This window comes from Serinus canaria, chromosome 3 (assembly GCF_022539315.1).
Source record: "Serinus canaria isolate serCan28SL12 chromosome 3, serCan2020, whole genome shotgun sequence".
Lineage (NCBI taxonomy): Eukaryota > Metazoa > Chordata > Aves > Passeriformes > Fringillidae > Serinus > Serinus canaria.
The window spans coordinates 76957141-77205949 of record NC_066316.1 but is presented as its reverse complement, the minus strand read 5'-3'; the positions used below and the strand labels follow the sequence as shown (position 1 = coordinate 77205949).

Sequence of the window (248809 nt, the reverse complement as noted above, 5' to 3'; positions counted from 1 at the left end):
CGGGCTTTCAGCTAAAAAAAGATATATAATCACTCAAACTTCATGAGAGCTAGGCACTATTGAAAATGAGCTGAATAAACTGAAAGCAAGAGAAATACCCTGAAAGAAGGTGCACATTTTCCCCATTTAAGTAAGCTACAAAGTGGCCTGGCTGGAAGCTGGGGAAATTGCCATAAGGTATTGTGCAGAGCTAGCAGTACAAGACTGCTTTAATTTTCAGGTGTACTATTAGTTAAAAGTCAGAGCTGCAGGAGGTGAATGCTGCCAGATAAAACTGCTGATTCCTGCAAGGTAGTCAGCATACCGTTAGAGATCTGGGGATTAATTCCCAATCCCAGATCTCAGCAACTGCTTTGGGCACCTGAGGAGCTGGCACTAGAGAGCTCTTGCACAGTCAGTGTTGCCAGCCCAGAAGCAGCAGCCTCCCTCCTCTTCCTGCCTCTGGTTAAAAATACCCTTTGTATTTTTCATCTGCCTTTTGTTTAGAGTTTTGCAGGAAGGAGCCATTTTGTACTAGAACTTGTGGGGTTTTTAAACCAAACACCAAATATAGTAGCAAAATTGCAGTCAAATCCTAAATGCTGGCAGCACTTCATGTAGCTTGTGTATCCTGTCATATGATCTAACTTGGTAAAAAAATAAACATACTCAGTTGAAGCACATAGAAACTGAAAGTTTGCCTCAACACTGCTGCAACGAAGATTTTGTTATTTAATGCCACACTGAATCTGTGCTGAAAGTTTTTACTCATGTTTATGTGTACTTTTTTCTCTAGTTATCTTTGGATGAAAGCTTTAATAGATCCACCTAGCTTCAGAGCAAAGTAACATATAGGCCCTTGTGGTGCAAAAAAATATTACAAAATTAATGACAATCATAAGGTTTGATAAAATGAATTTTTTTTTTAAATTAAAGGTATTTCTACTGTGAAAGAAAGGCCAAGTCAGAGTAAACATATGGGCAGAATTCTGCTAAACACTTGCAAACTATGGATACAGGTTTCTGAGCTGATTCCTGAGGCTCACTTTATAGCTGATGGAGAGTACTGGGAGTTCCTTTTGCCTGGAATAGATGTTAGCTGTATACCCAACATATCATGCTTTAAAAGTTCCTGCATTTTTCAGTTATCTGCAAAGGGAGATTAAGCTAAGTCCTCTGTGTTCTAGACTACCCTGGTTGGGTATTTTTATATGTATGTATACATAGGTATTTTTTTATATGTATGTATGTATAGCTGCATCTGATATATATAGCTCTCTATACCTGAAATGTATCCTGCATTTCTCCTCAGTTTAGAAGAATTACAGGAATTTCAGTCAGTATAGCCTCTTATTTTTAACAGTAAGATCCTTGAAGAACTGACTTTAAAGGTCCAAGAAGGGAGCTCAGCCAGTAGGAATGGGAATCACAAAGGTCAGTATGCAGAGTTGGGGGAATGCCCACTAAGAAGCACCCAGCAGGAGCCCACAAAGACAGAGTTACTCCCAAAACCTCCTCTTTCTCTGGGAGGCAGAACACCTGTGTGACACAGGGGTTCAGTTTTTGCACAAGGGTTGGATGCATCAGTGTATGTTCTTACAAATCTCAGGGAATTGTGCTAGGTAATGTGACACTGAACTACTATTTAGTTCTCTGTGCAGGTCATATAATTGTATGAGATGAGTGTATAAATATGTGAGGTGATTATCTAAAGTCAGTTCAGAGTGGGGTTTGTATGCTTTGTAGGCTGTCTTATAAATTCAGCTACAAATTATTTATTCTAGAGAAGGTTTGAGATCACAGAAGCTTATGATAATACAGTACTTCTTGTACAGAGCAATCACACCCTGCTTTTATGAATTCACAAAATTTAGAAGGGTTTGCCTCATTTATAATGCTAGCCTTTCAATACAGACAGTTGGCTGCAGAATTAAACTCTTAATGGAATTAAGGAATCTAATATTCATATGCCTATATTGTCAGTGGGAACAGATATTACTTACTTGCATGAGAAATCATCATGGTATTCATTGTGACTAATACAGTCTCAGCTTTTAAAATCCTTTGTGAGAATTCAGACCTTGTAAATCTGGATTCAATGAGTGCATCTCCTCCTCATCAATAAAAACAAGCATGGCATTGTGTAACCATTGCCCTGTAGCAATTGCACAGATGGATGGTGCCTCTCAGGAAAGCAATTACTGTCTGTTCTTCAAGCTTAGTTCTAAGGCAACCATCTTTCAAAACAGGGGGCTTTCCAGCTGACTTTTAATTAGCATTATTTCAGAAATGAAGAAAGATATTAGGGAAAGAATTTACCAGATTGCTTTAATTGATGAAGCAAGCCAGTGCCCGATCTGGACCATTGGTGCAGAGTTAGTGTGAACTAACAAGATGTTTCACAATGTGAAGTCAAAATAAAGGTACATATGTTTCACCTTTTCTTTACTCCCTGAAGAATGAGGAGAATCATGCAAACCAGTTGACTCACAGTCTTCTGCCATCATTGCTGTAATAGTTCAGATGATTTCCTGGTTCAGAAGACATGTGCAAAGACCCAAGTCAAAGCTGAATCTGTGTCCAAGTTACAGCTGTTCATGACTCTGAACCTCCCTGATTTAGTTACTCTGTCCTTAGCAGCTACAGATAATGGTAGAAATTTTCTCTGGTGCACATTCTTCACCATGCAAATTGCAGAGCATACTAGATCGCTGGAGGCAGTTGCAAACTACCAAAATTCAAAAATATTTTGCTCCAGTGCCACTATTTCAGGAGAAAAGGCTGGGCTTAGCCTTTGACCCATGCAGCCAGTTTTTCATGATCTCTTTAGGGCTTCAGACCTCAGACTTTCTTGTCACTTTTTCCATATGTGAGTTCTTCTGCATGCCCCTTCATTTTAACTTACTCCCAAAAGATTTCTTCTGGGAAAGGAGAACCTGTCCTCACAATTACACATCAGGCAGAGGCAAAGCACTCAGGGTTATGTCTGTTGGACTGCCATCAAATAGTCCTTCCATCCCATCCATTCCAGAACTGTTACTCACCACTTTAATGTGCACTTGCATGTTCCTGCTTGCATACAGCTGCTTACATACAGCTCTGACTGACTCAGCAATAGAAATAAAGGATTGGTGAGCAGGCTTTTTATTTAAAGTTCTTCAAAAAGCATTTACCAATTGGTGTTAGCTTACTGTGTCATTAACCAAGATATATTGAGTTACCAGCTGTCTTCACTGGCCCCTTGTAGATATCTGGGACACACAGGAGTTTCTCAAATGGTTAGTGGAAATCTGGGGCTTGGTTCAGTTGCACACAGAAGCATCTGATGCTGTCTGAGGTATCCTAAGGTATGCCAGATATCCATACAGAGCAGAAAGGTATGGGATACTGTTGCCATTCTGAACAAAGCAGCAGCATGAGGCCAGGTGAAGTGCATAGAGTGCCTTCAATGACATAAGGAATCCATGTGGACACTTGGATTAAAGCCCTAATCACAACAGTTGGGAGAGCCCAGAGAGTGGCTCTGCTGACCGAATATGCCTACCCTCTGGCAAACTGCATTACTCTCTGGGCTCCAGCTGCCTGTACTGACCTGAACTCCACTGCCTGATACCAGGTCACTCTCCTCTGCATTTTCAGCTGCTTGAGCTCCACAGCCCAGCCCTGGTAGGGCTCAATCACAGAACCTTGGTTTGGCACTCTTAGAGAAAACTGCACAGCAGAGCCACATAAGGCAAGACAGACCCAAAGACGGAGGTAGGGCTATTGACATATGGTCCAGAGAAAAGGCAGCAGTGTTAAAAAGGTGTCAGATACTGGAAGGAAAAGGCAGAGAGTCAAAAGATGGCAGAGTGGTGACACTTGAGCCAGAGAATACTCATCTGTTGTCTTGCATGGGGACATGAGCATGTTAGTGCTTAGTCTAGTAGCTTGCTAGTCACAGCTACCTGTATTAACTAATAAATTATTACTTTACTTGTCTGTGTCTGCTTGCAGGCTTTTTTTTTTTTCCTTGCTGATAGGTGTCTAGCAAGGTGACTCATGAGGATACAGACTCACAGGAGATGCAGGCTGCAGAGGCTCCTGTTACTCTGAAAGAGAAATAACAAAAGCTAAAACAATTGTGCAGTCTGGTGTTGTCATAACTATTCAAATTACAGATCTATAGCTTGGATTTTTATGGGGACTATTAATGGTCGTAATGTAAAAAGGGGAGGGAAGAAGGAAAGAACTTCTTCCATGCTAAGGAACTTCTATGAAGGCATTTAGTTCATGGGAGCTGGAAGCTTTCATGGGAGAGGGTGTACTGAGTAAAGCAGAAATGCATTTATAATCTGTCAAGAGAATACTACATTTAAAGCCAGTAATCAAGTTTCTGCATTTTGGACTATTATGGACTCTATGAAGAATACAAAATTTGAATGACAACTGCTGCTTTATAGACAAAAAATGTGGAATTGAAATATGAAACTACTGAAGGAACAGAAACACTGCTGAGCAAGGGGAACAGGAATGGTGGTAGTGAATTAATTTGTATGCCTCTGCTGCAAAACTTGCATTCACCACTTAAGATATGAGACCAAGACAGCATGACGGCATACTTACAGTCCAAAGAAGTTGAATCAGCTGCAAAGAGAGTATTGAAAGAGAAGCAATTTGTGGATCAGACCATTTGGCTCACCAGAGGACAATTCAGTCATTGAAAAGGGCATTGCAGAGAAAGAGTATGGTTCCACTTCTCAGCACAGGTTTTGGAGACAGAGATGATCCCAGGACCTTTAGATCTGGCACTACTGGATTCCCAGAAGGCACATCCATTCTCTCTGCATACTACATTGCAAAAGGAGTTGAAATGGGTTACATTTCCCACAGCCCAAATGGCTCTCATTGTCAAAGTAGCACCAAACCCAGATGTGGATGTGCATAAACAAAAGGAGAATTCAATCCACAGCTGACTTAACCTCAGACCAAGTTGGAGTTGAATGATGGCCCTGGATCGTGGGGTTTTTAGAAATCCCAGAAGTGTTGCTGAAAGGTTTTATTTCTGGGGCATCGATCATTCCATCCCATTAGCAATTTTATCAGCAGCATTAAGAGGAGCTCCAGCTGCAGAAGAGAGCTTGCAGCATTAGTTGTGAAGGAGTCTGAAAGCACTACTGGCTCCCAAACTGTTGGATGATTGTTTATCTGGATAACAGAAAGCTGAGGAAGGACTAGGGCAGTATTTATCTAGGAAGCATGCGCTAGGTATGAGACTTGGGGTTTGTGAGGGAAGGAGTAAGGAGGCAGGCCAGCTTTTTGAGGACCAAGAATTTGCAGTGATGCATGGACTGAACTGGCTGAGTTCAGTCCATGCATCACCTACCTGACACAGAAACACCTAAATGCAAACAAAGGATCATCTGGGTCAGAAACTTGCAGTGCTGATGAGAAAGTGAGTTAAGACTATAGCATTCCCTGATGCTAGCACACTCAAGGAATTGACACATCATGACTTAAGCACATTTTCCCTGGAGAGGTCCCTCTTGGATGTAGTCAGGCTCTTTGCTCTCCCTGTGCTGCTCTCCTGTTTTAGAATTCTTTATGATTTCCAGCGTGAATGCATTCCTATGGTTTATACTTATATTTGTATTGACACTACACTTCAGTTTAGCACAGTTCAGAATGGCTTTTAGTTTGCACTGAATGGAGATTAAAACACAAAGGGTTAATCCTGCTATTATAGGAAAGGCAGCTTTGATACCGTCCTGTTGTTCCCTGTCAACTACTTGGACCTTTGAGGACCATGTGGTGTAACCCACCACACCACACTACCTCCCTGTGGCTGACCCTGTTGTGATAAGCCCATTATCTTTCTTTGGTCTACATTTTCATGGAACCACAGAATCAATTCAGTTGGAAAAACCTCTGGGATCATCAAGTCCAACTTGTGACTAAACACCACCAGGTCAATTAGGCCATGGCACTAAGTTCTATGTGAGTCTTTCCTTAAATACCTCCAGGGATGCCAATCCCAATGTTTAATCACTCCATTATCTCCCTGGGAAGCCAATTTCAATGTTTAATCACCCTTTTTGAGAAGAAATTCCTCCAAATATCCAACCTGAACATTTTGTATAAGGCAGCTTGAATACACTGAAATGTTCTGGCCTACATGCTGTACCTTTGGCCGCTGTACTTTTTTTCTTGCCTCTCTTGTTTGCACTCATCCATGTGTCTAATCCTAATGCTTCTTAGTTTAGGTTAGTGCATGTTAGTTGTTGGCTTGTTCTTATTTTTGGTTTGGTTCTTTTTAAAGAAAGGACATCAATGGGTTTTTTTCTCTTTTTCTTCTGCTATTCAGCAATCCTGAAATAAACAATCCCTCTTACTTGTAGCAGGTCCAGGTATTCAGGGGAATATTCAGTAGAGTATCTTCTGACTAGTCTCATGAAATTCTTTTACCTTATCAAAAATATGTTAGTTTAGTCCAAGAGACATTGTGATAAACTGCTGCACTAGGGATTTTTGTCCTGGATATATTTATATATTTTTTAAATTTTAAAATACGTTCCGGACATGATTAAGAAATGTTTAAAATCTGACTGCGAACATAAATTGTAACTTCAATATCAATATATATTTTATGGCATGCATACAAACCAGGATCACATAAATATGTTGAGTCTTTTTAGGGATGTTATAGCATATAATGGATTTTTACAATTTAGATTTTTTTGTACTCAGTATTTTTTCAATAGGTTTTAGCTCAAGACCTAGCTTGTGGCCCATAATGCCTACAAGCCAAAGGAATAGGCTGGCAGGAACCAAGGAGACTGAGTATCAGACCTGGTTACAGCAAAAAATGAAATTCAGAGACAGCAAACTGAGAAAGGTAACACAGATACCAGGGAGAAAACAAATTAAAAGCAGCAATCTGCTAGTGTCATTTTAAAATGTAGCTATTTGAAGATATGTGCATGAGCTAATATGCAAATATTAATACAGTGAGAAATCAAGTGGGATGTCAACCATATGCCACCATATAAGAGGAGCCCAAAAGAACCTCCCAATCAAGCTTATTTCTGATTTTCCACACAGCTGAAATGGGAGAATGTGATGTGTTTATCTGTAATTGAGTAAATTCACATGCAGATATTGATAAACATTTAGAATCTGAGTAAGAAATTTTGGTGTTAAGGTATCTGTCCATCTAACAGGACAAAGCTGCAGCACAAAAATCATGACATGATGACATCAGTACAAAACCAGGAAATCCTCAGTGTTCAATTTAAGAAAAAAACATTCTACAATGACTGTTGCAAATAACAGCACAAGAAATATGTCATTAAAGCAAAAATTTGCTACTGTATACAATTATGGGTTATTTTCAATTCTCCCACTTACTCTGATGATGCATATAAAGATGGAGGGAGTTCATAGGTCAACATTTCTTTTAAAAATTGCTGCAGTACTTTCAAGAATGAGCTCCCTTAGTATGAAATCATTAGGAGTGCAATTTCACATGCAAGAAACCACAGAATTTTTGTTTTAGTGGGAAAAACAACCCTGTTCTATCAAGAAACATGAGAGCTTAAATGATCCATTAGAATTATGCTTTATCAGAGTAGTTTGCTCCTGTCAATTACACTTCCATGCTAATGCACAGCATGTTGTTAATCACCAGATTTAGAAACATATTCCAGCACTGTAACATTTAACATTTTAAATAGCCATTCCAGTGCATGCTCAAAGGTACTCTTGAACTCTTCAGAGAACCCTTCACACACTCTGCTGCCTGAGCTGCCGCCTGTTGAATTACTTACAGGGATTTCCTCAATTATAACAAGTTCTTGGAACCAATATTTTGTAGTTATCTAGCTCCTGACTTTAAACTGTCTATGGGATACTAAATTGGTTTGGGTTTATTGTAAACCAGTGTTTTAAAAAGACATGGCTTGTTCATTTATGGTCCCTACCATTTCTAGTCAACTTCAATGATAAATAAGAAATGGAGACTCAATGATCAGGTACTTTAGAAATACTGGACTATTTGGAAAGTACTTCTTCCACAATTTCTAATTTTAGAAAAGATGTATCAACACTGTCTTAAGTGGCTCTTGTAGCACATGGGGTATTTAATTTCTTTAAAATAAAAACAAGAATCTCAATAAAATTTAAAATAATTTTTTAAAGAAAAAGCAAGTTTTAGAAAAAGAACCTTGCATGCCTCAGTCAGTTTTCAGTCACTTCAGCTAGAATATTAGAAAATGATTACTCAAAAGTGAAATGAGTTACCACCTAACCTGAAAATACCACAGTTAAACACTAAAACTAATGAATTTTAAACATTCTTTAAATTTTATATTTGAAGCATAAGTAACCTGATGAAAATTACATTTACTCTGATAATATCGAATTGGAAGTTTTATGCCGGCTAAAATCACCTTCACTAAATTATGCTAGATAGTCCGTTCCAAATTCTAGATGTGACTACAAGAGGCAACTAGGCAACTTCACTGTCTTAAACAAGTTGATAGTCTCTAATACAAGGGCATGCATGGCTACATAGAACTCAGGCCAAATATATGGAAGCTACATTTAGTTATGACTCATACCATAGCCATTATGATGGCATAATTTACACATAAAAACAACAACAAAAAAATCTGGCCCAGCCTGGTAGGTGTTCTTAGTCTCACATTGCCACCTATTCCTGGTGGGGCAAAGAAAGGCTAGAGATTGTGACCCAGTGGGGGAATCTCAACAAAATGAAAGATAAACACATGGCCAGAAATTATGGCAGCCCTTCAATAAAAGTCCTGTGGACGGGAAAGCTGCCAAAAGGTGTCTCTTACCCATCACTGTTTTGGTGAACTCTGAAAACAGCTTTGCATTACTTTAACTGAGGGGCTAGTCAGAAGAATTACCCTCAACTAAGATGATGGGTGGTGACAGTACCAAAAGGAATCTGAACTCTGTGTTTTTGAAACATTCTGATTTGACTACAGCTACTGTCACTGTTCTTCACACCAGCACCAGGATCAGTGATTTTCACTATTATCAGTATTTCTTACCCTCCTGAGCTCCTAGAACTGCATTACTTCTCACATAACTCTCGACAGAGCCATTGGTTCTATCTTCCTGCCTGCCCCAGAGCTATTTTGGCTAGGGGCAGATTAGCTGTGAATAAGGTACATTTCCCCTTACCCATTTTTGGTGTACAGCAAGCTGCCTCCCATTCTGGTCAAGTTCTTCTCACTCCCAAAAGCTGCCAACAAAACTGTTAGACTGTGCATGCAATTGGTAAAAATCAGAGTTTCCCTTCCATCTAGAAATTATAATTTTGTATCTCTAATTAAACAAAAACACTGAATACAGAACATGGAAAGTAAGTGTTACTTCTTTTTAGGTTTGAGACTCCTCTGCTGTCCTGGCTGATCCTGTGGTAAATCTGCCCATGTTCAATATTAAAATAAAAAGTAGTGATGTACGCTGATTATTACAGCAGGTAGATTGTCCAGTCCTCATTTTAATGGTCTCATCTTGATTTCAATCACAGATGTACCCCTGATTGAGGGAATCAGAACCCAGTGCTCACACCTTTGTGACTTATCAGTACATCAGAATGCCAGGGTGGAAATACATACAGATTCTTCATTGCACCAACTGTACACGTGCAGGCTCTTGACACAAACTTAGCAATGTAAATCCAGCTGTACAGATACAACACACTCCTCTGAAGCCTTATAAAAATACCAGTGCAACATAAAGCCGTTTTACAAAACAATCATCTTTATAGAAAGGTATTTTAGTGGTATATGCTGAGGTAAATAACAAAACCAGACCCAAGAAAGGGCATGACCAGTGTTAAGGAGAACTCTGGATGAGATCTGGCCAAAAGCCTGTTTTATAAAAGCTAATATTTACCTACCAGTTATGATCTCTGGTAAGGTGCTTATTGCTGTAATACTTCAATATTATTCTTCAGTTTACAAATTGAAAAATATATGAAATTAGATCTGTATGAATGTTAGGTATTAGCTGTCACAAATTTAAAAAGGCATTGTACCAAGTTTTCTTAATTGTTTACTAACCAATTTGATTGTAGCAGGTAAATAAACTACAGCATACATTTTACCTGACACCATGCATCAAAATCACCATAAAAACTAAGTTTATCAAAGTCCAAGTCCACAAGGAAAACATGAAAAAGTGCAAATTATGTACCCAGTATTTCTGTCACAGCTGTTTTTTCTTAATATGGCATGAAAAAGGTTTACAGCATATATTAAGAAAATTCTTACAAGTGCTCACCTCAATGTTTATATATACAACATTTTGCTCAAAGTGCTCACTATATGAAAAAAACTGATTGGATAAAAATATTTAAACAGTGCTTTTTGAACGTTCAGGGAAAATTCATATAATACACCAGTCCCATTTGTTTTCCTCTTCCCTCAGTGCAATGAGATGCAGAAGTCAAATCAACTTTATGAAAACTTTGCTTGCCACATTGCCAGAAAACCTCAGTTACAGTGGCATTCTTGGTGTCCCATTGGGAGTGGGTCTTTTATTTTTTTGCAGGTGGCTTTGATGTTTTCGAGATCTTACTACTTTCATTCTTACTTCAAATACTTCTTGTATGGCTTTTCGAAAACAATGGAAATTGTAGTCTATTAATCCTACAGAGACAGAAATGTTTTACATATTAATAAAGACATTCATATAAATAAGGTAATGAAAACATTGCTTATATTCTATGTTTAGTGAAATACCATACTCTCTGTCTGGAGGTCATATTCAGTGAACAGTGTCCAGGAATTTTTTCTGTGCTAAGCAAAAGTGCATTTGAGAAATACAAATAATTCAGTAAGCATTACAGCTTGATACAATGTCTGCTACTATATATACTGGTACATTTCAAGAGAAATCAATTACAAGTTCATTGGCAGATAACAGATCCTTAATTTAATAAAGGGCTTTGAAGAAGTGCTCAGTATACTAGAAGAAAAACTGAAATCTTTCATAAAATATGGTGTCACTTTGGAAATCTGCTTTATAGAATAACTGTGATAAAAGTAAGTACCATCTATTAATCAAGAAATTTTCATTTTTTTACAATACATAAACTTTGAAATGGATACTTGATAGAACTATTACCAAATCTTAGCTAGCTTTATTTCATCTTACACTGTAATTAAAAAGTAACACAATAGACATGCTGTTAGATTAGATACTTACATAATAGGCAGATAACATTACCATGTTAGTGGGCTGAATGTAATCCCACAGAAAAGCTGTAAAGCCATATTGGTAGTCAATTGGAAGATTTACTGAGCGCTACAATTCTGTAATACCACAATATAATTTTAGAATTTTGGTACTGAGCTCATGACCTCATTTAATATTAATGCCATAAGCTTTCTTAACTCAAATACTGCAGCATTTTCCACTTCAGTTTCCCTAAGAGGAAATGCATATTTTTAAGTGGTTTAAATCCACCATGTTACATGTTGGTTTTTTTCCCAGAAACTGTTTTCTGTGTTCCTATAGTTCAGACAAAATATTACTTGGAATTCATGAGGCCCAAAAAGCTCATCTCCATAATACCAGAACCATACTGCAGAAGAGTGAAGGCTACCAAGTGTCCCAACAACAACCTCACACAGTTTTGGACAAACCCTAATGGATGCTTATTCAACATGGTGTCTTTCTGAAACAGTGCTGTTAATACGTATGCAGAAATAACACTTTTTATGCTTTCTACAGAGAGCAACTACATCCAACATTCATAAGCAATAAAGGTGGTAGGGGTATGAAAGAGACATTTGACCAGTTTAAGTTCTATCAAAAGCTCACCAGGCTGTCAAACAGCCCAGCAGACATGGTACAAGTGCTGTGCTCACAAACACACCAACACTGACTGGTGAAATTACTATCACAAGATGGGACACATGAGCCCAGATGACAGCTTGCTCTTCCACTGCTGAGTTTTGGTCTCAGGGCATGTCACAAAGACCAGCACTCAGTGAACATCGTGCCAGTGGGCAGAGAGGTCATGAACTAAAGGTTCAGTATTGACTTTGATCATGGTCAGAAAGATGACAAAGAAATTTTATGCACTTTAACTGCAAAATTAAACCACTCCTAAATAAGACTAGGTCCTAAATATGCATTTTTTTAAAAGCCTGCTTTCAGATATAAGAAAAGCAAGAACATTCTATCAGTTTCAAAATATTTCCCTTGGTTATGGCAGGCAAGCTGTACCAAATGTGTATGCTGGTGTCAACAGGTACAAATCAGTGTCAGTCAAGACAAATTAACAGAGTCTACAATTGCAGGTGGAATCTTTACTGCATTGGATGTAAACTTTCAAATGCTTTCATATCAGAAATTTGTCAAATATGTTTATGATTTCATCCCATCTTAATGCCTGCACAAGTACTTTCATCCCTTTAAAAGTGTTATGTAAGCTTTATCAAGCTGTACTTACCTCTGCATTTATGATACAGTTAGAAACTGTTATCAGCTAATGACAACCTCAGTTATTCATTAACTCACTAATATAAGGGAAAATTAATGCAATACTAGAAAAGGGGAAAATACCTTTTCTCTCAAAGCTTTCTTCTCTGACAAAACAAACAAGAGCAAGGAATTTTGTCACCTCTTTTAAATAAAGTACAGTTGTATTATTCAGTTTTATGATTGCCATTGATTCTTTGTCATAAGGGGTTCCAGTGCCATCATCTTTAAGCCTAAAGAGCAGTATTCAAACAAACAAGAAAAGATAAGACACTAGATTAGCTAATAAAAGTACTGCTACATTGGTTCTCTCACCAAAGAATCTCAAACTTTATGAAATCTTCATTTTCATCTTTCAGGGAGACTCTTCTTCAAACTACACACTAGTAAACTAAGAAGACAGAGAGATTAAATTGTTTATCACATCACACACCAAACCTCAGATCAGGGGCTAGAAATCAGATTGTTTGATTGCCAAGTGCCTGAACTGGAACCTCTTTTTTTCCTCAATAAGTTACCACCCATTTACCACAAGGCTGCTTTTTTTTTTTTTTTTAATCAGTGCTTTTTATTATGACTAATCATAAACATGTGAAACAGTAGGTCTGTGCTGATAACTCCAAACCCAGTAACCTTGCTTGAGTGGTAGCAGCTGACTGATAGTTTAAGACATCATGAGACATTCCTCATGAGATATTTGCTTTTGCAACATCATATTATGAAAAGCGATTTCTCATTCACAGATGCTGTGTCATGATGATCACTGTATTATGTTTTTGTACATTGTAACATTGTAATTTTATCCTCATTCCTGAATGCACACACAGATATTGTTAAATGGATAGTTATCACCACCCTCCCAGAACAATTAGTCTCAATAATATATTAAAGTGGCAAGTTCCACAGATGGTCCAGGAACAGAGGACAAAAAATTAATTGTAGTATCATCTTTAGTGTCTGTAACTAAAAAATGGCAAACAGATCTCTGGTGATAAATGCTAAATTGCTACACAAGCACAGGGGCAGAATGATATTTTGTAAATAAAGAGCCCCACAAATGGTGTTGTACACATAATTATTAAATGTATACTCCTCTTTAGAACTACACAGCAGAATCTTTCTCTTACAAAAATCAGCATCCTTTATTTTATAACTCTGTAAAACAAGTTCTTACACAGTTACTGAAGTGATGACTCCAAAATCTGAAACATACAGTAGAATATACAAACTTCAGAGATTTTAGATTAAGTATTCAACAGTTTATTGTTCCAGTGCTTATTGCACGTGTGCACTAGGACTCTCCCTTGTACCTCCTCCAAGAGTGCAAGAAGTCTGTCAGTGGGTACAAATGCAAAGCTAGCCCAGCCTACCACTCTCTAAGCATGTCGTGCACTGGCCTCCAAGTGTAAGCATCTAAAGTGCACTAATTCTTAATGTGCCCCTGCCTTTCCCAGGAATGGCTGGCAGTACATTTGGTCAAGGGCCCAGACACTGAACACATAACTTGCAAGGAGATGTACACGCCAGCCCAGGAGATTTCCACTTGCTCATGTACAAGAAGGGGAAATTGAAAAAAAATCAGAAAGGTCATGTAGGGAATAGAGGACAAACAGAGAACTGAAGTGAGAGTGAAACAACTCTGAGGCTATTAGAGGCTACTGGCTATTAAATAAAACTAAATATGGCCCCACTGCTTTTTAAAACAGGAGGCATCCTTCTGTTGATTTCATCCCTAGGGACCAAAAAGATGATGTTTCCTTTTAATTTAGGTTGGTTTCTTCTGACTTCTTCCTCCAAATAACATTATTAGCATAGAAAGAGGAAGATGCTCACAAAAGAGACTGTACGGGGAACAATGCTTATTGCTGGGAAGGATCAGTCCCTCAGAAACCAGCCGTTTTCTCCTCCCCTGTCCTGGCAAATTACCCATTCTCATTATTTTTTATACCCACATCACTGCAATTTTGAGGCTATTCAGATTCTAAGTACACAGCTTTATGGAAAACATTCACAATTTACTTACCCATATATACAAGAAATGTCAATGACAACATCTATCATATCACAGCAGAGCTCGTAAGTTTGCATATCCACTGGAGTGCTGTCTGTTGCAATATAGATCTTACTGACTACATCAAATAAAAATGCTTTTTCAATCCCAGAATTCTATTCAAGAGAAGAAAAAAAGAAAAATAAAGTAGAATCCATGTTTTCAAATTAACCCCAAGCTTTTCTGTTCCCTTACTTGCCTGTTATACAAAAAGTCTAGGCTAAAGAAATTAAATAGCAATCAAACTCATTTTGAAAGAACTGTACATACAACACTGTTGAATTTGTAGCAAGCCATAATGCTCACAAACCTTCCAATATTTTCTGCCTCTGAGCAGACATAATGCCAAGTGACACTCCCAAACTGCTCCACCTGGAGAGATTTTTTAGTGGAAAATGAGAGACGACAAGGGGGGAGCAGAAAAATCTTCCAAGTTCAAGATTTTGGTGTTTTAATTGTAGCAAGAGACATAAAAGAAAGCTGTAATCTAAAGTTATTCTAAGTGGGAATATGAGAAGATAGAAATAAGGGAAAGAAAATGTTGATGGAAAAAGAAGAGAGTATTGCTCAGAAACTGATTTCCAAGGAAATTAAGAAATTTTTCCATTGCAGTCTGTAGCTGTTCTACTGTCTGATTCTGTACAACACCTTCCAGGATCACAGGAGAGAGACCAGCGCTGTGATGGTGCCTTCAGGTTGCATGTAGCAGTGGTAGTTAAAGCCATGTTTACAATGCTAAGGCTTGCTAAAATGATGACAGCTATGTTCCTGTGATCCTGCCAAGCTGATTAAGACATTCTCCATACTGGAGATGTATCGTATTCACAGCTCTGAGAAGCTAGCCAGGAATGCTAGCTCTTACTCTTTGTGTAGATAAGGTAAACTGCCATAAGCCTCTGCTTCCTGGAAATAAAAAAGTGTACTTCTTAACTGAAAACAGGAGCCTTGCTGGCCGATGTCAAAGGATTACACCTGCACAGCTGTCCCAGCAGGAAAAAAGGGCAATTTCCCAGAATTGCTAAAGCACAAGCTATAAAATACTCATCAGTATCCATCTATATGGGAAGACAAGCAATTTTCTCTGTCCAACTGAACTGTCTCCAGAAATGGGATTCCCATTTTAACATGGTTTGGGACTGCTGCCACAGTACTTCTCTAACCACCAAAAACCACACTGAAAATCCCTAACGAGTTTTAATAGTTTCAGCTTCTTTTGTACAGTAACAGAACTTTTCAATTTTTTCTTCCTTCTTTTCTTAGTCAACTGTTTAACACATAGTTAAGTAACTAAAGTGACTCTCCTGCTTTCTGTATTTCCTGAAATAGGCAGAAAAACTTCCAACACTAGATACGCTACTGAACAATGGCCAGCAGTATTCTGGGCTTTTGCTTAAAGAGGAGTCATTCCTCCATCACTGCACACAGAGCTAAGGCTGCAAACATTCATTAGTAAAAACAGAGTATAGAGGCAAATTTCTGGTATTTCATAATGGAAAAGACTCTCTGAGTGTCTTACGTCGGTAAGTCAGTAATAAAAAAATATTAAAAACAAAGTATACACTATGGATACCTGAGATATATTGGCTGAAGCACAGAATGTACAAGGAGAGCCTCAAAGAAATGGCTTTGTTCAACCTGAAGAAGAGAAGACTCATTGCTATCTACAAATACCTAATGTAAGGGTTCAGAGAAGCCAGAGTCAGAGTCAAGCTCTTCTCAGAACTACAATGTTGATGGACAGCAGCCAAAAGGCACAGGCTGGAATTCTGACTTCATACAAGAAAAAAAATTACCAGAAGAGTGGTGAAGTATTGGGAACGTGCTGACCTGAGGGTTTGTAGTGTTTCTATCTTTCCAAATGCACAAAGCTGAACTGGACCCAGCTATAACCAACTTGCTGTAACTTGCCTGACTCTGAGCAGCAGCTGATCTCTAAAGGTCCCTTTCAGCTTTCAGGGCTCTATGAGTCAATATTCTTTGAGCACAAAGAACAAAAATGTATGCATATTTAAGCTGCTTGTTCTGGCCACATATGGGAGTTCAGTAATTTTATTTTTAAAACAGTAATTCTGACAGCACCTCACACAGTTCAACAGATGCTGTCAAATAAGATTATTAAAAGACTCTTTTGAAATATCATGTAAGTACATAGCTGTAACTCATTGCCAAAACTGTATTTGAAAATACAAGTCATTTCAGACAGAAGAAGCTGAAACTTGAGCCCTGTGGTGTCATTCATGAGAAGTCAACTGTGAAGTTTTGTATTACAAAAAGAGAGACATAGCAACAATTTCAGCTGTACAGGCAAGATGCACTTTAAATTATTAAGATGCCAATGACAATATAATAACATTTAACAATGAGAAGTGATTTTGTCATCTCAGAGCTCCAGGTGCTGCAGCCTGCCTGTACTTGCAGTGACAGTTCAGAAAGTTTTCTGAACATTTGCCATGAACATCTTGAGACATTCTGCCATGCCAGCAGTTACACCTGCTGGTTAAGGGCAGAAATTGGTCTCTTAACTTAAACTATGCTTGTTTTCAATTGCAACTGATCCACTGTGGTAGGACCTGCTGAGAAACTGCACATATTTGCTTCTTTAGAAATTTGTATGGTGACAGAAAGCTCTGTGAAACAGCAGGATGGACTGCCAGGAGTAGTAACCACAAATTTTACCCACATGCCTTCAAATATTTCATTTGCCAGGGTTTTTAGTACAACTGTAACCAAAAAGTCAAAGGATTTCCCAGAATTTTTGTGTGGAAACTACTCAACACTCCACCCTCCACCTGCTACCCCTAGCCCACAAAAGAACCCAAACAGAAATTGTAGAAACAATAATAAAAAGTCATAAAAAACCAGGAAAAGGTGGATTAAAAGTAATATTCAAAGATACATTATATCATTTATGCTTAGGGAAAATTACAATAAGAAATCAACTGTTTCTGTTACTGGAGCTGGTGGGTTCCTTACTGAATGAAAGGCTGGCATTGATTAAATGAGAGCAGGGTCTGAATAAACACCAGTTCTATCTGACACAACCCTACAGTCTGCAGACGAGATGCAACATCTGCTAAAGGCATTCTGAATTGATGTAAGAATATTCCATGGTTAATCTGAACCAAGAGAGTCATTGTGAAAAATCTGCAATGAATATATGAGATTTTATTTTGGATAGGTAAAAACCATGAGGAACTTGAAATTCAAACCATGTCTCTCAACTATGTGGGGTGTGATGATTTGAAGACAGTTTCTATTCCTTAAATAGAATGGGTTCAGTAAAAGTGGGAGTATTCCCCCAATTCCTAGGATAGGTAAGCAGGCCTATCTTTTTCTGTATTTAATGTATGAAGGTAAGCCAGAATTTGGCCCTAAAAAGCGGCTCTCAAAAGAACCTAAGAGGATATTGCCAGTCACATATAGCTAGCAATTAGTTTTGGACAATTATTTAAACAGGTCTTACATCACACAGCAGATTTCATTAATTCATTTTTATCACTACATTTGAATTTACAGATTAAAAAATTTAAATCATTAAATGATTAAAACTGTATTTAGTTTAATTTTTACTATAATAATTGTTTGTTTTAATACATACTTTTTAATATCCCTCAAAATAAACCAAACAACCCTCACATGATAATATGCTTTCCCCTGTCACATAACTTGATTGGTTAAGGCCACAGTAATTAAGTAACAGGCATCATTCTATATGAAGCTGGTGTGTTAGTCAGATAAGATTAATGTGGATTTTCAGTGCCAGTTATTTAATAATTTACAAGCAATTACATTAAAGAATGCAGAAGCAGTATTATCACACTGATGGTTCCTCAAACACGCTCACACACTGTGGCGTTATAAACTGGGAAAAAAACCTGCTGTGAACTTAAGAGGGATTGCAGATCTATTTTTGTAATCGTCAGCTTTTTGTGTTGGAAGTCTCCATGGCATAAATGAAAGCACTTCCTCGTGAATGCTGCTGAAACTCAAAAGTAGAACAGGAATACACCCCCGCCCTGATATCCAACACACTGGCTTCCTGAGGTAAGGCGTGACCAAAACCCATGCCAAAATTTATTGTTATTAAGTTGCCAAGGTAAAGAGGCACCCCCTAACTAATTGTATGAGGGAGAATGATGTTTAATCTATCCTGCAAATAATAATTCTGAGCCTGTCTGTCTACAGACAGAAGATACTTGTGAAAAACAGCAAGTGTGCTGAGGACATAGTGATGCAGCTACACATGGCCCTAGGTCATTTAGAAACTGGAGCAAAGACACAGTCTGAGACTTTTCCCATCCTGAACAGGGGAAATAGTACACCTCCCTCACTTTTCTGGACATCCTATTTATTTGAAATACTTTTTCTTCCTTACAAACTATACCTGATACTGCAGGTGTGATTGGAGCTGGGTGTTCCAGACACACAAGCAATTGTCATCTGTCATTCAGGAAGCTGCCTGTGCTCAGGTCATGTGGAGATTCTGTACAAACCCTTCACCAACTCCAAGCAGTGAGGAGACTCTAGAGATCTGACTTACAAAGAGTGACTGGAGTGACTCTGGCACAGGGAAGACTATTATGCAGCCAGCTTTCTTGCAAAGACTGTGTGCCAAAACCACTATCAAATTGCTTTAGAATTGTTGAAAAGGTAACGTTCCTCATTACCTTTCTGTCATGGAGTTTTGAGACTACATGATAAAAACTGGTATACAGTCCAGCTGTTTTGGAAGAAACAGATCTTTGTAGCAAACTATTAATTATGAAACAGTATAAATGTGTTGTTTAATAGTAAGAGAATAAGTTTTGGAATGACCTTCCTCTATTCCTAGCTTTCCCTGTCACATCCAACTTTTATCTCTCTCCCTTTTCATACTGAGAAACCATGAAGTCTAATTTTATCTTACAAGCTGTTGAATGATATTAAATAATTTCTTATGTCAAAATCACAAGAAGACACAACGAAGTATCTTGCTTGGAAATTGAAGCGTCAGCAATTAGTGCTAGATGCTAAGCACAAAATTAGAATATTGTGAGAAACGGTGCTATTTTCGGAGCCATTATGACCTGATATAATGACCACTAAAATAGGGAGTTTCCCCTTCTCACAAACTACTCACTGTGCTCCCCTTTACTCACTGCCCCATGTTTCCATCTCTTACCTTGTGTCAGAACAAGAGCATGCTGGACTCCTCCATCACCTGCTTTTAACTAAATTAAACAGTGCATACGTGCATGGTATAGTAACCCCATGAGGGAACAAGTGAGTGTCAGAGCCAGCACAAAGGAAAGGAAGGGATCAGACATACAGGAAGAGTGGAGCAAGCAATCTCTTCCACAGTGGTAACAAACCACTAGATTTACAAGACTCCCTAACTGGCCTTCAGAATAACAATGGAAGCAGTGAAAGTTGTGGCGGACTCTATGTCTAAAAATTTCACGACATAATAAGATTTTCTTAAGCTCAGTAAACTTTCCGATACAAAGTGAAATTAATTCTGGGAAGCACTACAGACAGCTCCCCATATCAGGTCAGACTAGATTATGTTCCTTTAAATATTTATTCATACAAGATTTAAGTGCAACTTCAACACATACATGCAGCAGACTTTTGCAACATTCAGACTGATGTTACAAGCAGAAAAGTGATGGCAGCGAACCCACTATATGTGACTCAGGAAATACTTTGAGTATCTCAGCAGCTCATCAGTGCTGTTTAATACACATGGTGGTGATGCCAAGCTGCATGGAGGTGCATTTCAGCTAAGTTCTGATAACTTCTCTGAGAGTTCACATTGCTCATGATCTCTAAGAAGGCAGTGAACAAAGTATTTGAACATGCACGTTGGACACAGCCAGATCTACAGACAAAGGACATAGTAAGTACTTACTGAAATAAAGATGTTAAGCAGGTTTTCCAGTGTTGGGAGCTGTGGAATCAGTTTCTGTACCACTTTGCTAAATGCTTCAAATATAGAATGATCATATATGCTTGTCAGATAAAAGCTGAAAAAAAATGTCACCACATTTTCCTTTTAGCCACATACTGTTAACATGATGTTCCTTTCATAACACGAGTGAAATAAAATATTGTCAGACAGTTAGTGCCTACACTAATGCAATTACCCCCTGTGATCAAAAGTCATGAAATGATTGAAACGCAGGACTTAATCTCTATACTAAAACCCCCCAGCCTAGACAGTGAAACCTAGAACTCAATGTAGAACTTTTTAATGCAACTCCCATGCTGATATTCTTAGAAAAATATTTATCAAATTTCAGGAGAGGAGTATTACTGAGTATGCCTATTGTGATCCCCTTTTTGAAAGCTGTGGACCCATTTATCAGTGCAGTGATGCAGTCGAGTAGTTAAGAGCTCTAAAGAGCTGGCACACTCATGGAGCAGGCCTCTCTTTTTAATATATTTGTACTTGGCTTTAAAGTGCTGAGAAAGCCATGACAACTTGATGTCCTCTGGTTCTAAGTCTGCCAAGTCCACTACTTGTCACCATTTGCTAGAGTAACCCATTTTACCAGAAGACACAAGGCAAAGATACAGCACAGGTCTTCCCAAGCGGCTCCAAGCAGGCTGCAGCAGTGAGGATGAATGACTGGGAGGGGACCATGTGGCACAGAGCTTTCAGAGAAGGCAAAAGTGATGTGGTGGCATATACACTCCATGGCCTGGAACTCTACTGGCTGTTGTCACTGTCCAAGCCAACTTATTTCAAGACAGCAACTGCAGCAAAACCTGACAGGATTCTGGCATGTTTGTCATCTGTTATTAAGCAGCTCTCCATCTTTCCCTTCAAGACAGCAATCAGAAACAGGACACTTTGGCTCAAGTCAAATGCAGTATCTCTGTTCATCACTTTCCTTCATATATCAAAAGCATGTTGCCTGCTACTTCAAGAGGACAGAAAATGGTAACTTGTCAAATAAGCTGCTCTCCTCTCTAGCATTCTCTGCACAGCAACTTTTCTCACCTGAGGTGAATCTTCTCCAATCCAGCATCTGCAAGGTCATCATTTGCCCTCTGGTGAATATCCCTCTGTGTTTCAATCTTATGGTCATCAGATAAACCATCCACTTTATGGATAAAGATTTCAAAGTTGATATCTGGATTCACTTTATAGGCTCTGGTCACAGTAAGATGCAGCCGAGCTAATGCTTCCATATAATCATCCTAATAAAGGAAAAAGAAGAGCTACAACTTAGGAAAGTATTTTAAAATATATATATTATATTTTATGATACTTATTTCTAAATAGTACTATAGCTCAACAGCAGCTTGATTTTCTAAATGTTTTATAAGTAGAAGCCTGAGCCTACATCCAGCATGTGCACCAATCTCATGCTTTAGGAATCTGAGCAAGAACCTTGAGATGTTAAAACAAATTAGATAACTTCCAAACACACTGCAAAGAGAGATTAAAAATAGCCAAGCTGGTCTTCAAGTTTTAATGACTTCTTTTAATGTGTGCTTGTGATGTAGATTATTTATTTGCTTTGAAAAACCCTGTGCTTTCCAACCCATTTGTCTATTGCTGAAAGAAGAAAAAAAATAGCTTAAAGCCCCTTTTTTTACCTGAGAATCAATAACAAATATCAGTGCTCCAGTGCCTCTGAAAATCATCTCATAATCAAACGTAGGGTCAAAGAAGTCAATTTGCCCAGGAAAATCCCATATCTGAAAGTTGACAAAGGAGCTGTTGGAAACATCCTCTCTGCAGATCTTGTTTGTGCTCTCCAAGAAGAGAGTCTCATTCGGTGACATTTTGTGAAAGACAACTTTCTGAATTGAAGACTTTCCACTTCTTCTCAATCCCATGAGTAGGATTCTTGGCTTAACTTCAGTACTGAAGGGATCATTGAAATCCAAAACTGAATAAAATCACACAAGAAGAAAAGGCATATACTATGGCAATATAATTAGTAACTGCCAGATAACATGCATTTGATATTTACTTTCATGAAATTTTTATATTAATTTATGCAAATGTTACCAATGTTTAAGCTTAGAGAGCAGTGCTACAGGCATTTTGACTTGAATTATGTACCCCTTAGGGTATACTATCAGAAAATCTACTTCTCACCTCCAAGACAGAAACTGCAGAAGGTTTGACTGCTCTGTTTGTATGTGAAAAATCTGTTATCACACATAGACATCTTTAAAAACCTAATTTTACTCTAATTAACACTATGCCACATATATTCTCCTTTAAAAGAGTATCATCTGATAACAAATATCCTTTCCAGCAGATAGCTACATCACAATGCTGGAAGAACAGAGTAAGACCTGTTAAGCACCTCTGCATGATCTTTCTACCTGAGGGCTTCCTTTCTCTAAAATCAATCAATCGATAAATAAATTAATAAATTAAATCACACATGCAAGAACCTACAGAAGAGCTCAACTCAGCAGTGCTTCTATGTTGCTTACAGTACTGAGCTCATGAGGAGTCTTTTTCTAAGGTGCTTAGGTGCTTAGGATTTCACCTGCTGCTCAGCAATTTGTGTTACAATCTGTAAAGGTCTATTATCCAATAAATAAGATTACAGCATATCATCTGCCTATTTGCAAAACAAAGGCCTGGGAACACAGGGGTTTCTTTGTGTTAGCTACCCCAGTTTGAAACTGGCACTACTTTTTCTGGTGCTGATGCAGTTATATCATGCTATGCTGGTATACCTGTAAGGGCATGAATGTATAGCTATCCATTCCTGTACACACTTTAGCTTCAGGTATCTCTAATCAAAACACCCAAAGCAGTCTAAATTGCTGCATTTAGTTGGCCTATACTTTGAAATGTCCTTTGGTGCTGAGGTGAAATGGCACTGCCCTTATATGTAAAAAGCTTTGAAACACCTCTGTGACTCTGCAGTGTCAAACACAAGCAGCGCAAAAAAAAAAATGAGCTCAGTGCTAAATCCACAGAGCACAACTCAGAGTACACAGAGATCAGGCTTAAAATACTGATCACACAACAGGCTAAACATACTATCCAGTGGGGTTTGGTAGACCTTCTCCCATCCACTGCACAACAGACTATTCAGATCATACTTCATAGCACAACACAATTGCATTTCTTTTTCTTTTTTTTTTTCTGGGATAAGTTTTGAATTGTAAAACTTATCTGGTAACATTTATTCACATGTATCATTCTTGAATATGCCCTACTTTACTCCCAAAATACAAAAATCCAAAACAAGAAACCTCAGTAACAATTTGAACCTGCCAATTTATTACATAGTCTTATCAATCAAAAAAAGATGGAAAGCTTAAAGGAATCCTTTGCCTAGGAGCATGTTTTGCACCCAGGGGTGGTGACCACATCTTGCGTCTTCTAGTGTGCTTGAAGCCTTATTTACAGCTTTCAGAAACAAAGGGTATGTCTGCCAGGAGGGTACAGAACCTTGTCCAAGTGTGTTTGTGCCTCCCAAATTTGAGTGATAGAGAAGTAGGGCTTCTCAAACTGAAGATATTGCAGTGTTAGCATAAAACATCTCCTGGCACCATCTACTGGCTTGTGAGAGGTTGTGCCACTCAGTGCAGGTCCGTGTCACCAGTGACTGACAGAAGTTTTCAATTCATTATCGGAGGGATCCTGTCCATTTCAAATACAATTGAAAGACCATGGCAGGTATTACCAGTTACTGTATTCCTGTCAATTATCACAAATGAGCACTGCCAGACAGGAACAGGTGCACAGGAGAAACACTTCCAGGGAGAACAGGGATAGGTAACTGAAAGAATCTGATCCAATAAACACAGCAATGGCCACGTCTGCTGATCTACACACAACAAATTTACAAAGTGTAAGAAACTGAGGTCAACGTGCTCCTCTACTCTTCCCATCAACTTGAACAGAGGTAGTACTCCTGTAGCTGGGAGAAATGTGCCTACAATACTTCACACCTCCAGAAGAATAATAAACATCTGCTCTCAGATGTAAAGATATTTTATGTTTTGGGGGTACAGCCTTGTCAATAAACCAAACCAAATATGCAAGATTCAATGGGGCATACTTCATCTCGCTCTGCTTTTTGGCCATCAGAAGAGAAAATAATGTATTCAAAGCTTTGTAAAGATTTTATAAAAACATGTAAAGAACAGGCTTCAAGTTGAAGCTTTATTGCATGTTTAAAGAAATAAAAAGCCTCTCATTTGCTCTGTATGCAACTGAACTTACAAAGTTTCATCTATGGATTTGTACTTTGTGTCCCCTTCCTCTTCCCACCACAAAAACACCAACTTCCTCCTGTATGTCTTATGACATCTCCTCCAAATAATAGATATGACATGCTGTGGCTGATCTGGAGCTCAGCACATTTCAGTTGGCTACACTGTGTACTCCCATCTGCCAGCTGCTGCCACAGTGAGCACACAAAACTGCTCACTTGTCCCTCTGAGGACACTTCATTTAGCTTTCTCCTCTCTTCTGAATGCCAGTTTTCCTCAAACTTGTGGGAACTTAATAACCTTTGAGACGTCTTTTGTTCAGATTTGGTTGAAGGTGGACAGCAGTTTCCAAGATTCTGAGCATTGATGAGACAACCAGAGGACAAGCTACATACCTCACTCCCTTTTTTTTTGAGAAACAACCTAAAAACCCACATATATCTGAAGAAATATTTTAAATAATTTGGGATTTTTTTTACGTTGTGGTATTAATTTATTCCAGGCTGTTAGATTTTTACTGATTGTAATGCTTAATGGCAGGAAATTGCTTTCTATTAAAGCCATACTAAAAAAAATACAGTTGCAACTGCAAACAGAATTAGCTATGAGAAGAATGAATATCAGCTCTTCTGCTAGTAAGACTGTTACTTAGCTTTTGAAATCCTGCCAGTTCAAAGACAGGGAAATATAAGAGTATCAACCAAACCTGACAAGATAGCAAGGCTTCTACAGCACTTCCTTCTCAGAGAGAGTTAAGAGATTACCTTATATGTAAAGGAATTGGACGATGCATTGCCTGCCCACATTCCTCTGCAGGAGTACATGACAACTCCTTTTTTAATTTGCCACAGAAATGCCAGTAGATGTATCATTGCAACTTCCCAGACTAGGTTACTGAGTGAGATCATAATATGCCCAAGAGAAACACTAAACTCTTCTCTGTTCTATAACGGGAAAGATAATTTTCCCTATTGTGAGATGCTACACATTTCCTGCTTCATTCACTTTTGCAAAGAGTAAATGTTGTAAAATGCCAGTCTCTAATGCATATCAACAGCCCTTCATGTTTCAACTTTTCTAAGAAGCCATAAAGAACAGAAGCCATGCTGGTTAGAGGCCATTCCCTTGAAGTAGTCACAAATTTAACTCAACAAACCTAAAAGCACTTTCCCCCAGAAAAGCACTCAATTCCTTACAAAACTTCTGTTAACCGCAGCTGTGTCCTTGCCTATAGAGTGCGTTCTGCATGCATTGCAACATGCAGAAGAGCACAGCTCCGAGGAGTTGAGAACAGCATGCAGCAGTCCCAGCCTGTCTCACCAGTACACAATGAATACTTTACTATCTTCTTTACGCTATTAGATATATAGAGATAACTAAAACAGTTTTTGAAGCCCATCCTGAGTTCCAGATCCATTGCAATTAATTGTCAAAGCAGGTGATTACCCGTGCTTTGCGGACGTGTGGGATGGGGATGCCACGTTCTGTACATCCCACCAGCTTTCAAACATCCAAATAAACCATCACTGCTTATCTGCTCACGTAACATATTTTGCTCATGCTACCAACTGCAAGGTAACAAGCCTCTTAGTCTAGTTTTGAACTAAAACAGCTAATGATAATTTTTTTCCCCACTAATTCAGTTGTATTAAGTTTTAACCATTTCTGTGTAAAGGAGAGGTAGCAGTCCCAAGCTTTCTACTCTTACCTTCAAACCCATTATTCCTGTAGTATTTCCAGTACTGCTGTGACTGTGGTATTTGCAGCATTTTGGACTGCTGTCAAGACAATGCCCTTACAAAACTCTGAATATCTTCAACGCTAACAGATGTCCTGAGACTAAAGAGTTAACAGAAAAAGCTTGTATGCAATGAAGAAGGGTGTTCAGCTACTCGGGGTTCATAGACATTGCAGAAACACCTGGTGAAAAGAAATTCTTACGGCTACAGAAAAGACTAAGAAGTGTCTTTTCCAGAAGACCAGGTTCCACACTGCCATAAGAGCAGCACTCTGCAATGTTATGTCTTAAAGCCACTGCCTTGGACACTCTGCAGAGGGCCTTCCTGATTCTAAACACTTTTAAGTGCATCTATAAAAATATGACTAGGCTTTATGTAAATTTAAGTTTTAAGGTCCCTGAATATGACCCTAAGTGTAAACAAAGGACAAGAGCCATGGTTTCAGCACTGAAGCTGGAGACACAAACCCAGTATAGGGTGAGAGATGACCAATGTGAAGTTTTGAAATCTTCTGCATACTTACAAGAAGAAATTATGCTTTTACTTTTAAGCCTGGCTTCTCTCTTCACTGACAACAGCCATGCATTGAAGCTGTTCTTATACTGCCCTTTTCATTCTTTCTTTGTAGAAAAGTGGAGGCAAGTAGTCCAAAATTCAGTGACACTGAATTTTGGACTACTTGCTGCACAGAGCCAGGAAGAAGGGACAAAAAAAAGGGGAAAGCCCCCTGTTCTGCAGAACAGTGTTATACAAAACACAGACCCAAATCCCAACCCCCTCCATTTCAGATGTTGTCTGCCTCTTTCTCTGGAGAATTCAAAATGAAACAGAAAACCAGGGAATCTGGACAGTTAAAATGGATTTTGTTTCAATCCTGTGTAAAATAGTCCCTGCATAGACTGTCTTCTTTTGCTATTCAGGATGTAAAAGTTCTTTTCTGTCAGGTACAATATTCTGGTGTTACCGTAAAGAAGCAGTTGCAATTTTTAGCAGTTTAACAATTTCCTATTCAAAAACATCTAAATGAATTTGGCTGAAGACAGAATATGGGTTACTTCTCTACAGAAAATACTAAGTTAGTGTAGCACTAAAGAATCACAATTAAATTTATTCCCTTTGCATCAAAATGAAGGCAATTCTTCAGCAGGTTCAAGTAAGACTTTATTTAATCTCAGTTATAGCTCTTACAGTCTAACATTTCTATAGCTTTTAACCATGAAGGCTTACACTCAAAGCACTGACCTTCCTCCACTCTCCAAAATTATATTAGTCAATGCAGCACCTCCCATGGCAGCCTGGAGGACTGGGCCTTTAAGGAGAAGGGTTCCGCATGCTAATATTGAAATAGACTTAAAGCATGTGGCCTTTTATTATGCTCTTATAAAAAAGCACTTCTTTTTTTATCCCGCGATACTGAGAGTTCTCCAAGCTCCTTTGTGAAATATGTCTCAGAAGAATGAATTCAGGCTCTGAATGAACGCAACAGGCTCTGAGCTGGCATTTCCTTTTTCTACTGAATGAGACTGCTTTTCCTGGTAAGCCCGTCCTTCTCAGCATCACCATCCATACTGATACGGACATGCAGTGAGTAAGGCGGCTCCCCAAAAACACAGACAGACGGACATTTAGCAGAGCCTGCCACTGTGGGACTGACACTCGCAGCTGCAGAGCAGCCCCGGACACAGAGCTGCGTGTGGCCGCTGCCTTTTATAGCGTGACACCCAACCCCCCCACCACCCTTGGCACACTCGGGTCACATCATCAAGCTGTGGCCTCTAATAACTAATAACTCTCACCTCAGACTTGAAGAATACTGATGAGAAATCATACATACACACACACATTGCCTGCACTCCCATTGCCTCCTCCCTCCTTCCCAACCCTTCCTGCTACCTGTCAGCCTTGCCCCGCTCCTTCCTAAGAGCTCCCTGCACCCTCTGACCCACCGAGCACCCCGTCCCCATCCCGGCCCTTCCCACGGCCACCTCCGCAGCATCCTCGCTCCTCCCGGCCTCTCAGCGCCGAACCCCATCCCCAGTAGGGCCTGCCCTCACTCTGGACGCCTGGTCTTTCCCCGCACCTCTGTCCCTGGCTCCCCTCGTGCCCCAAACCCCGCCGGGAACCTCGCCTCCTCCCTGACCCATATCCGCGGGCCGCCAAACCTCACCTCCTGGCGGCGGCCCTGCGTCCCCCGCCACCGTCCCGGCCTCACCCCGGCCCCCGCCCCGCCTCACTCCACACCCGCACTCGCTGCCGGCCGCTACTCCGCAGCCCCCTCTAAGCCCGGTGCTGCCCCTCGGCTCTCCGGGAGCAGCTCCAGCCCCAGCCCCCGCCCCCGCAGCCCAGCGGCCGCCGCCCCGCCGCCCCCGGTGCCGCTGCGGCCGCCGCGAGCGGTACTCACACGCCTCATCGCCGCCGCTCTCCGCGTCGCCGTCCGAGAAGGACTCGGCCCCGTCGGCGTAGCCCGCCAAGCCCACGATCTCCTCCTCCTCTTCCTCCTCCTCGTCCCCCTCTTCCTCCTCCGGCAGCTTCCTCGGCACCTGGCTCATGCCGGCCGCGCTCCTCGCGGGGCTCCGCGGCCCCTCTGCCTGCGGCAGGCTCGGGGCGCGGGGGGCGCAGGTCCCACGCTGGCGCCGCGCCCGCCGCCGCTCCCCTCCTTCCCCCCGCACGGCGCTGGCGGAGCGCGGCGCAGCTGCCGGCGGGGCGGGCGGGGAGGCGGCGTGACCCGCGTCACCTGACGCGCCCGGTCACGGGCCGCCGGGGCCTCCGCGCTCGCCCGGGCCCGCTCCCAAGCCCGGCCGTGGCGCTGGCACCCCAGCGCCGGCGGGCATAGCTGGGCGCTGCCGGCTCACCGGGGGATCCGAGCTCCACCGCCGCTCGCCCTGGCCCTGCTGTCCCGAGAGACACGCGGTGGAGCGGTGCACACGCGAGGCGCTGTCCCTGGCGTGCGGGGCGCCGCGATGGGCGAGCGGAGTGGCCAGGTGTGCCCGGCAGCGGCACCGAGAGGGCACCTGGCTTTTCTATGACAAGCATCTCTGCTCAGAATCCTTACAGTCACAGAATCAAATAGGTTGGAAAAGACCTCTGATATCAGCGAGTCCAACCTACCACCATGTCAACTCCACCGTGGCACTAAGTGCCATGTTTCCTTAAACACCTGCGGTGACTCCACCACCTCCCTGGACAGCCTTTTCCGAATCTAATCACCCTCTCTGTGAAGAATTTTTGCCTAATGTAGAACCTAGATTTCCTCTTAGGCAGCTTAAGTCTATGTGCTCTCCTCCTGTCACCGGTTGCCAGGGAGAAGAGTCCGACCCCTATCTGGCTACAACCTCCTTTCAGTCAGTTTGAAGAGAGTGGTAAGGTTTCCCCTGAGCCTCCTCTTCTTGATCATGTCCTGCAACCTCATCCTGCATGAACTCCAAGGACAGGCGTGGGACTGTCCTGCATCATCTGTACACCTTTCCAGCATGTGGGAGACTCTGGGACATGGGCAGGACCAGTGTGTGCTTGGTGCTGCTCAGCTCACCCATCTTCCAAGCACTGCCTGCTGCCCTGCCCCATGCTCCTTCCATGCCAACTGTCATCACATGGGCGAGCCCAAAGTGTTAAGCTAGGCACTGTTGGTGGGAGGTAATATATTTGCAGTATGGGTTAGAGAGATCATTTTAGAAATAATTAACTTGGTTGATAAGGAACACTAAGAGACATAGTAGTGAAATCTCTGAAGAAGTTAGGATTTTCATGACCCTGACAGACCAAGGTGCCCTCATCTGCCTGCCATTACTTCCTCCAGCGCTGCTCTGCAAGGACAGACCTCCTGCCTCTCACCCAGGCTCCTTCTCAGGAGTTTCCAGTGCTTCTTATCTTGTACCAGTCTAACCTCCAGAGTGTGTGTGTTAGTCTCTGGCTGTCATCCCATGCTGCCGACTGTGGTGACTGGCAGCTGAATTCCTGATTCTGCAATACTACATTTTCCTCTGTTTCTGTTTCTTCCTTTCTGCTTCTTCCTATCCTGTTCTCCCACCTTGCATTCAGTATATTGATTAGACTTCTGTTTGGAGTTTCCACTTTTTTCTTGCAACTGATTATTTTTCTGACCTCTGCTGCATGACAATCTTCTTATTGCCAGGCCTTCCAGGTTGCACTAACCCACTGGAGATAAAGGAGGTACACATCTGTTCAGAGGTGGGAGAAATCCCCCTTGCCTATTAATATACAAGTTTATTGAAAGGCCTGCCTTTATTGTCACCTTATCAACCTGCTTGGAAGTTTTGCTCAAACAGATTAACAATGTACTAAAAGATTATGGGAAGCCTTTCAAGGTTAAATCCTGTAAAAGGAATTAGGACTTAGGTTTGGAGTAGGATTTTTTTACCACTCGTGTTTTCAGCATTTTGTCTTGGGACAGCCCTGACAGACATTAGCCTGCTGAAAACTGATGGAAAGAGGAAGAGTGTTTCCAGGTGGGTAATGGAGGACCATCTGTCTCACACACCAGCTGATCACTTACGTGCCCAAAGGGCTGTTAGGTTTCAAGGCCAGCTGTGGATAGGGAGTCTTGCCCAGAAGTGTCTGTGTTAGGTTTCTTCTATACTGAGAGCTATGAAACATGACCAATGAGAGAGTGAATAATTTGGATATATTAAAATACTAAATCAGGGTGTAGAAACTCAAAAAAGAGGACTGGTCGCAATGCAGCTCTTCCCACAGCCTTCCCACAACTGACACCAGTGACCTGACCACATCTTCAGGTTCAAAGCCACATAGACTCCAGGCCCATTGCCAGATAGGTTTTTGGAGTAGGGCTGAAGCATTTCTGCCAATCCCTTGGCAATATAATCTGTCATGGACTTGGGACTTGCCTCAGGACTTGCTCCTCCTCTGTCCCTTTGCCACCAGATTGTTTTCAGTTCCCTCTTCTTTCCCTTTTGTCAGGTCATTTGACTTTGAAGCTGGGTGCACATAATGAAACAGTGCCCAGCCTTCAGTCACAGGACTTGCAGTAAGGGCAGAGGTAAATAAGAGGTTGTGTCTTTGCATATATGACATGTATAGTGATAGATGTGACTGGACTTTGTCCATGGAGAGCTGCAGCTCGTAGATATTATATTCTTTCTGTGTGATTCATTTCTCTCCTTACTAGGGAAAAAAAAATCCAGAAGAATACAAAACCAACTGTCTGCATTAGAAAAGGTTAATTTTACTTAAGGAATTGTCCCACTGACATCCACACAATAGGGAGCCTATCTGCACCTAGGTTTGCAGGATCATGATAGGGTCTCATCCTGTTCCTGTTAAAGAGTGAAAATTTCCATGAATTTTCACAATGTCACATTGGTGACAGATCTGTGCTAAGAAAGCTTTTTTCTACAATGTGCTGGCATCTTGTTTCTCAGTCGTAATGATCAAACATAAAATAGTTCTGCCAACTTTTACATATATGGAAATTATTTAACATTAAGGTTAACTGTTACTCACACAAATACTTCTATTCCTACATTAGAATTTTGCACAGTATCAAATGAAATAAAATTCACATGAAGTAAGCCTATCCTGAATATTGAAATGAGCAAACAAAATTGTACTGTGAAGAATCACAGTGTGTTTTTATGTGTTTTAGCAACTACACTTTAAGTAATGACATCAGATTTCAGATTAATGCTGTAGTTTTGACAAAGCCTTGTTGAGATCAGGGAGGCATCAGAGCAATAAATCCAGTCGGTCAATCAGTCAGTCAGCCTTTCCTGGGGAGCACCAAGGGCTTTGATGTGAACCTCTGGTATGACTATTGCCACATAACGATGACTACCAATTATTAATTGTTAAGTGAAAAAGGCATGAGTAGAATAATCTAAAAAACATTCCAAATAATATATTCATGACATAACTAGGAAGTGCCTGTGATACTTCAATGTTTAGTTTATTTAGGGCATCAGTTCATTTCGGGCATTTTGAGAATGCCTTCAAGCCAGAGAAATAGCCTCTGAAAGTGATGTGCATGTGAGATCAAGCATTGTATGGGGAACAGCTGCTTGTTTTCTGTTTTCTCCTTCTCCTCCCAATCTCACTTTTATAATTTTACTCAGCCTACTCATACAAACTCCTTTCTGCTCTACCAGTGTCTACCGATGGTCCTGTCCAACTTGCCTCCCTACCAGTTTGTGAATTACTGACATTCACCCATAATTGCCCACACCAGCACATGACTTGAGTGAGCAGAAGGTCCCAGTGATATTGTGATAGCTGGAGGGGTGGGTGAGGCATTAAGCAGGCACAGTCAGCTATCAAGGTGCTCCTCTCTGACCTTCAGTTCAGACTTCAAAGCCTGCTGACTGGCTGCCTGCTGGAGGGAAGGACATCTGGCCTCTCTGAAATTGGGGAAATTTTATTGTGTCCAATTCTGGGCTCCTCCATACAAGAGGGACATGTAGCTGCTGTGGGTGCAGTGGAGGGCAACAAGGGTGATTCAAGGGTGATTGGGAGACTGAAGCATCTCTCTTATGAGGAAAGGCTGAGAGAGCTGAGCCTGGTTGCTGAAGATGTGACTGAGGGGAGACCTCATTACTGTTTGTAAATATCTAAAGGGAGGTTACCAAGAAGATGGAGCCAGGCTCTTCTTGGTGGTCTCAACCACTAGGATATGAGGAAACAGGCAGAAACTGATGCATGGGAAGTTCCACCTGAACATAAGAAAGAACTTATTTACTGTGCAGATGACCATGCACTGGAACAGATTTCCCAGAGAGATTGTGAAAGTTCCCTCACTGGAGGGACAAGTGCTGTCTGGACACAGTCTTGTCCCACGTGCTTTAGGACGAACCTGGTTAACCAGGGAGGTTGGACCAGGTGACCCCTGTAGTCCCTTCCAACCTGACCCACTGTGATTCCGTGGTTTTCTAGCGCTTCTGCTCCCACGCAAGTTATTATGAGCTTCCGTAAGTAAGCTGCAAAGGAGCTTCGGTCCAGAAGAGCGTCCAGCCCGCGCGGAGCCTCGCTCCGGTCAGAGCCCTGAGTTCCTGGCCGGGACTCCGGGGCGGGAGGCGCTCCGGGCCGCTGGGCGCTGCCCGCCCGCCGCGGCCGCTCGGTGTCGCCCTCGCAGCGGGCACGGCGGCGGCAGCGGCGGCGGCGCCTCCCTCGGGCCAGTCCCGGCCCGGCGGCGGAGGCGCCGCTGGAGGGGCAGTGCCGAGCCCGGCCCGGCGGGAGCGGTGCCGCGGGGTAGCGCAGGTGAGCCTCGCCGCGGTTCCGTGTGGTTGCGGCGGGCCGGGGGAGCGCGGGGGGCGGCGCGGGCCGGGCGGGGCCGCACAGGTGATGGCGGAGGTGGCCGCGCGGTGGCGGGGCCGCAGCTGGTGACGAGCGTGGCGGAGCCGGTGCCCCGGAGCGGAGTCGTGAAAGTGTTCCCGTATTCCAGCCCAGGGAGGGACCCCCCCCCCCCCCCGCGTCGGGCAGACACGGAGCCTCCGGGATGCCGCGCAGGTACAGGGACCTGTGTCGACGTAGGGGTTCGATTGGAGGTTTGGGGGTGAAAATGAGGAGTCTTAACGCTCTTGTTCCAACTTTTAAGGCCGCTTCTGATGAGAAATGGAAATCTGGCTCAAAGTCATCCTTCCTGTTGTTGACATCACCTGAAAACTCCGCTGGAAAGATTTCCACTAGTTTGCTGCAAACATCGTCCCCCCCTCCGAGGTCTCAACACCTTGTGAGTACACACCGGCTGCTTGTAGAGCTCTGATAGTGGAAATCCATGGCTACGGCATGTCATTGTTCTGCAGTGTCCTTTTTATTGCAAGCATTAATAAAGAGCTTATCGTGCCCTGGGGTGTTGTCTGTATTACAGCATAGGCTGTAGACAGCGCTCTGTTTTTTTAAAAAGGCATAACCAGTATCTTCATATCTTTATAATTGTATGTGAAGCGATTATTTGGGTTTCTGCTTGGTATTTCTGCAATGCACAAGACAAAAAGTACATGTTGTCTGCTACTGAATACATTTTGTTCACAGTGAAAACACTGAGAGAGTTAGAAAGTAGCTTGCTGGTAGGTGAATCTTTGCCCCATGAGTTGTTTAAATGAACTTAGAATGTCCTACCAATGTTAAAGGAGTAATTGGGAAGATCAGTAAGTCCACTTTGGGCAAAGACAGAAAAATGTAAGCATGTCTTAACTCTTATGCAGTGTTGGTTAGGCATGGATCAGATCCCCTGGTAGGACTGTTTGAGTCTATGGATTATTCTGGGGAGAATGTTATTTACTTTCTTTAAAAGGTGATGTGTCAGACTGTGCTGCTAGTTTTATAACAACTTATTTTGGCAGGCTCAAGTTTCAAGTATTGTGTAATCTTCATTCTCCAGATAGTTGGAAAACAAAGTGTTTCTGGAGATGTGTGATTACATGTAAGATCTGCAGTTGCATTGCAGACCACAAGACATGGTGTAATGTTTCTCCTTCAGAACTTCATTATGATTTCTGAGCAGAAAATGCTCCAAAATAGTTAAATACACTGCATGCAGCAAAATCTGCAGTTAGGTGACTACACAAAGTATTTACATGCCTGGTTTGTAGATGATGTATACCTGTTTATCCATGAGGACCTATCTGCAAGGGTAAACAGGAATTGTGTAGCAGCAGCAGTAATGTCACTGCTTTTCTCCCTGTTTGTTTTTTTCTTTTTTTTCTTTTTTTTTTTTTTGTTTTGTTTGGTTTGGTTTGGTTTGGTTTTTTGTTTGAAAATAAACTAATAAAAATAAAAAAGGAGTTTTGTGGTAGTATTCAGGTGGGAAGTTTTCACTTTCCCCTGCTCCTTAATATTTACCCAGACAGTGCTACCAGCTTCATATAGGAGACTGGCTTTGAACACAAGAAATGAAATAGCCAGTAAATGATTGGTAAAAAGAAAGTGAAAACCTCCTGATCATGCAGGTGCTTTCCTTCAAGATTTTTTCAGAGAGGTCTTTTCTTTTTTGAGGAACAGAAATGGTGAGAAGTTGTCTGCACTAATGGGGCTCCCATGTTGGCTCATATGATGTGGTTGCAGCACCAGGCTCAGCATCTTGCCCTGTCACAGGTGGCACATTCTGGAGTTCAGATTATCAAATTTACCATGTTCTTGGACTAGGTGAGATGAATGATACCTTAGTAAATCAGGTGCTTGTAGGGTGTGGTGATGAGCAATTGAGCCTCAAGCTGCATTTCTCCATGTGTCTTCAGCTTCACCTCTGTCTGACTGCCAGTGAGTCATTTTGTAACGTAAAAGAAAAAGGCCTTACTGTCCTTTACTCACTAAATCTGTTTAACAGGATGAACAATGCTTATAAGTTTGGATAGGTGGTGTACCAAGGAACATTTTAAAAGCACTTTCAGGTTCTTAAATTAATTATACTGACAAGTATATTTATTCTCATTAGTTTCAGATGTGCACTTTTTCCCTCAACAGTTAGGACTTTGGATGAACTTGCAGAGAACTCACAGTTCTATCTTTTTTTAGAGATACATCAGTAAAACACATCCCTGGTGGAAGTGTTTTATTTAAAATCACAAATGAGGTGCCATATTTTATTGGCAGGATTGATCTAGGGAGATATTTATGTCAAAGACATAAATTGATTGAAATTGCTTTGGGCAAACAAAAATTTGAAATAAGTATTTTTAGTTCCTTGTGTTGATTCAAGAACTAAATATGTGACTTAAATGATCCAGCCAAAAATAGAAGGTGCAGAACTGCCCTTCAGAAAGACCTTAATTCATAACAGCAAGGGGCTAATTTTCTTCCCTGTCTCCTATCCAGCTATTTTGATCCCAAAAATCTCCAGAATAGTTTCTGATGTACAATACTATAAATATTCTTGTATACCACTGCTAACTTGTGAACCCTTTAGGAATAGCTTAGTTACTTCTCACTTGGCTACTCCACTCCCTGTTAGCAGGTGCTGCTGGAGAACAGTTTGTTACAGTTCACTGACAGCAGTTATGAGAATAGTGAAATTCTGAAATACCCCATGTCTTGCTGTGACCTGTCACTGAATTATGTGTACTGCTGTCTTTTCTTTTGTTTATATTTGGTTTATCTCATGCTGCCATTCAGAAGACTGCTGGATTTGTGAAGGCAGGTGTTCCAAATTTAGGAAGAGTCAGAGTAAATGTGTGGAGTCCTTGCTCATTTTTTGCATAGCTTTGAAACACGAGTGTTGGGATGTTCCCTGAGACTGGGATGTTTTCCTTTGACAGGTTGTGCATGACACAATGATGCTTTGTATTAAAAGCTGCTGGTTTGGCCAGACAGGTATTTTTCCTCTTTTCTGGAAAATACTCAGGTCGAGTTGGAGATATGGTGGTGTTGAGAATGAAGCAGGAAGGATACTGTTGGTGTGCAGTAGTTTGATACCAAGGTCAAGAATGCTATCAAAAAAACCAATGATGAAATGAGTGTCAATTTAGGACACATTTTTAGAGGTGTGTGATAAATGAAGCATTAGGGCTGCACAGGACTTTGAGGCTAAAAGCAATCTAGTTTTTTACCACTAATACTTAGTTGGGTATATCCTGTTGCCATAAATCAATCCCCATTGGATGGTCTAATGGATAGAGTACAACGGCTTGAATTCTTGTATTATCCAGATGTGGAGAGGTTGTCTTGGTAGGCTCAGTGATGTACTTCTGATGGAATATCAAATGCATAGGTAACTCAGGATACAATGCAGGACTGTAGATTGCTGGCTTGCTCTTGCACTGTTTTACTTTTGATCTTTTGGCAGTGATCCTGCCATGTGTGAGATGAAATTAAATGTCCTTGGAACGAACAGGAAGATGCTTTCTTCCAGCCAGCACTCGTGTCTTCCTGCTGTCTCCTCTGTGGCTCTCCCCTTCCTAGTCCCCACACCCAGTGCTGCTTCTCCAAACCCTAGGTGCATCTCAGCCACAGCCATGAGGGGGAATTCAGCTGTGATTAGGGATGAGATTTGGGCACATCTGTGGCAAGTGGTGGATGGAAGTATCTGTTGTGGATGCCAGCCAGATGGAGCAAACTGGGGCTACAGGGTAGTTGAGCACAGGTACCCTAGTGGGATTGCCATAATCCTGAAGAAAAGTTTATATACTCCTATGCTAGAAAAGCCTAGGCCTTTTTGTCTTATGTCATGATTAAAAGCATTTTTGGAGTACTCTTCAAATCATTAAATTTTACCTCCTTCAAATCCTGGTTTTAAACAAGCTTCTTCTAACAGCCTATGCCTTACTCTCCCTCATGATTTGCCACCTTCCCCACCTAAGCACCATCCACTTTCTGAAGTGAACCACTGAAGAGACAGGTTTTGTGTGCATGTCTTGGCATGCTGTTGGACAAAAGCATTTTCATTTGCATTATGGAAAATGCATTTGGAATTGATGGAAATGAGTTCCTTAAGGGTATGCATCTTCATTGTGTCTGCATTGCAGTGGGATAATTTCCTTTTCCAGTTTGAGATGCCAATTGCTTTAAGCCAGTCGGGATTGCTTTAAGCCAGTCAGGAATATTTTCTGTTGGTTTTAACAGCATCTGCAATGTGACATCCTAGGAAGATCTGTTGCTAGGTCTATTTATATTGTGCCAATACACTTCTGAGTTAAAGAGCCCTAAATTGTCTCAGTTGGGTCAGTCACTGAGGAAAAGTGCCAGTTTTATAAAATAAGAAAGCACATTTAAATCTATTTAAATTGTAACAATGGATGGTAATTATATATGAGCTTAATATTTGAGTAATATTTTAATAGTGGTCACAGTGAATCATTTTAGGTATGATTTACTTCTGCTCAGAGTTTGATGTTTGTCTGTGCAACAGATGCAGAAATTGCAGCTGTTTCAGAGTCTTGGGCAGGATGTGATCTTTTCACTGTTATCATTACTGTTGGAAATAATTGCACTAATAATTGCCGGGCATATCTGTTGCTTAACTCAGTATTTGTTATTTTGTAAAGCTTACATATATGTAATTTTCCTTCATTTTCTGTCTGAGAACTTTTTGGATTTGACTATGTCTGACTGAAGTCTTTCAGAGGATTATGGGATGGAGGGACGGGGGGGGTGTATTTCTTCTGGCTGCAAAATTATCTGCCTGACATCTATGGTTTTCATTGATGTTCTTGTTCTGGTTTCAATCCAGATTTTAAAAGTGCAGCATTTTCTTATCAGTTTGTTTTTTCCAGACTTTGCAACAGCTCCTGAATTCTTGCAAGTATATGGTGGTGTTTTTTCACAAAAAAAAACTTCTGGGTAAAATCCGACCATACTCTTTCTATGTGCTCTTTTTATTATTATTTTTAGGTTTATGGTGGTTTTTAATGTTTATTTTTAAGCTTATGGTGTAAGTATTGCTATGAATGGCAGACTCAGGTGGGGAGTAAGCTTAAACATGATTTTTAAGTATAGTATTTTATTAATGAACAGTCTGCTACCAGCTTGGATTCTCTTCTTTCTCTGTAAGACTACACTTAATCAGTTTGGAGAAGACAGGTTTTAAGAAATCCTGACCTGGTGTGCACTGGGTGAGGCTGTCATCCATTTCACTTATTGCCTGGTGTCTTGACAGACAAGTGGAGGTGCCTCTGCAGGTGAGCAGCTTCATTGCCAGCATGCCTGATGAAGCAGAACTGGATTTGGGGATGAGTGAGGACAGCTCAGTAAAGAGAGGGTGTTGATGTTGGCTGTCTTAGTTGCTGCAACCTCAAAATAAGCAGGATCAAATTTAATTTATTTAAATTTTAACAATGTAAAGAGTTTTCAAAAACTTAACAAGTGACATAGATGCTTTTGACATAGTTGGAATAACAGAGTGGCTAAAATTAGCAGCTTCTCTGTGTGACCATTTTTACAAATCATACTTTGGTTGAAGGCAGTGAGAAGTGGATATCTCTTGCTGACTAGGACAGGACTGTCTGTCTGGGGAGATTTCTTTCAGCTCTTCCAGCTCTGTGGCCAGGAGCTGAGCAAGTCCCATGGCTGCAGGAATGATGAGCCTGGTTTGGAGGTGTGGGTGAATGGTGTCATAGTCAACCTGGCCAATTCTCATCTCTAAGCTGGCTGCATTTCATTTGCAGGGAGAGATGACATATATTCTCTTTAATGCCTTTCACTCCTGTAGAGCATCCATATCAGTGACTCTGTCAAGCTGAGGAGGGAACATGATGAACAGGAAACAGCCTGAGAAAAACAGAGAAGAAAGACAATAAATGACAATCATAGCTTGAAAGTTGCTGTTTGATAAGAAGAGCTGTTTCTTCTCACTTGTTTGGAGCTTGAAATATGCTGGTTTAACCGGATGTTGTCAAGTATTTCTCCATCCTGATTTTCTTCTACTTAATTATCCTACCTTTGGTTGTCTTATGTTCTCCTTCCTTGCAACTTTTCTAGTTTTGCTAAACCCTTTTAGAGAGGAGAAGGCCAGACTTAGAACTTCTAAGATGCAACTGAGTTTCTTAGATGATGGAATAAAGGGGTGTTTAGTTGTACTCTCTGCAGTAATAATTTTTTAGAACCCTTCCTGCTTTTTAACTGTGCTGATGCTTTCCTAAGAACAGTCCATTGTCAATCCAGGATTTAATTCCTGAAACATCCCAAGCCCATCATTATGCATATGAAGTTGAGGTGTTTTTTCCCAGCACAAATACCAGACTGTGTTTAAATGGTATTGAAATCTGCCAGCCATTTTTAACAGTTGTAATCTTTCCCTGTCCCCTTGTGATTCATTAGTGGGTATAATGAACACAATATATGCTTAATGCAGATGGCTGTGGGGCTGCAGGCTTAGTGTCCTTCTCTTGGGAAGAGTGACCTTGTACTGTTTATTTCCTGTCTCACTGGTTCTCCATACAGATGAGGGCTTTTGCTGTTATCCCATGACTGCCTAGTTTTTATAATACTGGGACTTTTTTTGTGTGGTTTTTTTTCACTTTTAATCAGACTTCTTTCCTTTGGAGGGAATCTTTGGGGATTGGACATGAGTTACTGGGAAATAACTTCACATCAGTGCAAGTGTGGTAACAGGCTACGTGTACACTCACCACAAATGTGAAGTACCTTAATTTAAACATCTGTCTTGTGTCCAAACAATCAACATTCAGCTCCATCTAATCTACATTGCAATCACATCCCAGCTTGCTTAATGAAATTTTAAGTTTCAGTATTCTGTTTGGAATTTAGTTTTTGTTAAAGAGAACCCTGTGTGTATTACAGTAACTCATTTCTGCTTCTCATTCTTCCTACTTGTCAGAACAGGTTGACTCTTTCTATGTTTAGCTTTGCTTTGTTTATTCATCCTTTCTCAGTAAAAATTTTACACTTTGTTTACCTGGAAGCAAGATGGGTCCCAATGGGAAAGTGAATGGCAGAATTAAAAGAGTGGTATAAATACTTGCACTAAGTAGCATGCCATATCAATAAATCAAAGCAGAATTTGCAGGTATAAGCTCTGGTCCTTGGCAGAGTCTCTTAACTAAAAAAAAAAACCCTAATATTTTAAGAAATTGTTCCCAGATTCATAGTCTGCATTCAAGAGTATTTTAGGTCGAAAAAAACAAACCTTTTTTTTTTTTCTGCCTCCTTTCTATTCCCTTTATGTCTGCCCACCAACACATGGTTGAGAAGTTTAAAAGCAAACTTCTGGGTTCCATATTCCTTCAGAGAATTTAGCCTTTCATGTCTATAACTGCAGACATACTAATGAGGAGGATGTTGCTGCTTTATTTACTAGAACTTTGCCAGTTTTTCTTCCTTTTGCTTGTAATCCTGAAAATAGGATACATGCTATGGGAGACAGAAACATATTAAAAATCAAGCCTACAGAACTTGGATACATGTATTTACAGCTTTTAAGAATGACTTTTTTGAAAAGTTGTAATAATATGGATTTGCTTACATATCAAATGTGGGTTTGTACATGCAGCAAATGTCTGCATATACTTATATGGGGTGAGCTGGTTTTGGTGAGCAGACACACCAAAAAAACAGGTAAGGGTGCATTCAGAAGAACTGAGCACAGCACTTGAAAGAAAAAACAAACCATCATTTTAAAGGTTTATTTGTTCTCCTCACAATTTCAAATTGACACTGTCTCCTTGACTAGACTGAAATAAGTGTTGAGCTACTCAGGCGACTGTGGTGTAAAGCTAGTTTTGTCTGGGAACCATTCTCAGTCTTTCCCAGACATGGAATAAGGAGTGTCAGTGAAACTGAGAACTTGCTCTGTGTTTCAGTCCTGTGTAACTCTCATGAAACACAGGATACTCTGCCTTAGTAGAAAAAGCACTAAATGTGCTTCTCAAGTAAGCTAAGCCAGGGAAGGTTATCAGAGGAGAGTGACACTATGCTGGAATTTTTCAGAACATTAGTATGTATGTGCTACAGTGTTTCACACTAAGATGAAGGATTTTTCTCTCATTGTAGGGAGCTGTTTACTTGTCATCTTTCCCAAAGTACTGAGATTTTGGACAGTGTTAACTATGTAGGCAGTGTCTTAGTTTGAAGGTTATTAATAAAGTTATATTGTAAATTTTAATATAGCAGCGAGCATCTGTTGTATGTCTGTCCTTTTTGTCTGTAAAAAGCAATCAGAGTCAGACAAAAGTGTAATGTAAAAGTTAGCAGATTTTACCAAGTACCATTTGAAAATCACTTCCCTTATGCTCTGCAAGTGGGATTTTCAGGCCTTGCTTAATTAAGCATCAACAATAAAGTGATACTGAAATAATGGGTATTTTAAAAATTCCCGTGATTTTTACTCAAATAACAGTATGGCCCACAGAGAGGTAATTATTAACAAATTGTGTGCAGCAAAATTATAATTAATTTAGTGTATTACATCTCAGAAGGGTAGAACTGAAAAACAAAACCTTCAATTAGTTTTTGCATTATTAGATAGTTTAAAGATGGATGCTTATAATCCTGTTTTTTTAAATTGAATTTTATGTCGTATTTTGTATCAGTAATGCTGAATCAAAACCTGATTTCCCTGCTTCTGTGGCTAATCTCATTCAGTTCAATGGCTGTTTATATGAATAAGACCCAAAGAATGTGTCTTTGTATGAAAAATATCCTCCCAGAGGGAGTTGTAGTAGGCTCACACTTAATATAAAAGGAAAAAAGGCAGAAGTGAATGTTTATGTTTCGTTGTCTTGTTGTACAATGATTTTCAGTGAAGTTTCATATTCCGTGAAATTAAATCTGTTGCCAAGATAATATGATATTGGACAATTTTTATAATTCAGCACACAGGTCTTTGCTGTTGAAACAAAAGGCTGAGTGTTTTTAGGTGCAGATAGCCTGACTAAAATAATGTGTTGCCAAAGAAGTTGCAGTGCATTTTCGATAATGTTGAGCAGAGAGATAATTGTGAGCTCTGAACGGTGTGTTACAGCCATGGGAGTAGTTAACAAGATAAAGAAAATCTCAGCTTTCTCTCTGTTTACAAAACTGGCCTTTCTGGAAGGACTGGAAAACAAGAATACAAATACATAATCTGCTTGCATTCTCTTTCTACCCCTCCTTTTTGCCTCCCTGTGTTGAGCCAAAAATAAAGGGGAAGACGAATTGTAAGAAAACACCACTAGAGTCAGTCCTCCTCTTCCTTGGTTTTCTCTCTCTCTCTTTTATACCTCACTGGGAGCTGGTGGTTGTGTGGCAACTGCAGCTCCCCTGATTAGGTGTGATGCAGTCCTGTAGTGCCAGGAGAGAGAACTCTGCTAGCTCCTCCTTACTCACACTGCAGAACCCGCAAATCCAGAGATGGAGCAGCACAGCTCAGGAGTGAAGTTTGATCCTTTCTGCACTGAAACACCAATGTGTGTTTCTACCATATTAGGCCACTTCTGTGATTGTAAGGTAATAAAGATGTCCTTGACCTTTTTGCCATTTAATTTTCCCACATTCTCTTTATTCTGTGCCACTTCTAAAAACTCTGCATTGTTCCCCAGTTTAATCTTCTCTCTTCTGTCCTACTACTTTCGTATTATTGATTAGAGAATCATCAGATTTTCTTTGATCTGTTCCTCATCTCCTACAGATCTCCTGTTGTTTTGCTAGTTGTGCTCCTAACAGTGGTTAATAAGTGCTGAATCAACACTTAGAACCCAAAAAAATGTGAATAGAGCAAAAGGTTTTTTGACAATCCTTTAAGAAAGAATTTGTGAGAGAATGAAAAAGGATATGTGTCCCTCTTCCATACCTTTCCAGGCCATCTTTATAGATCAGATTGATGGTTCTGACACATCTTCAAAGGCTTTTTAAAGGCTTTATGTTCAATATTTTCTTCCTCATCCTGTCTTCTAGCCTTTACCTGTCTCAATTTGCAATCTTATTTTTTCTGCTTTCACTTCAGCTCTAGTATTGTTTTGGGTTTTGGGGCAGGTTTTTCCATCTGTGACTGCTTTCAACTCTCTCTGTTCCAGCATCAGTAGCTTTTGGGGTTTTCTGGTTGTGCTTCTAGCTTTGCTAGGCTTCCAGTCCTAATCAGTGTGCTGTTTTTTTGATAACAACACACCACTGCATTCCTTGGTAGGAGTGATGGTTAAGGAATATCTATTTCTATCTTACTGGACAGGAACTGCCATCTCCTTGAGATTTTTATTGTGTTTTTCCTGTATGTTGTAAAAGTGAAAATGGAATCTCTTTCAAAAGGGTATCCTCAAATATGAGGCACAGGAGTGTTGAGCTTCATAAGGTAGGGAAGGAGATGGCCATGAGGAAAATCCTGCCTGGAAATCCTTTCCTGTTTCTGGAAAGATGGTCCAGGAATATGATGTCCCTCTAGCATGATTCTGCTCTTCTCTGTTTCTCTGTCATCAGGTTTGGGAATTTTTGCTTCTTATTTCTCTTTTGGACCTGGGCAGCCTTTGTGGGCAGATAATGTAAAATGTTCTCCGTGTCTTAACACAATCTTGTATGAGCTGGCCTCTTGTAAAGTATGAAGGACACTCAGATATGCTGAGATTTCAGAATATTCATTAACTATAAAGCAGATACACTAACCTGCATGATCCTTTTCAGTACTGAAAATAGACCCAAGCATCTATTTTAACTGAAGACAAGAAAACATAAGGAGACTGAAATGGATGTAAGAAATAGCATCATCCTCCATGGTTCCTGTTAGTGTCTGACCAAGGAGGTGCATGTACTAAGGGATCCTGACTTTACCAAGGTGCTGTAGGTAAGCCCATGTAGTAACACATTCCCAGGTTTTCCTTTCTTTCAGGCTGTGGGAAATATCCACAAGAATTAAGAGGCTGAGTGTCTTTAAAGCCAGTTTCAGGTCCCAGAGAGATGGCTTCCACTGCAGGACTGCCCCTTTGGGTTCCTGTGAGCACACAGGGGAAAGGAGGGGGATCAGGGGGCAGTGAGGAGGAGTGGGGGACATTTGTGTTCACTTTGCACTCTCAGCTCTCTGTACCTGACACAGGTTTGAATATTTCTGGATTATGAACCTGTGACTTCTGTGCAGCCGTGAGGGCAGAGTCTCCCCTGGGAGCTGAGGTTCTGTCCTACAGGAGGAGAAACTTTCAAGAAATGCAGTCTCTGTAGCATGGTTTCTTGAAACAGCTAAAATTATATTAGTGGTGATCCTTTAAATCTGTACAAAGAGCCTGCTGGTGTGGGAGATTTTTATTTTTTTGGTTGGGTATTGCATTTCAGTGCAGCAGATGGCATGTGTATGACAAGTGCCCTTTGGAAAGAGAGTAAACACAGCAAGAAATACGCCCCAAACTCCTGGCATTTTCTTAGGCCTTTCATAACATCAAAGTACCCTTGTGCAATGCTCATTTCAGTCACCTGATGCAAAAGCCAAGGTTTTGTGATAGCTGCTTTCTTCCTGTGTTGTTCCTGTGTTAGTACAGCTGGCAAGATTCTCAAGATACAGGGAAGAGCAATGTGATATTCAAGGTGAGATGTGTTAATTGAGCCATAGCCTGAGCTGAGAGAGATTAACTTCAGTTGCTTGTCCTGGAAGTATTTTGTGTTAATGCACAGCTTTTTAAAATTAACTGAGATCCCCGTTTGCAATGTAAGTAGTATAGGATGGAAACATGATTTTGTTTATTTTGGGCTTGGTGGGGAGGCTTTCCTCATGAATCAAATGCTGAGTTGAGACTGTTGTTCTGCATGGCTTGCACAGAACAAATGAAGAAGGACATTTTGGGAACTGTGCTGTTCAGCTGGGTTGGAACAAAAGAGCCCTGAAGTAGGGAATCACTTTTGTTATCTGACTGAGATTCCCACCAGTGAACTTCTGCATGGAGTCAGGAAGAGTCTTCTGTAGAACTTCCAAAGAATTTGGAAGAATTTAGCAAGTAATAAAGATAGCACAGAGGATGCCCACAGCCCACTGAGAGATCCTTCAGCTCCATATCTGCCAATGGTCCAGGCAAGAGGATCACAATTTCCATAGTTTTATTTGCACGAACTGTTCAGAGATTACTCACAAACATCACCCATACAGATAACTGTGAAGGGCAACTTGACCTTGTTGTATTTCAACTTTATAGGAGAGTTTAGATTGCATTTTGCAGTTACTGTTTCTTATGGTAGCCTTCCTTCCAGAAGAACTTAGGGAAAGTCTGTGTCTGTGGGGCAGCAAACTCTGTCCCTGACTATTGATAATGGTGAGTGCATTAAACATCAAAGTCTTATTTCTGTGGAGAATCAAGTCCCTAGTCTGGTCCCCCAGGTCCAGAACCTGCTTTATTGCTATGAAATATCCCTTTGGCCAGTTCAGGTCAGCTGTCCTGGCCATGCTCCCTCCTGGCTTCCTGCGCCCCTCCTCACTGGCAGAGCAGGAGACACTGAAAGGGCCTGGACTCAGGGTAGGCATTGCTGAGCCACAACCAAAACATCAGTGTGTGACCAGCATTGTTCTCATACTAAATCCAAAACACAGCACTGAACCAGCTACTAAGAAAATTTGCTCTATCTCAGCTAAGACCAGGACAAGGAGAAGATGTAAGAAGAGTGGGCAGGATACGAAATGGACTGGTGCAGCTGAAGGCTTTGTGCAAATACTTCTTCAAACCAATGCTATTCACTCAATGTCAGGACTGTCTTCAGACTGTATTTGCATAAACTAAACTTACTCCTGGATTCTTGTTGTAGCGTCTGAGTCATCAAATGTCCTACTACTGTATTCAGCCCAGTATGTTTTAATGAAAAAAAGGTCTTGTACCAAAACTGCCACTGTCATTATTGTGCAGTCTGTCCCAGCACGTGGCTTTTCTCAAGTGTAACTCTCCTTCTTCCCCCAAAATCTACAGCTGTGAAAGTCTTACTGGCTTGCCACCGCATGTCTTCAAAGAACCCAAGGGACAATTTTAATGAGAATTGCTTTAGAATTCCTGGCTTGATTTATGAGGTAAAGAAAAAAATAATCACAGAAACATTATCCTCTCACCTGTTAAATTTTTTTCCTTCAGCTTTATAGTGATAACACCTTAACCTTTTGCAAATGGAATAACCAAATATTTACCTGTTTTCTGCTTAGAAATATAGACTGTCTAAATGCAAGACAGCTTAAGAGAAAAGGAAATGGAATTGTAAAGGACTAGAGATCTTTGTTCTAAATTGTGGAATAAATAGACATTCAGGGCCTCAGAATTGGATGTTGGCTGAATATTTTTCCCATAACTTTTCTTTGAGAAATAAAGCTGAAAAGTTTTTTAGCAGTTTACTGTACTTTTCTAAGGAGGTTTTTGTAACTTGTACAAAGTGAGACAAACATGGCAGCAAGTCTTCACTTTTGGTTTCCTCTCACCAGCCCACCAGTGTTAATGTATGCACTTCTTTCTTTCTTTTGACCAAGACTACATGACAGCCACAGAAATAAAGCAAGTACAACCATTCTGCACTATTTATATTTATGCATTCATAATCATAATTCATAAGCATGGTCACAGGTATAGAAATCCACTCCAGCCCATGCTGAGGTCACCAATTACAACAGGTGTCCTAAGTCTTATCAGCATCTTCACTGCCTTTCAGAAAGTGCCAAACCTGTTCTCATTTATGCTGCACTCAGCCACTAGACGTAATTTCTCACTATTCAGTAACACCTCCCTCTCCTTTCCCCCCCTAAAAAAAAGAAAAAAAAGCTTAACCCCAACTTTCCTCTCATATCTTACAAATATGTGTGATATGTGTGAAAGTCTGTGGCAAGAAGCTGACTCTGTTCCTCACCACGAGCCAGTCCTCTTCTGCTGCCTTGTATGCTTGTGTCTTCCAGCACTTATTCCTGTAATTCAGGTGCTGGAGGAGGTGTGTGCCATGGTTTTAAACACCCTTGAGTGCAAGTCCTGTGGATTATTAGCAAGTGGAATGAGAGAACACAGAGGCAAGGGCTACTGCTGGATATTTGGTTTTGGTTTTCCATGGCTTTTATTTAAAAAGGAAATGAAACATGAAAAACCATAAGAAGAGAATGCTGTGGTGTAAACCTTAAAGAACATCATTGAGTATTTGCTGCTATGTGGAAGACATGGCCTGTGTGGTGCACAGGACAGGCAGTGGCTGGGCAAGGCTCTGGAGAGGTAAGAGTGCACTTTTGTGTGGAAGCCATGACCTGGAACCCAAGAGCAGGCTCGCACCGTCGGGAGAAACGCTTGACTAATTCTGGCAGTTCCTGCTCTCTCTATGATTTGCTTTGCAGCTTTAGTGTTCATTAACTCCTCCTTGGTGTTACATTAATCCAGGGCAAACAAGTTCCTTCGGTTTCTTGTTGCATTCCCAAACAAACACATTCATCAAAACTAGGATAACTTTCTGCACATACCTCATTTTTCCTGTGTTCTTTCGCATGCACTGACACTACACACAAGTCTGAAAAATATGTGTTTCAGGATTTTTGTTTCCTTGTTTTAATACCTACCTCTGAAAGTACTATACTGAGGGGTTAGATCTCCAGGGAAGTTTGTTTGCACTGCACTAGCAGTCATCAGTTCACATGAGTTTAAATCCAAGGAATGAAACAATAACATAAACATAAATGTAATAATAATTTTTATCTATTTATTTATTTATTTAGCCCCTTGTGTGGTCCAGAGCAGAACTGTGTCTGAAAATGCAGAGAAAGCATTCTTTGAGAGGAGACTGGCACTCTGTTGCAAAGGTTGCCCAAATGCCAGGTCCAGTACACGAATGAGACATTTCTTGCCCATATTGCTTCTGCTGACTTTGCTTCAATCTCTTAATTGGTTTTTATAAGCTTTTAATCAGAGTGAGAAAGAGCAATATTCTTCCCTTCTAGTAAAACCTCCTGCCACTTCTGAAGTGAATTTCTGTGTATCCTCATGCCAGCAGGTCTGTCAGCAAACTAACATGGAGTCTAGCAAGAAGGAGACTTTTAAATAGAACTTTTCCTAATCAGATGAAGATACCAATCCGTTATTCTCCATCTCCAAACCTAGTTTATATAAGTTCTCAGATGACTTGTAAGAGAACAGCTACAAGTCTGTTGATGCAAAATTGCAAGTATTCTTGTGTGTAAACAGTTTGTCAATATTACTGGAGGTACCAAAACAGAAAAAGTAAAAAGAAAACTGTACTCACCAAGAGAATAGTCCTGCTCTGCTTGATGCTTCTGACAGAAGTTGTGCTGTGTAGGACAGGAACAGGATCAATTTCAGAGTCTTCATTTCTATACCCTCTGCTGCTTCCTGCTGAACTACCTTTTATTTCCCCCAGTAGCCTGAAACACATTCCAGAAATGTCTGCGTGAGGTAGAAGAGTAAGAGTGCCAAGGCTGCTGATGAATAAGAGACTTTGTGATGAATCTTGTAAAATTGGACCTTTTCATTCAGAGAATAGTTCTCAATTACTGAGACTTTTGTTGCCTTCTTTTGAATTGCCAGGGAGAGGAGGAGATGTTAAGTGTGTTGTCCTGCAACACTTCCCTCTAGCGTACCTGAATTACCAGAGGGGTGAATTGCTTTGACAGGGAGGGGGGGTGGATGGGGTAAAATGCAGAGGAAGTTGACTCAGTTTGTTAAATCTGGGGATGCAGCAATCATATTACTCCACTTCTGAAACGACACAGTTTTGGATACTTAAATTTACATCAGAAGTTTGATTTTGAACTTGCTGATCCAAGCTGAGAGATCATAGTGAAAACTTTCAGCTTTAAAATCACCACGTTTTAAACAGATATTCGGGTCTTACTGACACCTAGTTCCTAGGAATAAATCTGTAAGATTAATTGTTTTTTCTATTCTAAACTGGTTTGTAACAATATTATTATTGTAAAATTTGGTTTATTTGTTGATACTTAGCTTGGAGCTTCCTACAATGGGAATTTGGATTGCATGTATATTTTATCCAGGCTATGTCAGAATCCCAAGCATGCTTTTTTTTTCCTGCATAGGGTTTTCCTGTAGTAACAGCTGGAGCACTGTGGTAGCTTCTATCTTAACTTGGTGGTCTGCAGTTTGTGGTCAGGGCTGAAGGAGCTGTGTCCCTGGAGTACACCTTGGTGAAGTTAACCTTCATGCCTCAAATGGGAGTATCTGATTGCTAATAGGCAAAAGTAATATGTAAACTCAGGTGTGTGAGCTGTCACTTCAGGAAGGGGCACTTGATGCAATGGAGGAGCTGCCTTCTAGTTCAGCAGGAGTCCTTGCTTGGGAAAGCTTGTGGTTAGCAGAGTTGAGTCTCAAAGGACCTGTCTCCAAACCCTTGGTTCTTCATTAGGTCTGACATGGTGTCATACACGTCTTTGAAATTATTCTGTTCTTTGAAATTCCTGTGATGCTTTTTAACTTAAACATCTTAAGAGAGAGAGAGAGAGATAAAAGTGTGTTTAAATAGTTCCTCATTTCCCCATATAATTATTGTAGGAGCTCCTGTTGTCTCAATTTGCAATGTTTCCTTCTCTCCCAAGCTGAAGTGGGCAGCTCTGCTGCAGCAAACACTGTAGCATCCTTTCAGCATTGCTGCCAGAGCCATCCGTTTCCAGCTTCAAGGAAGCTGCCCTGTCTCCACAGATCCTTCCAGCTTTTTGTGTTGGCTGTGGTGCATTGGCTTGGCAGCCACTCTTGTCTGAGAGAGCTTTTTAGAGACTCCAGTGCTTATTTTTATATGGAAATTTTCTGGACAAAATGTCTAACTCAGAAGGTAGGCAGTTGCTTTCCACACTGCACCAAGTTCTGTGTTTCACTTCTTGATTGAGTACAAGGGGTTTGGCTGGGCAGGCTGTGCTCCCTCCCTGTGCTGCTTGTTCTTCTGAACAGTTGCAGCTGCCAGCATCCCTTCAGATCTCAGGGGGAGACCTCGGGATGCAGTGGCAAACATCCAAATCTTTTCAGTGCTGGGGGAATGCCCTGGCAGGGGGCTTGTTGAGGAGCACTGGAAGATAGCTAGATGGGCCTACTTCCCTCCATCACCAGGCAAGAAAGGAGAGAAACCAGAAGTGGGTACAGATTTCAAGAGCAAGGCAGCCTCTTCTCCCTGTGCCTGTGAGGGAAGCACCCCCATAGCCCATGCTGCCAGCTGCCCCTGATGCAGAGCTGCACTGATGGCTCTTCCCTTCTCCCTGCAGTCTGAAGATGTCAGATGGGCTCTCTGCTCTCTCCCTGATGATTTTGTTGTGGCTGGGCACCCCAAGAACATTGTCCTTCTGAAGAGCTTCTCACATTATGGGGATAGAGCAGGCCTGACAGACTGAGCACAGAAGAGTGAGTGGTATATGATGAGCTTGCTCCTGATTTCTAATGTGAAACCTTGCTCACTGATGTAGAGGGAAAAGACAAGCACATGCCTCTTTTAAAAATGCTTTCTCTGACCAGTTTTGTCCTCCACTCTGCAAAAAATTGTATTAAGGGCATAAATAAATAATTTTTAAGGGAATGAGTTCCGTCATAAACCAACATTGCTGCTTTTGCCCACCTAAGAAAATTCACTGTGGAATCTGTTCTTCTAGTTGGGGAGCTCAGCACTGGCCTCTTGGGAAGCAGATAGGTAGACCCCTTGCAGAAAATAGACCTGTAGAAATATGGTTCCCTGCAACTGTGCTGAGATACCCTTTTCTCTTGTTCCAGCAGGAGACAGTCTCCCCTCCCAGCAAAGGGAATTAATCAGTCCTAATTTTTTAACATTACTGTAAAAGTGAGGCTCTATTCTTAAGGCAAAATGGAAAAGCTGGTATCCTCAGTTCTCCTTAGACATTTCCTAGTTTTTTTTTTTTTTTTTTTTTATGGACTCACAGAAGCTACTGATTTAAGTCAGAAAATACTGAATATTGTGAAAATTGCAATGCGCACTTGCCCAAGATTTGTGGCTGTATGTTACACTTTTTCCAGAATGGTGGGGAATTTTTTGTCCATTTTGAAGATTTGGGTGTTTTGTTTTGTAAACCAAAAAGCTAGGTTGTTGCCTAGTGTTGTTGCTACAGATCTCCAAGATGGAGTGTCCAGGACTGAACATGTTTTGCAGGATGTTTGCTCTCTCATCGCTGCCCTAGTCCCTCTGACCCCAGCTTGCCACTTCCTCCTTCATTTAATGAACACAGAGGGTTCTTTATTGTATGATAGTCACAATGTAATATGATAGTGCTGCAGGAGAGCTGGTGGAATGGTACCAGGTGTTTGGTATTTTCTGTTTCAGGGATATCTGCAGGTGTAAGAATGGCTTCTGTCTTACTCAGTCCCTATGCAGGAAGGGAAGGCAGGTTGGGAATACTTTGTGGTGTGGCACCATCTGTGCAGCCACGAGCCTTTTCAGGGGCTGCAAGTTGGTGTGGATGGCATTTCTCACCACATGAGAAAACCTCTGAGTTGGCAAACCAAATAGATGTGAAAACCCATACAGAATCTCCGAAAGATCCAATTTTAGATCACATTTTTTTATGAGGGAAGTTTGGGCAGATCTGTTTCTGTATAAAGGCATTGGGATTGTTTTATCCTTGACCTCTTGTGGAAGAAGCAGCTGAAGTTCCTTATAGAATGTGCTTTTAGTTAGCTGGTTCTGATCATCTGCTGTAGATATTCCTGCTGTTTCTGTTATACCTTCAGTTGTGCTCCAAGTGAGCCAGCATAGTACAGTATTGTCTTTCCTGATGGACTGATAAACTGTTGTTTCAGAACTGCTTCTTGAAAGACACATCCATCATTTTGTGGACAAGTTCAATAACTAGAACATGCTTTCTTCATTTTTGAACATATGTCTCAGAAACATGTTATCCTATGTGTTATCCCAGGAACACATTGTTCTTTGGAAGTACTATTGACTGTGCTTATTAATGCATAGTGAAAATCTTTTACAAAGAGAACATGCATAGCCTGTATGGAAAAGTACCTTAATTCTCCTGTCTTTAAAGATTACTTTCATTTTGGAGCTTCTCTCCCAACAACAGGTTTAAAATAGGACACTCATCTATAAGTTGTCTTGGACAATTAGGCCATTAAGGCAGTCTCAAAATGAGTTAAGAGCAGTAGCAACCTCCTGTTCTCTCAGAGAAGGATGTGTAACTTTTTCTTCTAGCTAAATTGTATATCAGAATTTTAAACAGGCTTCTTGTAAATATTCCCTTGCTGAAGGAGTGTTCAACCTGCCACTGGATCCAATTATATTCTTGTATGAAACCATCCTTTGACCCACTAGTTTCTTGTGTTTTTTTCTGGCAAGTAGAATACATGCAACATAAGTCCTGAAGCTGAATTCATACTACAGTCATTGTACAAATTAATTTATTTTAGAAGTGGCAAAGTCTTTCCATATTCTCCCAGTATATATGCTGATCAATATTTTCTAATCTCATTCATACCACATAATATTTGGGTTTGGAAGGGATGCCTGGAGGTCTGTGGAAGCTGCACAGTTTGCAGGCTGCAACAGTGAGGGAAACTAAATCAGGTCCTGATACACCCTCCTTTCCTGACTGAAGATCAAACCACTTTTGGCTCAGTAGCTTTCAATTGTGCTGCTGATCTTCCAACAGTAGTACACTGCTATCGATTTCATCTTGAGTAATCATTTCACAGCTGCCCTTACATCATTGCCATGGTTTTGTCCTTCGCCCTTGACTGAGCTTTTGAGCAATGAGCATCTGGTGAAGGTGATGACAACAATGAAAATGTAACCATTCAGAAAAAAAAGCAGTCAAGGACGTTTGCACCAAGAGGTTTGTGTTAGGTATTCGGCTTCATAGGTGAAGCAGTAAAATCTTGTCAGGAGGTCATTCATTTTGAAAGTAATTGGACAGGGCATTGCTAGTTTTCATCTCGTGTTATGAAGAGTGATCATGCTAGTCAAAATTTCAAGCTAGTAAAAAGTAATCTCTTGATTTTTCTTTTAAAAAGGGATCAGCCAGGTCTGCAGCCTGTCCTGTGTGTTTCTTTACCTACTGTATGCTGACATCATTTGGATCTAGCTGCTGCTGAAATAAAAGGCCGTTTTGCTACCCATGTTCACCTGCTACCGTAAGCAGAGAAGAAAGAGAGAAATACTTTGAATCCATCTGTTAGGATTGACTAATTGCCAAGTTAGGAGGGCTATTCAGACCCATGTGGGCACCTGAGAACTAAATAATTGTTATAGTCTAGTTTCTTTTACAGCCCCTCAAGGCAAGTGTTTGTGATACAAATCAGAAGCAATATGTACATTAGGATTTGAGAACCATCACATTACCCTAGTGTAAGAGGAGAAAAAAGAGCCTGGGTAAATTTCCTCATGCTAAGGGAATTTCTTGCAACGCCCATTGTCTGCAGTATGGATGTCATGAACTATTTTAAAAAGATACCTCTTGAAAGCAAATTGCTGAGTTTCTTTTTTTAGTTGGTGGATCAGAAAGCCATTACCCTCTTGTACAGCTTTTGCTCCAGTATCCTGCATAGTCATTTTGCTGAGCAGCGGAAGGCACGGAAGGAAGGAGGGTCACTGCATGCTATGCAACCTCTCCTGCAGCATTAATAGGTTCCTTTTCTCTGGCCTGTGTAATACCTGCCAGCTGCCCCTCATGCCATGTTTGCGCAAGGATCATTCCTGCAGTGTGTTTGGCCCCAGTTTGTGCTGTGGCTGAATTAGATCAAGCCAAACCAATATATAACACTTTTCTCCTGGTTAGATTGACCCTGAGAGTAAACCTGTTCTCTGGAGCTATGTCTGGTTTTATGTATGTGCTGGGTCAAGGTATTAATTGTTAGTCAAAGTTGCTGGCTTGTTCACGGTTCATTAAAAATAAAGCAGACAAGCTAACACTGAATCAACTGCTCCAAAGCTGTGTTAATGTTTTCCTTCCTGACACAGGTGGGGACCTGACCTCTTTCCTCTTACTGGTGGTTTTGTATGCAAGAAGCTTAACTTGTCTTTAAAATCTCACTTGTCAGTAAAACCAGCTGTGTTATGAAATAAGCTCATCTCATCAGTAAAGGAAAGTACTCTTTTGCCCTGTAACACAGTCCATAACAGGGCAGGGTGGAAGTGCAATCCCTCTGCCTAACAGAAATATGTATGTCAACTCTGAAACTCTAACTGATGTCATTTCCCCACCCTTGGTGCCTTTCTCACCTTCTGAGCATGTCCCCTAGGAAGTTTGGGAAGTGCCCAGTGCGTTAAAGGACACCTGAGATGCTTTGTGTTCCCAAGCAGTGCAGCTGCTTCTGTGGATTCAGTGAGAGCTGTACTCCAGTTTTAGAGCTCCTTTTATGCTGTGGGGCTAACAGCAGCTTTTGGTGCTGTTCCTGAGCACCTACAGCTGTGAGATACTTGCAGCCTTGCCCCTTCACTTCTATTCAGAAGTGGTAGTACCTCTCTATAACTCAGATGGTGGGTTGGGAGGATTCCTTGTGGAGGTTGCATTTGTAACTTCTCTACCCAGACAGCACAACTCCTTGTGACTGCTGTGCTCTCCTTTTGTCACAGTGGTCCTTGCTGTGCCAGAAAACATCCAAATGGGACCTTCCACCCTTCTTTGGCTTTCTCAAGGTAGATGAATTGCACCCTTGAGAGTAGTAATAAATGTGAGTTTGAATATTGCTTTTTAACTTTTATCTTCCTTTCTCTGTGTTTCGATTAAGGCAAATTAACAATGAAACACATAGCAGCCTGTATTCTAAGGTCATGCAAGTTAGCAATTTGAATTCATTGAGTATGATGGAGACATAAAGATAAATTGAGAGGTTTCAGGGGGTCTTACAATACTAATTCTTTAGGGATGGGCAAAATAGCAAAATGAGATTTGCTAGATTCAGAGGAATCCTGGGATAATCAAGCCATCCACAGGGCTGGAATCCTATACCATGAGAGCCTAGATAAACATCCAGACCTGTAGACTGTTAGATATTCCATATTGCATTGTAATTTCTTTGTCAGTGCAAAAAATACCCCACTACCCACATGAGGACAAAATGTCATGTACACTTTCATGAGTATGACCACATCTGCTCTAAGTATCCTGTGCTTATAGTAATTCTGGCTGGAGATTTGTCTCTGGTTTCACCCTCTGCAAGGTGGGATGTTGGCACCACCCAGTACCTTTTTGAACAGCTAAACTAAATGATACCTTTGTTGAAATAAAAAAAATAGGCACTCAGTCAACTTTTTAATAATAATGATAATGTATTTTTATAAAGTATCTTACATAACTTTCTAAAATCAAAGCACTGGGGCCTATATAGCTGAGCTTCATTAAGCAGATGAAATGAGAGAAGAGAAGCATCTGGCAGAAGAATGGAGGGCAGTGTAAAAATAGAGGCATATGGTTGTTTCAGTAGCATCAGTAATTTCTGAAATTACATTGCCTATGAACCTCTGCTCCATTCAAAGTGGAAGACTGAGCCAACAAAGCCAATTTTCAGGACACTCACAGAGAGTTCCTTTCTTCCTGAAAATAAGTGGCTGAAGCTTGGGGAAATCAGAGGTACCTTTTGGCCAGCAGAAATTTTTGCCACATGGACAATTTTATAATGTACCCTAAAAAGGTCTTCAGAAAGGAAATCAGTGTTTTGGGGGTTTTTTTTGGTGGTTGGTTTTTTTTTTGTTTTGTTTTGTTTTGTTTTGTTTTTTTTTTGTTTTGTTTTGTTTTTTTAAATGCTGTTTTCCTAAAACATGTGCCCTGATTCATTGTGATTGGTCAGTACAAGGAATATGGAGAATATTTCTTGTATAAACACCCCCCTTGTTTGTACATATTTATCTGTATAGACTGCAGGAAGAGGCTGGCTTGCTTGGTGCTGCGTTGTGGAGTTTTTGCCATATCATGGCTTAATGGAATTATGCATTTCAGAAACTTTAATGATTTCTCAAACTTTTAATCTTGAGTTAAAAAGTCAGTTTCAAGCTTCTATTGTAAACTCCTTGTTTCAGGGGGGCTTTTTGTTAGTTTATTTGGGGGAGTTTGTTTGTTTATTTTTTGCATTCCTTTGTTTTTTCCTTCTCCTCCCTTACATCATTTTCCCCTACTCTCTACTGTCATCGTTTATGTTCCTTCTAAGAAATGTAGCTGGGTGTAGATGGTAATTCATTCTTGCAGTACCACTGTACGTCTCAGTAAATCTGGAATCAGTGTCTCTAAAGCTTGTAAACCACAGGTGTAGGAAAATGAAATTATTGTCTCAACAGCACAGAGAAAGGCTCTGTCAGACCTGGGGCTGGAGTACAGATACATATTCTGGTCACATCACTGGACCGTGCTACCTCTGTGTCTACTTGCTGTTTTGTCTGTCTGACCTTTTACTCTTTCTCATCTCATTGCTTTCTTAATTTGAGTCTTCTCAAACAGTTCAGGTTGCTTCTGGCCTGGCTACTCTGGAAGTCCTTTGGTGTACAAGTTCATCTGGCTCTTCTTCATGCTTTCCATCATGGTTGTAACATAGGCAGGACACTGCTGCTTCTGGGATCATAAATATGCCCAGAAATAGTATGGTGGGATATGGACATGCTGTTTATTAAGAAAGACTTCAGAATGTGTAACTGCAGTTTTCTATGGAGAATAGGGTCTTTAGGATTATTTCTGATTTATGTAATTGTGGACACCATTATATTTAGAGACTGAATGTTTCCTAAAGTAGAGAAAATCTTTTTGACAGTTTGTTGAAAATGCCCTGGTGTCTCTAACTGTACTGGACAAGTGATATGGTGTAGTCAGTAGGGGGTTATGTTAAATGGGAAATGCTCATTTTGCTTTAATTGTCAAAGTGCAAGAGCACTGTGTTCCACTGTAAGAAGAATGGTAATAGGCAGCTTGCTAAAGGAGGTTTTCATATTTTTGAGATTTTAATAGTGATAAATACAATGATCCTGTATGCAGAATGCTTCTGGTTGTGAAATAAAAGGCACACTAAAATCAGTTTTCCCATATAAAGGTGGTTAAAATTTATTTCTAAAATGGAAATGCTTAGCTCTGTAGAAAGTGTTTATCCCTGTAGAAAGTGGCAAGACCTGTGCTGGTTTGGAGTTAACACTGGAGAGGTTCAGTACTGGGACTGTTTCATTTCACTCAGTTTCCCATTAACAGCTGCAAGTGCTCAGGTTTTCATGTACATTTTTAAAGCAATTTGCGTAGCAAAAAGGGGATGATGTAGAAGTTGATTCTCTCAGAAAATCCATTAGTGAGTTTTACTGTAATTTAGTATGGTCTAGTGGTCACATTCAAAGTGAACTAAGTGAAAAATATACATTATCAGTGCTCATACTTCCCTTAGTCCCATTTTTGAGGTGAAGAGATCTGGAGGAACGTGAGTAACTGTGATAAGTAGCCTAAGATTTCTTTGTCAAACTATGCTAAATTAATTAAACACAGGCTGCTTTACAACAACATCACATTATTTTTTCTGTCAGTTTAATAAAGTTGGTTTTTAATCACAATCTAAGTCACACTTAAGGCATATCTTATTCACACAAAAGAGCCTGTGCATTTTTCTTCCTTTGCCTACTAGAACCAACAGTTCTCTAGCCACTACTGACATGTCCAGCCAGAGAGGTGGTGTGTCCTTCAGCACTGTATTCATAATTTCCATTTAGGTTTTGGTTCACTGTGTCTAACAAGTGGTTTCCTCTGGTATTCCTGCTGAGTCAGTTCATTCCTATTTTTGCATTTTTAGAGTTTATTATTCCTATGTAAATCTGGAACTTTGTACTTTATTGATTGCATCCTCTTTATTCCAGACCCTTTCTGCAATTTGAAATGACTTTGAAAAGTGATCTCTCTCTAAAGAACTTGAAACTTTACCCATTCTGATGTTAGAGAGGGATTTCACAAGGGTCATGTCTGTTTTCTTGATCCCAAACTGTTGAACAAAACTAGACCCAGCTTATACATATATGGGTGCCTATCAGAAATTTCAGGACAGTTTGAGAAAGAAACTTCCAGAGATAACTACTGAGATATTGATTTTCTAAACCACTTGGGCACCTAGCTTGCATCCATAGGTTCTATTTTCTTAGCTCATGTGTGAGTGTCAAAAGGCTTAATTCGAGATGCATACACTGCTTTTCTTTTTGCCTACTGAGAGGTTACCCTGTCAAAGAGTGGTCATATGAATATTACATCAGGCATAATTTTTGATGATTTTTGTGCTTTTAGAGTTTTTTTATCTTATTTTCATTCTTGAATTCTACTTGTGGCTGCTTAACCATTTATCTCTGGGTAGTAAGGGCAGGGTGGCAGTTTGTAATTCTTTTAGTTTTTCTTCTTTTCACCTTTTCAATGACAATCTTGACCTTCCTTTGTAGAATTTATCAATTTTCTCTCTTTTCAGCAAGTTTATAAATATGAACCTAAACAGGTGCAGGGACATTAGTTGAGCATTTTAATTGATAATATTTTCCAGAATGTCCTGACCTCCCCCTTGTTTTCTATCATGGGCTTTCTTTGGTATAACAAGACAAGGCAGGAAAAGGAGCAGCTCTATTGGCTTAGCTGGACCAAAAAGCTCCTCCTCCTTACCTCACACAGTGGCCAGAAGTGTATAGCTAGGGAAGAGAAGGAAGCAAAACTGTCTCTCCCTTGACTCCATATGATCCTTCAATATCTACATCATCCTTTCTCTGGATAAGATGGGGCTGGATAACAATGACCTAAGCTTGATTTCCTAAATTGTTTGTGTTAGTTTCTGATGTTAAAACAGTTCTTTTGCTGCAATGTAATTGTTGCTGGGTATTTAAATAGTAAATGCTTATATCTTCATCAGAACTTTCTGGTAGTTTTTCCTGATGTTACCCTATGGCTGCTGTAGCTGCAGCGTTCTTTTATTCTAAACTGTGGCATGGCTTTGGAAAGGGTGCCTGGCCTAGAGAGTTAAGCCAAGTACTGATATATTGTGTGAGAATTGAATGACTGTAACATTATTTTGGGGATATGAACATGACTGATAAAAGGTTTCTCTAAAATGGTTAGGCAGCATTGTTTATATTTTAAATGAAAACAGTGGGCTGCTTTTAGGGAAGAGTGATGAAAGAAGGATGACAGACTTTGATGAAACAATAGGAGAGAAATAGAAGGTGCGGGGTACATTTGGTAGAGCTGGGTGGACATACTGAAGTCATGGTGCTTTGAGCTGAAGAGCTGTAAATTTGTGTAAATTTTAGAGGTTAGTCCCTGAGATGTGAGTGTCAGTGTTGTTTGTGAGTTTTATGAAGCTGATGTTTGCAGATTAGGCTCTGCAAACACCTCACCAGGTCTAGGAATCCAACCCAGTACTTTATTTGCTTGTAGTTAACCTGTGAATGAAAGAAGGAAACGATATAATTTTATTTCAGTGTTGCTCACAGCAAGTCTGAAAGGTCCTGTGGTTTCCCTTGGTTGCTTTAGTTTTCATTATAGCAGTGTTTCAAACACCACTGTCTTCTCTGAATGTGCTGGAGGTCTGCATGGAGAGCCAGCATGGTCAGGATGGGCAATATCCAGCTCTAGGCTGGTAAATGAAGGGAATGCTTTGGCACTTGTACTGAAGTGATGCATCTTCCTGAACACAATCCAAAGCAAAACAAAGTAACAGAAAGGATTTTTTCTTTCTTTTGGCACTTCTGCTCTGATGCTTACTCTGACATCACCTTTCCAGTCATTCATGTGGCATCCCAGGAGAGGAAAGACATGAATTTCTAATACAAGTAATAAACAGGAGTTTTCCTTCTCCTCAAATAAATATGTAATTTAATATTGCAGGGGCAGAGGATATGTTTTCTTTGGCAGCTAATTTTTCAGAGTCTTCCACACAATTTTTATGCCAAAACACTTCACTTAAGTAATTCTGTTACAGAGGGACATTAAGAAGCTCAGGCAAGAAAGGCAAGACATTTTCTCCTTGGGTTTGAAAAAAGCTGGAAAGTAGATGAGGGAGGGAGGTTTACAAAGGCTCTTCCAGATTCCATGAGCAGGGAAATGTTTTGCACTATCAGTGCATTTGGATGGGCACAGAAGAGGCCTGTGCTGCTTCAGCCAAGAGGCAGGAACAAGAGGGAAGAGACAAAAGCAAGCTCCCAGCTCAAGGGCTGTGAAGGCAGAGCTGTGCCGTGGAGCTGTGCAGACTCATGTTTTCTGATGCTCTGGCTCTGTCCTGCATAGGAAACACCAGTTATGAGGGAACCAGTGCCAGAACAAAATGTAGCTTCATCTCAGTTGCTTACAGATGAGGAACATGTGTGTTGGCCCATCATGTTGTTTAGTCTGTTTAAATTTGTTAATGTATAATAATGTGAGAATTTAGCAAGGAACCCCATTCCTTCCCACTTCCCTCTGCACTGAGGCTGCTGCTTGTATTGTTTTCTTTCTTCTTTTCCTTCTTTCTCTTTTAATGTTCACCAGAAGTGTGGAATAATGGAGTTTTACACTGCTGCAGCAAGTGTAGCACCTGCCATGTGAAATCTCTCCTTTTCTCTTTGAGTGAAAGCTTTAAGCAACACTTCTCCCAGACAGAGATTAAGGCCTTGGGATTCCTGTCTGGGGTGGACATTTGATTAATGCAGGGTCCTTTTATTGTCACCCTGCCTTTCTGCTCTTCCTCATTAGAAATCAGTGACTCTTCCCCAATTCATTCATGACACAGAGAAAAGAATGTCTAATTATACATATAAATACAGAAAATATATAGCATGAATTCAGCTAGTAAAATGAGCTATTTTCCCACATGGGGAGGGGATTAGGCAGGGGTGCATTTGTCTCCTGCAGCTGCTGGTAGAAGCCTCTGACAGATGGCAGTGCAGAATATATATATATATATATATATATATATATATATATATATATATATATGCACATGCATGTATGTGCACACACAAGTAGGAGAACTAAACCCAGTTGCTGTTCATAGGTAATTTTGCTTTGTGTTTATGTTTCAGTGAAGAGATGTGGTGGCCTCAAATTGGGGAGGGGGGGTTTGCCTTTGAAGGTTGGAAATAGTTTTGCTCCTGCAAGCTACTGTTTCCATTAGCACTTGACAGCACCGTTGGATGGGAGAGGATTTATTTGCTGGGGATTATCCAGGGAGGGGTGTGGGGGTGTGTTTTGGGCACAGCATGGTGCTCTGGGGACATAATGCTTCCTCTAAGGAATTGCACAGTTTACAGAGATAGGAATGGGTATGTTGATAGTTTGCTGTAACCCTTTCAGCCCTTATCTCCAAGGTTTTCTCCACTTTTTAGTGATGCACTCCTTCCAGGCACAGGGTGAATATGTTCATCAGTTTATCTGGGGTTCCACAAGTGTTTTTCTGCTGTCCTCTCCCAGCTGCCTTCCAGCTGAGCAGCTGCAGGTCATGCCAGGCTGGTATTTGGGGCTTGCTGCAGTTCCATTCAGCCTGGCTGGGAGCATGAGCACAAGATCTGTGGTGCAGAGCCAAACCAAAAACAAGCTCTCTTTGGCTCATGCTTATCCTGTGCCAGGGCAGTGTGGAGAGACTGCTGAGACTGCAAGTGAGGTGGGAGTTGCCTGGAGGAGACATTTCAGTCCAGCTGTTACTGGAGGGGGTTTGATGGCGAGCAGAAGCTTTCTTCTGAAATGGCAGGATGGTTATGTGCAGTGTTGGGGGTGAGACCAGTGTGGCCAGGGCTTGCCTTACCCCTGGAGCTTGGGGCTGCAGGGTTTGGAGTTGGCTAGAGCCTGGCTATAGGGATACATGCCAGAGGTGCCCAGAGCAGGGTTACCAGATTCAGCATGATAGATGGTGTTGCAGAACAGAAGGAGGAGGGAAAAATGAAGAATCACCTTAGGTATCTGTAAACCATAATGCAGAGTGTAGAAAGTAGAAAGTAATATGAAGAAAACCATATATATATATATATTTATATATATATAAAATATATATATAATATATATATAATATATATATATAAATGTGCCATATATATATATATATATAATGTGCATATATATATATATATATATATGTGCCATATATATATATATATATATATAATTGCCATATATATATATATATATATATATATATATAAAAACTGTAAAAAAAGTTTCGCTTTGCTCACCTTGTTGGTCTCCATGCTCAACCCTGGTGGTCTTGTAGTTTTGTCATTCAAGTTTCTGACAGAAGTAAAGATCAAAAAAAAAAGCCTCCAGCTTTTTCAGTTCAGGTGAAATGAACATGAATGAGGCAAATGTACTTGGACAGGTGCTTTGTGAGTGCTTTCTCCATGGAAGATTGCTTGTCTGTCCACTGCTGTGAAGGTTCTGCCTTCAAAATGTACTGGATCCACTCCAAACCATAAGGTGGCAGTGGCCAGAACATGCCTTCCTTTATCTTTCAGTTGGTTTTACTTCTGTTTTTAATGTTTCAGCATAGTAAAGTTTTTATTATGCCAGTGCCTCCCTGAGAAGCTTACTCTACTGCTATATAAATTGACCTGGTTAATAACTCAGTTTCAGTATTAATTTTTTAATGCATTGTTACATGGGTTCCTGAAACTGTAAACTTACTTTGGTAGTGGTGCTACAGATCAAGAACCCAAAACTAAGACCTCATAGAGAGGGTGTTTCCACAAGCACTTTGTTTATGGAGGTAAGTCTCCAGAACAGAACGAGCTTCATTCTTGCAGCTCTGGCAAATGAGCTGTGACACACTCTTACTGATCCTGCTGCTGCAGGTAATCAGCTAGAGGTTACTTTCCTGAATGAAATACATTCAAATGGCAGGGAAGGAGAAGACACTGGTTAATTTTGATTGCTTTTCCCCATGATATTTGAATACTGCAGTATGTAATATAAACAGTTATATGCAAAGATTTTTTTCCTCCATACAATACCATACATTAAGAGAGAGTTTGAAAAACCCAAATTACTTTTCCTTACTTTGCCTTTTCCCCTGAAGAGCCCAGGAGCTATGATCTGATTGCTTCAAATGAACATAATGTTCTATTTATGGTGAATAAAACTATGGATTTGGTGTTGGGTAATGTATCTCTGAGGCAAATATCATCACCTGAATGTACTAAACATTTAGAGTCAGCCCTTTTTGTTTATGTTTTCATTCCTGGATCAGTGCTAAAGGAATAGTTATAAAACTGTTATTCAGGGATTTTGAGAAGCATTCTTCTATAGTTGCAGAGTGATTAAGATGTAATAACATGTTTGAGATATGTTTGAGGAATAAAGCACTTAACAACCTAGCACTGTACTGGCTGTTACAGAACAGCTGTGGGTTTCTTCTCCTTACCAAAGAGGTGATAAATTAGGGTGTTTCACTGTGCAAACTCCATCCTTTTTCTTAGGTTCAGCTTCTTTTAAATTGACAAGAATGGGAAAATAATTATGACAAAAATAGGTATAATTGCTCAAAATTCTTCATTCAGAGTGCCTGAATATAAATTGGGGGCACGGGGGTTAGTTTGGAAAAACAGAACATAAATTTACACTGCAATCTGTTTGTACAGGCTCAAATGATACCAGTTTAAAAAGTGGGAGAGCCTTTGAAGGAACTGAGGCAGCAATGGAAGCACTCGCTGGCTGGCTGGCTTGTGCATGCAGGCGTGTGTGGCTGCTTATTTTTCAGACAATCGTGCCAGCGCTGTAAGAGCTCTTGTTTGGCACAACACCCCTTGAGTGCACCGAGTCTGGGCTGCTTGTTTCATCCCAGCATCTGCTGAGATTAAGTATTAGTGCTGCTGTTTAATGAGCGGTGTGCGGATGTGCATGAGTATTTGGGGTTGTTTTTGTTTCCTCTGGTTTGTAGCCGACAAAGCTGTAGGGATGAACAAAGCCTTCCAGGCTGCCTACTACATAGATTAATTTACAGCTGCCAGTTTATATTAGTTGTTCTATTTATTCTGCTTCGGTGCTTTTTTGAGGAAAGCAGTATTTCTTAGTCAATTGTCTGGCAAAGGGAAAGGAATTCAAGAAATGTGGAGCAAACAAATTCGCGGTAATTAGACAAGCTTTTGGCAGATGAACTGTTTGCTCCCTTTTCTTATGATATTATGTTACATGGAAGGACTGAAGTTTGAAAACAGAATTTAAGTTGACGTCTGAACTTTGTCTTTACTCTCCTGTTCTCGGCGTTGGTGATGCTGAGCCTTGATGAATGGCAGCTATAACCACGTCTCTTGTCTGCCTATTTAGTGTAGCCCTACGGGAGGTTTTGACAGGCAGAGCAGCTTATTCTCTTGTCTCTGCAGCTTTTATGATGCTGTAGATTTATCAGGAGCCTCTAATGCTCTTTATTTTTGTTTCCTTGTAACTCTCCTTCTCTCTGTTTCTACTGAGTCCTGTTGCTGTGTGCTGACCACCTGATGCAGCCAGGACTGCTGTATCTTTCTGCTGGAGATGTCCAAAGCTGTGCACAGCCCTGCACATTCTGAGAGGCAACTCTGTGTGTGTGGTTATCAGTGAGGGCACGAAGTAAATAGCTGATTGTTTATCCAAGAGCCTTATGGAAATGTCTGAATATTGACAAGGCAGACTGACTGATCTTGTCTGTCTTCTAAAATAATTGCTTTGGAGGACACAAGTAGTTCAGAAGGGGATTAGTTGGTTTACTCAGAGTAGGATCAGGCACACTGGGGCATGTGCTCTTCTTCCCCACCCTCAGTGGAGCCAGTAATTTGTTGCCCAAATTACGGAGCATAAGATCAGACTGGCTGAATATAATCTGGAATGATCCTGCACAGAGGGTTCCTTCTCCTGCTTCCCTCTGCTGGGTTGCTGGGCTGGGAATAATGCATTGTGGGCCTCTTTGGAAATGAAATGGAAGCTGGGAAGATATGAGACACCCAGGTGCTAAGAAGAGACCTTTCAGTAACAGGAGGCGCTGCTCTCAGGACCCCACAGCATCAGGAGAGCCCGTTCTCCACCGAGGTGTCCCTGATGAAGTGTCAGCTCTGAGGGAAGGCAAGGAAGTGAAGTCTCTCTAATTCACTCATAAACCTTGGCAGGTAGTAACTAGAGTATCTTGTGTACTTGGATGAAAGTGTCTAATGAGAGAGCTATCATGTAGAGATAGATGCAGAGGCGTATGTACACATATTTATTTTTTACTTTTTTTCCCCTCCTGTATTTTTCTCCTCCTGAGAAGGTGGTTTTGCCTGACTGTTTTGCTGTAGTAGGTGATTAGTAGCAGGCATGACACCGGTACTGTGATCTTTGCTTTCTTCTGTCTCGATTGGACCTTGGCTTTGGAGCTTGCAGGTGTCTGTGACGACGGTGCAGGTGTTTGCCGTGCAATGTGCAGCTTCATTTGACAAATGCTTTCTACTCCTCTTTTGATCTTTATCCTTTTGAAGGTCTTTGAATTGATTTGGAAATACCCTTTAATGAATGGGGTTTTTTTAACTGTTTCGTATCAGATGTTTCAAGTATATGTGTGCTCCATTAATATGAATTTTATTTGTTGACTGTCAAAAGTTACTTGGTATGTCCTGTGTGAAAGATTTCAAAACCCTATTAGCTAATCATGTTGTTTTTAAGATTGTGTAGCAAAGTGGAGCTGGTACTGGATTTTTTAAAGTATCCTTTGACATGCAGTGGTCACTTAGGGTTAAAAATAAAAACAACCCAAAACCTTCTAGATGCACCAAACCTCAAAACAAGCAGTGAATTATCAGAAAGAAAAATGTTATATGTGGGGTTTTTTTATTGTAACCAGTCTTTTAAGTGGTTCAGAATAATTATTAAAACTATTTCAAACCCACTATTTTTCATCATTTTAATTGAAGTATCATTCCCTCTTAAAACAGCTCTGCACAATATTGAGAAGTAGCAGTCATATTGTATGAAAAATACACCAAGCAATTCACTAATACTTTTCTTTGTCCTGAATAGACGTTTGTGAAAATATAGTACTTTTTGGTTACAAAGTAGAACTGTCAATTTTTACTTTTATATTTTGTTGCAAGTGATTGTGTCTTTTTTACCAGACATGCTAAGCTTTTACATTTTTAATACTACGTGTAAAATTAGTTCTTAAAATTAAATCAGTTCTTCCCAATGCCTCACTTACATGCCATTTAAATCTGCTGTTAAAAAAAAAAAAAAAAACATTCTTAAGGAATCTTTTTGGACATAAAATCTCAGAGGATGTTGGGTTGTTTTCAGAAAGTATGAAGCTGAGTGAAATGTTTTTTTTTTTTTTTCTGTTGCAGTTGTGGGAGGTTTTATTCCTGGGTTGAAATGGCAAAACATCAGCCCAGCCACATGCCCATTTAGCTGCTGCTAGGGATTAGATGTTCACAATTATTTGCTCTGTGGCTGGGGTGGGTTTACAAGAGTGCTGCTTTGCTTTGGTTGCATCCAGTTCTCTGCCATGGACTGCAGCTGGTGGCAGCCTGGATAGCTGCTGGCTGCTGCACTTCTCCCTCCTAAAGAGATGAGAGACCAGACTCTTATTTAATACTTTCAGGCAGAATTTTACTTCTTGTTTGTAATACAAACAAGATGACCAATCAAATGGTTTTTAACTTAATTTGTGAAAAATATATGGACATTTAAATTGCTTTGCTATTAAATCACTGGGTTTTGTTTATGGAGTCAGTTTTAGAAATTCTGTATGGTTCCCTTTTGTCAAGGGAATTTTTTTTATTGTTTTTTATCATATGCACTGTTTTATGTTACAGCTGAATAAAGAATCAAATTACAACATGCCATGCAGCAATTCTGAGTAGATGAGAGAGAACTAGAGTATATCTCAGTACCTGGCTTCTTCAATAGATGTAGTTTGTGCTGCTTTGGTAGGCATCTAAAATCATCACACTTGTTTTGATTGTGATCAAAAGTCCAAAAGTCTGACAAAACTGCAGAGACACTTGGTTTTTTACTTTCTCTTTCATTCTGCAAAAACATTTATCTGTTTTTTTTTTCTATTACACCACCTAAGTCAGCAGAGGCTTCATCCTTGTCTGTGTGTGAAAGGGAAATTGCCCTCCTGTGCAGATGAGCAGGGAACAGGAATCCGACAGCATCTCCGTTAAGCTTCTTTAAACATTTGCTAAGAGTTTTAGAGTGAAACCTTTGACAAATGTTGTAGTTGAAGCCCTTCACATCAAATGATGGTATGGGTTTCCTGGTTTTCTTTCATGTACACAAATGACTTAACAGCAATAATGGCTGTTGACTGTATTATAGAAATATATATTCAGAGTGTACATAATTATAAGACCTTGAAAATAATTGGTGTGGGTAAAAACTCACAAAACCCCCCAAAAAGACTTTAAATTATATATATTATTTTCTTTTGTACTTTTTCCTTTCAACTCCTGACATTTTTTTCTTTATTTCTGCTGTTTCTATTGGAGCTTACTCTTAAGAGCACAAATAAAACAGAAATTATTTGGGATATTTTTAGTGTGTTTTTTTTAAGATATCCAGGTTGTAGCTATCCAGTTGTGTTAGCTGGTTTTGAACCTTTTGCCCTTTTTATTTGTGCCACAGATGGGAAGCAGGCAGTGTGCTGAGCAGGTATGCAGTCACCAGCACATGGGGTATGCCTTCTGACAGACCTGCCTTGCCTGTCCAGATGTGTCTGTGCATCTGCTCAGAGTTGGATTCTTCTGGAAAGGCTGGAAATAGTCAGGAGTGGCAGTACAGTGGGAACCACCATCGAGGCTGAATCCCATATTTGGGATTTTAATATCCAAAACTGAAATGGAACTAATCTAGTGCCCTCACAAACATACACAAAAAGTATGCTTTTTGTTTAAATTAGATGAGGAAAAGTAGTTGCTGTATTTGCTAATATATTTTAAACATGATGATTTGGAATGAATGTGAGAAAGTGAACAGGTCATTTTGCCAAGTGTTTCAGGTTGAAACGTCAGGCTATTCAAATTTGGACATTTGACTCTTAAACCAACCTGTCTGCCTGGGACTCTGTTTCAGGGAATGGAAAGAGGCATTTTTCATCCAAAGGCATGATGAGATTCTCCATAAGCGTGCTCTGCAGTCATTGAAGAGAATGGGTCTGGGTTACCTGTGGATATGTATCCCTAGTTCCTTGTCTTTCCTGAAGGTGGTGAGGGGGAGAGGTGGGGCAGTGTGGCCAGCAGATTCTTCTAGAGGAAAAATCTAACAGCCTTTTCATTTGTTTGAATTAATTCCCACACATGGTGATCCTAAAACTCCCCATCTTTAGAGAAAGCTGAGTAAGTGACATTTCATAGGCTGTCCATTCTGTTACCTAAAGAGCTCTTCTGTTTTCATGTGGAGGGCACCTCAACCCCATGGTCATAGTGCTTCAGAGCCCTTTGTTCATCTTTGCCTCTCTTTTTGCCCCCTTTGGATGGAGGGGCATAAATCTCTTTGAAACATCCAGCTAAAATGTCAGGGTGCTTAATGAATCAGTGATGCAGCTACTTGTGCTCGTCATGAAACTTCTAAACAGAGAACAAATAAACAGTCAGTAAGTTCATAAATATAAAGGTTTGTTTTCCTGCATGAACCATAACAATTCCCTGGTGCCTGTGCCTTGCAACCTGTCACAATATCTGGTTTTAATGTCTGTGCCCTACAGTGTCTTTGCAGGTAGCTGTATTGTCCTTCCTTTGGCATCCCTCACTTTAAGTGGAGTAAGTTCTATCTGCTTAAAATTCCCCTCTACTCTTCCTTCCCTTTCCCATTTGATTTTCTTCTGAAAAACAGTAAAGAAACCAGCAAAAGAGAGGGAAGTCAGATAAAATGGAGAAATGCCATCGTTCAGTTGAACCTATACTTGAATTAAGAAATGCTTCTTTTTCAATTCATATTTTGGAGTGGTATTGCAGGGTGGAAATCCCTGTTTGCCTCAAAGAGTCTACATGGATTTTAATAACAAACATTACATCTAGCAGAAAGAGTTCTTCAGCATGCTGTGTTATAGATCGAAATCCATGGACTAAATATTCCAAGATCCAAAAAAATAGCTTAGAGGTTTAAAGCTGCTTGTAAATATGAACAATAACAAGCCTTGTGGCTCTCTGGATATCAGGAGCTGGAGTCAAACAATCAAAGTTAACAGCAAATTCCCTGTGATGTAATAGGGTCAAGGATCATACTTATCTTCTACTTAAGGTTTTGCATATGTAAGGTTAGAAATGGTGCAGGTGGCACCAGGAATAGCTTTGCTGCCTTAATGACAGCAAAATGAATGGTGGTTAAAAGGTTCTGGGAATCCTGTAGCCTCAGATGGGAGCTAAGGGCTATAAAAACAGTTCAGAAGACAGTCTAGAAACAATTTTTAGTTCTTTCTCTAAGAAGATGGAGGCCTTGACATAGCAAAATATTTTCTCTAAAGGATGGCCAGGTTTTGTTGCACATGGGGTTTGCGCAATTTAAGCAGAGGTGTGTGAAAATTACACATGATGTCCCTTTGTGGTCAGAGGAAGGGGCCAGAAAGCAGCTGGGGCGCTCCTGTGCCTGCCTTTCTCCATCCATCATAGGAGGAAATTTAACTAAGCTAAATCAAAACTTTTTCAATATTTAAGTCAAAGTGTATCCAGCATGGTGACTATTGCAAAGCTTTGCGAGGGACTTATGGGTTCCTGTTAAGAGACAGAAGTGGAGGGAATGACTAATGTATTGCCTGTAAACAGTGTAAAATAATGAGCGGGAGGAGCAGGGACTTGCAGAGAATTGGCTGAAGACTCCAGGGTTTTGTCTCTCCCTTTCCCCGTGCAGCTGGGTGGATCAGTAGAAAGGGGGAGCAGTTGTGTGATGGCTTTTTTGCCCATCACTGTATGCTGTTAGTTTGACACATGCAATTTACTTGGAAAAGCTTAAGTAGCCTTAATAACAAAAAGTCCCAGCAGAGCTGGCACTAATGGTCTCCCCCGTTGTCAGTCTCAACAGAGAGATGAAGAACTGAATGAACAAAGAGGCCCAATTACGATCTCCCCCCTCTGGATGTGGCCGCATGAAAGCAGGTATGAGCTGTGGCAGAGGCTCTTTGCACAGACTCTGCCATGCCCTGGTGTGAGAGGGGTTTTTACTGCCATTACTGCTGCAACATCACCCAGTCCAGCTTTTTGTGCACTAAGTGAAGTCCAGTCATGCCCTGATAATGCACATTATTGAACACTCTTCAGACACTCACCATCCAATACACTGTGCTAAACCTAGCCCAGCTGAGTCTACCATTTTTTCAACTCAGTTTTGCACAGATAAATCATCTTTTCTTGGCCCAAGCTCTCAGGGAGGTAGCAGAGTGCAGCTCTGCAGGGTGTGCAGCCACAGACAGACATGTCCCCACTGGACTGGGCTTGCAGAAAGGTCTCAGAGAAAACAGAACATTGTTTATCCTTTCATCCAGAGCTCGGAGAGTCTTGGTTAATAACAAAATATGAGCACCATCTGTGAATGGCTGCAAACTACCCTTTATGAGTTCTGTTCCTCAAATATATTATAAAGCACAGTGCCAGCTCTCTTTTGCCTGCCTTCACTAGGACGGGTTTGTACAATCAATCCAATATCCAGTTTAAAAAAAATTGCTGCTGCATGTGCTATAATTTTGTGTCTGTTTTTTATGGCTAATGTGTGGAAGGCTTTAATTGCAACTCATTTCTCAGTAAGACTGGCTTTTTTTCTGGAATTTTTCTCTTCTTCTGTTTCTCTAGCTTGGCAGACCAAAGATTTCTCACCATTAGGAAATAAAACAAATGTGTTTCAATAGAACTCTAGGTGGGCTTTACCAGCATAGGGTTTGATCAATGATGATGATGATGGACTGATTTTGAAAAATATGTACCCCACCTTATTCAGTCTCAGTACTGAGAAAAAATATCATCTTTCAGTGAACAGCTGATATTTGAGGATGCTATCCTCTTGACAAACTGTTAAACCAAATCTGTCTCCCCTAGATTTAGAAGATTAAGACCTAAATAATACTTACAGGATCAGTATCAACATTGTCTAGCCTTGTCAGTCTTTGCTTTATAGCTCATTGTATTTCTCAACATCACTTAAAATACTTTGCCAGGTACACCAGGTGAATGGTGGAGCTCAACATATTTGTATTTCAAAGGTAGTGAAATAGGTGCTTTGAATTTTATTAATTGAATGTAAGTATACGAACATTTAACTGATGTATTTGAACATATTTCAATGATGGTTCTAGACAGGGACAATTGTTCTTGTACAACATAATAACTAATATTTATGCTGCTAAAATATACTTAATATGCATGAAAAATTATGGGTTTGGCTAAAACCAGGTTTGTACAGCTTTGTGTGTTTTTCTGTGTGCATACAGCATAAAAAGGAACGCTGCACATTGAATGAATGCAATATTTAATCCAAAGTGAAATGCTTAACACTCTTAGCAGCAGTTCAAAGATGAGGACAGCTTTATTGGTGTTTTAGAGTCACGCTTTCTTAAACTTGAATTCTCGTCTTACTGTGATAATTAAAGTTTTGCTGTTGATCTCCAGCGATTAAATTGGCTCCCTTATGTATCACAGTTACAGTGTTGGTTTTTTAAGTGATTTGTGCATACATCAAAAATTGCAGGGAGGAGAAAAAATCTGTTAATAATCTTTATTAACAAAGACTTGCATGACTGATGAAAATAGAGGAGTATATAAATTTTCTATTCCCACCAAAACAAAATTTGAAATACCTCCTCCTTAATGGATTGGAGAGCATTTAGGGAAATACCTGTGTATTTCTTAAATCATATGCACTAAGCAAATACCACAGTTTATAAAGAAGTAGTAATTTATTATAAATATTTACTCTACAGCCCCAGTGAGGTTTTTGACAGCATGGGCTTGTCCTTGGGAGATTCCCTTTTTTCTCCCTCCAGTTCTCCCTCGGTGTAGGAACTCAGCAGTTCTTTTGAAGAGAATACTGGCAAAAGAAGCTTTTTCATTGCTTGTATTCTCCTTTCTTAGAAGCCTTTCATTCTTCAGCAAAGGCAGAAGTTCTTTGCCTGCCCTCCTTTGCCAACCCTTCCACTTGCCCTGATGATCATGTACAGTCTCAGACCATTTCTTTGCTTTTTCATCTCTTCTCTTAGTATCCACCCTCACGTCTCATTGCTCTGGTTTTGCAAGCAGCATCTGAACCTCTTCCATAATGAAAAAAGACCAGGCCATCACCAGTTACATTTGTTCTTCTAGATACCTTCTGCAATTCTCTTCTCCCCCTTATTGCTCAATGTGCTGTCAGTAGTTGTTGGTGGTACAGTGACTTTTCTAGTCCAGCTTTGTGTATTTTATTCTGGGCAGTGCCTTTCTTGACCTCTTCCTCCTTAAAGGTGACAATGTGTGCTTCCTCCTCAGCCTCACATCAGCTGCCATCTCTCTGCAGTCCCTGAAATCCTGCTCATGCTTTTGTTCTGTGATCTCATACAAGGTGTTGGGTAGAATGCCTGGGCTCTTAAACTGCTCACAGCATTGCTGCTGGATCCCTCCTACTCTGCCACTCTGTCCAATTGCTGCTGCTTGATTTTCCTCACAAATACAGGACAGGGATCTATTTTACCTTTTGGACCCTTTTCTTTGAACTGAGTATCAGATGGCAAGTAGTTTTTAACAAGTAATGTGTAAATTAGCAGCACGTTGCATTAATTTCATACTGTAGATACTATTTGCCAGACAGACTGTTTGTATTGATGTGGAGTTACTTCTGTTAGCCTGTAGTTTTCAAAGAGTACAGATAAGAGATAAGATAACCAAGTGAAATCTCACTAGCTGTGTTCCTGACGAACCTGCTGAGGTGACACAGCTAATCAATTATCTTGAATTAGACTTAATTGTGTTTTGCATTAATGTTTCTCGTTTGTTTGTGGTTTGTTTTTGTTTTTTTTTTTTTTTTTAAAGAACCTTCCCTTTTTCCAATTTGTACATGAAATTATAAGAGCACATAACCTATGGAATTTGTACCACCTCTGAGACATTTTAGGATCCTTTTTTCAGAGTACACCATTTATTCCTAAACTGAAGTAACGTATAAGTTCATCCAAGCTGTAAGAAGGGATGAGCTCTGGAGATGTCCGTCCAAGTTCCGTTTCTCAATTCTCACTTTAGGCTGTGTCTTTTTGCACATCATCTTGAACATGACTGTTGATAGTCTACCTGTAGTTTAAATACAGTTTATTTATTTGGTTCTTTATTTCAATTGGTATTTCCAATTAAAATGAAACAGCAAGGTGTGCTCACAAGATAGTGACATTGTCATTGACAACACAGTCAGCAAAACAGTACCAAAAGGTCAAGTCACAGACATTACTAGTGCTTAGTAATGTCTGTGACATGACTAGTTTTCCAATGCCTTTATGTTTTTGTACTGAAATACATCTGCTGATCTGAATGTATTAGGAAAAAGGATAGCAAAAGCAGCTAAATTATGTGGTAATTTTAATTAGTAGGAAAGAGGGGTGGTAAGGTCTTCCAACAGCATTTTCTAATTGAAGTCACTGAACTGGCATTTCAGCAACGATTTCTGCTTCAGAGATCAAGAGAGATTATTTATCCTTAGCAGTTTTCAGCTCTCAAAAGTTCATGCAGGCCAAGTGACTTCCATCATTCATGAACACTGTTGTGAACTTGTCCCTTTCTGGATTTTATTGATTTGCCACGTGATTTCTGGGAAGAAATTAAAGTCTCTGTTGCATTTTCCTCGTCCTTACAAAGCAGTGAGAGCTGCACAGTTTTATTTTCAGAGGTCAGTTAGTGAGAACCAAACTGGAGAGCTGTGGTTGGAACTTGCTTATAATGGGAAGTGGGTGTATAAACCTCAGGAGGAAAGGCCTGGGTTTGCCCAGGTGTGTGCAGGCAGCTGAGCACTGCAGAAAACACTGGTATTCAATTTCTGTGTTTCTCAGTCATCTGGGATGCTCCATTTATGATGTGTTTCTCCTCAACCAGGAGCAGTGTACAGAGACTTGCTGTCAACACTGGAAAAACTGAAGCTGGGATCCCCATAGTCCTTCTCCAGAGGCTGCCTTGCAAGACACAGCTATAAAATGTTCATCAGAAAAAACTGAACTGTAGATCCTTAAGAGTGAGTAAAAAACAAACGCGACCTTTCTGAATTTTTCTCTAAAATGTATAAAAATAATGCCATGGATTTTGCATTTTAGAAATGGATTCCAGTTCTGGGGTAACTAGGGATTGTGAAGAGCTTGGGCTGAACCTGTGGCCCTGGGTTATGGTATTTACGTTACACTGCTGTGTTCTTTGGGGTGTGTAGTTCCTTGCTTCCTCTGCTGTCCTTGTACACCTCTGTTGAGCTGCATTTTTGAGGACCAGTGGCTTGAGGAGTGCCAAACATGCCGTTGAAGTGGGATTTCCCTGAGCAGGAGGCTCACTTAGCTACCTTGAATTCTTTAAGATGAAGTCACAGACTGTCCCCCTAGGAAGCCCCATCCTCTGCACGAGGAGGGGCTTTCCATGCACTGAAGTGTTTCCTTGTTTCTGGAAAACAGGGCACTCCCAGTGCTGGAGGACTAGCTGGCCTTGTGGGATCACTGAGAAGGGCTTAGAAAATTAGACCTGAGAGTGTGATGTGGTTTCTGAAGTCCATGCAGAAGATAAGTCATTACTCAGATTTGCTGATACTTTCTGCACCGGTTCATTTTTGCATTTCTTTTCCAATCTGAGTGTTTTCCCATGGTAAGTGAGAGTGCTTGTTTCAGATGGTTACTCCAGCTCTTTGGTCTCACTGTCCTCAGCTTCCATGATAGACACCTCTGACTGAAGAGGTGAGGTATTTGAGAACTATTAACTGTCAGTGTCCAAGGAGAGTCTTTTCCCTCAGAAAGCATCACTCATTATCATGCTATCACCTGTGCACCTTCTGGTCTCACCAGAGATTTTTCCATTTAGATAATCCCTGCACAGCTGTCTACTGTCACCCTTGCAAGCCAACATGAAAGCAAGATCAGCCATGCCATCAGCATGAAAATATCTTCAAGTTAATAGCACAATACAGTAAAGCAACAAAAAATGTAATCTGTTGTGATGCATACAGCCCACAGAATGTGTGCAAAAGACCTTATTTATTTAGTTTTATTTTTAAAGTTATTTTTATCCCCCAGACTTGTTTTTCTCAAAGATTTGACTTATTTAGGTTCTTTGTATTGTGGGATGCTGCTAATGAAAGTAATTGCTTTACTCCTGAGGGGACTGTGGCATGTTGTGAGACAGGATGTAACAATCCTTTCATACAATATAAAAGGGTTTCCAGGTAGATACATTCTCTGTTGCTGCCTGAAAGGTTTGTGGGTTTTGGCTCTGCAAGTTATTACTGCTTCTGCCCCTTCTGCTTGTGTAACTACAGAGAAATGAGTGTTAAAACAGGACCATTGGGCTTGTCACACTCAATTGTGTTCTTCTTGGTGACCCCAGCTTATGAAAAATAGAAACAGCATTTAACCCTCAATTCACAAATGGGGTGGTGGGACAGAAAGAACCTCTAAACAGTGTGGGAGGGTGGAATAGAGAGGAAATGCAGGAACTTCAAAAGGAGAGGAAATCCACTGGGATTTAGCTCCACTAGGTCCAAAATCAAGAGGATTAAACTCTGCTCAGAATTGAGTGCCAAGCACTTACACTGTAAGAATGGATCTCTGATTCCTACAAGGCAGAGAGTTATTGTTTAAGCTGCAGAAATAAGTCTGATAATTTGGAGTGGGCTGGGAAGTGAATTTGATCTGTCAGATCCAGTTGCAAGGAAAGACAAAGCCCAGCACCAGGACTCTGGGATGCAGAAGTTGATCTGTAGAGGAGTTAAGAGGGAATTATTAACTGTGTGGTCATCATGACCTGAAGGGTTAACTGGCCTGCAGGAATAAGAAGATTCTGACCATGGGGGGTTTCAGGGATCCTGTAGTACAGAAGTGGTCCCAGGAGAAGACCAGCAAAGCAGAGTCTCACATCAATGATGGGCCTTGTCATGCAGCTGGGAGTCAGCCAGACATCCCTGATGAGGGTCAAAGAGTTTGTCTAGAAGATCTTGTGGCAAGTTTGTGTTGGGAGCTCAGCCTGTGTAGGAAAACCACAAGCAGTGCAGGAAATAACCAGAGGATAAAGCTCCAGTTTGGGTAAGAAGTTCTTTCTATGGCACAGAGACTTTAGAGGGTGTACAACACACCTCAGCAGCCAAGAGGTGCTGTTAATTTCTGGTTTTCAGCTGGAAGAAACAAGTAGATGATGATGATTTCTCACATCTCAGATCACTCTTTCCTGTTCTTACAGTTAGAACAGCCAAGGGCAGCTGTTGAACCTTATTTTCTCAGGATGTTTTCCCCTTTTTCCACCTTTCCCACTTCTTTCACCTTTTCAGATGATAAGTTCCTTGGTTTTCTACTTCTTCATGGTATCTCAGGATGCCTCTGGTTACTGGACACCCCCAGCTGCCCTTCAAAGATGCTGGCTGCTCTTCTCAAGGATGCTGCTGGCTCCCAGGCTCATAGTCCAGCAGGCATGTCCTCTTTCAGCACACATGTTCTGCTCAGTATTTCTCTCCTTGCAACCAGTTTGCACTTTAGGGCTGCTCACATCAAGAGCCCTCTGCAAATATTCTGTGTAGTTTTGAGTACCAAGCCTGAGAAGAGCTATGTCAGGGGATGAACGAGCCGAGAGCTGGAGTAAGTTATCTAGAGGAGAGTGGCAAAAAAACTCCAGTCTTTTATCTAGACAAGAAAGGAATGAAGGAAATGAAAGAAGGAAAGAGGTCAGGGATCCTCTAGAGTGATCTTCCATACTTCATTATGTTTTTCAATATAGGAGATACATATTAGGTATCATTTTGATAAACCAGCTTATTTTGTGGGGGAAGAGAGTATTTTAATTGTCTGCAGTACTGACAGTATTGAAATCTCTGTTCATTGCCCCAGTTTCTGTGCCTTTACATGCCTTCACATGGTAGTGCAGTCAATTTGCTGAGACTGCTGACAAAGGTATCCTTTGGTATGTATTGGAATAATTTTGTCATTTATGAACATCTCTGCACTAGAATTGCAGTAGACTTTCTGTGGGTGTCATGTAGAACCCTTCACAGACAGGAAACAGCAGTTTTGGTAGCTGACTTGACCTGGCTACCAGGGCAGAATTGAGCCCATGGTCTCAAGAGGAAAAGTTTTGTCACCTTCAGCTTCTGCTGTGTGACCCAAAACACTGAGCACCACAGGAGATGTGCAGCATGGAGGCTTTGTGCACTGCATCAGAGTCTTTGCTGTCTTTGCCCTAAACTCATGGATGGGATGGGATGGGATGGGATGGGATGGGATGGGATGGGATGGGACGGGACGGGACGGGACGGGACGGGACAGGATAGGAGTCCCTGAACTTAACACTTTTCTCTCCCTATTAGGATCTCCTCTGAGATGACTTAAAGTTGCTTCCCAGTTCTTTCAGGTCTCTTGCAAAGTCTGCTGAGGTCAGTGAGAGCCCAATGGCAGACTCAGCAGGTTTGGGATTTTTCCTAAAGAGGTTCCCTGTGTGAATCAAATGCAGCTAATTTGGTTCATCAATCATGGGTTTGTTTTTTTTTTTTTTTTTCTTAGGAGTTACAGCCAGTCTCTCAACAGCAGCACTGGGAGATCAGTGCATGGGTTTAGGAAATAAGAATTATTGTCCTAGCTGTGCTGCTTACTGGTCGGGTGATTCTATGCAAAAAAAAAAAGTGACCTCCATGTCTGCTTCCCTGCTGTGTTCAGTTTCTCTCCCTTGCCCATTTTCCAGGGTGTGCCATATCCTGGGATATTTGTGCTTCCTCTTGCTGTTGCAGTACCCTGTGGTGGGAGGCAAGCGGAAAAATCACGATCTCTTGATGATAATGGTGTGCACCATAACAGGGGCACACACCTCTCTGGGGATTGCAGTGGAGACACTCAGCACTTCCACCCCTGCTTGTCTGAATACACCTTTCTCCCACCCTGGCCTCTTCATCCCTAAGATTTCATCCACTGACTTTCAGCTTGAGCCTTGTTAAGCTTTTAATTGACGCGCTGCCTGCCAGACTCTTGCTCTCATGCCAGAAGCCCAGCAAAACTGAGGAATATTGTGCCAATATCCAAACATCTCATGTACTCATGATGTCTCCCTGATTCAGTGCTGAGCTGGGTGGCACTGGTTCACCTACCTCATCCCATCTCCCAGTGCTCTCCCAAGACATCAGCTGTGAAGGTGCAGGAGGGGCTGTGTCATTGCTGCTGGCAGCTCCTAAGTCATGTTTTTCTTGAAGAGGAAGAGCATCTCCAGTGCTCTTTTGCCAGCTGAAAAATATTTTGAAGCTGGTAAATGTGTTCTTTTCTTCTCTGCTGTGTCAGCCAGAGCATTTCCTGATCACTGCCTGGCTGCACATCTTTAATAGTGTGTATAAAAGACAGGATCTAGCTCAAATAGGAATTTGTGCCTTGATGTTGGTTGGCATTAGATTATTGTAGTGGTGTTTTCTGGCCTTGAAAAGAAATCTGTAAGTGTAGGAATTAGTTTTTTCTTGAAGTTTTCTGGAGTGCCTTTGGCAGTATTAGCCTGAGTTACTGTTATATGCTGTCTGGGAGGATGTGGGGTTGCTTGTGCTAGTAGGGAAGAGGTTCAGGTCATACATGGGCAGGAGGAAACCTCTGCACCAGCATTGTGACATGGCAGCAGCAGGGTCCCCAAACTGAATGACAGATGCTGTCCATGCTAAAGATAATCTGAACCCTTGCAGCACAGGACATGCTTTGGGATGAGAAAAGGGCAGAACAGCAGAGAAGGAGAGGGAGTTGGTTGGGGAAAGGGTTATGGCACTTTCGGCTTACAGTGATGTCCTGCAGTCATTTTAATAGGCTCCTGCGCAGAAGGTGACAGTGAGGGACAGTTCTCCCATCCAGAAGCCCCACTGTGTGTGATGGTAACATAAAACCCCACTCTCCCATGAGCACAGCCATGTGTCTGCTTCGTTCCCAAGGTTAGGCTCTGGCACTTCTGTTAAGCAGCAGTCAGCTGGAAAGATCTCCTAACTGGTTTTATGCAAATGGGAGCAGATATGTCATGCATGTGTGTTTGCACACTGGCACTGTCCCCTATCAAACAATAGATATTGTTTTGTCATGTAAATAGTGCCCAACTGACAGGGCTTTCTGGGAGTTGAGCTTGCTTGTACTGAGTGGTTTTGACATGTGTGTATGCAGGTGTTGAAAGAGTGGGGAGGAAGAGTGTGGAACTTCAATAAGATAAGTCAAATAAACCCTCCAAATCATGTTAGATGGAAAGTGGGAACTATATAACTTGTGTGTTGCATAAGGGGGAGGTCAGGGCTACACAGCAGAGAGGTTAAGTAAGAGGGGAAGAAAAACAGTTGTTTTCATAGGAGATTGTTTATGTCAAGCAAAGACTTGAAACTGCCTCTGATCTTCATTGCTGGTCTCCATGTGTCCGTGCCTCTCTGCAGGAGCATTCTGCCTGGCAGGTGCAGCTCTGGAGGTTTTGATGGTACCACGGCATTGCCTGAGAGCTGCCAGGCAGCTGAGGATTTACACTGAGTGCAGCCAGCAGTGGAGGCCAGGCAACGGAGATGGAGTGCACAAAGCAGCTGGGGAAGCTGTGGTGGCTGTCTCCCCGTGTCCGTCGCCAAGCGGGGCTGGCTGTTGGTCCGGCTGCAGGCGGCCACCTGCAGCGGAGCAGTGACATCAGTCAGTCTGCTCTGGTTCTGGTGGGAAGCCTGATGAGCAACTGTCATGCAGATGCTCCCTGGGAGGCTGCTAAATAGTCATTGTCACAGTAATTACTAGCAACAAGTAGGGGGGGAAAAAAAAAAAGCAGCTCAGAAATTGTTTTCAGATGTCCCAGACAGTGGTGATATTTAGGGTGATAAATATGCAACTATCCGTATGAAAACTAAATTATTGTATTTGACACAATAAAATATGTAATGAAAACAGTAAAATCCCCCCTGCCGTAACCCAGACTCAAAGTCTATGCAGATGTCCAGTTCAAAATGTTGGTTGGTATCAAACCTAACTCCAAAAATGGTATTGATGATGTTGTAAAGGAAAGAAGAAAAGTGTGAATCAAAAGCACATTGTTCTTGACCTGGTGGGGGGCTTTACTGTTTTCCAGATGAAGCTTCTGCTGGCTTTCACAATTACACCTTTGACTGATTTTTAACTGTCTTTTGGGGCAGGAAGGGTGAGAGGCAGTGTCCTCCCTGTAGGAAAAGTTATATTTTTCCTGAGTAGTTTATACTGGATCCATGATGAAACTAAAGAAAAATCACTGAAAGGGAAGCAGTGCTGCATGTCTTGGACAAACCCTTTTAAAGTCAGCTGAAAGAAATGGCAGATATATCAGCATCCTGCAGTAAATGATAAATGAGTTCCAGGAAACCCACTCTTTCTAATGCAATAATCCACTCTGCTGAATAATGCTGTTATTCTAAAGTGAATACAATCTTAGTGTTTACGTCATATTTTATGTATGACAAACTGCTTTGCAAAGAAGCTGGATGAGAAAAAGAGCATTTTATACATTTTATACTTTTATGTACTAATAAAAAAAGAAACCCATTTTGCTGTGAGAGTTAAGCAAAGAAAGAAAGAGATGAGCAGTATTTAGATGTAGGAAATTTTCTTAGAAAGACTACTGTTGTGAATTAGTAGCTTTTATCTACTCTCCCATAAATAAATGGTCTAGCTACATATCTTAATATCGGGGTATTCCAAAATAATTTAGGCTAATTTTCTTCCATCTTTTATGTTGAATAAAATAAAGCTACAAGATGCTGAGATTTTTTTCTTGGACTAGAGGGTCCCCAGGGCAGTGGTCACAGCCCCAAAAGCCTGCCAGAGTTCAAGAAGCATTTGGACAATGCTCTCAGGCACATTTTGGGGTTTTTGGGGCCATCTTGTGCAGAGCCAGGAGTTGGACTCAGTGATCTTTGTGGATCCCTTCCAACTCAGGAAATTCTGTTATTCTATGATTCTGTGATTCTATTCAGCATTATTTCTGTGATAAACTGGAAAAAAGAATTTGGGATCCCTTGCAGAAAACTGCGGTTCCCTTCTTTTTTTCCCCTTTCATCCTGTACTTCAGCACACATGGAAACTTTTTGTTAGCTATGTAAGCATTATTTTATTCAAATACTAATTTAACTTAGTGATTGCATTGAGAATGACCTGTGCTCTGGCATTTCATCTTTTCCATTTAGCACAGGGAACTTCTTAAAATTGATTAGCTCATAGCTCCTAAATCTTTCATAGATTTGGCTTTTTCTCTTCCCTCAGCAAGAAAGCTGCTGGTTTTAACCCTTTGCATGAATTTAAGGGAGTCTGTTGCCTAGCCTTTCAGTGTCTGTGATGTTTGATGTTTCCTGGACTGTCCTTTGGCTTTTGAAAATCATCATTCCTGTGCTTTTTTTGTTGCTGACGTGTAGGCGCTACGGCCACTGAAGCAGCCTGGCAGCAGTTTGGAGGGGAGGGAGCTGGGGAGGGGAAAGGTGCAGAGAGTGTTTTTGCCAGCTCTGCCAGTTGCATGGGAGAGAGGACAGAGCTGGGAGCTTTACAACCCTGCCACCGAGCAGCCAGCTGCCCACCCACAGGCTGCTGTGCCACCCCAGGCAGACAGACGGACAGACAGACATCTCCTAAGTGTCCGTGGGGCAGTGTGGCTCAGTGAGCTGAGAGCATAATCCGTGGGGATGCAGCTGGACCTCAGCGCCGGGGGACGGTGCCTCGCAGCTGCCGATTGGGAACACTAATCCACAGTCAGCCTGTCCTTTTCCACACTCCACTGATGGGGTGAGCACGTTCTCCTCGGAAGGGATTGACCCACAACAAAGCAGCTGAACCTGAGGGCATCACATCTGGCCAGTTTCCTTGGAGAGGCTTGGGAAGTAGGTGTTGCTTTCCCAGCCCGCCCCAGGTAAGTAATCTGATCTTAAACAAAGAAGCACAGAGATGGCTGTTTTTCATTTAAAAATATGTTAAAGCAAAATAATTTTTTCTGTTGTTGTTTTGAAGGCATAAGGTTTGAATATTCTCATGCTCTGTTCCTCCCTTGAGCTTCTGGATCTTGGGGGTGATAATGAGGGATTTAATTCTGGGCAGCAGGTGCTGGCAGCAGGGATGCGATGCAGTGCCTGTAATCGTGTTGTCGGGTTCATTTTGCACCATCTGGGTGTGAAAGGAGCAGTCAAGCTTTTAATTGCAGTCCTTGGGCATCTGGTACCTTCCTCCTGCTGCTGGGGGTGCAGACGTGGTCAAGGGACACTCTTTGTGTCTGAGGCATGCAGAGAGTTAAAGCTGGGGGCAGCGATGCCACTGCCAGTGTAGCCACTGTGCTGGGGATGGGTCCCTGGGGAGGGGCATGAGAAGGCTGTTCCCACTTCCACTGTTCACCCATCACCTTTTCCTACCAGCACAGGAGAAGAGGAAAGTTGGTCTTTCAGTTGTCTAGGCTTCCTGTTCTATATGGACACGCTTTTCTGAATTGCAGATAATCCCAGTTGAGGAGATGTAAAGCAGATGTGGTCACAGGGAATGTGACCTGTTGTTTGAGCAGGAGCCAGGCTCGTGCTGTGACTGCCCTCTGGGAACAGGACCAACACCTGCTGGAGACCTGGGCAAAGTGGGAGATACCCCTAAAAGACCAATAGCTGAATCAGTTCCTTGCTGTGTTTGTGTATGATCCAAGTGGTGGAAAAGACAAGAAGGCAAACTCCATGATAGCGGTGACGCGGTCACAGTCCATCACTCCAGTGTGGCAGGGCATGCCAGGAGGAGGCTCATGATCTCAGTGTGCTGCAGTGATAGGAAAACTGGGAGAGAAGGAGAACAATTCAACTAGGGAGTATGATTTCCAGCATTTACCTTGCACAGGTTATCCAGACTTTTCCAGCCCTACATTGTTGAGGTATTAGTGTCTCTCTAGTGGTGTGGCTAAGATGTGATGAGCATCTGTGGTTTCTGCACACTTGCCCAGAAACATCAGTGTATTGGGAAAATGTCTCCATTGAGACTGAGATTTTTATAGTGAATACACAAATCTGTCAGTGACAATGATGTCACTGCATTGTTTTGCCTTTTTTTTTTTTTTTTTTTTTTTTTTTTTTTTTAAATTAAGAGGTAGGAAAACCAAACAGGTTCTGACTAGAGACGTTTTAAGGTGTCAGTGTATTGTACATGTCTCCAGCCATGCCTCCAGCTGGCAGCCAGCTTAGGGATAAGGCTGGGGACAAACAAGTGATGGCACAGTTCACCTGGAAACTACCACTGCCCAGGCAGGGGCTGGCACAGAAACACCCCATCCTCTGCCTGAAAAGCTGCCTGTTGTGAGGTGTGCCCTGCACTGTGTGCTGGTCATGGAGGGGAGCTGTGGGGTGTGCTCCTGGGTTATGGAAGCTCCACTTTGGGATGTGATGGGGGAGTCAGGGATGTTGGAAGCTGGGGGCCAGCATCATGGGTGGGTGGTGGGAGGTATGGAGGGAGGGTGGGTTTTCTACTTGCTTTGGAAGCACGAGTCACTGGAAATCAAATACTTGAGTAGGTGAGATTGAAACTTGTGTTGTTTGTTACAGTTCAAATTGCTAGGTGTAGGCCATCTCTGTTTCTTGGCACTTTTAAAATGGTTTGTACTATAATGTGTACAGCACCCTGCCAGAGGGGCAGGGTATGATGCGCTAGTGAAGGACATGAGGGTTTTTCTTCCATCTTCCCTATTTTCCATTTTACCAGGGTACAAAGTGTGTCCATTACACTGAGAGTGTGGGTAAAACCAGTCCAGTGGCACAGGGAGCAGCACCACTCCTCTGTTGTCCTATGTTATGCTGACTTTGGGGCCCAGAAACTCTTTGTCTGGTTTCTCTAAATAAATGTGCAGACATTTCCAGGTTGCTCCAAACATGTTTGCACTTAGAAAGGAAGAGAAAGGTGAGGAAAAGCTACCTTGAATCTTTTACCTGGAAATGGTATTGCCTAATGCTTATACTTAGAAATCAAGTTACCTGGAGTTTTTTCTGGCTTTGGCATAACTTTCTATTGACCTCAGCGAAAACAGAGTAACTTTTCTGTGCTTTCAAGGGCCTTTTTCTAAGATGTATGTAATATTCTTCTGCATGTTGTTCACCTTGAAGTGTGTTATAAGAATTAAAGCTCATAAAGCATTCTAAGATTTGCTAATATAAGTAACTTTAGGAGTGCAAATTAAATTATGTTGCCATCTACTACTAAAAATTAACCTACACTTTTAGTTATCACTGTTCTGAGATGGATTTAAAGGATAACATAGGGGTGAAAGACATTGTATTCCAGTATCGATCTCCAGGACCATCTGGACCCTGTACCTATTACTCTTCGACTGTGCAGAGGGTTTTGTACTGGTGGCTGTGATATTTCAAGAGAAGAGGACAGATAATTTGTAAATACACTGGATAACTTGAAGGTGTTTTTCCTGTACTGAAACAATTAAATAATAAAGTGAGAAAAGCACAAATAAAGCTGAAATCTTCCCAAACTGGGCAGGTTCTGGATCCCACAGCTCAAAGTGATCAGCAGATACATTTTCTGTAATTATATCAGGAAATTATCTTCAGCTCTGATGGCTTGTTGGATGGGTCAGTGAAACCTGGGTAGACAAACATACTTACAGTTTGCATGATGAGTGCTAAATCTGAATTGTTTCTGGGGTCAGTGGGGAATGATGTCAGCTTGGTGGGGAGAACATAATTTCTCAGTGACAGCAAAGATGAGTGTTTCCCAATAGCAGGTTGTGATCTTTCCCAGCGGTGTCCTTGGGATGGTTCAGGGGAGGCTGTGAAGCATTTTATACTTGTGAGGGAACAGTCAGCTGCCTTTAATTGCTGACTGCACTCAATCCTTCCAGGGCAGAGGTTTGTATATTTATATCAGCAGCCAGTAACTATAACCTATACCTCTTCCTTGGGCCAACAGTAGTTAACCCACCCTGGGCTAATTAAAGACCGGGAAACCTGGCAGGGGGAGAGAGGATGAAAGGGGACCACACAAATAGAAGTTAGGCTGAAAGAGAGTTAAGCTCTCAGAAAGTTTAAGGATTTTTGTCCCAGTCAAGGGGAATGAGGGCACATTGAAAATGTGCTGCTGTCTTCATCCCTCCATTTTGCAACAGAAGTGCAATGTCTTCAGGAGGTTCTGAGGAGTTTTTGTGATCCCCTCCCAAGCCAATGCAAAGATGAACGCTCAGGGAGGACCTGCTGTAGTGCTCTGTTTCTGAAAGCTGGCTGACAGCAGTGTTGTTTTCTGATCCATAGGTCCAATGGATGGCATAGCAATAGCATCACTGTCCAGGGAGCTGGAATCCTTCCTCGCCTGCCTGCATGCTGCTTGAACTGATCCCAAGCCTTTGTTTTTGGACTGAAGAAACCCGAAAACCTTTCTCTCCTAATTCATGAGCCAGCAGGATGTGGTCGCCGTGCTTTCAGAACGCCTGCTTGTAGCTGCCTACAAAGGCCAAGTGGAGAATGTGGTGCAGCTTATCAACAGGGGTGCCAAGGTAGCAGTTACCAAGGTAACGAGAGAAAAACGCTTTGCAAAACCCTGGGAACTAATGTAACTCTTCTAGACCATTGTCTGTGAAAATGCCCTCCTAGCTTTACCAATCTGAATGTGACTGAAGTTAGTGTTCAGATTTCCTTCAAGTTTGCACTGAATAGCTCACGCAGGTTTGCAGCATAGTGCACGTCTTGTGTTTATACCCTTTGCAGTACGTGCAGCTGTGATGAACACTTAGTCCTTGCAAACAGTGTGTCGACAGAGGGGAGCAACATTTTTCAAAGCATGCGGTGGCTTTTGGACACTGTGTGACCTGATGAATGGAGCGATTCATCACTGTCGAGGGAAGGCGGTTCAGGGCACCCGTCTCCCTGGGTGAGGGGATGGGGAAAAGCCACCTCTTGTGGCAGGGTAAAGGGATGCAGAAAGTGTTTCTTGCTGCTGAAGTCTCTTGGTGCAGCAGCCTCAGTTAGACCCAGCCTCTTCATTGATTTGTTTTGCGTAGTCCCTTAGTCAGTTCCAAACTTGGCGGTTGCAAATTGTGTTCCCTGTACGTTTGAGAAGTCAGAGTCAAAGGATTTCTGCTTAGATACAAGTGAGTTCAAACTGATATTCCCCTATTCCTAATGCTCAACATGTTATAAATAATACTGTCTTAGAAAATCTGAGATGTAATTGCATGATGCAGAGAAAGTTTGTTCAGCAAAACACCTTAAAATTACTAGGGAAGTAAAATCTTTAGAACTGTAACAAAATTTGGGGCGTACTGTTTTGATGAACTGTTGTTTGCCACCCTACCTACTTATATTTGTGTTTCCAGCTGGTTTTGAACATTATATATGCATGGAAGCTAATATTTACAGATAGAAAGCACATTTGATAAAAAGAGGAAAAGACAGAATGCTTATCTGTCAGTGACAGTTGTTTTCAGTCCCTTCACAGTGTTTGAGCTGTAGATAATACTTATTTTGGAAGTTGGAGTGATCCAAGGACAACCTGTGCTTTTAAGTTTTGTTTGCCAAAATAAAACTTGCCGGTAGATACAAAGCACAGATGTAATAAGCATGAATACTCCCATGCAGACAGCTGTTTGGTTCTGTTGTCCAAGCAGCTCTGTAGCTGATGAACAACTATTAAAGGCAGTCAGTAATAGACCAGGAAATATTGACTTAACACATACCTGAATGGTAGCTCAGGGTTTTGTGTTTGCGTTTTCTTTTGTTTGTTTATTGGGGTTTTCTTTTAAGATTATGAGTTTTGAGGCTGCTGAGGGACTTCTTCTAATTACAATAAGAAACAAATAGTTTAGATTTGACTTTGAAACACAAAACCAGGTTAATTTGATATAATGCAGATTTCCTAGATGTGACAAGTTTTTCTTTCCTATATGACATAGGTGGCTCCCTTGCTTTGTTGTTCTGCCCTGTGTGGAAAATTAAAACAAAGCTCATTTGGCAGCAAAATTGTGGCCAGGTGCAAAGTGCTGGTGTTTCTGTTGGAGACATGTGCTTGCCAACCATGCTGGAGAGCTGTGAGCTCTGAGGCCATCCCTGTAGCTCACTACAGCACTGTTGCTATTCTTTCCTGGAAGTTGTGGGTCATCCCAATGGAGCCCAGAGAGGGAAGATGACAAAAGCTGTCCCCACTGTCCTTGTGGATGCATCCCAGCACACCGACAGACAGTACAGATGAGCCGCTTGGGGAGCCTGGTGACAAGCCCTGCTCAGAAGAGGTGAAGTCAGATCTGCAAGACTGTGGAGGAGTGCACACAGAGGAGCAGGGACTGTCTCAGAGCAGCAGCCAAGGCTGTGTGTCTGGGGCCTTTTGAAGGCACACAGACTCTTACTCCTCCCACACCAGCAGCCAGAGAGAGCTGAGCTCAGTGCAAACCAAGAGGTGTGAGACCGACCTGGTGCCCTCACCAGAGCCCATCCACTCAGGCTCTGTGATGTCCTGTCCAGGTGTACACAGCATGGAGCTTGCATCTGGCTCTCACCCAGCCTGCCAGCTGCATAGGGAGAGCATGTGCATATTTGCCTACGAAAGGCTGTATAAACATACCCTGGAATAGCTTGGCTTGCTAATCTGATGGCACAAAAAGGCTGAAAGGAGAAAGATCTGTTTAAAGTTAAGGACAAGGCTGTCACAAGAGCGAGGATGTATAAATTAGACTCAAGTATATTGGAACTGGAAATCTGGAGGGGTTTTTTAGCAACAGGTTCTTGTGCAGATCTCTACTAAGCAGAACAGGCACAAAATAAGAACAACTTTCAGGATAGAGGTTCTTAATTTTAGAATGGAAATTAGAAGGCAGAATTTTTGTAGTGTGATAAAATAGACCAAGCTTTCAGAAAAATTGAAACCCAGAACCCTCTTCTCCCCCAAGATAAAACTCATTGCACAAGGAAGCATAAAAATTAATTTATCCATGTGCCTGCCTTGAATCTGATTTACCTGTATGTCTTCTGCTTTCATTAGTAATTTTCAGTTTGTTCTGCCTAAGCCTAATTATAAATTACTGGGGTTTAGTTCCAAAAAAAAGAAAAAAATGGATTTGATCCTTGTCAACCAAACTTCCTGCTAAATTCTCTGGGTTTTACTGGAGGAAGATACACGGAGACAAAGCTTTTTGGAGGGAAAACGTTCCCCCATCACAGCAGGCTTTAAATGTATTTCTGAGCTGCATCTGAAAGCACAGACCAATTGTTGTGAATAACACCACAGAGCCACAGATTAAAGTGCCCAGGATCTAGAGATAAATGCTAGAATCATTTATTCAAAAAGGATTAATTGAGCACAGCTCAAGAAAAATGAAGGATATTTTCTGTAACAAACCAAGTACTAGTAAGTGCTTTATAGCTGACGTGTCCAGTTCTGGTCTTGTCCTGTATGTAAAGTCATATGATGTGCTTAATTGTTGCTTCAGTAAACAACAATTAATCTGCAAAATAGTATTTCATTTTTGTCACTTCTGAGTAGATGATTTCAGAAAAAAAGAGGAAGAATATGAAATAAACAAAATCCAATGGAGAATACAGATACACATGTCCAGGTGCTGACTTCGGCGTTACGGTGAGGATGCACTTGTTTCATTTTGACAGCATGACTAGCAAGGCATCTCTGCAGGTGAAGTTAGAATGGAAATGTGCACCTCCTCTGACTCCAGGGAGGGACACTCAGGCTCATTCCAGATTTGGGGAGTTTTAAAATATGTAAAGAGGAGCTGATGGCCGCTGGGTGACACAGGTGATGGCAACGTGCCATCAGGTAGCCCACAGGGAGAGGGCTGGTGGCACTGTGTGGCACATGCATTGGGCACTCCTTGTGGTGCTGGACCTCTGCCACCAGCCATGTGGGGTTGTGGTCCAGGGCAGGGGTGGTGCTCAGCAGAGGCTTTTTGGCTCTGCCCTTCACAAAGGGCACCTGCTTGATCAGGGTGCTCTGTCGCTGCTTTGTCTCATGTGACAAAGAGATAGTTTCAGTTTTTATACCTTTTTGTCTGACATTCTTCACAGGTATGAAGTGTGTAGCTGATTCCTTTATGAAAAAGGCAAAAAATACCCTGAAGAACTGGTCATATGTACTGGCTGATCCAACAAGCAGGTGCCCTTATTAAGTACTTTGGTGAATAAACTGCAAAAACTGGGAAACTAAGAACTTAAGCCTTTTCTTCCAAGCAAGAAAGCTGGTCCCTTCTTTTATCCTTTTTTAGAGCTCTCTTTCATTGAAATTATTGGCAGCTGCATCTTTGGCACAAAAGTCCTGGGACTTTTGCTGAGCTGATGTGCCTTGCTGTCCTCCCAGGATATTGTTGTCCTTTTCCTGAGGGTATTTGGTTTGCATGGTCAGGTTTTGGTAGAGGGAAGGGCTACAGGTATGGTTTCTGTGAGAAGCTGCTGAAAGCTTCCCCAGGTCTGGTAGAGCCACTGGCAGGTGGGTGGCAACACATCCAAGATGAATGTGCTGCTGGATAGGGCTTGGCCAGTCAGGAATGGTAGTAACCCCTCTGGGATAACATATCTAAGAAGGAACAAAAAAAGTCACAGAGATGCAATTATAGCCAGGGAACAGCAGTGACAATATGTGAGAGGAACAATGCAGACACCAAGGTCAGTGAGGAGGGGGAGGAGGTCCTTCAGATGGTGGAGCTCCTCTCTGCAGCCTGTGGAGGCAGACCCATCCCAGAGTAGGTGGATGCCTGAAAGAGCCCTGTGAATCCATGAGAAACTTGTGCTGGAGCAGGCTCCTGCATTGATCATAGCTATAAAATTGAATTCTGCAGAGAATGGATGATCATTCAGAAAAAAAAAAAGCCCTAAAGAAATGCAAAAGGTAGTGCTTCTGTTTTGATTCAGTAATTGTTTGATTTAACTTCTGAAGCAGTCATGTTATGAACACAACATATGGCAACACTTTTGTAATGCTGGGGTTCTTTAAGTCTCAACTTCAGAACATGTTGAGTTCTTTAAAGCAGTCTCTCTTTTTTTTTAAGCAGAGACAGAAGCAAAAAATTAAATGTGTTTTGGTGCTTTCACATTTTTGCACCCTTTCAGTTTGAAAAGCTATTTGTGTCTGTTTTAAACAATAAATAAAGATAAATTAAAAGGGACTACCAAACGCTTAGGGACTTGCTGAATGCCTGTTGAGGTCAATGAGGAGCTTTCTGCTGACTTGAGTGAGCAGGTTATTCATGGAGAACACTCCAACAAATTATCAGTGTGAACAATGTGACAGGACTTGGATTTTGCTTTCAGGCTTTTCCAATAAAATGTGGACGGGCGTGTTTTTTATGAGTGCAGAACGGATGAATAAATAACAATCCTTGTGCACCATAAGAGCAGGGTGAGATGGAGAGCTGAATGTACCTGCAGAAAAGTACCTACACATAGACAAACACAAGGAAAGATCACGGTCCTTACAATGCCAAGGCCCCCCTGTATGGGTTTGGTTGTGGAGTGTGTGCCCGTTGGCGGCAGTGCTGGGAGGACTCTGCTTTTAAGTGGTATCAACAGCTGCCAGTCAATATCTGGAAGCTGGAGAGCAGATTTAATGCAAACAGAATCCTACCCTTGCATTTTACTGCTGAGGTTCCCGTGGCTGTTTGCAGTGCTTGGCTGCAGCCCCACACACCCCACAGCTACGGCAGCGTGTCGCAGCGGCCGGGAGTTGCAGCCTGAGTTCCAATAGGTCCCATTTATTTTGTCAATAAGTCCGTGACACAGGGCCATTTGTATGATTTGTTGCCTGATGAAGCAATTGTTTACATTTGAATAGAAGTCCAAATTGCTGCTTTTTTTTTTACATATGAATGACTGCTTTATTGGTTCATTAATCCCAAGTTGTAGCAGTGTCTCATTTGTATTTGTAATAACCCCCAAAACATTACAGTTTATATTTGGCAAGGCTCACAAGCTTCTAAGTCAGTAATCTGCATGTAGAACAGTCCCTGGGTTTGGTGTTGTGTCCTTAAAGTGAGCATCTAGGAGACACGCTTGTTTGTATGTTTTCTTTCCCACTAGGACCCTTATGTGTATTCAGATAAATCCCCTCTCTGCTGCTGCGTTCAGTGCAGAATGTCTTTATGGAGGAGACAGAGGGAGTTTTGTCTGTCTGCCTTCATCTCTCTGCCCCCTATATATTTTGGGTAGGATGAATTGCTGTGAGAGAAAAACTTGGTTGTCTGGTGGTTTGACTTGAAGACATGAAGGCAAGAGCAGCCCTGACTTGCTGGTGTGGCATGGACTTGTTCAGTGTTTGTTTCCAAAGCTTGCTCTGCTCCAAATTTGTCATCACAGCACGAGGGGCACCCAAATTGCCTTGTCTCTTCCTCACAGTTTGTTCTGGATTGGTGTGTGCATGTGTATGTACATCCATACCTGTGTATTTGTGTGGGGATCTGATGTTTTTCCAAGTGTTTGCATTGCCCGCTCTGAAACAGTGTCCAGCTGTACCACCCATCTCTGCTCTCATTTTGATGTTGCTGGGAAGAAAATCTGGCACTGCTGGTTCTTGTAGGGTTGTGATTAATCTTGAGATGATCAGTGCTCTTCCAAAAGCCTGAGCCTCTAATCAGTGTAATATGCTGGAATTGATCTTCCTTCCCAGTCTCCTTTCCTGGTTAGTGTCATAGTTTTTGTTTACAGTGTCCCTCTAAAGTAGCAAGAACTCGAGGACTGCATGTGTGCAGAAACTCTGGTTCCTGAAGGCCTCTCTTTAGGGTTTTCCAGTAGGTGAGATGCCTCTCAACCTATATTTCTGGATAGGGAATCTGAAACACACTAACACTCTGGAATAAAAATGATCCTTTAGTCTTCCAGCTCAACCATGCCAGCAGGCATAGTTCATGAGGCAATTGCCCAGGAAGGTGTGTTTGGTGAGGAAAATATGTCCCTTGTATTCAAATAAACTCCTATTCTGCTTTCATAGCTTGCTTTTAAAACAGTACCTCTAACTGCAGGTCAGCATTTTTGTAGTGGTTAGAGCTGGTTATCTTATCAGAAAGTTTCCCTGCTGGAATTCATGTTGTTGATGCTTTCCTTTTGAAGCACATGAGCTGGCTTCAAGGTGGGTTTGTTTGGGATTTTTCCTTCTCCGTGCACAAATTGCTATAAATTGTTTTCATGGTATATTAATAACATTCCAGGAAGTGAGATAAATGCCTGGATTAGGTGATTTACTTATTGTCATTAAGGAATGTAGAAAGTCAGTTCCCGTAAATCTGAATGTGCTGATTCACAGCACATATTCATAATCCAAACATACTGTTTATTGTTGGGAATGATTTGTCAATTTGGTATTTAAAAATTTTTTTTTTCTTTATTTATTTATTTTTATCCCTCTATTGCCTGGGCATTTTATGCCTCCTGCTATTGAGTTAGCTGGAACAGCAACAAACCCCTGGCTCTCCTCCAGGCTGATGGAGAAGGAAGTGTGGTCAGTGCAGCTCAATGCCCTTTGATATAGGGAGAGGATTTTAGGGACCTGTGGCCAGAGGCACCCAGGCAGGTGGCTGGATGGTGCCCAGGGACAATGGTGACAACAAAAAATGAGCCCTTCCCATACCTTTAGCAGGGCAAGAATGGAAGTTTCTCTCATGGGAATGAGCTGCTGCTGCCAGCAGGGGACAACATTCAGGTTTTGAGAGATCCATGTGTCATAGTGTGAGTGAGGATTTTGTCCTCAGATCTGCCCCTTTAAGTCAATAATGTAGGACAATTGATCAACACTTTGTGTTTCTGATGCACAGCACAACTAATCAGTAATGGCACAAATATTTTGCCCTCAGCCATTCTGTTGATTCCAACAGTGTTTTTCCTTTTTCTCTGAAAAGTTAAGCCAAGTTAACAAGGCTTTACCAGGTACGTGTGTAGGGGGTTTGCTGTATGAAAACAATCTTGGTTTATTCCATACTTGAAGTAGTTTTCTTAGTGAAGAAGTTGCTTAAAACCTCAGAGAGCCAATGGTTGCCTTCTGTGTCAGACAGCTCTTGAAGTGTTTGCCCCTTCTGTGGTTGATGTGTTAGGGCTGTTTATGTTCCTTTGCAGGATAAATCATTGGGTGGAAAAATGGGCAGCAGCACTGATAGTGAAGGAACAGATATATAATAAATGCAGGTGAAGAGTCACGTGACTTTTAATGTGACCCTCACAAAATTCCTAGTGGAGAAACCAGCATTCTTTGAGAAGATACTTGGTGAATTTCGCAATTGCTGGAATCCTGTTTCCTTTACTGCCATTAAATAATCTGCAGTGAACAGTTTTAGTGTTGTTGTTTCACAGATCTTAAGGTGTTTCACTCACTTTGAGATTTTACTGAGCTGTAAAAATAAGTATTGTTTAAAAAAAACTGGCAGATCTTCAGCAAAATGAAGTTGTCATGCACACCAAGTCACTTGGAGTGACTACAGGCCTTCCATTCCTTTCCAGGGGAGCATCTGTCACGTGCAGCAGCTCTGTAATTCTTATCTCTGTTGCAAGGACAGTGCCCATTACAATGTATGAATTACCCAGTTACTGCAGGTTGGCTGTACAGGGGGAAGGTGAAAGCAGTTGATAGTTCTGTGCTCCAGAGGGACAGAAACAAAAGGGTCACGAAGGGTCTTAGGCATGGATACAGAACTGGGTCTGAATTTGTAAGGAAGGACCCTTATGTGAATATAATATCCCTTTTGTAGAGTGACATCAGGATAAATTGAAATGTTGCAGAAGGTGGAGGAGTTTTCAGCTCTCACAAAACCAATGTAAAGCCTTTGCCACACTAATACATGTCAGTTGCTACTATTGCAGGTTTCAGACAGTGAGGTACAAACAGAAGAATGATGAAAAGGAGATAAAACTCTATTCTAAACTACCATGCATAAAAATTCATCTTAAGGTATTATTATTTTCTTCTCATTCATAGCATGGCCGGACCCCCCTGCATCTTGCTGCCTACAAGGGTCATCTCCACGTTGTCCAGGTTTTGTTGAAGGCAGGTTGTGATCTGGATATTCAGGATGATGTAAGTAGATACAACCTTCTAACTTGGGGTGGAGGGAAAAAGGTGTTTTGCAAATAACAGTAGACTTTCACTTCTTTGAAGTAGGATTAAATGGAAACAAAATCTCTCTCTCTATTTTCCAATTCAGAGACATAACCTATTAGAGATGCAAAAGTGCATGGGAAACAATGTAAAATGTGGTGGTTTTCAGTGAATAGCTTAGTCCTGTCATTCAAGCTGTGGAGCTTTATAAGAGCTCTGCTTGTGCCAGGCAGGTGTGAGAGTCATCATCTGCTACTTCAGGTAGAAATTCTCTAGGAGTTCATTGTGGGAACCTGCTGGAGGACATCAGGTAGGGGACACAACCCATTTTTGGGTTTTCCTGAAGTGGGAGATGCTTTTTAAGTAGGCACATCCCTCAGCGTGCAGAGCAGCTGCCCACAGCACAGTGCTGTGCCATGGGGAGATCATTGTGATGGCACCATGCTTCTTGTGGGGATGGTCACATCTCTGAGGCTGTTGTGTAGTGGGGCATCAGCACAAAAGCCAGCTTTGAGTTTAGCACATGGTAGTTTGTGTTCATTTGGTAAAATACATAAGTTGCTGGAATTTCTTGGGTTTCTGTAAGAGTAGTTCTGATCTAGGACTGGGCTTTAAGGTGCTTTGGAGTGACAGGTAACGTGGTTTTAGTTCCCTCACTGGTGAGAAAAGGTATATGCTGAAATGTGCAGTAGCAGTTGAATAATCATGATTTCTTCAAATTGCTAACTTCTGATGGCATGCTGGAAGAAGTTGGAGGTAGGGTTGCTTTTGTTCTCCCTGTAATACATAAAGTGGAGAGTCTTCAAAGACCATAGAGGTCCAAAGGTATTAGTAGAGCCACCTCTGTATGACTGATAAAAAGACTCTGGAGATGTCTAAGTGCCTTTTAAAAATGCTTTGGGCATTTGTTTGCATCTAGAGAGTTAAAAGTCTATAGCAACTGGAAAACTGGTTTCTTTCTCAGTGTGAGTAGCTGATTCCCTGGGAGATGTGAGCAGTCTGCCTGATGAGCTTGGGACTGGGGTGCTGATGAGGCCAGCTTTCTGCAGGGAAACTTGTTTTTCCAGAAAGAAAATTTGCTTCCTGTGCTCTTTATTCTTTCCCTGTGCCCTTCTGTGAAATGGAGCAGATTTGCAAGTGCAATGGGAGAATCACTTTATTCAGATGTATCCTGGGTATGCTTTTCCACTTCTCCCAGCAGAAATGGTTCATTAGGTATTTAAGACAAAATTGCAGATATTACAAATACAGCCAGTTTTCCTGGGAAAAGAAAACTGCTGCTTTAAGGAGGCAAGAGCTTCCACTGATTTGGTCAAATTGAGTTTCTGTGGAAACTGTTTTTTGAAAAAGTCTGGTTCATTTGTTTTAATCATCTAGGAATAAAGTCTATGCTGTTTATATGTAAATGTGATGGCCATGATAGAAAAACAGTAAAACAGTGTTTAGCATCATTTCAGTTCAGTGAAGAGTCTTGCACTTGTAGAAATACTCAGCTCATAGAAGACTTAATGTCTTATGAGCTTAGGGGCTTTGTTCACAATTGGATACTGCTTCTACATGTGGTGATTAATATGGGCAGAGTAGATGCATACTGGATTCATAGATACTGTTTCTTTAAAATGTATTTTGATGTGTAGCTCTGTATTTAGTAGTAGTAGTAATTTAGTTGGGATTGAGGAGAGCCTCAGGAGTTTCTGAATTTCAAAGGGTGCGTTTGGATTTGTCTTGTAGAAGGAGGAAGTCTAAAACTCCCAATGAAGATTTTCACTTGCAATAGGTATTAACTAAAATATTTCTGCTTTCCTTTTACATAGGTCTTCAAAGAAGGTTCTCTGCTTATGGCTTCTCCTTGTATAACTCATTTTTACAGTTTATGCCCCACAGAATGTTTGTAGTTTCTTTTAGTTGCAATCTATTGATTATGCCTTCAGTCACTTCTACTTTGTGCTTATGTGGCAGTGAAGGTATCTTAGTCTCAAGTGTTGATTAACATCTGTATGTTTCATTGCTGTTTTCCAGGAATGTGGATTTAGGTTCAGATATAAAAACACCTGTAGGAGTGGGGAGTATTATATTTAATTGAAAAGCAGATTATTTTGTTGATATTGGTCTATGGCATTGTTGTGATAGCACACAAAAATCCAAAATGACCACCTACATTTTATTTTTCAAAATAGCAAGAGAAACCTAAACACTTCATTTTTGAGTTTTAATCAAATTGAAGAACAAGTTTTAATTTGCCAGATAAGCAGAAATTTAAACGCTGCTAATTGTTTCAGAGAGATTAAAATGCTCCCTTTCATGTTCTACAGATATATTCCCTAAACACAGTAGGAGCCTTAAGAATTAGTTGAAGAATGACCTCCAGTGGCCTGGAGTGGGATTATTATGAATTTCAGCCGGTGGAGTCCAGCTCTGTAGAATATGCCACTCCAGGAGCTGACTCCTTCCTTCTCCCTGCCAATACTGCCAGCTCTTACTGGGATCCCAGTGCCATCTCTGAGTGGTCAATGAGTGTCCACACAGCACACACCTCAGAAATAGTCCAGGAGAAAATTGTTCCGGTGAAGGAAATCAAGGATGAAAAAAATAAGAGAAACCAGAAGAGAAGGGCTAGGAAGGAACCTAGAAGATCAGAAAGAGAGAAGGAGGTTAGAGCTCTTGTGCATCCCCCCTGCCCTGTGCCTGGTGCATGCTGCGAGCCCCGGTGCGGCGTGGCCGAGCTCCCTGCTGCGCTGCATGGCTGCATGGCCCGCTTGGCACTCTGTGCTCTGCATCCTCTCCTGCCCTGCCTGCACCCTTGAGAATCTAGCTGGGAAAGCAAGCTGGTTTAAAACAAAGGCCAAAGGCCCCGAAAATTCCTTTCTGGAAGCTCCAGTTTAAGAAGAAGAAAATTAGTTTCAAATGGGACAATAGCCCAGGGTTCATAATAATTTCTAGCTGAATGGAAATGTGCAAAGAGGCTTACTCCTGTGGTCCTATTTCATTTAGGCTGTAATTTGTTTTGTTCATTATTATTTTTCATGCCTTGATCCCTTCTGCTGGTCATGCATCATCATTTATTGTGCAAGAATGAAGTTGTTCTTAACTGTATATCATGACTGCCTCTGTAGCAAAAGAGGATGAGAGCAGCACAGAGGCACTGAGAAACCTGAAGGCATATTCAGTTCCTTTTGTGTACAGCTGCTTCAGGATATCCACATATGCTTGTATGCTCCTGCAAGTATTTGGTTATATTTTAACTTTAGAATATTTTGATACTTCTGCTGTGAATATAGTGCCTTGATTTTATATTATGTGACTTTACAAGTGCTGTTCAGCACTTTGTGTGAGGGATTGAAGCCATGAGTTTTTTCTGGTTGTTTTGGTTGTTTATTTTTTGGTTGGCCAAAGTTGTGGATGCTCTATCACTGGAAGTGTGCAAGGCCAGGCTTGGATGGGGCAGCCTGGTCTAGAGAAAGGTGTCCCTGCTTATGGGAAGGGAGTTGGAAGCAGGTGATCTGTAGGGTCCCTTCCAACCCAAACCATTCTATGATACTGTGATTTTGGTGCAATTCTCCAGCAGCAAGATAGTCTGTTGATTTCTACAAACATTGAAGTGAGGAGGCAAAGTGTCACGTGGCAGAAGGGCTTTAAAGGAGATTGTACCACTGTTGGATGCTCTGGAAAATAGTAGTGTGCAGGGGAAATGTGGTTATAGTTTGGGGTTTTTTAAATCAGAGAAAGGAAAAATTAGCATTTATTACAAACTAATGTAAACCAAATCTCACTGATTTGGGTCTGTAGAGTCTATAAGAGAGACTCCAGTAACCCAGGAGAGCTGTCAGAAGTCTAGCTGAAACTGCATTGGAAGTCACTTGTGTTGTTTCATTCCCTTGGGGTAAACTTCAGATGTAAATAGATACCTGCCCAATTTCCAAGTGGGCATAGTGGTTACACCCACTATTTTAAGATAGCACATGAGGAAGCTCAGGGAAATAGTTGCAAACACCAGGACACCGAGCAAATGCCAACAGCCATGCCAACAAAACAGTGCCAAAGAAAGGGTAATGCCAAAGTCCATGAGGAAAAATCAAGATTTAGGTGTCTGCCTTTCTTCAGGACTCCGAGTCTGTAAGCCTCTCCTGAAAGCAGGTGTTTAAGCCCTCTGTAAAGAGCATGGTTCCCCCCTCTTGAAATGTACCTGTTGCTGTGCAGCAGCCCTGTTACAGGCAGAGGTCTCAGATGTGCAGCCCTGCATCCTCTGCATCATTGCATGCAGATTTCTATCCCTGTCTCCAAGTGTCAGCCTCTTACTATCCCAATGAATACCAAGATTTTTTCCTTAAAGTGGGGAACTTTCAACACTGCAGTGCTGCCATGGCAAGACAAAGGGAGTGATCACCGCTGTCTCTGGGCTACTGTGGAAAAACCAGTGGCCACTTCCTTCACTGGCTTAATTTTGAAGGGTGGTGGCTGTACCTGCAACATGCCTGGATCTTCTTCCATCAGGTGTGTGACAAGAGCACTCACAGGGCCAGAGAGAGGAGGGGAGCTGCCTTTCTTAGGGCTGTGCAGGGCCAGGGTGTGCCGTGACACCCTGATGCAGTGCCCTGTACCTGCCTTGCAAGCTGACATGTCCAGGGCATGGACATCTTGGAGTGGAATTTTCTGAGTTTGAGCTGCCTTCAGAGCTAGGAAGAGTCTGAGGAAGGGGGTTTAAGATTCACCAGTGTAGACCTTAGTGCCTTACTTCTATTGAGCCTCATTTAAGTCTTTCTGGCTTTCAGCCTACATCTGCATTTGGGCAGACTGTTGTTTCTGTCAAGGTCATGTTTCTGTGACACAGCGCTGGAATTGTCTCTCTTCATTGCTACTGATCTGCAGTCTGTTCCTAAGGCATAAATCTCTTGGAAACAGAATCATAAATTGTGCCCAACATAATAGTCTGGCCGGTTAATACGCATTTACCAATGTAATTGCTCCCTGAGCCTCTGGAACAGACCTCTAATGCTTTGCTAAAGACAGAATTGTAGTGAGTGCTTTCAGAGACATTTATTTCAGTAATTAATAAAAGGTACACAAATCTGTGATTACACTGCCTGAAAATTCATGCTGTGAAAAAACCACAACTCATCTGTTTCCTTGGACTCCATGAAAGGCAAGGCAGGGATTTGCTCCACTGCTGATGAGTAGGAGGTTAGAGTCTGCAGGTTAGAGTGCAGTGGTGCAGGCACTGTTATTTATAGGATGGCTGTGCTCTCCATGGCTGGGTTGCTCAGTGGCTGTCACACAGAAGCCATCACAGCCTGGTGGTTCAGCTTCCACAGCACTTTAAGCAGTTTGAGGTAACTATTTGTGCTGAGGTGTAAGGGAACAGTGGACCAGGTGCTGCCCTGTCCTGCTGGCTGAGGGGTCTGGTGCTGGTAGGGACAGACCCTTACCAGGACAATGGTACGTGCCCTCTCTTCACTGGGAGGTGCCTCAGTTGGTGAAACAAGGTTTGAGATATCCTTTGACACTCCCTGTTATATGGATGAGGTGCTTATTTGGTCCAGTCAGGGTGTGGGTGGGACCTTACTCTTGGGTGCTCGTGTAGGGAAGCTGTCATAACCAAAGCCCATACCTTGGGCAGGAGGCAATTGAGCCTGCCATTTGCAGGACTTGTGTCCCTTCACCTTCGTCTGTTTCAGGGACCAGAATGCATTTTGGAACAAAGCTTAGGCATGGCTGAAGCTGTCCCAGTGCTGCTCTGCATCCCCGGTGTATGGTCCCCCAGCATATGGGTTGGGATTGCCAAGGGAGACCTGGTCTTGCAGCAGTGAGATGTGAGGCCCACTTTCCAAACAGACAGATGTGTTTGTATAAAATTTAAATGAAATGCTGTTAGAAGTAGCTGTCATATCAACAAAGCCCCAAAAGCTGAATAGTCTTTGACCTCATTGCAGTTACTGTGATGGGGACAGGAACCTTGATTTAAACTGTCCCAGTAAGAAGATCCTTAATTACAAACCAAATCCTGTACAATCCATTTCTGCCCCAAATTTGTCTACTCCACAGTGATTTTCCCAAAAGTAAAGCAGCAGGAAACAATCATTTATTGTTCAGATTCCATCCACTGCAATGGCAGTTGCCATTTTGTTTTAGTCTGTTTTATAATATCTTCTGTGAATTTGCTGGTGCATCAATACCACCTGGCATGGGTGGGTTGGCAGATTACTTTCCCCACTTCATGATAGTCAGATAAAATGATTTTTGCACTGTCCCACATGACTCATTACTGCAGTAACAGTAGCTGTGCCATTATCAAAAATCAGATTTAAAATTCTTCCTCAGTTTGTTGGTGAGCAGATTTCCATGTAGTCATAGTAACCAGTAACTATTTGACATTTGTACTTGTGAGGTGGTATAATTTGGACATTTTCCATAACATTTTGGTTGTCTTTGAATTTGGAACAAATACATAAGTTCAGAGCACTTGCCATGCTGTCAATTTTCCAATACTTTTTGTTTCCACTTCCTGGAAGCTTTACTGCCTTTGCTGAAATCCTTTAAAATACATTTCCAGTTGCAAGAACAAAAGTAAAAATATCTAATCTCTAGAAACAACCACAAAAAATAGATAGCAGGCTTTTAAAAAGCACCTTCAACACTATTTTTTAAAACCAACTTCATTATTATAAGCCAATTTAATGATTTACTGGTAGGGATTACTGAAAGGTCGTGGTTGGCAATGCTCATTTTTTTTTATAGATTAATAACTATTTTGGTGTCATTAGCACAAAAGAACCCCACCAAGAGCAATTTTTAAGTCAGCTGCTAATTGCCTTTGAGAACAAATTGGTCAAATAAGCCAGTTATCTAAAGGCTTGGACACTCTAGAATGAAAAATAAAGAAATTCCTCTAATTTTAGTTTTTAATATAGTATGTTATTATCTGATAATGAATTTTACCAGAGAAATTTTGTGTGTCTTCAGGACTTGGTTTCCTGCAAGCTTTTTTAGGACACATGGCATATCTCTGCCTTGTGTGTGTTTGTGGTGACCATCATCTAGGTAAGCAGAAATGGATTGGATTCCAAATCTGTTTATTAATCCCAAACAAGTCTGTATGCAGCTTTGAAGCCTGTCTCTGTTCCTGGATTCAGGCTGTGCTTTGGCATTAGTGGTTCAAAGCAGCTTCAGAGGAAAGCCAAGACCAGTTGTTGTGGCAGCAGTGGAGCTACTGCAGCTCATTTTCCCATTGATCCCTGTCTTATATCCCTACACACTGCTTCATAAATCCTTCTCTTGCCTCTCTTTATCAGGTTCTACCAACATGTACATAAAAACATATAGATAATCCCTGATGGGCAGGGACAGTGGTTTCAGTTTCTGGAAGGATTCTGATAACTAACCTTGGGCTCTCTAGCTCAGCAAATGAGTTCAGCAGTTGTTAAAGAGGAGATAGATGGGCAGTCAGACAAGATGACCACATCAGCATAGTTTCTTTTGGAAACCTTAAAGGAAACAAACTGATGTAGGAGACTTTCTTGCTGCTGCTATATGGCGGGGCAAAGAGAAATGAAAGTCGTTTGGAACTCGAGATGGCTCAATTGCTCGAGTGAAACAAGTGGATGGTCCTGCAGTTGTGGTTCTCTTCGTAAAGTTGCCTCCACTCTTAGCACTAATTGGTAAATTCATCAGAGGTGCTGAAGAGACCGATCTCATCTTGTGCTCCTTATCCTAAGCAGGGCTGATGGAGCAATCAGAGCCAGAGCAGGAGAGCCTTATCCAGTTAGTGTAAGTCTCCTGGAGGATCATTATGATGAATTACGACAGTCTGTAGTTCCCTTTAGCTCCCTACAGACACTGATGACGGTTAGGCATGTAGAGCCAAATGTGACCAATTCACTGCCTTCTAATACTGCCATGTTTTTGGAATGCTTCAGCGCTTTATATGGGATTGTGATGACTTGCAAACTTCTCTAAATGGTTTGTAGCTCTGATACTTGCAATATCTTCAATAATCTTGGAAACTTTTATGGTAGACGTTTAGGGGGGCTGTTTTCAAAGGCAGCTTGGATTTAAACAGTGTGTGTGTCAAAGATGCAGCCCCTGTGTGTGTTGTCTGCATTTGCATTAAGTCAAAATGAGGTGTGATTTGTACCAGTTACAAATTTGCTTCTTTTTGCAGGGTGACCAGACAGCACTGCACCGGGCTGCTGTTGTAGGGAACGCCGATATAATAGCAACTCTGATTCAAGAGGGCTGTGCTTTGGACAGACAAGACAAGGTAACAAACAATACAAAAGCCCTGTGCAATGGCAGCTTTGGCAGTCAGTAATGTTAAGGTCTCAGAGAGAAAGTTATAGTTTATACTCCTTAGTAAGTGTCTGATGCTTCAGGAGTAATTGGAACAATTACACTGAAAAAAAAAGCTGTACCATCTCTTTAATACAAATTATGGTTTGGTTATGCTTCTCTATTAGGCTGATAGCTTTTGGTTTAAGAGTCGGTTCTCAGCTCATTAAGAAATGAATTAAAGGAATGTACAACCATGCTACGCCCTACGCAAAAGACTGCACAATTCCCATGATTATCCCAGAAACCTGAGAATCCCAGGCTGTAAGTTTAATTTAGGAGTAAATATAATTAATTTCAAGTTCCAGACAAATAGCAATGTTTTTGCACTCTTATAAAAATAAAATGGAAAATAAGTTTGTAGGAAATGAAAATACTTTTAAGAGAGTAGGTTGGTTATACAGCCCCTAACATTCTCCTCTTGTGTGTGTGCTCCTCAGGATGGGAACACTGCTCTTCATGAAGCTTGTTGGCATGGATTCAGTCAGTCTGCCAAAGTGCTTGTTAAAGCAGGAGCCAACGTTCTTGCCAAGAACAAGGTGAGACCTATGGAGGAGGACCTTTCAGTTCTGGTCTAAGGTGGCTGATTCTCAGAACCGGAGATTTCTGGCCATGGCATTTCTCAGCAGGTGGGGGGCCAGCTCTTGGTGGGATTTTTTTTTTCTTTTTCTTTTCATTTATTATGCCTGGATGGTTCATCCACAGGCATTAGGAAATTCATATTTTGACAGCTGACGCAGGAGAAACTCAATAACACGTTGAATGATACATTAATTACAGCTGAGGAACACTGCCATTCCTGTGGAAATCTCCATGGTGCTCTAATTTATACTGAGGAGATTCATTGTGATTGGTGTGATTTAAAATGGAAATGAATTATATTAATAAGGAAAAGGTATTGAAAATCTGGGTTTTTTTCCCAGAAATTAAACAGCCAAAAGAATGTAAGCCACAGGGGAAAACAAAAAAATGTCTTTTGTTACTAAGTTTTTCCTAATATATTAGCATAGTCTCTTCCCAAATCTTGTAATGAACCTGGATTATGTTCCTTTTGGTATTTATAATACCTTGAGAGCCATTTAGAGGAAAGAATAACAAAGTAAAGGGTTTTAGTTCCACTCTAATTGTTATAACTGAGGGGCACTTCAATTCAGTAATTCAGAAGTTAATGGAATAGTCCAGGAAATGGTGGTAGCAGCCCGTGGTGTGAGCAGAGTCAGAGTTTGGGCAGCTGTGCTGCTGGGTTGGCCAGATCATATGGCTGGCACAGTGCCCTGCATGACAGGGAGAGGGCTTTGGGATTGCTTTATGGGATCTCGGAGCATTTTTGGTAAATGTGTCTCTAAAACAACAACTGAAACTGATCTGGGAAAGAAAGGAGACAGCTTGGAGACAGCTGGTCAAAGATTTAGAGTAAAAAGGCATGTTGCTTGGGTATAGTGTTTCTGTATGTGCATGTGTGTATAGGCACTATAGAAGCATACATTTGTACAGTTGTGGTGACTTTGTGGTCTGCAATTTCATCATCTTCGATATCATTTTACGTGTATTCCTTCTTTTGTATTATTTCAACTACCAATTTTTATTTACTGTAATTGCTTTTGCTGTAATGTCCACGTAGATTTGTATCAAGGGTACTTTAGAGAACTTCCCATGCTTGACTGTAAGTCTTGTGAACCATTTTGCTCCTGTCCCTGGATACACTTGTCTATGTGTACACCTACACTTCTGTACAAAGGTGTGGGCTTAAGATGCAAGTCTGGTTATCCTGCATGCTTGGGTGCCTCAGGGAATTGGAAGATTTAGCTTACAATCCAGTTTATGTCAGCTGGAGGCAACCTCTCTGGGAAAGTATGTGCACAAAATAGCTCAGCAGGGTTGATGGCTGAAATATGACTGACAAACTTAAATACTGCTTGAGCAGCTCCTGTGCTGATCTTTGATGTCTTGCCCTTTGCATTTTACTCTTTGGGTGGTTTTTAATGGACAAGATATATTCTCAGGAGCTGATGAAAAATGTGGGAATCATGCGTGCTTGCACATGCTTTTATCCCTTTTGTTTTCAAGAAAAATTAAGAGCTTAAGTCCACTTAATCCCAAAATGGTTTCTCTGTTCTCTCAGCTTTTTGTGTTACTGATGACAAGGCATTATCATTCTGTCAGCTTTTCTGGCAGCCAGTGTTGAGTGCCGTGTGCAGGAGCATCCCACAGGCTGTTAACTTATACCTGGGTATTGTGTGATTTTAGATGGGTGGGACAGATATGGGCTGCTGGATTTGCCAAACCTGTGAAGCACCAGAAGATGGGAAGGATTTGACACTGTGTTTTGGGTAGCTGTATTCCTCCTGCACAGTAGTCACCCTGGAGGTGCCTTTTATTTTCATCTAAGTTGGCTTAATAAAACCTTTTCTTCTTTGATAGATCATCCAGTGAGATCAGTTGTAGCCTTATTTTTAGATTCTTCATCAGTCTGTAAATTTCAGTGAAGATTCCCAGACTGGTACAACTTGGAGCTTCTCTCCCTCTCAGAAGTTGGTGAGAGATTTGTCATCCCACGGGAGATGAGCCAGATGAGCCACTCTGTGAGCTCTGACCCTTGGCATTGTCATTCCCCCAGAACTGAAGTCCTCACCTGCTGCACAGGACCTCTGCCTTCCCACCAGGGCCAGTCTGCCAAACAGTAAATGATAAAGGCATTGCAGAGGCTGTTCAGAGATAAACCTGTGAGGGAAAAAATTGACACTTAAACACAATTTAGCTGAGAAATGTTCATGCCTGCCACAGCTTAAAGGCTGACACACAGTTATATTCAGGTCTATAATATGGAAGTGAAAACCTAAGACCACATCTAAGAGTTGGCTTTTGTAATTCAAACCCTGCAGCTTTGATCTGTGTCTTGAAAGCAAGGGGGACAAATCAAAGGATGAAATCAAAGTGAACAGACAGCGTAGTAAGCCTGGTAAACCTTTTTACCTGAGGTGATTTAATTTCTAGCTCCCAAGAGCCAAAAACCCTGAGTGTTTTCAGACCAACAAAAACCAACTGCTGCCAGAAAAACTTCTCAGACCAATAAAATCATTCACTGTGTTAGAAAGACAATACACAAGCCAACACTTCTTTGATTTCTGCCCACTTCTGCACATTTTCTTCTTTGAGGAACCATAGCATGTGATTTTCTGCAGCTTGCCCTCCCTTCCCATCTTGGCTGGAGACTGGTGTGCCTTCTGAGCATCAAAGCTTCTTGGTAGCCTAAAATCTGTATCCTGCCCAGTGACAGTACCTACAGGCCTGGCCAGACTTCCAGCTGGTTTGTATTACAATTGTAAGGAGACAGGAGTTGTGAGCCTGGTCTGCTCAATACCCTGCAACAGTCGTGGCTGGGATCAGAGATCCTGAGCCGTGGAAGTTTGGTTTTTTGTGTCTGTGCATGGGGGAAATCCAAAACACAAGAATTACAGTTCTTTAAATTAAATGTTTAACACTGCTGTTTGAGACTAATGAATGAGACAGTTTCTAGAGTTCTTCGTGTAAACAGATTAGACCAATGCAGATATCATTATAGTGTCCTATTTGTGCCTTTATTATATCTCAGGTAAGTCACTGCCAGAATGAAGCAGAGATTTCAGTCTCTGGGTTCACTCATCTCATATCTTTGGGAATACAACAGTTTCCCACCCTTGGGTGGATCTTCTTGTGCAAAGATCTGTGAGGTTTTTTATTTTAATTCTTATGTCCAATATCTAAATATGGCTTTTATATTTTCCTGTATTTCTCTAAGGCAGGTAACACACCTCTTCACCTGGCTTGCCAGAATAGCCATTCCCAGAGTACTCGTGTTTTGTTACTTGGAGGATCTCGAGCAGACCTCAAAAATAATGTGAGTTTTGGAAATAACATGTTCACTTTTGTGTTATTTTCTTTTAGGTATATTGCTTTAACTTGTAGAAATACTCAGGCTTTAAGCAATGGTTTTTATTATAAATTGTATTGTAAAAAACCCACTACCCAACCATTGTATTCACTATGCACAGGAATGCTTTTGGTAAGACTGAGTGATGCACTACTTGTACCCATCTCTTGAGCAAGGATAGAAGGAGCCAATGGGGTTTTGCTGTTGCACAGATAGTGGTGAAAGGCTTCAGATCTTCAGATCATATATACTGTGTGCCCGTCTCTCAAATGAAGTAGATTCAAGGTGGCTTCAGTTTCAGACAGCTTTCCTCCTATTTTATCATGATTCTGGCATGATAGATAAAGGGAAAAAAAAACAATCTACAAAAGGAAGCCAGATATTTTTGCCCTGCTTGATAACAAAGTGAGCAGAGAAATGGAAACCTGTGGGGTTTTGTGCAGCTCCTGGGCTCAGCTGCACAAGTGCCACCATTCATAGGAATGCTGCTCTCATGTTTTCTACATTATCTGGAACCCTAAATTGAGATTCCAAATTGCATTAGGTTGTGGTTCAGAAGAACAGATTTAATGGGAAAATATAACTAACTGGTTTGTAGTGCCAGTAAAATAGCATTTTATTTTTCAGTATTTCCTGTCAGTGGTTAAAGAATTCATGCTCTCACCTTGCCTGATCCCAGCTCTTGCTAAACTTTCCCACCCATGTTAGCAGATTTTGTACTGCAGAGAAGACAGCATTGCTGTTCTGTGGAAGTGTGTGGTGTTTACTGCTCTTTCTGATTTAATAGGATTATTTCATCCCTGAACATCATGGCAAGTACAGGCTTTCTCACAGTGATTACATGCTCAGAGCTTTGTTTCTGTTTACAGGCAGGAGATACCTGTCTGCATGTGGCTGCTCGTTATAATCACTTGCCCATCATTAGGGTGCTGCTCAGTGCTTTCTGTTCTGTCCATGAAAAGAACCAGGTCAGTGCATGAACCTCATTGTGACTCTGTGCCCTTTGCATATGGCCAGTTGTTGGGAAAAGGAATTCCTGCCCAAGTAATCCTGCTTCACTCTGTGTGTTCCACTGTACCACCAAATGCCTAAGCTTTTAAGAATAGCCTTAAAGTAATGGCATGCCGGTGGTTTATTATTTTGCCATCGCATTTGCATTATTTCTTTAAAGCATTGCTTATTTATGAGGTGATTTAATGATTTTACAGCCATTACAGAGGCATTGTGAAGCACAACTCACTGACATTTAGATGCTACTAAAGTGCAAATTCCTCTGGAATACTTTTCTTTGCTGCAGTTTGCCGTAGGGGGAATTAAGAAGACATAAAAATGAAGAAAAAGCATGCTCTAAATTCAAAGTAATGATCAGTCCAGACTAGGATTAATCATCCATAGTTGTTTTATAGGAAAGTAATTGATTGCTGCACCTATAGCATAGTCTAATTGGGTAGTGGAAGGGAATGAAATTAGTACATTAAAACATTTTATATCTGCTAAATAAACATATTATGTGGTGCTTAACCACATTTTCTCATGGTCCTGGGAAATCTTCATGTGTAGTTGAGGATCATAAAGATGTTTTCTGAACTGTACATTTAGTGTTCTTCACTATGAGATATTATAGCAAACAAAATGGGTTTCAGCATATGACATTTACTATGTAATTTTATTTGGATATGATTTTTTTAACTTGCAAAATGAGCTACTGGATATTAAGATGGACTGGTGTGAACTGGCCCAGAGAGACATCCCTTTCCCTCATTCCCCAGCACTACCTGAAGTTGTTCCATATTTGCCCATAGAATGATTTGATTTAGGAGTACACCTCATCTAAGTTAACAACAGGCACTAGTCCTGAGGAAATCTAATTTTATGAAGGCAAAATGCAAGACCAGGGGGACAGGAAGGCATTATACACACGTGTCCAGTCCCACTTGAACATTTGCTGGCTCTGTTACCAGTGCCCAAATCTGATCATGGCTGTCTTCACCTCACTGCACCAGGACAAGGGCAGGGCAGTGTGTTAGTGCTGGACCCAGACTGCCTCCTGGCTCTGATCCAAAATCTGTTCTTCCTGAGGAAACCTGTGAAGAGCACGCCAACCATATCGCTGCCAGTACTTACCTGAGTATTTCTGAGTAATGTGATACATGACCACCTGCACACCAAATAATCAAACCTGGGGGGAAAAAAAGAAGGTTGTAGTGGGAAAACTTGTTCTGCCCTCAGATGTTGTATCCATTTACTGGAGGTAGAGCTGGGCTGTCTCCAAGCTGCATCATGTGTCACTTGGTTTAGATAAATCAGATCACCAGCGCCCCAGCTGCATTTCTCAAACCCAGGCTGAAGTAGCTCTTTGCCCCCACCTGTCATCTTCCTCCCCAGTCAGCCATTTTTTATTGACTAGGCCTTATTTAAGCTTAGTTGTTGCATCCGTAAGTGTTGTTTTTTTTCATCTCTGAGCATCTTTTAGGAAGGTGTGAATTCTGTAGGGTAAGACCAAGGACTAGTGTCACAAGTTTGTTTTCTGCTTTCTGACTTGCAGGCAGGGGATACTGCACTCCATGTAGCTGCTGCTCTAAATCACAAGAAGGTGGTGAAGCTCTTGCTGGAGGCAGGGGCTGATGCATCTGTTGTCAACAATGTAAGCAGGACATAGAGTTTCTTTGGTATTTTATATTAATGTAGAGTCTCTTCAACATTGCTCATAGACTTGGTAGAAAATACTTGGTTGTGAAGTGCTGAATTATATCTGAGTAAATTAATGCAATTAGTTGCTTTGCTCTTGTGCACAGAGTATATACTGAACTTGATTGGAGAAATTTCATGTTTCCAGTAGCTTGTGTTTTGAAGGAAATGCTTTTTTTTTTTTCTCTCAGGCAGGCCAGACCCCTCTAGAGGTTGCCAGACAGCACAATAACCCCGAGGTTGCACTCCTGCTCACTAAAGCATCACAGGTACATTACACATCTCTCCCCAACACACTCATACAATGGAGCTGAGGCCACTTAATCTTGGGAGGCTGCATCCTCTGCACCTTGTGTTCTGCTGTGAAAGTTCCTACATTTCTGCTGGCATTGTGGGCTGGGATGAGGTCAATTGACATAGAGCCTTTCAGCCCCCAAAGCAAGCAAGGTGTGCAGATTAAGCCTCAGCATGAAGTGCTGTCAGAGGTCTCTGTGTCCTGACTGGCAGAGGGTGGCACTTGTTCAGAGGCACTTGTTCCCTGCAGTGGCCCAGGGGTTAGAAAGTTGCCTTGTACCCTGAAACTCCTGAGTTGTGTCTCTCTGCTGCCTGCCTCAGGCATACCCCATCCCCAGAAGGGTGGTTAGCACTGGAGGATGCTTTGCAATGGGGACAAAGTGTTTATGTCCTGTTTACTTCGCAGCTGTATGTGAAATGCTGCAATGCTCTTCAGGCCAGACAGCAGGAGGGCGTGAGACCAGGCACAATCCTTGCCCTCCTCCTTGTCACCTCTGCATGAAAAGGGCTGGGTTTGGCTTGGGAGCTAGCTCAAGAACAGCAGAGGAGGTGCTCACCCTTCTAGGGGACAGCAGAGTGCCCCAACAGACTGAGCTCAGTGCTGGTGTGTTTTTACAGCCATAAACACTCACGTTGCTTGGCTAATCAGTGTCATCTGGCAGTGCACTCTCCTTTATCTGTTGCCTTTCAGAAAAGGAAAAGGTCTACTCTCTTACTTGTCTTCTGTGGTAGGAAAGAGCATGACATCACTGAGTAACAGTGTGGTCTGTCTTCAGGTTTCGCGTTTTAACCGTGGGAGAAGCCTGAGGAAGAAGAGAGAGAGACTGAAGGAGGAAAGGAGGGCTCAGTCAGTGCCACGGGATGAAGTGGTGCAGAGCAAGGTACAGCCTGGCATTACCAGCTGGATCTGCTGTAAGGAGGGACTGTCATGATGTCCTGGTTTAGGGCAAATTTAGGAGAGATTCCCCAAAAAGGGCTTCTCCAAAAGCAAACCCACATGGCCCCTTCCCCAATTGGTTCGGGAAGAATTCCTCGGAGAGAGGTGGAAAGAACCTGTTTATTTGACAAGCACAGCACCCCCCAGCACACACAATGAACAATACAGGATGACACCACTCTTCCACTGCTCTGAGAAAGATGACAAATTCAGAAGAGTCTCTCCTGGGGGTTTGCTGTTATCAGTCCCTCCGGTGCTGAGGCAGCTGCTGCAGTCACTAGGTGTAAACTCTCTTTCCGTGTTCTGAATCCCAGTCCGGAGCAGTCAGCAGGTCCAACGGGGTGGGGGGAACAGTCCAGAAAGAAATTTGGACTGTTTAGCTAAAGTAACTAATGAGAAGGGGGGAAAGAAGCAAGAGCAAGCAAAGCAGAATCGAAGCAGAAGCAAGAGTGAGAGCAAAAAGCAGGGCAAAAAGCAAAAAAGCAGCAACATGCACTGGTGCTATCTGTATGTCCCGCCGAGTGGCTTATAAGAGGCCCAAAACAAAACTCTCACTCTGCCAGTCTTAAAGGCACAGAACATAATATCCAGCATAAATTACATACACACGAATGGGGATAACAGTCACCCTAGGACACATGAAAACCCATTAAGGACACAGTCTGTTTGGAGCCATCACTGTGCATGGCCCCAGCAGCTGCCTGAGGCAGTTTGTCATGCTCTGCTGCTAAAGCATTTCCCACTCACATGTGCAGAGCAGCTTAAAGCTGGGCAATCAAAGAAGAGGCTCCTTTTCCCCATCTCTACAACTGCTCTGAACTCCCTGTCTTTGCTTCAAGCAGGGCAGTGTCTCAGCTGCTGACGACACACCAAGCAGCGACCAGCCCCCAGAGAGGAAGAACAATCTGAAGGATAAACCCCGGTCAGCCTCACCAGATCCCAAAGGAAAAAAGAACAAAAAGAAAAAGCCAAAGGAAAAGGTATCAGTATATTTAGAACAGCAGAGAGAAAGAAGGGATAGCTGTTCAGAAGTGTTGTGTGTCCCTTTGGTGTGTTGGGGCAGCAGCCCCACCATGCTCCTGGGGCAGAGATCATCTTCAGATAGAAGTGATTTTTGCTGTAATTGTCACAATGAATTTGTCCCATTCCCACCAGGAATAGTTTACCAAGGTGCTCATATAGTCAAAACATTGTGTGTACGTTATGCAGGTTTCAGCCCTCTCGGACCCCATCTCCCCAGCTGATCAGCAGGCACTCCCTCAGACCCAGAAGAACGTGCCTAAGCGCAGAAGTAAGCACCACTGCTCCTCTCCACCCCCTCCCCACGAGGTCCGAGCCTACCAGCTCTACACGCTCTACCGAGGAAAGGACGGGAAGGTGATGCAGGTGAGCCACTGCAAGGAGCCTGTGGAACTGGGACACAGGTTATGGACAGAAAATATGCTCCACTAACTGCACTCTCAGGGGCATGAAATCGTGGCTTGGGATTGGTTTTCCTTGCTTGGGCTTCAGCTGCATTTTGGCCTGAAGTCTGGCAAACAATAAGCTGTGTTTGTGCCTGTTAAAGAAGGAATACCTAAGTAGTTTTGGTCTGCAAAGATAAGGGGTGAACAGTGTCAATGAAAATGACACGAGAACTTTCATTATATACTTTGGAACATTAAGACTTCTGACGGGAGAAAGAAAATTTCCAAGGAAAAGCAGTGTGTGAGCACCGAAGGCTTATTACCTAAACTAAGAGGCTGAGTAAGCTCAATAGATTTTGTTCCAGTTCTTTCTGGGTTTTGCAACATGTCTTTAGGTATTCTATGTTTACTGGGGGCAGGATTTCTGTAGAAACTGGTAAACAATTAAACCTGGAGTTACCAGGCCACATGCACTTATTCCAGTTGGGAGAATAATATTTTAGTCACTTTATTACACAATTAATTACCAGTAGACATTTATAAGAAAGCATAAGAACAGTCATTAAATTATCCTGTAGACACTGTAGACCTCTGTATTGTTGTTTTCTTAAAATTGCCCTCCTGTACTCCTGGAAGGTCTATCCTTTCATTTCCTTAGATTCTCACATGTATACATCAACTCTTTTAAGTCCCTTCCTGTAGTTCAGAATTTCAACAGATTCTGAAGACCACTGAAGTCAGACTTCTATGGTTTTACTGGCTGTTCACTGCTTTCCAACCTCTCCATGTAATATTTGAGAAATTTCAAGACAGGGGCACTATGGAATTATCCTATAGCAGACATAAGGAAGGCTGGGGGACCTTTCATACATTAAAGGGATAAAAGAGCAGAGAGGTGCAGAAGGACTTGGAGAGTGGAGAGGTGCAGAAAGCAGACAGGACTTGTATACAAATCTCATCTGTTCACAAAGATTAGCTTAATAGCACTAGACTCCCATACAGTATTTCCTGAAATACATGATACTCCTTTCTCCTTTTCTTTTTTGCTTGTCTGTCTTCTTTTTGATGCCCTGAGGCCACGAATAGCAAACATAATTTCTGAAGTACATGTACTTCTGAAGCTTTCTTTAGTACTCAGCAAACCACCCACCTTTCCCTGCCAAGGGAATAACCCCCAATTTATGAAACATTGCTGTGGGGCTAAAGAAGAGAGGGAGGCTCCTCTGCAGACAGATTTCAGAGCTGCTCTGGGCTACTGGCACAGCCCCCGAAGGAGCCACTTTCTGTGTTTGGGCTGCAGAGGAAGCTGATGAGGTTTAGCTGTCCTTGCCTAAGGGAGCCTTTTGTGACCATCTCCCAGAGAGATTTAAGTGTGGTCAGTGCAGCTGCCCTTGCAGAGGGGCCATGGAACAGTGTCACATGAGTCAAAGGCAGGCAGAGGAGTGCCCAGCCGGCAAGGGGCAGCTGAAGGCCAGGAGGGTGAGGGCAAACAGAAGCAGAGAGGGCTTGCCATCCAGTACTGACAAAGGACAGAGCACATGACTGGCATTATGTTTAAAAGCAAATGCACACAATGCACATGCATCCACAAAATCAGATTTTTTTTCTTTTTACAGTTGAGAATTACAGCATCGAGACACAGGGTATAGGGCTGTGTGGTGGTATTCCCTCAGCCAGCACAGGGTCTGAGCTCAGTGCTGCATGCAGCCCCAGTGAAATCAACACTGCTGTGTTAGGGTGTGTCCATACACATCAGATCAGTCCCTGGGTAGGCTATGCTTTTTCAACTAATGGCCCATCTGCTGAGCTGCTGTCCAGAGGGTGAGAAACAGTACATGGGATAGAAGAACCTGAGACTGACTGAAGGAGGCTGTGATAATGTTCCAAGTATGCTAAAAGGGTGGTGGGGTGTAGCAAGTAAATGTATTATCATCACTCCTTTCAGGCACCCATAAATGGATGTCGTTGTGAGCCCCTGATAAATAAACTGGAGAATCAGCTGGATGCAACAGTGGAAGAGATAAAAGCTGAGCTTGGGACAGTACAAGATAAAATGAATATTAAGCTGGGCCAGATGGAAAGCAAAACTCAACATCAAGTAAGAACATGACCTGAAGTTCTGCTTGCCTATATGATTTAGAAACATATCCTAAACTTCATTAATATTTTCATTGTAATGATTCATTTTTTGCTTCTTGTGTTGTGAAAGCAAACCTGAACTCTAATACTCTAGTCAGGGAACTGTGACATTCCACTGGGAACTGATGTTGCAAACTAGGGTCTTGGAAAAACACATTTAATGTGTTAAGTGGCTTCTGGTGCTTCTTTAGACAATAAATCTTAAGGGCTTGAGCCATTAAGAGGGAAAGAAGGCAGTCCTATGACTAGTCAGTTCATAATTTTCAAAATTCCTCTTGCTGAATTATGTATGCATTGAGATTCAAGATCCTCTGAATTACTTTTTAATTTAATTGTTGTTCATTTGTAATTTTGTGATTGAGCCTGTTTGCAAGCTACATCTAGTTGTAGTTGGCAGTATTTCTAGAAATGAAGACTGAAAGACAGACTGTAGTTTGATTTACAGGGTTCACAGATGGGAGTTTGGTTTCTAACAGGATGATCTCAGCTGAACAGTGTTTCCCCCCACAGCTCCGAGTTCTGGACAAGCTGATGGCTGAGCGGCTGTCGGCAGAGAGGACAGAGTGCCTTCACCGCCTGCAGCAGCACACGGAGCTGGAAAAGAGTGAGGGGGAGAAGCGGCAGGTAGGGCTTGAAACAGCTGCTCTCTTAGTCCACCCCAATAGGTCAGCTCAGGAGCTTCATTCCAGCAGGCAGAAAATATCAGAGATGTGTCACATCTGTTAAAACAGGTAGTTTAGCTTCAAAGACCAAATTATTCCTACCCACCATCTTAGTCACTAAACCAAATTTATGATGTTTTTGCATTAGAAATGAGGAATGTGAAATCCAGTCCCACTGCTGTCATTTAATTTGGTGCATCTTTAGTGTAGGATCTACAACAAAATACCGTTTTTCTAACATAGCGATTTGCAAAAATTTCCAGCACTAAATTTTTCACAGTTGTGCTTTCAGCTTCTGCTTCATTAGAGGACATAGGCAGGAACTTATCCACATAGTAAAAAAGACTAAGATCTGTGTTGTTCCTTTTCCTTCTCATCTGTTTTGGCCTGTTTGGTTGTGGGCCCTGGGAATCTTTCCCTTCTTCGCTATCTGATCTTTTTTCCCCCCATGTATTAAAAAGCTGAAGTTCTTTCTTCTGATGTTAGCAACACAGCACCATCTCCAAGCTGTGTATTAGTGCCAATAGGAAAGTCCTTTTTGGTATGCTTGTTCAACCAGGAGTACAAGAACAACTGCCCCATGGAGATGCAGCTCTTGCCCTTCCAGCTTCTGCAAAAACTCACCATTTAAAACCTGCTGAGAAATTTGTGTTTCCCCACTCACACAGATGAATTTAAAATACAGTTCATTTTCTCATTATTGGTATTCTTCTAAGAATTGAGAAATACAGTTTGTGCTAGGAAAATGTAATGAGTGTTTGTAAGACCATTCCAAATCCATATAAAAAGACTGACAGCTGTGATAATCCTTGTGTAGGATACTGACCAAGATACTTGGGTCTAATGTCCACCAGACACACTTCTCCAAAGAAAAGTACTTGACAAACTAAAGCCGCTTTAATTTTTATTTTATAAGAGACCTAAGTCTTGCATTGGCTTCTGAACATCTAGACTTGTGCTCCATCTCCTCGTAATCTCCATTTAAGACACAAGATGCTGGGAGTGATACATCACTCTACTGAATTAAGTGATGTCAGCTGTTCTTGCTCAGTTGGGTCTAATTCAAACATGTGAAAAAACAGAACTGGGCTTTACTAAACACACTGACTGAATATCCTCGTGCCTAGGAGGGCCTGACCTAAATTCATGATGTCATATGAACAACAGGGTGAAAAGAGCTCCTATTTTCAATTATTTAAATGCATCTGCAGCTGACACTTACTAAGCATCTGCGTAATTTGAAAGCTGTTACTGATTTATCATTTAGTGGGGGACTCACCTTTATGACTGAATGAACAGAGAGGCAAAGGTTGGTCATTATATAAAGTTGTCACCCCAAAAGTGTCTAATTTGAATTTCACTCTTAAAAAATGACTATGTGGTGTTCCTTGCACTTAGAAAGTATAATTGACTATATGATTAAACAAGTCATCCCTGACAGAGTACTCAGAGTTGAATTGGAAGTAGCACATTCATGTCTAAGACGTGGTAGCCTGTACTAAAGAAACTGCCTTTCATAAGCTAGTGCATAGTTCTCCACCTTTTTTGATCTGCAGTCCTTTAAATATTCCCAGTGGCAGCATGCACATCTGAACAGGGAGTCTAAGCCCACAGATACCCAGCTTGCTTCTCTTTGTCCCTGCCACCTGTCCTCAGCAGCCCAGGAACCACAGGATGTCATAATAGGATTACGTAATTTCCAGTCTCTTTCTGATAGATTTCCTTGGTTGATGAACTGAAGACCTGGTGTTTGTTGAAGATTCAGAATCTGGAGCTCAAGCTTTCTGGAGATTCCAGGTCATCAAGACCAAAATCAACTTTGTCCACTTGTGAGTCTCTCACTGAGACCCTGGATACTGACAACAACCCCAACAGTGCCAAGGACTGTAAAGCCAACCAGCCTGTGCTGCAGTCAGAGGGTTCCCACCAGCATTCCTATATCACACTTCCAAATAGCCTCTTGGAAGATGGGGGACGGAGCAGAGTCCAGATGCCAGAACAAAGTTTTGGGCAACACTTTTGCATTAAACAAGATGGAGCATTGGGTACAACCATGTCAGGTACTTAGCTGTCATATTCCTTCAAGGGCAAGCTCATTAACTGAGGGGCACTTGTATTATTAATACTACATAATTCTGGTGGTGTGCTTTGTCCCCTCCATGTGTCTGATGTCTTGGGATTTGAATACACTTCAAGGCAGCCACTGGGAGTATTTTAAGAGGTGGCTTGGTAGAATTCCACTGACTGTTCTGATGCTTCTACTATGTCTTTGAAGCAAAAGTCCTTTGGTGCTTTGAATAACTCTTGGCCCTGGAAGCTTCTGAAAAAAAAAAAAGAAATGTGCAGAATGGCCAAGTGTCCACAGCCAAGTAGAATGGTATGTGAACCCTGGCTTCTGTAAGATACAAACTATATGTCCCCTAAACACTAAGCAAAGTGAACAGGCATGGATGCCTGACTAAATTGAAAGGCATCTAAGAGATCTTGTGCTTGAGTGTGAGCTATTCTATATTGGAACAGTTCAAAAGCATAGAAATGTGTGACCTTTCCAAAATTACTGGGAGTTCGTTTTGTAGAAGCAAAGAGCTCATAAATATCAGCAGACATAACCTGCTTTGGAAATCTAGATTGATAGTTGTTACATGTCCTTCTGATGAAGTCACAGAATGGTTTGGATTGGAAGGGACTCTAAAGATCATCTTGTTTGAACCCCCTGCCATGGGTAGAGACACTTTCCACTGTACCAGGTTGCTCAGAGCCACATCGAGCCTGGCCTTGCACACTTCTGAGGATGGGGCAACCACAACTTTTCTGGGTAACCTGTGCCAGTGCTTCACAGTGAAGAATTTTTGGCTAATATTTATGTCCTTTGCCTGTTGTCCATCTGAAGCCCCGCAGCTGCAATGCAGCACCTCTCTGCCTGGGCCAGCTTTTCTCCTTTAATGACTTTCTATTACATCACCTGACTTGAAGATGTGATAAGCCTGTACAAATACACACAAACCCCCATCATTCATCAAACAATGAGGTCTTCTGAGTGCTAAAATAAATGCCCAGAGCTTTTAATATATTGTCTATAATTTGTTCTATAGGTACAGAGCAACAGGTAGTGGCTGGTGGACCGGTTTCTTCTTCTGCCCCTACTCAAGATGTCAGGCCAAAGGACAAAGCTGTGAGTGCCAGCACGTTCCACAGGTTCCAGCAGGAGCTGCCCTCCTCTGAGCTTTCAAGCTCCAAATTAAGACATGTTAAAGTTCAAGCTGCTTTGCAGCCAGTGACTGAACCTGCAAAGACTGAACCACAGAGCGGCTACTTCCTTGATAAAGGAACTCAGACAAAAAAGTCCAGCAAAAGTGGGCAGTCGAGGCACAAAGCTCTTCACCACACCGGGGCACAGCAGGGCCAGGAGCAGCAGCCCTCAGCCCCGCCTGCCCCTCCGCTCAGAGACACCTCCCAGGCCCTGGAGATAACCCAGTACTTCTTTGAGGCCGTTTCCACGCAGATGGAGAAGTGGTATGAGCGGAAGATAGAAGAAGCCCGGTGCCAAGCGAACCAGAGAGCGCAGCAGGACAAAGCTGCGCTCAAGGAGCACATCAAATGCTTAGAAGAGGAGCTGAGCAAATTAAGGACTAAGGTGCAGAAAGAGAGCTAGCACCTACCAGGCAGCTAATCAAACAACAGGACTCATTTTGGAACCTGCTGTATGGGAATTTGGAATATTGATAGATATTTGTAGTGCCTGTTACATCCAAACAGAACTCTCTATTTCAGGAGTAAAAATAACTTGGGAAACTCCGTATCTGAGGAGAGTTCATATGCAAACTATATTGATAACAAAGAGATGCTGCAGATTAGATCCTTTCTTTGTTATTTCCAAGAGTCTGTCAATATTGCACTCTCAGTTTCCAGATGCTGCTTGAAACCAAACTGCATTAGTAACCAAAACTGCGTTCTGAAAAGCGAATTCCCTTACTTTCACACAGGACAGAGACTAGAGGGTTCTTCTGTATGCTACATGTTACCATGTTGTGTTACCAGTACTTGAAATAAATCCGGGATGTTTGAAAGTTTTTGACAAAATTACTTAGTGATGAAGGGCTATTGATCCTATTTTAGATACTCCCAGGGCCTCTCTCTAGTCAGTGGAGAGAAGCTAAAGAATCCACTCCACGTTCAAGCCCAGGTAGCTGACAGATACAGACTTCCAGCTGGGAGAGGGCAGGCAACCATGGAGGGAGATGCTAAGGTGAATCATCCCATTAGGTACAGAAGCTTCAGCAGAAGCTTCACTTTGGTTTTCTGTTGGTTTTCCATTATTAAAACAAGTGCTAAATCTGTCTTTTTTTTAGTGATGTCCTGCTTGCAGAGCTCCTTGTGATTACACTATTGTTAGGGCTCTACTCCAGTAATCTGACTGAGAACTTTTGTTTAGGGCATGGATGACAAATATTTTACTGTAACCATGGTCTGGTTGTTAGGTTGAATGCTTATATAAATCTTTTTTCCTTCAAGCAGGAATGGCTAAATTGTCTGCTATTGAAGAAGCCTGAAAAAGTCCTTTATCTAAGGAAGTGAAAGCTTGGCTTCTTGTATTCAAATGTTATTTTTCTGCAGTCAGATTTTTTCCCAGGCACCTTGCCCAGACTATCTACCTTTTTTCCTCTGAATGATTCCTCCTGTTTTTTTCCTTCTGTCTCTAAAAAGGAGACCAGACCCTGATCAGTCTACACGTTTTAGGACAAACAGTGCCACAAAACAACACTCAACATTTTAAAAGTTTTATCATTGTATTTTGTTATAAAATCAGAACTTTCATTGATCAGTATTGTCCATGCTGACAGATCATTTCAAGACACTGTAACTACTGCATCTGCATCCCTTTAGGGTTTCCTTCTTACACATCTAAGAAGGCTCCATCAGATTCTGCTAGAAATAGAAGTTTACTTAGCAGATCACGACAGAACAACTGTTTAAAATCAGTTCCAACCCAGGATGGTACTGTTATGCCAAGGAGAAAAATACTTTTTTTCTGTACTAAGGAGCTCTAAAAATCAATACAAAATACTTTACAGTGCTGAAGAATGCCATTCACTAATTAGTAATTAAGCTTTTGTCTTCTTAGCAGATGTATAAAGCAAAAAAATCATACTATATAACAATATTTTTAAAGTTCCTATTAATGCATTATCACAACAAGAGAAGTGTATCTGCAGCTATGGAAATACTAGTTTTCTTGCTCTGACTGCTGTAGTCTAACATAGACACTTTGGTATGTTTACAGTTTTGTTTAAGCTACAGTAGGAATGCAGAAGCATGCTATTGAAGTTTTGTATCACCTGGATGAAGTTAATGTCTTGCCAAGCAATTAAAGTAAGTGTTGCTCAGAAATGTGTGGTGTAACATTTTCTAGCCACAGAAAACTGACACAGTCCTCACTTGACTCTCAAGGGGGAATAGAAGATTGGACCAGCTTTGAAGCTTTTTGTTTGTGGAACAAACACAAAAGTTGAATCTGCCATCTGTGCAGATGGAGGCTGCAGGGACTCAGTTGTGCACAGATCAGACACACTCCTGAGCTTGCCAAAGGCTTTAGTTCTACCTCCCATACAGACCACACTGGACCACACTCCTAAGTCCAAGTACTTTAAGTAAATCCAAGTAATTACCAAATAATCTCAGGCAGTAACCAGGCTGCAGGTTACTGATTTTAGAGGTTCTCTGAAGCCAATGAGTGTATGGTAAAAGAGAAGCATTTTCTGCTAATTCCTTTCTATACCCCTCCCTTCTTCAAAACTGTGAAGGACTTTGCAAAACATGTGTGATCTACCTACCTGTCTCTTCAGGTAAATTTACTTACCCTCGCAGGCTGTACTTGGACTCTTTAAGACTTCTGGCTGGCAATTTTATACTTTGCAAGCCCACAGAGCAGTGGAGATGAAGGGCAGCAGCATTCAAGAGGTCAGCATCTGTCCAGGGCCCTGTCTGTCAATCCTAGCTCTGGATTACGTGCCCACAACCTGGAAACATACAAACTGGGAGTCCAAGGGGTAATGCAGGCTCTGGGCTCTGAAAGGAAAGCACCATGGTGAGGCAGCAGGGTACAGCCTCCTGATTAAGGAACAGAAATCCACGCACTGGCTGAAGGGGAATGGAGGCCTACTGTGGTAATAGCCAACACTGGTTATTGCTGTTCAGTCAAAATAAGCAGCACTTTCTCTTAACATGAAAAATAAATACCCAACACAAACATGTTCTGTCAGTCTGTTCTACCAGAAAATGTTAATAAAATGTAAATTTTCAATGAAGCATTTTTAGATACATATTTTTCACGGACTGATTGAAGCTCAGAGGCTTTAGTCTATACAGATCTGAACCATAGCTCCTGCTCTCAACTGGGGTCATTCCTCCTGTAGCCTGGAATTCTCTCCTGTCCCTTCCCTGGTGCTAGTGGTGATACCTGTTTATCGGATTTGCTGCCAGTTTGTGCAGCTCAGCAGCTCTGCAGAAAACCACCTTGAAAAGCAGGGGTGCTCCCTAACGGAACTACAGTAGCCAAGTGGGAGAGGGAAGAGTGCCTGCATGTCTTGGAATCACAAAATCAGTCAGGCATCAATCTACTGCTGTCTGACTAGCTATGTGGAGAAAATCCCCAGCTCATCCAGGCATTTTTGAATTATATGGAAAAAAAGAGATACACCGCAGCTCAAGGAAAGTGAGAACAGCTGCAAGCTAACAATTAGAAGTGAAGTAGTATAACATTTGAATAAACAAACCACAACTTTTGCAGTTAGTATTTTCTACCTGTAATTTTTCTTTATATATTGATTTTTAAATACTAGTTTGAAGGTATCTGGTAATAAACATCTCTGGGGCTAAAATCTCCCTTTTTCATAAATAACAACCTCCCCTTTTAAGTTTTATTCAGCTACTACTGAAAATAAACATCTATACACAAAACATTTTTAAATATTTGTTTGTTCTGGGCCAATATATCCTAGATTCTTTTTTTAATCACAAATTTTGGTGAAAATCCTTGGCACAGTACATGAACAGCTGTCACTATGAATATTACACCTACCACAGTAAAAAGCAGACAAAATAATATGGCATATATTTATTTTCCATTGCACTGGCATTAACACAGCTGTTTAACTGCAATTTTTGGTGCTTTCTGCTTTTCCTGCAGCACATATTACATCATCCATGCAGTTTTTTAATGTCCTTTGTGTCCAAGTGATTTCCACTTCTGAGGGTAGCAAAACTGAGAAATGGATTGGGGAAGGGGAAAAAACAAAACCCCCCACTGTAGTAGATTCCTCCTTCAAGCATTACCAGGTTGCCAGCAAAGACTGCCATTGTAACCACATTCTGGGAAAAACACTGAGCCTATTTGCAATAGATAAAAATTAAACTGTCAACAAAAATGAAGATCAGGATTTTGCCAGCTTAAGTGTTCTCTGAAGTTCCTGAAGTTGCATGTTGCCTTGAGTAATCATCATCCTGATTGCATCCTGTAAAACAATGGAATGAACTGTATGTCTGTACACAGCATGGGTTTTACACAAGCATGCAGACTTTTAATGCATTAAAATACATTCAATATACTGGCACTACTGTCATTTACTTCTTTGTGTGACATAACACTGAGAGGGTTAAAAACCAGTAAATAAATGGATTTTCTCCAGTTCCTTAACAATGCACTTGGTTGTGGCTTTGCTTTAAAACTCAAGTTTTTAAGAGGATTCAAACCCCAATAATGTTTTCTTTATGCCTGTGCATGTACAGCCTTTGCAAGCCAGCAGTGAGAGCGGCACATGAGCATTATGGAGATGGGTTTTACACAGCAGGTGTGGGTTTCTCTCAACACTATCTAAGGGCTCTAAGGCTTTTGCATAATTCAGCCACCAATTCCTTGGGTGCTGGCTAGAACAGGGAATGAAGTAGGAAGCATAGGACAGGATATGTACAAGAAGTGTGAAGGTTTCTGCATTTTACACTTGCTTCACATCCTTAACCATCCCATCTAATTGTATTCTGCTTGAATATAAGTGAAATTAAAGCTAAAAAAGAAAAATCTATAAAAAGCTTAACTGTTACTAAGTTTGTAATAGTTACCATATACATACGCGGTTTTCCTGATCTGTGATTTAAGTACAGCATTTGTTGTTCAGGTTTTTAATTCCAGATTATTCTCTGGAAATTTTAGAAACATTACTGCCGTTAAGAGAGCGGGATATTATTCAGAGATGCTGGATTATTTCTTCGCATAAATGAGGGAATAGTAACAGGGGGCTTTTCACCAGTCCGGAAGCGACAGCTACAAAACAAACCCCCAGGACACAGGACAGGACAGTGCAGGGACCATGCCCGAGGCCAGGCAATCAGACTTGCGGCTTCCCAGTCCTCACCTCTTCTGTAGCATCCTTATTTCTCTTGAATTCCTCCCTGGCCCAGTCCTTTAAGTAGCGGCGATCCTGCTCGGCAGGGACCTCCCGGATAGCCCGCAGGATCTTGCGGTACAACTGAAGGACCTGCTGCCGCCTCAGGAACTGGCAAGGAGAGAGGGAAGTCTGCCTGCCGACCCAGGACAGTGCTGTGAGCTGCGCCCTCGGCGCTTTGCTTCGAGGGGTATTTAAACAACCACCGAGCTCCCCATCGTTTCTACCGGACGCAGCATGCCCGAGCCCCCGTGCCCCGTACCTGCTTGAGGGTGAGGGCGGCCGGCGGAAGCCGCCCGGCGGCCATGACGCGGCTCCGCCCCTGCCCCGCCACGGGGCCGCCCGGCCCACCCCGCGCGGGCGGGGCCAAGGCCGCCATTTCCTGCGTCCCCTCAGCAGTCAGGGCCGCGGCACGGCCCGTCGGGTTGCTTCAGCTTTGATCAATTCGAGGCGCAGACGTCGTAATTACAAAGAGTGGTACCTCTCTTTATTAGCATAGACGATACAAGATGCATAGGCTTTGCAATGAAAAAACACGTCCGTGCTCCAAGACACCGGATTTATGAAACATCCCCAACGCCTGCCTCGGACAGGGGCAAACTTCACAGTGTAAAAGTGGTAAGGCAGGGATCAGCATGTGGCATGATTAAGAAAACTGCCTGCTGCTATCGTCAGGCAAAAATCGGCAATAATTAAAAAGGATGTGGTAAAACCGCAGAATAGTTTTAAGTATTCAAGTACTTTTTTTTTTTTTTTATTAAAACCATCTGCCTCCCTTGCTCCCCCACTATTTCCTTCCCAGAAGCACCTCCACATGGGTGATGCTGAAAAAGGCTTTATTTGTGAGACATCTCACCTTTCTAATGCAGAAATGCCTTCCTAGGAACAAGACTGGTTTTACTTATGGCAGGGAGGGAGCAGCAGGAATAATATTACCTCTTAATATTATAAATGCCTTTTCTTTTTTTAAAGGTAATAAGTTATTACAAGAGAATTTGAGACAAGTTTTACATTTCTTGTGGGAATAGCAGGAGACAATCTCACCATTGCATAATTGTCCTCTGACACTCGTGGGAGGATGCACCCAAACCATTCTGTTCTTACACAGCCTCTGCCCCAGGGCAGCTCCTGCAGGATAATCTCAGTCAGGAAAAGCTTTATGACCCCATCCACGAAATGCAATTTTTTGTATTTCAACAGTTCAGCAGCAGCAATCGGGTCCTGACCTTGTCCACAAAGTCTAAAGAGTGTCGGAGGCAGTCACCAGCTCAAACCACTGTCTGAGGGCATCGCTCAGAGTTTCTGGGAGTGCATTCACATCTCTAAGGATCATGTAGAATGGGAATGGGAACTCTTCCATGTAAGACCTGATTTCAGGCAATTCTCCAGGTCCTTTGAATATAGGTACTTTAATGTCCAAAATAGAATCCTGTAAAAAAAATGCTGATGTTACTATTAAATGACACAGATATTCTATGAACACTGATAGAAATTACCCTATTTTCTAAGTACTTAAAATTTTCCCCCTTAGATTAAAAGTTAATAAAATAATTTTAAGATTAAAAGCCCTACGTGTTCAGTGGTAAATCAGAGCAGAAGCTGAACATAAATCAGTTAAATGCTTTTCCTATTTTAGATAAAATTGTACTAATTCATAAATTACAGCTAGAAGAGACTAAGCTTAAGCTTCGGCAATACCGAATTCTGTAAATAAATTCTGTCTTTTCTTCGCATTTTATGATTTGAGTTTACTGTTGGCACTTTAGTTTTATTAATTTGATGCCTTCCCAAGAGAGTCTGTAAGCTCTTTTGTGCTGAGTTCAACTCATATTTGTGCAGTGCTCTGAAAGAAGATTCTTGAGCAACTTCACAGTATTTCGACAAATACTAAAAAGACAAAAATCGGATTAAACTCCAGCTGTGCTTCCTGTAAAGTAATTTCTTCGTTGCTCAGTGTAGCAGCTCAGAAATTAATAAAGCCTTACAGAAAACACCTTTTTTCCCCCAGAAAAAAAAGCTTATGAAAGACATCCAGAATTTTCTCTTGATACTACAGCCAGGTTTCATCAGAACCTTTCAGCTGTTTGTCAGCAGGAGAACTGTTAGTTTTTCAACACTAAATATAGCAGATGAGTTTTGTATGCAAAAATAAAGATGCGGGAAGAAAGCACGAACCACAAAATTAGAGTCTTTACCACGTTAATTCTCTATCAGGCTTATGTGCTTACTGCACTACAGAGCCTCCCTGAAAAACTCCCATATATTTCAGCTTCCCATCCAAGGATATCTAAAGTTTTCTTCCCCCATTACCAGACGCAGGACTCAGCTTTCCCAACTGAGGCCCTAAATAACTCTCACACACTCCCTTCTGTCTAATGTTTAATCTCATACTGGCTCCAGCTGTCATGTCAATTGGGGACTGCTGTCAGAAATTATCAAGCTGAATCAGAGCTGAGATGGAACAAAGCATCTCTCAAACTCCAAATCTGTCAACCTGCCAGCTGCTTCCCCGGTGGCCAAGAGCTACAAGCATTCCGTTTGAAGACGGGAGCTCTTAGCCTTTCTGTGGCATGGAAGCCGAGGGGTTTTTTTTTAAATACAAAAGATAAAAAGCGCAGTAGGAAGGAATGGTAGATCTGACAGACGTGGAAAACTGCACTTGGGTTCAGTATCTCTGACCTCTACAAAAGATAAGGTAGCTGTATGGCACCATAAAAGACAAGAAAAGGATGTGTATCGGTTTCTCATTCACTGCAGTTGAATACTTCTCCCTTGTTCACTTACCCGGGAATTAGGGTTGTCCAACACTACAAAAATAACAAAGATATTGGCACTCCGAGCTGCTTGAACTGCTGCTGTCACCCGTTCCTTGCCTTCCAAGAAAAGGCCTCTTCCATCAGATACAATCAAAAGCAGCTGCGCTGTTTCTGAGCACAAAGAACATTTAAAATTCCAGTAAGTTCAGAATAAACCGTTTAAAAGGCAAAAACCCCTGTTTTCCTGTTTGGCCTGTGGGAAATAATGGAAGGAGTATTCCTAAGGAAATTAACTCTTCAAATATAATTCTGTCAAGTCAGTCAAATTAGTCTGAAGTAAACGTCCTGCAACATCAGACATAGCACCCATGCTGGGCTCCTCAGCACCGACCATTTCTGCTGAACATATATGTTACTTGACTCAAGTTGTCCCTAGAGTCAGGTACATCCCTCTAGAGGTATTTTCCAAGTTATGTATTTAATTACACATAAAAATCACAGTAATTACAGTCAGGAATGAAAGCCCTAATTGCTACAGGGGGATGCAGAACATACTTCTACAGACAGGCCCCAAATATGACACAGCTTTGTTTTTTTACCAAAAGAGGTGATGAATCCTACAGCCTTTTCTCTTGCCAGCTCCCTAATACTAAGTAGCTGATTGCTGCTGCATCCCCACCTGGTTTACACAGAAATGGATGCTGCTCCCCCTCAGAATATTGTGACATCCTGGCCCCCCTGTGGCAAAGCTGCTGTGGATTATAAATCCCAGACTGTCCAGTTCTTGGAGTACTTCAACAACAAGAACTTGTAAAAAATACTGGTGCCACAATGACAAGCTTTTAACTATCACAGAGCAATCTTTTAGACTAACTATGGGGCAGACATGAGGCAAGCAGTCTTTCAGCTTTTCTTGGAAAGAAAAGCAGCTTGTGACCTAAAGTTGCAGGACAGTGAAAGGCAGGTAGGAAGCAAATTCCTTCCTCAGAGCAGTGTGCTTCTGGATACGTAGAGAACTCAAGCTCTCAAGAAGGATAAGAAGTGTCTAGAGAGTCAGGGTCCTTAAGAAGCTGGACAATGCTCCAAGCTGGTACTGTCTACACCTTAACACAGTCTGCAATAAGGAGGTAAAGGGAGGCACGTAAGGCATGCCATTTTGAAGTCTTACACAAAATTTTAGTGACTTACTGACAAATATGAAGTAGGTGTCGCCTGCGTTTTGAGCTAAATTTCAACCAAACATTGCTTTTGACAAAGCAAAACCCAAAGCCCTAATGCAAGTGGTATTTCAGTCCTAGGAATCTTCCTGGCAGGATCCTACTTCGGGACTGTAGTGAGCATTCTGCTGCCATGGCAACAGGCACAGTAACACAAAAAAACTCACCCGGATTAATATTTTGAGACAACTGCTGTGCTGCAGCAAACATATTTGCTGATGATTCTAGAAACTGCAGAGGAAATAAATAAAAAATCAAGTTCTCATCTTAAAAATAATAAACTTAAAAATGAAAACATTTCTAAAGAACACCTTTTTCTATTTTAAATGCTAAGACAGTCTCACCACACAACACAGATACAGTTCTTAGCATTGTCCTGTATTAAGTCCTGCTTTCAATTTATTAAGTACTTTTGAACTAAAGAATCTTCAGAGAGCCTTCAAACAGATTTTTTTTCCCCCAATACTAGCAAAGCCATCAACACAGTACACTGTTAATGAGATTAACAGCATCATTGAAAATATATATCCTATTTCTAGGTTAAACTTCTTTGGCTTCAGCTTGAAAGGAAGTATCTAGTCTTATACTCCCCATTAAAATTAAGAACATCAACAGTACCCAAAATACTTTTTTGGACTGAATACAGAGAAAGATGAATGCTTAAAACTGGTATACAGCAGAACTAAAAGTGAGAAAACACTCTTCCTGTTATAAAATTATGACCTGTTTATCTCTTCGTTATCTAGCCTGCCATCAGACTCCCAAATACAAAAAAACCAGTAAAAGTTACAAAGTGATTGTGAAACCATGAAACTGCTGATATCTTGTCTGGAAAAGATTGGTAAACCTGTTGCCTGAGAGGCATTCTTGTGTACCTGGGCTATTTTTGTTTTCTTTTGCTGAAACTTGCAAAGACGCAATATCCTTGTCCCTGACTGGTCACTGAACTGCTCGTGGAACGGGTGCAGCAGCTGAACAGTCTCTCCAAAGCTTCAGAAAAGAGGAGAAAATTACAGCATGAAACTGGTATTTACATTCTGCTCTGAAGTAATGAAAAAAAGTCAAGATTTCAAATAAACTCACCTACACACAGCAATCTGTCCCACTTCTAGAAGAGTCAGAGCATTTCCAATAACTGCCAGGGATTCATATGCAAGCTAATAAAGAAAAATGTTGCATCAAAAATAGCATAGTCAATGTTTTACTCAAAGCCCAGTATTAAATATGAAGAATGTTACTGGAATTATTTTTCATCATCTAGAAAGGTAATTGAAGAGACTGCCTATCATATGTAAGACAGTGCAATAAAGATATACTAGTTCTGCTTGAGGGCTTTAGCTGATTGATTTAGAGACACCACTTTAGGTAGGCTAATGAAATAAATAACTCTTCAGAAGGAAATACACCATTTTAATTAATAAAAACCCTACAACTGGGCTATGATGAATGGATATTTAGTGCTCCGATGAACTGCCAGATAAGGAAGTTTCAGCTTTTTGTAGGCCATAAAAAGTAGTTTTACAGTGGATATGGACACCTCTAACAAACTTAACAGCTCATTCTTTCAGCTAGTTTTCACTGATCTTTTGTTAATAATTCTCTCACGAATGAAGTGACAAGAGTTCAAGCACATGGGTTGGAAAAATAGGTGCTTTGGAATTATCAGACTTTCCAGCAGCCACCAGCCCTGTATGAAACCAGTCAGCAACTACACATCAATGACAGGTGGTTTCTCTATACTCCTCCCAAGGTTTTATTTTACCTGTTTAGAGTGATTGTCAATCATACTAGAGGAATCATCAATAGCTAGGCAAATCTGGTACTGTCGTTTGCTGGGCTTGGTCCTTCTCAGCCAGATCTTGTCCTTTCGGAACTGACTGGCAATGTACGGGATCACTTTGCGCATGTTCAGTCTCTTCCCAGTTCTGTAGTCTCCTCTAAAAGTCAAAAAAAAAGACAGGGGTAATCAGCAGGTATCTCATTCTGGAAATCCATGGACTATGCAGCATATGCACCAAATAATTTTTTTTAAAATACAACAAATCCAATATTAGTGCTTTCAATACTGATATTTCATTATAAATAAAATACTCCCCACATTTTTAATGTAAGATGAATACTCAGTGCTTTTAAAAGAAGTTTATATCTAGGTACCTAAAATGGAAGGCAGACATTGAACTTACATTCCATCAGTTTGAAACAAAAAATCATTTCATATTATAAACAAAGTAAAACATTTTGACATTTAACATAATCTTTCATTTAACTTCAAATGGTGAAGTTCATTAATCACCTGTTGCACAGGAGAAAAAAAAAAGTAGAAGGCGATAATATCCTCAGGATGGGTGCCAATTACTATATCATGTTTGCATTTCATAGAATAACCTAATGTTCCTGCACAAGGAAATTGAAGGCATTTGCAAACAGGAATAATTACTGTAATGCAAGAACGACATAAAGCTGCAGTTTTACAAAGGATAAAGCGCCCCAAACCCATGAGTTTAAAGAAACCAGAAGCCTCAAAAAGACCCAACTTACTTCAACTTGGCGGCCTGAGTGGGTTCCAGGATGAGTCGCAGCTGTTCACAAAGTTGCTGTGATAGAGGAGCTGTCAGTACTAAATACTTCTGCCACAGCTGTGCTGCTTCCTTCTCCTACAACATCACGTGAAGAAATTAGAGCAAATTATGAAAGAACAAAACAAGATGGGGAGCACTGTCTGAAGAAAGAAACCAACCCACAGCGCACCATGGGGAAGGCAGTAACCAGCTAAAACTGAGGGTGCCTCACATGACAATCTGCATTCACATTCAAAACAAGATCTGAAACAGCATCTTGCTTCAAGAATAATGTAGTATGTTTTTCAAAGTAAGGTCAACAAAAATAAGGTAACAACAAAAATAGAATCTATATAATGTGATTTTGAGTATTTAAATTCCAGCCTGCTCAGATTCCTCAATGTTTTAGCAGTAAAAAGATGAAATAATGCAATGAAGGGTTTTATGATAATTTTATATTCAAATGAGGTCACAAACCTCCTCTGGAGTTCCAGGCTGTTGTGTCTGCCAAGCTTCCAACTGCCTTTCAAGTTCCTTTCTTAGCTCTTCGGGATCTCTAATGATGTGCTAGAAGTGGAGTTATGAGTTTTATGAGACAGAAAAAATAAGTTTATAAATCTGGTGATTCCTAAAGTATAGCAAACTATAAAGAAAGTAAAATGCATTGTTCTCATCCTTATAAACATAAAAATACCTGAACACCTAAATGAAGATTCTAAATCTCCATGGCTTTTTAATAGCTTCTATCTACATGAAGGATAAACACCTCCCCACATGTGATTTAATCAATATAGAAACAAAGCTAGGAACATCTATGGTAATGACACCGAATACAATAAGATATAGAATTTCAAGATAAATCAGTGAAATAATCTTGAAAAACATCAGATTTATTGACAGTATAATGAAGACCAAACTATTGAACCTACACCTAACTAGTATCTTTGAAAACACAGTATACTTCACTTAATTATATTTTTATATAAGCTTCATTCAAACCACTTGAAGACTGAATGACATCATCCTCCTTACCTGGCACCAAATATTATTTGATAAACCATTCTGTTAAAGGACACCCAAGTTTTATAATACTTCTTTTACTCTCACTGTGCTTTCAGTGACAGCCTCTGTCCCTGACTTAAAAAAACCCCAGTTTGGTCAAACAGCAATACATGGTCTGTATAACCTGCAGGCTGGCTTACAGACTAAGGAAAATAAGCCCATGACTCCAAACTCAATAGTCCCAGTAACTTCTCATTCCTCAAGAAGCAGCAACTGTCCCACTGGCTACCTGCTGCACATTTAAGGAAGGGAGAAATAACAGACACAGAGGGGATTTCTCTCTTCTTCCATCTGAAAGGAAAGAAGCTTCAGTTTTTCCCCAGCTGCCTCTTTCCCTTCCCCTTTAAATGGTGCTGCAAGAGCTCCCTCTCCTGTTCCACATTTTGTGTGCCAGTTGGAAAAAACCTACAAAGTTCAAAGCCACAATTATTCTGACAACATGAGAACACTTGCACTCAGCAGCCTTTTCCCAAAAAGCTGCAATACTTGGCATTAAGATAGAAATACTCAGTGCAGCTGGCACACAATCCTTTCTCTGTTATGCATAGAAAGAGTAAAATAGCATCCTCCAAGTGTGTACTTAGGACACTATACTGTAAGAATGAAAAGTCAATCCTTCTAAAAAAAAACCCCACACTGAAAATATTTTTATTTTATCAACTGGTTATCCACTACCAACTGCTTCTATGCCATAGGTCATATAATGAAATGTGCTTTTTCACAGAAGTTTGCACTGGAAAACCATGTTACAGGAAGCTCTAGGATCTTCTAAGCCATGGTATTTTTTTAATTGAGACATCAATAAAAAGCTCAAAAAGGTTCTATAATACCTACAATCAGCTGTTATAAAGAAGTACTGTATTAATGTATAATGACTGAATTGGCTGAAAAAAGAAATTCTAGTCTTTTGCATTCACTGAGTTTCATTAACACAGGTCAAGTAAAACCATCTCTTTCTCCTGCTGCAGCTGAAAGAAGACAGACTGGGTATCCTACCTGGGGAATGTCCATCAGAAACTGGTGGGCTGTGTGTATGGTTGAGTCCTTGCTTCTCTCTGGCTTCTCTTCGGCCACCTTTAGTAGTTTTTCTGGTGCAGAGTCATTGACATCCTCTGAGTCAAAAGTCTGGAGCTCTGGCTCCACGTCACCTGGTCCTACAACCACAAAACTAATTACTGACTTCATGGGTCACACATAATACAAAAAGCAAAATTGTATCTTGACTCTTTCACAGTGCATCTTATATGCTTTGTACTGCAGCTGACATTTTCTTTTAGAAGAAGTGCCAAATTTTAAGACATTTATTTCTAGGAATGGGATAAATACATCTTGCAGCTCACTGGAACAGAAAACCATGCATTTCCTAATGCAAACTGTTTTTCTGTGTTCTAAACTTCTTGCCAAACAAAGTAATTGTTAACAGATATTTAACACCTGATAGTTTCACTGGTGAAGTACATTTACTGACTCTCATAGCCTCTCTGACAGAATGATAGGAGGTATAAAGTCAAATGAGAAGTCAGAAAATCATCATTAAAAATGGCAATCTTTGCTTATCTTTAACTCTCTGATATTTTTAACAGAACAGTTTTCTATAAATCAAAATTCAATTTACAAATAAAGGAATAGACTAGAGAGTTTGTTTTATTAGTTTCTACAGTACTATGCTATTTACAACTCATTTCTTAAGAATTATTCTAAAGGAGAAAAAGAATGGCATTGTAGGACATGTTTCAAAGACTAGTTTTTCAGAACATACAGTTAGAGAATCACGTGGAAAAACAAGTTGACTGATTACATGCACACCTGTACCATAAATAGAGTCTAGCAAGAGATCTAAGTGATTAAAGCTCAAGGGAGTGGGAGGCAAGAATGTAAGCTTGTAAAACTTGTCTCCCCTCTCCAGCCATGCTTTGTGTTGTTCAAGAAGAAAACTGTCCAAAATTCCAAGCTATGATGACATTTCTTAGATTCATCAAAATTACAATTTCTATTGCGATTGGCAAGAGATACTTCTACCTAGCTTTTTTTTTTTTTCTTTTGAAAGGGGGGGCTGTGTGGCTGACAAGTCAGACCAACTATCTTGTCTACCAACTACTGCTGTCAGCTGCTCAGTTTTGTTCCCACTTAAGAAAGAAGGCAGTGAGAGTTTGGTGCTACCTCACCAGATGTTGTTCAGACCAGCTCCTCTACTTCTTTCTGGTTTGTTTTTTTGGGTTTTTTTTGCCAGAAGTTATACATAAAACAGTTGAGTTATGTGGTGCTGATGGTGGTGACACTGGAATGTGTTGTTAAATGCCAATTAATTAAGTGAATTGGCACTGTGCTGAACAGCGGGGAAGTGTTAGCTTTGTATTTCTTCAAAGTGGTGGATAAAGATTATTAGAGACCATTAACTTGAAAGAAAGCAGCAAACCCCTCTGTCACTCAATCAGTTTAGCAAAGGCTAATGCTGGTTACTGGGCAGAAGTAAGAATACTGCTGCAGAGGAATCAATTCAGAGCAGGCATTTAGCCTTATGAAACATGCAAATCTAAATACCTACATATACACTTCTAAAGATCCATATCAGCAATCGTTTAGAACGCTTTACAAGTTAATGTACCAGAAGGTTTAGTGGCATTAGACTTCTTTTTCTCTGGCTTCAGCTCTTCAGTGTCTACTGCTGTGAGATCCTCATCCTGCATTTCTGTTTCCATTGCTGCATCTTCAAAGTCTCCTTCTTCCTTTTCTTCAGGTGGCATAAGAGGCTTCTCTTGCTCCTTGCTAGCTACATCTGCACAAAGACAACAATACTTGTGAAGAGGAAAGTGGAAGGAGAAGTAGTCAAGTTAAAAGAAAATTGCATTCTGAAGCCACTGTGTATCAATTTCAGTGAACTTAAAAGAGATCTGGGGCTCAAACCCGTTTTATCTTTCACTCTGCTGTGCTGTGTCATGTCAGTAAGCTATTGCCTTGATCAGCTGAAGTAAGATTTGAAGAGAATAGATTGTAAAGATATTAAGATAAAATCCATTTTTTAAGTCAAAAATTAAGTCTTTTCAGAAGTGTTATTGTTGGTTTGAGTCTGACTGCCAAAGAGTAGCATTTACTGTAGTGAAATGGTGTGGCACCTTTAACCAAAGCAAGGATTGTTAAACATAACTTTAAAAAGCAAACAGGGAAAACTACTGCCAATATGTGTGTTTCAGGATTTGATTCTGCAATGACAACTCTTTACCCCCAGAAATACCACTGTACCATATGTCTGTGCATCATATTGTTCAGAGCCTTGTTTAATATGTTCAAATGCATCAGCCTCCTCCACATTTTGTTTAGGCTGAGTTGCATCCTGCTTTGCTTCACTGCTGGATTCCATGGTTCTCAGTCGCTTGTGGATGTGTTCATTGTGATCTCCCATCGAGCGCTCATTGTCAGCCTGGCCAGGTTTCCTCTTGAAACTCTGAAAAGGAACAAATTAACCATGAACTTCAAGAGAGGTGTAACCCACCACTAATGAGAACAGTGCTCTACAAGGAGAAACTGAGTCTTGCCTATTTGCTGGTTAATATTAAGAATTTAAACAAAAATTTAAAAGAAGAGACAAACCTCTGTATTTTTTATGCTTTGCTTCTGAGAAGCCATCCGGGCCATGCGTGTGGATTCATGGCCTTCTGACTGATTTGCACTTGAAGCTCCAGTTCCACTTTCCTGAAAGAAAAAAAATAAATTTCAAGTGTAACCAAAAATAGAAACTACTGTAAACAAACTCCAGATGTTAAACTGCCATGGTTTGCCACATTCTGTTCTGAATGACCAATTGCTCATAACTGCAAGTACAATTCTTATGGACAGCAGACAAACCACTTCTACAGTTCAACAATTATCCTAAACTTACCTTTATAGCACGGAAAATGCAGGGTACCTACATGGTCTTTAAGGTTTTTTTAAAGTGAATTTACAACAGGTATAAACTAAGGTCTTATATACAGCTCTTAAAAACTATGGCAGCAGTTCCCTGATTTCAACTTGAAAACATATTAACAAATTTAGCATTTTTAACTCAGACACTTCCACATAATTTACCTCTTTAGACTGGTCTCTTTCTGAAGCCTCTCCAGCCAGCTCAACAGCACTGTCACTCTGCAGATTTTCTTGCCCAGTCTGCCCTTGTGTTTCATGCTCCATTCTTTCCTCAGCCTCAGGGATCTCTTCATCCATCTCTGGATTATCTTTATCCTCCTCTTCCTGAAACAACGTCAGATTATTTTAGCAGTCTAAAAAACATTGAGAACTGTGTGCTATTGAAAGGCACTTAAATACAGTTACAAGACACAGTCAGGATGGCTTAACAAAGGGAAAGGCCTGTTTAACTGGATACCCCTTCTGTGATGAGGTCACTGGCCTAGCAGATGAAGAGAAGGCAGTGGATGCAGATTTTCTGGATTTTTAGTAAGGCTTTTGATAGTGTCCCTCACAGCATCCTTTTGGACACATTGTCCAGCTGTTGGATGAGTGAATTCACAGTGTGCTGGGTGGATTCTAGGACTGAAATAGTTGTAGTGAATGGGGTTTCATCTGGTGACAGTCACCAGTGCTGTTCCTTGGGTTTCAGCTCCAGGACTAGTCAATAAGCTAGATACAGGAGTTGAATGCTCCATTAGCAAGTTTGCTGATACAAACTGGGAGGTGCTTTTATCCTCTCTTGGAAGACAAAAGGCCCCTTGCAAAGGGACTTAGATAGACTGGGGCACTGGATTAAGGGGGACTATGGACTATGATTAAGGGGGTGAAATTTAACAGGTCCAAATGGATTCTGCACCTAGGACAGAGTAACACTGGGCTCAAGCATAGATAGGAAGGAGGAGTGGTTGGAGAGCAGCCCTGCAAAGGGATCTGGGGAAGCTGGCCCACAGCAGGCTCAGTGTGAGCGAGCACTGAGCCCTGTCAACCAGAGGGCAATCCCCACCCTGAGGTGCATCAAACACAGCAACACCAGCTGGTCAAAAGAGGTGGTGTATCCACTGTACTCAGCATTGGTGCAGCCTCACCTGAGTGCTGTGTGCAGTTCTGGGCCCCACAAGTTAAGAAGGATGTGAAGGTCCTTGCATGAGGCTAGAGGGCAACAAAGGTGGTGCAAGGGCTGGAAGCAATCTCCTATAAAGAGTGGCTAAGGACTTTGGGCCTATCTAGTTTGGAGAGGAGGCTGAAGGGTGGCCCCATTGCTCTCTACAACTTCCTGAGGAAGGGACATAGAGAGAGAGGTGCTGATCCCTTCACCCTGGTACCCAGCAATAGTATGCATGGCAAGGGTCATTAGGACTTCAGTATCACTTCTTTACTGACAAGGTGGTCAAACACTGGAACAGGCTTCCTAGAGAGGTGGCCAATGCCCCAGAGCTGCCAGTGTTTAGGAGGCATTTGGTCAATGTGCTTAATAATATGCTTAAACTTCTGGTCAGCCCTGAAGTGGTCAGGCAGCTGGACTAGATGATCAGTGTAGGTCCCTTACAGCTGAAAGAGTCTGCTCCATTCTAACACAAGGCCAAGGAGGCAGCAGGAACACAGATAGCAGAAACACATGCTTAATAAGCATAGTTCTTATTATCTTGACCAAGACTCTCACTAACATTGTGTCTATTCAATGTCAAATTTCTTTCAGAGTATCACAAAGCACATCCATTTCTTAAATCTTGTATAAGGCAATTAAAAAAAAAGAAAAAGAAAATCACACTTTTATTTATTACACTGTACCTGAGGTTGAAGGCCTTGATCTTCATTAGGGATTCCCTTTTCTTCAGCAGATTCTTTCTTTTTTTCATCAAGTTGTTGTGACTCTTCCTCTTCTTCTTGTGCATCCTCAGTGTTCCCTGCCTTTTCTTCTTGATCGTGATCTTGATCTTCTTTATCTCCTTCATCTTCCTTCTCCTCTGCATCTTCAGAAATGCCTTCTTCAGCTGCTTTAGCATCTTGATCATCTCTTTCCATCTCCCCAGTATCCTCTGCATTCTGTTCTTCTGTCTTCTCTGCCTCACTTAAATCCATAGGTTTCTCATCTATTTCAAAATCATTCTCTTCTTCTGGATTAAAAAAAAAAATCAGAAAGGTATATAAAACTTTCAGGGAAGTATAGAGATAGTGAATATTACAGGTATTTGGAATAAAACTGCCCAGTCTATCAAAACCCCGTAAAATACTCAGTTCTAGACACAGAATATGTGCTTTCTATAGCTAGATAATTCCTTTAAGTCACAGCTGATTTCTAGCTAGCAGTACAGTAGGATGAACTCCTAGTAACTTCCTTTAACCTAATATTCCTGAGAGCCAACTGACTTTTGAGAATACAAATGCTTAGAAGTATAAGAACAAAAATGAAACCACAAAAGCAACTAGGCAATTTAAATAAGGAGATTCCAGGCTGAGTTGCCTGTATCACTTGGGTAACATGAGAAAGCATGCTCCAAAGTGGGCATGAAAGGGAGGTAAAGGAAAATGTTACAATGCTGACTTCTTGTCTGGCCTGCATTTGGTATGTTGATATTTGTATGCGCAAATGAATTTCCAGCTTCTAGGTGGTTACACTGAATCCTACCACCATAGCTCTCCTTTCTTTAGACAAAAAGGGTTCATGATCAGATTTGTCCCCCCAACTTCCATGTGGCTTTCATCTAGGAATCTTAGAGATTTTCAGCTGTACCTTCATCCTCCTCGTCATCACTCTTCTCGTTACTCTCCAGATTCAAATTATCAGGAAGGTCCAAAGGCTCAACTTCAGGCTCCTTTTCTTGCTGGCCATGATAAGGATCTACTTCATTGTCATCATACTCACGCTGTCAGCAAAAGAATGGGAGGGGAAAAAATAACAGGCATGGACTAAGTGGGAGGATAGGTAAAGATAAGAAACAAGATACTACTGTATTCTTGTAAATGTAATATTCTCTTTGTAGGACAAAGAGAATATTCCATTTTGATCAGTTCAAAGTGGATTTCCAGTGGTACACATTATCATACAGGAAGAGCAGAAAGATAAATTTCAGCAAATGCATTTACATAAATTGGTGGTACTTACAACCACCATGTTTTGTGTTCAAAAGCCAATTTTCCTAGCTGAAACATTCTTAACAGAATATGCACTCTTGGAGATGCTAAATGTATTCTTGCATACTAAGGTGTTTCTTTTACTAAACACGACAGAATTAGAGTTTTGATGTTTTGTCCATCAAAATACCAATTCAGTGTAAAGCCTGTTTTGGCAGCTATTACAAGTTCAGGGTACTCCAAAGAAATCCTTTCTGGAATATGAATCAGAAAATAAATGTGTATTATAATGGATACAGTATGGTTTACTTTTAGCTCTGAAATGAACTTTTTTTCAGGGTGCTTCACTATTAAAAAGAAAGCATTTCAAGTTCTCAGAAACACATGGTATGAGCAACAGAGTGTGGTTTAACAGCAAGGTACTCCATGTAGTCCAAGTAATTTTTACCTCATCTATTTGTTCATGGATTTTCTCTTTATTTCCACCATCCTCTTCCTGTTGCTCTTTTTCCTCATTCTTGGGAGGCTGTTTTTTCTTATCCTTGTTTCCTGTCCCCAAATTGTCATCTTTTGCAACGAGCTCTGAATCCTCCTATTAATAAATAAAAAAAAAACCCCTCAATTACTTTATCCACTTTTCAAAGTCTTAGTGACAACATCTCCTACTAAAAAAAAAAAAAAAAAAAAGACAACACTCAACAAAACTTATTCCCCGAAATTATCCCCTTTTAAGGCAAAAAGCCACGAGAGGCAATTCCCATTGTAAGTCACATTAACTTAGCAGAGTTTAATTCCTTTGATATTTTTCCCCCATCCCATTCCTTATTACCTCATCCATTCCTGGTCCAGTTTCTTCTGTTTTACTACTAGCATCTTCATCATCATCATCTTCATCATCCCCCCAGAGCCTTTCATCTAGTTTATCATCAGCTTCAGCATTATCAAGATTGCCCATCTGCTTATCCAGTTCCTCCTCTTCATCTGAATTTTCCTCATCTTCTGTGTACAGTTCAGAACGTGTTTCAGTACAGAAGAGAGAAAGCTAATGTTTTTGTTAACTTTAGAAGCAAATAAGCAATCATACTTTGAACCTTAATTTTATCACCCCATTCAGTTAATTGATATATGCTGAAAAGGACACACATGCACACGTTATAGGAAAGCATCAACCATTACTAGACTGATCTATAACTTTTCATTTAAGTTTGCCATAGTGGAAGAACCAAACCTTTTTTCTCCAATTCTCCATCATGCATCTTTCCTTCAAAGTCTTCAGACATTTCAATTGCATTGTCTTCTCCTTCAATGTCTGGTTTAGAATCTTGATCCTCTTTCTCCTTCTCTTTCCCCTTTTGAAAACTGTCTTCTATCTAAATCATTGATAAAGCCAAAAATTACAATGGATTTTGCCTATATATTAAAAGCTTCACAAGTATATTAAAACACACACAAACATATTGTGATATTAAAAGTATCACAACAAGATTTATAAGCTGATAGGCAAAGATAAAAGCCAACATAAATAGGAGACTGAAGATAACTTTGTGTTTTTTTTTACCTAAGACACCCATATCATTGATTTCAAGAGCTTTTTCAGTTTTACTGCAATTAAACAAGATCAACCCCAAACACTTGCCTGATCTTCACTTTCTATTTTGTCGCTCACATCCTTCTTGCCTTCCCCTTCTCCAATACCACCATCCTCATAGTCATGGAACTCTGTTGCTCCCTCACCTGCTTCATCTTCAAGTAATTCTTTAGGCAGACAAAACCCCTGCAAAGGTGAACAGAAACTCAAAATCTTCCTCAGTAATAAGTACATTTTTCAGCTTACTTTCTACTCAAGACTTTTACACATTAACTATATGCTTGCCATAAAGCCACTGTTACCTCTAATAACTTACCTTCAGAGCAAGCTCTGTAAAAATGCTGGTTAGAACAGAAAGCAGTTTTCCAGTACTCCTGTGAGATGCCAGTGAAATGGTGAGGTAGAAGAGGATGAGGTCTGAATATTTGCAGAGCATGGGCTTTAGACGCACCAGCAAATAGCAGGACTGGTTGAAGAACTACAGTTAGAACAAAAAATCAGCTGTCAGTCATTACTTGTACTTATTGACTATGCACCTCAGAGAGGCTCATGACAGTGACTGAAAACAGATGCTCAAAGCAGAAATATCAGAAGGTAAGTTCAAGTACAATTTCTAACATTTCTGGAGCTTTTCTAGATTTTTCACAAAAACTTTATCTTCTTACTACAGGAATGTTTAGCTTTTGCCAGGCACTACAGAAGACTACTTTTATTTGTCCCCCGTTTCTCACATACTTCTAGTTCTAAGGCACTGGGCAAGAAGAAGCAATGCACATTTAACCACCAAAGTAGTTACAATTCCAAATATTTCAAGACTCCTAAGACAAAAAACTCATGAAAAAAAATTACCTTGTGTTTATATGAAGTGCAGTCTTCCCTGTAAGATTTCAGGATCTCCAGAAGTTCTGAAACACCTAAAATTGCCTTCTGCACATGTAAAGCCTCCAAATCAGCAGACAGATCTTCATCCAAAAGTTTAGTTATATGTCCAGCTTTAATCACATCAAGTAAGGCTGCATCCTCTTTGTTTGAAACACATTAAAAAATGGAGATCAAGTCAAGACATTCTAAAAATGTTACAGCAAGCAATCTAGAAATAGCCACCCTATCTGTCTAAATACACAATTTCTATTAAAAGAGTAATTTCCTTGTGTATTGGTACCTCTGACACACAGTTTAAAAAATTAAGGTTTGCATGGTTTAAACTCCTCTGCTCCCTATTCAAGTATATTGACAAACTTACCATTTTCCTCTGAAGATTTTTCTTCCTCTTTTCCACCTTCCTGTTTTCTCTCTACCAAGCACTGAACAGCATACAGAACAGCATGGATAACAGTTTCCACTTTTGTTGAGAATTGCTCCACAAACTCTTCATCCAACTGTTGATTTCCTTCTGAACCATAACACAGGCAGTTTTACATGCTTGTAAACATCAAATTACAGATTCCTATGTTTCCTTTATGCAAGGACAATGACAGCACTATGCAAATTTTACTACACAGTGCTACCAAAATCTCCTTGCTAATCCTGACCTACAATTACAGTGCAGGATCCATCACTAATAGAGATTGTAAAAAAATTATGCTGCACAATACAGCCTGGACTAAATTTTGCAAGTTTTACTTTCATGAAGTTTTTGAATATCAGAAGGAACACAGGGCCACCTTCAGCAATAATCAAACTAATAAATTCTTGTGTCTTTAACAACATTACAAATCAGGTGGAGAAAAATTATCCTCACCAGTGCAATCTGACACAGAAGCAAGAAGCTGTGTTCTCCAGGCAGTGAAGTGTGAAGATGTGTTATTAACTTCTTCTTGTATATACTTTAGGCTCTTGATTAGAGCCATCTGATTTGCAGCTTCCATGTCTTGTCCATTTGGAAGAAACAGGGACTCTATGCTTTGTAACTGGGCTGAGATTTCTAGCAAACAACTCACAGCTGATGTGCAAACTTCAAAGTCTCTCCTGCAACAGAAATACCATAGAAATACTGAAAGAAGAACAAACACTCCAACTTAAGATTAAACCTTTTCTTGGTCATGGATAAGGGAGAGGCAGCATATCTCCATCCTGAATTTATTAAATAAAAGATTAGACAAAAAGCTTATAGTCACAGTGTTTGAAGCAGAGAGAAATCAGAAGATTATTATTAAATAGGCTACAAACTTATTTTAAAATATGAAAATCTCTTCATTAAATTTATATTTGAAATTCTCCTCATTAGCTAAGGAGCTATGGGGATAAAATCCTGAGAGACCAAAGACAAAGTGGGAAGCTGAGAGAGAAATTTTTTTCACTTTTCAAGGGAATGGGATAAGACATGCATTTCTTTAAAGAGTCAGGCACTGCATTTTGCAAAAAAAAAAAAAGAACAGAAAAATGTTTGAAGAGCACCTGAACCCACTTTTCAATATATGCATAGGTGAAAATTTTCAAAATTACTTGACACATACTATGTGAACATAAAGAACAGATTCATGTGTAGAACTCACCAGGAATAAAAGGAGGTCTCACGTGACTGCTGTCTTACTCTGTCCACCTCTGCTTTCATGGCCTTCACATTTGCTATCACTGCAGTCAATTGTGTAGCTACCTGCAGCCACAACTGATCCTTATTTCGCATCCTGCATCCAGGAGGCAGCTGCTCAGCTGATACTGGAGACAAGTGCTTTAGATCCGGGGGAATCAGGTCAGGTATTCCCGCAAGAACATCTCCCATTTCAGGGACTGAACTCTGAGGAATGTTGGGTTTGACATCGGTCCTTTCACTGTCACTGCACCTGGCTGACTCTTCTTTTGGGCAGCACTGGATAAACCAAGACAGCTCCTCGAGAACCATCACACACTGCATACAGAGTTGCTGCAGTCTGTCTGTCCAGCGTTGAATACTGTCTTGAGGAGGAAATGCTGCATTGTAGTCTCTCTCAGCAGTCAACCTAGAATCTATCTCTTGTATACAACTCAGGAGGTTCCTAGTTAAGAAGAAAAAAAGAGAAGTTAAAATCACTGAGTTTTTTTGTTGTATTTCATTTTTAAAAGATCTACCTCTAACTAAATTAATTAAAAAAAAATCTAGATAATAACTTCTCCTGGAAAAACTAAAACTATAGTTGTTTTTTTTTAAAAAAAGGTTGGATAATTAGTGCTTTTTTTCATCTCCCTGAATTATGAAATACCACAAAGCCCTGGAAATCTGATTTGTTATGAAAGTCATAGTAATGCAAATAAATGTCCACAAAGTTTTACTATTTCGGTGACTGTAAAGCTGAGGAGTTTGTTTAGTTGGGGTTTTCTGTTTATTCTTTTTTTTTCAAGTTTCCTGGCCTTAGAATAAATTTTGCACCAGTAATCTCCAGTCCAGAATTTCTTCTCTCTACAAAGGTACTAGCTCCTAACCTGACTTGTAGAAGTTTTATGGACTACAGAGTGCTAAGCACAAATATGCTCATCAAAGGCAGAATTTGCAGTGACTCCAGTGACCCAAGCAATGAAATGAAAGATCTCATAGAGTAAGAAAGATTCTTACACACTTTTCCTTTTACAGTTATGGCACAACATCCAGTATGTGCTACCTTCCTAAAATTTTTCTTTATAAGCTGTTGATGCTTTACTTATTTTGGCTCAAAATACCATCCAGATGATTTATTTGCCCCAGGTCAAGCCAACAACTTGAATGTAAACAAAATTAACTTAAGCTAATACCAAATGAGAGAGATATAACAATCTGTAAGCTTAATGTTTTAACTGTGTAATTAACTACAGGAATTAGTTCACATATATGCCTTACTTGTTCTACAAAATTATTTTGATTCCAAAATACTGCTGCAGTGATAGGATAAACTTAGATCTTTTCTATCTAGGCTTAATTGAGGGGAGAAGAAATATTGGGGAGGAAAAAGTTGTTATTTTCTTCTGCCTTATTTTTCATCTTTCTGTAACTGATTTGCTTACTGTCAAAATTTCTTGCCAACATTCAAACATTGGAAGATGGAAAATACCTGAGTAAGATCCACTGTTCTGTCAGTGCAGTAAGAGATTGCCTCTGTCTCACAAGCATCTGCATGAGGTGTGCAGTGAACCCTTTGCAGCGTTCAATGCTGCCCAGTCCAATATCCTAAAGAGAATAGAGACAAAATAGTGAGCAGGAAAAGTTAGATGAAGAAGGAGATAACAGCAGTCTGTGTGCCTCCATTTCACTGAGTAGTCTGAAAGATTATGGTTTAATTGAACAAAATTTGCATACAGATTTGCCTTTCAAGTAACTTCTGCAACAATCATTCACATTAGATTTCACTCCACTGCAGCAATTCTTATCAGGAATCTGGTTCCAGTATTAAATCTACCTTATACAAATAATGATTAAAATCTGAAGAGGTACCAGCCTAAATGCTTTACATTCATGACGAATGCTACAACCGTTCCTTTTACCAGATATACTGACAATTACTTTTACTCCTTTCATTAGAAGTGGTCACATCTTAAAGCTCAGAATAAATGGTCACAACACAGAGCATAACTGATCACAGCCACATTCCAGTAAGTGTATCCATGATCAGGTGTGACTTAGTTAAGATCACGTTGTAAAACAAGAGGTAAAGCACAGTGAGAGGAAGAATACCTGGAAGAGGTGCTTTTTTTCTGAAATTCTGGAAAAGTAGCTCTGGCATGGCAGAGCTCATTTGTCTGTTCTACTGGTTTTAGTTCAATCTTTAAATGAAAAAATATATTAGCACTTTTTGTGTTGGACACAGACTCCTGTTACGCCCAATTATAAATATCAACTGATTTCTTCAAGAACACTGAATAACATTGGGATTATTTTCCTTACAAGTTTGGATTCAGCATTCGTAAGTTTCTTCATGCACAAAAATTAGGCAATTAGGGATCTGCTGGGATGAAAGATAATGTACACTGAACAGATCATTAACTTCCTTCCCTGAAACAATTTCGTCCCTACATAAAACAGCAGGTTTCAACACACTGCATTTAATGAGAGCTACAAAAGTGTCATAATTGGTATCATATTACACAACACAGTGTCCTCTCCCATCACTTTTTTACCACAAGGAAATTTCAGTCCCAGCTGTAAAATGAAGTTAACAGAACTAAGATTCTGGTTTTACTTTGCTGGTTTTACCTTGGCAGGTGCTAGCAAGGCTGTTTGAAGCCGAGAGTGACGTGCAAGTGACCGATAGAAGTACTTCTGGCATCCATCCCAGGCAGAAGAAATCTCTGTCAGCAACCTGGCAGGGCACAGAGAAGTACGGTATTAAAAAGTAACTCAGCATGCTGGAGACACCAGGTCAGCTCTTCAACACAACCATTTTGCCTGAAATTTGTTGTTTTGAAAATGCATCGATCTTGCAATTCTTCATTTTCTCTACAAATATTCTGGTCTTAAGAAAATATTTAATTTAAAAAATAAATTCTAAGGAAACCCTAAGCAATAGCAGCAAGATCTTTATCTTTGAAGACCATTTAATGATTTAATAGTGATATTGTTTTTCTTCCCCCCATCATGTAGCTAAATCCAGCTTCACACAGAAGCCTTTCTTTTCAACCTGATACATAAACTAAATGCTTACATCCCAGGACAATAACCAGCATGTCTCAATGACAAAAAAGCACTTGTTGACAGAAAAACAATTTTTAAAAAAATCTGAAAAAAATCTTTCCCTTAAGAAAGCTTTTCCAGTAATGCCCACTTTGAAGTATATGTATTTTCTCCTGAAATATCCCCTTATTTAATGAAGATAAAACAATGAAGAAATCCCTGAAAATCACAGCTCACCTTCAATATAATTATTAGCAGTTTAAACTCTAATATACTGCTAGCAAAGCATCCCAGGCAAGGCTGGACAGTTAACTGGAGGGCTAACTGAAATCTCATTCATGGAAAGAATGAAACTGAGGGTTCAGTTGTAAAGTGCAAATATAGAAAAAAAATGAAATGAAAAAAAAAAACCAAATCCTTGCTCAGTTGCACATACCTAACTGAGATGTAATGTGAGGAAGGGAACATGCAAAATCCTAAATGAATTACTAACCAGAAACCCCAGACTAAATCAACATGCCATAAATTGTATATCTTACAGCTGCAATTCACACAATCTGAGGGTAAGAAGTCCTGGGTACATACGTGGTGTCCAGCTCATGTGTACAATCCACTGCAGCCAAGGCACTATGCAAGTCCAGCGGGCGGAGGTAGAGAACTTCCTGGCAGTCTTTTGAGCGGGACCAGGACAGACCTTTCCGGTACGACAAACCTGCAACGGTATTGCAGCACACATCTGCTGATGCCCTCGTTCTTTGGATGAAAAATGTCACTCACACAGCTGGTAGTAAGACATCACATGTTCTTATTTTGACAAGTCTTTGAACATGCTACAAGTTTTGTAATGTAAGAACACATTGTAGCTGAGCTATCTTGAGCTGAACACAGCAGAACTACACAGCTGACTGAACACTAAGACTAACAAAGACCTGAGTACATTAAGGACTTTTCACTGCCCCATGTCCTTTAAGAAAGCTGAGTTAGGGATCATTTTTAAGACATGAAAAGGCTAATGAATGAAGAAGGTAAAGGTGTTATCTTACATCATATTACGGTGGGTTTATATTAACAAAGATAGCAAAATGCTCAAGAACTCTATACTTTTAAACCAAGCCCGTTTTTAATGGAAGCTCACCTGTTTTAGCAAGGCTTTTAAAGAGATCTGACAAAGCCCGTTGCTTTTGCATCTGAATATGCTTTGCTTCTGATTTCTGCTTCTCCTTAGTTGCTGTCTGATCAAATGTTAAATTTTGCAGTTCGGCTACAGAAACAATAACACCACCTGCATAGAAGACAGCAGACAAAGGTATGAGATTGAAATTAGCATGTATGCAAAGCAGCTCCAGGAAGACAACTATATATCTGCACTTTTTCCTGATTTGTTCCATTTATGTTAGAGAGGTCAGTTGTGGTATGGAAATCACAAGAAAACCTAACCTGTGAACTGGTCGAGATTTTCCACCAAGTTTAAGAATGAATTATTTTCTGTAACTGCTGTACACATTTTCTTCATTTTCTTTGTCAGCTTAGACAGACGATACTGAAGAGAATCTGTATGAAATGTAATGACACCCTGACATTCTGGGAGTGCCCTCTGAAAAAAAAGGAAGAAAATGATACAAAAATACTCAAAGCTCTTGTTTGATCCCTAGGAGTAAATAACTTTAAAATAGGGCTAAATTCTGCATTCATCTGAAATCCCAAAACATGTTCATGTGATTCCTTCATCAGTTCAGCCCCAACACTTGAGAAAAAGCATAACACATGTATGTCAGGCAGACTTCAGTTTTGAACAGTCAAGTGCATGAAAGATGCTATGATCTTACTGTCTTAGGTGTTTGTCATTACCTCTATGAAAAAAATAAACACTGCGTCAGGTCAGCTTCCTTTGGCTTCCAAGATTAAAGGCATTAACCTAATTTACTAATGCCCCCAGGGTATCAGGTAAGAACTCACTCACTTTCCACTAGACATGAATTTTGTTTTTAAAGAACAACAAAAACAGTGTGCAAGTAGAAATTATTAAATAACTGAATTAATTCCTCAGCATATCCAAAGCTTTTCATTTTTTTTTGGTTAATTTTTTTTTGTTTTGTTTGCATGCATCTTTAAGGAATGAAGGCAACATGGAACTGCAAGAAGTGAAACTAATAACCCTGTTAAATATCAGTATCAGGCTTACAAATCACCCACTAACAAACAAAACCCTCAATCAATCAAATACATTAGATCTGCATTAAATTTCTGCCTCTTTGCTCTACCCTCCTGTACAGGACTTGAGGCAAGATCAGCCCTGCTCCTGGTCTGAGGAAATGGAACAAAGCTGAGGGTAACTCAGCATTTCCCACTCACCAGCAAATTCTGATGAGTTATGATTGTCTCCTTGCATCTTGTTAATAAAAACTAGTGATAAGAATAGGAATATCTTTCAGGAAGAAAATTACCTGACTTCCTCTCTGAGCTGGGCAAATTATTTAGAGACATACTAAAGTGGACTCTGTGGAACAGGATTTACCATGCATCAGCTTGTCCAAGGCAAATGTTCACAGTCCACAAACTGTAAGTCAACAGCAAACATATGGCAATATAGTGCATTCCTTTATCAGGATCCAAGCCAAAAGTGATTTAATATTTAATCAGACCTCAGATACACACAAATCCTACAGCTACATCATTATTTGTTTGGGTCCTTGTTTAGAAAAAAAAAAGGGTAATAATAATTTCATCTCTCAGACTATTTTACTTCACTAGTAGAGAAGTAACAAACTACTGCAGACAATATGTAAGCAAATGGGAGATGTAATGTGTAACAGCCTCATCTCTGTGTATCAGAGCACAGACAGAGTGCCAGATCAGTACAGACCATGCTTACCATCCCATGCTGCATTCCCACCCATCTGCAGTGTTGCATAACACTGAACACAAGTAAGACCAAAAAAGTTTGTGATATATTCAACAGATTTGACACTTACATAACATTTTCCTGCATTAATCAGTGAAAAGCAACATATAGATGAGAAAAGAGAAACTGTTCTTCCCACACTTAGAATAACTAATTCAGTCACCTTGGTAACATCTGTTCTAGCAGACAGAACCTTTCTCAATGTGTTGTTTAGCCTCTGAATTTTGGTTTCTTTGTCGTCAGACTCTTCTTGCTTTTGCATGCAGTCCAGCTGCTCTTCCTTACCAATTTCCACCAAGGCCGGCTGACACGGCTCATCCAGAACAACTTCAAACTTCTTCATGAATTTAAAGAGAGTTCTAATTACCAAATGAAAGCAAAAAAATTACTGGGTTTTGTACTCCTGGAAATCTCTCAGCTGCTGGAAAAAAATGTTTTCACTATGTTATGAGCAGAAGAAACATTTCTGCATTCAAATGTAACATCATAGAGAAATAATCTAGAAGGAAGGTTTCAAAAAGGGGAGCTTTATTTTAAGTTCTGACTTACCTGCGTATTTTTTCAACTGATTGCTTTATAGCCCAGAAGCTGACATCATTCCACCTGGAAATCTTCACAAATTCCTATTAGGAAAACAAATAATCAATGAGATTACTTATGTAAATAAAATTAATTATTTCCACATAAAAGATGATCTTTAAACCTTATCAGCTATGATGATCTGGTAGCTTTAAAATCCCAAACATTTTTGTAAGTGAGCAAATTATTGTACAGGCATCTTATTAACATAGTATTTGCACTGCATAAAAACTGCTGCATAGCCAGATGTTGTGAAACGAACAGGGGCTTCACCCCTGGGTAGAAACCTTCATGGACAAATGGGACTGATCAAACATTAAAGCTTTCAATCAAACCCTCTCCCACCTCAAGAATTAATTCTTGCCAAAGAAAATGTTTAGTAAGGATTTCAGTGGCCAACAGAACTACTACAGACAAATTCAAATATCTGCTCCACTGTTCCTTTGATTAGACTGGTATGTTGTCTGAGCCAGGTCTCCTTTTACCTTAAGTTCCTTTTCTATGGGCTGACGAAGTTCAGTGATTTTGGCCTCAACACACTCTGAAAACTGCTTATAGTAGTTGTACAAATTCCACAGGATGCTGCACAGAACATCTAGAAGGGAGAAGGGACAGATAATAACAATAATAATCATCATCATCATTTCTTTTAGAAGAGGGCATTTTTCAGTATCATTACAATGATATGATTTGTGAAAGCTTAGCAACACAAAGGTGAGGTAAACTCACCAACAGGAAAACAGTAAAACAGCTCTATTGGCTTGTGTTCTATTTATGAGCTCAGTGACCTGTCTGGAAAGTCTGGAACACCTGATGGCTGAATACTGGGATGCTGTAGAGGTAACTCATCAGAGGTACTGCTAACAACTTACCCTTTTCTGCTACTTGAGGCATCAGCAAGACATGGCAGTGGAAAACCAGCAGTACTTGGAGCCGTGCCTGAAACTCTCCCAGAGAAGAGCCTTCAATGAAAGCCTGTAATGTGCTGACCAGAGTTTTCACATCCATTTGCTCAGTAGTTCCTGAACATTGCACCAGAAATTTAGAGAGAGAAAACAAAAAAAACCCTAAAATATTTACTTGAAAATTGTTGTCTTTTATAACTTATAACTTTCAATTAAATACTGAATCTCAATTAGGAAAAGTTAAAAAAAAAATAGGGAAGGGGCAGAGAGGGGAAGAATTCTGATTTAATAAGTAAAATTAACAGACTCCATGCTGGAAGAAAGGAAAGGGAACAAGAAGAAGCATTAGTGACTGAGAAGGTCACTTATATGTTGAATTTCAGAATCCATTGAGTATTTACAGAATACTTGCTATTCCCTGTGAATGAATGGCTTTTTCAGACATGATAAGCACCAATATGTCACTGCCAGTTCCTTAACTACTCAAAGTCACGAGGACAGAAATCAGAAGAATCTGGTAGGGAATACAGTGTCTTTAGGGTATTATCCGTGGAAGAAGACATGTTGTCCTCTTCGAGATGTAATATAACTGAAGAATCTGAAGCTCATCAAGTGCATTAAGTAGTCAGGAGATTGTAAACTTGGTCTCAAGCCAGAGGATAGTGCTTTCATCTTTACAATTCCATTAAATTTGGGGGAGGCAAGGTGCTACCTCTCATTCCCCTATTATATGTAACATGAATACGTGCAGACAGATTTGCTAAGAACAGTATGTACCAAAACCTACTTTAAGAATTTTTTACGCTTTATACAGAATGTATAAAGGTGCCTTTTCCAGTTGCAGATGGAGGCCTCCTACCCTCCAAATCTGTTTGAAATGTTTGTATATGCATGATGTACAGCTATCACCATTCTACTTTCTTTTAGATGCTTTTTACAGACATCTTTTCTTTGCATCACAACACAGATCTTATGAGCCACAAGTCGTTTCAGAAATATATACAAAGTACACTGAATATGGAACACCCTACACAGTCATGGAATTTACTGTAGAGCAAAGAACTATACCTGAAAGTGCATTGTCAAATTGTGGCATTTAGGATCATAATCATACATCCTTAGTAATTACAAGAACTGCATCACATTTATTTTAAGGCCAGGACTTACCTTCTGTGTTTGCCTCTGTCTGTTCTTGAACATACTTTTCAATCATCTGATAGATTGAGAACCAGTGCTTTGTGGATTTCTCCACATGCTGCTTCATAATGTTGTCCAAACTTACTGACCAGCAACTAGAAACAATAAGAAAAGGGAGAGAGAAATCAAAAATATCATGGGTACTTTGGGTTCAAAACAACCAAAATTTGTTTTTTGTTTCTATTAAACTAATGGAAAATTTAGCAGCATGAAAGAGTCTGCATATAAGCTTAATATATAAAATCAATTTCTGAGAATCATTGTTTTGATACCATTATTAAATATGAGAGAAGAATAAAAGAGCGGGTAAAGCAAAATCCATCAGAGGCAGGTTTAAAAGTTTATTTTCTCAGAAATTGAGGCAGACTTGTGGAATTCCTGATTGTGACACACTGTGGCTATAAAAATTTCACATGGTCTTAAATGGGAGACAAGACAATAATTTTTAAGGACAATTTAATGATAGTTATTAAACAAACAAAACCCTGTAGGCTCAGGAAACCCTAGGATGAAGAAAACAGGAGAGCACTGGTAAAATATTGTTTCTACTTCTGAGACAAATGCATAGAGTCTCCACAGCCTGGACATGTTCATTCTGATCCACTACAGCTCCTCACTGGTGGTCTCTTTCCCCCACATATTTTCACCACAAGAGATACAGAGAAGCATGTTCCAAAATTAAGGCAATTATGTATTGGAGTGTGCTTCCATATGGAGATGTGAAAGCTTGCAGTATCTAAGGAAAAGCAGCACTGAAGGACAATCCTTACTTCAACTCCAATCTACGCCACTGAATGATCAGTTGTGTGACCAGATCAAGGTGCTTCCGCAGGGACAAGGCCCGACTAGCGTTCTCCTCCCAGTCCTAGAAAAGAAAAGTTCCCCTTCACACAAAGCCAGAAATTAGTCACTGCCTGGCAAAACTCATTGCATTACTCTGGATTACTGGGTTCTTGCTCTTTAAACTTTCAGCATGAAGCAAGTTCACTTCCTCAAATCCTGAGAAGCAAACAGCTTTTATGTACTGTGTTTGTAACATGGTACCAAATAAAGGTAAGGAAACATAAAAGAGAAAAATGAACTTTACCTAAGACTTCTTCTTACCTGTGCTTTTGCAAGAAGAATTTCCAAGCCATTCAGAAACTTTGAGAGAGGACTAGAAAGTGGAAAGCTCCGGATTCTGTCCATCACAACTAACAGCTGCAGAACAAAACCAAAAACATTCAGTAACTGCACTTTAACAGAAGAAGCCATGAAAATTTCTATGAGCATAACTGACCCTCACAAGAGATAAGATTTTCTTTTTTACACATTTTTAAAATGCATTCTTAATTTAGTATAAGATCACTAGGAGTTCAGTAAGGCAAATGCACTTGGGGAAGAGGGCACAAATTACCTAAGGCAAAGAGCTCATATGGAATCTGAGCTTCTACATTACCCTAAGAAATGTAACCTGAAGACAACACAGATGCTGTAAGAGGGACTAAAAATAATTATTCCAAAGTATTATGCAAGAAAGAACTTCAGAAGAAAACTGAGTAGAATAAGCAAGACCTCAGGGATCTTTAAGCTATGGCAGGCTGAAGACTGCTTAAAACTCTTGAGTTCAGACTTGGCAGAATCCCACTTAACATTTGATAACTAAAATAGAACAGTAATACCTATACCTCTTATGAATAAACAGGTATGACTTCAAAACATCTGCATGAGTAATACATCTATGCAAGCATATCAATGTGCGTGCACATGTCTATGCATATCTATACACATATTCACACATAAATACAATCCTAAAATGTTCCAGTTTCCCCCAAATATTTGTTGAGGTGTTTTTACCTGCACAAGTACAGGATGCTCTGGCCATTCCTGCAGTAGTCCATTTATTTCTTTAGCAAAATTGTCAAGTACAGGTTGGCACTGTCGGACTTGCTGAATATTGGGATGCTGATAGAAGTCATATGGGCCATCTTGCTGCAGCACAAGATCTGAAGTTACTTCCTCAAAAAAGGTATTGTGAAGAAGAGTGCTCAGCAGAAGTTGGCTTCCCAAAAGACTGTCATTCATTTCAGCACCTAGGAAGCAAGTAAGGAAGACAATCACACATGCTATTAGTTCTTTTTTCAGTTGAATAGATAAAGTTAGGGGCTTTTCCCCCCTGTAGCCCAAGCCTTAGCATGTTATCTTTTACAAGGATATAAGACTATACCACTGGAACAATGAGATGGAGTATGGAACGCGACACATACTTAGAGTTTATATTCTCTATTTTATCAGACTTTTCTATGAAAGTACAAGTGTTGTAAAGACAGGCTGTAATCCTGTCAGAACAACAGATCACCTGTACATAAATTTACATCAAGGAGATACTACTATAAAGCAAGGCTCAGTGGAAAAGTATTCCAACGCACAAAAGTAATCCCACATACATTATGGCTCAGGTGCAAACACAAAAATAAGGTACTGTAGAAACAACAGCCCTTATCCACTTCACCTTAATTGCACATACGCCTAGATCAGAACTGAAATACATAGCTGTGCTTTAACAAGTGATGATTCTTAATTCTCACACATTGATTAAAAAATTTACACATCAAGTTTTTGCAAATTCAGGGTGGAAAAAACCCCATGATACCTTTTTTCTCTTTACTTTATATATATAAGCTAAATTTAAAACAATTCTTTAATGAACTTCATTGCAAAATTTACTTATGGGAAATTTCTTCAAGTGCTTTATTTTCCACAGGACTATGCAGATCCTATGATCAAAATTTCACTCAGTATTCAATAAATTCTTAAACTTTGTTGGTCTTCTACATTACCAAATGGAATTTTAATAAATGCATAGAAGAATAAAAATCAAAGCATTCTACAAGACAATTCTGAACATGGGACAAATTCTCTGTGAAAAGGATTTTCTGTTTTCTGCATTTTTCCTATAACAAGTGTGTTTCATGACTTGTAGTGTGATTATTTTGAAACAAATCTTTACAAATCTAAACCATCATATCTGAAATACTGCTAGCATTCTTACCAATTAAAGGATAGAATTGTGACACCAGGCATGCACCAGTCTGATAGCAGGAAATAAATGTACTGAAGTAATGCTTGGCTTGATGAGAAGGCAGACTCTGTTGATACCACAGGGATCGAGCAAAGTTTAAGCACAACTGCTGATGAACCTTCATTACTGTTTGCATGGAGCTCTTGGACAAAAGGGCTCTGTCAACTTCCAGCTGGTCTTCCACTGGATCTTCAGTTTCCATTTTTTCTTCTAGGCTTGGCTGAGCTGTGATATCTTCAAAGTCCTGCAAATTACATGATAATCAAAAGTAAATTTTAATTTCTTCTTTTAATGCCTCCTCTTCCTATCTCCTCTTTTGCTTTTTTTGTCATTGCAACGACATGCTAATGATTTGCAGCTGGTACCATATAGACAGACTGCCAGTCTGAAACTAAACACAGGTGTACAGAACATTTTGGGGGTGTAACTACAGGAGGCAAGAGTGCAGTACAGTGATCCCTGAGCTGCTGTCAACTGAATTCCTTTGCAGAAAAAGCAGCAGCAGCTGTGTTTGCTGATAAACCACCTCAACACTGCGTGGTTGTTTGAGGACCTGAACCATTTTGTCCCCGCTGCTTTATTTAATCAAGGAGATCAGCCTTCTCCACACATAGTAGAACCTCAGATGACCTTACCTGCTAAACAAACAAAATTCCAGCTTTTTACAAGTAACTATATTATCGTTCAGTTATATAATTTGGGATTATTCACCCAAACCACAGTACAATTCAAGCCTGGAAATTAATCCCAAAAACATTTTTCAACCAGAAGGTAAAATAAACCTTAAGCACATAACTGAATACCTATAAAAAATCTACCCCAATTTGACTTTTGGTTGAAGGAAAAGCTGCTTCATTCCTCATGCCATTTACAGCATTTATTTTCAGGAGCAACTTCACATGTAATTTCTGCTATTACCTTTTCATGAAAAGGAAATCTCCTCCTGAATTCTTCTTCTTCCTCTTCTTCCTCGCTCTGTCCTTTCCCGTGGCTTTTACTCCTGTATCTGTACAGGCTGCATTCCATTGCCTCCTTCTCCTGGGCACGTCGCTCCTGCTCGTCCCATTCATTTACAATTGCCTAAGGAAACACAACGCAAGATGCTTCTACACAAGTTAACATCATCTCCTATTCCATCAATGGGGCAGCATCTATTTTGCTTGGCTCTTCCCTTCTCTGTGGTCTACAACAGTAGAAATCAAAGCCATCTAACATTTGTGAATTACCCTCTTAACAAGCTAACGAGGAAAATGCAAAGACAATACCCAAGAGAGTACTTGACCAAGTTCCAGTCTTCTTTCCTAAACATTTAATAAAGAAACTCTCAACAAAGTTCGCATTGGGGTGGGTTTTTTTGTGTGTGTGTCCACCTCTCTGGGTTTTGTTGCTTGGGGTTTTTCTTACATAAACAAAATCTTTGCTAATTATTACAGGCTATCGTTTTATGCCTTGATAAATTCAAACAAGTTAATCCAGTATATTATATTAACTTTTACAATTAATTGGGAAAAAAATTATAAGATTTTAAAGAACATCATACTAATAATAATAATTATCAAGATATGGACCTCTAAAGATCATCTAACACAACCCCTCTGCCACAGGCAGGGACATCTTCCACTAGACCAGGTTGCTCAAAGCCTCATCCAGTCATTCTCAAACACTTTCAGGGTTGCAGCATCCACAACTTCTATGGACAACCAGTTCCTGTCTCACCATACAGATTTCTAAACAATTATTTTCATACCCAATCTATATTTACCATCTTTCATTTTTAAACTCTTGTGCCTTATTCTACAAGCCTTGGTAAGAAGTCTCCTTCCCTCCTTTATATAAACCCCTCTTATATACTGAAAAGCCACAAGAAGTTCTCCTCAGAGATGTCTCTTCCAGCCGGCTGAACAACCTCAACCTCTGTCAGCCCTTCTTCACAAGAGTGGTGTTCCAGCTCCCTGATGATTTCTGGGTCCCTCCTCTAGAGCTGTTTTAGCAGATCCATGTCTTCCACAGGGAAGATAAGTTCAGAGCAAGACTCCCAGTTATGGGCATCCAGAGCTTACCCGACACAGATGTCTGAAGAGCTGCAGAGATTTCTGGTCCATCTCTCCTCTGGATAGCACATGGCATCGAAGATGCAACAAAGCGTTCACCAGGAGCTGCTCCAGAGTTGGGGAAGGCTGCTCAGCTCCCTCAGATCCTCCTTCAGAGTGCTTCAGAGAAAACTTTTTAAGTCCATTAAGTACCCCAACTGAATTCACTGAACATAAAATTTCTGCCCGAGCAAAGTAAGTGGGAAAGGCACGGCCAACAGAAGGAAATGCCAACAAAGAAGTGAGGAGGTTGCTGAGATCAGCTGGGCACACAGAGCTCTGCAGCACTGCGTTCGCTTCAGAAGCCACTAATCGCATGCCGTGCTGCAGCTGCAGGATGGCAGCTTGCAGGGGAATGATGGCATCAGGGAACGCAGCATACTCCTCTGCCAGGTGTTTTCTAAACTGATGGTGTGATTGTTGCCAGGATGCCTCTTCATTTAACAGGTTCTGTATAGCCTGCAGTGATTTAGGTCTCTCTCCACGGAGGAACTGCAGGAGACGGGCTAGAAGGTCTTGGACTGAGGAAACCCGTGCTATGCTGTTGATGTACTGGTGAGCCTCCTGGTACAAGCAATCATACAGTGGAGCTGGAGGCCTGAAGGCCTTCCTTCTAGAAAGACTGCTTATTTGCTCCTTCAGCCTCTGCATTCTTTCATGCAACAGCCTGTTAAGAAACAACATTGACCAGTTTAGACATGGGAATATTTTTCACATGAACTTGTTTAAATTTATCTAACGTAGCAGTTAGATACACGAAAAGAAAAATCAGAAAATACTCTGATATTTTGTGTGAAACAGCAAATAAAGAAAAAACAAGGGACAGCCTTTTAGCCCACAGATGTAGATTTCTTCTCTCCCTGCCACTTCAACAAACTTCAAGTACTTTTTTCTTGCTACCTGACAGCTCTGTGAGCATTAAGAAAAAAAAATCATATCACCACAAGCAACTGGTAAAACTCAACCATTCAGAACCTGCTTTCAATTATTATCATCTCTTTAAGCAGTAGTATGGAACTACCAGATCCTCTGTATGCATAGTAATTCAATTAAAAATTCCTACTGAAAGTGGAAAATAATGAATAATAGACAGTTTTTATCTTCATGCAGACAGAACACACCTGCAAGTCTGCAGAAAGGAGAAAGCTCTCTTGGCTTAAACTTCCTCCTCAAGTTCCTCTGATAAAAAAGAACTACAAAAAGCCCCAAACCAAATAACAGCGGCTACAGATTCTGAATATCAATAGCGTACTCTGCTCTGTGTGGTAAGAAATTTAATTCACCCACAGCAACACAGGCAAAGGCTATTGCTAAAATACACATATATGGATTTTTTCCCCAGTAATATCAGCTGAAGAACTTTGCAAAATAGCACTGGCACATATAATGGCCTTGAGAAACTGTAGTGATAGATAATTCATCTCACTTCAACTGATTGATAACATTGTCACATTTTAAGGAAAGTACTGTAATTTAAATGTATGGCATTGTTTTTACTTCTGGGCATGGTTTCAACTTCATCAATAGATGATGGCCACTGCTTTAACTGTTCTATTTTCAGCAGTACAAAGTGTACAGACAATTCCTTACTACAAGTAAGGAGCACAGCTGTTTCTTCTCTACCTCCTCAATATGTAAATAGATACTTTAAAACCAGCAACTCTAGTTTCTACAGAAAGAGAGAAAAATTGTAAAGCTCCAAAGCCTGAGCACACAAAGATGACATGTCCACTTCAGAAGAGATGGTCAGTGCTTGGGTGTTACCTGATATGGGGATGAATACAGTTGCTGACTGTTTCATCTTCAATACTTTTTCCTGTATGCAGCTGAGATGAAAAATCATGTGTTTTCCATTCACACTCCAGCTGGTATAACTAAAAAGGAAAGAATAAACCATTCACAGAAGTTCTTATTTTAGTAACCAATGAGGTACATCAACTTCTTGGACATTGGAAGTTCTAATGGTATAATTTAAAAATCACAACCAAGCCAAACTCCTCTGCATTGATTTTATACATAACAAAGGTAAAAGCCAACTTGGCTTCATGCTCACCTCTTCTTTTGAGTACTTGAGCTTGTATTCTCTTTTAACAGCTGGATCAAACCTGGTCTGTGGAATCCACATCTGGATCTGCACCAAGCCAATGCTCACCCAGAGGCTTCCTCGCCAAGCTGTCTCTGGTAACTCCTGAAGCCCTTCCCCATGGAACTGATGCAAGCAAGTGAGCAGAAGGAACAGGAATTCTTTAGGAAGTAATTCCTGATCCGTGATGCTTTCAAGTATCTTGAGAAGGTACTCATATGCAACAGGATCTTTGAAGCAGAGCTTCTCGCAGCACTCCAAAAATTCTTCTTGAAGATCCACTGGAATCAGATCTACCAGAGCAGAGAGCAGTCTGCCTAGCATTATTCCTTGCAGTCTAGCATCTGTGTGTCTGGAGAAAAAGGAATGAGAAAATGTTTACACACAGTAAGCAACCTTCTGTAACATGCTTGATTTAAATAACAGATATGTGGAAGAGAGATCTTAATACCTAAAATCTGCTATTGAAGAGATAGCCAGGTTGGTCCACAGCACTGTGCTGACTTTGTGAAGCTGCTGTGCTCTCTCCATCCATTCTCCCAGTGTTACATGGGATGATGACAAGACAGGAAGCCCACTCACATCCCACTGGCTAGTCTTGCTGCTGCTAGTTAGAATTTCAAAGAAGCACTTTGAGAAAACAGCTCGGGTCAAAATGCCTGGGCCCTAAATCAAGAGATTAAGAGTTAGATCATTCAGATGCAACTTGCTCTGACTATGCTAGAACTTACAATATTGCTTTAGAAAACTTGAATTAGTCAACAAGAGCATTCAGCCTAGAATTTGACTAGGTCAGAAGCAACAAACCTTCACAGAATGGTTCACATGAGATTTAGAGAAGCAGTTTTCCTCTGTTGCAGGCAGTGGCCTCCAAGTCAACCAGTAATCTGGGTCCATGGTGAAAGTACTGCTCCAAAAGGATGCTAACACAGCATTAACTAGCTGAGATGACAGAAGAGACATTTCTTCAGGGGATATCTATGGAGAAATATAAACCTAGAGGTGAGAATAATGTACAGGGAGTAAAAGAGTATTAAGCACACACATGTACAAAGGAAATATGATTCTGTTTTTCAGTAGGGATAGCACAAGATACTCTCCAAGATCCTTTCAAATTCACGTAGCATTTGCTTGCATCTCCTCAATGAAGAGTAAACTTCTTGAGGTCAGCACTGTTTCCTGACTGTGAAATATGCAGCATGTTTACAGAGCAAGTTGTTAGACTACAACCTCTATTCCATGACTGTGCAACCTTTTGTTACAATACACGAGGGTGCAGAGGCATGAAACGGGTAAAGCCATCCAATACTGTGCTCTGAAGCATTTAAGGTGAGCTTGTGTTTTACTGTGCTTTGTGGGAACACCACCACTGTATCATAAATATTAAACAGTTATTAAATGTTCTACAGAAAAATGTATCAAGTAGCTTTATTAGTCTGTTTGATTTACAACAGAACTAAAAAATTTTAGAGGCACAGGAACAAAGGAAAGCATTTTTTAGCACAAAATTACTTTGAATACATAGATACAACCAGGCTGGCACCTACCATCCAAACAATTTCCCATTAGGTCACAGACGGATGTATGGAACAACACTACCAAACAAACGATTTTATTTGAGATTTTGTGGTATTTTATCTTTCAACATTGTTTTTTAATTGCATTTTCTCAAGGCTTGCAGTTATTAACCTTTGTTAAAAGAAGGAACAGCTTTTGTCAGGCAGACATAGAAAAGCTGAATGTCAAAAATCTTAGTGATATACATATTTTGAAGAACCTTTGAAACTTCAAGAAGATTATTTAAACTAAAGATCTGGTTTAATTAAATTAAAATAAAACTTGCTCTTACTTCATTAAGGTGTAACAAGTGCCACAGTCCAGAGAGCTGGTGAGAGGCAGCTGGTGTCAGCTTCAGAGAAAAAGCTATGAACTGAGCTAGATCTGAACAGACGCTTAAGTCTTGACTGCAGTTCTTCCTGTAGCAGGTAAAAAAAATACAACCTAAGCAGTGCTTAAGCAGGACATATGAAATAAATCACTTGGATGTTGGAATACCAACCATCAGAGTTCCAACACTTGGATAGTAAAACAAATTAAGAATGGCAAGCAAAGTCACCAAAAGGTTAAAATGACAGTGTTTCAAATGTTGGGGAAGAACAAGCACTCAAATAATATTCAAAACACTTGAATCCTTCAAAGCTAACAAAGTCTAAACAAAAGGGGGGAAAGTGTAATGTCCTATAGCCAGAAGCTCCATGTTAAGCAAAACATACAAAACATTTGGGGACAAACCGTTTTCTAGCTTTATAGCTTTTGTGAAAAGTCAGAACTTAGCTGAATCCAAGAGTGAATCAGTGATTCTAACAGTCTCATTACACAAAAAATTTACTTTCACTGAAATCCATAAATGAATAGTTTAATAATTTCTTTTAAGGAAGGGTGAACCTGACTAAAAATAAATACACTTGACCCCTTAAAACACCAACACTTCTTAAATTAATAATGTTAATTCAAACTATTCTATGTGTGTATAGTTTACACAAAAGTAAGCATGCATGCTAGCCTACTTCCTTCATCTCCAGGTCTAATTGAGTTTTTCTGCAGTAGCCCCCAGCAATACAGTATAAACACCTTCTGTTGATCCCTGATACACATACATTTGTGTGCTGCAGAGAAATGTATGCACATACACACAGGTGTCTATAAATCACAAACATCCAGGTTTACATGCAGCTGTAAAGCACCAAAGTTACAGTTTCTAGCTAGGGATTTGGAATATCACAAAAGGAATATAGGGGTTCTTTCTCCAAACTTCTTCTTACCTTCTTGCACAAGCCTTGGCCACACAATCTGCTGTTAGTTTGTACTGCCAGAGTATCCCTATGTATTCCATTGCAGGCCACAGCTGAACCTGACTGCAGAGCTGGTTTAGCAGGGCAGGGTCTAAATGGTTGGAAATGGTGTCTTCAGGAAGCCTTTCTTCTGAGTAACTGTATGTGACTCCTCCTGCTTTCAGCTGTGAATGTACAGCTTTCAAAAATATCTGTAGCTGACCTGTTTGACAGAACAAAAGAGGCACATAAATGTATGTACTATGTTTCTTGTCAGTGAACATTTAACAACCTTTCCATCTGTGTACAAAATAATGGAGATGGCAGAAACCATCCTGCTGGGCTCTTCAAAAGTGTTACCTACCCAGACTAACATCTTCTAAATGATTGGCTCTTATTATCAGGCCATCAGCTTGCAGCAATGCTTTCTTCATCTTCACTCCTGTGGCAGCAATATTCGCACAGCACATTTTTTCCTGCCATCTACTGTCTCCACAGGCCAATTTTAGCTCCAGGATGTTCAGTGGTTTGCTGAGAGCTTTTAACTGAGAAAAACATTCCATGCCCAGTTTATCCTGGAAACATGAAAAGGACAATTTGTTTCAGCGGTGCTAACAAAGCCACAAACAAAATTTGTGACTGCAGACAAAACTAAGATTTCAAATTCACATGTACACAATTAAAGTACAAGCATACATAACCAGCCTGCAACAACAGCTTAAAAATAATCTTTTAGTAGCCTGACTCAATACAGCAGGAAGACAGAAACTGAAACAGGTGGCTACAATTCCTCCCTGTCAAGTTAGGTTTTCTTCCCCTTCATGAAGAAACTACATATATCATGCAGACAAATAGTACTTCAACTGGGCAACTGATCTAAATCAAGGGCAATAAATACACAAAATAATAAAAAAATACCAGGAGCTACTGTCACTTACAAGAAATTCCAGGTTATATCTGCAAATACATTTGGAGGCTTAGCTATATTAGATCCATTTGGATGCCTAAATACATTTGGATCTTTCCAAATTCTTAGTAAGCACTGAATGTTCTTCAGAGTCTCATAAAGTAACTGTGTGCATTTTTTGATAGCTGAGTATCCTCGAGAGAGAAGGTCATAAAAACCTAGGTCTAAGCACTAATGACCAACACAACTGCACATAACTACTTGTGCACTCCTTTTAAACAGGGACTTGGATTCTTTAGAAAATTCACTGCATTTTTTTTTTAATTTATTACAACAAATTCTGAAATATATGAACTCCAAAACTTTCAAATTTAAGAGGCCTTGTTTTGGGAAGTCATAAGGCAGCCCCACCTTGTGCTGTATAGAAGGAAGTGCACAGGCTGTTCTAAATACACCTATGTTCACCGAATAAGCAAGTGACATATTGATATTCACAAGCCTCCAAATCACAGCAAGGAGTAATATTTTTATGCTCAGGTACCTCTTTCTATTAAGTAAATATTTTCTATACATAGCATAATTAATAGTAGAAATGCTATATCTGGATAACTGATCTATTTCTCAGAAGATATGTACATTAATATGCGCTGAAATTTTCTTTTTAATCAATCTTAAAAATAGAAAAGAATTGTGTTTTCTCTGTCCTGAAAAAGCAAGTGCTGTAAATGTATTAAATCCTATCTGGACATTGCTGGAACTACAAATCCTTTGCAAACATAATATTGATACCTTAAAAGGAAGGGGTCTTCCTAGAGACTTCTGTAGTATCTTCATATTGGTTGAATTACCAGCAGGATTGACCAAGCAGCTCTGAATCTGCTGTGAAATTGATTGAATTTCCCTGGAAATTCTTGTGGAGGGAAAAATAAAAAAAGGGAGGGACAGATGGGAGAAAAAAGCTCACAGTTAACAGAAATTTGAGAAACAAGGGAAAAGGATGTAAAAGGATGTATAAGTATCTTTTTACTAAAGGGGTAAAAATTCTAGATGATCGTTTGAGCAAGCAGAAGCACAGTGCTAGCAAACACAGATTTTTAAAAACAAACAATGTAATTTGCATCACTAATGGAACACAACTTGGGACACTAATCTAAACAATGCTTAGCAGCTATAACACTACAGAAAACAGTAATTTATACAGCTATTTAACAAAAATCAAAAGCCACCAAACAAAGCCACTCACTTGTTCTCTGACTCAACAAGCATCTGAGGAATTCTGTCAATTAGGTGTTTCATAACCCAGTGCCAGTGCAGAGCCAGGAGTGACAACCCTGGTGAATCCACTGTGACAGAGTCAGAGACAGCCCAGAGCCGGTCCCGCCACAGCAAGCGGCACAAAACCTAGAACCAGCCAAGGAGGTTACAGAGTTACCACTGCCACAGGTTACACAACACTGCTTACTTCAAGCAGGAGAAAAAGCAAAACCACCATCACTTGTATTGACTTCAGAGTCCCACAATGTTTTGTATTTAGTGCTACACAACCAGGACTCAACTACAGGTTCTCTAAAAATACCACACCAGCAAGAGGAACTACAGCAGCCAAAACCAACCAATACCTGCACCAAGTCTACAATGTCAAGATTTCAGCAAATAGCTATTCATGGACTGAAAAGGGAAAGGGAGAAGTGAACCACCTCTGTGGCCTGCATGTCAGATGTCCAGGTTCACAGATTCTTATCTCAGAAATGGATACTCTGTTTATCATCAGTGGAGAGAAACAGGCACTCCTACAGCACAATTCATCCCATCCTAAGCAAGTATTAGAGGGCACAAATACAGCCACTGAAACAAACATGACTTTTTGCCTACTGTTAGGCATATTCTGAATACAAACAAAAGCACTGCACTTTATTTCATGGCCCCTGAAACTAAAAACAGTGTTTTGCACACAATCTCATTTCACCCAATTTCCATAAATATACTTTGCAAAGTCTACTCACATCATGCGTGTCATCGTCACTTAAGGCCACCTGAGTAGACTTCACCCAGTGAAGTGCAAATGCATCCCAAAGTTCAAAGAAAGCAGCAAGGTTGACCACGACTACATGAGGAAGACAGTTGTAACTTCCTGGATCTGAGGTTTGGGGAAGAGGAAAAGAAAGGCAGAGACTGAATATTCCAGCCACATCACATGACACATTTGGGTCAACTTCTGATCACTAGAACCTCTCTGTGATTGAGGAAAAAAATCTACAACCTGAAAAGATCCAAGAAATGAAGCAACAAAAGTAGTTCTTCATTATTTTCACAATTCTCGATTACCTCTATGCATTTTATACATATATTAAAAAACCCATTATGAGGGTTGATTCCTTGATCAATTGCTTCTATGCAGCACACTAACTTCATCACTAAATTTTACCCTTTGTTTTAGAAGTAAAACTTCCTACTTACATAAACCAAAAACACAGCTGAAGAATTTGGTTATTCCTGTTAGCTAAAGACAGAATGCTACTCCAGTTTCTCTCCACTGTTATTCGAAAGTCTGGTTAATTAAGAGAAAGATCATATTCACTGATTACCTTATAGAGGCAGGACATTAACAGTGTAGCCTAAGGAATATGTAATTTAAGAATAATGTGTCAGATACCACACTAGTCCTCATTTGACTGCTTTACATTCACATATTCTTTCTTTGCACACCATGTTTGAAGTACACATTTCATACCAATGCAAATGAACCATATTTCAAATTGACTACAGAACCAAAAGGAACAGTAAAAATCAACCCACTTTTGTGGAAATCTAGAGACATTCTTAAGACACTGTTTCTTGGCTTCTTGCTGGCAATCAAACTCTTCTCAATGTAACTTCTCTTTTCTCGGTCAAGAAATAACACTGCCCTGAAGTAAAAATAAAGTTGTTATCAATCCAACTGTTTTAAACCTTGGCCTTATGAGAATGGTGAACTACAACATGGCATTTGAACTGCAAAGTGACATCATATATTCAGAGCATTATGGAAGAAATACAAGGTGCAACACAACTAATTGCTTGAATATGGTTTCTGTAGAAGCAAGCTTCACAAGGAGCAGATTCCTGACTTCACCAGGAAGGAAAAACTAGTGAGCTGCTAAACAGATGCAACACCATGGCCTGCAGGATAAGTGAGCAGCTGTTTTCTTTAACTTTAACTTCAAAATCTGTGTACTTTTTAATCTTATTAGGAAAAACAGTCAAAATTCAAAAGCAGGACAACTATAAAAGTTTTGTCAGAGATCTCACACTGCTGCTTCTGCCTCTTTAATGCTTTATCCCACAGTTCTGATTTGTCCTTGAAGTACTGCAGCCTGTATGGAATGCTGGGAGCTCTGCTCCTATATTAAGTGATTGTTTAGCATGCATCTACAGAAAACAGAAGCAAAGAATTGAAATACCTGTACAAAAACCTCTGACCGATATTTTAGACCACACCTATCAAAACCTAAAATCACACTTGGCAGACATCTCAAGTGTTCACTCAGCACTGGTTACAAGCACTGGGCACTCTTTACAAGGGTTTTTTTGTAACCCACCGATTTGCTGCAGACTTCAAAAGCATAAGAAGCTGGTCAGTGTGTTCCATTTCTGCATCAAAGTTCATAGAATTTCTAATGATCTCCAAAAACTGCATATTCCATCTTGGGTCCAGAGGCATCACATGTTCATCTGGAAAGGCAGACAAGACAGGACAGCAGTGAAATATTACTCAGCTCTCTTCTTGGTCCCCCTGCCTATGCAAGACCATTATGGAAAGAAAGAAAGAAGCAGCCTAGGAGGAAGGCAGTCAAACTCTCCTACTCCAGATATCCAAACAGAAGAGCACTAAAGCTGACTGCAGGTTCTGTAGAACAGAACAGTGACAATAAATTAAATAGGGGTTAAAGCTTAGAAACTAAGTCTGGCTCACAGTCCAGGCAAGACACCCTGGACCATCCACAAAAGGCCCAGTGTCACTCTATGCAGCTTTCATGCATCTAACAAGCTTGGAAAAGAAGCCAAAGGTCTGAGCTCCCCACAAAACACTAAGGGGAAATCACAGGCCAAGCCATGGGTTTCAGATGGGCTAACACAAATCCTAAGGAAAAAAAAGTCCAGGGTGCCTAAACTATCAAGTCAGAAAGGCAGTGCATATTTGAATCACTCTTCAGAACATCACTCTGAGCTGCAGGAATACATCTGAGTCACAGATACACAGCCAGAGCTCATGAACAGAGCACTCACCTCTAACTTGAATAGTATGAATGCATTTAATTGCCATATTTGCTGTTCTAGACATCTAGAATTTTTGTATTTGTTGTAATTTCTTTTTCCTTTTTTTGCTTGTTTTCTTTGTTGTACGTTCTTTTATGACAAAGGCAACATATATTTAGAATTTAGCCTTTGTTTTGCTACATACATTTCCTAAGAAGGGTTGCAGTGTGTTCAGAGAACAAACAAAGGAAGTAATGTCTTGCATCCATCTTTTTCAGGAATACCTGTCATAGTTGGCTGTAGCAACTTGATCATGTTACTGACTCCAGATGAGAGGGGACTGGCATAAAAACAACCAAGAGCTACAGCACCTGCTTCCAGCTGAATCCTCACTGAATCTGCAGGTGAAGAGGGGAGAACATGGGCATAAAAGAGTGATTAGTACAAATCAAGAAAAATAACTTGAACTGAGCCAGCACAAGCAGACTGAATCATATCTGTGCACCCACTCTGGATATGCTGGTTGGTCATATTTTGTATTGGTTCCAAAAGAATGTGAGAATGTCAAATCTGAAGACAAAAATCTTATAAGGAATTCTAGCTGAACTAGTGATATCACGTATATGCTAGTAAAATATGGTTTGTGAAAAGAATTTATACCTTCAAATCTTCCTCTCAATACATTTTTTTTTTGAAGGGGGGTGTATTTTCTTTACAATAAGAAAAAAACCCACACTTTTCATTAATTTTTTAACATATTTTCTACTTTACAGACCTACCTGCCTGAAAAAAGTGGAAAAATAAAGAGGAAGCAATTAATATAGGGACATCATATCTGAGATTTCAGACCATAGAAGTAAGCTAAATGTGTAAATTATTTGTACTAATGGCTGCCTAAATGCTCCATGAGTTTAATGTGATTAATTCTGTAATTAAGTGAATAGCTCATCTCAGCTATTATCCTCAATGCTCAGAAAACACTGCTTCAGGAAATCTCAGTTCTGCAGTTTCTTGGCATTTGTATTTTAACACCAGATAAACAGAAGGCATTTGACTGCCCATGACTAAAAGAAATAGTGAAAAGGCATATTTGCTTACACAGATGAAAAACTGATCCAGAAGTTATTAATTCAGAAGCAGCACAAGTTATACACATGATTGAATAATAATAGATAATGTTTAGTTCAAATCTCCTTATTTCCCTAACATGCACAACCTGTTTCTGTCCCTCCCTGGAGCCTCCATGCCCCTGAATTAGTGTAGATAATTTACTCTTTATAACCCATAATTGGAATAATCCATTTGGAATGGTCTGGATGTTTTCATAGAAGACTGAACAACTCAGGCCTTAGACAAAACAAAGTTACATGATTACATACCAAGCACCTGTGGCAGATTTTTGGCTAAGGAGTTAAGCCATTTAACTCTTAATTTCCAGTCTTGATTGGTTGCCTTTTCTATGAAAAATTTCACTAAAGCCTGGAGAACTTCCATTTCGTCCATCCAGTTTGCATCTATCTCAACAGCACTGAACATGAGATTCTCAGGATTAGTGGACTGCAGAACTTTCTTAATATCTTGCAGAGTCACTGGTAATGTCCTGAAACACAAAGAAGTCCAGTAATCAAGGCCTCAAACTGCCAGATCTGGGAAAAAATATATTTTGCAGGTCAAGCTATGCAACCATCCTTAGGCATTAGTGTAGGAATGCAATGATCTTTCCTCCACTATTTAACTCTAAAACAAATTTCCAACTTCAAATAATATGGCAGTGTCTACTATTAGGAGCTTACTGTTACCAAAAATTCATGCACTATCCCAAGAGACTATGCACAGAATTACACTGAGAAATTCTAATTGATTTATGCACCAGAATGATATGCAAAGTTAAATTAAAAAAGACAAAGATAGGAAAAGAAGTGTCATTGAGTAAAAAATAAACAACAAAACCAAACAAAAATAGCAAACAACAAAGCATATTGCTAAGAGTTTACAATTTCAACTTTTTATCTTACTACAAACTTACACAGCTTGTTGTTTCACTGGAAGTTATCTACAGTACCTATCTGTATACCTATAGTCCAGAGAAGGTTATTAAGCAAAGAAGGCAAACCCAAAGTTTTTGCACCAGAGTTGTAAAAATTAACAGCTATATTGCACAAGAAATCTTTAGAAAATTCTTTCATATATCCCCTGCACAGGGACCTCTGCTTCTTTCAGACAGCTCTGTCTGAAGAAGGAAATTTGTGTCTTTAGCTGAAGCTACTGGACCTAAAATTACTGATGAATAATTGATTACCTGAAAACAGGAAATCCAGAGAATCATTAGTATACTTTAAACCAGTTCAATGCTCAGGTTTTTTAAAGCTTAGAAGGAAATGGAAGTAAGAAATTTTGGGGCTCTTATTACCTACTAAATCCAGTGTTTGCATTCACATTTTCTGCTAAACAACTCAAAATGAGTCCAATGCACTTACTGAAGATGAAAAAGCCAAGTATTTTGAATGTATTTGGAAGACTTAAGAATAAAGCAGTAAATAACTGAACTTTCATTTGCAGTGGTTGTATGGAAAGGTAATAGGAGCAAAGAGTGTGACAATCACAATCTCTCCCTGCACAATTTGATGAAGACAGGATTTTGCAATAAACAGTTACATGCTATGAACAGCTCACATATATAGTTTCTCATTTACTAGACCAAAAAAAAAAGTTTCCTGCCTACCTGCAGTTTCTGAGGTTTAGCCTATGCAGACAGTACATCAGGACCTGCCCATCACTCCGGACTGTAGAAAGGACTGAGTCCTCAGCTGCAAACAGACCCGAAGGCAAGGAGTCTGGCCACAACCCCACTGCCAGCAAGGACTCACCCCAAGTGTCAGGGGAAGCCAGAGAGGAAGCGTGCCTTGTAACCAATTCTAATACAAGCTACAACAAACAACCAAAAAGCAGTTTAGAGTCACATTCAAACATGTAACATGTATTCAAGCTATTCCACAGCTCAGGAAACTCTTTAATTACATGTGTTTATTATGAAATTACTAGACACCAAATCTTCTACAAACACTATATAATGTACACAATAAAAGTACCAAAACATTCCTACCAGAAGTGAAATAACACACTGTGCAGTTTCAAACAGGAAGTGAATGTGTCTACAGATGACCGTGTGCACAGTGTTACAGACTACAGATACATCAGTGAGAATATCCCAAAGTCTCAGCTGAAGCTATTACAAACTACAACCTCAGAGTCTAAACAGGATGCTGTTTGGTTCATCTCTCCAAGAGCACCATCTTCATCAGCCTCTGTCTCAGGCATTTAAGACACTGAGGATCTCACACACTAGCCTCATCAAGTTACATATTACACTTATCTAGATGATCTAAGAAAAGCTCTGAAATACAGGATTTTTACCTTTTGGTTCATCTGCAGTTGTTGTGAGCGGCCATAAACTTCCCAACAGGCTCTATAAAAAGACTTGGCTAATCCAAAGCCTCTTTGTATTTGCTGCACAATTAATACAGCAGCCTGAAGCAAAGGTGACAAAGACGACACAGAACCTGAAAGATACAAAGCAATTAGAGTGATATGAATGTTTAGTAACTGTCAGCCCTTTAATCTGAAAAACACCACCTAATGTGTCATAATACAAAACAAATTTACCCTATTGACCTGAAAGCTGAATGGATTCTTCCCAAGGTTCATGAGAAAATCTGACAAGACTGTAAATAACAGATGATCAGCTCAAAATAAGACATGAGACAGCTGAGCTGAATGAAACTCAGACGCAAAATAAAACTTGTGCAAACCTTCTATTTTGCTGATTTTCACTTTGAATACATTGGTCTCCCAACAGCAAGGGACAATGTGCCTGTGTCTGATGTCTCCTTAAAAAGCACAGTAGTTACCACATTTTCATGACTTGGGACTACTTCATGGGAATGCAGAAAAACCAATCCAAAAGTAACTCACTATAGTTTTATGTGCTTACTAATATCAGCACATAACATAATAAAATAACCAGGGTTTAACACTAAAGACTTGATCCAGATATACATAATGAGCCCATATTGTTAAAGAATACTGGACCGACTTTTTTTACCTGCTATTGCTTCCTTGGTTTCTGAATGCACAGCCAGAAGTGCATTACAGACACTGTCTCCAACTAAACCCAAACCATGCAGGAGTAACTTCAAATCCAGACTGTCCAATATATTTCCATCATTCTCCCCAGGAATGTAAATTTCAATCCCACGATTCCGCATGGCTCTGGATATTTCCCCATGAACTGGATCCATAGAAAGGAAGAGCCTGTTGGATATTAGATAAGAATAATTTAAGTTGAAAGCAGCCTACAACAATCATTCATCTCAACTACCTTAAATTCTTAAGATGTAACTTAGGTCCTTAAACTATCACTCTAGAACTACCAAATCTGCTTCTCTATCAAGTAAATTCATCTTCATAAAAATGGGGACACAGTATCTAGAAATCCAGGGACAGCTACTGAATTTAAATGAGAAATCTCTATGAATAGTTATACTTTGCAATTAGTCACAGATATTCTGCATGACTTCTAAAGCATTATCTGAATTATGTCTGTTTTATCACTTGCCCACTTATAAAGAAAGTTAGACTGTGCCTCCAAGCTATAAAGATTTTGAGAAGTCTTAGCAACAGCTACAAATAAATCTGTGCTATTTAAAACCTTAAGTATCCAACATTCAAGTAGTTAATACTATCAATAGACACCTCTTAAAAGCAAGGAAAAAAAAAGTAGTGGAAAGGGGTTTCTGAAAGGTCAAGAATGTTTCCAATTCAGAGGAACCAGAGGATATCAGTCCCAATATCCTTGTCATGAATTTTTAACAGGTAGGACTGATACAGAATCCTGTTACATTCTCTTTCCATCTTCCCCAGAGACTACTTCAGGGTTGAGAGAACAGACTGTCAATTTGGGTGGTTTGTTGGGTTTTTTTAAGTCCTGTCACTGCAGGAAACTCAAATTTATATATGGGATGGAAAAAGCTGGGAAGAAAATTATTATGCTCATATACCAGCTTTCATAACCAGCACATCTCAAGACTTCACCATCCTCAATGCATGTATCCTCAATTGCATCATAGTGAAACAGGGAAATGCTGGAGTCCTAAACTAGAAATACAAAATCAAGGTAGAGGCACACTGCTATGAATTTTCCTGTGTAATAGTTTGTGTTGCAACAGGGATATAAAGCAAAACCTCTTAAGCTTTCCTTTATATACTCACCACAGTGTAGTTTTCTTCCCTGCTGGAGAGTATCACTACACTACATGGCAAACTGAACAGCATTCAAAATATCAGAAGACTGGCTCACTGATGACATTTTTATGCTAAACCTGCTATATGTTAAAGGGGGAAAAAAAAAAGGAGAAACAAAAAGCAGAAATAAGTACCTGAAGTTTGGATGAGGAGCTATTGTAGGAACTGTGCCATCTATAACACCTCTCTCACTCATGGTCAGAACACCTCCTGGTTCAAGCAAAGCATTCAAGCGGTCCAGCACAGAAGGGCTACATTCAAAACAAATTCATGTGGTCATAAAAAGCTACCAGTTTGATTCCTTTCTAATCTGAAATCAAAACAGTACCAACCTTAAGCAAAACCCAAACAGTTAATTACTCTATAAGGTAACAGGAAAACTGTCAACTGCTAAGTTGTCTGAGAAGGAAGATTAGTCTTCCAGAAAATCTAAGTTATTGCTTCTGTGTATTATCAAATGCCAAATATTCAGTTGTGAACCACGCAGTCAGAGGCAAAATCAGTCAGGGAGGTCAAAGGGTTCACTGAAACAAGGCCACTAAAATCTCTTACTTGCAGAAATTAACATTGTCCATTAAGAGCCAGTCTCCAGATTGCAGGGCCTGAACCAACATCCCATCTACCCACTCAAAAGTGCCATGGCTGTTGCAGTCAGCAGCCTGAGCCTGCTGCAGCTTGAAACGCCGGAACTCTTCTACCAGGTGAGCAAACTCTGAAAGGAAATACATCTTACGCTGAGACTTACATTAATGAAGTAGCTACCAGCACAATTCAAGAAAAATAGTAATTATTTTGTTAATAAACATATATGCTTCCTACTTTTTAGGGGAACAGAACAGAAGAGGCTTTATCTCTTCAGTAGCCTCCCACAGACAAAATCCACGTGAACAGAAAAGGTTTGCAAGCACAAAAAAATATAAAACAGATTGACACTTTACTCCCTAAACAGGTACTTTTCTGCATAACTTCTCCCCCATTAGATGAAATTTGATGAGTATTGACGCCTTATTTTAAACAATGATTTTAAAAAAAAAAAAAAAAAGGAAAACCAACATACATACCTGCCTTTGTGTAAGAATTTATTTTGTTGTTTAGTCGCTGGATAAGTACAAGTATTCCCTCCAGTTTGCTCACTAATTCAGCTGTAACACTTCCACCTCCTTCCCCCAGAGATTTGGGTTTGTAATTCAGGATGAAATTGCTCCAAGCACGCAGCACGAGTTCAGCATCATCTGCACAAAGTTCTGCCAGGAGCAGACTGTCCCGGACGAGTGTGCTCACAGCACTCTCCACCCTTTCCAAGAGGCACTGCCACGGCCTGTTGATATCAACCTGCAAACAGGCCATTAGGGAGTCAGTTCATGCAGAAGACCATGGTGCCAAGGCTCCATTTACAAACATTAAGCTCACAGCAGACTGGCCACTATTAGGTAGGAAGGAGAAATTCTGCCCCATTACCAAAACAGTATTTACCTGCTCAAATCCACCCAGGAGTTCAGTTGTATCCATTGAGCTGTTCATCGCCATGATCTTCAGCCGATGGCCAGTGAGATGGGCCAACAGCTCCACCAGACTGGTTTTGCCAACAGCTGCTGGGCCCACCAGGATCACCATCCAGCTCATGTGCACACACTTCATTATAGACTCCAGGGACTGCAGTGAATGATGCAGAAGTGAGAGAGTTCTGCCAGAATGAGGAATATAGTTGCCACGAGAAAGAACTGAATAACCGATCTGAAAGGGACGACAGACAGAGGCAAATGGAGCTTAGCTGTGCAAGTTGTTTCCTTCCCTATCCCATCACAAAATCCCCTGTCAACAGTTTACCTGAACATTATATGGACTGATGTGAAACTCCCTGGTTCCTGTATACACATCAGCCTCTTGGCCAAAAATGTCTCTGTACACAGAAATAACCTAGAACAGTTAAAACAGCAAAAAGAGACTTATGAGTTCAAGTCATCCACTGTTCCAAAGATTCACTTCTAAAGGTTTATATCTGAAGTATCTTTTCCTCTCAGCTCCACAGCTGTATGACAGTAACTAAGACAGTAAATCACAAGCTCATTAAACTCAAAGTGCAGCAAAAAGTGTGAGTGTGAGCTGCCCACAGCAACCCTTTCATTAATCACAGTTTCCTGAGACTTGAAATACTGTAAGCAGTGTTTCTCTTTAATAAAATAGTGGGATGGAATTTACTTCATAAATAAGTTCTTTCTTTGGTAACACAGAAAAATATAGCAATGCTATAGGGAGGGGAAAGTAAACCCATGAGGAAATAGGCAGGCACATACAGCCAGTAACTTCAGTTTTACAATCAGACTCTCTAGTTTAACATGACTTAAATGGTGTGAAATTAAACAAAAGCACAGGTTTCCTAAGCAAGAGAGGGATAAGTAGGTAGCAAACATTATTATTTAATACAGAATCACACAAGGATATATGTTTTACTTTAAGTCCTTGGTTATTCTACTTGCCTTCATTCACATCAGCTGTCTGCTTTTACACTAATTAAATTGATATTTCAAATGGCAAGGGGAGCAGGTATAGGAGGGTCAGCAAACCCCAAAACTCCAAACAAACCCGTCTACTTTTTAAGACATAAGTGTCTATGAATGAATTGCAAGGAATCTTAAAAGTGAAGATCTATACTTGGATTTCTATAAATATATCCTGACCATCTGAAGAGAAAGGAAGAAGAACAAAAGCTCACCTTTTCTTTGTCTTCCCTGGTTCTCATTCTTTCTCCATATACCAAAAACACATGCTGGCCTGGATCATAACATCCTGGTGACTGGTCAACAAGCATAAGCTGGCACCAGCGGAAAAGATCACGTAAGTTGAACTCCCAGGGTCCTCCTTTCTGTCCCCACTTTTTTTCAGCCATTACTTCTTTTTCAATCTGAAAAAAAAAAAAAGTAGTAATTAAAAAAATAATCTTTGATTCCATCCACATGCTGGTCTTCAAATATTTTTGACATTTTCAAATGTCAATTGAACTTCTGCGTTTGGCACTGCTTACAAGACAAAGACAACTGAAAGAGCAGGCTGAATTTACTTTGCTGAAGGTATGCTAGAAACTAAAGCTTGATTTAGTTTGTCTCTACTGTTTCTCTCAACACTCAGCTCAATTTTGCAGTTTACTCTTGCACTCCTATAAATGAATATGCAGTAAGATGCTGACACAAGAGATTTTACCTAAGGTCACAGAATACTACTTTCTCCTTTGTATATATGTTTTATCTTCTTTGAAAAACAGTGCCTCATCAAATACCAACAAAGCATCTGATTGACATTGTACAAGAATTCAGGTTTAGTGGTGTTCTTTACTTTCCTCTGCATATATTTCCATCCTTCTTTTTTCACCCACATATTTCTCTATAAAAATGCTTGGAAATAAAACATTACACCTATTTTTTTTCTATCTTACTGCATTCTGCCTGCTTCTACAGAAATGAAATTAAAATATGTTTACCTTGTTATTGAAAGCAACCATTTTAGCAATAATAGTTTTATCAATAGCAGGAAACAATGTCTTCCCAATAAACTTCATATCTTCTGCTGACAGTGGATCAACATAGACCTGTAAAATCAACAGTATTCAGAGTGTTTATAAAGTCAGAAACCTCTAAGACAGGATCATGATGTAGTTGAAACCAAACAAATAAGCTTGCCTGTGTAAATCTATTAAGAAAGGACTTGGGGAGACCCTTCCTTCCACCTCCTTGTCTGTATGGATTCTGGCATCCAAAAATCTTTGTCGTCTTGTGCTGTACGTGAAAATTCATTCCCAATTCTGGAACGTAAATCTCAGCTCTGTGGTCAAAGCACGCATTTAGCCCCTCTAACACAGATTGAGAGGCCAGATTCAACTGAGAAAACAAAGAAGTATACAATATTAATGCTCCACAAAACATTTTTTTGCATAATCTCTAGTCTAACAATCTGGGATATATAGAATGTAAAATTCCACTTCATTGCAGTTCTAGAATTAACACAAGTTATTACCACCAGCTAGACTGTTATTGTACTGGAACAACTAACACTTCCTTATTCACTTGTTATTTGTACTGTGTATTTTCACTGCGATAACAAAATAATTCTCCATTGTAAAACTTGCATTTTCAGTATGTTTTTTCCTGAACTTATGTTCATACATTTGTGGCACTCAGAGCATTTTGTTTGTTTGTTTAAATTAAGGCAGTCTTAGCTATTTAATTATAGAAATTGTTTGAAGTGGCATTCTTCTCATTAGGGGGGAAAAAGGAGGTATACCAGGGGCTAAAGAACTGAAGATTTTGCACTCTGCAGTAATTAGAGTGCATATTGCCAAGAAGGCAGATCTGTGCACACAAGCATGCTTGAAAGCACTTACTACAGGGTACCCGAGCAAAACTGCAGTGGCAGGAAAGCTTATACTGGCAAGATGGAACTCTTCACCATCTCAATTAAATCAGTAACCAATACAGTCTATTAGTCCTCAGACAAACACCTTCTATTTCAGTGAAGTTGTGTCCATAAAGAACAATTGTAGTACCGAAACTTCTGTTGACATTCTTCCCTAAAAAACTTTCAAATGCAAATCAAACCTATCCTTGGTCTTCTGTAATAATTTAAGCTGGGATTCAATTCTTGTTCTCTTGTCTCAAGGAAGTCTAGTCATCACCTGCCTTCATGAAGGGAGGTCATCAGCATGCAAAGGTATTTATTCCACAAGGCAAATCACCAAATTTGCTCTTCTAGAACATTCTATTTTATTTGTCCCCAAACCTGAATTTACCTCATCTAAGACAATCCAGTGTCCAGCCTTTAATGCTGCTAACAGTGGTCCATCACGCCAGGCAAATTCTCCTCCCTTCCCACCTTCAACAGGCAAGTCTGTCCCAAATAAGTCTGTCACATCCTTTGGGAGTAAAGAACAGAACGGAGGAGTTGAGGACTTACAAAATTTAACAGAAGTTAACAAATCATGTTTATGAACTTTACTTAACATTTTCTCCCTTTCCTTTTAATACCTACACTTTTAAGTCTAATTTAAAATTTTCAGCATTTGCAAAATGCTGAAAGCATTATAGGACTCCACTGATAAGGTACAATATTTAACAAAAATTCAAATTGCAACAGAAAAGCTAAAAAGCCTTAAAGCTGTTTTTGAGTAATGTTGCAGAAGCCAAGAAAAACACAGTAGACAAGGATATGCATGGCTTCACCTGAAAAGAACAGAAATATCTGGGAACTGGCATTCACTCACAGAAGCTTACTGCTCTATCTGCTTCCCCCTCCCATTCAGTTCTGAGACCAAGAAGGAAAAACTGACATTTCAGACACAGTGCCAAAGTTAAAGAGAACTGCACTTTAGAAGTTATACAAAGCTTCTACCCTGCCACAAATACTGAGTAATGAAGATAATATTTTATTCTACCGTTTGCTCAGACAGGTTGATTCGAACAAGACAGTTCCCTGAGGCTTTTGCCAGGGCAGCAACCAGGCTGGTCTTGCCCACTCCTGGTGAGCCCTCCAACAAAATAGGTTTGTTAAGCTGTAGGGCTCTTAACAGTCTCTGTGCATTCACTGCTGTAGTCCCAGCATTTAAAGCATAATCTGTCATGTTGTTCCTCTGGAGAACAGGGCCTAAAACAAAGGAAAGATAAACCAGAAAACAATTAAACAATAAAGAATGTTCAGGCTGGAGGTGCTGACAGTGTGCCTCTGAATGAGCTCACTGCTCACTCTGTCTGTAAACTGCTGATCTCAGTACAGCAAGCAATGGAGACGCAGCTTGTATGCCATTCTTTGAGATGTGGCACATATATTTTGTTTGACCCACAGCTGCATCTCAGCCCATCTCCCCATATTTATACTGAATTTTGCCAAAAAAAAAAAAAAAAAAAAAAGCACACATACATATGATTTATTTTGCCATGAAAACTCAATACTTCCTGGTTCATAACTTAGAAATTTAGAGATCCCTGAAAAAGCATAAATGTGTTCTCGCACTTCAGTCATGTGGATCTAAAACTCAAAAGCAGCTCTTGAAAAATTGACACTGAGGGATACAATCCAGTCATGCTCCAGAATAAGATATTAATCTGTTCCATACACTGCCAGTTCTGGGAAGGAACATCCCCTTAATTAAAAGTTTCCTTCTCCTTTACTGTTATTCTGGCATATAGTGGGGAGAGAGCACAAAGGTTGTCTGCCAAATTGCAGCCAGTATAGCTCCTGGACATCACTCCCCCAAATGTGTGATACAGCAATGCTCATGTATACAAGATATTAATAACCAATGCATCCTACACAAAGTGATAGCTGTTTAGTAGTAAAGGGATCCAAAGAGATTCCTTTTGTGAACTAATCTGCAGAGGGGAACTAAGCAATTTACAAAAAAGCTTTGCTTTGTACAATTTTATGCACGACTAACACAATCCCTGAATGCCAGAAAGTTCAAATATGAACATTTAATACAGCATTAGGAACACACATGTCCATGTGCTTAAAAACTAACCAGCTGAGTTAGAAAGCTCAGAGTCATCACTTTTTAGTCCTGTTGTGGTATTTAAAGGGTAAGAAGCAGTGTTTTGCTAGTTCCATTTGCAATTTTTTGTCCCACAAGGAACTGAAATGCAGAGATTGAATGATTTGGACAAAATTGCAGCAAATCTTTGAGAGCCTAGAGCAAGGGATGGCATTAACCTCCATTCTGTTGAGCTCTGTGCTCAGGACCCCTGCTTTCCATGCTTTGCACAAGGACCAGGATGAGCTGCAGCTTTAGTTAGTGGAATTTAACAGGCATTTTGAGCATGCAAAAGTGATAAAAAATCACAACTGAAAATTTTAAAAAACCTTTGTTACACCAAAAAAATCCATGAAAATTAGGCCATTAAAAAGTAACGAAAAAAGGGAATGAACAGATGCGTCTTAATAAATGTGACTGAGTTGTAATCTACACACTTGGAGGCAGAAAAGGGATTTTTCTAAAGCTTTAAAACCAATAAACTGTTCTATGATGGTTCAGGTATCCTACTTAGATCTAGTGAATAACAAAACTACTGAAAATAGAAATCACAGAATGAATGTCCACCCACTCCCACAGTCTCTTGCCTCTTGGAATAAAAAATGGGTGAATTCCCATAAAGTTGTCCATCCATACAAACTCTTTTTCCTTTGTCCTGTCATAAATCTTTAGTTCATTCTTCTGATAATCAGTCAGCTCAAAGAATTGACTCATTTTCTCACGTAAGAACGTCAGGCATTTCTCACGAGCTAATAAAGCCGTATCAGCTGAGCAGGATGTTGTACCTGTAATTAGGAAAGTAAAGTGTGCTTCAAAACTTAACTAGGCACATTCATCTTATGACAAGAATCTCATCCCTTCATGTGCATGCAGGTTTATATTTTATTTTAATGTTTTCAGTGCTTCCAGTGCGATCTACCATGGACAGATTGTTCTGTGAACCCAGAACTAAGGACACCGTATTTCCAATCCCCTTTCTTCTACTGCCACAATCACCCTGATACCTTGCCATAGGCCTCCCAGGCTTTCTTTTCTGTCATTTCTTGTGCCTTCCACTTTTCCTCCTCTCCCTTATCTACTATTTTTCAGCTGGGCCAGCAGCCAAACACACAAAGATGCATTCTCATCTATGTGCATGGTACAGGCCAGCACAGACAGATGCTGCTATGTAGAGTGGGGCTAGAGAGCATAATATGTGCTCAGGTACTGTATCAGTACAGTAAAACCACACCAACTCAATGAAAACCACAGGTTTTCTTAACTTGTGTGCTAGCCTTTGTAATATTATTAATCCCTCTAATTTACTTCATCTTGCTCTATTACTCAAACTCTTGCTACTGAAACACAGAAAAGGCACATGATGTACAAATGGAAGTGAAAACGTCTCCTGGAAGAGTCCCATGCTGCCCCAAAGGCAAAATTTTGTTTTCAAAACCAAATTTTGGTGGCATTTGACTGAAAATATTAATACAAATACATAGCTTCATATTTTCTGCTACCAAATGAGCACTGAAGACTTACCTGATCCTATTCCATCAATATACACCAAACATGCAGCATGGATAAAAGACATCCATGGAGAAATGTTAAGGTGGCTGCATCCCTTGGCAGAACTTGACTCATCCTCTGCCATGACATTCATAAAATTAACCCAGGCCAAGATGTCTCTCACGCTGAGAATACACTGGCGACCAAACTCTTGATTAGTCAGCCATTCAACAAAGTCCATCATTAGTTCTGCTATGTCTGCCCCTAAAAAAATTTAAAAAACAAACAAACAAAACACCAAATAAATCTGAGTTACCATTTTTTTTGGTCACAGCTGCTACATTGTTGTAAAAACATCTTTAAGGCAGGTACAGCTGCATGAGCAATGTGGATGGGTACTCTATATCCTAGAAACAGAATAAGAGAAGACAAAGCTCCTGCCTGAGCTGTTGTTACAGATCCTTTTAAATTCAGGTAACAAGACAGCATCAGGTGATCAATACTAACAGTGAAGCTGCTGGCAGAAAGTGAAGTGCCAGTTCTTTCAACACTCTATGTTAAAACCAAGCTGGGACACTGAAAGGCTGGGGATAGTTCAGCTACCTGGATGGTGAAATAAGCACAGCCCTCAATTTACTTCTGGCTAGACATATAAGATACACAGAGAAGGAAGAATGAAGTCCAGAATATGTCACACTGTCCTCAGGGAGAAATGTAGCCAAAAAAAGGTGACAGTGGTGTACATCCTGAGGAAAGGTTGGCAGCCTCCAAATCTCCTTATTTTCTTAGCAATATTTGAGTATCACCTCAGAGAAATACCTACCCTTGTGGTTTATTGCACCCAGAGACAATCCTGGATGAAGATTGTGTTTAACAATCTGTATCAAATCATCGCGGCCATTGCTCTGCGGACACCATATCTCTGTAAATCTGTTGCGCAGCGCAGGGGAAAGCTGCACACAAGCAGAGTGACAGAGCAATTAAAGATTCATTGCAACATCTTCCCTAAAGGTCAGTTAACAACAGCCTTGTAGTCACTGTACTTGTAAACAATAAATAAAGTGAACAAGATAGATAGCTCCTTCTAATTTTGACAGAAACACTTTGTAAGAAAATCTTTGAAAGAAGGATTTTTGAGACTGCTAGTAGTGGCATCAATGCAGGAAATGGGTGATATAGAAAGTTCAAAAGAATATGGGAAGAAACTGAGCTGGTTTGCAAGCATCAAAGCTCCACTTCATTTTAGGACACCATGTATCAAACAATGGCTCTGTAATCTCCCTTTGCTTACAGGGGCAAACCACCACATGGAAATTTGCCTTCAATCACAACTCGTTTCTTTATTTCATCTCTTCGTTGGCTGAATTGGTCAAACAAAAATTAGTAGCACAAATGCAATCCAAAAATAAATCCAGAAACGTGTTTAAACACATGGATTCAATGAGTATTTCTCTACTTCAGAAACAACTTTAAATGGAGTACCCATCTTCTTTTGAATAAAAGAGCTTCTGGGTTTTTTTATAAACCTAACTTCCAACACTGATTAAAAGTTGTAGGATTTTGTTGTATTATGGGCTTTTTAAACATGTTTTAAATTACTTAGTTCTGTACTTCAGAAACAATTTTTTTCATTTAATGAAAAAGCTTTTTTGGGATGTGATGTTCATTACTCACTAAGAAACACAAGATGACCATCACTTTCTGAATAGCATTAAGGAGAAAAATCTGATATGCAACTTTGTACTACCCCAGAGACCTGGATTTTCTTGCTTCACAAGTCACAGTTCCTGTACTTGAATATTCTCTATATATCAAGCCTAACTAGAGTATTTAGAGGCCTGAAGCTCCCCTTGACATTTTGCTGAGTATTCATTTATAATGTCAAAGTGATAGCCCACAGAAGTGGCAGAAAACAGATTCACCCCAATTCTTCTTTAGAGCGACAAAGCAGATACCAACTAGAAAAGCACTGGATGCCAGAATTGACATGATGCATTTTTGGATTGCACCTCCAACCACTTAATGGTCAGTATGACCAAAAGATGCATGCTGTATTTCCAGATGTTTTGGCATTTACCTCCTTTTTCCCAAAGTCACCTCCTGGGTTCATGGTCGCAAGGATACGGAATTTCTTTCCTGCAACTAACAGCTCTACTTCATTCTCCTCATCATCTTGGCCACCTTTTTCAGCAAGTACCAATGTCTTTTCAGCTTCAAGAACACTAGCGAGAAGGTAAAAAAAATATTGATTAAATTTTGCTCCACACTTCAAAGGATCACTTAAAAATGAAAATCATATTAATTGACCTGGATTAACTTTCCTTTACCCAATATAATGGGTAACAGAAGACTAAAATGGGGGATACTGCTGCAAACAGATAATGAAGTTGAATTTATATTTTAGATGTTCTGGGGGTTTTCTTTACGCACACACAAAAGGGGAATAACTAGATTTTGCTCCTGGGATTTGACAAGGCACATAATTTCAAGAGCTCAGTGGCAGGTTGAAAAGTTAATACTGCAGATGGTAAACCAGATATTTTACTTTCAAGTTTTATTTGCACCACTGTCCTTTTCAGCAAGAGAGCAGCTCACCTAAGCCAGGAAACAAAAGTGCCTAAAAGAAGTCATATTTACCCCACTCCTGTTTGGATAATGAACAAACCCATTGAGGATGTTTAGTACTACCACATTTCAGACATACCTGTTAAGTCGCTCTAGCACAGAATCATCAGCTAAAGAAATCTCATCAAGGAGAAAAAAACCCTCCTCCTTCATTGCTAAAACAAGAGGTCCATCACACCACTCAAAAAGTCTAGAACCATCAGATTCCTCCTAAGAAATAGAAAAGAAAGTGAGAAGTGGTAACTGCTACTTGTTACTTCCATGGTGACACCATCCAAGGTATTAGTGGTGCAAGACAAACCTGCTCCTTGGACCTCTGCCTGACTGGTCGCAGCCCTCCCAGGAAGTCTGATGTCTCCATGTGCAGGTGGCAATTCACTGAGTACAGCTTCTGATTTGCAAGTGCTGCAAAGATCTGACAAATGGTGGTTTTACCACACCTGCAACCAAATAATTTGATTAAAAAGGATGTATTAAAGAAGCAAAACCAAGCAATCAGCTCACTTTGGACAGGATTCATATTTTCATTTAAGAGCTATGAGGTAAAGGCCCAGCATGCAAATTTTCTTCTGCTCCCTTCCTTGAGAGAAATGTATGCAAAGTGAAGCCATTTTTGGGACAAATGTTGCTGACTCGGACAAGACAATAGCTGCATTGATGGATTTCTGCACATTCAAAGTGAAATCTATTTCAGCTTGCCCTTACAGATACTCAACCAGCCTAACATTTCACTGAACTGGAAATGCTACATGTCTAGATCAAGCCTAAGTCTGAGGGAATAAACTGCTGAGTATCTAGTTTTCAGTTACTACCCAAGTAAATTTTTTTTCTCTCTTTTTTTGCATTTTTCTTTCCTTCTTTTCCATAAAAATTTACTCTACAAATTTATAACCAGCACAAGAACAGACAGTATCTACTTCCACGGCCTCCACTACAACATATGACGTGGAGAACTGGTAGCAAGACTATATTCAAGCTCATAAAACATGAAAATTGAATGTGCTGTCAAAGAGAAAAATATCGCAATACCCCAAAAGCAGCCCCTCCTGTGAGGCACAGTGAGATTCTACAGGGCACCTTGTCAGCTGGGGACAGAAGCCAGTTCATTTTCATTTTCCTACTTGTATGTAACTTTTTTGTAGTTACACAATGCATATAAACCCATCAAAGACACAGGTTAAATGAGATGCATCTGCTTCCTCTCAGAAAGGGACTGTGAAAAACAGCAGCTGCAAGTCTGCCATGAGACAGGCTTAAATCAAAAGATCCCAGATCAAAGCAGCACTGAAGCCCACACAATCATTTTGTCTCCAGCTCAGCAGCTGGTACAGCACTACCAAGAACATCATAAAAAGATTACCCAGTGTCTCCCACCAGCAGTACTGGTTCACCAAACTCCAGGGCTCGTCCCACCAAAATGGCAAGTCTCCTCATCCCTTGAGTCCAGACAACATGGTTAAAATCTCTGTCCATCACTGACATCCACGTGGAAGACTTAGCTGCACAACACAGAGCAATCCATCAGCTTCAGTCACATCTAGAGATCTACCAGTGGGGTCCCTTCTAGGGAACTCACCCAGTAGCTTTTGGACACTTTCCCCTGAGAAGAGAGCCTCAGGATATATTTTTTTCTTGAAGTGTTTTTCAATGACATTTTGAATAACATCCACCTCCTCCTGTTTCCTGACTCTGCCTGCCAGAAGCATAAAACCTACAAAGCAGAGTAAGAGATAAAGCAATTACTACCTGGGTAATCAGCAACAAAAATTTACACTTAAGAAGTGGGGACTGGAAAGCAATTCTACAGACACTTCAAAAAGCTGGGGCAGCAGAGCTCACCATCATTTGCTAAGTGCTGAAGCCAGTCATACTCCTTCTGCAGCTGCTCTGCCAACCTGTACCTCTCAGCCCAGCGGAACAGATCCCGCAGGGTAATGAATCCGTGCTTCCCAGCAAACACCGTCGAACCTCTGCGGTAAGACTGTCACAAGAACAAATGTGAGGAATTTTTTCATCAACCTGTCTAAATACCTCAGGCAGAGCTAATAATCCTTCTCTGCAGTGACATTGCAACAAGAAAATTCTATGAATAACTACAAAAAAAAGTTCAGTAGAGTCACAATATCTAAACACTAACTCCTTTTAGGCAAGTATTTGATGAGCATCAGGAACTAAATAATTTAGATCATGATAATTAAAAAAAAAAACCAACTAATAATAGAATAGGTACCTGGAAAAAAACAAAATCCAGCTTGTGCTGCAGTAATTGCTTTTAAATACAAGGTAGTTTTAGCTACATACTAAGTGTCAAATGTCTGTTGAATACAGGAGTATCCAAACATATCCAAAATTGCTGCTTAAAAATAATACCAAATTTCACATGACCCAAAGTCCCCTACAAATCCAATACTGTGCTATGGCTCCAGGGATAATTCAAGGGATAATTCTACACAATAAATCCCAAGGTGTCTCACTTTTCAGGTTTTTGGTGTTTTTTTGCTCCTAGCTTTCTCTCAAATCTGACATCACCTTCCCTAGCCTTAGTCTTCAACACTGAAAATTAGTACCTTGGTGGGTTCTCTCTGTGATTTAGGATTTTAAATATCCTTCAGCCAACAATACCTCCCCCTCAAAGGAATTTCTATTACTTTGAAGCATGTTTGCATTTTTACACTAAAAGAAAAAAGACTCTCATACTTGCAGGTCTAACATGACTTTGACAAGCTTGCTGCAGTAAGAAGGTGGCAAACTGCATCGCTTGTGCAGGATGGTTTCCAGTTCAGCACTTGGCAGTTCATCAAAATGCAGCTCCACAAAGCGATTTCTGAAGGCTCTGGACAAAACCTAAAATATGAGACCACACCACTGTTTGAACTTTTTCCTTTGATATTGCTCATTGATGCTCCCCTACACATCCAAAGGAAATAAGGATCATGTCATAGCATACAAATTAACACACACACATCAACATTGACAGAAAGCATAAGAGACAGTCTGGATGAGGACAAAAGCTTTAAAATGGACTGGGTGTTTTAAGGGCATAGGCAGCCTGGCACTACAAAGCCACAAACCCACTCTCCCTACAAAGGAAGTATTGGAAGGGTAAAAGTGGTAAGACTTTTAGACTGAGACAGTTTCATAGGTAAAGCAAAAGGTGCATGTGAGCAAAGCAAAATTAGCAATTCATTCATCACTTCACACCAACAGGCAGGTATTCAGCCATCTCCAGGAAATAAGGGCTTCATCACACACCAGTGTTACTAAACAAACACTGAACTCTCCTTCTTCCTCCTCCTCCTCCCCCCAGTTTTGACTGCTGAGCACAATGTCATTTGACATGGAACATCCCTTTGGGCAGCTGGGGTCAGCTGTCCCAGCTGTGTCCCCTCACAGCTTCTCATGCACCCCCCACCTACTCCTCAAGGGCTTGGGTCAGTGTGAGAAGCACAGAAAGCCTTGAATCTCTGCAAGCTTTGCCCAGCAATCATTAAGACATCCTAAGACATCCCTGTGCTATCAACACTGTTTTGATCACAATTCCAAAGCACAGCACCATACCAGTCACCATGAAGAAAATCACCTATTCCAGACAAAAAGCAGTATAAAATGGACTTCTACAGCCTAAGTAGAATCTCTTTCCCAGTGCTCTTGGACAAGAAATGCTGATTCAAATATGATATACGTGAACTCCGGTTCACTAAATCACTTAAATCTCAACTACTTAAAATTAATTAGAAATTCTGTATCCATGAAACAAGCAACTCACCTAAACAGAGCCTAGCTGTACTGACAGTCCATGGCCACCTCAACTCTCTCCCTCTTGAGAGATTCATGATGCTACACATCACAACACCTTCACATCACACTCTATGTATGAGAGAGATACACTAAAGTCTTAGCTACCCAAAAGGAACAGATCATACAGACCTTTCTGCCACCATAGAGCCCTGGAGGGTTCTGTGTGGCAAACAGCATGAAGCGAGGATGAGCTTTGACAACCTCCTGAGTCTCAGTAATGAACAGCTCTCTGTTATCATCCAACAAGCGGTTGAGAGCCTCCAGAACATCAGTGGGAGCCAAATTCAACTCATCTAGAACGATCCAGTAGCCCTTTCTCATTGCATCTATGAGAATGCCTTGGGGGGGGGAACAGAAAAATGCCTAGTGAAAAATCTTATAAAGCAAATCTAACAGAAGCATCCACTCAGATACTTTCAGCAACCCATTTCATTCAGGATGAACACTAATCCAGAGAAGCAAGCAACAGTATTGTTTAAATTGTTGGCTTATCATCTTTAGGTCCCATGGGACAAGCATGATGAGACAGACACGAACTTTTCAGAATTCACTGAAATTCACACAAGTGATTATCGTTCAAGTGCAACTACCAACTTTATGACAGGTCATCTCTCCATGGTAATAAACCAGACAAGTTATTCAGAAAAGGGAAAAAAAAATCCACTGAAATTAAACAGGAATTTGGAGTATATGGAACATGCTCACTTACCTTCCTTAAATACCAGCTTTCCAGAGGCATCTGATGTGTAACAGCCAATATATTCTTGGATGTCAGTATGCTCATGGTTGTTAATCCTTACACAATGATTCCCAGTAGCAGCAGCCAACCAGCGAATTAAACTGGTTTTACCAACAGAGGTCTCTCCTTGAATCAGTACTGGATGAGTCCTAAAAGCCATGACCAAAATAGTGGGTTAGAAGCACGAGCCATGACTTTCTCACACACAAGATGTGAACATTGTTAAATCACACTATCAAAACACCACCACTTAACTCATTTGGGGTATCCAAGATCACACACTAACAGGGAAATATAAATATCTTTACTCCCAAGTGCTAACAGCTACCCATGAAGCTTTTCATAGCAGTGTGAAATCAGCAGGTTATTCTAACTGCAAATTTATAAATCAGAATTTAAATAAAACTAGGTATGGCAGTAAGATGGTTTAAGGAAACAGGAAACACATGTATAAATTTTAAGTCACTCTATAATGAAAAGTTAACTGCAAAGTAGAAGAAAAATAGGCATTATTCATCCAAACAATAAAGATTAGAGGGACACCAACAAGTCAAGGCCTAAACAAACATATTTACCTTATTTTTTTAAATTAAGAAGTTAAAACACTTACCCTGCAGACACAACCCTGACAATGTCTTTCAGATTAAGCTTAACTGAAGGGGTGAGCACATAACTCTCATCTACTGTAGGTTCTTTGTCCCCAGCTGAAATCCAGTACCCTTCTATAAGTATAAAACTCCCTCCTTTAGGTTTTGGTATTTGCTAAGGAGACATGACAGAAATAACAGATTATACAGATGGGTTTCAATTTACCAATGAAAATAACTACTGTTACACCACTGCTACATATTCTCTAAAGAAATTTTAAATTAATCCCTGCAGTAAACACTTTCCCCCACCTTGTCACAGAATGCAAATTACAGGAAAAACCTGACCAGATCATTTCAGGGTCATGAAGCAGGAATCTTTGCCAGTGACATGAAGATAGAAATGTCTCAAGAGTCTTAGCATTGAATTTTGAAGGGCATTTACAAGCAGAAACTTTTCTTTAATATTTTTTAGATATTTATACACATTTTCCATCATGAAAGGTTTTATTTTGAAACAAATACCCATCTCTTTAACTGGCTTCCCCACCCCCCCAAGCAAACTCATGCTGAGTTCCCAGCACTACTGACATTCTTCCTTTCCCATAAGAGACAAAGCACAGATGCTTCTTCATATCCGTATGTTCTGCATTCAGAGTCTAAAAATATCAATCTTGAGAAAGCTCCTCCAAAGTCTGTGAAAGCTTTGCAGTTGGAACCACTGCACTAAGCTGCCCACACTCCACACTGCTTTAGTTATTCAGGCTTCCATATTTTTTCAAATTAATAAATAAAACCAGCCAACATATCAACATTCAAGCAAAGTAAAGAACTACAAAAGAATGGCATTAATTTTTTCCACTTCTTAACTTTGTAAAATGAAAAACAGAACTGCAAGAATGAAATGCAGAGGAAAAAACGAGGGAAGACAACTCAAAACAAATTCTACTCCAAATACTAGACAGCTCTTCATAATCTTAGTTGCCTACCTGCTTGAGAAGGCTTTTGATGTTGCCAGAGACTATATGCTGGCATATCAGCTTTTGAACCACTGGGTGAGAATCTCTGTCAAGCTGTGTCAGGAAACTCAAACAGAAGCCCTAGGAAGAAGAATTATTTTCAGTAATAAACATGACGAGGAAGGAAAAAGCACACAGATTAAAGAACCATTTCTATTCAATACTGAACTTAGAGAAGATCATCCTTTACCCAAACAACCTCTGCAGTGAATACACACTGAAACAAATGCCAGCCCAGGTAATCACCTCATAGAGGGAGCGTGCTATGCTGCCACATGGGTTGGACGCTGCAAACCTCAGTGCCCTGCACAGGGTACGGAGACTGTAGTGAGGTCTGTGGCCAGTTCCATCCACCAGTTTGGTTTCTGCTTCCTTTCTCACAGACAAATAGAAGCTGCAAAAATAAAGTTACATAGAGCTGTTACTGATCAGACCACTGCTCCAAGGAATCAAACAAGGAATCAAACCCCAAGTATGAACACTTCAGTTTATCCCCAACTGTTACTTTTCTCAAAAGCTCTGGGTTACGAAAGCCATGCCAAGCTCTGCCATCTGTACAGTCAGTGAAGCACAGCAACTGAGTATTTTTAGAGCCATATTTCTGACAGAGCTCAATATACAGAGAGTGACTATAAACTCCAGATACTCTAAACATGAGATAGCTCACCTTACACTAGGGGAAAGAAAGATAACCCTAGACAAACACACAAGACTTTCTTCAGAATTATCTACAGTAGCAAATCATTGTAGTCCCTCAGACGTGAAAGAGAACTGAAACAACAATGCTATTTAACTGCTGTCACCAAAATAACAATTCTGAATTAAAAAAATTTAAAATCTCCTTCCCACAAATACAGAAACCTGCAGAATTAAGAAGATGGATGTCTATACTCTTCTGTTTCCTACAGCTATGCTAACTGCTGCATGGGGAGCATTATAGTGCTTCCCAAAGCAGTCTAACCACAGACTACTGTCACATACTTACTTTGTGTGACCTATTTCATCAAGAATTTTAAAAGATTACAGTCAACTTACTTCACAATTCCTTGTAATGTATTTTTGTTCACGTTCAAGCTTCTTAGATAATCCATTATAAGAATTTGCAAGTCTCCTTCATTTTTCAATTCTTCTACATAAAGTTCAGTAAACCTGCAAGAATCAAATCAATCTGTAACACTTAAGACACCTGACCATACTGAAAAATCATGTTATATATAAATCTCATGGCATATAACATTTTAAAATTTTAAGTAACAGAATACTGGTTGTTAAAGCTGCAGACCTATGGACTGTCAAACCTACAGACAGACTCAAGAGTCAGAGCAGTTGAAAAATAAGGTATTACTAATACTTTCAAGTAATTTATCTGAATTAGTTTAACATTTTAGACTGATAGTGAACAGTGTGACTTAAATTACAATTTTAAACAATTTGCAATAGATACTCAAATGTTACAGCCTAAACAATGAAGTACTAACACAGCAGTAGCTATTTTTGACAAATAGTAGTAGGCATTTTTGACAAATAGAAATATAAATTCATTTAAACTTAGCAAGTTATGCTGATGCTGAAATCTCTTTTCTTCTGTATTACACTCATTTTCTTTCCTTTCACTATTCTGCAAGAGAGCCAAGAGCAATAAAACCTTGCTTGGCCACTAATAACTACAAATGATTAGTTACACACAGCTGGTGCATCTCTAGAGTCTTGCCCAGTGTTTATGAATCTGGGAAAGGACTACACATGCAACTTCTGGCACTCATGAGTGAAACTGGATCAAGGAGGAGATGTGTGCATACAGGAATAGGTAATGGTACTGAAGAATGGATTTGCCACAATTCCAACTGCCTTGCCACAACTTAAATGCTTTGAGACCACATATCAAACATTTTGAGTATCACACATCAGTGTCACCATGCAAAGCACCTTCCTTTTGAGTGAAAGAGACTGGATATGCAGCTTTTTGCAAGGATCATCAAAACTCCTGAGTTAAAAGAAAGGCTGCTAAGAAGACACCAAGCACTTACCTGTCTCTTTCACTCCCATCAGGAACATAATGCTTCTAGCATTATGCTGCAGTACCTGGGAATGCTGCAGTAGCATTCCTAGGTGCTGACAGCTTAAATGTGAAGAGTAATCATTTCCTGCTCCCAATGACAACACTCTACACTCCTGCTAGACTATTTGTTCACAGCTCAGCTACTTTCAAGTATTTTGCTGACTCTATTTCATGTAAAACCTTCACTATACATCTCTCAAAGGTAGTAAATTTAAGTTCACACTTGCATCCTCAGGCTTCAGATTAAGCATTCTTCACTGGTCAATTCCTGAAACTACTTAAACTCTGAAAAAGACAGTGACTATTTTGTCCCAGAATCATTATTTCCTACCTGTTTCTTATTCCTAGAGGAAGATTTCTCTTTCCAACATCTGTAGCAGGATTCATGCATGCAAACAAGCGAAAATCAGGGTGACGGACAAGAGGCTCTAAAGCAAAATGGAAATAAAAAACAAAGTTCAGGATAAACACAGGACATTTATGTGTTAAATATGGTGTATTTGATCTAAGGCAACTTTCTATTGCTGCACTACTACATTTGCTTGAAATTGCCAGCGTCAAGAATTTTCAGAGAATAATCCCATGTGATTTTATCAGAAGTACCTGCATCCTCACAACAGCCACAGGCAAGTGAAACCCTGACTTTTTTGTGTGTAGCAAGATGTTGTAATAACAGAAAACATTTCAAAAATTATGTGAGTCCTAAACTTGGAATTCCTTTTGCCTCTTTCAGAACAATAGCCAATTTTTCTTCCCTGGGCCAGGAAGAAAATCCAGCCTGGGATGCTCACACATTTGCCTCTCTCTAGCTTTTGAGAGCAGCATTCAGCAACTATAGTTTTTTATCTTTACATCTCTAAAAGGAGTCAACTTTCTAGACAGCAGCCCCTACAGTGCTGTTGAGAATACACCAGTGCTTTGGACCTCTTGCAAAGAAGTATGAAATCTACAAAGAGCACATTGCTCTCTTGGGCACACATTCATTTTAATGGTAAATGATCTCCACTTATTTTGAGCCACATAGGATAGGGAACTCAGCTGAATAGCAAGACACAGCATAAGAAAGCATAGAAATAGTACCTGTGTCTCCTCTGTCTAGTAACACCAGTGACCCGGATGATCCTTCCAATAAACCACTCAGGCACTCCAAAGTCTCTGCTGCAGCCAAGTTAATCTCATCCAATAAAATCCACTCTCCTTTTTTTACTGCTTGTGCCAGAGTACCCTAAAAGCAAAATCCATTTGTTAATCATGTTGCCAGGAATGAAGCATCAACCGACGCATTCAGATACTGGAAATACTTGGTGTGCAATCTATGCCTTGATTAGACAAATGGCAATGCCAGACCTTTTACAGCAGTAGCAGTTTTACTGCTCTCTCTCAATAACAGCAATCATTTTGCCAGTGACAGAAGTCACACAGTTATCATACCATTGTATCAGTTACGAGTTAGATTGGCTCAAATACAACAGATTTAAGATCTCTTATTTGGGCCATCTAGCACTATGGTGCATATGCATCACTACCACCACATGAGAAAAAAGTCTATGCAGAGAAATCCAAAGACACAAGCAGTATTATGCTCCTAAGGAATCTGTACCCTACTAATTAACACTATATTAAGTCAGAGGTTCTCCAACTACTCACAAATACATTTTTTTGGAGGACTGGTCAACATCTCACACACTTTTCATGAAATTTGAGAGAATATATTCAGATTATCAGGGTGATAGTAAACAAGCATAAACCTCATGGTTTCTCCTAACCACACTTAATGTCACCAAAATATATTATGGGTTTGAAACATTTAGAAAAATCATTTCTAGATAAACAGCTCAGATTCTTAATATTAAATCCTTCACAGGAATCCCTAGCCAGAAGCAAGACCTACTGGAGACTGATCAAGAAGTTTTTTCTAATCTCCTAGAATTAAAAAGAAGATATGACAAACTGATACTCTTATTGTACCAGTACTAATTCCCGTAATACAGCACTGAAATAATGCTGTTGTGTGCTAGCACAAACCAGTCTCCACTGCCCATCTCACCACTGCTTCCTTGAATCTGCACACTTGATTTCATGGAGTTATGAGAAATCATGGAGTTACATGGCACACAGTTTATTTCACAGCAAGGTTCTTGCCAGGAAGCTACTTATATAATTCTGATTGCAAAGTCTTTTAAATACTTCTCCTTGTTTCTCCTAGCATCAAAATGCAAATATCTAAATACCTCAACAAATGCAAAGAGAAGGGCATTTTCTGTCATTTTCATCTGTTGATGAGCATGGTTCAGTTTAAGACCAAATGCCTCCCACTTTTCCTTCAGTGGTAAGCCTGCAAGAAAATAAATTTAAGTTTGCACCATGAGAACAACAGAACAAAAAATGTTTGACAACAGTTTTTTACTCAAGTTGTTTCGAGCAGAGAGATACAAAACTAAGCTCAAGCAACAAAAAAAATAAAGTCCTGCAGATGACATAAATAAAAAAATTAATTTAATCTTGTTGTTTTGGTATTGGGCACGTCTGGTTTTTCATTTTTAAATTTAACTGTGCCCCCATGTCAATAGTGCTCAAATAATTTGGTATTCATTCCCAGATGAGGAACAAATACTTATATTGCACTTTGTTCCAGCATGACTGTCACCACTGTCTAATTTCCAGAGACAGAGATATGTCAAAAAAATAAATCCAAATTTATAATCCTTATAATGGAATAGATTAATAATGAACACTTTGGTATCAATAATTAACACACTATTGCTTATCAGATACAACAATATTTACTATAGCACTGATTTCAGTTATTTATTAAAATCACTACCTGAGGTACATACAACATCAAAATTCCTAAAGAAACTGCAAGTTACAGATTTCAGCTTGTCTTTATTTTAGGATTGTCAATTCTTGCAATAAGTGCAAGAATTCTTCCAACTCTCTTTTTTTAATTTATTTTTTACATTTGGAGGCATTTAGTTTAATATCTGCATATTCAGAAGAACCAGCTAAAAGAAGAGTGGAGATAAATTTCATTTATTTAGCCCAAATGGAATGAAAGCTACAACATCACTTTTTCTGCTGGTCTAGAAGCAGAAACAACTCCAAGCAAGGCAAAGTATCAACAGCCCCAAAATGGGTTGTAAAGTATAAAACAAGAAAAACTTATTTGGAGATAAAACCACTCTGGAACAAAATAAAGCACTAGGCCAGTCAGCATCACTAACAAAGGAAACAAGGCAAAAGCAAGATCTTAAAAATAATTCCTACCCTAAAACAGTGATTACTTTGGGTTTGGTTCTGCAATTGTTGTTTTGCTTTGTTTTTTAAAAAGGACGTGTTTGTGAGACATAGGCAGGTTGCAGGGCTGAAAGTGTGAATGCATTCACATAGAAGACTGACACACAAACAAGCAGAACTACTCATCAGCACAGCAAACAAGCACGGAGTGGAGACCAGATGTCAAGGGTACCACAGGGCAGACAATCTCCCCACTCTCAGACATAGCTAACAGCAGAGGTGAGTTGGAAAAAGGAAAACCAAACCAAAACAAAACCCAACCACTGTTTAACACTGTCCAGAATGTCTTGTTGCAATGTTTGCAATTCTCAAAAACAGAAAAAAAAAAAAAGATGTAATATAGAGGGAGGGAAAAAAACCTAAACTTCAAACAAACCCATATTAAAAGAACAAAATTCACCAGTATTTATCTACCTTCTGCATGGTTTAGCACTAAAGTGTGTTTGTTTGACGCATCTGAAGCCTTACCAGAAGCATTTTCTTTTACTTCTTTATTAATAGCAGATTTATGAATATGCTGCATTAGTTTTAGCAGATCATGCCAACGTTTCTGTCTGTAGCAAGTTTGAATGTGTCCCAAGAATGTTTGATTTTTCTTCCTAGAGAACGTCTGAGAGAAGAGTTCTTCAAAAGACTCTCGCAGGGGGAGCCAGATCAGCTTGTTATCCACAGGCTTGTAACTGAAGAGAAGCAAAAGAGTAATTACTTATGTGAGACAGAGTCACCTGTGAACTAAAAAAAGAAAACAAGTCCAAAACTAGTTACTTGAAACAACAATAAGTTGCATGGATGAACCCTTGCTTTGGAAGTTTTTTACTCAACTAACGAACTTAATAGAATTGCACATATTTAAATGCACCATGAGGCAATTTTGTAAAGACAGGAACACCCTGGTAAGCAAAATATTTGTAATATTACCCAACAATCTGTCCAGTGAATATTACATCAGATTTATACTGAACAGCTTAGCCACTTTTGGCTGGACATTGGGCTGTGTTTTTGAATGACTTCATCACACACAGCTCTGCACACAATTCAGTGAAACTGCTCTGCTCTTCAGCAAGGACAAGAAGATTTCTGCATGCAAACATATTTATTAAGACATTTATCCAACTAGGCAACAGATACTGCCCATTTGTTCTGCAGAACAGACTAAAGAGTGGTCAGTAACTCACCCCCCTAAGAGATCTGCTGTGTCACTTTGTTGGTTCATGTTGACAACCCTCAAACGGTGTCCTTAAAACAGAGATAAAAAGTACCATCAACTTGTGGGTTTGGTCATTTGTTGTCTTTGACATTATCTTCATGTAAGTTACAATTTTCACACATTATTTACCTGTAATATGAGCTAGGTACTGGACTGCTGAGGTTTTGCCAGTTCCTGTTTCACCAACCAAGAGCACAGGCTCTCCTTTGACAACACACACTGCAAGCTGTTCAATCAGTACTGCAGATGGCCGTGTGGCAGCAAAGGTATGTTTTGCCCTGGAAAAAGAAAGCAAGTTACTCAAGCTAAGATTTATCAAGGAGCTCATTTCAATTTTGCCTTTATTATTTTTTAAAGGAGTGGTTTGATTTAGGATTTTTTTTTAAGATAGGTCTAAAAAGAAATAGTTCTAAGATACCCTTCTAAGATACTAATTTTTTTCAAGACACAACCTAAAAATTCAGGGTTTCCAAATAACTTCCTGGCCCATGAAGTTACTAACACATACAAAAATCTCCCTCTGCCAAGGCAGAGCCATAGAAATCCTTTTATAACAGCTGTGGATCCACACTCTTTTGAAGACACTCTAGTTCAAAGAAGCTGAAAATCTCCATGCTTTGTCTGCCAGAAGCACGATGCAGACACTCTTAAAAATACATCAAGTAAAACTTAGATTGCAAAGGAAGGAGCTCTCACATTCCTTTCATTACAATGAGAATACCCAACTCAAATTTTCCTTAAACCGTGTGACCTGCAGTCTATTGTATTCCACCACAAAACATTTCAATTCGCATGGAAACTGTAGGATATTCTACCTTTGTACAGTGAGAGCCTGGTTCTGCTTCTTCACAAGATTCACTCTTCCAACAGAGACTTCTTGTTCCCGTATTGAAATTTCCGGTTTATAGAGTTCACAGAAGAACTCCACCTGTGAAAAAAGCATCAGCATTTCCAATACTAATACTACTTATATTGCAGTAAGAACACCCACACCATGCTATCAGTGTTATTTTGCAGCAAGTTAATTTTTTTCTGTATTTTGGAGGTTTTACATAATCATCACCTAGAATAGTGAAGGACCTCAGAATTGTTTTTATCTGTACAAACAACTTTCAACTTAATAACTGGGCAATAGTCTTTGCCACTGTATTTCTACTTCACCTGCTTCCATGGTAGTTCAACTACATCAACTTGAACAATTATTTTAACAATAAACAAACAATCTCCCTTTACAAAAACCCCTTTGTGTAAAGAAGGATATTTTGCCACTTGCAGGGAATAATACATTCCTGTAATGAAATAATGCAAAGAAGGACAAAGAGAAAAACCCACAGAAGCTTCAGGGATCCATCTGTCAATTTAAAGTAACAATAGAGGGAATTTGTTGTGCAGACTTCTATAGACAGAAATAGCTGACAAAGAAGTGACTTAGTTTGATTCTGCCATTTACAGAGCTCCAGAGAGGCAGCTGATTTTGTAAACAGTAAGTACAGAACAAGTAGCAGTAAAGATCATGCTTCTCTTTGATCTCTGTTTTAGAGATTAACATTCACTGTAAACCACCTAAGTAAAAAACACATTCTTTGCTACCCTGTACATCTAGTGGTATCATGTGCTTAGGCAGCTGTGCTGCTCCAGCTGTGAAATCCTTCTTTTGCATCATGAGCCCATGTGCTCAAAACCAGATTGCCTGAAACTTTCAGAGAAAAAACAAATGCAGCTGAATATAAAACACGAGAAAAACAGATCCTGGGATGGAACAGAAACCAAAAAAACCTGTTTGGGATGGAAAGGTGGGCATAATTTAACTAAAAAATAGCGTAACATATTTCAATAATCATAGAAAAATTGCAAGCTATAAAATACTACCAATAAAGATCATGTTAATTGTAGCTCACCATACCTTTTTTTTTGAAATGTTTAGGTAACTTCCAATAACTTTTGCCATTTTCTGTCTGCTCCCTTGGTTGGACAACATGGCTGTGAAACAGTCCAGTGCCTGTCAAGGGGAAAATCAACTTCTTGAAAACTTGTTTTGTATGATTTTATTTGACAAAGTGCCATCTTAATCTAAAGAAACCCTAATCCAATTCGACCATTGTAAATTAAACTATTTCACTGTTCTCTGACTGAATCAAACAACAGAGTTCAAACTGATGCAATAAGAGCTTCTAAACTCTGTAATGTAGTGGGTTTACACCAAAAAGGAAAACTTTTCAATCCCCAGCCACAAAAGCTATTTCAGGACTAAGGGATCAAAATGGAGAATGAAGTAACATAAGACTTCACATCTCAAAACTGCCTCTGACAGATGCACACCCAAAAAGTCCTCAACCTATACTGTAAACTGATGAATAGGTAAGTAGGAAAGTAGCCCCATATTACAAGAAAAAGAAAGGTCTCCACCACACGCAATCCTAGCTTGTATCAGTTACAATTATTTTCCACCATGCAGTTTGTATGACAGCACAAAATTCTTTTAGCGCCTTACTGCAAACAACTTTCCTAGGAGCAAGAAGAGCTTCTGATCAGAGAGATCACAAACATTCCAACTACAGTCCAATTGCTTCAAAACAACACCAAACAAATTCCCATCTCACATTCCCAAAGAGAGCGTTCTGTGAGACGTCGCTAGAACTTGGGACATATTGGATCAATTTCTGCCCCAAGTCTTACCGCACCTCCTGAAAAATATTCACTGCTGTGGTTGAAGAATTACTGTCAAAGTTGTAAGCAATCCTGCTGCACCAGTTCAGTAGGTCTCTAAAAAGAAAAACAAAAAAGATTTGGTACAAAACATGCTAAAATACACAGCACCTTCTTTCATGTTCAACTTAGGTCACGACATCATCTTGTGGCACTTGCATGTGTAGCTCTTGCGCAAGTTGAACATGGGAAGACACAAAGGATGAGAATTCTGAGGAGTAGCTGAGCACAGACCAACATTGCTTTTAAACAGATCATACATACTCCCATTAAATCATAAGGCAACTGTAAAACTCAAAGGTATTAAAGAATCCAGGAAGGTATAAACCCCCCCATTTTTTCAAGATACTGATTCTTTACCAACAACAAGATCTTCCAAAAGGCAAGAAAAGGGAACTTTCTTCTAGAAAAAATACTGACGTTCTTATGCTCCACAAAAATATCAGGTACTACCCACACCTAGCATTTACTAATTCACAAAGCACTACTGGTTGCAGAAATTCCTGATGATTAAAACTGACATTTGGTAGGAAAGGAAGAAATAATTCAGCATCAAACTATATTTCATCACAGAATTTCTGAAATTAACAGTACATTACAGATACAGTTATTTTCAGTCACCTTAAGTTATAATGCTGAGAGTGTTCAGCATGAAATAATCTAGATTATATATTCAGTTACCGAAAATGTTATCTTCTAGCTACTGAGAGAACATTATACAGCACCTTCCAGTTCTTAACTAGTACTGATATCTTGTGTTAACAATAATTAAGAATAATTCATATGGCTTGATGCCAACTAAGCACTGTACATGACAAAACCCACGTGTTCCCCTATGCCTCCCAAAAAGTAAGTATAGCAAATAGGAAGTTTAAATAATCCAGAATGAGTTTCCTTAAATGATATATTAATCATTATTTTAAAAAAAATGTATTTCCCAGTTTTTCACATTTAATTATTCAAGCTAGCACCATTATTTCTAAAAAACTAAGAAAAATAACGAAAATAAACCCTTCTATCTCTGCAGCTAGCTGACTTCCAATAAACATATAAGAAAAGACAACCTTAGAGATAGTTCTCGTCCTTCCAGATTTGGTTTCTTATGTTCTGATCTCGATTCTGATGCTGCTTCTGGCATGTGACTGGAGCCAGCAGCACTGTTTTCTGGTGCTTGGTACTTGTCCCCAGCAAGGTCAATGAAAATGTCTAGCAAGTGATCTGTCACAAGAGCAAGGTTGGGGTATCTCCTTTGGAGGATCTGAAAACAGAAACAAAAAAAAAAAAAATTGAAACAAAACAACAAACCCACCCACATTGGAAATAAACCAACAACACCCCAGATTTTACTGGGAGATGCTTCAATAGATATTATAGCTAGTAAGCTACATAAAACTGCTCTCCTGCAATCTGTTACCTGAAGAAAAGAGAAATTACGACTACTATGATAGCAATTTTGATGCCAAAACCAAACTTTTCCAGTTCAACTCTGCTCTAGATCATTTAATACATTTGTACAAATACCCACAGGAAGAACAAAAAGCACATTCAATCCTATCTGAGCCCAAACCATGACCAGTTTACAACTTTACAACTGGTAACAGAAGTCCTTACCTCCCACCCTTCTTTTATTGACTTCATATTGCATTCAAATTATCTATTCACTGTGCTGACAAAGGCATGTTAAGGGGATAATTTTTCTTTTGTAATTTCCCTTCAGCTCAGTTCTCTCCACTGAAGTTTGCCAACCAAAATATTGCTTCTCAAAATTGCTTTTCACAGATACAGACCAGGAAAACTGGTCCTACCCTGCCAGACAGACTTTTAAGATTAACAAAAAGATCATCAGACTTTTTGTTCAAGGCAAGCAAGTGGGTGTACTACTGTGGAATCTTAGTGCTTAGTTTATGCATTTTTTGTGACTTAAGCTACAAAGTTGCAGAAAAGGAATAAAAATAACGTGGTAAGAAACACAGCTAACACCCAAGTTTTGTTTTTTCATAAGGTTTTGAAAAGTTTTTCTTGCCCCATTCCTAACAATTAGTTGGCAAATGACAAGAAGGGAAAAAACCACACAGATATTAAAGGCCACCTGTAATTGTGCTAGCTGCTGAATGAGTCCAAAGGAGTGAATGAATTCTACTGAAAAAACTGTCTCCTCCATTCTTGAAAATTCAGAACTTTCTCCTTAACTGTTCTACTAGATACTATTCACTACCTTCTCCCTCAGCCAAGGTTCTTTTAGAATTAGATCCTGTTTTGAGCTCTGTATCGCAAGGAGAATCTCCAGAGAATTGGATTTTCATATGAGCCCTAGGCTGTTTTAATCTTCTGAAGAACTAAACAGAGCAAACACCTCCCAGAGATGCTAACAAAAGAAAGATGTTAATAGAAGCAGTTATTTTTAACTGATAACTGACCAACTACTTTTCAGCTCAAAGCTTAGAATGCTAAATTAAACTCAATTTTCTTTTTTGCTATTTCTCTCTGCTTTCAAGTCCCTGTAGGCTAAGAAGCAGCAAAGTAACTTGATTCTTAGACCCACATAAAGCACAATTGTGTCTGTCAAGGCAAGTTCCAGGAATCTTGGTTCAATTCACTACAAATTTTCCTGACAAACTGCCTGTTTACTTTAAAATTGGCAGCACAAAGCTGAAATTGTAAGGGTCTATTGTAGAACTTGAAGATAAAATAAGGATTCAATTAACTACTGAAAAACATTTATTACCCTAAGATGAAACAATTATTCACATGCCACAATGGAGCAACACACCCCCATACCTCCTTGAGCTCTCCTTTGCTCATGTTATCCAGATGTATTTTGGTCCAGTATTTGTCCAGAAGAGCAGCATGGCTGCTTTGCTGCCTGTACCAACCTCCACCACAGCTGAATATCCTAAATCAAAACAGCAATGAAGAAACACAGCATGCTGAGTGTGGCTGAAGAATTCAGCATTTTCAGTGCATTTCTGTGCATCAAAGAGCATGTTACATACAGCTGCTATGGCATAATGCAACAGGCATATATAACACTGTTTGTCACTGTACTGTCATGCACCCCACACCTTGCCTATCCATGCTTTCCAAATTACTTGTTATCACAGTGTTATTCTTCCTGTATGCCAAAATCTCCACTGAGATACTTTCAGAAAGACTTAACTTACTGTCAGTTGTCTATGAGAAGCAACATACAGAATCTTTTTTAAGGGGAGAAACCTGACAGAAGTGGCCTGTGAAGTATCTTAAAGGATCTGTGATCTTATTGCAGAGATGCAGGAAAAGCATCTTCAGCCCTGTCCCCTCCAGTGTTTCACAATTCTTCTTCCTTGTCCTCCAGACTCAGCTCTTTCCATCATACATTTCATTCTCTTTGTTCTTTTACTACAGAAATAACTATTCAGCCATGTGTTTTCACCCACTGTAAGAAGTAGCCTTGCACATGCAAAGCATTAGATTTGGGGTTGTGGTTTGGCTCTTGTTTTCTGGTGGGTTTTCATTAAATTTTTTCTTCTTCATTGTATTGTGTTTTGTTTCAATTGCTAAATACTATTTCCCAGCTGTAAACTGCAACAGATTTACAGAATCTACTCTAACGAGCCTAATGATGATTATAGTTTGCTGCTACACAAACAGTTCACTGATGTGCTGATTTTGGCTGGGACAGAGTTAAATTTCTCCACAGTAGCTGGTGTGGGGTGGGGCTGTGTTTTACATTTGTGACCCAAACATTGCTGATTATACAGGGATGCCTTAGTTACCCCTGAGGAGGACTTCCAGGGAGGCAAGGCCTTTCCTGCTTCTCAGGAAAGCACCAGCACCAACCTAGCAGAGGTGGGTGAGGAAACATAGGGAGTTGGGGATGGGACATGACCAGAGAGCTGATCCCAACTGACCACCAGGATATTCCATATCAGATTCCCAAGTGACCACAAGGATATCCCATATTCTGTATCAGCAGTGCCTAGCATATAAAGCTGTGGGAAGAAGGAGGAAGGGTGGGGATGCTCAGAGTGATAGGGTTTGTCTCTTTGTTTGTGTGGAAAGCTCTTGCTTTACCTAAACTCTATCTCAACCCATGACTTTTCCCACTTTTACTCTTCCAACTCCTGCATCCTGCTGCAGGAAAGTGAGCCAGTGCCTGTATGGTGTTTAGTTGCTGACTGAGGTTAAACCATGACAACCATGCATAAAGAAATAAAAATTCTTATGAAATGAGGCAACCAAAGGAGTTGAATACAGAAGACTCAATTCCAGAAAAAACAGATCAGAAAAACAAATTTACAGAAGTAAGACAAAAGCCTGGAAATTTGTTAAAGGCTTTGAAATAAACTGCAAAACGTTTGAAAACCATATAGCTGCCCATACAGAACCTCCTAACCTTTAACCTTGATACAATATTACATTTTCCTATACAAAAAGTCATTTTGACATCCAAGGCAGGAGCCACTACTACAGTGAAACAATCAGGCAGAGCATATTGTATCTTTTTCTGGTTAGAAAACATTACAAACACCTATATTGAAACTATAACTATTTCATAACTATCGATAATAAACCATTTTCACACATTCCTAATTACTTGGTGATGGGTTGGTTTTGTAGGGCTCCTCCCAGCAAGGTTAATTTCTTTAGCCTTGCTGAAGCTATTTTTCTGTACAAAGACTGGGATTCACCCCAAGGCTGCTTTCAAGTGGAAAAAAAAGAAAAATTCTATGTTTCTATGACTTATATTGCTTGTTACCTGGAAATTGTTAAAATACTCCTATAAAAGTAACTTGTAAGATTACCTTGGACTTAAAAATAGGATACCCGTGTACTCCATCTCATTTAAGTTTACAAACCTACCTCCTAGTTGCAAAAAATTGGAATCCTGGTGCTACTTTTAAACAGTCACCACGACCAGGAATCAGTAACTCTCTTTTCTCCAGAAGTGGGATCAGCACAGAGATCTAGAGAGAAAAAGAAAAATTGTAAAACTTTTTCTTTTTTTCTTTTTTTTTGGTGACACCAACAGACAGCACAACCATCCATACTTATTTCACACTTGAGACGCTGGAGCAATGCCACTGAGCACCATTACATTGCCAGCAACTGCTATTTCCAGAGATACACTTCCAAGTGATGCTAACAGGAATTGCAGAGTTCCCAGCAATTTTAATCAGCAGTGAAAGCCAAAGGTGTAACACTTACTTACCTTTTTTTCTCCTGTATTCAAGTTTAATGATAAGACTATGGAAATGACAGCCATTACACTTTAGGTCCAAATCAAAACTATTTATTTTAAAATTATCAAATTACTTATTAGACACATTCAAATCAGAAGCTGTATTTTGTTTATCTGCCTGAACAAAGATGACCTGTGTTTTAAAGATGTCATTCTCAACCATCAACCTTTTTCAGTGTATACTCTGCTACCCCAGGAGAGTTTAGTACCTGTTTATAAAATCTACCCTTTCCTGGGGAGGGACAGTAATGGTGGTGGAAAGAAAGAAGGGAGGTATGACCACACCAAGCCCTCAGCACTGAGGGAGGCTCACAGAGATCCTTTGATATGGAGAAAGCAGACAGGATGCCTGCAGGGAGGACCTGAAGAAAGGGGTTTGATGGATGCAGGATACAACTCAGGGTATGCTCATCATGAGTGCAGTGAGCTAAATCCACAGAAGCAAGTAAGGGCACGACCTCCTAGCAGAGAACTGTCTGTACATACAAGCTCTATTCAGCTGCTTTTTTAAAATTTCCTATTTCTATACCAAAAAGCCTAGAACCTAATAAACAAACTGACAGGTTATTCAGTCACACAAAGGATGCTTTATGGAACAGATATGAAAGGAAACAACCAGCAGGATGTCCAGCAGGCCTATGCAGCAAAGCATCTCTATCACACCATGCTTGCAAATGACTTGTTATCAGTAGCCATTACTTCAAGAGGCAAGGATGACTGACTAACTAGTTGCTCTGGAGCAAAAAAAACAGGAAATCTGTTCAAACTTACAATGCTTAGTGCAACAGCACATTTTTAATACAAAAGAAATGTCTAAGGAAAAAATGTGGAAGAGAAAAAAGGGCACACAAAAAAAAAAAGTCTTAAGCCTCATTTATTGACAATATTCTGTGGTGTTTAGAGCCACATTTGGTTTCAAACACCAAAACACTATTAAATAGACACATTATCAGTGTCAACTCCAGTTTTCAGAGTGAAATCTGTGATCAGTGTCAGGCTCACGACTACTCTGTAACCAAGACAAAAACTAATGAGGTGTGCAAACACGTGAACCAAGCCAGGTGAATTCTTTCTAAGCCCTCCTATAGCAGCAGCATTTTCAGCGTGCTGCTCCATACACCTGGTGATCAGACTCCTAAAACTGCCACCATGGGCATTAAGACCAGTACCTTAAAGCAAACATAAAGCTACATACCACATCCAGAGGAGCATAATCAATATCCTCCAGAAGTATCCAGTGACCTTTGGTAACAGCTTGTGTCAAGGTGCCAGGCTGCCACACAAACTCCCCTGGTACATCTGTGCATCGATACATCCCCAGCAGCGTCTGTGACAGAAACAGTTGGCAAGTCAGAGACATACCTGGGCACCACCTCCCCAGAGGAAAGGATGGCAAATATGACCAAAGTTGGGACAGAAGTGACACTTTATCTCCACCTTACTAAACAATCTGTCTGGCAATCTGTGCCCAGCATTGCATTCCTTTTAATTAAGAAGAAAAGTTTCCCACCTCCGGTGGCAATTTAACTGAAACTTAATCATTAAAACAAACCAGGTAATTGGAAGTGAATTAAGGATCTGTGCCATCCTAATTTATAAGCAATCTAAAGTCACACAGAAAATGATCTAGGGTCACACCAAACTTTAGTTTATGTTTTTGAAAGTCTGTGACTAAGGTAGTAAACAAAACTATAAAGCAATTTATTCAAAGGTAAAATCCAGTCAAAGCTTTGCTTTTCTCTCAAATTTTAACTTCAATATAAGCATTGCTTTAAAAATTGAGTTTGTGGTTTTACTGCTACATATTTTATACTTTGAACCTCACCACTTTTTCTTAAATATGATGGCCTTACTCTTGTATATGAGAAGATACATTCTGTGAGATGGTGAAACTAGGTGTTCCATACAAGCAAAGAAGGTGCTTATGGATGCTAATAAAAACCTTCTCATAACCTCTGGTAAATACTAACCACCTTCAAAAACTAAAAATAAATTGTGCAAGACAACATAACTCAAGCTCCAAAATCCTATATGCAAAAGTACATAAAATCATCTACAGATAGAGCTTAATCATTAGTATGTAACTGCAAGTCACCTCAACATCCCACTATCTTAATTTATCTGACCTTTATCTCAAAAAAAGGCATCAGATTAAACTGACGTTAGATCACTCAAACTGAAAGAAGAGTGTTCATACAACCTTTAGCACCAGAATTTTGCTTTTTCCAATACAAATCCATTTTTTTAAATTAAAAAAAAAAATCAATAGAGTTCTTCCACATAGAAAAACCCTGACAATACATAATTTGAATGATACAGGTTTAGCACAATTTTGCAAAAAATTTAAAACCTGAAAAATAACAGGTTTTTTTCTTGTTTATTTATTCATTCTCACCAACATTAACACCAGTACTAAAGAGTTTGGCACTGTAGGGTCCTTGAGTGAAAACATTATATTATTAGAAAATTAAATCCATGCTTTAAGTAAAAGTTATGTCACATGATTCAAACATCAAACAAATCCATCAGTTACCTTACTATCAGTTTGATCTCCAAGCTGAACTTTCAAAATATGAGGAGGTTTTGCTCTTCCTGTAACAGCTGCTAAATATTCGATTAAAGAAGTTTTGCCACATCCTATTGGTCCTTCTAATAAAACAGGAGTCTGATATGCTACAGCAATAGCAAGGTTTTGAAGATTTGTGAAGGCAGATTCAACCAAAACAAAATTGCTGGCATTATTTTCCTGTTCAAACATAAAATTTGGGTTACTACACTTGAAATTACTTTTCTTACAGTTGTACCACACAGAACTATTAGGAAAGTGAGTCTAACAACAAGAAAAAGTTTGGCCTGCAGATCTACATATAAAATAAAATAAAGGAGTCTAAAGATGTATTTATTAACAGATATCAAAATAGATTTCATCCAAAACCTATAATGAATGAAACACTCAATGAAAAGTGTACATACAACTTGATCCCAAGGGGAATTCACACTAAGTTGTCAGTACAGGCATAGTAACTATTCAGTCATAACTTGTGTAAATCAAATACAATTTGCAATATGAGTGAAATTAAGTCACCAGAACGGATCCAAATCACAGCACAAATCCAACAGCAGTTGCATTCAAATTATGCAAAGATGAATATTAAATGGATAAATGTGAGTATTTACTTTCTGTAGAGGCCAAAGTATAAGATCATTAAACTCAGTGAATGAAAAAAAAATATTCCATAACATTTTCATTTTATTCCAAATTTAATGAATTCAGTTTATTGAATGGTAATCAATCAATTCTACAGATAGTCTCCAAATATTCTGGCTCTTACAGTCACATACCTATATATGGCACAAAAATTAGTGCTTTATGCCAAAAGGCTCAGAGGAAAGAAATCATAGTATAGAAACAAGTGTCTTTGTATTTAAGTCTGATTTTTTGTCAGATACAGTTTGATGTATTTCTCTGAAAACAAGAGAACCTGCTTCCCCCTCACAATTTGCTCCTATGTCTTCATCAGACCTCCTAAGCTGTCACTGGAACCTCCCTATTGTAACTGGAACTACACCTAGACCAGATCAGTAGAATACCTGCAGCTATTAAAAAAATAAAAGCATTCCTTTCAGGGAAGTTCTCACCTCCCTCAGAGATAAAGAGGATTCTTTCAGTAATCCAGTTTATAGCATGGCCTGGCTTCAGCAGAGCTGCAGCAGAAGTGATGCTGCCATGGGAGTAACAATCTTAAACTGCTCTACAGTTTTTTCTGCTACAGTGAATTCCAAACCACTCTCTCACAATCCTGTAAAAAATCCCAAAAGGCTAGAAAACACTGAATTCAAAAAGAGAAGTGGGGAGAAAAACAGCGTGGGGGGAAGAAGAATTTGGAGGGAAAATCCTCTTTCCTTGCTTTGGCCACTCAAACAATTCTGGACACCAGTACTATTCATTTCTTTGTCCTGTTGTAGATCACTGTTAAAAAATTAAACAAAAGAACTCAGCTAAGAGCTAAAACTGGTACCTAAAGGAGAAATACAGTCAGGAATACTGGCTGTAGCTACAAAAAGGTCTCTGAACAGCTTATATTAGATAGCAATTTAGAAGAAAAAAGGTTAACTACATTTTGTTTAAAAATGTTTATGCCTTTGATGGGCTTCCCAAAACTATAAGGCACTATAGTCTACATTACACTTTCTCAAGTGATGACAGTAAATTCTTGCTCACTTCCTCTCCCCTTTCTCTGCCTTCTGGAAGAGTTTAGAAGCAGCCTTGTTTTCTTCTTTTCATGGAAGAAATAAGCATATGTTTGGAGAAAGGCTGCATACAAGATGCCTGTATAGCACAAAAACCCCTATGTCATGCAGGCAAAAGCAACTGTCCCAGATCCTGGCTTTAGTCAGCTCTGGATTGTCACCCCAACTGAGACTGGAGTTACTACGTGAGGCTGAATATTCTTTTGTAGTATGTTTGTACAAACTGCTACATGAAGGTAAAATGAACAGCACTATTGCTCCTTCACTGCTTCACTCCACTGCAGAGCTTCTTTGTGGCACCAGACTTATGCAACACTAGCTTACAGCACATACTGAGAAAGATAAAAGATACACACATTACTCACAGTATCTCAATACCATCCAGTCAGGAAATAAAGTCAGTTCACTGTACTTAGAAATTCCTAAAACAAAAATGTACTGATTTAACTATGGATTACATACCTGCTCTTCAGAAACATGCTGTAGTCTGGGCAGCACAATGCCACAGACAGCCACTACACGTGCAGAGAGGTCACCTGACACGACGTGTCCTTGTGTATAGTGCAGTTCTTTCTCCTTTTGCCAAAATGAGGAGTCTGGATTGGCCAGAACTAAGGCTTGTTCCACATTCTGCAGCTGAGATTCTTCTAGCAACCTGTGAAACCCATGTTTATTAACTCAGCTGAAAACCATCAAGAAAAACAAACTGTGTTCAAGATTTTAAAAGTCCTTACTTCAGCCTGAAATGTATCAACTCCTCAGGATTGAAGATCTTCTTCAGGAAAGATAATTTATGCTCATCGCTCATGCATGTAACCAGAGCAAGACAGTTTGAAGTATACCTAAAAATTACATTTAGAACAAAATATGTCAAAACAGTTTTAAGGAATGTAGTTTGACAACTGTTAGTTGCATACCAAAATATCAAGTTTGGAAAAATGTGCAGAAAACTTTATTCATAGAAATTATTTTAGCACTATGCTTAACATTCTTTCAGATTAGACAAATATCTCAGAAGTGAGGAAAGCAATTTTATCATGGCACAGTTTTAATTTATACACCAATTAGCTAACATTTCTCTGAAGAAATTAATTATCAGCAGAAATATAATAACGGAATGCACTTTCCTGAGTAAATGAAGGTTAACACGAGACAAAAAAAATGAAGTCATCTCTGCCCATTTTTTTTCCTCCTACTTCCCTTCCAAAACTGCATTTCATGCTATTTCTAAAGTAAACTTAATGCAATGAAATTAATTCTGAGTACCTAAAACAGCCAACAACTCCCAAGTCGTGACTATGTTAAGCTGTCTTGCAACAAAGAAACATTTAATATAAATCATAAACCAGTTCTCATTCATTATAATGCTGTTTTCAACTTCCAAGAACAAAGTTTTCAAGGAGCATGATGGGTGGAAGAAAGAGATGGGCGGGGGAAGGCAGAAGATTGTTTCAGGATAAATGTTTAAGAGTCAGCTCATTCACTTATTTAAGACTATTGGTTGAACACCAGGTAAACCAATTCTACTCAATGAATTGCAAGTTCTCTCTTCTTATGACACTATGTCATTTTGAAGAGCTTCATAAATGACTGATAGATTTGACAACAGTCTTGGTTCTGCCCTTCCTAAATTATACACTTTACTGAAATTATGCGCTACCAACACAATTCAGAATTTATGTCTTAAAAAGTGAAGACTATTAAACATCTTTTTTAATAAAAGGCACTATCAATACTAAATAAGGTAGAGCACGTGATTAGGCTGAAGGCCTGTGGGCAGAGTCCTAACATGAAAGATCTGACCAAAATCCTACATGAAACCAAATGTAACAAGGCCAACACAAGGTGCAGCTTAAACGAGCTATGTTTTACAGCTGCTGAGAAATCAACACACAAACAAATGAAAAAAGAACCAACTTAAGCAAACTGCAATAATTTGGAAAGATTCTCTCGACCATAGTTCTAAGCACTACTAAGTGCCAGTCTGAAATTCACTTTGTGATAGATCACTATAGCTTTCAAAAGGTCAGTTAGGACGAACAAGTACCGATATGATCGGTATGGATTTCTGGTATTACTTGAGGACACTTTCTATTGCATGTGAACACTGCTAATTACAATTCAAGACACAGATACAGCTATTCAATGAAGAAGATTTAGAGGCTTTAACTTACCAACGGACTAAAGTGTCATGACTCCTTAGGAGTGGAACACACACACTCCAGTCCCATAGTTCCCGGAAAACTGATGGCTCCTTCTGTAAAAATCTGTAGGCAGCCTCCATGAGGTCCCGTAACTTCATTCGTCTGCGCCCGTACCGGACTGTGTTTGCATCTGAGCTCTCCAAGAAAAGCCTCTGGAAAACTGGCGATGTAGTTTTAAAGTATCTTAAAGCAAATCTTTAGAAGAGAGTGAGAGAGAAAGAGACGGAACACAAACATGTAAGTAAGAAGAAAGAAAACCAGACACTAATAAAGATGTCAAGGGCAACAGGTCCTAAGACAGTAAGAACTAATCCCTGTAATTAACTTCATCCACACGTGGGAAAGGCGACCACTTCAGCAATCAGCTGACAACAGACGCTCTGCATTATTAGAAATCATTACTTAATTATCAAGGGGAAACAGTACTGCCTTTGGTGAAAACTCTTTGATTGCTCTTGTTTACTAATAAAGTAATACTGATGCCTACTTATGCAGCTTTATATTCTAACAGCCTAGAAGTCTAATATAAAACTCAGAGATTTTGGCTGTGAACTGTTTTCAAGCTGTTTTGCTTTTCTGTAGACCACAGGTAACAGTCAAATTGCATCTTACAACACGATTTAATTAAAACAATCTGTGTTTAAGACTTGTATTTCCTCAATTATTTCCGTTCAAAACGCATTTGTTACTGTGGGAGACCTCACCAGGGAACACTTAACAAGTATAAACAGCCTGGATGAAATGTTAACTGCAATGTTAATGGTTAACGATGACTCAAACAATTGCCCATTTGCAAAAGAAGCAATGCTTTGCTGAGGATGTGCAGGGTCACAGCCCAGGGGCAGAGGTAGTAAGCACCCATCACAGCAGGGCTACAAGTGGGGCCACATCTGGAAGAGACCAGTACGAAGCAAATCCTGAAAGGTGGGATAACACATTTTATCATTACAATGTCCTCCCTTACAATAGCGGCTCAGGTGTGAAAACTCCCCTCAGGGGAAATACCAGACATTCACATTGAAGGCTCTCATCCCTTCTGACGGGGCATAACTGGCTCAGCTACCTTAGAGACAGCTGCCGTGTCTTAGAAGGAGTCATGAATCAAAGATCCTGGAAGCGTCCCCAGATTCACTTTAGGAACTCCATTCAGAGAACTGGTCATGATCCACAGTGTTGCAACACAGCATAAAACTCTCCCCCACCAGGGGAGGTACATTCCCACCTGAACCTGAGTTTTTATTAAACTCAGGTTTAATAAAACTCATTTTCCCACCTCAACCTGAGTTTTTATTAACCCAACAAATTTTGTGTTCCATGTGCTTCCCCCACCTCATGATGGATCAACTCTTCGACCACCACTAGGATCAATGGACATCGAAACTGCAACAACCAAGTCTCACCATTGGAACCATGGGCAATGAGATTTCTATTCTTACTCTCTTTCTTTTCATTTATACATTTTGTTAAGTGTTACTTTTTATGCTTACATATTGTTGTATTTCTACAGATAATAACCAAAACGGCTACATATCTCCTTTCCATTGCAACCAAATGGTTTTGAAACAAACAGAACACCAGTAATAAACACCAGCTCTAAAATATAAAAACACAAGTCAGTGTCCTTCTCTCTAATCCATCCCAATCAATCTATTAACAAAAACATTATTTACCCTGCCTCCAGGAGCAGGCTGTAACACTTCCTAAGTTCAAACATTGACATCTCATTACTCACGGCATGACATCAGGGTGGTCAGCAAGCAGCTTGCTCATTGCTACACAGAACCTTTCATGGCGATCATGGTTGATCTGGCCACCAGCTTTGATAGCTTCTGCATTTCTTTCCAACAAATCCAGCAGGATGGGCCGAACCTGACGGCCGATCAACAGAGTACATTCTTTATCCAGCAATAACTGTGCGAAAGTATTGAGGATGCACTGGCGATCCTGCGGAGTCCAAACCTAAAGGAATGGCAAGTGAAAACAGGTTAAATGGAAAATGATTTTGACTTTTAACTTCAGAACTATTCATGCAGGAATCAGAGTGAATTTTACAGGAACAAATAGTTCAAAACCAGAAGGGAGTCCAGAATCCCAAAGCAAGTACTCAATTGACACAGTTCTCAGGTTTTTTAAAAAAAATTACAATACAGAAGGAGTAAGATGCACAACAATACACTAAACAGGAATTACAAAGTAGTCCAAAAATCCTAAATTATATTTTACAACTGAAAGATAAAGCAATTTGTAATTTAATTTTTTTTAAGAAAAAGATTGGTGATATGTTGAAACAATAGATCTTCCCAGAATTTCCACTGATCGTAACAGCTGGTTCTCATGAGAACCACAAAATATTTAAGACATTAAACTTAACATTTAAACTTGCTTCATGTTCACTATCTCTTTACAAAAAAGAAGCATTCAATCAGTCATGATCACAGCCCGATTTTTATAATTCTGACAAGAATTAGAGCAAGCAATGCTCTTAAAAAGAAGCATCTTGTAGCTGCAGTTTTGAAGTTGAAATAATTTTTCTTTTTATACTGTTATACAAAAATGGCCATTTGGTTCTTTAAAATACAAGGAAAACATATGCACATCTGCTGGAAGAAAAAATCCCAAACCAACACACCTTAACCTCACATCTCCCCTGCCTAATGCCCCCAGCCCTCCTAAATTTGTTACTGATGAACAACCCATTTCTTGGGTCTTACCCTTAAATATCTCTCTTTGAGGTCATGTTACTACCCATGCATCTCTCCACTTCCATGATGTTTAACACATAGTGCAGTACCAGTTATTTTGAAAATCAGGATTATGAATTTGCACTGTGGCAGTTTTGCTCTCAACTCAGATGCTCCATGCTGCCCTCCCTTACTGAGTGAATTACAGAAATATTCTGTAATTCAGGTAGTCTTTTGTTTCGGCACCACATGCAGCCAATTCCTGCTTCTCCTAGGCTTTAGTTACTCCGGTAAGACCTGTTCCTGGTCTCACCATCTCAGGGATGGTTTCATTTTTACAAGACTGCAGCTGTCCTTGGATTACACCAATACACACCCTTCTAGAACACATACAAACGTGTTCAAATTCCTTGGTCTCCTGAATTTGAAAAGACATTCATCCCCATACAGCATTAAGAATACCAGTGAGGTATATACACTACAAATATCTAACCTATTAACTCTAATTGCAACCTGTTTCTTACAGGTCTCGTGTTTGCTTATACAGAACATAAGTTTATCTGCCTCTCATCTATCACAGCAGCATCAGAAATAATTTTAAAAATGAACCAAAGCCCTGCTCATTACAGGGAGTCAGATTTTGAGTGGCAAAGTGACTAAAAAGCTGATCAAAGGCAGAATGGCTCAAAAGAACCAGAAATAAACTCAACTGGAAAAACCAAAAAGTACCTCCAATTTTCAAATCAATTACAACTTTCGCTACCCAAACCAGGCACAACAGTGTGCCTAATTTATTAACCAGAGCTTTGAATATCAAATAAAGCCAGTTAACAATAAAATAATAAATAATGTGACTGATTGAGTAAAATTCTGTATTTACATGTCTACTGTCCAACAAATTCATGCCACTTGGCAATTTTGTGAGAGGAAGCAGTTTTTTAATCATTGTGTGCAGTACCCTTAGGACTTATAAAACTGTTAAAAAATCACAGTTGCAACATTCTCATTCTACAAAGACACTGTTTATCTGAGCCTAAATGAAAAAATGTTATAGAGAAGCAGAATACTGTCAGAGGGGGTTATTTTGAACTAAACATGGCTTGATGAAATACCAGCTTTCTCAACCACTAGCAATAGACAGCTGATCTGAAAGCGTTCAAGTCTGGGATAGTCAAATCTGCACATGGGGCTCCAAACAGCTGCTTTAAGAAAGCATCATAAAAGGCTGTGCCTCCAAGCACACAACACATACACACAGCTTATTTCTAAAGAGACAAGAGAAGCAGACACACAACTAGGACTGAGACCTGGAGTCAGACACAATCCCAGTGCTGCTCCAGCAGCAGGATGCACATCTCCTTCCCAACTTGCACAGTGCATGTGCTCAGAGCACACAAGGTACAGAAATCTTTAATAATACCTAGCTTAATCCCAACTCGAAATTCATAAAAGAAAAGATCACTGCAACAAGCAAGCTGGTACCACACGAAATCCACATTTCTGCTCACGATGCAGGTTACACAGATTTAACACTGGGATACACCTAAAGAGTTGGGAGGGCATGAGGGCCACACATGGAAATCTTTCTTCTCCTCCATCACAGGAACACATGTTCTCTCTGTTCTCTCACTCAACAGCTGTATGATTGTGCAGCAACCAACTTAGCAAGACGATCCAAACTAATCCTTCTTACAGAGTCTTAGACTGGGTGGGAAAGTTGAATGGATTTTCCAAATCAGCATTCTTACTGGGATCAAGATAAGAGAAGCAACACAAAGGTGTGGCTTGGCCTTAGGAAGAGGCTAAAAGAAAAGAGCAGCACCACTCTTTGGCAGCTGTTCAGTTCAGCAAGATAAACCAAAATGGGAGCCCAAACTCTTCCTACAACCCACACAGTTCAAGACAAACAAAAAAAAGCAGGGGTGATATGCAGTCTCACAAGCTGGAACTTCCTAAACCTCCTCCAACACATCTTGGACAGATCTTTCCCTCACAAGAGAGGATGCAAGAAAGAAGTTTCTCGTTGACTTTGTATTGTTCACATAAGGTATGCCAAAAATCACAGCTTTTCAAAACACAGCAGAAGGAGATGACAATACAGCCCAAGATGGAAGCCAAAGTGCAACATACCTTCCCTTATTTCTAATGCTACATGATGTAAAGTCTAACTAATCTCTCCAACAAAATGTTGAAGTTACATTTTTGAATGAAAAAACCTCTGCCTTGGTTGCCAGAGCATCAGGACTTTTTTTTGACAGACAAAGTGTAACTGTGTGAATTTGAGACCACTAGGTCATCTCCTTTTTCCTACATTTATTAATATAAAGGAATAAAGGCATTTCTCAACATTAAATGTTAAGACTGAAGGCCTCTAAATAAAAGCTTGGAATTATTATTAAAACAACTTTCACTGCTTCATAGGAAAATTAAACACAAAATGAAGGATGCCAACATAAATCACCAACAAATTAAAAAACAAAAATCAAGAATGGTGTGCTCAAGAGCTCCTGTCCACTTAGGAAGGGTGCACAGACTAAACAGAAGAAACATCCCAAGGGGTCAGGTTCTTTGACACATATATTTCCATATAAGCACTGTGGTAGATGCAAAGGACAGAAACCAGTAAGGGTGTTTTTGCATTCAAGTTCCATTCCTAGGAGTGCTTTACCCTTCTCTGTGATTAACTTCTCTGCTGAAATTACATGATCACAGGCATCCAAATACATACATTCGCACAAAATTCACATTTGGAATTCTGTGCAGGAGGACTTTCTGGCAGACCTTTGGTAACTCAGAGCCAAAAGCACATTCCAGCAGTTTGTGGAGACCCATTGCTTCTATAGTTTGCTTAAATTATTCAAAAATGTAAAAGTGGGGAACAAAGACTGGTTCAGAGAGCTTTTCATCCCATTTTCCTCATTAAGAGCACAGAAATTAGCTGTATCTTTGCAGAGTTCATGGTATATAAAAATACTTTACAGAAAAGGCTCTAATTCTATCCCATACCCAAACACAGGGAACAAAACCTTTCATGACCACATGAACTGTGCTATACTATGAACTCCAAATAACTGCTCCTTACTTAGCAGTTGTGGGCAAGTTTCATTCCTTTATAGAATACTGTTGAAGACATATGTTGCCAGAAAGACATAAAGCTGTAGAGCAAAGAGAGCTCTACATTTCCAGACTGTATGCTTCCTAGGTTATATACAAAGCAGGAAATCAGGTATGATGTTTAGAGATGGAGTTTGTTTACAGGCAAGACAAGCTTAAAATAATCCTAGAGCTGTAGCCTCCAAGCCTGGAAACAGCAATTCAGTTTTCAAAAGGATGTGCCAATGTTAATTCATGTGCTGTTCCAGGCTCCCTCCATACAATCAAATTCCCTCTTTAGGAATTCCCACCTAGCAAGGCTTTTAAACCTGAAGCATTTCTCAGAACAGTCACCGAAAGGGAAAGGGCACATCGAAAGGGAAAGGGCACAGTGTCTTTCCCAATCTCACATCTCAGTGATTCATTTCTGGCTCGCCCCTCCATCTGTCTGCTACAACTCGTATCCACATCATCCCCCTTTCAATTTCACAGCAGCTTCTCTCTCTGGAAAAGCGACTTCTCAGCACTGCTTCCCACCAATTAGCTTCCACTCAGGACTGTATAGTCGTGTCAATTTTACTTTGATCCTGTCATTTGCAGCTACAGAAGAAAGAGCCATCTGTCTACCAACAAAGAACCTTGAGTACCAGTATGAAAGCCTTCCCCAACCATAACTGCGACAGCAACTCAGGCTGAAAGCCAATATTCTGAAAAAATATGATACTTCAGACTTTTCTTCTTCAAACAACTGGGACATTTCCTAGACACTCAAAGAGAAACAGAGACTTTGAGCCCCAAAATGTGTACACATCTGAGGCTTCAAAAGCTCTGTCACGGAAAGTATTAATAAAACAATATCTGATGTGCTAATACGCTGTTACTACACGTCCTCAAGCATTTCAGAGAAAGAAAGAAGATCGATCTTAACTCTCCTAGAAAGGAGGTGTGCCTCTCAGAGCTAAGGCAGCCGAAGCATGAAGGTGACTATAAGACCATGTTTTCAGCATCACTATAACCCGGAGTCTGTGATTAAAAAAAAAAAAAAACCCTCAAAGCAAAACTTAGAAAATCCATGCCTTTTTTTATCCCACGTGCTGCTCTAAGGTAATTAAATAAGACACGCAAAACAACAACTGGGTAGGGACTAGTTACTGTCTCAGCGCTTATAACAAAATACCACGTCTTGCTGACACGCCTCCGGAGTCACCTTAGGCGGCACGGAATGGACGGAAGATTTTAACTGCGGGGCGAAGCGCGATAGGAAGGGTACCAGGATAGAGAAGAGGACCTTCCTCATGGGCTGCACCCGCGCATCCCCGAAAGGGGCGAGGACAGCAAGAAGCAGCACCACGGAGAGAGCGGGGATCAGCTCCCGCCGGCTGCCCGAGGGCCAGGGACGGCCGGGAGGGCCGGGCACACACAGAGCTGCCGGGAGGAGGTGGCGGCACGGGGGAGGCAGAGGGGTGCGCTCCTTTCGCTCCACAGTGCGAAAAGACCTTCCCTGACGGAGGGAGTACGGACGCCCGGGGGCTGCCACGTCGCCTCGCACCACCCGCTCCTCACCTGCTTCGCCACGAATCTGCTCAGCTCCACACCGCTCTTCTCGTTCCTGCGCGCCACCAGCTGCAGCGGCTCGGCCAGGCGGAGCCGCAGCTCGGCCGCCATCCCGCTGCCGCTCGTCCCGTGCCGGGAGGGGAACGGCACCGGAGGGGGCGCGCGGCGCCCAGCACGTGCGGCGCGCGGCGGACACGGCACTACCAACTTCCGCTCCGCCGCCGTCACGGGAAGCGCGGCCGCCGCGCCGCCCCGCCCCCCGCGCGGCGCCTTCCGCCCTGCCGGACTACAGCTCCCAGCGTGCACGGCGCCACTCTCCCCTCCCGCGCGGGCGCCGTCCGGGAGCTGAGCGAGACTCTCCCGCTGGCTCGGAGCGCTGGAACGCCGCGCGTGCGGGGCGGCGTTTGCCGTGCCCTCGGCTTCCGCGGGTCTCTGCTCCCCCGGAGAGCCACCTGCCGCTGCTGCCGCAAGACTCGCCTGCCCGCGAGCCCTTTAAATCTGGGTCAGGGAGGTGGCCGTGGGCGGGCGGTGACGGACGCGGCAGCGGGTGGCCCCGGCTCGGGCGGCAGGAGCGTTACGCCCCCGGCGGCAGCCGCTCGCGAAGGCCGAGCGCGGCTGTCGGGCGGTAACGATGTCCCTGCAGAGGTTTGGCAGCGAGATCGCCGGCAGCAGCAGCCGCCGGCATTAAACCTTTGGCTTCCCGGGATCACCGTCGCAGCAGCGCGGAACGACACCAGGTAAGCTCATGTGTGTCGCGCGGCACAGCCCCGGGCAGCCTCCAGCGGCCTCGGCCCAGGCCTACGTGAACGATGATTGCCGTGAGCCCCGGGCCGGAGCAGGCGGGAGGCTCCCGGCTCGTCCCGCCGGGAGCAGCGCGCGATTTCCCGCGCTCGGGGCCGGGCCGGGATGGGGCCCGTGGTCGGGAAGGGGCGAGGGGGCGGGGCCACGGCGGAGGGGGTGGGGCGCGGTCGCCTCGCGCGCCTCACTTTGGCGCCAACTGCTCGGGGCCGGGGGTGGGGTTTCTCTATGTCACGGCGGCGGATGCGCCGTGCGGCTGCGGCCGTTGGCTGGCGCGGCGCTGGCCCCGCCCCCCGCGCCCGGCCTGCGGCACCGCGGCGGCGGCGGCCGGTGAGCGCTCCTGCCCCTGCGCGCGTCCCGCCGCACCGCACGGCACCGCTCCCCCGGGCACGGCACGGCACGGCACGGCACGGAACCCCCCCGGCCACGGCACACCCACCCAGAGCCTGCCTGCCCTCCGCCGCCGGCGGCTGTTGGGGCCGCCACCGGGCGTGCTCCTGCTCTGACCCCCGAGAGGTCCCGAGCTCTTCAGCCGCGGCAGGAACTGGGGCGGGCGGGAGCCCCTTCCTTCCCGCGTGTGCAGAGAGGGCGAGGGGAAGAACTGCTGCCTCTGAGCGGGCTGCACCGCTGGGTGCCTGTGCCTTCCCTCCTGCCAGCCCCCCAGCCCGGTACTGGTCTGGGTGGTGGTATCAGACAACGGGGACTTGCTTTTAAATGATCAGTAGGGAAGAAATCGGAATTATCAAACCAGATTATTTTAACTGGGTAAGCTGCACGTTCAGATAACCTGTTCATATAATGCAGTGCTGATTTTCATGTCAAAAATTCTTTGTAGGATCAATAAGTGACAGTTAAACATCTTCAGAATGCGTATTTAAGTAACAGATAATTTCTTACGTTTCTTAAAAGCTGATTTTGTTACCTTGATCCAAGAGTTTTCTTACTCTAATGCTGGATTTTATTGAAGAAAAAGAGCCACAGGTAGCTCAGGTGTAATTTACATACTTCATGATGATGCTGCTTTATGTTGCTGTTATGAAATTGTCGATTAATTGGTTCCCTTTGCTCTGATATTTTCCTTGTAGATGGGGAAGCCATAGGGAGTTTGTATCATGGCAGCGGATGAGGATGGACTGGGACTGTACGATATCCGCTACAGTGGTAAGAAGTGTTAGATTATTTTCTGGCTCGGGAGGAATTAATGAAGGCAGTCTTGTGCAAATACATAGGTCCGGAAATAACTCAGAAAACAAATCTGAAGTTGTGACAAATACTCATGAGCTTCAAACGTAATTAACTGGTTGTGGCACAATATCATGCAAGCCATATCCCATTAGTAAGTTTGTTTTTGAAACCATACCTGTGCACTCTGGATTTCTGGAATGTTTTGAGGGAGTCTGGAACTGGTCTCCCCCTTGTCTTTCACAGTGTATAGTTAAACCTTCAACTGTATCTTAATGAAGCTTGCATTTGAACAGGATGGGGCACTGCTCCTTTGTTTGGTGTTTGTAAGAGCCAGTGTGCCACCAACTGCCACAGTACCCATAAGTACGGGTAAGGTTTGCCATTGCCTTTACCCAAGGTAATCACAGTACCTGCCACAGTACCCATAATCAAGGTACTCCTTATTTCCAGCTCCACAGTTGGTTGATTTAACACACATTTGGGAGATTCCTAGCCTCAGAAGGACTGTGGATATTGATGCTTTTCTTTATAGAAATAATATTTATTGCAGAAATTAAGAGGTTCGCATAGAGGACATGAGAGTGATAAGAGGCATTGCAAAAAGACATAGAGACTGACATTATTTAGATTAAAATGCATTCACAGAATCAGTGTGTTAGTAGATGGCAATACTAAAGCAAATTGTTGGTATTATATAATGATATAGACTACTACAATACTTTCTCTTTAGCCAGAATTATTTTCTTGTAGTGGTTTTATCATACCAAATCTTATGCAACTCAAAAACAAAAATAAAAGTTTTGTATGTAGTGTATTCTAGAAAACAGTTTCAAAGTTAGATCAGTTTTACTTAATTTGTCATTTTAAACTCTGTTTGCCATAGAGTTTGCTTTATGCACAGTTCTTGTAGTATTTACAAACTGATCTTACAAGACTGTCTTTGCTACCTGGTGACTGATCTTTTCTCCACAGTAGCAGTACTTTCCTGGATAACAGTTTTACTGGTCTCTACTATTACCTCTACTATTTTCTGCTGGTCTAGGATTGCAGCTGTGCTTACTTTATGGGAAAGGTAGAGTTTAGTTTACTAAATGATAATTTTGGCCTTTTTTTTCCCCATTGCTTTAGCTGAAGCTTCCCCCTTCAGGGAAGGAGATGAGAGCTCTGTGGATATTTATGATGGCTTGGACAGCAGTTTGTCGGTTTCTGGTAGGTAAATTGTGTCTCTCTGCTTGGCTTGGCACCTTACAGAGTCTCTGCTTCTCAGGCTGCTTTCAAGTAAAACAATATTTAGTTTTAAGTTTACGTTTAGCTGGTTTAAGCTGTGCTTCAGCAAGCAACTTGTCAAAATGCAAGACCTGTATATTAGGCTGTATAAATGCAGCAGAGAATTCTTAAATCTGTTAGCTGAATGAATGAAAGACAGTTTTCCTCTGATATTGGCAATTTGAAGACACTTGAGCATGTATAGGGGTGTAGAAAAGCTTAGCTATTTTATCTGTGCCTTGATAGCAGGACATTTTACCTTGGAAAAAACACCTTTATTTTGTGTTTTTGTAGGCTTCAGGATCAGACCCAACAGTCACTGATCATTAAATTCCCAGTGAGAGATCCAAAACATACTTTCAATGTGATACAGTAAATTCAGGATATCCTTTAAGCCTGTTGTTACCATCCAAAAATTTGACATGCTGTTGCAGCACATGCTGAAGTGAAGTCAGCCAGCATGAAGACAGTCAGGATACACAAAGTATCACCATACAATTTCAGAAGGCTTTGAGCGTTTTCCCATTCAGAGTAACACCATAGCTCACCAGAAGGCTACAGGCATTTGCCCATAGAGAGTGACATCATATCAGAAGGCTGCAGGTATCTGCCCTTCTTGGGCTTTAGCCCAACCTTTTATACCCCTGATTGTTCATGCATTGCACCTGAGTGCCCTCTGTTCCCTTTGGTGGTTGGTCAGTGCACCTGGGCACTCCATGGCTCATTACCTTCAGTGCTGCTCACCTGCTTTTCACAGCTCTACCCATTGGGCATGAGGCTCAGCCACAGCCCCACTCCCAGTTACCACAAACTGTGTGCCTACACAATGCTAATGTAAATTATTTTCCTTTTTTAACTTCATTGAAAGTGAGAAATAAATGGATTCAGTACATGTTCTTTTTTGTGGGCCTTTGAGTACTGTTTAATGAAATGCTGTTTCTAGTATTTAAGCAGTTATTTTTCTCCTGATATTACTGCTGTAAGACCATTGATTTTTTTTGTGGAGAACTGCACTATATCCTACATAAGACATAAAGCATCTATATATCTTTTTCTCATTTTGCATTTTGTATTTCTTAAGTTCATATTTCTCATATGGAGGTGCATTGTTTAGTAAACATTAAAGATGCAAGGATGAATAGCAATGCAGTGAAAACATTTTAGATAGTCCAGTTTTGAGTGACCTTGGCTTTTTAAATTTGCAGAGAGGGCTGGTGAGATCTTGCTCTGTACAGATAACCTGTTATTTATACATCCTCTTGCACTATGTTAATAATACTTTTTGCATTATGGTATTGTCCACAGGATGGAAGCACAGCTTTGATAGCTGACTTCATTTATTTGTCTGCAAATGCATCTGTATTTCAGGGGTGTCATAAGCCAGGTCCTGTCAGTTAAGTGTATTTGGTGAACAGGGCACCCAGGCTGATTTGAGGAAAAAGCACTATAATTAAATAATTTGGGTGTTGGCTTGTCAGTTGGTTTTGATTGTTTGGTTTTGTTTTTTTTTTTGGGGGGGGGGGTTTGTTTGTTTGGGGTTTGTTTGGGGTTTTTTTGTTTCACTTTCATTTCACTTGCAGATGGCTATTTCAAGATATCTCTGTACCTTATTGCAACATGGTACGATGTGAGCATGTAATAATTACTTTTTGTGTTGTTACCTTGTTAGTGCAAGAAGTAAAACCAAAATGCACAGACAGAACAGAACTGTGTACACAATGCAACATGGTTAGAAAAGTACCTTTTTTCTCATGTAATTGCTTTTCTTTATACAGACAATTTTGCTCCAAATACTACACCATCTAGAAGCAGCTTAAATTTATTTGATGAGATATTAATTGAAGAAGGGACTGCAAAGAAAGCATCCTATGATGAGGTATGTATTAACATGGAAAAAAAACCAAACTTGTGGTGTTTTGGGGGGGATTTTGTTCCTAATTTCCTTGTGTGAGAAGTGAAGTACAGAAAATGTCAGCATGCTCACGCTGTAGGAAAGATAGGCTTTTTAAATAAGTAAAAACAAGAGTGTGCTTATAAACTCTTAGAACAACAAGTTCATCTGAACAGGTGAATGTCACTCTGTGTGACATCTGTTCCCATTTCTCATCCTTGGCATGCAGTTCATTTATCAGCTGTATTATGGGAAAATGTATTGTGATTTCCATGTAGCCAAGAATCTGGTCTGACATTTGATACAAAGCTAGTCTTGATATTTCTCCCAACAAGTTTTACCAGAGTAAAGCAGATAAATCTTGATCTATTTTATGTGTTGTTAAATTCTGTCCTTGAGACTGAAGGTGGCCATGCAGTAGGTAACTGCTTCTAGCAAATCAAGACAATGGTCACTTAAGTAGCATCACCAATACCTGGGTCTGTAAGACACATTTAAATGGCATGAAAGGGACAGGCACTAACAAATGTTACAGAATAAGTAGGAGTGAAACCTCCAGGACTGCTGAGTGATGAAAATATCACTTTGCAAGTTTGAAAATTGTTGATTGTTTGTTTGAATGGAAGTTGTCCATTCTCCTGTGAAAACTTTGTCACTATCTGCCTCTAAAGAAGAGCTCATGCCAAATTTATTTTACTTAACTTTGTGATCTCAGCAGGATCGTGTCCTTTGCAGTCTATTTTTGCAGCCCAAGTTTGTTGTAGTAACTTTTTGGTGTGTTTTTCCTTACCTGTTTTGTCTTACATGAGATCTGTCAAGAGAGTTGCAATCCATTTGGCTCTCAGAACTCCTGCTCCTTGGTACTTGTGACTTTAATTTCACAATAATATGGCTTCCTGTTATTCTTAACCTATGACTGTGAGGCAAGCACACATAGATTTCCTCTTGAGTGTTTGTGTTGTTTTAGAGACCTGCATACCAGTTGGAGCATATTGGAGCCTTTTGTTTCAATATGGCTTTCATATGTTCCTTTGGGGGAAAAAAACAGAGGTTTGTAATGTACATTAATGTGTATATATAAACTAACTATAGCTCTAGAGGAGCAACTCTTTGGTATAACTAAGTCCACTTCTGTGCTGTGAATTTTTCTCTCTTTGACAGTTGCAGGCAGAATATGGAAAATGTCAGCAGCAAATTAAAGAGTTGATGAAGAAATTTAAAGAAATACAGGCACAGGTATTGTAGTTCAAAGGGAAATACTGTCAAGATCGTGCAAAGTAAATTGAGTATTGCTTTGAGAAAGGAATTTCATATGCTTTCTAGACTTGATTCATTGCATGGATGGTTTGTAAAGCTTCCCTGAGGATGTTAGGAGCGTGGTCTTCCTAGGATGGTTGGTGGGGATAGCCTACTGACAAGATCAGTAGGTAAATTAATGTTTCACAGTGTTGTGTGCAGTAAGACTTTATTTGGTTAAAAGCCATATTCTGTCTTCCTGATTAGAAAAGTAAATGTGTCAGATGAATAGTTATCAGAAAGGTGTCCAGTACTCTTGTTTTTTTAATGCTCTAGGGACAGGGCTGTGAAGGCACCTGAGCTGTCATTAGAACTGGAAGCAGATGTGTTGCTTTGAGCATAGTGCCATTCTGATAAGTGTGAGCTGCTCTTCAGCTGGTGTTCCCTTGCTGTGCCATTCTGTAGAGCTGGGTTATTTGGGGCAATTCTGCAGTGTGTGGTACTGCACAGTGCACATAACTCCCAAAGGTTCTAAGGTCTGCTGTCGTAAGCAGCTGCTGCCCTGTGACACTTCTGTATTGTTTTCTGCAAAACTTCTCTGCCTTTCTGAGTAGGCTTTGATGAGGACAGTTATCAAGAGAAGGGAATATTTCTAGGGTTGACAGGGTTGTAGAATATCATACCTAGAAATGTTGGAATGAAAAAGTGCCTGAGGTTGGTTTTGATACTTTAAAAGAAATACAGTTACCCTCTTTCTCTGAAAGTGCTTGAGAGCTACATCTCTCATTTGATGCAATGACCAAGAAAGAAATAAATGAGTAAAAGAATTAAGCAAAGAAGTGGATTATCATTTTTTAGCTCACTTGTTTTATGGCATATATCAGTTTTACTAAATTGTATACTTGAAATGTTTGAAGTAATTACTACAAACAGAAGCATAAATGTGATTAATGTTACCAAAAAAAAAAAAAAACCAACTCTTAACTTTTTTGGATCTTAGTAATTCTAATTTCTTTGAAAGACTTTGTATATGTTTTACTGTTACTTTGCCAATGTGGGCACACTTTTCTAATGGTTTTCTTGCACTGTTTTTCATTTCATGGTTGGATACCCAAGCTAATTCTTGTTTTTTTCTCTCCCTCTCTCTCTTGCTGTCTGTTTTCTAAATATTTAAAATAGAATATCATTCTACAGAATGAAAACCAGGCTCTCAAAAAGAATATTTCAGCCCTTATCAAAACAGCAAGAGTGGAAATTAACCGTAAGGATGAAGAAATCAGTCATCTGCATCAAAGGTACAAATAGAGAGTAGAACTGAAAACATGCTTATGGTCTGATCATGTTTATATACTTGCTATAAATTTTTGTGTGTATTTCCAGAAAAATTAATGAAATAATCATTACTTAGTAAATTCTTGTGTAGTTTAGGACCAGTACAATCAGAGGAAATAGGGATTTCCTTTGCTGATGAGGTCTTGGGCTTCTACTTAAGAAACCAAGAAGGAGTCCAAGTGGTAATCATTTGCATGAATTTTTGCTTGTTTGTAACCCACTGTTCCTTGTGAGTTATCTAACCACCTTGCATGTTTGAAAGCATTATCTTACTAGTTTTGAAGCTGAATTGTGTCTGTTTTATGGCCTCAGACATGAGTTCCATAGAACTTTTCAGACAATGACTGAGAATAAATAGATTATATAATGTTTTCTTGGCAAGATATGAAATCCCTGTCTTCAGTGGTGAGGGATAACAACTGGAAAATTCTTGGTTATTTCTGTGTACCACTGATGTTACTGGAAGGAGTTGATTCAGTGAAGTATGGTTGGTAGAGTAGCTGACAGTAAGGTTTCTGAACCATGTAAAGCCAGAGCAGGGGTTTAGGATTCAGGACACCGATTGTCAGAAGGTTGCCTCCTTGTCACTCGGGTCACACATCATTGGTTTGTTTGTATTTTGGTTTGACCATTTGATATTTTCCTGCACCAAACATGTTGTAAGAAGGTTCCTTTGAGGTTTCTGTGCTAAAGGCTACGTGCATATAAACCATGCAGGTTTCTTTGCTAAATACAGAGAGTTACCAGGCACAGTCTGATGGAGATCAAGAGGTTTTGACATGTGTAATTCTTTCAGCTCATCAGCTTTCACACAACAGCTGTCATTTTCACACCTTTGAGTGCAGTATTCTGAATTTTAAATTAAATTCTTTGAAAAACGCTTTTTTGTTTTGAATATTTGACCACTTTATATACTTTACAAGTTTCATTTCAATATCATCTGATGGTGGTGAAAGTTTGTGAACAAGGTATTTATCTAGGTATTTTGGAAGCATCCATCATGGCAAATTGTGGGGATATTGGCACCTTGAGATCTTAGAAATATGCCTTGTCTGCTGCATGGTTTATAGTAAATTAGCTTTTCTTAAGCAATACATCTATGTGTAAAGATTATTTCAAAGTTAGTATCTCTCAAGGAATGGTTAGTGTTTATCTCAAAAAAAAAAACCCCTCCACTTTAAAACCACAAAACCAAACAAGCATAGCTTGGATACAATTACATTAATCACACGTGTATGCTCTTTCTAATTTGATTTTTTAAAGTTATTTTTAATATGATGACTTCTCAGCAGTATCATGTGGCCTTGATGAGGCTTGATTATCTTGGTTATCTATCTATAATGTGTGCTTGTTTTCTGGAGCTTGCAAAAACTCCCAAATGTAGTTTATTTGCTTATTGATGGTTTTTAAATTATTATTATTATTTTAAATCACTAATGCTGTAAAGGACAACTTTTTTTTTTTTCTGGGGGAGAGCTCTTTTTATCACTGGACAATGAAATGCTAATTTGAATTACTGAGATTGTTGCCTAGGCTCAAAAAGTATTTATTTTTATAAATCTTGTTTTTCTTTAGATTAATTTCTTTTGGAAAATATGTATATCAATTACATTATTTTGTTCTGTGCTGATGGAAATTATTAAATGTCTTTTTATATCACCCTTTTTTTCTCAGCTTGAAATTGAAAGTGTTAACAATTTTTACAGAAATGCAGATTCATTGCAGTTCAGCTTCAGTTCTGTTTAAATAAATTTTTAAATAACATAACTTTTTTTTGTTTTCATGAACAGGCTGTCAGAATTTCCCAACCATCGAAGTGTTTTCGCCAGAACATACCTTCCAGGATCAACTAAAACAAAAGATTCCAAATTCAGACCTTCTGATTTTGGTGACAATATGAAGATGGAGCATAGAATGAAGAATGACTGTTCAAAAGATGCATACCACAGTTACTCATCTCACAACCCAGACAGTGGGAAGTGTGGCTCTGAAAAAAGAAACACTCCACTTTTGCCAAGGTACCCTCCTGAAGAGCTCTGCAATGATGGTACTCACACGTGTGCCCTGAGCTATGACCATACCTCCACCAAGGAGAACAGAAAGGAAAGAAAAGAAAGCAAAAGTAACGAACAGCACAGCAGGGGAAATGGCAGCAAATACAGAAAAGAAGTGCATCAGAGCGCTGGAAATGATGGGGACAGTGAGGAGGGGAATTTGGATCCTCAACAGAAGCTGAAAGCCCTCTCAGAGAAGGCTAGTAAAAATGAATTGCAACAAAAAAGTCAGAGCACGAAACTCAAATGCAGTCCAGGTGTGGAAAGAAGAGTAGAAAGGGGTGTTTCTTCCTGGGAGAAACAGACTGCTGGTAAAGACAGATTTCAAACAAGAGGTGAATTGTATGCTGATGAGAGATTACAAAATGTATTGAAAAAAGACATTAAAACACATGATAAAGGTGAAAAACATGCTGGCCAAAAAAATAAACCGAATGAGAAGCTGCAAGAACAAGCAAGGAGGCCTAGCAGGGGAAGCAGTCCACACTCCAAGAATGAACATTCAAAGAGTCTTCATGAATCACATAAATGTCGTGTGGAAGAGTCTAGAAAAGTAAAACACACTGACTGCAAGAGAGACAGGGGGACAGATGATCATAGCTCTCGAGAAGGAAGGACTTCACCTTCTAATTCCAGCAGCAGAGAGCATAAATATCCACGCTTGAAGGAAAGTAGCAGTAGATATGAATGGGAAACAGCACATTCCAAATCAGAAAGACACAGAACTGAGGAAAAAAGGAAAAGGGAAAGAGAGGATCAGGATGAAAATAGACATTTTAGAAATGAAAAAAAAGTTGCAAAAGAATTTTCTCACCAATCTGTAAAAGACTCCAAGAAAGGTACCCACGTTACAAAAAGTGAGAGAAACAAATCCTGTAAGCTGGAAGAAACATCCAGAGTAGCAGACACCTTAAAAGATTATAAGGTGCCCAAAACTAAAGGTAAGCACACTGGGCCAAAAAGCAAAGACTTAAAACTCAGCTTTATGGAAAAGCTAAATTTAACTCTTTCTCCTAATAAGAAGCAATGTCTTTCTGCAATGGATGGACTTAAAACACCTTCCCAAAAGGCCACTGATGAGGGAGGTACAGAGCTCACACTGCAAGCAGAGCTCTTAGATTCTGCCCACCCTGTAGACTGTGGTCCCACAGAGCACAGTCATTCAGCACTACAAGTTCTGGGCACTGCAGCTCAGAGCAGCATGGAACCAGCACTGCCTATTTCTGTCACTTCTGAAAATGGAGCCTTGAAAGCAGCAGCAGCAGATGCAGCACAGGCTGAAGCATTGCCTGCAGTCACAGCTGATGAGCCAAGCTCAGAAACCTTACCAGAAGAAGAAGGGGGTCAGGTACAGCCCCAAGCCTTGCCAGCAGCAGCAGAGGTGCTGGTTCCTAATGAGATGGAGTCTGAAAGGCCTTCAGAAGCAGCAGAGGCTTGTGATCCAGCTGGATTGGAAGCCTCAGTAAAAACAGCAGCAATGACAGGTCTGAACCACCCTGAATATTTGCCCCTGAAGGTGACAAGGAGTGTGGCAGAGTGTGAAGAGCTGCCTGTGACAGAGGGTGAGATGCAGGATGATTATGTACCAGCAGAAGTGGCAGGACCTGAACCTGCAAGTGAAAGTATGGGAGACCTTCTAGAGTCAGCAGCAGAAAAGAAAGAGGAAGATAAAATATGGCTGGCTGCTGACACAGAAAGCTCTGCAGATCAAAGTGGCTCTCAAAATGTTGTCTTAGATGACTCAGAAGCCAGAAGTTCTGGTGACCTGGAGTCCTCTGACATTGCAGATGATAGCAGTGAAACAAAACCAGACTCCTTAATGGAAGTAGTTAGGGGTGATGATCACATGGCTGCAGAAAATGTTGACTGTCCCATTGAGGAAAAGAGTATCTGTGAAGTTAATATGAGTACATCTCGTTCACTGGACAGAACTAGGATAAGTGATAAGGATGAGCCACTGGTTGACCAGAATCCTTGTGATCTGGGGCCAGACCTAGCTGATAACAGTACTGCAACAGCATCTTCTCTCAGTGGCGAGATGTGTCCTGTAACTAAAGAGAGAGAAACTAACCCAGTTTCTTTTGATGATGACAGCTCAATACTGAGCATTGATCTCAATCACTTGAGGTATATTCCAAAGGCCATCAGCCCACTGAACAGTCCAATACGTCCTTTGGCTAGAGCACTGAAGATGGAAAGTCCCTGTAAAGGCCTTGTGAAGACTTACAACAAAGGTAATTGTATGTATATATTCTAATTTATTTTCTACATAAAACCTAGAAGATCCTCTCATGGAAAGCAGAAATTACTTCTAACTGCTTTCTGAAAAATACAAATCGTGTTTTGTTGAGCTGTGTATGTCCCAGTGGTCCTTTTTGTTAGTGGTGGCAGCATTTAATGTTGCAGCCAGGATTCTAGCCATTTGAATATTAGAGCTCTAAAATTGGAGTTGGTCACTATTGACAGAAGATTGGTTGAAATAAGAGTTTTGTATTAACTTACTGAAAAAAATACACATTTCTTAATTGAGGATAGTTTTGCATAGATCTTTTTAGTTTTTTCTCTGAAATTGTGGAAGCAAAAGTTAAGTAGGATAATATTCTTTCAAGTATTTGTGAATTTAAGTCTTCCTTGTAATGTCCTGCAGCAATTAAAACAAAAAGAATTATTGAAAGTTTAGATTTCGTACTAGAAAAGTGGCATTGAAATCTGGTTTCTTATGTTTCAGAGTGTAACTCTGTATGGGGTTTTTAAAACATTATTGGGTCATTTGTTCTCAATTTTTTAGTTTGGAAATTGTTAAAAGAAAAGCCAGCTATTGTATGTAAACATTTGTTCATAATGATATGAGAGTTATAATTTAGCTGGTACAGTAACCAGAAAACTTGCTGAAGTAAATGGAAAGAAATTTGAAACTCATGAAAACTGCTGTTTTTGTCTTTCCATTTGATGTATTTGTGAGATAGTTCACATATGTTTGGTGAAATGTTGAGGCCCCTTAAAGCTCAAAATCTGCTCAAAATAAAGCTTCATTTGCCCTTTAAAGCTCAAGGAAATACACTAAACTGGCAGATGTTGAAGCAAACCACCCAAACTCATTATAGCTCAGGCTTCATGAGTTCAAACAGTTCTGAGCAATCGGTCTACAGAAGAGAATCTTGTTTTTCTGAAAATATCTGTTTCAAACTGCATTCTTTTTGGTGATTAGCAAACTGTTTTCTTTTTTTATAGAGCCTGAAAGTACTGTTGTCATCTGTCCCTCAAAGAACTTGTCAAAGGAAGTAAACAAAGAAAATCAAAAGCCAGTGAGCATGTCTGATGAACACTTAGAGATGGAGTCTCGGCTGAGTATCTCTTCAGATGAAATAGAAGAAGGTGAAATCGTAAGTAGTGATGAAGATAAAGAAAGATCTAAACCAGAGAGAGGCTCTGAAAATACAAAAAAGTCAAGACCGAAAGCTTCTTCTGAGACACGAAATTTGACCAGCAGCCCGCAGAATCAAACTAGCAAAAGTGTGCACTGCAATGAAGGTAATGGAAAATTTGTTTCTGTGCAAGTAAGCGCACAAAAGAACAGAGAGAGGCATAAAAATCAGACCCTCAGATCTTCAAAGAATATGAAGAAAAACAAAACTGTGAGCATTGCTTGTCTGGAAAAAATAGTTCATGTTATTGTTGAACCTTCAAATATACAAGAAATCATGCAGATGCTCAGAGCTATACGAAAACAGATGAGGAAAAGTTATATGAAGTTCAAAGTACACTTCCCAGTTCAGCATTTTCACAGAATTATAGAATCTGGGATTATAAATTTTACAGCATTAATAAGATACTTGAACTTTTCCAAGATGTGTGCATTAGGTGATACATTAAAATTGAATATCTGTGATATTATAGAGTCGAAACTTAAACAAGTTAAAAAGAATGCAATAGTGGACCGTCTTTTTGACCAGCAAGTATCAGATATGAAAAAACAGTTGTGGAAATTTGTAGATGAACAGCTTGATTACTTATTTGAAAAGATAAGGAGAATTATAATAAAGCTATGTGATGTGGAAAATGAGGGTGAGGAAGGGAAATTTGAAAGAGCCGGAAAGCAAAACCACAAGATCGGTCATAAAAATGATGTGGAGAGATCTAGAAAAAAGTCCCTGAAAGAAGGTTCTCAAAAGCCTGAAGAATATATTTCAAAACAAACTGTGGATTATGAACAATCTAACTGTCACCATGAGAAAAATAAGACAGGTGCACCAAAAAGTGCCTTTACAAAATGTCTTAATTCCATTGATAACACAAGAAATTCCCAAACAAAAGTTCACCTCTCTAAAGAGAACAATTTACAAAACTCTCTTACTCCACTGAAGGGTGTTAAATATGAGAAGGAAGGACTCCAGCTGTCCAGAGATGCTAACAAGTCTGATCTCAGTTATGAACTTCTCACAGAACAACAAGCGTCCAGTCTTACATTTAATCTAGTAAGTGATGCTCAAATGGGTGAAATTTTCAAAAGCCTGTTACAAGGTTCTGATCTCTTGGAAAAAAATGGTGGCAGTATCAACAGAAATGACTGTGAATTCAGGACTCCAGAAAAACAGTTTTTAGACAGTCATAAATGCAGGGATAATATTGCTGAACTGGAGCAGGACATCACTCCAAAGGAGGCTTGTATGGACTGTAAACTGGATGAGGATATTAGTTGGTCTATTGTTTCACCTGTAAGAGCTCCCTCATTAGCATCTAGGCCTCAGATGCCCGTTGATCCAGATGTGCTGGATGAGAGCTGTATGTTTGAAGTTTCCACAAACTCATCTTCGTGCAAAGATGATGAATGCAATTTACAGAAGAATAAATCGTGTATTTCTTCTATCCTTCTTGAAGATTTGGCCGTTTCCTTAACAATTCCATCACCTTTGAAATCAGATGCTCACCTCAGCTTCCTAAAACCTGAGAATAATTCTAGCTCAGCTCCAGAGGGTGTTGTTAGTGCACATTACAGCGAAGATGCACTTCTTGGAGAGGAGGATGCCACTGAACAAGACATTCATTTGGCTTTAGAGTCTGATAACTCAAGCAGTAAATCAAGCTGTTCATCATCGTGGACAAGTCGGCCTGTTGCTCCCGGTTTCCAGTGTCGCCCCAGCCTCCCGATGCAAGCAGTAATCATGGAGAAATCCAATGATCATTTCATTGTAAAGATTCGGCGGGCAGTGCCATCTGCCTCACCAGCGTCTGACCAGATGGCTCCAGTGAAGGAGGCACAGGCATCCTCAGCCAAGACTGGAAAAGGAGAAATGAGAACTGGGGGGAAAGAAAAGGACAGCCAGAGTGCCACTGTGAAAGAAACTGTCAAACCAGATCTGGGTAAGATGGATCACTTGCCTCATGTCAGCACCGAACAAGAACAAAATCCTACCTTAGCTCAGCCTCTGAAGGAGTCACACAGTATTGTTGGAAAGGAAGAAACTACTGGCTTGCCTATAACCTGTAGAAAATCTCTAGACAAAGAGAGTCATTACACTGAAGGCCCAGATAAGGGCTCTGAGCAATCTGAGGCACAGAAATTGCAAGTATCTGAAAAGATAACTGAAATGCATGTTAGATCTCAAGATTCTTTTCCTGCTGGATGCAGTATGAAGTCATGCATAACAGATGGTATTGCTGGTGGAACTTCATGTCATACAATGGAATCCAGAGCAGATAACGGGACTCGGGAAACTTCAACAGGAAACTCAGAAGTTAGTGACAAAAAGGAAGAACTGGAAGAGTGCCTTGATGCATCTGTAGAGCTAACAGAAGAGCTTTCTAATGTGACTGTAGCAGGTGAATGTGATCTTGAAACAAAACCCAATTCAAAGACTAGTGGAGGGTGTCAGATAAGTATAGATGATAAAACTAATAAAAAGAGGAAAAAAGAGACTGTCAAAGAGAATTCCAATTCGAAAAGGCAACGAAAAGGAACTGAATCAGCAGGTGAGGGGGGTGATGAAGGTAATGTCAGGATTGAAGATAAAAATTCATCACCCAAGCAATGTTCCGGTAAGAAGAATGACCAGCAGAATAAAGACTCATCTCCCTTGGCTTCATCTCCATCATCACCTAGCCTCTATGCCAAAAACATCATTAAAAAGAAGGGAGAAGTAGTAGTTTCCTGGACAAGGTAATTTCTGATTTGATCTGCTTGATTACTTTAGGGTTTTTTAAAACTATGTGAAACACTGAAAAGAGGGAAGAAAAGGGTATTTAGCTAATGACCAAAGTTATTTGGTAGCTCTACACCCTTCTCTAGAAAGGGGAAAGGGAGCCTCCTTTTATCAATGCAGGATTGCTGTAGGAGATTGATGTCCATCTCTTATCCACATCTCCCAAAGCAGGAGTCCTTTTAGCTTTTGTTATGAAAGCTTATGTGCCAAGGTAACAAGACCTTTGTAATCCACTCCATGTTCTTATTATTTCCCCTGCCCAGTTTATTTTTTCTGTCCAAAAATTCCAGCCAGGCTTGGTAGGGGATGAAGATCCTTAATGTTCCTACAAGGCGTTGGTGTCTGGTGAAGAACAGCTGAGGATTTCCCCCTCTGAGGGAAGGCATGAGAGCAAGCAGTTTTCTGGTTTTGGGTCTGAGCTGCTCAGTCTGTGGAAATGTAGCAGTCAGCAATTCTACTCAGTGATTTGCAGGACGTGGGTGACAAATGAGATGGTTGTCTGTGTCAATAATACATGCATAATTACTGTGGTGTATTCTTGTTTTTAAGAAACTGTAGTTGGCAAGTTTTGCTGTTCTTGCTATAACTTGACACAATGAACACTTTATAAAGGGGCTTCTAAAATTTTCAGGACAGACTTTTCTAAACTATCGTTCAGACATAGTAAGTTTCTAGGTAGCATTTTAAAAGAAGACCAGTTCCTTCACAGAAAAAAGACAGCAAAAGCTAATGTGATTTTTTTAATGTGCAAATCAACAAGGTAGAAAGAGACAATTTTCTGTATGAATATGACCAGGTTTTCAGTTTTGCAGGTTTTGTTTATCTTCTTTTTAAATAGACATTTATTTAAATAACTAGTCATTACATTTTTCTTTGAAATTGAAGAAAATAAATATAACTTGTTGAAGTATGATAGGTTTCAGCCAAATAAAATTGCTGTCTATACACATTTTGCCTAAATTCATTGATGAGACAAGCAGAAAATTGGTGATGCACTTCAGAATAGACTCCTGGGTTTTTTATTCTCATGTGAGCAGTAGATGTGCTCTGAGTATGTTTGTTACATTAAGCCATTTAAAGAAGTCAAACATCAGTGGTCCTTAGGTGAAAGCTGCTGTTCAGCCGTGCAAACTGAGGCTGGAATGCTGACCTCTATTGAGGTCCAATTCCTTTCAATTCAAGTATAAATATGTGGTTTAGAAGCTTAAAACCCTTTGGCTTTGGTTTGGGGCTAGCTTTATTCTAACAATCCTGCCCTTCCTAGTAAGGGAATGTCATCTCCTCTACCACTTGTTCTTAATGACTCCGTTACACTGTGCTGGTAGAGGAAAGGATCCTCCACAAATTTGTTACTGCTGTTTTAACTCATGTTTTGTTGTTTGGAAATACTCTGATTTTTATATATACCTGTATGTATTATTTTGTTTGTGTACATTTACACAACTATATGTATTCATGTTTTAAAAATGCATTTTTGCTGTAGAAATGATGACCGAGAAATTTTACTGGAATGTCAGAGAAAAGGACCATCAAGCAAAACCTTTATTTCCTTGGCCACTAGGCTGAACAAAAGCCCAAATCAGGTAGGTGATGATCATTTTTGTATATCCTACATTTACAATTACAGTTTAACAAAAATCTTTGGAGATCTTCTGCAAATCTGTAAATTTCTTTTCCTCATGTCTTTTTTGGGAAATTCCTGAAAAAAAGAATCTTTGATTCTGCCAGTTGTTAGTTCTTAAAAATACACATAGGGTGTTATGGAGATTCCTGAGTGCCTGTTTGGTTGGTACATTGGAACTGCTCCACTCATAATCCAGGTACAACAGGATTGTTCTGTTGTTGGATCAGCACTTAGATAAAGAAAGGCAATTTTGAGAGGCCTGAAGTCTTTGGACACCTTTAATAAATTAGAAAAAATATCCAATTTAGAGCTGAGAAAAAGTATCATGATTGTGCAGAGAGGACATTTTTAATGAAGGCGTTTCTTTTTTTCCTTTCACCTTTTAATGTAAAAGTTTCAAAGGATGCAGATACCAAATTAATGTAGAATATTCCCAGAGGTTTGCATCTAACTTTACACTTGAGTTGAGTTGCTCTCTTAATATGTATCCTGCAAATCTAGAAAGGGAGAAACACATTTGATTCCATTAGGAAATCTTGTGTGATTTGGATTGGCTTTTAGGATATTGTGTTGTATGGTTGAGGAGTTTTTGTGGGGTTTAGAAGCTGTTGGGGTGGCTGGTTAGATAAAATGTTATCTGTGCATTTATGCCTCTCTTCCCAGTTTGGTGGATCATCAATATGCTATAGCAATATGTATACAATAAAAAGTAGTAGCTTAGGGCTGAATGAGGCCACTACTTCAGCTGTAGTTCAGCAAAAAGGCCTTTATCTACAGACCAGTTATGTAAAATCCCTGTCAGGCAGATTATTCCATGATGAGCAAAAAATACCTGAAGCAACAGAGAGGGTAGGAAATAGCCAATAAATTATGCTTTTTGTGGAGTACAAAATAAGCTTTTGTCTTTACATTTGCATCTTACTCATGGGTATGTGTGGCAAATTCAAGGCTAATTGGCTTTGAAGCCTGCATTTTTTCCTCCTCCTTGTAGGGAAACCTGTATTAAACCTGTGTTGGCTCAAGCTATCTTTGATTAACCTGGAAGCTATTTTGAATGTGAAAGGTATAGAAGACTTCTTAGATCCAGTTAATTTGTTAATGATGCTCCTAAAATTCTACTAAAATTTCTTCAAAGTAAATAGTGGTGGTCTTAAAAAAACTTGATGTCAGATCAGCCTGTCTGGGTAGATATGGAAGTCGGGGGCCTTAATGATATGCTGTTCTTTTTTCGTCCTCTCTTAGGTTTCAGAAAGATTCAAGCAGTTAATGAAGCTGTTCAAGAAATCCAAGTGCAAGTAGACTCCATCCAAGTTGCTTCATGGTTTCAGGGCTTAGCTGTTACCTGCAGGGATGGACTGGAGCCACTGCATTCATATGGTGGGATTACGGGGAGGTATCAGAGTCAGAATACTGAGTTTGGTAAATCCTGTGCACTGTTAGTATTTACTTGTCTGAGTTTCCTCTGAACTCCTTTAACAGAGTAACACAGAGGGAACTTCACAAACCAAGTGGTTAGGAAAGAATGGGCTTTGCCACTGCACATGGGGCAGTATCATTTCAAGGGGGTTATCTCCTATTAGTTAAAGGTGTTCTGTCGGTGGAGACAGGGGCAAGAGTGGAAGTGATGGCTCTTGCTTCACTTGTTGGTAGTTCTGCGTGTGCTGATGTCAAACTGTGATCTTAAAAAGTAAGAGTGCTTTGGAATCCAGTTGGTACATAATCCTGGAAAATGACAAGTAGGTCATCTTGGTGACTGTGGAATATATTTTAAGAAGTGAGGACTTCTTCTTTTTAAATAAGGCAGGGCAATGATAGCGATGATTTCAAAAGTTGCTTATCTAGTAATTGAATTCTATTGCTCAGGAAGAGGTGGATCTTGCAGCCTAGTCTTTAACAACCATTTGTGACAATTGTTTACTTACTAGAGATGTAAATCTAACAGATTCTGTTTTCAGAGCAGTCAGTGTGCAGGGTGGCATAAATGTTACTTTACATAAACACTCCTCTGCAAAGGCCATTATGTTTTTCTGTTCCAAATTACATCTGGAAAAGGTACTTTGTTTAGGTCTTCAACATAATAAACATTCTGTTTTGTTAAAAAAATTAAATATCGAGAAGTGATTTTCTTTTAAAAATTATTTATTTTCTTTTAAAAAATTAGAAACAGACCTTTACAGTTTCATAAAATACGACTTTGTAGTTAATAACCAGAAGCAAAACTTTTCCATAAAAGCAGGCAGTTTTCAAAAGCTTGTCAACTTAGCATGTTTTGACAGCAATTGCATCTCTTTACACATTGTTTAGTGCATTAGGAATTCATTATGTTCTATTTTAAAAAAATCTGTTATAACTGTTTCTAGTTTTACTAGAACATACCTGAAGTGTGTGTGTGTGTATATATATTTACACACACATCTCATACATACTGCTGTTTATCCCAAATTTCTAAAAAGGTTTTGTTTTTTCTTCTCTCTGAGAAACATCCCTGGAAGTTGCAAGGGGTTTTGTTTAATGAATTCATTAATTTTTGAGATTTTATTTTCTACAGAGGATTGGAATTGCTGTAGTCTTTATTCAGTCAGAGCATCTGCTGAGTACAGTTAGACTTCATTTAATAGCCCTCACCTAAGTGCATTGCCTTTCAACTTGGATTGAATTGGCTCTTTTTCAGAGTCCAGTGGCCATTTCTTCAATGTCAGCACGTTTTCTGTTCCCTCTCCAACTAATGGGACAGACTTCTCTTTCTAATAAACCATCAGATAATTTGTCAGTGATGTTGTCACTGACCCATTTGGAGTATCGTACATGTGACCTATGGAATGGATTGTTGTGCTGCCAAACAGTGCATTGTCCTTGTTTTAGGCAGTGCTCTGGAAACTGTTACAAGGAACAACTTGAGTGGGTGATGATGTCAGTTCTGGCAGTCTTCCATCTTTTGTGCTTGTTTCTGAAATGTTTGCTTTCAGTGATCAAATCTCACCTTCCGTGCTTTGCTGTCAGTGCCTGGTAATTTCAGTGGGGGATCGGTGCACGGGTTTGTGATAACTGTTAATTTGTTGGAGATTTAAATCTAACTGAAGCTGTTTTCAGAATAGTCAGTTTGCCAAGAAGTGTTTATGTGTGTGGAAAAACCAGACTCTCCTAAGAGTGTCCTTTTAACCATATCCTTATAGATCAACATGTGCACAGTACTGAAGGCACTGAGGGAAGTCACTTCTCTCCACTTAAGTGCTTCCTCTCTGCATCAAAAAAGGCAGGCAGTATTTTATTACCAAGTTGTTTATTCCTTATGTGTGTTTACTTACTTTCATATCTGTATAGGTGATGGGGGCAGAGTTTGACGGTTTTGAATCTGACTTGGATTCCTTTTTTGTAAAGTGTGAAACTTGGTTAATGTTCTCTCTATTGTATCTATGTGTACAGGTTCCTGTGTGGTCATGTAAAATATCTGATGTTTGTATATATATAAATATATGTATAAAAATAGAAAGAGCTTTGTTTAGCCAAAGATGATTTTTTTAAGTATATAAAACTACAGGTTTATTTTGTATAAACTGAATAGTTTGCTTACTGTAAGAGCAATACAAAAAATAAAATTCTAAAACCCACACACGTTCTTGTTGAACAAAGGTTGGCTTGGAGTGGTTTTGTAACATTGTTTGTAATTTATTTCTCCAACAAGAATTTTGATACATATATGCCAAATGTACTGTATGTAATTCTACAGTCTTCTTTGTGAAACCTCAGGTAAATCAAAATATTTTCTAGAACTGTTGGTTAATGTCAGCTTGACAGCTACACATGTGGTGAAGCAGCGTTAAAATTTACTTCTCTTAGTTTGTATAAGTGAGTAGCTATGTTGATGTTCTGGCCAATAAACATGGAAGTTGTCAGCTGCTGCTCTGCTCCAATTACTGCTCTGAGTACATACTGCTTATTTCTTAGTGAATGTGACTGGAAATTGGAGAGGTTCACAAACCACATAAAACCCTTAAGCCACTTATGAAACAGGACCTACAACTTCAGTCTTTTTTCTGGAAACCTGGGGTGATTGTTGAGTGGAACATTACAAAGGAGAAAGACCATTTTGTGTCCCAAGACCTTTCACTGGAGGAGTGTAGCTGATGGCCCTTGAAGAGTCTTACTCCAACTTGCTACTGAAGGATAGGTCTACTTCTGTCCAACACACATATTTTTACAGGAATATGTTTAATGGATGTGGGTATTCAAAAATTTTCCAGAGTTTAAATTAAGGGAGTGGGATTCATGGAGATGTGCATGATAGGGAAATCATGGGGCATTGGGCATTGAATTTTGAGGGATTCTCTCTAAGGCAAAGTCTGTTGGCAGCTAAAGGTGTACATACAACAGTTGTCTTAATTCAGGACACTTCTCTTAAGATGAAAATCCAGAAACACACAGTTATTCCCATTAAGGCTTTCCTCTCATTGTATTCAGTCTAAAATCAGATGCAGAATAATCTTTAGCAATTTGTCTTCATGAAGGGAAGCAGCAGTAATAAAGCATGCTGAGGACCAGTCTTAAGGATTTCTTAGAAGAATCTATGAAATCAGTTGAGGCATTTCAGGAGCAGAATTGGCTTTGCTAGGAAAGATGGATAAAGTTTCAGGGGTGGCTCTTTGGTTCCTGTGAAAGGTAATGTGCTCCAAAAGGAGCAAGTTAGTACCAGTAGTACCAGTAATGTTTGTAGTAAAATGGAAAAAAGTTCAAGTGAAATGACTTTTTTAATAAGCCAGGGTATTTCTAGACTGTGAGAGTACACTGTACCAGTTAGTGGTTTAGGCTAAAGCTAAAAGTCTGTAGTCTCATCTTTGCATTTCATTATGCCCATACCTGAATTGCTTTGGCTGCAGCCTGTTGTCCAGCTCACTGTTCACATCCAGTTTGTGACGGGTTTGGTGAGACAGTAGAATGCATGTGCACTTTGAAGTTGTTTTGACCCTGTACTACTGTTAGCCTAGTTGTGGTGTCAGAATTGTTAGGTATTAATACAAGGAAATGCTGCTGTCTGTGTTATAAGAAGATTACTATTAGTTCCCACATATATCTTTTTCTGTTTTTCAAATCTGTGAGTCCTTAACAAGAATGTCAAAACCTACAATGCTAAAAAATGTATTTGGATCTAATACTGGAACTTATTTTGTACTAGCTGGCACTTCTAATTTAGAATCAAAAAATATTGTGAGTTGGAAGAAACCTACAAGGATCCAGCTCCTGGCCCTGCATGGGACAGCCCCAAGAATTTGGACAGCCACCATCTGCCGGAGGCTGCTGTCCAAATGCTTCTTGATCTCTGTCAGGCTTGGTGGCTGTGACCACTTCTCTGGGGAGGCTGTTCCATTGCTCAGCCAGCCACCTTCTGAACAAAGAACCTCTTTCTAATATCCAAGCCTAAACTTTCCCTGACTCAACTTCAGGCCATTTCCTTGCATCCTATCACTGGGCACCACAGAGAAGAGATCAGTATCTGCCCCTCCTCTTCCCCTCACAAAGCTGTAGATTGCCATGGGTCTCCTCCAGGCTGAACAGACCAAGGGACCTCAGCCAGCTTCCTCTCAAGGCCCTTCACCATCTTTGTTGCCCTCCTTTGGGCACTCTCTAACAGCTGACTTTCTCACACTGTAGCACCCAAAACTGCCTCCAGAACTAGAGGTGAGGCTGCCCCAGTGCAGACCAGACTGAGACAATTCCCTCTCTTGCCTGGCTGGTGATGCTTTGCCTGATGCCCCCCAGGACAGGGTTGGCCCTCTTGGCTGACAGGGCACTGCTGGCTCATGTTCAACTTGCCATTGACCAGGACCCTTTCTGTGGTTCTGTTTCCAGCTTCTCATTCCCCAGTCTACACCTACATCCAGGGTCACCCCATCCCAGATGCAGAATCCAGCTGTCACACACAAGGCAGAGTAAATGCCCTAACTGGATTTGGATACTGGGATTTGCTGAATAACCACCAGGACCAGACCTTTCACCCTCCTTGGGTGTGATCAGCTCCTGCCCCAGCACTATGTTCCTTGGGTCTCTGCTTCCCACAGGGAGGTCACTCCAGGTCCAGGAAGGTCAGGCATGAAGCTGTGCTGGTTCTCACTGTGCTGCTTCTCACAGTTGCCTGTTTCAGTCACCTCTGGCTGAGGTCCCATCTCTGATCTGCAGGATATATTCCCTGCCACCACATCCACACACAGCCTGCTGTCAATACACACTGTAAGCTGATGCTGTCTGTGGCAGGAGCTTATAGCAAGGGAGTGTCTTGAGGCACCACAGATTCTTGCTTCTCTCCAAATGCAAGCACCACCATCCCTGTGCCCTCACCCTGCTTCCCTTTCATGCACAATTAATTATATGGTCCATTAACAAGCTTGTATGAGCAGCTCTTTAGCATTAATTATTCTGCTGCTACAGCAGAAATGCAAAAAATTGTCCCTGAACAGCCCACTGTCACCTGCCCTGTCCCCTGAGAAAACCAAAACCTTAAACCAGGTTGCTCTGAGGGCAGAGGGAAGTAGGCAGCCTGTGGTTCTGGACCTGCCAAGGGGCAGGTGGGCATGGTGGGATGGGACAGAAACGTGCTGGGCCCAGAATGAGCTGCTTCTGCAGTGAACAACTCTGACAGGGTGGACTCATCGTAGGTGCTGCAGCTCTTGCTGTTTTCTCAAGATTTCACAGCCAGCAGAGGTGAAGAGGGTGCTCTGAGAAACACCTGGGCACTGTGGAAACTGCTGGAGATGTCAGGGCAGCAACATCTGATGAGGCAGCACAGAGAACCAGGCCTGAGTCAATGCTCTGAGCCAAAGCAGCAAGGAAAAGCTTCAGGGACTTGGTGACCAGATTTGGAAAGAAGAGACATGAAAATGAAATGGCAATGATAGGTGTGTGAGAGTATATGGATGAGACAGGCCTGTGTTGGTCTGGGTGGTTTGGATGAATATTAACACATCTCTCAGGAGGGGAAATTGTAGTCCTACTGCCCCTAAGGCTCTTGTTTGCAATGTGTGCATAAACCAGACATCTGCTGGGTTAGGCTGAGGCTAGAGGAGAGCTGCTGCAGGGCAGGGCTCTGAAGGCATATTCAAACAGGACTTTCAGGGAGACATGTACAGCTTGTGCAGGTGCATAAATCAGAGATCATTCCAAAGTAAAGGTGAGGTTACTGTCATTTGAGAACTGGCCACTGGTTTGTAGAGATGGTGTCTGAAATACAAATCATACATGTGCCTTATGAAATGGAAGAAAAGGGCCAGAAGTTCCACAACAAGAGAGGAAAAAATGAGTGTTTTTTGTTTCCATAAAATTTAGGCCTGGGCATGGGCGGGAGTAGGCAGTAGATCTTAGAATTGGCAACTCAGTTCTGGTGGCTCCAATTTCTCAAATACCATTATGACAACTTACCTTCCTTTTTTAAACCTCTTCTCTCACAGATATCAGTTCTGAATGGGCTTGAGGGCGACTATTGAGCCCAGCTGATGAAGGGTTACTGTGCTGAACGCCTGTGTTTCTAACTTAAGACTGGAGTCTCAGTTCCTGCGGCCCCCATTTCCAAAGGCTCAGTCTAACACATCCTAAATTAACTCACCAGGCAGCAGGGTATGAAATCGGACATGACCGATCGATCCTCCAGCATTGATCCAAAGCAAAACTAATGGAATGTAAAGAAAATGTAAGACTCTATTGTACTGTAAAGGCTCCCTGTTTAGCCATTTTACGAAATAAAACTCCATTTTGGAGCTGGGTAGAGGTGTAAAGTTCAAAGAACTGACTAAAACAAGGCATAGGGACTTCACCAACTGGTGCTGCACAGATTAAGCCTTGGGGGAATGGCTTTATTAGATGCCACTGACTACAATAATTGCATGATAATTTTGGCTAGAGGCACCATCCTATCATCCATCCTATCATCTGATGATTTTTAAACTGTGCATGAATAGTTTAGACAGAGTGATCTTGGCATCCAGCTACATAGAACTGAGAAGCCCATTCAGCGTACTACGTCTATGCTTGGGCTCTTGGGGAAAAAAAAGAAAAGGAAAAAGAAGATGTCCTCTGACTCTCAAAGAGAAGTCTGAGAAATAACAACAAGCAGTTCTGCATGCTCCTTCTGCAATGCTCTAAGAGATTAACCAGGGGCTTTCTCCTAAGGTAAGTGGCAGAAAAAGAATTTTTTCTAGGGCAGTATGGTGCCTGGCAGGCTTGAAGCAATGCAAATTAAAACCATGAGTATTTGCATCTCAGTGTTTAACTTTTGACAAGAAATTTAAAGTTTAATGCTGCAATTTCATACCTCAACTGATGTAAACATGGCATGAATGGAACATAGAAGTGATTTGAGCAGTGGCAAATGACAAGATGATTTTTAGAGAAGTAACAAAATCAAAAAATAAAGGAACTTCCTCCAAGAGAAATGATGAATTTCCATCTGGTTCTAACTGATTACATGCATGAATTTTTATTGTTTGAAATAGCCATACAAAAATAATTGGGCAGACACAAAGTTAGATGGTATAATGTCTCAGGTATGTACTTTCTGTACTGAAAATGGTAATTTCTATTCTACAATGAAAGTAGTATGGAATAGGCTGTACTTCTAGAATTTCTAGTCTACTAGTAAACTGGAAATAATGATATAATTGATATTTAAGATTACTGTCTTACAGTAAACTGAAATTACTCTGTTAGAGCTCAATTAAGACCGGGGAAGGGGACAGAAATGGAAAAATTAGAAACATATTGCTATGACAAGGTTGGGAAGTAGTTTGGGCTGATTTCTTGGAAATGCTGGCTTTTATGGCTCTAAACAAACTTCTTTATTTTATGCACAGTATTCACTGTGTCGTTATTTATGCTGCAAGTTCTACCAGTGCAGAGCTGTGGGGAAGTGTCCTGGTATCAAGGGCTCACTTAAAGGGTGAATTATACCATTCCTACAATTTCATTTCCTCTATTGGCTTTTATAATGCAAAGGTGAGGGTAAAATTATTTAAACACTGGAGGAAACAACTTAAGAAACAAAACTCTGTCGAGCCAGAGTGATATGTTTAGACACCTCCCTTGCCCTGAATAGTTGCATCCGCTTTCTGTTCCAGACAGTTTCTACTGGTAGAGAATTTAATCTTTGGGCTTCAAACATATTTATCCCTGAATTTACATTGTAGCATCACACTTAGGGTTTTGTTGTTTGGCTGGGGTTTTTTTGCTGAGTCAATCAATTTCGGTGAGGGATCAGCCATTTGCAAGGCAGTGAATATGCCTAAAGCTCCTTTCCTTAAGTGTTGCATTGGACTGCAATAATTATTGCTGACTTTCTGTTTTCCTCCTGTGTCTCATTGCAATGATATGTGTGGGAGGAAAGGAATGGGGAAACAAGATATTCTGGGTGCATAACAACACCTAAGAGATTGCTTGACTAGATATGTTTACTTAGCCAGTTCCATGTGTGAAAATTCAAATTTGCAGACGAAAAACAGTCCCAGAAACATAATAATACAGCTTGTAGGATGCCTAAGCTGAGAATAACTTCATTTCCGGTTACAACTAAAAATTTTTACTTGCAGTGTGGATAAATACAGACTTGAAGCAAAACTGAGCTACCTGGGATCATGTCATGAGCCAAGCTGTATTAATAATGGTGATATCACCCAGCTATGCCGTCATTTAAACATATACAAGATTTTGGGCACATCAACCAGCCACTTTCAAGAAAAGATCTTAGAAATTGCACTTTACTAAAGGTTGTGGTTTAGTGGAATTTGGGATCTTTTGAAAGTATTGTAGCATAAAAGCAATTCAAGCATGAACCCGAAGGTAGATATGATCCCAGTTGCTTCAATAATTTATTGCCATATTAGCAGAAAAAGTTCCAGGGACGCAACACCAAACATGCAGTTGATTCACAAATAAACAGTCAAATATCTTAGATTTCAATTCCCCACATTACCTGAAGCTCCAAAAGAAAGCTTCAAAAGAAGCAGCTTGTAAATCAAGCAGAACATAGACCAATTTGCTTTTGAATCAGTTTCTGGGATAGAGGTAGTTAAAAAGATTTTCACACACTCACTGTTAAAAACCTCCACATCGCTCTGATTCAATTATCTTATATGTTAAAATTTATAATTAAGAAGCAGCAAAACTAGATGCATAAAAATAAAGGAATTAACCCTAGGAGCACTCAGTTTATTGATATTATCTTAGAACAGAGACAGCAGATGTGCAGCTATGTGTAAATCGCTATGTATTTATAGTTTTAGAGAGAAACTTGTGAATTGTTACCCAGGTAGATGGGAAAATGTTGGATGGATAGCACTAAATCTGCTACTACCTTGGGGTAAAAAATGAAACTGTTTTAAAGTCACAGTTATAGGACACTTCTCAAAACTTTATCTGAAAAATTAAAGCCAAGAACATTATTTATTATGGCAAAACCATGGCAAATCCATAGTCAATGTGGAATGGAGTGGGTGCAGAATTAAACTGTAGTTGGCAAATTATTTCCAAGGTGGGAAAAAGTCATCTTTATTTGTAGTGGGAAGAAAAGAATATAAAGCTATCGGCAGTTATGAAGTACTGTGGTTTACAGCTGAAATTAGTATCTTTTAATCTTAAAATAATCTCACATTTGCATCTTTGACCAGTAATCATGAAGTTTGAATTAATTTAAAGGCTCAGTAAGTAGAAAGTAATGATGAACTTCTAATAACTTCTAACTTCTAAGAACTTCTATGAACTTCTAACTTCTCCAGCTACCAGAGGAATGTATCTGAAACACATATATTAAAATTTAAAAAAAAACCACAAAAACAAACAACAAAAACTAAAAATGGCCATTTCCAAAAGAAATCCACCACTGCAGGAAAATAAGTTGTTTTTTTTTTCTCCCCAGAAATGAACTTCTGACCATGGGGGACTGGAACTTGTTGGGCAGCATCCTTGAAGAAGTGCACATCCACTCCACAATAGTTGGCAAAATCTGGCTCACAATCCTGTTTATATTCCGGATGCTGGTGCTGGGAGTGGCTGCTGAAGATGTCTGGGATGATGAGCAGTCCGAGTTCATCTGCAACACAGAGCAACCTGGCTGCAACAATATCTGTTACGACAAAGCTTTCCCCATTTCTTTGATCAGATACTGGGTGCTGCAGATCATTTTTGTCTCCTCCCCATCCTTAGTGTACATGGGCCATGCGCTCTACAGGTTAAGGGCACTGGAGAAAGAGCGACAGAACAGGAAAGCCCACCTGCGGGCTCAGCTCGAGGACCTGGAGCCCATGCTTGAGGAGCACAGGAGAGTGGAGAGAGAACTGCGCAAGCTGGAGGAACAGAAGAAAGTGAATAAGGCACCCTTGAGAGGGTCCCTGCTGCGCACCTATGTCCTACATATCCTGACCCGGTCGGTGGTCGAAGTGGGCTTTATGATAGGTCAGTATCTTTTATATGGGTTTCACATGTCTCCCCTTTACAAATGCACTCGGCCCCCTTGCCCTAACACGGTGGATTGTTTTGTGTCCCGACCCACAGAGAAGACCATCTTTATGGTTTTCATGAACAGCATCGCCGCCGTCTCGCTCTTCCTCAACATCCTCGAAATCGCCCACCTGGGCATCAAGAAGATCCAGAAGAGCCTGTGCGGGCAGCCGCTGTGGCCGGCGGGCCGGTCCGAGGAGGACCCCAGCGCGTACAACTCCAAGAAGAGCTCGGTGGTGCCTCCGCCGCCCTGCCTGACCAGCAACGCGTCCCCGCCGCGCCCCGCGCCCGCTCCGCTCCCGCCGCCGCCGCCCGCGCCCGGCGCCCCCGCGGCCCCGCCGCCGGCCCGACAGCACCGCGGGCAGCTCCGGGGAACGCCGCCGCCGCGCCGCCGGCACCACGGACAGCACCAGCCGCCCTCCTCCAGCAGCGAGGAGGCGCCGCGGGCCGCCCCGGCGGGCGGAGGGGCCGGGGCTGCGGGGGCGGCCGCAGCCGCTCGCCGGGCGCCCCGCAGGCAGAGCCGGGTGAGCGCCTGCCGGGATCTGGATGAGGAGCGCGCCGACTCCCCGGACAGCGGGCACTGCCCCGGCACCCGCAAGTCCAGCTTCCTCTCCCGCGTCCTCACCGGGAGCCGGGCGGGCAGCGACAGCGAGAGCATCGCCTCCCGAGGCGGCTCCGGCCCCTGCCCCGGCCCCGGCTCCGGCTCCGGCTCCGGCTCGGAGGGGAAGCGCCGCGAGGAGGGCGCGCCCAGCCCTCCGCCCGCCGCCTCGGGACGCCGCGTGTCCATGGCAAGTAGCGCCCGGGACAGCCCGCGGGAGGGGGGCGGCGGGGGCCCTCGGCACCCTGTGCCGGCCCTGGGGAGGAGGGGGCGAGCCAGGGGACAGAACGGCTCGGGCAGGACTTCCAACACAGCCCCAGCCCCTCGCGGCCCTCCGGACAAAGTCAAGCTCCCAAACGTTCGGCCTCCTTCTGCCGTGAAAGCAGGAATGCCAGGGAATTACTGAGTCCCGAGGAGCTCTAAGTCACCGAATCCCAGCTTCTTTATACTCATTCCATCATCCCAATCCACTCGACGAGGATTGTCCCAAGGGAAAACTTCTTCAGCTCCAGCCAGTGTAAGAAAGAGAAGCCAAGAATGCTTTGAGTTCAATGACATAACTTCTCTCAGTTTCAGGTTTGTCTCAGAGGTGACCTCCAAGTCGAATAATTGTTCAATGAATAAATCAAAAGATCTACATGTAAAAACCCCCACCAAATAATTGCAATGCAGAGCCAACGACTACAGAATTGCTTTTTCAGCAGCTCCTCCTTTTCTTTGGCCACATGCTCTAGGCTTGCTTACAGTCATAATGTTGGCAAGATATAGTGCTCATATTAGAGTCAACAAGGCTTTCTTAAAAAAGGTCTGAATTCTGGTGGCCTCAGGTTTGCTTCTTTGAGAGCATAGAGGCTCCTTTACAATCGCTTGCAGTAGCAAGCCCATAAATACCTTTTTACAGGGCATGTAATAAACAAGATTACTTCACACAATGCTCAAAGTCATAGATTCTGTTTGATTTTTTTCCTGACTCTTCCTAAACACCACCCACCCCCCCCTTTTTTTTTTCTGTATACAAAACAAACAAAGACAACAAACTTAAAATCTTTTCTGGTAAGAAACACAAGGCACCATTACACTGCCCATCCAAAAACTGTTTGTGAGTTCCAGTCTCCATGGGGTTACAGTTCCTACAGTAAGCCAGTCAGCATAAGCCATGTTAAACTGTCACTTAGGTGCAATTTAACCACTTTCCACTTCAGTCTTTCTAATGCAGGGAGAGGGCCTAGAGCCTAACTTGTTGATCTGCTGGCTTTTGATACTCAGATAGAAAGCTCTTTTAAAAGGTGAATGCAGAAAGTTATTAAAGCAAGACAGAATTTCAGTAGCACTCTCCTGAGAACTCACAGAAGTTGCTTGGCAGCTTTTTCTATGTAATTACAATGATTTTACTTTCCAGGGGAGACCTTCAGAGAAATATAGTCAGTTTGCAAAACAATGTCATTACTCTTGAAAGTAACACTCTCCCAGCATGCTGTCTTTGGAGATCATTATGTATAGGACTTGTGCTAGCATTTTAAAATGTGACTGATGTAGGTATGCTACCTGGTGCTTCCTGCTTACAGCATGCAATATTTAAAAGTACAGGTACTTCTTAATACAACTGAGGCAAGGTTTTGGCAAATGCACTTTATTCTGGCACTGCTGCAGCATTTTTAGGAATACTGATTTCAATACACAAATATCCTGGTGCATCATAAATATGTTGAACCTGGGCATTAAAATTTGAATACTCTTGTAGACTGTATTCCTCACTTCCTATATTAACTATTCGATCTGGTCAAAGGCACTCAGCATTGGTTTGATTTGTTTTAATATTGGTTTCCAGAAGACGATAATCACATATTAATGATAGAATCACAGAATGATTTGGGTTGGAAGGGATCTTAAAGATCATCTTGTTCTAACTCTCACCCTGTCAAGGGACACCTTCCACTAGACCAGGTTGCCCAAAGTCCCATCAAGCCTGCCCTTGAACACTTCCAGGGATGGGGCATTCACAACTTCTCTGGGCAACCAGTTCCAGCACCTCACCACCCTCACAGTAAAGAATTTCTTCCTACCAAACTTACTCTCTTTCAGTTTAAAGCCATTCCCCCTTGTCCCATCACTACATGCCCTTGCTAACAGTCCCTCTCCAGCTCTCTTGTCAGCTCCCTTTTACTTACTGAAGGCCGCGATTAGATCACCTTGGAGCCTTCTCCAGGCTGAACAATCCCAACTTTCTCAGCCTTTCTTCATAAGAGAGGTAATGTTTAGATAAATATGTATGATTAGATTAAATATCTATTGATCATATTTAAAAAAAAACCCCAAAAGTAGTTAAAAGTAGCTATATTAAAAATAATCCAAATGAAGCATACAAAAACATTGCCTCCTGCCATCCCTGGTTAACAGTGACTTGCAACACTAATGCAGAGAAAGTGCAGACACTTAGCTTAACAGGGAATCCACATGAATAAACATACTTTTAACAGCCAAAATATAATCTGTTCTAACCTGGATTTTACTAATCTAAGCTGGGTAGACTAAGAGAAGAATTTACACTGTTCTTCAATTTTCTTTGATAAATTTCCAAAACTATCATCTTTAGTTCCATACTGCTTCAAGTTTTTTCTTTTTCTCGCTCATCCACACCAATCTGCCAGAATTTGTCAGTAGCATTCTTTGTATTAGGTTCAATGAGAGAGGAGTATCA

General features: G+C 40.5%; 6 protein-coding genes across 15 annotated transcripts; 3 read left to right on the top strand and 3 right to left on the bottom strand.

Moving 5' to 3' along the window:
• Nucleotides 1-9470: 9470 nt before the first annotated feature.
• RRAGD (Ras related GTP binding D) lies at nucleotides 9471-29125 on the bottom strand. Its single transcript, XM_009093701.4, has 7 exons — nucleotides 28856-29125; nucleotides 22121-22416; nucleotides 21519-21718; nucleotides 20424-20538; nucleotides 14507-14649; nucleotides 12568-12716; nucleotides 9471-10643 (listed from the first exon to the last, which is right to left on the bottom strand). The coding sequence occupies exons 1-7, from the start codon at nucleotides 29001-29003 to the stop codon at nucleotides 10492-10494; spliced, it is 1203 nt and encodes a 400-aa protein (XP_009091949.2). The 5' UTR covers nucleotides 29004-29125; the 3' UTR covers nucleotides 9471-10491.
• Nucleotides 29126-33570: 4445 nt separating this feature from the next.
• ANKRD6 (ankyrin repeat domain 6) lies at nucleotides 33571-121144 on the top strand. 6 transcript variants are annotated; one of them, XM_050972735.1, is made up of 19 exons: nucleotides 33778-33930; nucleotides 34019-34153; nucleotides 70637-70719; nucleotides 74662-74797; nucleotides 86009-86265; nucleotides 94650-94748; nucleotides 102925-103023; nucleotides 103532-103630; nucleotides 106870-106968; nucleotides 107871-107969; nucleotides 109547-109645; nucleotides 109881-109958; nucleotides 110760-110864; nucleotides 111760-111900; nucleotides 112130-112306; nucleotides 114272-114424; nucleotides 114976-115089; nucleotides 116845-117187; nucleotides 118220-121144. In XM_050972735.1, the coding sequence occupies exons 5-19, from the start codon at nucleotides 86146-86148 to the stop codon at nucleotides 118777-118779; spliced, it is 2385 nt and encodes a 794-aa protein (XP_050828692.1). In that variant the 5' UTR covers nucleotides 33778-33930; nucleotides 34019-34153; nucleotides 70637-70719; nucleotides 74662-74797; nucleotides 86009-86145; the 3' UTR covers nucleotides 118780-121144. The 6 variants fall into 6 exon arrangements, with proteins under 6 accessions (XP_030091483.1, XP_050828692.1, XP_030091485.1 ...); XM_030235623.2 differs by lacking the exons at nucleotides 33778-33930; nucleotides 70637-70719 and adding an exon at nucleotides 33571-33681; XM_030235625.2 differs by lacking the exon at nucleotides 70637-70719.
• A 1082-nt stretch (nucleotides 121145-122226) lies between these two features.
• Nucleotides 122227-123926, bottom strand: LYRM2 (LYR motif containing 2). Of its 2 annotated transcripts, none has more exons than XM_009093649.4 (3): nucleotides 123828-123926; nucleotides 123536-123676; nucleotides 122227-122638 (listed from the first exon to the last, which is right to left on the bottom strand). In XM_009093649.4, exons 1-3 carry the CDS (start codon nucleotides 123870-123872, stop codon nucleotides 122558-122560), a joined length of 267 nt encoding a protein of 88 aa, XP_009091897.1. In that variant the 5' UTR covers nucleotides 123873-123926; the 3' UTR covers nucleotides 122227-122557. The 2 variants fall into 2 exon arrangements, with proteins under 2 accessions (XP_009091897.1, XP_030091489.1); XM_030235629.2 differs by having other exon boundaries at nucleotides 123536-123697; nucleotides 123828-123890.
• Nucleotides 123927-124027: 101 nt separating this feature from the next.
• MDN1 (midasin AAA ATPase 1) lies at nucleotides 124028-216642 on the bottom strand. 3 transcript variants are annotated; one of them, XM_050972732.1, is made up of 102 exons: nucleotides 216465-216642; nucleotides 210860-211086; nucleotides 209098-209322; nucleotides 207658-207765; nucleotides 207386-207578; nucleotides 205206-205418; nucleotides 203868-203999; nucleotides 202294-202397; nucleotides 200230-200344; nucleotides 198516-198709; nucleotides 197427-197508; nucleotides 196649-196744; nucleotides 195561-195673; nucleotides 194875-195023; nucleotides 194714-194774; nucleotides 194007-194218; nucleotides 192473-192576; nucleotides 191322-191466; nucleotides 190573-190669; nucleotides 189218-189331; nucleotides 188429-188576; nucleotides 188153-188263; nucleotides 187187-187338; nucleotides 186547-186725; nucleotides 185967-186175; nucleotides 184737-184883; nucleotides 183879-184020; nucleotides 183616-183750; nucleotides 183400-183538; nucleotides 182341-182479; nucleotides 182119-182249; nucleotides 181492-181636; nucleotides 180238-180367; nucleotides 179448-179678; nucleotides 178514-178711; nucleotides 176835-177043; nucleotides 176193-176315; nucleotides 175087-175284; nucleotides 174888-174995; nucleotides 174126-174314; nucleotides 173240-173329; nucleotides 172886-173146; nucleotides 172474-172744; nucleotides 171965-172124; nucleotides 171547-171663; nucleotides 170214-170422; nucleotides 169526-169671; nucleotides 168834-169036; nucleotides 167491-167711; nucleotides 166396-166509; nucleotides 165454-165586; nucleotides 164672-164781; nucleotides 163879-164012; nucleotides 163119-163276; nucleotides 162665-162785; nucleotides 161333-161543; nucleotides 160960-161191; nucleotides 159987-160113; nucleotides 158945-159115; nucleotides 158589-158803; nucleotides 158108-158489; nucleotides 157819-157928; nucleotides 156025-156721; nucleotides 154883-155044; nucleotides 153935-154208; nucleotides 152740-152975; nucleotides 152008-152103; nucleotides 151674-151768; nucleotides 150874-150998; nucleotides 149674-149823; nucleotides 149287-149396; nucleotides 148772-148845; nucleotides 148386-148581; nucleotides 146758-146914; nucleotides 146456-146602; nucleotides 145906-146032; nucleotides 144904-145009; nucleotides 143765-143880; nucleotides 142259-142738; nucleotides 141505-141731; nucleotides 141007-141156; nucleotides 140613-140785; nucleotides 140080-140241; nucleotides 139808-139949; nucleotides 139404-139541; nucleotides 139005-139171; nucleotides 138624-138767; nucleotides 137835-137967; nucleotides 136892-137217; nucleotides 135224-135385; nucleotides 134747-134848; nucleotides 134399-134600; nucleotides 133764-133934; nucleotides 132155-132312; nucleotides 130574-130663; nucleotides 130077-130192; nucleotides 129301-129475; nucleotides 128622-128695; nucleotides 128414-128528; nucleotides 127706-127769; nucleotides 126350-126492; nucleotides 124028-124994 (listed from the first exon to the last, which is right to left on the bottom strand). In XM_050972732.1, the coding sequence occupies exons 1-102, from the start codon at nucleotides 216564-216566 to the stop codon at nucleotides 124806-124808; spliced, it is 16716 nt and encodes a 5571-aa protein (XP_050828689.1). In that variant the 5' UTR covers nucleotides 216567-216642; the 3' UTR covers nucleotides 124028-124805. The 3 variants fall into 3 exon arrangements, with proteins under 3 accessions (XP_050828689.1, XP_050828687.1, XP_050828688.1); XM_050972730.1 differs by having other exon boundaries at nucleotides 139005-139174; nucleotides 216465-216641; XM_050972731.1 differs by having other exon boundaries at nucleotides 139005-139174; nucleotides 141007-141153; nucleotides 216465-216641.
• A 157-nt stretch (nucleotides 216643-216799) lies between these two features.
• Nucleotides 216800-237934, top strand: CASP8AP2 (caspase 8 associated protein 2). Of its 2 annotated transcripts, none has more exons than XM_050972733.1 (10): nucleotides 216800-217192; nucleotides 218339-218414; nucleotides 219567-219647; nucleotides 221480-221580; nucleotides 222757-222831; nucleotides 224011-224126; nucleotides 225954-228451; nucleotides 229449-232374; nucleotides 233901-234000; nucleotides 235284-237934. In XM_050972733.1, exons 2-10 carry the CDS (start codon nucleotides 218366-218368, stop codon nucleotides 235338-235340), a joined length of 6003 nt encoding a protein of 2000 aa, XP_050828690.1. In that variant the 5' UTR covers nucleotides 216800-217192; nucleotides 218339-218365; the 3' UTR covers nucleotides 235341-237934. The 2 variants fall into 2 exon arrangements, with proteins under 2 accessions (XP_050828690.1, XP_009091886.3); XM_009093638.4 differs by lacking the exon at nucleotides 216800-217192 and adding an exon at nucleotides 217571-218018.
• A 7014-nt stretch (nucleotides 237935-244948) lies between these two features.
• On the top strand, nucleotides 244949-246517 carry GJA10 (gap junction protein alpha 10). Its single transcript, XM_050971893.1, has 2 exons — nucleotides 244949-245781; nucleotides 245944-246517. The coding sequence occupies exons 1-2, from the start codon at nucleotides 244949-244951 to the stop codon at nucleotides 246515-246517; spliced, it is 1407 nt and encodes a 468-aa protein (XP_050827850.1).
• The last annotated feature ends 2292 nt before the right edge of the window (nucleotides 246518-248809 follow it).

What these genes read in the sequence shown, in the direction of transcription:
- GJA10 (XM_050971893.1), top strand. Translation starts at nt 244,949, where the DNA reads ATGGGGGACTGGAACTTGTTGGGCAGCATCCTTGAAGAAGTGCACATC. An exon ending in CCCTGCCTGACCAGCAACGC is followed by an intron (nt 245,782 to 245,943) that starts GTCCCCGCCGCG and finishes CTCCTCCAGCAG; the next exon opens with CGAGGAGGCGCCGCGGGCCG.
- LYRM2 (XM_030235629.2), bottom strand. Translation starts at nt 123,872, where the DNA reads ATGGCCGCCGGGCGGCTTCCGCCGGCCGCCCTCACCCTCAAGCAG. An exon ending in CCGCCCTCACCCTCAAGCAG is followed by an intron (nt 123,698 to 123,827) that starts GTACGGGGCACG and finishes GTCGGCAGGCAG; the next exon opens with ACTTCCCTCTCTCCTTGCCA. An exon ending in ATAAGGATGCTACAGAAGAG is followed by an intron (nt 122,639 to 123,535) that starts GTGAGGACTGGG and finishes ATTGTTTTACAG; the next exon opens with GATGCAATCAGGATGATGAT.
- MDN1 (XM_050972730.1), bottom strand. Translation starts at nt 216,566, where the DNA reads ATGGCGGCCGAGCTGCGGCTCCGCCTGGCCGAGCCGCTGCAGCTGGTG. An exon ending in TCAACCTGTCTGAGCAAACG is followed by an intron (nt 176,316 to 176,834) that starts GTAGAATAAAAT and finishes TTACTCCCAAAG; the next exon opens with GATGTGACAGACTTATTTGG. An exon ending in GCCAAGGCTTGTGCAAGAAG is followed by an intron (nt 160,114 to 160,959) that starts GTAAGAAGAAGT and finishes TACCTGCTACAG; the next exon opens with GAAGAACTGCAGTCAAGACT.
- RRAGD (XM_009093701.4), bottom strand. Translation starts at nt 29,003, where the DNA reads ATGAGCCAGGTGCCGAGGAAGCTGCCGGAGGAGGAAGAGGGGGACGAG. An exon ending in GAGCGGCGGCGATGAGGCGT is followed by an intron (nt 22,417 to 28,855) that starts GTGAGTACCGCT and finishes GATTTTATTCAG; the next exon opens with TTTTGGATTTCAATGATCCC. An exon ending in GACATTTCTTGTATATATGG is followed by an intron (nt 12,717 to 14,506) that starts GTAAGTAAATTG and finishes ACTGCTCTTTAG; the next exon opens with GCTTAAAGATGATGGCACTG.
- CASP8AP2 (XM_050972733.1), top strand. Translation starts at nt 218,366, where the DNA reads ATGGCAGCGGATGAGGATGGACTGGGACTGTACGATATCCGCTACAGT. An exon ending in GTACGATATCCGCTACAGTG is followed by an intron (nt 218,415 to 219,566) that starts GTAAGAAGTGTT and finishes CCATTGCTTTAG; the next exon opens with CTGAAGCTTCCCCCTTCAGG. An exon ending in AGAAAGCATCCTATGATGAG is followed by an intron (nt 221,581 to 222,756) that starts GTATGTATTAAC and finishes TCTCTTTGACAG; the next exon opens with TTGCAGGCAGAATATGGAAA.
- ANKRD6 (XM_030235622.2), top strand. Translation starts at nt 97,127, where the DNA reads ATGACCTCCAGTGGCCTGGAGTGGGATTATTATGAATTTCAGCCGGTG. An exon ending in GATCAGAAAGAGAGAAGGAG is followed by an intron (nt 97,421 to 102,924) that starts GTTAGAGCTCTT and finishes TTCTTTTTGCAG; the next exon opens with GGTGACCAGACAGCACTGCA. An exon ending in AGAAAAAGCCAAAGGAAAAG is followed by an intron (nt 111,901 to 112,129) that starts GTATCAGTATAT and finishes TACGTTATGCAG; the next exon opens with GTTTCAGCCCTCTCGGACCC.